A 269,456-nucleotide genomic window follows, 5' to 3' on the forward strand; every position below is an offset into this window, starting at 1 on the left:
GGCAGGAGCATGCTTACTGTATTAGCAGCATAGTAAGGAAGTTGGTGTGGCTGGAAAGATGTGCGGGAGATAAAAACAGGAAGGAAATAAAATAGGAGAGTACAGCCAGAGATCAAACCACAACAGGGCCAAACCATGTAAAAACTTTATTTTCCCCCATTTAAATCCATTTAACATAACAGAGCTGCATCTTGAAGGATGGGGCAGGATCCACAGTCAGCAAAGGAGGGAAAGAACATCCCAGAAAGAGACAATGTTGAAGCAAGCAAAGGCATGAGTGCTTTTAAGGTTAAGAGTATGAGCTCTGGGACTTGAGAGAGATCTCCCAGCTCTGCCACTTCTGGTTGTACCATGATTCCCTTTTCTCGAACCAATAAATAGAGTGTAATCAGTTAGTACATCATAGACCCTATCTCTAGGAACCCTAAGATCAGACGAGGCTGGCTACACTGATAGAGTGCTAAAGGTCCAGCCAAGCAGAGGGTCACCCAACATCCACTATTATTATTGGATAGAGTATTAGAGTGGGGATGTAGTAGATGGGAGAGAGGGAGGGAGTTTGGCACATTAAAAAGTAAGAAGCAGAAAGATTGATGGATGGAGAGATGGAGACAATGGGGAAGCACTATAATTTCACCTGATCTTGGGCAGGTGTTTTAGCTACCACTAAGAAGTAAGATCCTGCAAAATCTCAAACTTTAGTATACATCAAAATTTTCTGGAGGGTTTGTTAAAACACAGATTTCTGGGACCCACACCAAGAGTTTTTGATTCAATAGGTCTGATGTGAAGCCTGAGAATTTGCAAGTTCCCAGATGAGACTGAGAATGCTGGTTTGAAGACCACACTCAGAAAACTCATGCTATGATTGGTGCCAAATGAGGCAAAAATGGAAAATTCAGTCAGCCTGTTTCTTTGTTCACATACTGCCAAACAGATAGACTTCACATCTCTTGGCACTGTCCCAACTGATTGTTGTGACAATGTTGTACTTCTGATGTTATTCAAGGCAGAGTGGGAGAGGTTTGTGACTTATATAGATGCTGTTTCATACAGGGGAAAAACCATTTGAAGCTTGGGAAATATTTCTGGGTTCATTGCCTTATGCTGTTTCTTTTGCTTCTTGTTTTTTCTTTTTCTTTCTTTCTTTTTTTTTTTTAGACAGTTTCTAGCTCTGTCGCCCAGACTGGAGTGCAGTGGCACCACTCACTGCAGTCTCCACCTTCCAGGTTCAGATGATTCTCTCACTTCAGCCTCCCAAGTAGCTGGGATTACAGGCACACACTGCCCCACTGGGCTATTATTTTCTGTAGAGGCAGGGTTTCTCCATGTTGCCCAGGCTGGTCTGGAACTCCTGGGCTCAAGCAATCTACCTGCCTTGGCCTCCCAAAGTGCTGGGATTATAGGTATGAGTCACTGCGCCTGGCCATACTGTTGCTCTTTACCCGTAATTACCCATTAGCAAGCAAGACATTGAAAATAATATATCCATCCCATATTCTTTGTAAATAAGATTATGAGAAAACAAGCTTTTTAGTATTCTGGTAGTGGGGATGTCAAACGATACAACCTTTCTGTACAGCAACTTTTTTGTAGCATTCCAAATATGTACTATTTGATTCAGCAATTTCACTTCTGGAAAATTATCATACGTAATGAACTGAAGAGGTACTGCAAATATATAAGTACATGAAAACTCACCACAAGCATAATTTACAAAAACTTAAACTGAAAACGGCCTAACTGTCCAGCAATGGGGAACTGGGTAAATAGTGTAATAGTGTAGAAAGCTTTACTGTGGAAGAAGGCTTAGTGGCAGTAAAATAAATACAGAGGTAGCTATTACAAGTTTGCATGTGTGTGTGTGTGTGTGTGTGTGTGTGTGTGTGTGAGAGAGAGAGAGAGAGAGAGAGATAATTTTTGGTATTTTGTATTTTGAAAAATTTCTGCAATTAACATGTATTATTTTTGCGATATGAAGAAACATTCTCTCTCCAAATCATTTGCCACTAATTACAGTAGGAAACTTCATGCACATTGGGCAACAGAGTGAGACCACGTCTCAAAAAAAAAAGTATACAAGAAGATGTGTATAGCTTATATGCAATTACTATGTTATTTCATATCAGGGACCTACGGACCCATGATTTTGGTATCCACTGGGGTCCTGGAGCTAATCCCCCACAGACACTGAGGGACAAATGTAGTAGATTGAACTAAATCCACGTTCAACTTGAAGTTTGTTTTAAAAATAACTAATTGAAGTTGACTTATTTCTTTGACCTTTGTATCCTTCATGAAGGTGCAGTACAGGAAGAGACTCTTTGTGAATTAAGGGCTCCAGGTAGAATCTAGTTAACTGCATTTTTTTCCTGATACATAAAAGATATCTTTTTATACATTAGGTAGTCCTAAAACAGACATGAATTCTTTAACATCACGTGAACAAGCTTATTGTGCAATTCTATTACATTCACCTGTTTACCCATTGCTTGAAAGTTGAATTTCAAGTATATTCCTCTGGGCTGGTACAGAAACTCTTGGTTGTAGTATATTTTATCCTTAGGAGTAAAGTTTTAACTGTATGTCTCACATTTGTGTCATTTAAGCATAATAATTAATAAAAATATATTTGACAGCCACTAATTAGATGAGCAATTTTGGGCCATTCAACTTCACCTAGGTCTCATTAAAACCAGCTATAAAATGAAGAAGGTATATTCCACCTCAAGCTTCCTTTTTAGTAGATTCCAAGTTCTGAATCAGGGAGTATTAGTGCAGCATTCAGAAGGATTGTAAACTTGCATTAATCTAGTCTTTTTAAAATCATTACATCAAAATATCTAGGTGAGTTTTTCTATCGTTTATCTTTTTTAAGAATTGCATGCATGCATTAATCTAGTCGTTTTTATATTGTTACTTCGAAATCCCTAGATGAGTTTTTCTACTGTTTATTTAAAAAAATTTCTTCTTCTTCCTGGGCTCAGGTGATCCTCCCACCTCAGCCTCCTGAGTAGCTAGTACTACAGCACGTGCCACCACGCCCAGCTAATTTTTTATATCTTTTTTTTTTTTGTAGAGACAGGATCTCACTCTGTTGCCCAGGCTGGACTCAAACTTCTGGGCTCAAGTGATCAGCCCATCTTGGCCTCCCATAGTGCTAGGATAATAGGTGTGAGCCACCGTGCGCAGATTCTACTGTTTAAATGCCAAATCAGTCTTACTATTTTTAAAGTATGGTTATACCTATATGCATTTTGGAACAAAAGCAGCCAGAGCCTTCATATAGAGAAAAAAAAATAGATTCATGGTTGCCTTGGGCTGTGAGAAGGGGAGGAAAGGAGGGAAAGGGGGAGTGACTACTAATGGGCACAGAGTTTCTTTGGGGGACATTGAAAATGTTCTAAAATTAGACTTTAGTATTGGTTGCACACTCTGTTAATATACTAACTGAACCGTATACTTTAACTTGGTGAACCTTATAGTATGAGAATTATATCTCAATAAAGTTGTTACCAAAAAAGTAGCTGGACCACATGGATTCATAGCAGTTAATATGAAAAGCAGCTCAGTTATCCAAAATTTCATTCTGCCACATTGTAGAGATATGTTCTACACGAGGTCTCCTGAAAGGCTGCTAGTGGGGCCTGATTCTTGCTTTGTCTTACTAAAACAGCTCTTCACGTAAATAAACAGTACAGAAGAGTTTTCTTTTCTTTCCATTTTTTTTTTTTTGAGACATTAAGACAAGGTCTCACTCCAGTCCCCTAGGATCATAGCTCATTGCATTCTCACCTTCCCCAGCTCAGTTGATTCTCCCACCTCAGCCTCCCAAGTAGCTGGGACTACAGGCACACACCACCACTGCCCAGCTAATTTTTTGTACTTTTAGTAGAGATGGAGTTTGGCCATGTTACTCGGCTGGTCTCAAACTCCTGGGCTCGAGCAATCAGTCCACCTTGGGCTCCCAAAGTGTTGGGATTATAGGCATGAACCATAGCACCTGGCTGAAGACTTTTTTAAATGGGTAGTTAGATATTTCAAGGGAATATGTTTATCACATGTAGTCACATTCTGTTAGAGGTAAAATGCAGCAAAAGCCCAAATGCTGTGTGGTGATTCTGTCTTTGTCAGTTGAGTTGCTGTAGTTAGTAGTTCCAAATAAATCAGGTATTTTTTTCATAGTTTATTTTTTTTCAGTCTGGTTATAAATGTTTTTCCTACTATGACCCAACTGGACAAAAACTGTTTATTTTGGAAAAAAGGGAGAGAATGCTCTGAGTAATTAAATACATGTTAGTTTCCTAATTGCTTTTCAGTTGTGATTTCGCATTCTTTTTCTTTATTTTCTTTGACAACATACATCGGGGTTGGCCTAATCTAATCACATGATAAAAGCAAAAGAGTAAGTCAGAATGATTCAAAGAGTGAGAAGGACATAACCTGTTGCTGGTTTAAAGATGGAGGGAATTCAAGCTGCCTTTAGAAGCAGAGTGCCCCTGGATGACAGCCAGCAAGCAAATGGGAACCTCATTCTCACAATCCCAAGGAACTGAAATCTGCTAACAACTAGAAGGAGCTTGGAAGCAGATTTTCCCCCAGAACTTCCAAGTTAGAGGGCAGCCTGGCTGGCACCTTGATTTTGTCAGAGGCGTTCGAATCAGCTTGAATAGGGGCTGGGTAAAATAAGGCTGAGACCTACAGGAATGCATTCCCAGATGGTTAGGCATTCTAAGTCACGGGATGAGATATGAGGTTGGCACAAGATACAGATCAAAAAGACCTTGCTGATAAAACAGTTTGCAGTAAAGCAGCTGGCCAAAACCCACCAAAACCAAGATGGTGACAAGATGACCTCTAGTCGTCCTTACTGCTACACTCCCACCAGATCCATGACAGTTTACAAATGCCATGGCAAAGTCAAGAAATACCCTATATGGTCTTAAAAGGGGAGGGATGAATAATCCACCCATTCTTTAGCATATAATCAAAAAATAACCATAATAATGAGCAACCAGCAGCCCTCAGGTCTGCCCTGCCTATGGAGTAGCCATTCTTTATTCCTTTACTTTCTTAATAAACTTACTTTCACTTTATGAATTTGCCTTGAATTCTTTTTTGCACAAGATCCAAGAACCCTCTCTTGAGATCTGGATCGGGACCCCTTTCAGGTGACAATTTCAGCTCTATGGAACCCTAGGGAGAGAACTAGCCAAGCATGCCTGGACATCTGACCTATAGAACTGTGAGATAATGAATGGGTGCTATTTTAAGCTGCTTTTTGTGGTAATTTTTGTTTTGCTTTGTTTTGTTTTTGAGACAGGGTGTCTGTTGCCCAGGCTGGAGTGCAGTGGCATGATCTCAGGTCACTGCAACCTCCACCTCCAAGGTTCAAGTGATTCTCCCACCTCAGACTACTGAGTAGCTGGGACCATGGGCGCACACCAGCACACCTAGCTAATTTGTGTATTTTGTGGTAGACACAGGGTTTCACCATGTTGGCCAGGCTGGTCTTGAATTCCTGACCTCAAGTGATCCACCCACCTCATCCTCCCAAAGTGCTGGGATTACAGGCGTGAGCCACCCCGCCTGTGGTAATCTGGCAGCAATAGAAAACTAATACATTAGGCTTTTAAAGAATTTAACTTCTTTACTTGTACTTATGGGGTTTGGTGTATAAATTATTTCATCACCCAGATAGTGGGCATATTACCTGATAGGTAATATTCAACCCTCAACCTCCTCCCACTCTGCATGCTAAAGTAGGCCCCAGTGTCTGTTGTTCCCTTCTTTGTGTCCATTTGTACTTAATATTTAGCTTCCACTTAAATAAATGAGATCATGCGGTAATTGGTTTTCTGTTCCTGTGTTAATTTGCTTAGGATAATGACCTCCAGCTGCATCCATATTGCTGCAAAGGACATGATTCCATTCTCTCACAATAAAATATTTTTAAGATAAGATATGCACATTGTCTTTGTAGACATAATGCTATTGCACACTTAATAGACTATAGTATAGTATACATAAAACTTGTGTTACAGTCTTGCCAATGCACCACAATGTAACAGTTTCTTATTGTGAGGCATTACCTGAAGTTTTTTGTCTCACAACCAAGAGAATTAAGGAGCATGGACGCAAAGGGTGAGGTTGGAGTGAAAGTTTAATAAGCAAAAAAGAAAGCTCTCTGCTGCAGAGAGGGGACCCAGAAGTGGGTAGCCATTTTTACAGTTGAACACAAAGGTTTTTATAGGAAGTCGATGAGGGCTGGGCATCTCATTTGCATAAACCATGAATTTCTTGTAGCTCCGCCCTGTCCTCCTAATGCACATGCTGGTCCTTAGCTTGAGTTACTTCATATTGTTTTGTTTCCCTTACTGTGCATGTGTCAGGGAACAGAATTTTCTATTGCAGGCATGTCTGGGCAAGTCACCCGTGTAGCCTTTCTTATCTGTGCAGCTGTGGGCATATCTTAGGAAAGCCCCCTTGTGCAAGTTCCCTTATCAGTGCATGCCAGCTGTTCTGTTGGACAAAAGGATTAAACTCAGGACCCACCTTAACTGCCTGCCTGACCGGGTTTTTTCTTTTCTCCTCTTTCACTTGTACATGCACTGGAAAACCAAAAAAATTGTGTGATAGCTTTATTGCTATATTTACTCTATTGGGATATTCACTTTATTGTGGTAAGCCTGCACTATCTGTGGTATGCCTGTATATGCAAATAAACTTCTAATTATTTTTCTCCTGTTAATCTGTCTTTTGTTACAGGGGTCTGTCTCAACTAACTCAGAAAAGGTAGAGGAAAAATTATTCTTTTTTCCCTTACATCGTCACCAGGCAAAGTCCTCTGCTATTGGAGCCAATAGCATTTGGAATACTGAAATTTATTTAGCATGTCTAGTACGTTTGTATTATTAAAGAGAAGAAGAATTTTAAATTTTAAGATTGAAATCGAGGAAAAATCTTCATGGCATTGAATTCTTCAACATGACATTGCCTGCATGCTTTAAGCAGAAAGGGTACAACATCAAGATATTTATAATCACCAGAGAAAACTGATGCATGGAAATCTCAAATGTAAAAATAAAACCAAGCCAGATGGCTGAGCGCGGTGGTTCACTCCTATAATCCCAGCACTTTGGAAGGCCAAGACACGTGGATTACAAGGTCAGGACATCGAGACTATCCTGGGTAACCTGGTGAAATTCCATCTCTACTAAAAATACAAAAAATTAGCCAGGTGTGGTGGCAAACAACTGTAGTCCCAGCTACTTGTGAGGCTGAGGCAGGAGAATTGCTTGAACCCCGGAGGCAGAGGTTGCAGTGAGCTGAGATCACGTCACTGCACTGCAGCGAGCTGAGATCACGTCACTGCACTGCAGTGAGCTGAGATCATGTCACTGCACTGCAGCCTGGGCGTCAGAGCAAGACTCGGTCTTAAAAACAAAAACAAAAACAAAAAACAAAACAAAACAAAAGAAGCAAGCCAGGTAGTTTTACTTAAGAATTTTCTGGTTCTGCATTACGATTGTTACAGAAGTTGTTATGGATTGTTCCGTCAGATTCTTGAAGCTCCCTGCTGAAAATTACATTTTTTTGTTTCATATTGTCCATTTAGAATAATTAAATATAGTTGTACATATGTCTGAGTGCAATTACCTTTCTGTCTTCTATGATTTTCATAGGAATTACACTCATTTTCTGGTGTTATCTAAATGGGAAAAGTTGAAACGAATCATCCAAAAGTCATCCTTAATCAGCACAAGGCGTTTATTGTCTATATTTAAAATTGACTCAGCATTTTCAGTGACAATATTCTCTTTGCTTGATCCTCAGTCTGACATTCAATTTCACATTTTTTGCCACTATTACCAGATGCAAGAATGTCAAAGCCAGTGAAACCTAGAGATCAAGCAGATCAACTTCTTCACTTAAGAGATAAGGAAACTGGGATTCAGAAGAGTCAAAAGACTTCCTGAAGGCCTTATAGCTAGTAGTGACCCAGAGGCAAACTCTCTTAAGATCTCGATGGGGCCTGGATCCAAACACTGCTTGTCAGAATCTAGAGAAGATATCATAGTTGGAGATAAAATCTACAAATAGTGCCCTGAAAATCTTTACATATACTAGGCCCGTGACTTTGACTGTATTCATAATAGCTAAGTGAGATAGAAAACTATATTATCCCAGTAACTTAATTTACTCTTTATTATTATTTTAAAATTTTTCTTTTCAAATGTGGAGGGTAAATAGTAGCTGCATGTATTTATGGGGTACACGAGATGTTTTGATACAGGCATTCAGTGTGAAATAAGCACATCGTGGAGAATGGGGTATTGATTCCCTCAAGCATTCATCCTTTGAGTTGCAAACAATCCAATTACACTTTTTAAGTTATTTTAAAGTGTACAATTAAGTTATTCTTGACTATAGTCATCCTATTGTGCTATGAAATAGTAGGCCTTATTTATTCTATTTTTTGTACCCATTAACCATCCCCACTTCTCCCCAAGCCCCCCACTACCCTTCACAGCCTCTGGTAACCATCCTTCTACTTCTACTCTCTATGTCCATGAGTTCAATAGTTTCGATTTTTAGATCCCACAAATAAGTGAGAACATGTAATGCTTGTCTTTCTATGCCTGGCTTATTTCACCTAACATAATGTCCTGCAGTTCCATCCATACTGTTGCAAATGACTGGATCTTATTCATTTTTATGGCTGAAGAGGTGTCCATTATGTACAAGTAGCATATTTTAATTCATTTATCTGTTGATGGACACTTACGTTGCTTCCAAATCTTGGCAATTGTGAACACAGCTGCAACAAGCATGGGAAGGCAGATATCTCTTCGACATATTGATTTAATTTCCTTTAGATGCATAACCAGTAGTAGGATTGCTGAATCATACTTCAGTTCTATTTTGACTTTTTTGAGGAACCTCCAAGCTGTTCTCCACAGTGGTTGTACTAATTTACATTCCCACTGTTAAAGCAAAGTAAATATGACCTGAGACGGACTCCATACTTCTATATTTAGGTTCTTGCAGATGAACCAAAAGAGTAGACAACATTGAAACCTTAACTTAGGAATATGTGCCTGTAACAATAGCTGAGTCAATCCATGAACATGGAATATTTTTCCATTTTCTGGTGTCCTCTTCAATTTCCTTTATCAGTGTTTTATAGTTTGCATTGTAGATATCATTTACTTCATTGGTTAAGTTAATTCCTACGCATTTCATTTTATGTGTGTCTATTATAAATGGGATTACTTTTTAAAATCACTTTCTCCACATTGTTCACTATTGATTTATAGAAACGCTATTAATTTTTGTATGTTGATTTTGTGTCCTGTGACCATACTAAATTTTTAAAGTCAGTTCTAATAGTTTTTTTGTGGAGTCTTTGAGTTTTTTCCAAATATAAGATCATATAATCTGCAAGCAAGGATAATTTTACTTCTTCTTTTCCAATTTGGATGCCCTTTATATTTTTCTCTTGACTGATTGCTCTAGACAAGACATGAATGCCTGCTTTTACTACTTCTATTCAACATAGTGTTGGACATGCTAGCCAGAGCAATTAGGCAAGCACAAGAAATAAAATGCATCCAAATTGGAAAGGAAGAAGTAAAATTATCTGTTTGTAGATCACATGATCTCATATGTACAGAACCTTAAACATTCCACTAAAAAACTGTTAGAACTAATAAACAAAGTCACCAAAGTTGCAGAACACAAAATCAACACACAACAAGCAGTTTGATTTCTACAAACTAACAATTAACCATCCAAAAAGGAAATTAAGAAAAAAATTCCTTTTACAATAGTATCAAAAAGAACAAAATATTTAGGAATAAACCTAACCAAGGAGGCTAAAGATTTGTACACTGAAAACATCACTGAAAGAAATTAAAGAAGACACAAATAAATGGATATAAGGCAGGAGAATAAGGTCTGGAGTCAGGGAACATAAGGTTAATTCACCCTTATTTCCGAGAACCAAATCAAATGGAAACACTTCAGCTATGACAGGAAATATCCTCTCCATTTACACAGGGTGCACACTAAGTAAGTTACTTCGTAACTTTACTTCATCCTCTTCATTCATATCGGGCTTACACCAAGCAATCAATGGAAACCTCTAGAGGGTAATTAAACCCCAGAAAATTCTGAAACAGGGTTTTTCAGTCCCTATGCTCTTGACCACTCCCATACTGTGGAGTGCATTTTCGTTTTCAATAAATCTCTGCTTTTGCTGTTTCATTCTTTCCTTGCTTTGTGCATTTTGTCGTTTTTTCTTCAAGACGCCAAGAACCTGGACACCCTCCACCGGTAACACACTTTGGTGAGCCACTCAGGAGGTAAGCCCAAAGTTTGGAATTTAATTTTCTCTTTTTCCTTTCTGCTTCATACAAGGGAATCTCTCTCTCTTTTTCTTTCCAACTCAGGACCCTCGGTGAGCAGCAGCTAAACATGGAGGCAACTGGAAGTTTCCGGCCATGGCAGGTGAAACTAAGGGGTGTCCATGTGGAGGCACCTAACCACCACCACCCAATTCGGGTAAAGGATCTGGGTCTTTTTCCTTTTTTTTCCCCCTCTTTCTTTACTCTTTTCTATCTTTTCTGGTTGTGGTCCCTGATCCTTACATGTGGCGCAGCTTGGAGCAAACTCACACGCTTTTCAGGTGACTTAAACCTTTTCTTATGCTAAATTCTTCCCTTCTCCTACTTGACTGGCTAAGGACAAAAGAAACCCACCTAGCCTTTAGTTTCCTATCATTAAAGTTCATAGCTATCACTCTAGTGAAGAACAGGAAGCATGGGAAAAGGTGGCCTTACATATTAAAAGGCTGCTAGAAGTTGAGGCCTTCATCCAGGGACAAAAGGAAAGCTCATAGTAGGCCATCACCTCTGGAAAGAAAACATGCAAGTGGCACTGGTGCCCTCCTAAGGTCAGAGACGTTTGACAATCTAAGACTGGACCTCAGAGGGGGATACCCTGGGGGAATCCTCTAGACCTCAACATCTCCAAATGGGATACCCTCAGCAGAGGTTCTGAGGTCTAGTACTAAACCATCCTTAGAATTTTCTCTTGCAGTTGCAATACTGTTTGGCCCCAATATTGTTTGGAACCTGGAGTTTACTGTTGAATGGCAAAGTGTGATGGCATTACATGTATCCAGGCTTTTGTGCTGCTAGCAGTTCTAAGCAAGTGGCCTGATCAACGTGTGATGCTCTCCTTTGGTGCTGTTTGGCCCCAGTGTTCTTTGGAGTAAGGAGGTTTGGCCTTTAAAAATTACACTGCCATGGAAACTGCTTTACCTGAAATTTTGGTTCACAGCCTTCATCGGATTAGCTATTGGGGTAAACAAAGTAAAACTGGCAAGCCTATCTCATGGCTAGGGCTCCAAACTATTGGATATGTCAGTGTTTGGCATAGAAGGTTATAAAACTATAAACCTAGCCAAAACAAAATGATCTTGGTTTGCGTGCCTGTTTTTTTTTTTTTTTTTTTTACGAGTGAGAGTAATTCGTGAAAGGAAAATATTATCTTGGGCCACAAAAATCACTAAGCTAAAGGGAAAATTCAAGCTGAGACCTGCTTAGGGCAAACCTATCTTCCATTCTATTCAAAGCCATCCCTCTGCTCACTGAGATAAATGCATATTTGACTGCCTTCTTCGGAAAGGCTCATCAGAATCTCAAAAGAATGCAGCCGTTTGTTTCTCACCTACCTGTGACCTGGAAGACCCCTGCCCACTTTGTCCCGCCTTTCCAGACTGAACCAATGTTCATTTTACATATGTTGATTGATGTCTCATGTCTGCTTTGTTAAAAGTGAAAGAACTGAGTACAGTTAATGGAGTAAATGTTTTAGGTAAACTTTTTGTGTAAATTAAAATCTTAAAATTATTTTTGATGCTCATTTACTATCTGGGTCATTTCCAATTAAGAAAGGGTTGTGATATGCGGAAATATGTTTCTAAAATTGTGGAATTGTTCTTATCTATAAATGCCCATATCTTATGGTTCAGGATTTCTTGCTTTTTAGGGTTTCACTAAAGTTTTAGGTTACTAAGGATAAGAATTCTAGTTAACACATAATTCTGTACACAAAATGTGCCAGAAAGGGTTATATTATTAGTGAGAAAAAGAATAATTTTGTCTAATTATCTGAAAGTTGGTTAAACAATGTATTAAGGAACCAGTAAGTAGGAGAGAAGATTGTGGACAAAGTTTAGATAATAAAATATTCTTTAAAACCTGATAGAGACATCCCAGCACTTTGGGAGGCCGAGACGGGCGGATCACGAGGTCAGGAGATCGAGACCATCCTGGCTAACACGGTGAAACCCCGTCTCTACTAAAAATACAAAAAAACTAGCCGGGCGAGGTGGCGGGCGCCTGTAGTCCCAGCTACTCGGGAGGCTGAGGCAGGAGAATGGCGTAAACCCGGGAGGCGGAGCTTGCAGTGAGCCGAGATCGCACCACTGCACTCCAGCCTGGGTGACAGAGCCAGACTCCGTCTCAAAAAAAAAAAAAAAATAAAATAAAATAAAAAATAAAACCTGATAGAGAATTGGAGACATTTGGCTAATTAACATTTTCAAAGTTAAAGGTCTTAGGCCTGATTAAAGTAAAATAAGAAGTATTGTAAATAAATGCATCAGCAGTTAGGCAATTCTTTTTTTTAAAATACAGTTAAACCTGAATTTAGCATGGAGCCAAATTTCACATACATGCTTGCATTGCTTCACACTATGTTTACTGTTTTGTGCTTATAGTACTGGCACAAGAGGAATTATTGGTCATGTGTCTAGAGTGAATTTCTTTATTGCATAGGATGTATGGTGATACTGGTGGACTTAAGGATATTAAATTGTGTATCAGGAATAAAATATTCATTACATGGTTTTTAGGGGGCCCTGGGTAACACTGTAGACTCCAGGGAAGATTGAATAGAAAAGGTTTAGGGTTGGGTTCCTGTTTGTTTTTGCTTCTAGTTTTCATTCATTTGCTGTTTATTCTTCTCTGGCTTTGCTTGTGTATGCATATGTAAAACCATATATATATATATTTTTTTTTTTGGTTTCTAGTGGAAGTCTTTTATTTGGTTCTGTGAATACTTTGTTTCTTATGTGTTTCTAGCAAGTTATCATTTGTTACATTTAACTGGAATTCCTAGGCTACCTTTGTTGGGCTACAGGAATTAATGGAACACATCAACTTTTTCACCTTAAACTAACTTTTTGGAGCTTAGGCTTCCTGATACTTTAAGTGTGTTGAGTATACTTTTGTAAATAGAATTTGAGTCATGTTTCTCACTTTCTGCCTAATTTGTCCAACATTTGTAAACTATTTGTGAATATTCTTAATTCATGGCAATGTGTTTGTTTGCATAAAGTCAAGCAGAGTTGCTAGGACTGCTCAGGGAGAGAGAACACAAAAACCTGACATGCCAGCAAAATGGTAAGAATTTCTTAGCAGTCACACTCTGGCCTCTCTCTCTGTGCAAACCGGTTAAATGAAAGGTAAAAGTCACTGTTTATCTCCTCTGTAAAGTTGTAATTAATATAAAAAAGAACTCTGATGTTGGTCTTATGCTGTAGCAAATCTGGTGTGCTTTGTGTGTCTTTCCGTATTGTTCTGTCATAAAGAGGGATACCTTAAGATAATATGTGTGCCTAGTATCTCCATAGGTCTGTTGTTCAACATGGCCCAGCAAACTGGTCAGTCATGTTCTTGGGAGCTTGACTTTGTAACCATGTGGCCATGCTTTCTTTTTTCAAAATGGTTGCCTGGGTTTAGGGTCCAATTCCTGGATTAGGGAATGAGTCCTTTATCTTCTGTGTATTTATATGTGTTGTGTGTGTAATATAAAAGAGCTTTAACTGGTTTAATAATAATAAGAGCTTAAATCCACTATTTTGTCAGGAAAGTAAAAAGTATAATGCCTTTTACTTTATGTGACTGAAGTAATCTCTGGGAAATAAAGACAGTTTTAAAGATTATTGGTAAAATAAAAATATCTTCTAAAATGTAAACATTTGGTCTAAATTATGCAGGTCAAATAGTAGGTATGCTAAATGCTTTAAGGTCATAAACTGCTTCTTTGACTTTTAAAAACTGTTCAATTTATTTTGGAGCATTAGATTCTAGAGAAGGCCTAGGGACATGTGAAATTAGCCACGCCCCACAGCTATGCAAAGAAGGTTATAAAGAAAAGAGATTATATATAAGAAAGGATATTGTATGGTAAATTCTTGTCCTAAAGTAAAATAGCTGATTGTTTAAAAGAGGGATGTTTAGGACAAGTCAGAAGTCCAATCATGTCATAGATGGTCTGTGTAAGCTGTGAAAGAATTTATGAACAAGAATTTATGCAAAAAATGTTATACAATTTAAAGGCGATTAGGCCTCCTAAATGCTACATTAAATGCCACTATGACTCTTAACTGTACAACTTGCCTGCTTTACAGCTAGGTAATGCCTGGGACACTTGGAGTTAGATGCTAGAGAGTCAGACCTTATCTGTGCTCTATCTGGGTCCTAGGCTCCACATCTAATACACAATTAAAATCCTGAACTTACCAAGGTTTTCACCAAAAGTGAAAGTCACTAAGAGTTAACATGGTAACATGTAATTGAAACTATTGAAGAAACAGTTTTACATGCAAGGTGTGTAGAAAAGTGAAATGTGTTTTTGGCAGAAAATTATAAGAAGACATGGGAATATAAATTTTTTAAACCTTTAAAATATTAATAGGTTTCCCCAAATGAAATTTAAGCTTTACAATTGTCTTTTATTCTTTGACATGTTTAGTTACATGGGAAGCATTGTCAAAATAAAAAAAAAAAGTTTAATCATCTTCAGGTTATATTTTAGTGAATAATATTAACATATGTTCCAAAATTGTATGGGATTTATAAAATTCTAATATGCCTGAGTATATGCTATCATAATTATGCTTATTATGTTCCCAATGTAGGTAAGAAGTTATTTTATTTTATTTTATTTTTTTGAGACAGAGTCTCGCTCTGTCACCCAGGCTGGAGTGCAGTGGCATGATCTCGGCAGACTGCAAGCTCTGCCTCCCGGGTTCACGCCATTCTCCTGCCTCAGCTTCCTGAGTAGCTGGGACTACAGACGCCCGCCACTGCACCCGGCTAATTTTTTGTATTTTTAGTAGAGACGGGATTTCACCATGTTAACCAGGATGATCTCGATCTCCTGACCTTGTGATCCGCCCGCCTTGGCCTCCCAAAGTGCTGGGATTACAAGCATGAGCCAATGTGCCCTGCCAAGAAGTTTTAATAGTACATTCGCTGCCTCATAATGAGTCGGAAACAACATTGGTTCACTCCTGTTAACCCACATCATGGGTTAAAAAGAACATTTCTAGGAGGCCTTCACCCTTCTAGAAGGGCATCATTAGTTAGGTACTTTTTCCATGGTTTGGAGTAAAAGAAGCAATGATTAAAAATGTATCCCTTATGATAGGCTTATAGCAAATTCTACTGTACAGGCTACAGTTATACAATAAACTTTAAATTCTCTTGTGAAAGTTATGATAGAATTGGTTGAACAAAGAAGTAGCTGTGCAGCTGCTGGTACTCATGGCCTATGGAGAAAACATTGGGTATTACAGAGATTCAGTTGCAGTGGATTAACAAAGAGACTGCTTGGTTAAGTGAGGAGACTCTTTAGCTCATTCTTTGATCTATTTGATTTTAGGAGGTTTGTTTTATGGGGACACTAGGAAAGAAGCATACTCCAAACTCTTGGTATGATTCTCCCAATAGTCATAGTAATAGTCTCCCTAGTGCACCGTATTCTCTCAAAGGTTTCAAATGCTTGCATGGAGCCATCTCTACAATGTCAAGTGGTCTCTCTTCAACTGGAATGACAAGAGCTGAAAAAAATGTGCTACTATGAGGACACCATAACCTATGCATAATGTGCTGAGAATGGAAATGCAAAATGATGGTAACTGAGGGTGGCACTAAGGCCCTAAGTTTTGGTCACACTCTCACCTAAGTGAGAACCTAAGCAGAAAGGGGAAATATTTTTAAACAAAATTATTGGAGGCCATTGTTTTGGACTGAGCTCATTCACTAGGCCCCAACAGACCAAACCAAACTAAAATGGAGTTACTTGTGCTAAGACTTTAAGCAAACACATAGATCCTAGAACAGACTAGGTTTTGTTTTTTCTCCTGCAAATCTCTATAATAAACATTCCTGACAGTAGAGGTATCCACTTCCTGAAGTTCCCATTAAATCTTTTAACCAAATTCATTTCCTGTTGCCTAGAGACCATCAAGCTTCAGATGATCATGCAACAAGGGTTCCAGTCAGTTCCAGGTGAAGACACCAACCCTGGCCATCAAGGAATTAACCTGCCTCCACTAGACAGAGCAAGGTGAGAGTTTCATTATCCGCAATAGGTAGAGACTATGCCCCAAGCCAGTATGAAGCAGTTACAGAACAAAGACCATTGGTTCCTCCACCAGCCATAAAGATTTGTGGGTATCACATCTCTCAGGTGGGAACTGAAGCAGGAGAATAGGGTCTGGAGGCAGGGAATATAAGGCCAATTCACGCTGGCTTCCTAGAGCTAAATCAAATGGAAACACTTCAGCTATGACAGGAAATATCCTCCCCATTTATATAGGGCGTATGCCAAGTAAATTACTTTGTAACTTTACTTCATCCTCTTCATTTACAAAGGGCACATGCCAAGCAACCAAAGGAAACCTCTGGAGGGTATTTAAACCCCCCAAAAACTGTTATGGGGCTCTGGGGCCCCTATGCTTCAGCTGCACCCACACTGTAGAGTGTACTTTCATTTTCAATAAATCTCTGCTTTTGTTATTTCATTCTTTCCTTCCTTTGTTTGTGCATTTTGTCCAATTCTGTGTTTAAGACACCAAGAACCTGGACACCCTCCACCGGTAACAAATAGATGTCTCACGTTCATGGATTATACGACTTAATATGGTTAAAATGTCTATAATACCCAAAGAAATCTATAGATTCAGTGAAATCCCTATCAAAATCCAATGACATTTTTTGCGGAAATAAGAAATTCATTCTAAATTTCATATGCAATCTCAAGGGACCCCAAATAGACAAAACAATTTTGAGGAAAAAAAAAAAAAAGTTGGAGAACTCACACTTTTTGATTTCAAAACATAGTACAAACTATAGCAATCAAAATAGTGAGTGCCATTAGCACAACACACACACAACAAAGGAAGAAACTTGTTGTCCATGGGAGGCCCCCGGCGGCAGGCAGCAGCCGGCCAGCGGGCGCAGAGGCCAGGAGAGGAGGCCAGGGGCTGCCAGAGCGCAGGGAGGGAGTGAGGCCTGCTGTCATGCTCCCGGGCCCCCTGCACTGTGGCCACAGCTCCCTGGCCTTGTATGCCTGCAGCACGGGTCGCCTGGGGCAGCGCAGCTCACCACAGCCCAGAAAGGAGCAGCACCTGTGCATCACATGGCAGGCAGCCCCATGCCCAGCGAGCTCCCTACCTACTGGCCTTGGCTGTAAGCCGCCCCACAGCTGGTGACACTGGCGGCCTGGCTGCTTGGCAGGCAGAGCTTGTATGAACACGGGACTTCTTGGTGAGGCCTGAGCAGACAGCTGGCCAGAGTGATCAACAGGTTGGTAAAAACCCTGTGTCCTTGGAGAAAGCTGGTTCCCGTTTTCCAGAGGGGAATCCCAGGGTTTGAAAGGCTGTGGTTGGCACTTTGAGAAGGAAGAAGAGAGTAAAGACAGGGCCTGGAGCACAGGACTGGGGGAACCCTTTGTAAATCCAGTTGCAGAAACAGACACCCCAATGCTGTTTACATAGAGCTCTCTCTCTATATATAGAAAAAGAAAATATGAACTATTTATCAGGTGCATGCCTTGTCGAGGATGTGGTCACCTTCCTTTTCTGCACCTTCCAATGTGAAGTTTAATATTCTGTAATGTCTGGGGCACCAGAAGAGAGATGCCTGCTGTGTGCTTAGAAAATTTGCATGGGAAATAGCTGATGGGAATTAGCTCCAGCATCGACCAACTGCCTGGGGACAGATGCTGGTGGAATAAGAGGTAACACTGCAGAAGACATGATAGAAAGAAAAATAAAAAGTGAGGACTTGGCGCCTATTGTGTAGGGGCAATCTAGGATACCTCCATTTCTTGGCATATCCTAGCTTCTCTCTGTGTACCTACCTAAGTAGATTGCTAGCTCCCACTGTCATGACAAGAGAACTGGGAATTTTGTTTTTCCTACCAAAAACTGGCATCATACTGGCATAAAGACAAACCACTAGAATAGAATAAAAAGCCCAGAAATAAACCCTTGGTTATATGATTAAATGATCTTCTACCAGAGTGCCAAGACCACTCACTGGGGAAAAGACAATCTTTTCAAAAAAGGGTATTAGGAAAACTGGATATCCACATGCAAAAGAAGGGAGTTCGACCCTTATCATATACCATATACAAAAATTAACTGAAAATGGATTAAAGATCTAAAACAATAAAACTCCTAAAGTAAACATAGGGGGAAGCTTCATGATGCTGGAATTAGCAATAATTTCTTGGAAAGGACATCAAAAGTACAAACAAGAAAAACAAAAAAATATGCAAATGAGATTATATTAAAGTTAAGAACTTTTGTGCATCAAAAGACACGATCAACAAGGTGAAATGACAACCTATGGAACGGGAGAAAATATTTGCAAATCATATATCAATACATGGTTAATATCCAGAATATATAAGAAACTCCTACAACATCAAAAACTCAAATAACCCAATTAAAAAGCAGGGAAAGGACTTGAACAGCCATTTCTGCAAAGATGATATATAAATGCACAGCAAGCATGTGAAAAGATGCTCAACATCACTAATCATTAGATAAATGAAAATTAAAGCCACAATTAGATATAATTTCATACCCATTAGGTTGTCTATTACCAGAAAAATGGAAAATAACAAGTATTGTTGAGCATGTGGAGAAATTGGAACAGTTGTGTGCTGTTGAGACTGTAAAATGGTTCCACTGGTATAAAAACAGTATGGGGGTTCTTCGGAAAATTCAAAATAGAGCTACCATAAGATCCAGTATTCCCACTTCTGGGTATATTACCAAAAGAAATGAAAGGGTAGTCTCAACGAGATTTACACATCCATGTTCGTAGCAGTACTGTTTATTAACAGTCAAGTTGTGGAAGCAAGCCAAATGTTTATCAATAGATGAGTAGATAAAGAAAATGTGGTATATACATTCTAGCCTAATGGATGAAGGAATTCTTGTCACATGCTACAGTATAGATGAATGTTGATGATGCTAAGTGAAATAAAACAGTCACAAAAAGACAAATCTTGTATGACTCCACTTATATGAGGTATATGAAGTAGCCAAAATTGTAGGAAAAAGATAAATGGTAGGGAATGCTGAGGGAAGTGGGAAAAGGGGAGTTATTGTTTAATGGGTATAGAATTAAGATCTACAAGATGAAAAAGTTCTAGAGATGTATTGCATAATAATGTGAATGTATTTACCACTGAACTGTACATTTAAAAATGGATAAGATGGTGAATTTTGTATCTTTTTAACCACAGTTTTTAGAATGAAAAAATGAATAAATCATTCATTTTTCATGACTCATACGACGTTTTTAGTTGGTATAGGTTTTTAAAGACATGTAGTCCAAACTCCTCCTTTCATGTGTTAGGAAATTGAGATGCATAGTTATTAACTAATTTGTCTAATGTTATATACTTTGACAGATTTGGGACATGGAGACATGTCTTCTTATTCTTATGTCACTTTCACTTACTCATGCTACTCATGCCACATTAGAGGCCAATTCCTTAGAAAAATGCAAACCAGATTTTCACTGGCATCTTCTTTCAAGAAATAAGAAAAATACGAACAACTGGGTAACAAATGGGGCTAGGGAAAAGTGAAGAACTTGGGAGTAAAAATAGGAAAATCAAATAATAAAGTCAAATATCAGAAAAAACTTCTGTCTTCAGAATGAATATTAAGGATTTGAGACCCAAAGATGAGATTGTCAATTATAATCAAGCCTGAATCTATTTTAAGAATTACTTGGAATGCTGTCTAGTATTAAAATTCAAAGAGATGCTAAATAATAATGAGGTATTAGTTGTCACTCTATAATTGGAGTTCAAATAGCAAGCACTACTAAATTAAATACGTAATTTCCTCTGAAGCTATTATCTATGTTTACAAAAGCTTTAATCTGGTGGACAGCCCAACTAATGTAAAGATATGCATATTTTGCCACACATTTCATTTTGCCACACCTAGTGGGGGTACAAAAGACAGTTTTTGTTCTGCTATCCCTCTCTATTTACCTATCAATCCAGCCAAGGAAGGCATTTGACTATGAATATTATTACCATATCAGGAAAGAAGACAAAAAGCTGAAATTATCAGGTATTTTAAGGGAGTTAAAAATTCAAATTTCCACCTTGTTTGCATACATCCTGTTTAGAGTTTTTATTGGGAGGCATATTAGTTTTTCAAAAATGAAAATGTTATTCCAAACTTCATAAATAATATTCTGTATATGCTATCATATTTTATTTGAGGTGTTTGCCCAGCTATTTATTAAGGCCACAATGGCCTTCTAGATTTTTTGTTTGTTTAAAGCAGAAATGTAGCTTCTCTGGCATGTCTTTACCTTCTGGTGAACCTGGCCTGAGGGGAAGATTTTGAGTGGGATCATGAAATTACTGAAATCTTTATTTTATACTTGACATAGAAGCAAATTTTAGTTCTGAAGGGTGCTATTAAGCCCATCTGGTCAACTTATTGTTATTCTAATACATATTAGAATAGAAAGTTATGGAGTAGAATAATTAATCTCCAAAAGATCAATTAATACATGTTAATTTTCTGTAATTTATGTATTCTTTAGTAATAGCTCTACATGTGATTAATTTAACCTTAACCATTCAGGTGGTACTTATTTGTGCTCAGCATATGAAAAAATTATAATGGAACATAAAGGAAAAAAACTGAGTGGACTTGTTTATTATATTTTAAAATGTATTTGCAAAACGATAGGAATATGCCAATGGACAATAATTTAAATAGAATTTTCAGTGCCTTAATGGAAGTTTCTTTTTTTTTTTTTGAGACGGAGTCTCGCTCTGTCACCCAGGCTGGAGTGCAGTGGCGTGATGTCAGCTCACTGCAAGCTCTGCCTCCCGGGTTCACGCCATTCTCCTGCCTCAGCTTCCCAAGTAGCTGGGACTGCAGATGCCTGCCACCATGCCCGGCTAATTTTTGGTATTTTTAGTAGAGACAGGATTTCACCGTGTTAGCTAGGATGGTCTCGATCTCCTGACCTCGGGATCCACCTACCTCAGCTTCCCAAAGTGCTGGGATTACAGGCGTGAGCCTCCGCGCCCTTAATGAAAGTATTATACCACTTGACAAACAAAAATTGGTATGTAAAATTAAGTAAAATGTGTACAAATCCCTAATAAATGCAGAAATATGGATTGCTTGTCATCAGTGTTAAACATTTTCAATTTTTTTTGTTGTTTTGTTTTGTTTTGTTTTTTTTGAGACGGAGTCTCGCTGTGTCTCCCAGGCTGGAGTGCAGTGGCGTGATCTCGGCTCACTGCAAGCTCCGCCTCCCGGGTTCATGCCATTCTCCCGCCTCAGCCTCCCAAGTAGCTGAGACTACAGGCGCCCGCCACCACGCCCGGCTAGTTTTTTGTATTTTTAGTAGAGACGGGGTTTCACCATGTTAGCCAGGATAGTCTCGATCTCCTGACCTCGTGATCCACCCGCCTCGGCCTCCCAAAGTGCTGGGATTACAGGCTTGAGCCACCGCGCCCGGCCAACATTTTCATTTTTATAGCAAATTATGTGTATACTGCTAATGTAAGTAGGGTGGGACCTTTTGCATTAAAATTATCCCTGCATCAGACATCGTCTACATACACAATAACTCATACACACATCTTGGAAATAGTTTTTTTTTTTTCCTCTGAGACAGATTCTTGCTCTGTCACCCAGGCTAGAGTGCAGTGGCAAGATCTCAGCTCACTGCAACCTCTGCCTCCCGGGTTCAAGCAATTCTCCTGCCTCAGCCTCCCGAGTAGCTGGATTACAGGCACTCACCACCACGCCTGGCTAATTTTTGTATTTTTAGTAGAGATGGAGTTTGACCATGTTGGCTAGGCTGGTCTCAAACTCCTGACCTCAAGTGATCCGCCCACCTTGGCCTCCCGAAGTGCTGGGATTATAGGCATGAGCCACCGCGCTCAGCCGGAAATAATTTTTTTTAGCTGAAGTAAGTAATTCTGTGCAGCAGTTAATATGAACCTAAAATATTTGACTAGACATTTACAGTCAATACAAGCAAGGAAATCACTGAGAAACTAAAACTAAAACTTTTATTGAATAACCAAACAAATTGCAATTGCAATAAACATACCTTGTGTTTTTAAAAACATAACTCCCAGTACATTTAAATTTCTCTGTTTCTTTTGCTAGGGTAGACAGACCTACCCTAACAGTTTTATAAGGCAACAGTGAATATATAAATGTATTCAAAATATATTCAGAAGGTTAGCATTACATCTATGCATAGAATATATCCTCTCCTATGGTCTGATTTGAGGAAAGCAGAAAAGTTCAGCTGCCCAAAGATACATCTACCATTTGTCTGCTAAGGACTCTCTGAGGACGGTTTAGGAAGGAGAGAGAGTGGGAAGCAGAGATATTCATTATCATAGATTATATATTATCAATTTGGCAATTAGTTGTTAGATTAGCTTGCTTACCAGGTTGGAATGTCCAAGGGAGACAGGACACTAAATCAAAATATTCTAATTGTGGGAAAGGCCCAATAGGAAAGGCTGAGTACATAGGGCTCTTCCAGGGAAAGCAGATCTACAAGGAACAACTTAATGGGACATCTTGGGTAACTGGATGATAGCTTAGAGGACATCAAGTTGAAAGAATATTGATACCATGTATACATTGCCTCCATTCTAATATTTATGTCTTTGTCCCAATATATGTCTGTTTCAACAAATATGTATTAGCCATTAGAATATAGATATATGCTTTTCTAGTTCCACAGAATTCAACACATTGTTCTGATGATTAAGAAGTCACTGTATTTTTACCTGTTGAGTATCTCTGATGTCTCTCTGATTGGCCATGAGATCTCCCTGACTGACCATGAGATCTCTCTCAGTGGCCATGAGATCTCTCTGAGTGACTATGAGATCTCTCTGAGTGGCTATGAGATCTTTCTGAGTGGCTATGAGATCTCTCTGAGTGGCTATGAGATCTCTCTGAGTGACCAGGAGATCATTCTGAGTGACCACAAGATCTCCCTGGATATGAGATCTCTTGGAGTGACCATGAGATCTCTCTAAGTGACCATGTGATCTCTTTGATTGGCCATGAGATCTCTCAGACTGACCATGAGATCTCTTGGATTGGCTGTGAGATCTCTCAGATTGGGCATGATGTATCTTTAGTTGCCCTTGAGATCTCTCTAAATGATAATAAGATCTCTCTAAGTGGTTTCGGGATCGCTCAGAATGATGATTTTCTTCTGGTTGGCCCTGAGATTCTTCTGATTTGTCCGGATTTCCTTCTGATTGATGCTGATTCCCCTCTGATTGGCCTTGATTCTTCTCTGCTTGGGCCTCATAATTGTCATTGCACTTCTCCTGAAAAAGATCCCAATTATGAAAAACAAATGAAACATATACTTCATGATTTAAGTCATAATGATATATTCTCAAGACCATTTTCAGGGGCAACTGTTTCTTTTAGAATTCCGCTGTCCTTAATTTTATTTATCAACCAGCTTTTAGAACTAACTTACAGAATAGCTCCATTGTATCATGTCATTGGCACAAAAATGCTATGCAACTAAAACTTTAATAAAATAAAAGTATGGAAAATTAGTTGTTTTATGAGTTTGACTGTATTCTATGGTCATGTTCTACCTACTAATTTCTGAATGTATGTTTTACTAAACAAACAACAGATTCTGCGACTTTGATAGAATATTTTGTAGTGTAAGTCCTTAGGATGAAAAGGAAAGTGTTCAAAATCATATTTACTCTCTGCCTACTCAATGATCATTAAAAAGAAACTATCTTTTCATTATAAATTAATACTTAATTCTAGAGAGAAAGACGAAGTAAGGGGAAAGGAAGCTGTAAAAAAGCGGAAGGTTGGCTTAATACTATTCAAGTAAATTAGCTTGGCAACAACACAGCCTTTCTACCTTTTCAGTTTTTAAGCCAAAAAGGCAGTGGAGTGAATCAGCCAAATGGAAATAATGAAACCTCTGACAAAACTCTATGATGCTACGTAAGTGGATAAAGTCCTATAGACCATGCTGAGAAATCAAGCTTTCTACTAGTATATGTTGCCTGACAAGCACAACATGCCCTAAATTTGGCATTATGACTTTTTAGTTTAACACTAACAGAAGCTGGATGCAACTGCTAAACAGCAGGGGAGGTACCAGTACAAAAGATATTATGCACAGAAAACTTTTTTAAAAATAAAAAATGTAAAAAATTAGTTGTTTTGCTAAAACATAAAGCTATAGCCACTCTCCAGCTTTTGTACTGAAAAACCTAAATAGGGAGATTGGGTGAAATGCACATGTACCTTTTCTCTTTTCTAAGTGACTGGTGTTGGGAGCACAGTAGGTCAGTAGGAAAGATAGGACTGAGTTCCATCTTCTAAAGACCCATATGTATCCAAGTACCTCTCCAAAGGAGCTTGCAGTCCCTTTTATGAATGTTTATATAAGAAATGTTTTCACCAACTTGTGTACTATGTATTTCCTACCTTTGGAAAACAAAGTGCACATTAGTTTTCTTTCCGTATAAACAAGTGAAGCCTTCTATCAAAAGGTTGTGTTGAATAAATACATGGGGTGAACAAATAAAACTGTGTTCCACTGATAATAAGACTAAATCTTGTTGAGTACAAAACTAGCTTAATAGAATTGTAAAGTATTATTAAAAACTGTAATTATTTCAATTTATTGGTAAAATAATTATGCTTAAATTTTAACACATTTCTTTATTGCAGGGTAATTTTTTTTTTCTGGTGAGTTCAGCTATGATAGTCTCAAAAGTTTCGAAAGTATGAATAATAGGATACTTTCCCAGCCTGGGCAACACAGTGAGACCTCATCTCTACAGAAAAGAAAAAAAAATTCGCAGGGCATGGTGGCAGGGTATAGTCCCAGCTACTTGGGAGGCTGTAGTGGGAGGATTACTTGAGCCCAGGAGGTAGAAGGGGCAGTGAGCCATGATCACACCACTACATTCCAGCCTGGGCAACGGAATGAGACCCTGTCTCAAACAAACAAACAAACAAAAAATAAATAAAAGGAAAAGGATGCTTTCAATTTGAAAATATTGTTTAATATTTATTCTCAGTTTATGCATCTTGGACTGTATCAGAAGGAAGCTCATGTTCTTCTTTCCAAACTTTATAAATAAATCTCCTCATCCTATAAGGCACAGATCATATGCCATCTCTTCCACCAAAGTTTCTCAAGAACCCCAATCAGAATGAATTACTACATCCCCACAATATATAACTTATGCCCTATTATGCACATACTGCATACTGTCTGGCATTACATTTCTTTCCTATCTTTCTCTTCCACCACCGTACAGACTATTTGAAGCAGGCTGTTCTGGTATCATAGTGCCTGCATAGAGTAGGCATTGAATCATCATTTGAACAATTTTTTTTTTTTTTTTTTTTTTTTTTTTTTTTTTTTTTTTTTTGAGACAGAGTCTTGCTCTGTCGCCTGGGCTGGAGTGCAGTGGCGCGATCTCGGCTCACTGCAAGCTCCGCCTCCCGGGTTCACGCCATTCTCCTGCCTCAGCCTCCCGAGTAGCTGGACTACGGGTGCCCACCACAACGCCCGGCTCATTTTGTATTTTTAGTAGAAACGGGGTTTCACCGTGTTAGCCAGGATGGTCTCGATCTCCTGACCTCGTGATCCGCCTGCCTCGGCCTCCTAAAGTGCTGGGATTACAGGCGTGAGCCACCGCGCCCGGTCCATTTGAACAATTTAAAATAATCCTTTAAATATTTGAAAATGCAATATGTTTTTCTCCAAAATAAATCGATAAGCAAATAAATAAACATTTGCTTTTACATGATTTGGCAAAAATGATTTAAGCTCCCGGAACTGCCATTTTTGCTAAATGACCACGTAACACCTTAAGAAGAATCAGTTTATAAGCTAGGATGAAACATTAGCACCAATGTTAGCTAGTGAATCTGAATCTGAGCACCTCTCAAATTCCTCTCTATTGACTGGCTCACCTATACGTGGTTAGAGGAAATGGATTCGTACAGGTATAGTCTGTGCCACCTGTTGCTTCTAGAGTATATTTCATATCTGATATCATCTGACTTCTGACTTTTACAGTTCATTCACAAAGATACTAAAACTTTTTATATTATAACTTAAGCTCAAAGCCTCTGTATGAGGACAAATAAAAATGATTACATAGGATTAATGACAATAACTAATAATCTGTTTTGGCATTTCATAAATTCAGAAGTTTTAGTAATGACTGAAAACAGCAAAAATCAAATGTTTTTTAAAATAGTTACAGGGGAAAAATCAACTAACAAACATTGAATTTAAAGTACATTCAAGGCACCATGGAGGAATACCAAGAAACAATCCCTGCTTTCAATAGAATTTAAAGTAAATCATTAATATTAGGAAATATATTAAATGTAGGATTTTTAATATTGGTTAATTCTTGGTAGTTATCTACCTGTTCAATTAAAGGCTGCTCATTTAAAGGGTGTTGTCCAGACTTGAATACAGAAGGTTCTTGGGATGTTTTTTTATCATGATTTCTTTCCTCAGAGTTGCTTCTGAATCTTGAGTAGCCTTTGAAAAAAAAATATTTTCTGTATTTTCAAGTAGTAAATTCAACGTATCTCTCAGAGAAGTATTATCTCTGATCTCATTTTTTTAAAGCTATGCACTGGGTTTTGCAAAACTTTTGATATTTCATTACTCTGGTATCATCTGTGAGTCTCACTGAATTCTAGAACAGTCTTTGCCATACTATTTCAATTTGCATACCTTAATAGGGTAGTCTTCTCAGTATATAATACCTCAATTTTGGTTTCATATGCCACCAAAGTTGGGACATACTATCTGAAATTAAATGAAAGAATACTCCAGTAGAAAAAGGAGAGATGGAGAGAAACTGTCTGCTTTGTATTAATCATGTGAATATTTGTCTCAATTGTCTGCTTTGTTTGGGTAAACAAACAAAGACAGTAGAAAACCCATCAAAGAATATCTCCAAAAGGCTCACAAAGATCAATTTTGTGATGACTGGTTAGGCACATAAGAATGGGCCATGTTACCCTTTTTGGCTGCTCTGCCCCTGTAATAACTACCATCATTTATCTTCTCTTCTCAGAACATGTTGAGCTACTGAAGATTCACACAAGAACTGAAATGAAGCTGCATAGGCAACTGTTGGGGCTTATAGTAATCATGATGTCAAAATGGTTCCCATCTGTTGACTAGATTATGAAGACCTTTAATTGTTGAAAAGACTTCTGTATCGTGGCAATCTGTAGCACATTCATATTAAAAAATGCACACTGCACTTACCAATGAGGTTAGGTATACAGAGGACATTTGTCATGTTCTACCCTACTCTTTTTGTCTTACAACATTTGTATTTTCAAAATGTGGATGCCATAGTGTTCAGATTATTGACTATGCTCTTAACCCTCCTTTATTGCCTCCTAAAAGCAGAACTGGACCAACCAACCCAGGCTTGTAAACAAGTACAAAATATCTCTCAGCTCATATGGTTACTTTTCTTATCCCACTCTCCATTAGGGAAATAATTCTTATAAATTAAAATAAATTTGTATTCATATGACATGGCATAAATTCTTACCAACCCTGTATAAGTCCATGCCCAGAAAAAATAAAACAAGCAATATAATGCAACTTTAGAACAATATTGTGAATTCTTGATTTTACTTACCTAGTTATTCACAAATATTTCAGACTCTTTTTACCATGTGTGACTATTTTCAGCATACTTTACCTCTCTGATGGCAATATCCATGAGTATTTGATTGCTGTCTTGAAGACGATTCCTTTTTACTATGGTTCTGTCTTTTACTCTTTTCTTCTTTTTCAGCATTTGTCCCTTCTAACTCTTTATAGATTATAATGTCATCTATATTAGAAAATACATAAAAAAGTCAATAAAATGGCAAAAACCAAATAATAATGTCTCAAGTGAATAATCTATATCCTATCTCATGATATTTCAGAATACCTAAAAACTGGTATCCCTAAAACATGATAATACAATAATAATAATAAATTTGTTAAACTGTAACAAAGGTCAATCAATACCGACATCTTAGGGTTTGCTGGAATAAGAAAGAAAAATTCCTGTTAGATTTATGGTAACTTTATTTACGCAAAGGCAAAATACTTTCACACTGCAATAGCTCAGGGGGGATATCATCTACATAAATGATTTTACTAAATGTTATTTCAGTGTCACAGAAATATAGAGCAATAGAGTCATTAAGTTGCTGAATAAATGTAAATCAGTAATTAAATGTAAAGTGATAGACCATTAAATGTCTATCTGATTAAATGTAAGTAATAAACAATTAGTTACATGTATATTATCAAAAAGTAACAAAGAAAAAGGAAGTGACAAAAGTAAGAAAGTGGTGATGGAAGTTCACAGGAGACACCACAGAAGTGAGGAACCTAGATTATTGTAGCAGCAGGAAGCAATCAGACTTGACTCTGTAGTCAGGCACGTACTTACACGTACTCAGGCAGACAGCACTTACATGGCATAATTTAAAGATTGGGAGACAGGTACAACTTGCTCTAAAATATCTCTCCTAACATCTAGAATGGAAGAGTCTACAGGTGGGATGCTCTATCAGTGGATAAAACTATACTCATGTCAAGGCATCTTTAGAAATAAGCACAAGTCCCCACACCTTCCGGAAGCTACACTCAGGAAGGGGTGGGGGGGAAAGGACAAGCTAGGTATTTGGAAAAAACTGGAGATTCTAAAAGAAAAGAAGAGCTGAAAAGGGTACAAAAGAGGCAGTTGGGTGACACAGATTAATCACTCCTTTTTTATTTTGCTTAGTACTAGTCCTGCTTCAGGTCTCTAAATATCTGATTCTGGGATAGGGAGCAAGATGGCAGAATGGAAGCCTCCACCAATTGTCCCCCCAGCAAGGACACAAATTTAACAACTATCTACACAGAAAAAACACCTTCATAAAAACCAAAAATCATGTGAGCACTCATAGTAACTGGTTTTAACTTCATATCACTGAAAGAGACACTGAAGAGACAGAAAAAACAGTCCTGAATCGCCAATGCCACCCCTCCCCCACCCCCGGCAGCAATGGCATGGTGGTGCCAAGAGCATCTCTGGGCACTGGGGGAGGAAGAACACAGCAATCGTGAGGCATTGAATTTAGTGCTGTCCTGTTAGAGCAGAAAGGAAAACTGGACCAAACTCACCTGACACCTGCCCATTGGAAGGAAGATTTAAACTAGCCTCAGTCAGAGAGGAATCACCCATCCCGGCAGCCCGAGCATGAGTTCCCACAAACCTCTCCATCAAGGGTTACAGTGCTCTGGATCTCCAAGTAAACCTGAAAGGCAGTCTAGGCCAAGCTTTTCTAACCCGCGGCCTGCAGGCCGCACACGGCCCAGGATGGTTTTGAATGCAGCCCGACACAAATTCATAAACTTTCTTAAAACATTATGAGATTTTTTTTGCAATTTTTTTTTTTTAGCTCATCAGCTATTGTTAATGTTAGTGTATTTTATGTGTGGCTCAAGACAATTATTCTTTCAGTGTGGCCCAGGGAAGCCAAAAGATTGGAAACACCTGGTCTAGGCCATAAGGGCTGCAACTCTTAGGCAAGCCTTAGTGCTGAACTGGGCCAACAGAGTGTGGACTTGGGGGGCCACACGACATACTGAGACACCAGCTGGGGCAGCCAAGGGAGTGGTGGCATCGCCCCTCCCCTAACCCCAGGCTGGACAGCTCACAGCTCCAAAAGAGACCCCTTCCTTCCACTTGAGAAGAGAGGGAAGAGTGGGGAGGACTTTGTCTTACATCTTGGATACAAGCTCAGCCACAGAAGGCTAGGGCATCGGTTAGAGTTATGAGGTTCCTGTTTCAGGCTCTAGCTCCTGGACCACATTTCTAGACATACCCTAGGCCAGAAGGGAACCGACTGCCTTGAAGGAAAGGACTCAGCCCTGGCAGAATTCATCAACTGTTAACTGAAAAGCTCTTGGGCACTGAATAACTAGCAGCAATACCCAGGTACTATGTTGAGGGCCTTGGGTGAGCCTCTGAGACTTGCTGGCTTCAGGTACCAGCACAGCCACAGAAGGGTAGAGCACCAAGTGGGCTCTTGGAATCCCTGATTCCAGGACTTGACTCTTGGATAGCACTTCTGGAACTGCCCTAGGCCAGAGGGGAGCTCACTGCTCTGAAGGGTGAGTCTCAGACCAGGCAGCATTCATCGCAAAGTGACTTAAGAGCCCCTGAGTCTTAAGGGAACATCTATGGTAGTCCACAGTAAACAATACTCTTCCTGGCCTAGGATGACTGGTTACGGGGTGAGGCTCCTCTGCCTTTAGAAAGGGAAGGGAAGAGTGGGAAGGACTGCATTTTGTGGTATGAGTGCCAGCTCAGCCATAATACAATAGAACACCAGGTAGACTTCTAAGGTTTTTGACTCTAGGTCCTGAGTCCCAGATGTCACTTCTGGACCCACCTCGGGCTTGGGGGACCTTGCCACCCTGAAGGAAAGGACACAGGCCTGGTTGGTTTTGCCACTGGCTGATTGTAGAGCTCCAGAGCCTTGAGCAAGCTAGGCAGTAGCCAGGAGTATTTGCAGCAGACCTTGGGTGAGACCCAGAGCTGTGCTGGCTTCGGGTCTGACCCAGTGCAGTCATAGTGGTGGTGGCCACAGGGGTGCTTGTGTCACTCCACCCCAGCTCTGGGTGGCTCAGAACAGAGACACTCTGTTTGTTTAGGAGAAAATAAGGGAAAAGAACAAGAGGCTCTGCCTGGTGATCCAGAGAATTCTCCCAGATCCTGTCCAAAACCATCAAGGCGGTACCTCTATGAGTCTGCAAGAACCACAGCATTACTGTGCTTGGGATGTCCCCTAAAGTAGAAACTGCTCAGATCACAACACTGAAGTCTTTTCAAATATCTGGAAAGCCTTCCCAAAAAGGATGAGTACAAAGAAGCCCAGACAGTAAAGACTACAATAAATACCTAACCCTTCAATGCCCAGACACTGAAGAACATCTACTAGTATCAGTAGGTTCCAGGAAAACATGACCTCACCAAATGAACTAAATAAGGCACTAAGGACGAGTCCTGGAAAAACAGAGATATGTGACTTTTCAGACAGAGGATTCCAAATAGCTGTGTTGAGAAAACTCAAATAAATTCAAGCAAACACAGAAGGAATTCAGAATTCTATCAGATAAATGTAACAAAGAGATAGAAATGATTAAAAAGTGTCAAGCAGAAATTCCGGAACTGGAAAAATGCAATTGGCATACTGAAGAATGCATCAGTCCTTTAATAACAGAATGAATCTGGTAGAAGAATTAGTGAGCTTGAAGAAAGGCTATTTGAAAATGTACAATCAGAGGAGACAAAAGAAAACAAACAAACAATGAAACATACCTACAGGATCTAGAAAACAGCCTCAAAATGGCAAATCTGAGAGTTATTGGCTTTAAAGAGGATGTAGAGAAAGAGATAGGGGTAGAACGTTTTATTCAACGGGGCTGGGAGTGGTGGCTCACGGGTGGATCGCTTGATGTCAGGAGTTTAAGAACAGCCTGGCCAACATGATTAAACACCACCTCTACAAAAATTAGCTGGGTGTGGTGGTGCGCACCTGTAATACCAGCTACTTGGGAGGCTGAGGCAGGAGAATTGTTTGAACCTGTGAGGCTGAGGTTGCAGTGAGTTGAGATTACGCCACTGCTCTCCAGCCTGAGCTACAGAGCAACCCTCTGTCAAAAAAAAAGAAAAAAGAAAGAAAAAAAATAGTTCTCAAACCTAGAGAAAGATATCAATATCCAAGTACAAGAAGGTTATAGAACACTAAGCAGATTTAACCCAAAGAAGACTACCTCAAGGCATTTAATAATCAGACTCTTAAAGGTCAAGGATAAAGAAAGGATCCTAAAAGCAGCAACAGAAAAGAAACAAATAACAAACAACAAAGCTCTAATATGTCCGGCAGCAACCCCTTCAGTGGAAACCTTACAAGTCAGGAGAGAGTGGGCTGATATATTTAAAGTGCTGAAAGGAAAAACTTTACCCTAGAATAGCACACCCAGTGAGAATATCCTTCAAACATGAAGGAGAAATAAAAAGTTTCACAGACAAACAAAAGCGGAGGGATTTCATCAACACCAGACCTGTCCTACAAAAAAGGCTAAAGGGAGTGCTTCAACCAGGAAGAAAAGACATTAATGAGTAGTAAGTCATCATCTGAGGGTATAAAACTCATGGGTAATAGTAAGTACACAGAAAAACACAGAATATTAAAATACTGTAACTGTGGTGTATAAACTACTCTCATCCTAAGTAGTAAACGATGAACCAATAAAAAATAATAACTACAACAACTTTTCAGTACATAGGCAGTACAATAAAATATAAATAGAAAGAATGAATAAGACCTACTATTTGATAGCACAACAGGGTGACTATAGTCAATAATAACTATATATTTTAAAATAAAGAGTGTAATAATTGGATTGTTTGTAACTCGAAGGATGAATGCTTAAGAGGATGGATAATCTCTATGATGTGCTTATTTCACATTGCAATTACATACATGCCTGTATCAAAACATCTCATGTACCCCATAAATATATACACCTACTATATAACCACAAAAATTACAAATAAATAAAAATTAAAATAATAAGAAAAAATCTGATTCTGATTTTCTTTGAAAAGGCTGACATCTCCTGGAATTACAGATGTGAACTACCACACCCGGCCTAAAACTTATTTTAAAAAATGTTTTTGAATTATCCACATCCTGGAATGTGTTGCTGGATTTTTTTTTAAGTGAAATCATATGTAATTTTAATCCTTAGACTTTGTAATTCCAGAGACCACCATTTGATTTGTTGGATTGTAATGGAATTGGGTAGATCTCACCAGCTACAATTTAGAGATGAAATCAAATTGCTGCTCAGCTTTTCATATTGAAGAGAAAGCAAATGCCTATGAACCTGGGTAAGCTGTGTAAATGCCCTTCCAACATAGGCTATGAGGTTATGAAGAAAGCGTCCTTAATACTACAGTATTTTTCCAGATTCTCATGTCCTTTTCCTTAGTTCTCAGAATACATCATTATAAAGACATGGGGCTTTGTTCATTCTGCTCTCTGTAATGATATTCTCCACCGAATCCACCTAGAGAACACTTAGCCAATCTCTCAAGGAGAGACATTTGATTCAGGCCTCACCAAAGAGCCTTAAATTTGAATTCTTGATATACTTAGTCTCAGAAATAAACTGTCAGGACTGAAGAAAGACAGTATTCCTCACACAGTTTAAAACTGATTGCACTGCTTGAGATGCCATATGAATAATTACGTTTTTATTTAAATTGTGTAATTTTCTTGTGAAAAGCATACTTATATTGCATTTTATTTTACAGTGGGTTGAAAGCACTATTTTACATTTATAAACATGTAAAATGAACCACAATTTTTGTTTTGCCATTTTTTAAATATTTAAAATGCTGGAAACCTCAAAAAATGTAAGTGACTTAGGTTCCTCTCAATTTCTGAAAAATTCTGACTATACATACTTCTAGAATACTTAAAACAATGTATAATTGCACATATTTACTTAGCTGTCTCTCCAACTAGATTAGGAGGTACTTGAGACGAGACCACTGTTTATTTATTAGTGTACTAAGTGCCTAGCACAGAATACAGAGTGGATAATCCATATTTGTGAATTCGTGGTCCAATATATCTAGCAGGCAGAAAAAGTTCTTTTCTTTCTAACTACAACACTTTTGCATGTCTCTTTTAGGTAAAAGTAATGAACAGAGGAGTGGAGTTCCTATTAAGTTCTTGCTGTTACCAGTTCGAATTTTGGTCTTCTTTTTGCCTTTTATTTGTTAAAAAAAAAAAAAAAAGACTCTAATACCTTTTGGGTATGTTTACTGAGCACAAAAACAAAAATTCATTTGTAGAGCCTTTTCCTACTTTAGCATGTACTACAATGGAAGTAAAAACCTTGCATCCAACATACTACTGCTTTTCTAAAGCATGTGTTTAGTTATATAAAAACAAAGATATGTATTGTTAAAAAGTATTATTTCACTGAGAAAAACATGGGGAAATTTATCAGGAAAAAGTATGGCTTTCTCATTACACCGTAGAAAGCAACATGTATTTGCTACTTATTGTGTATTTTTCTTGCCTTCAAACTGCAAGGGCCTCAGCCTGGCGTGGTGGCTCACGGCTGTAATCCCAGCACTTTGGGAGGCCAAGGCGAGAAGATTCCTCGAGCCCAGGAGTTCGAGACCAGCCTGGGCAACATGGTGAAACTCTGTCTCTACCAAAGAAAATACAAAAATGAGCCAGGTGTGGTGGTGCACACCTAGGGTCCCAGCTACTCTAGGGGCAAAGGTGGGAGGATCGCTTGAGCCTGGGAGGTCCAGGCTGCAGTGAGCTGTGATTGCGCCACTGCACTCCAGCCTCAGCGACAGAGACCCTGTCTCAAAAAATTAAATAAAAATAAAAATAAAATAAATTGCAAGGGCCTGTGATGACTAGTCAAAAGTTTGCTGTTCCTCCTGACATGATCAAAACTGGGATTCTCATCTGTCTAAAAAGGTATAAATATGGATATAGAGAACCAACATTTAAAACACGATACACAGAACCAGCGTTTAAAAGGATAAAACAATGACTTCAAGATTTTTAACAACTCAGTGACTATGAGGTCTTACAGTTATACTTAATCTCCAGCTAACCTACCAAATTCAACTCAACATCTTTCCTCAGCCTTTCAAATAACTGAACTAATCTTTCCCAAAGCAGACTCTCCAGTATCCTTCCAGCTGTAATAGTCTACTAAAATATAAGTGCCTCCTAAGTCTGTTTACTTCACTATTATTCAAGTTACACGACACCACCTCCTCTCTCAGTCTCCCAGAGACTTAGGCGAGCTGTTTAAACCCCATCTTTCACCTGGATACTTTTTAATCTCTTTCATAACTACTGCATCGCTGAAGTTTGATAACAAAATCCTGAGAGGAGAGGTAATTTCTCCAGCTTGCCAAATTGCTGGCTACGCAAAAGGGAGGGTTTAGGCCCACTTTCCGGGGCACATATAGCAAATATTTACTCAGCTTTATCCACGTCAGGTAGCATACTTTGTGAACATTACCTGTATTATCTCATTTAATCTTCAACAACTCTATGATGTAGATTTTATTCAGATCAGGAAACTCAGGCCCCAAGAGATGGAGCCACTTGCACAAGGTCACACAACGACTGCATTTTTGGGACCAAGCCACTCTGCAACTATGGCCCTTATTTCCCTGAATTTTGAGATAAACCCATTGCTTTAGCTATTTATCAGTTTTGTTTTTTCTTTTCTGTTGGCAATTGCAAAAATGTCAGTGAAATCAACACAAAGAAAAGTGCAGGAAGCATGAAGTTTTAACTCAGTGCTATAAATTTCCTTCAGTTCTGGGTTTTTCTTCCTTCAAGGTCCCAGTGACAAGGCAGGACCTAGAGTGAGGTAAGTGAGGAATTCACTTCAGGCACAAAATTCAAGGAGGCCCCCCAAAACTCAGTAATCAAGATTGAAATATCTTAACACAATATTTTCTTTCTTTCTTTTTTTTTTTTTTTTTTTGAGACAGAGTCTAGGTTCTGTAACCCATGCTGGAGTGCAGTGGCGTGATCTCGGCTCACTGCAACCTCGGCCTCCCGGGTTCAAGCAATTCTCCTGTCTCAGCCTCCCGAGTAGCTGGGACTACAGGCACCCACAACCACGCCCGGCTAATTTTTGTATTTCTAGTAGAGACAGGATTTCACCATGTTGGCCAGGGTGGTCTCGAACTCCTGACCTCAGGTCATCCACCTGCCTCAGCCTCCCAAAGAGCTGGGATTATAGGCGTGAGCCACCGAGCCCAGCCTCACAATATTTTCAAAAATAAAAATCAATGCAAAACCAATCCGTGACGAACAAAATATCAAACTTTTTTTTGAAAAGATAGGATCAAAGGCTGGACGTGGTGGCTCACACCTGTAATCCTAGCACTTTGGGAGGTCAAGGTGGGTGAATCGCTGGAGCCCAGAAGTCAAGACCAGTCTAGGCAATATAGGGAGAACCTGTCTCTACAAAACTACAAAAAAATTAGCTGGGCGTGGTGGCACACGCCTATATCCCAGCTACTTGGGAGGCTGAGGTGGGAGGACTGCCTAAGCCCAGGAAGTCGAGGCTGCAGTGAGCTGTGATCATGCCACTGCACTCCAGCCTGGGTGACAGAGTGAGATTCCATTAAAAAAAAAAAAGATCAGATCAGACCCTGTACTTGCACAGCCCTCCTTCACTTGCTTCACCCTAGTTCTTAAGTGAAGAAAACTTTATTTACAAAAACAGGTGGCCAGAAAGATGGCTGTAGTTTGTCCATTTAATTTTTTAAATATTTCATTAAAATATTAATTATCCCTATTAATGAATTTTTTTTGTGACTCCTTGAACTTTATACTCGAAGCAAGTGCCTCATTTACCTCGCCTTAACCCAGCCCTGGCCAGTGACCAAATATTATTTTTAAAGTCATTTTAATGCCACAAAATATTTCAGAACTTGTGATGAAGTTGAGGTGGGGGAAAGTAGCAGTATGGGATCAACAGGGACCATGTCTTAGAAGAGGAAATTGATACCAGTCTTGAAATAGATTGCTTAAACACCTTAAAGACAACAACAACAAAAAATACTTAGTTACTTTTCATGGTCATTCCTCCTCAGAAATAAAGTGGGAGGCAGGTAAATTCCTCAACCTCATAAGGGCATCTACAAAAACCCAACCAAAGGTAAAATGATTAATGGTGAAAAATGGAAAACTTTTCTCCCTAAGATCAGAAACAAGTCAAAGATGTCCAATCTCACCACATCTAATTAACGTTTTGCTAGAAATTCTATCCAGAGCAATTAGTCAAAAAGAACAAAAGACAAGCAGATTAGAAAAAAGTAAAACTATCTCTGTTCTCAGATATCATGATCTTGTATGTAGAAATTCCTAAAGATACACACACACACACACACACACGGAGATTAGCACTAATGAACACGCTCAGCAAGGTTGCAGGATACAAGATCTATATGCAAAAATTAATTCTATTTATATATACCAGCAATTAACTATCCAAAAATGAAATTAAGAAAGCAATTCCACCAAGAAGAGCTTTCAATGGAGGAAAATTAGTCTTTTTAACAAGTAGTGCTGGAACAATTAGACATCAAAATGCAATATAATGAAGTTGGCTCTTAACTCACCCCATATACAAGAATGAACTCAAAATGGATCAAAGATGTAAATGTAAGAGTTAAAACTAGAAAACTCAGAAGGAAACAAGGGTATATCTTCATGATTTTCTAGAAATGACTCCAAAGCATGAACAACAACAAAAAACAGATAAATTGTATTTTATCAGAATCTGAAACTTCAGGACTTCAAAGGACACTATAAAGAAAGTTTAGGCCGGGCGAGGTGGCTCACGCCTGTAATCCCAGCACTGTGTGAGGCCGAGGCAAGCGTATCACTTGAGGTCAGGAGTTCAAGACCAGCCTAACCTCTGCCTCCCACGATTACAGGCATGAGCCACAGCGCCCCTCTTCATTTCAGTACTTTTTTTTTTTTTTTTTTTTGAGATGGAGTCTCACTCTGGCACCCAGGCTGGAGTGCAGTGCCGTGATCTCAACTCACTGGAGCCTCCACCTCCCGGGTTCAAGCAATTCTCCTGCCTCAGCCTCCCACATAGCTGGGACTACAGGCACACAACACCATGCCCAGCTAATTTTTGTATTTTTAGTACAGATGGGGTTTCACCATGTTGGCCAGGCTGGTCTCGAACTCCTGGCCTCAAGTAAGCCGTCCACCTCAGCCTCCCAAACTGCTGGGATTACAGGAATGAGCCACCAAGCCCAGCCAAACTTCTTCATTTCTATGGTACACTCTCCCTCCACTTATCCTGCCCCTTTTAAAGTTCAGCCCTCCCTGCTCTGCTCCCCTACCCTCATCTCTAAGGTGAACCCTCTTTCCACTGTTCCATCCATTTCTAAGGTCCGCCCTCCTTGTTCCTGCTTCTCCTCGCTCCACCCCTGCACTTCCACACTGAAGCTCAGCTCCCACTGCTCTGCCTCTCCCTCTCTCATTTCTAAAGTGGCCCCTGGCCAGGCGCGGTGGCTCAGGCCCACAATCACAGCATTTTGGGAGGCCGAGCCGGGAGGATTGTTTGAGGCCAGGAGTTCGAGACCAGCCTGGGCAACATAAGGAGACCCATTCTCTACAAAAATTTAAAAATTAGGTAGGTGTGGTGGCAAGCACCTGTGGTTCCAGTTCCTCTAGAGGCTGAGGTGGTAGGATCACTTGATTGAGCCTGAGAGCTTGAGGCCACAGTGAGCCGTGATCGTGCCACTATACTCCAGCCCAGACAACAGTCCCTGACCTTGTCTCAAAAACAACTAACAGGCTGGGGGCGGTGGCTCACGCCTGTAATTGCAGGACTTTGGGAGGCCGAGGGGGGCAGATCACTTGAGACCAGGAGACCAGTCTGGGCAACATGGTGAAACCTCGTTCTACTAATACAAAAAAACAAAAACAAAAACAAAAAACAACCTAGACGGGTGTGGTGGCATGTGCCTGTAGTCCCAGCTACTCGGGCGGCTGAGGTGGGAGGATCGCTTGACGCCAGGGGGTGGAGGTTGCAGTGAGCCAAGATGACGCCACTGCACACCTGCTTGAGAAACAGAGCAAGCCCCTGTTTCACACACAGACACACAAACCTAAATAAATAAAGTAGGCCTTTTCTGTTTTGTCCTCCTTCCCCCATTTCTACAGTTTCCTTCTTCCGTGCTCTGATGCCCCTCTCCATTTCTAAAGTCAGCTTCCATCCTCTACTCAGCTCTGCTCACTCCCTATCTGGCTTGGAAAGTCTATTCCCTCCCCTCTTCCCCATTTCTAAGGTGGATAATAGCAGAGGAACTGGTCCAAGTAAAATTCACTTTTTCTGGGTTTGGTGCGAATGGAGGAGGTTAGGGGCATTGATAAAGGATTTATTTTTTCTAAGGTTCCACTCTCCGTGTAGAGGTCTCAAGTTAGAGACTAGAGAGTGCCTGCAAAGAAAGGCGATCCAGAGCGAATAACCACCAGCCAACAAGCAAATAAACGCACCAACCACCCCTTCCAACAAAGCAGATACACCAACCCACCAACAACTCTTGGCACTACCACGCTGGAATCCCTAGCAAAATAGCCTGAGGCTTGCTCCTCCGGGCCCTGGAATCTAGTGATTTATGACATCCGCTTGGACTGAGAAGAGCACTTGGCCCCATGTGTTTGAAGGAGGCCAGTAATTAGGTATCAATTCTTAGGAGAGTAAAATACACGGAAATGGTCTATTTTCTCCGCCTGCCCCTTTCAGCAATCCTTAATCCCCACGCACTTTTTGTCAGCCTCCCTCAGAGTTCCCCACCTGAAAGGAGAGGGCTGGAGGTGAGGAGAAGAAGAGGAGAGGAGGGATAGGGGCCGGGCAGGTGCGGAGATGCCCTGAGGGGGAAGCCTCTCCTTGAAGCGGTGTGCTCCTCCCGACGCCACTTCTAGTCAGCGGTATGCCGAGGTCTTGCGCTCAAGACCAGTGAGCCCAAACTAGTGGGGACTGGGATCCGAGATCTACATACCTAGAGACATATCTAGGAAGTTAACCTTTTTCCGACTGGGACGATTTGGCGACACTTTTTCAGGAAGTGTTAGCTTCTGAAACGAAGCCATCTCCTCTGTATCATGGCGTCACACTCCGAGCTCAGGCGCGTGTACCGCCCCCTCACCGCGCGGGAGGAGCATGGTGGGCTAACCTGATCCTCCAATCATAGCCTCTTCCTTTGCTGTTGCTAAGCCCCAAGGGGTGGAGCTTGGCGTATACCTCTCACCAAGTCTCCTATCAGGAGCTTGGCTCACTAGAAAAAAAAAAAAAAAAGGAAAGACCTGCCCATCTCCCACTGCATACCCCTTTCTAAAAATATTGTCTCCACCCAGAACACTACCTAGTTGGCTACAAGTTTCTAGTGTATGTGGTGTTCCGACCCTTGCCTTTCACAGTTCCTAGAACCCATTTCTCCTCTTTGCTGTTGGCATTCATGGGGAATAAAACCTTATATTCTTGACTTAATGGGCTGGTGCTCTGCTTCTCTCAAATTCCAAGAGCGAGCCCAAATTTACATCTAGGGAGGATTCACAGGCTTGCAATGCCACATGCTTTCTTTTCTTTCTTTTCTTTTCTTTCTTTCTTTCTCTGTTTCTTTCTTTCATCTTTCATTCTTTCTTTCCTCTTTTTTTTTTTTTTTACTGAGACAATCTCTCTCTGTCGCCCAGGCTGGAGTGAAGTGGTGCCATCTCCATTCACCGCAACCTCTGCCTCTCAGATTCAAGTGATTCTCCCACTTCAGCCTCCCAAGTAGCTGAGATAACAGGAGTGTGCCACCATGCTTGGCTAATTTTTGTATTTTTAGTAGAGATGGAGTTTCACCATGTTGGCCAGGCTGGTCTCCTGGGCTCAAGTGATCCACCCGTCTCGGCTACCCTCATACCACCGTGCCCACACTTTCCCTCCCTCCCTCCCTCCCTCTTTCTTCTTCCTACTTTCTTTCTTTCCATCCACCTCGGCCTCCCTCCCTCACCACACCTGGCTATTTCTTTTCCTTCCTTCCTTCCTTCCTTCCTTCCTTCCTTCCTTCCTTCCTTCCTTCCTTCCTTTCTTTTGTTTCTTTCCCTCTTTCTCTCCCTTCCTTCCTTCCTTCCTCCCTCCCTCCCTTCCTTCTTCCTAACTTCTTTTTTTCCACCCGCCTGGGCCTCCCTCCCTCACCGCACCCGGCTATTTCTTTTCCTTCCTTCCTCTTTCTTTCTTCCTTCCTTATCTTTCTTCCTTTCTTCCTTCCTTCCTTGCTAGCTTCCTTCCTTTTTTCCTTCCTTCCTTCCTTTCTTTCTTTTCTTTTTTCTTTCTTTCCTGGATCTGTTGCCCAGGTTGGCATGCCTTAACCTCCCAGGCTCCTCTCGGGCTGTAGAGATGGGGATCTCACCATGTTGGCCAAGCTGATCTTAAACTCCTGGCCTCAAGCAATCCTCCCACCTTGGCCTCCCAAAGTGTTGGGATTACAGGCATGACCCACCATACCCGACCTGCCACATGCTGTTCGATGGCCTTAAAGTTGTGTCCATGACATTTCTTAAGAAAAATGTAATTGTTCCTGTTATCACCTAATACTGCTCAATCAAACGCTGTTTTAAAATGTTAGAGAAATCTTGTCACTGGCTCTTCAGTAGAAATAAAGATCAAATTAATACATTTTCAAAGCTGAAAATATATTCAAGCTATTACAGAAGCCACAACATAAATAAATGTCTGAAGAGATTTTGAAAAATGTAAATTATTTAACTATTGCATTTAAGTAAATGCTTCACACCTAAGACCTAAAGATTAATAAATCTTTTTCTCCATGCATATACAATTGGCTGAAGACAATAAATGCCTGCAAAATATTAATTTAGGTGCTGTAATTTAGTCTGTCAACAAATACTGAGCTCCTGCTGTGTTAGGTTCTGAGGATGTAGGTATGTACAAAATGTATTTGGGATTGAAAGGAGAAAATTCACCTAAGGAATCAAGAAAAAATTATTTAAATCCTGAAAAATTAGGGAATAATGGTAGGGGTGGGAATGGTATTTCTTGGCAGAGGAAGTAGCACTACTAACACACTGTGGAAAGTTCTGTTAATTCCGTGTGGTGGGTACTGAGAGATGACTCTAAAGAGATCAACAGATATTAGATCATGGAGTGACTTTTATAATATATTATGCTAATGGTTTGGGGCTTTTTTTCTGTCAGATTTATTTTTCTGTCAGGTATGAAGTGAGAATGAAAAAGCATCAAAGATAGAACCCCAAGAAAATTGAAAAGAATATTGAGTAGAAAATATCAGAGAGATATGGGTAGAATCAGGAAAGAAGTATTCATTTATTAAGGGAGAGCTCCAGGAGGAACCGACAGGTCCATCTTGTCAAGGGTTGATGGAAGGTCAAATGAGCTAAGAACTGATTAATTCATTAAATTTAGTAATTATGAGATCTGGTTTTTACCTTCTGCAGATTTCTAGCAGGCTATAAACTGATAAATAACTAATTTTTTTTAAACAAACACATATAGCATTTACTATCTGTCAGGCCTTGTTCTGAGAGCTTTACAAATATTCAATAATTTAGTCTTCACAATAACCCCATGAGAAATAATATCTCCTTTTACCGGCAAGGAAAAGAAGGCACAAAGACATTTAAAAAATTGCCCAAGGACACAGAGCTAGTAAATGTTGGAATTACATTGAAACCCATGCAGTTCAGCTCTAAAAATCATGCCTGTAACTCCTACCTTTACACAAGGTAGTATAGGGTGTGTTTTTTTTTAATGGAAGAGATTAAATTAAACATGCTTATAGGTCATGAGAAAGGAGCTAGCAAAGAGAGACACATTAAAAATAAAGAAAAGGGAGGCCGGTCTAGTGGCTAACACCTGTAGTCCCAGCACTTTGGGAGGCCAAGACAGGCAGATCACTTGAGGTCAGGACTTCCAGACCAGCCTGGCCAACATGGTGAAACCCCAACTGTACTAAAAATACAAAAATTAGCCGTGCATGGTGGTGCGCGCCTGTAATCCCAGCTGCTTGGGAAGCTGAGGCAGAAGAATTGCTTGAACACGGGAGGCGGAGATTACAGTGAACTGAAATTGCACCACCACACTCCAGCCTGGGCGACAGAGCCAGACTCTGTTTCAGATAAATAAATAAATTAAATAAATAAATAAATAAATAAATAAAAACAAAGAAAAGGGAGTAAGGAAATAATCAATGAATTTCCTTTCTCCCTAGGTTTCAGAATTGAGCCATAGTAGAGATGGGACCAGGAGATAACTTTGAAAGACATTGTGCTTTGCTTGAAATTGCTTATTATTTGATTAATTTGATCTTGCATAACTTTCACTTCTCTTAGTTGAACTTCTCTACCTTCATTCAAATAGGTTCTCTCAAATTCAAAGAGCGAGCAGAAATCTAGCATCTAGAGACAGACTTGCAAAACCACGCAGAAACCAAAGTGAGTCTTTTAAAACATCAGTCTTGGCGTGGTGCTCATGCCTGTAATCTCAGCACTTTGAGAGGTTGAGGCAGGAGGATCCCTTGAGCCCTGGAGTTCGAGGTCAGCCAACAAAGTGACAACAACGTGAGACTCCGTCTCTACAAAAAATTAAAAAATTAGCCGGGCATAGTGGTGCGTACCTGTGGTCCCAGCTACTCTAGAGGCTAAGGTAGGGGAATCGCTTGAGCCAGGAAGGCAGAAGTTGAGGTGAGCCATTATCTCGCCACTGCAACTCCAATGTGAGAGACAGAGCAAGATCCTGTCTCAAACGAAACAAAACAAAATAGCAGGGACAATGTGGAATACTGGCCACAGTAGTGGGAACAGCAAAAGCCAGTTTCAAAAGGCAGCAATGGCAGTGTTACAAATCATGGTATCTAGTGTCTGGCAGTGGTGGCCTCTTCAGATTTGTTTTGATGTGTGATTTTAGCTGATACTATAAATTTCTCGCCTCTCTTGGTTCCTGCACTTTTTCCTGAGCTCGGTTCTTTAGACATACTGGCTGTTCCTTGAACTATGTAACATAACAGGCTCTCAATACATTTCTTCTATGCTTAAAGCAGCTAGGATTTGTTGCATTCAACTAAGAACTCTGCTTCTACTGGCATCAAGAGCAATATAAAGGAGATAATTCACTGGTTTTTGCTTCAGTTTTGGGCACCAGTTGTTACTGGACAAACTACAGTGAAACCAAAGAAAACCGACCAGGTTTGTGAGGAGATTTAAATCATGTCATCTGAAGTATGGTTGAAGAAATTTTGCCCGTAGAACAGAAATCTCAGGGGACTATAATAACTCTTCAAATAATTTTATGGGAAGAGGAAGTGAATTTATTATTTGGTCTGGCAGGAGAGGGCAGCATTATTACCCCAAGTGGACCCAAATTACAGGAAAACAGATTTCTGCACTATATAGAGATAAACTTTCTAATAATGAAAACTAAAACAATGGGACAAAACTACAGTGGGAGAAGCTGCATTGAATGGACATACTTGGCACTGTGAATATTAAAGCAGAAGCTAGATTACTGCCTACTTCAATGAGATAGGTTCAGTGGTTACTGAGCTTCCTTTTAATCTGATATTGCAGAAAAAACAGACATACAGAGACTTCTCTTGCTGGTTATTTAAATCACATGACTTAAGACCATTCTCAATTTCTCAGATTTTTAAAATACAAATGAACATAGTAATAAAGGAACATATAGTTAATCATTGCACTAGAGAGGCAATAGCAACATAAACGATTTTAAGTACCTAGAATGGAAATTAAGCACTATATTTCAGTAAAAAACTGAACCCGCTAATTTTTTGATTTTTTTGTAGATATAGGGGTCTCCCTGCATTGCCCAGGCTGGTCTCGAAATCCTGGGCTCAAGTGTCTTGCCCTCCTCGGCCTCCCAAAGTGCTGGGATTTACAGGCATGAGCTGCCGTGTCTGGCCTTAGCTATCAATTCTTGCAGATTTCCTTTGCAAAACCAGGCCCACAGGTGCATGCCACCACATTTTGCTAATTTTTTAAATTATTTGTAGATACGGGTTTTCACCTTGTTGTCCAGGCTGCTCTCGAACTCTTGATCTCAGGCAATCCAGTCGCGTAGGTCTCCCAAAGTGTTGGGATTACAGGTGTGGGCCACCACACCTGGCCAAGGTTAAGTTCTTTAGAGAAAGAGCTCGGTTATATGGTTTTTGGCCAACATTTTTTAGGAATAAAATAATTTCTATTGCTAGGTTGTGTGCTTTTTAAGATAAGCTTAATTTATTCTTTGGTGGGTAACCAGTTGATCCCTAAATAGATATATGTTCCAACGATATTTAGGGCAAACCTCTATTTGTTCCTTTTTCCAAAAAAAAAAACCCCAATTTTTAAATTATAAATTTAAATGATCAGTTTCACTCATATTTTTGTAGGCAGTCTGGAAAATATAAAAAAGTAAATAAATAGGCTGGACGCAGTGGCTCACGCCTGTGATCCCAGCATTTTGGGAGGCTGAGGTGGGCAGATCACCTGACGTCAGGAGTTCGAGACCAGCCTGGTCAACATGGTGAAACACCGTCTCTACTAAAAATACAAAAATTAGTCAGGCGTGGTGGTGCATGCCTGTAATTCCAGCTACTTGAGGGGCTGAGGCAGGAGAATCGCTGGAACCCGGGAGGCGGAGGTTGCAGTGAGCCGAGATTGCACCACTGCATTCCATCCTAGGTGACAGAGTGAGACTCCAGTTCAAAAAAAAAGAAAAAAAAAAAGTAAATAAATAGAACCAAATCATTTTAAACATCTTATTTATTTACTTCTAGCCACACTTTCTATGTTAAAAAATTTTGAATTTAGCATTTAATGGTACAGTAGGAAATTATAGTTAACAATAATTTATTGTATATGTCAAAATAACTGGAAGAGAAGATATGTAATGTTCCCAACACAAAGAAAAGATAAATGTTTGAGGTGATGGATATCCCAGTTACCAGAGATTAAGAGATTAAGCTCAACTCTGAATACTTCATAGGCAAGTGGGAACTGATAGCCAAGCAACAGGGTGGGGAGCAGTTAACTCTGTTTTTAAAATGATAAAACCAAGAATGAGAATGTTTAAGTAACTTGTGCAAGGCTTTATCCCTCATAAGTAGCAATACCAGCATAACAACCTAAGACTGTTTGACACCATGACCCACAATATTTTCATTGTCTCTGAGCACTTCTCCTGCTACTTGCTACCACCCCAACCATGTAAGAGCTTGATGTTATCATGATCATGCTTCATCTGGACACATTTGCAAACTATGTGCCTTTGTATATACTGTCCCCTTAGATTAGAATGATCTTAAAAATTCTTTCTCCAACTTAAGCCCCTAATTTATTCTTCTGAACCTATCTCAAATGTCACCACCTCTGTAAAGCCTTACCAAATCTCTTCTGACAAAGAGAATTTTTAACTCCTCTTGACTCCTGTTGCACTTTATGCATCCCTCTTATACCATAACATATATCATGTTGCGTATGAATTATTTGCATTTCTACCTTAACTGCATGTGTCACACTTTGTATTTCATATTAATTTGTTTGTTTATTTGTCAGTTGTGCATCTCCTCCACTGGACTGCAACTACAAAAAGTCAAGGATTATGTTTCTCTTCTTAACCTAGTAGTTTAATGATAATAATAATAACCAGTACCTAGTACTCTGATGACAATAATACTAAGTAGTATTTATTAAGAACATACTTTCTGTAAATAGACTTACAAAATCTATTTATTTATTTATTTGTTTGTTTATTTATTTTTGAGGCAGGGTCTCACTCTGTCACCCAGGCTGGAGTGTGGTGGCACGAACACAGCTCACTGCAGCCTTGTCCTCCTGGTCTGAAGCAATCCTCCTACCTCAGCCCCTCGTGTAGCTGGGACCACAGGCATGCATTTTTATTGTTGCCTGGCTAATATTTTTATTGTTATATTTTTTGTAGAGACAGGGTTTCACCCTGTTGCCTAGGCTACTCTCAAACTCCTGGGCTCAAGGAATCCACCCGCCTCAGCTTCGCAAAGTACTAGGATTACAGGCATGAGCCACTGCACTCAGCTGCACGTGCCGTTAAGAAGCATCTGGCCTTGGATATTATTTTTACTCCCATTTTACATATGAGGAAATTGAGACATAGAAAGGTTAAGTATCTTCTTTGAGGTTACAGAGCTAGTAAGTGACAATGCCAGGATTTGAACTCAGAATGCACACATGAGTAAGTGAATGATAAATAAATGAATCTATCCCCTCAACCCCGTTGTGAATTCTTCAATGGTGGGGAATTCATCTTTATGAGTCTTATTCATTTTTATGCCACCAATATTTCTAGCATGTCGTCTGGTACATAGTTGGCATTCTGATGTTTGATGGACAAAAGAACAAAGAGTGTTTGGAACATGTGGTTATAAATGTGGTTAGTTAGTTTTGTTATATAATCACACGCCTCACCTCTATCTTTGGATAATTGAAATGTGTTGTAGGATCACAAAAGAAATGACGTTTTAATACCAGCACTTTAGAAGGCTGAGTCAGGAGAATGGCTTGAGCCCAGGAATTCAAGGCTCCAGTGGCTGTGTAGTCTAGACTGGGCTACAGAGCAAGATCTCATCTCAGGAAGAAAGAGACACAGAGAGAGAGAGAGAGAGAGAGAGAGAGAGAGAGAGAGAGAGAGAGAGAGAGAGAGAGGGAAGGAAAGAAAGAAAGAAAGAAAGAAAGAAAGAAAGAAAGAAAGAAAGAAAGAAAGAAGAGAGAGAGAGAGAGAGAGAGAGAGGGAGGGAGGGAGGGAGGGAAAGAAAGAAAGAAAGAAAGAAAGAAAGAAAGAAAGAAAGAAAGAAAGAAAGAAAGAAAGAGAGAGAGAGAAAAAGAAAGAAAGAAAAAGAAAGAAAGAAAGAAAGAAAGAAAGAAAGAAAGAAAGAAAGAAAGAAAGAAAGAAAGAAAGAAAGAAAGAAAGAAAGAAAGAGAGAGAAAGAGAGGGAGGGAGGGAGGGAGGAAGGAAGGAAGGAAGGAAGGAAGGAAGGAAGGAAGGAAGGAAGGAAGGAAGGAAGGAAGGAAGGAAACGATATTATACAGGGCATTGAACCAGGCAAATTTGCCTTCTCCCTCTTTCCCCACCAACTTTAATTGTTGTAGGTTTTTTGTAGCTATTCTTCACCAAGGTGAGGCAGTTTTTCTCTATCACTAGTTTCTGAAGAGTTTTTGTTATGAATCAGTGTTGAATTTTGTTGTATACTTTTTCTGCATCTACTCATATGGTCATGTGATTTTTCTTCTTAAACCCGTTGATGTTGTGGATTACCTTAACTGATTTTTGAATCTCCTGATTTAATAGAATGCAATCCAAACACCTTGCTTTCTTGGAAATATTTGATTAGAACTTAGTTACTGAATTTTCTGCGAGAAAAAATATGGATTATGATCTTGCAGAAATATTTCTATATGTTTCAAATGTAAGGTTTCTAAAGAGACTTTCTTTTAAAGGCTAACATTTTAAACGAGATTATTAGTTATACTACTAGATTTTTAAAAACTCTTTTCAAGATGCTGTATTTCCTTTTGTTTTTAAACACACACACACACACACACACACACACACACATATATGTGTATATATATAATTTTATCACTCTGGCTGGAGTGCAGTGGTGTGATCATGATTCACCACAGCCTTGACTTCCTGGATTCAAGCAATCCTCTTGCCTCAGTCTCCCAGGTAGCTGGGACTACAAGTGTATACTGCAATGCCTGGTTAACTTTTTATTTTTTGTAGAGACAGGTTCTCACTATGTTGCCCAGGCTGGTCTTGAGCTCCTGGGCTCAAATGATCATCCCACATTGGCCTCCCAAAGGACTGGGGTTACAGGCCTGAGCCACTGCATCCAGCCTGCATTATTTATTTAATGTGATTTTTAAAAAACATATTCTAAGTATTAATTTCTGCTGCTTATTAGGTAGTCAAATAAGTTTCCAAATATTTAGCAGTATAAATATACAATCATGTAAAGAGAGGATTATATAACTTCTAAAGAGAGTAAACTTTTTGAACTTTTATCAAAGCCCATGTTCACATTTCTCAAAATTGCATTAGTATTTTCCTAGAGAGTAAATCATCTATCATTTCTCCTATCCTGCAATTCTAGATTACAAACCTGGCTAATGGTAGACAGCAAATAGAATAGATACAAGTGAAGCAAATATTTAATGCTACTAGTTTTTTTTTTTTTTTTCCTATTCCAGTTTCTTACTCCTGGCATCTCACTGAACACATTAGTGGTGTCGAAATTTAAAATCAGGTGGGTAATATATCAAAACATCATGCCAAATATATGGTTTGATAGAAGACATGAGACCTAGTGTTTGATATATCAGTAGGGTGACTATAGTTTACAATAATATCGTGTGCATTTTAAAATAGCTGGAGGAGAATCATTAAAATGTTTCTAACATACAGAAAGGCAAATATTTAAGTTGATGGATATCCCAAGTAGCACTGATTTGATCTTTATGAATTATATGAATGTATTAAATCATCACATGCACTCTAAAACTTTGTCCATCTATTATGCATAAATAAAAAATATTGTTTTAAAAAACAAAAAATACAAAAAAAAAACCCAAACATAACTGGAAGCAAATGATTCTGAGCAAAAAAACCCAAAAAAACCGAAAACATCACGTTGCACGCCATGAATATATACAATTTTTGCTTATCAATGAATAAAATAAATGAAATGTTTTAAAAACACCAAGAGAAATGAAATCATTATGTCAAAGTGTTGTAAATATATACAAGGAGATGTTAGAAGGGAGCAGAACTCTCCCTTTGTAACTACGCTAATTTTCTCACACAAATGAATTACATACGGGATATGCCGAAATGTATGAAGGAAATTTTGGGGGAAGTTTTATCCAAATTCTACTTGACATTTCCTTTTGTTGTTGTTGTTGTTGTTGTTGTGCAGGCTGGAGTGCAGTGGCGCGATCTCAGCTCACTGCAACTTCCACCTCCTGGGTTCAAGTGATTCTCCTGTCTCCTCCTTCCAAGTAGCTGAGATTACAGGTGCACACTACCATGCCCAGCTAATTTTTGTATTTTTTGTTTGTTTATTTGTTTTTGAGACAGAGTCTTGCTACCGCACTTGGCAAATTTTTGTATTTTCAGGAGAGATGGGTTTTTGTCATGTTGGCCAGGCTGGTCTCGAACTCCTGAGCTCAGGTGATCTGCTTGCCTCGGCCTCCCAAAGTGCTGAGATTACAGGTGTGAGCCACCTTGCCGGGCCTCTACTTGACATTTTCAAGTGTTGGCTGCATTTTTAAAGTTGCCTTTGAGAAAGTTGGTGCTCCGATTTGGCTGTGGTTTGTTTGTCCTCACCAAAGTTTATGTCAAAATTTGATTACCAATGTGGCAGTGTTGGGAGGTAGGGCCTAGTGGGAGGTGTTAAGGCAATGGGGTGGATGCCTCATGAGTGGCTTGGGTGCTATTCTTGAGTTCTCACTCTCTCCAGACTGACTTTGTTCTCATGGAATGGATTAGTACCTGCAGAGTTGGTTGTTATAAAGCTAGGATGCCCCTCAGGTTTCCCTCTTTTCACATGTGCCTGACTCCCCTTTGACCTTCACCACCATGTTTTCATGCAGCACAGAAGCCCTCACTAGAAGCTGAGCAGATGCCAGAGCCATGCTTCTTGTACAGTCTGCAGAACCAGGGACTAAATACATTTCTCTTCTTTATAAATTACCCAGCCTCAGGTATTCTATTACAGCAACAAAAAATAGACTAAGACAGTAGGATATCAGAATATTGAACTCAAATGCTAAGCATGGCAATAATATCTTTGAGGCTAATACATAACAATGGCATTAATTCAGTCATTTCACAACATGGGTTGCTACCTATTTTCTCCTTCGTAATTTACTAGTGTCATCCAAAAGACTGCCAGGATGGCTAAATAGTAGAAAGGAGAGCTTCATTGGCAATACTGGTTTGCAAGCCAGAAAGAACATCCCCAGCCTGGACTGAAGGTGCTCACTCTTTGAAGAGGGGAAGGACTGGTTGGATTTTATGCCTTGCGGAGCCTCATACATATTCAGGATATCATACATATTTAGCAGGTTTGGAGGAAAAGCTTTACATATTTATAAGGGTTAGCCAAGTACATGTGGACTGAGTAAACATACATCCCACATTCACTTTGGGGCAGGGCTTTCTTTACATGAAAAGGTGAACTCTAGGACACAAAAGCAGTTTGTGTGCAGCCTCTATAAGACGGATGAAACTGGCCTAAGGTTTCCGTTAGCTTATCAGAACACAATATGTTTGCATGGTTGGTCTTCTGTCCAATCAGAGTTATAGCTGATAGCTCCCATTGTTTGGGAGTGTAGCTGTAGGAATTTAGAAATTTGCCATTCCAACCAGACCCTGAACTTTCGACCAATAACTTTGTTTCCTTAATCTTGGGGTTCATCCTAGTTGACAAAGGGGTGTCTATTTTGGTCTCTCAGATCACACTAGGTTCTGTAGTGCAGAGACAACTGAGATGCAGTAGTAGGGAGAGTAACAAATACAAAATCATAAAATAACAGAGAATTGTGAAAAGTCATATAATAGACTAGTGATCAATGTGCTGTAGAATCAGAGAGCAGAATAAAAATTCTCTCTTATGGTATAAAGGTGTAGAAAAACAATCACAAGCATATATGCACATAACAACAGAGCCCCAAATACGTGAAACAAAAACTAACTGAATTGAAGGGAGAAAGAGAAAATTCAACCATAATAGTTGGAGACTTTCAATAATGGTTATAGTGTCTACTTCAAGTAGGTGATCTGTACAGTATGTAAATTATATATCAACATACCTGTTTAATTTCTATTTTTTATTTTTATTTTTTAAAGATGGGGTCTTGTTCTGTTGCCCAGGCTGGAGTGCAGTGGCATGATCATAGCTTACTGCAGCTTTCAACTCCTGGGCTCAAGTTATCCTCCCATCTAAGCCTCTTGAATAGCTGGTACTACAGACACATGCCATGACACCTGACTACATTACTGATTTTTCACTTTTTAGAGCAGGGTGTCACATGGTGAGAGCAGGAGCAAGAGGGTGGGTAGGTGCCACACACTTTCAAACAACCAGATCTCGTGAGAACTCATTTGCTTTTGTGAAGACAGCATCAAGCTATGAGGGATCCTCCCTCATGACCCAAACACCTCCCATCAGGCTCCACTTCCAACATTGGGCATTACATTTCCACATGGAATTTAAAGGCAACAACAACACCCAAACTGTATCAGCCGCCATGCTTGGTTAATTTTAAAAATCTTTTCTAGTGATGAGGTCTCATTATGTTTCCCAGGCTGATCTCGAACTCCTGGGCTCAAGTAATCCTCTTGCCTCAGCCTCTCAAAGTGCCAAAACTACAGGCGTGAGCCACGCTGCCCAGTGGAGGCTGATTTTTTTATTTCATGTCTACTGGCTATTTGCTGTTTCTCCTTTTGCAAAATATATTTTACATGCTACACCTGTTTTTCAACTGGGATATTTATATTTCCTTGACTTAAGGAGCTCTCTGAATCTTATGGATATTAGTCTTTGGTCTATCATATGACTGGAAGTCCTCTCATACACATTTGCCTATAACATGATGGAAACTACATTATATTTCCTATTCCTTATCTATGTCTTTCAGAATCCCCTTGTCACATAAATATGTATAAAGTGGCAAGAAGATTTTGATGGAAAGTCTGTGATTTTTCTGATGCACATCAGAAACTGTTTGAATTTAAACTAACCTTCACCTTTATTACATAGACTTTATACAATATCCAAATTCAAAATCAAAGCTGTCTCCCTAACAGATCACTAGATCTTTCTCAATTTTGGCTAGTTTACCTCCTAAAAGGGCAACATTACCTTCTTTGTTTCCATGTTTTCAAGGGGTTATACATACACAAAGTTAAATGTGCAATGCTTTTTTTTTCCCTAGCTAGGATAATTGTTTAAAGATTGACATAATGCCATATCCTTTGTAGAGAAAAAAATAGTATTTGAGAGATTATCCCATACTTCATTTAATACCAAGAGAACATTGTAAAAGCATTGATTGATTTAGAAATGTAACCCCCTTTATTTTTATTTATTTTAAAAATTGTGGTAAAACATATAACGTAAAACTTACCATCTTAATGTACCACCTTAACTATTTTTAAGTGTACAGTTCAGCAGTGCTGTGCATATTCACGTTGTTGTACAACAAATCTACACCCTTACAGTAACATATTAAAAATACAACAAATATTATTTCCCTACTGAGCATTACTTAATAATTTTATTTATTCTTAGGGATTTTATAAAAATATGCCTAATTTCCACATGAATAGTTTCCATTATTGAAAATTTGAAACAAGGTTAGAAAAATAAAGATTCTTCTTGCAAATAAATATACAAGGCATTAAGATGTTACTGAGGAAAATAAAGTTATAAATATTAATTTACAAAAGCAAGTTTATAAAATTGCACCTTTACACAGAGGATAAATGCTTGAGGGAATGGATACCCCATTCTCTATGATATGATTATTTCACATTGCATGCCTGTATCAAAACATCACATGTACCCACAAAAATTAAAAATAAAAAAGTAAAAAAACCCCCAAAAACCCAAATGGCGTCTTTGTATATTAGTTATAACATTGAGGTTTAACACACTTGAGACTAGTACTATTTCTGAAATATAATTTTCTTGATCAATATGCATAATGTCATTTTTCGGCTCACTAAGATAATTTTCATAAATCGACATAATGGCATATCCTGTGTGCAGAATAGCAAACATAAGGCTTGAGAAGTGATGCTATATTTTCTTTTTTTTTTTTTTTTTAAGACGGAGTCTCGCTCTGTTACCCAGACTGGAGTGCAGTGGCCGGATCTCAGCTCATTGCAAGCTCCGCCTCCCAGGTTTACGCCATTCTCCTGCCTCAGCCTCCCGAGTAGCTGGGACTACAGGCGCCCGCCACCACGCCCGGCTAGTTTTTTGTATTTTTTTAGTAGAGACGGGGTTTCACCGTGTTAGCCAGGATGGTCTCGATCTCCTGACCTCGTGATTCCCCCGTCTCGGCCTCCCAAAGTGCTGGGATTACAGGCTTGAGCCACCGCGCCCGGCCTATATTTTCTTTTATGTAATACCACTTATATTGAAAACAACAGATTTTAATATTTAATTTTTAGATAATAATACCCTCCAATGAGATACCTATGTTACTTTTGTCTATTTTTAAAAAGACAAAATTCATAAAGTCTTGAAAATAATTTAGTTTATTTTTATTTTCAATAAGATGTGTTACTTTTATTATCTGAAATCTGATGTCAGAGAAAACTATTTATTAAATTTATTCCTTTCGGCATTATCCATTTTCATGATGACATCATGAAAAATAGAGATATTAAGATTGTCAAATGTTCTACATATTTTCAAGTTATTTCTCACTTTAAGTACAGTATATATAAGGAACATGTGTAAAAAGTTGAAACTGATTCATATTAGAAACCTATCAGAGTAATTTCTTATTTAAGAGAAACACATAGTGAAACCATAAGAAAAGGACTTTTAAAATAAATAATTTACCCATTCTCTAATTTCTGTTTTTGGTGTCATTGTTTATATATGTTATTGAGTTTTCTAAAAGCAGGATACACCTAATTTTACATAAAACATAAGATCCTTTTGTTGATCAGGAACATTTTCGTTGAATGGAACTATACACGTCTATTCTCTATGGCAGAGGAGCAGCTCAAGTATATCCATATTTTACATAAGATAGCACAGAAAGAGCCTCACTAACTGCTTAGGTGGTGTCTTACAGAGTGTTTATATGTGTGGGGGAGGGAGTTACAATGCATACAGTCTACCCATCAGAGACTTGTGAGGCAATGTTCACAATGAAAAACGTTACTGACAGATAAAAGTCTCCTTTAGAGATAGCACGAAGAACTGAATTATCTCAATGGGCTTCTGTAATCCAACTATGATAATCAATTGCATCCATTGCCTCTATAGGGATGGTGTTGCCAAGAATGGAGTCTCCTTTCTTGCATGGTACTGGAGAAATGGACAAATTATTTTACTCTGAATCCCTTATTTTAATGTATTGCTCTGTCAATCATCAAAACTTTCTTCCCATTTCAATTCTTCCTCACGATAGACTGATTATAGGCCATTATTATGTTTAAAATCAACATTTTCTTTTAAAGGAGGTGGTTCTGACTTAAAGAACCCCTAGTCAAACTGGCAACATGCTCAGAGATCATCTCTTACATGGGCTATTTTTCTTGGAATATTTGCCCAGGTGGTTAATTTTATCCATTTGGTGTTGATTTGTTTAAATTTCCAGTTCAGACCGTAACATTTCTTGACCTCATCTAACAATTCTGGGGGTGTATTGTATTTCGAGCCTTCAGTTCTGTTGACTGATAAAATTCACATGGAGACATCTATTCTTTTAAAATGTATATAATGCATTTAAACTACTAAAGGATTAAGACTTTCATATTCTTAATTTTAGCTAAATGGATTCTGAGTTTCTGCCAGCTCTTACCCACAGTAAGGTATAGTCAAAAGCTGTTCCTCTGGGATTAGTCACATCTCACTGAATTCACTCACCGATTAAAGGCCGAGTAAAGGTCAATTGCTTTTAAGTGACCAATGAACCTATGAGGTATTTTCCTGCATTTAACCAATTTCTCAAATTATCATACAAAACCTGCCAAGGAAGGATTATAAGCAGGAACCATGACACATTTCTTTAGTTTCAACCCACTAAATTCAATCTTGTCTTACTTCAATTTAATTATCTTCTTACTGCTTAAAGGATAACCAAAAAACGTTAGCAGTTTTGCAGTTAAAAATATGACCGCGTTACATTCCTTTAAAATAAAGAACAAAAAACCAAAATGGCCATTTGAGGACATGAATAGAAATTCCCATTTTTAAAAAATTTACAATTTTATGATAACATTATATATACTGATATTTTGTGAGACCATTGCAGGTTTTTAAATGCTTTCATGTTTTTACTTTTTCTACCCCTTAACCACTAGCTATACTTTGTAATAATAGACAATTTATATTGCTGCAGATTAAAGTAAAATTTGGGCATATATATATACATATATATACACACACACACAAAAGGCTTCATGATAATAAAGACAGCCACTATTTGTAGACCCTCACTAGTTCCATATGTTCCTCTGACAATATGTTTCTAAAGATGTACAATGGTTTAAGCTTGCTTTGGAGTTCAGAAACTGAACATTACCTAAGTACTGTGGCTGACCCACCATTATATTTCAATGTGCAAGCCTTTTAATGGTGAATCTCTAAACCACTCTATGGGCGTTACCATGGACACTAGGAGGCACTGCATTGCCGAATCAGATGGCTAGAAGAACATGGTTCTTTTAGTATATTTCAGGTATCTGCAGACTTCCAGAACTGGTTCTGTTACAGATAAATAGGATTTAGCCTTAATTTGTCAGAGATTTTCTGGCAGCATTTCAGCTACACATTTTTGTTTCATTCTCTTCTACACTCTGCCTCAGTTGGTATGTCATCTTTGTTAAAGACCTTATAGTGCAGACACGTAGATTCCTAGATGTTAGTTAGTCTTGACAAAAAGGCCTATATTTAAGATTGAACTGGCAGATAAGGAAAAGGGAGATTTGCTTAGCTTTTCTCCTTCTCAGGAAGACATATTAAATCTTGGAGAGAAAGACTTATTTCTGCCTACACCCTTTCATTTGGTAAGTGTGATCCTTCATGCATTCTTCTTGTACTTTGTGGTCGTTGCTATACATACTCTAAAACAATGAATTTAAAATCTATTTATGTTCTTGGGAGGATCTTCTTTGATAGGGATTCATTACGTAATCCAGTTGATAGACCGATGAAACCTATTCTCCTATGAAGAGGTTTGATTTATTAGGCTAATATAATTGTGCTATTATTTTTACCATAACATGTATTTTATCTTTTAAAATCTGTTTAAATTAAAGGTTATGGAATGAATTAAGTTTTAAGCAGAGGCCAAAAAGAATAGGACTAGTTCTTTACTTATTATATAATACACATAATTATATAATTAGATATTCTTATATATTATCAAATATTTCTCAAATATTTACATAAATTTATATTCAGTATTATAATTTTGCATCTGCAATAATATTCTAAAGCTGATCTATGACGTTGAGCTAACCAATGTACTGTCAAACATTTATGTCTTTTTCTGATTCTAGTTATTTAAATTATTTTTACCTTTGGTCAAATTAACAGTTTTATTAGTATTAGGCCTGCACAAATTTAAGGCCTCTTTCCATGAACTGCTCTATGTCTCTTTTTTAGAGACTAAATCATTAAATATACATAATTCAGCAAAGTGTTATATAAGATTATTCATTCTCTTCCCATATTAATTACTTTTATTTAGGCCACTTATTTAGAATTTCACCTGTATTGGCAAAACTATTATTTGTTTTCATCTCTACAGCGAATGCCCAACAGATGCATTAGGAAAATAGGCGAACAGCTGGTAAACAGACTTATTCACTGCCTCAGGGATAACAAAACAATTCACCAAATTCATCTTTCCCTCATTTACTTCACATTATCATAATTTCCAAATCTTCTGCTTTTGGTCTCTAAGGATTTGAGCATATCTAATGTATAATAGAAACTGAACCCAAACTTGTACTCCATCAGTTTTAATATTAGTTAACAGGATTTCTTTCCTTTTACTAAATTGTGTAGTATGCATTCTTGTTTTTTTTTAGTTGTTGAATTTTTAAGAAGTTTGTATAATTGATAAATAAAAGTGCAAATATTTATGGTATATAACATGATGTTTTGATATATGTATACCCTGTAGAATGGCTAAATCAAGCTTATTAACATATCTTTTACCTCATGTACTTAATATTTTCTGGTGATGAGAACACTTAAAATGCATTAAAATGTGTTCTGGTTTTTTATTGCTTCACCTTCCTTTTCTTTTTAATTACAACTTAAATTTCAAAGACTTACTATTATGAAGGTTGTAAACTATGTATTTCTTTCCTAATATCCTGAATTATACATTTTCAGTATTTAATATCAATATAATTTTAGAATTTTTATTTTTAACTACAGGATCACCCAGACCAAAGTGCAGTGGCATAATCATAGTTCGCTGCAGGCTTGAACTCCTGGGCTCAAGTGATCCTCCCACTTCAGCCTCCTGAGTAGCTAGGACTACAAGTGTGCAACACTATGCCCAGCTGTTTTTTTTTTAATTTTTATTTTTGTAGAGATAGAGTCTCATGTTTCCCAGGAGGGTTTAGAGCTCCTGGGTTAAACCAATCCTCCCACCTCGGCCTCCCAAAGTACTGGGATAATAGGCATGAGCCACCATGCCTGGTCTAACTTCAGAATTTTTAAAATAATGTTATATTAATCTTCTGGGTTTGCATGAAACCAGAATCAGAGAGTTAGAAATACAACGAATGTTGCAACCATTACCAAGCGTTGAGGCAAATGGCAATTTCATTATGCAAAGGAGGAGAAAACCCAGGGTCAGTGGTGTCCATCCAGGACTGAAAACTACATTACAGTTGAGAGATAAAGTGGTACATCAGAACCAAGAGCAACAAGACATCATGATAAGAAAGAGCCACCATTTGTGGGCCCTCATTAGTTCCAGGCCTTACACTCAGGCACTAGATAAGCAGGTAGGATTCCAGAACACTGCTGCTGAAAGTCAGAGCAAGAGATTGTTATGTGAGTGAAGAAAGTTATCAGAAAAGCAACTAGTCAAATGGGACAAAGAGTGCATTCTAATATATACCATATCATTAGAGTTCAGTAACTCACAGAAAGAGATATAACAATACAAATGAATTAGTAAAAAAAAAAAAAAAAAACCTGAATATTCTCAGTGTTCTCTTCTTCCTTATCTGGTAGCTTAATTAATCGTTTTCAGAAAGATTTGTCCTAGACTTCCTTCTCAGTTAGTACATTTTCCCTGGGTGAACCTATCCACTCACGTGGTTCCAAAAGTTGATGACTCTAAAACTTACATCTCTGGCTCAGATCCCGCTCTTGCTTTACATACCCAGCTTTCTATTGCCTAGGAAGAATCTGGATGTCTTATAGGCTGCTCAAATTCTCCATGTTCAAAATCTAACTCATCACAACCATTTTCCCTGCATAAAACCTCCTACTCCTGGTTCACTCTCTCAGTGGTGTCACTATTCGGCCAGCTGCTCAAGCCATAAACCTGAGTCATTCTTGACTCCTGTCTCCCTTAAGCCTTTACATTCAATCTATCACCAAGTCCCATCAATAATAGCTTCTAAATATCTATCAAATAATTTGCTTCTCACCATCTCCAATACCCTTTCACTCATCTTAGCAATACTGTCTTTCTTCTGGACTACTGAAAGAAACCTTTTGTATCTGTCTTTGGCCCTCTAGTCTTTCCTCCTCTCTAATACTTTCTCCTCACTGAAGAATGGTTTTTGTACACTGAAAATTTGGTCAATTTATAATTTATTTCCTTTCTTTTCTTTTCTTTTTTTTTTTTTTTTTTTGAGATGGAGTCTTGCTCTCTCGCCTAGGCTGGAGTGCACTGGCATGATCTCCACTCACTGCAACCTCTGTCTCTTGGGTTCAAGCGATTCTACTGCCTCAGCTTCCCAAGTAGCTGGGATTACGGGTGCCCGACACCACACCCAGCTAATTTTTGTGTTTTTAGTAGAGACGGGGTTTCACCACACTGGCCAGGCTGGTCTCGAATCCCTGACCTCAGGTGATTCACCCGCCTCGGCCTCCCGAAGTGCTGGCATTACAGGCATGAGTCACTGTCCCTGGCCTATTTCCTTTCTTAAAATCCTTCAGTAACTCCACATTGCCCTTGGGATAAAATCCAAGACTCAGAGAGATTTTGACCATATGTATCATTTTGGTCTTATTTTATGTCTCCTGGCACTTCTGTTTTAAGTCATTCAAACCACTTTCATTTGTTTGAATGGGCATCCTATACCTTTCCTCCTAGCCTTTGCACGGGCTCCTCCCTCTCTTTACCTCAATAGCTCCTGGTAATCCCTTAGTTCTCAGTTTAGATATTACCTCCTCCAGAAAGCTTTTCCTGACTCCCAAGTCTGATAAGGTATCCCTTCTCTATTTTCCCTTCACATCTTTTAGTTCCTTCACCACAGCACGTAGCACTGTAACCTTGTACGTTACCTGTTTCCCTCATTATGCTATAAATTTCATGAAGGCAGCAACACTGTTGCCTGCTGACCATTGTATTCCTGCAACTTAGCACAGTGTACAGTACAAAGTAGTTGCTTACAAATGTATTCTAATTAAGGGAAAGAGCGAAGAGACAAGGATTATCAACTTCAGAAGCCATGGCATAATCTGACTAATGTGAAACTTTTGGTATAAATCAATCAATCAAACGCACTAGCTTGAAGGGACTAGAGAAGTCCCTTTGTTCAATCTCCCACTCAATGCTAAAATCCCTATTACCTCATCCCTTAAACAGAGCTCTCTATCCTCTCTATGTGAATACTTTTAAGGACGCATTATTTTGCAAGACAGTTAATCCCATTGATGGCTATATCTATTTATTTGTCTTTCTCATACTTGAACGTTTTCCTGTTATAACTTTCATCCATTCCTCTGCCTTCTTTCTTTTATCTATGTTCTGTTTTTTTGAGCAACACAAAACGAATCTTTTCCATTTTACATGTAAGAACACGTCCAAGTATTTGAAGGGCGTTGTCATGTGCTTCCTAAACCATTAATCTTCAAGCTTTCATTTGCAATGGAATTGCCTAGGGAGCAGGTTAAATATGAAGATTTCCTGGTCCCATCTTCCAAGACTCGCATTCAATAGGTCTGATATGAATCCTATGAAAACATTTTTTTTTTTTTTTTTTTTTTTTTGAGATAGAGTCTTGCTTTGTCACCCAGGCTGGAGTGCAGTGGTGTGAACACAGCTTACTGCAGCCTCAAACTCCCGGGCTCCAGCAATCCTCTTGATAGAGACAGGAGGCAGTGAAATTCTGGGCAGAAGAGGGCAGGTCCCTAGCGAGGGCCCCACCCTCAAGCTGCAAAGCCTGATACCGCAGCCCAGAGTGAGAATATATGTCCCTGTTTTCCCTCTCGAATGTTGTCTTTTCCAAAACCATCCATGGCCCATCCTGCCCCCAATCGTGTGCCCCTAAAAACCTCAGGTTCAGCTGACAGAGAGAGGAGAAGCAGCTGGACATCAGAGACTATGGTTGGACGTTGGAGAGAAGCAGTTTGACTTCAGAGGTATAGCTTGACAGCATAGCTTTGAAGAGGAGTATGACAGGGGATAGCTGGACTTCAGGGGACGATTGCTTTCCTGCCCCATCCCCTTTTCAACTCCCCATCCCACTGAGAGCCACTTGTATCAGCAATAAAATCTCCCCCATTTATCATATTCAGTTTGTTCGTGTGACCTCATTTTTCCTGGATGCTGGACAAGAGCTCAGAGCCACGAGTGTAGATACAAGAGGGCCCACTGAGCTATTAACACTTAAGCTGTCCACAGATGGCAGAGCTAAAAGAGCGCTGACTGTAACACTCCCTCTGGGGCTTTAGGGGTCATAGTCACCCTACTAGATGCTGCCAATAGGTCCTGCAAGCACTCATGCTGGCTCCTGCACCCACTCACCTGCATGCTCCCTCCTGCAAGTGGTGGAGTGCTGCGGGCTGAGTAAGCGAGGCACCCTGTCACGAGGCCCATGAAGGGGTCAGGGAAATATCTTGCTTCACTCCCACCTTAGCCTCCGGAGGAGCTGGGACTACAGGCGTGCATCACCAAGCACAGCTAATTTTTGTATTTTTTTTGTAGAGATAGGGATTCGCCATGTTGTCCAGGCTGGTCTTAGATGCCTGAGCTTAAGCAAGCTGCCCACCTCAGTCTCCCAAAGTGATGGGATTACAGGCGTGAGCCACTGTGCCCAGCAAATACAAAATTTTAAAAAACACTCTAGATCATTTTTATGCAGATAGTCCACAGACTACTTGTCACAAAACACTGCTTAGGTAAAAATACTTGTAAAATTTTTCAATAAACAGTACTTATAAAATTTAATCCTCAAAGTCACTGGATATTTGTATCTATTCTCTTTAGGTGTAGTCCCCACAAGGAAACCAAATATTCAGGTGTATTTTGACTAATTAGAAGTGGACTTAGGATATGATCACATTTAACCTGATTTATGTTCTACTAAAACTATCCACAATTATCTTAACAATTTTTAGTAGACTTGGTCACATTATTTACTCTGTGATTGTGTGTTAACTGAAACCTTTTAGGGCAGGAATGAGTTTCAGGAATGGATGACCCAAAGCTCACAAATAATGTAAGCAAAACAGAAGCAAGACACTCTTCTGTGATAACTTTCATCCACTCCTCTACCTTCTTTCTTTCATCCAAGTTCTGTCTTCTTGAGCAACACAAAACTAATATTTTCATTTCTCCATATAAGAACACTTCCAAATATTTGAAGGATGTCATCATGTACTTCCTAAATCATTAGTTCTCAAGCTTTAATGTGCAACAGAATTGAATGGGATGTGTGAATGGGATGAGATGACAGTAGATGAAAGTTTATCTGGAGAGGGGTAGCAATATGTAGTATTCCCACCAAAGGTGGCACACAGACTTCTCAGTAACTCCAGTTCCCCTTTCCTGCAGCCCATCAGATTTTTTACAGCCAACCATGTGCAAGAACTACTGCTCACAGTCACCTATTTATCTTCTCTCTGCAATCAGCAGATTAAAAGTCTGCTTTGCCTCTTATTAGAAATCTAGTAGACCTGCTGTCCATCCTTTTAACCCACAAAAAGAATTAGAATTCTGTAGTCATTCTTCCTTATTCCAAACCCTGCCACACGAGGAGGAGTTGGAACCTTGGCATGCTTCTTTAAAAATGTGTTTGATCTCTGACAGATTACTGAGGGTACCTTGGCATATTTGTGGAGGATGATCTAAAACTCTAAAAATAGCTATAAACACAATTCTTTCACATGCATACAATTTGAATAGGCCTGGAAAGATGCTTTTAAGCTCATAAAAGTGTCATAGAATGTTATGAATTGGCTTTACATGCCTCAATACACCCAGTGTACAGATTAGCACTTTCTGTTACGACACCCAGGCTCTGTGCCTTCTACTCTAAACAGCAGGAAAAATTTATGAGCTAGAAAACCTCTCTTGGATTTGGCCTTAGGGAAGTAAGGAGTGGAATTTTGTTGCTCACAAGGCTAGAGTGTGAGGCTCCCAGGAATCAGGAAGTGGGGGATGCAGCCACATTAAGTGAAAAAGCAGGATTGCAAATAACAAAACTTTGAAACACAGCAGCTTTATGTTGAATGCAAGGATAGAGAGATGATTGCAACTGTGATGTGGGGAGAGGAGAATTTAGAATGTGGTTTTGAGGAAAAAAAGATCACACTATTGCAGACATTAGGATTAAATGATTTCAATTGTCACACACATACATGTGTGCCTCAAAAAGAGTTGGCATCAGACTCTTTCCAGTGGTACCCAGAAGCCAATTATGAGGTGGTGGTTCTGAGGCTTATGTTGTAGTCACCTTTGCGTTTCTCTATTCATGGAACGAACATTTTTGAGTATCAAATGTGTGCCAGAACACAAATATGAATTTGATACAGCCTTTTAGGAGTTTTTGTCCAGGTGAGAAGAAACAAGACAATTAAAAGGATGGTCATATACTATAATACTTTATCTGATAGAGCTAAGCACAGGATGTTTTGAGAACACAGTGAACTGGAGGGAAGCAAACTGATGAGAAGTTGAAGAAAGGCTTTTCGGAGAAGTGATGCCTGAACTGAATCCTGAAAGATGAGTAGGACTTACCTAGAGGGAAGAGTTTGGGAGGTCATTTTAGTCAGGAGGAGCTGCATGGTATGTAAGTATTTCAGCATGGTTAGACTAGATAATAAAGTGCGAAGAAAGTGAATGGTGAGAGATGAGACCACAGAAATAGGCAGGAGCCAAATTTGGAAGACCCTATATGCCTTACCAAAGCAGCTGAACTTTCTCCTACAGGCAACAGGGAAGCTGGTAAGTGACCATTTTTGATAATTCATTCTGGTAGCAGCATGGAGAATGGAAAGAACCAGAGGCAAGACCAGTGCGGAGGGACTAGTTAAGAGTGGTAATAGTCGAGGACAGAGATGACTGGGGTCTCAACAAAGATAGTAGCATAGGGGATGGCAGCAAGGAGATGGGTTTAAGACTATTGAGAAAGACTTTTGTTGCTGTCCTTGTTTTGTATTGTTTTGATTCAAGGCTTACTTTGACTTGGAAGTCAAAGTAGTTGATGTGGTAGCAGTAGAAAGAGGGCAATGGGATAGTGTGATGCAATATCACAAAAGCTTATTTCAGATAAGATATTTGTGAAAAAGAATTAATTCTGAAAATACTCTTTAAAAATTGCTTTTTTTTTTTTTACTCAGCTTGCAAGAGTAATTATTTGCTGAAGATTGGTTGCTTAGCCTATTGAGGGTTAATAACTCATGTGGTTTAGCATGTTCTAAGAAATTGTTCAGTGGGAATAAGGCAAGTTAGGGTCACAGCGAGGGAGAAAGGCTCAGCCAGCTGTCTCTTTTTCTTCTTTACAGAAGCACAAATACCCTCTAAGCAATCCCACATAAAAGAAGCTTTCCATGCCAGAAGTCTGTTTATTTTGCAAAGGAAGAGTCCAGAAAACCATATGGAATGCAATTGATGATGATATTTAGTTCAGAACGTGCAAGAACAGAATAAATAATAAATTATTAAGATATGATACAGAATCACTGAGAATTAAGTTTAAAATACTTTAAAAAGTTTTTAAAATTATAGATTGATATAATCATTTTAAAATGAATCTTATATAAAACAAAAATCAGAATAGTGTATCGGATTATGAAATGAAGTTATAATGGAAAACAATTATACACAGAACATTGATGAAACTAAATTCCCTATACTAAATAAATTAATCAGGAAGAATTACATGAAACGTTATGACTGAATGAGAATAGAAAATATCACAGGCTTAGACTACGTAAATGATATTACATGATTAATCTTTAATATGGATGTGAAAGGTGACATAAACATTAAATTAACACTAGATTGCAATGTTAAGGAAATAAGGGATAGAACTAACAATGTGAGAGAAATAAGTGTCTCATCTGTCTCCACGTCCTGTTGAGTCCTCCCATAAAATACGTCTTAAATTTGTCTCTTAAACATTTCTAATACCACGACCTTAGTCTACCACAATAGTTAATCTCTCCCACTATGCTTTTCCTCTACTTAGCCCCATTGAGCATAATGATGCCAGATCCTCTTCGAGAAACTTCATTGATGAATCTAATCTAGTTTCCTCTTTCTGACTTGAAGGTCTTCCATAACTCAGTTCCATTCTACCTGTGTAAGATATTTCCCGTTCTCCCCAAAATTCTCCCTTTGTTCTGAACAAGCCATGCTGCATATTGTCCCTAAAATACTACATGCTCATTTCTGTCTTTGTCCCTTCCTGAGGTGTCATATCCTTTCTGCTTTGCCTGCCCTATCTTCCTTCACGGCTCAGGTCAAGTTCCAATCCCTTCATAAAGATTTCCTTCACTCTCTTACTTCTCTGATTTCCCAATACTATTTTAGATGGAACCACATACTCTCTAGACAATTTAACTATTTAATATAAGCAAGTTTTACTTCTTCAACTACATTGTAAATTCACTAAGGGGATAATAATGCAATATTATCTCAATCATCCCAACTGAGTTTAGGCCATTTTTATTCTAACAGTTTGATACAGTGGATAATGTAGACTATGACATTTGGACCCTAAAGACATTTTGACTTCTCACTTATACATACAAACTTTTGGTTCTGAATTACATATCACTGACCCTTTTTGTTGAAGAAGTATATTAAGAGTGAACACAGTTCACTCTTTCTTTTTCTTTTTTTTTTTTTTCTTTGAGACAAGAGTCTCTCTCTGTCACCCAGGCTGGAGTGTGGTGGCATGATCTCAGCTCACTGCAACCTCTACCTCCTGGGTTCAAGAGATTCTTATGCCTCAGCCTCCCAAGTAGCTGGGATTACAGGCACACATCATGACACCTGGCTAATTTTTTAATTTTTAGTAGAAATGGGGTTTCACCATGTTGTCTAGGCTGGTCTTGAATTCCTGGCCTTAAGTGATCCACCACCTTGGCCTCCCAAAGTGCTGGGATTACAGGTGTGAGTCACCGTGCCCGGCCAGTTCACTCAGTTTAACTCTTCAACCAATTTTCTATTAAGTTGTATAAAGACATTTTAATATTTCTATATTAATTGTTATTTTATGGGAATTTTAACCTTAAACAATCTCTTTCATATTAATTTTACAATGAACATTTATCAACTTTAACATTTTTTTCTGGAGGTGTAATTGACAAAATAAGCTGCACATAATGGAAGTGTACAATGTCCTAAGTTTTGGCATATGTTTACACTCATGCAGCCCACGCTAGGATTAAGATGGTGAATATACACATCACTCCCAAAAGTTTCCTCATAACTCTTTGCAATTTCTCTTCCCATATTTCCACACCCACATTCCTTCCAGGAAACCACTAATTTGGTTTCTGTCAGTATAGATTAGTTTGCATTTTTTAGAGTTTTATGTAAATGGAATAATATATTTGGGTAGATCATATGGTAAGTGTATGTTTCACATTTTAGGAAACTGCCACACTATTTTCCAAAGTGGTCTTACTATTTTACCTTCCCAACAGCAGTATATGAGGATTCCGGTTTCTCCACATCCTTGTCAATATTTGGTAAGGCTAAGGCTAATCCTTTGAATTTTAGCCATTCTAGTAGGTGTGTAGTATTATCTCATGTGGTTTTATTTTTGATTCATTTTTTGTTTTATTTTCGTTTTTGAGACAGGGTCTTGCTCTGTCATCCAGGCTGGTCAGTCTGAAGTGCAGTGATGTGATCATAGCTCATTGTTATAATCTTGACCGCCTGAACTCAAGATATCCTTCTGCCTCAGCCTCCTGAATAGCTCGAACTACAGGTGTGTGCCACCATGACAGGCTAATTTTTAAATTTTTTGTAGAGATAAGGTCTTGCTATGTTGCCCAGACTGGTCTTGAACTCCTGAACTCAAGTAGTCCTCCTGCCTTAGCCTCCTAAAGCACTGGGGTTACAGGCATTAACCACTGCTCCCAACCTATTTTTCATTTCTTAATGACTAATGATGTTGACGTCATTTTATGTGCTTATTTGTTATTCATGTATTTTCTTTGTTAAAGTGTTAAAATCATTTGCTCCTTTTTTATTGGGTTGTTTGTTTTCTTATTATTGTTTGTGACTCATTACTCTGGAGAGTTGTATGCACAGCGTAGATACAAGCCTTTATCTTACACATGATTTGCAAATATTTTTGCTCATTCTGTCATTTGTCTTTTCATTCTCTGAACAGTGTTTTTCAAAGAACAGAGGTTTATTTTTAAAAAGACCAGGACAGCCTGGGGAACATAGCACAACCTCATCTCTACAAACAAACAAACAAAACAAAACAAAACAAAAAAATTCAGCCGGACCTGGTTGTGTGGGGGCCTGTAGTTCCAGCTAGTCAGGAGGCTCAGGTGAGAGGATTGCTTGAGCCCAGGAAGTTGAGGCTGCAGTGAGCTGTGATCATGCCTCTGCACTCTAGCCTGGTGACACAGAGAGACCTTGCCTCAAAAAAAAAAAAAAAAAAAAAGGCAGAGGTTTATACTTCTGATGAAGTCCAATTTCATTTTTTTAATGACGTACTTAAGAGATCTTTGCTTAAATCAAGGCCACTAAGAGTTCTTCCTATATTTTAATTTCAGATTTAAGTCTATGATGCATTTGAGATTAGTTTTTACATGTGATGTGAGATACGGATCCAAGTTAGTCTTTTTTTGCATATGGATGTCCAATTCTGCTTAGTGACATTTGTTGAAACTAGCCTTTTTCCCACTGACTTGTCTTTATACCTCTGTCAAAAGCCATTTTTCCATATGTATGAGATTATCTTTGGATTTTCTATTATGTGCCACTGATGGATTTCTCTATCTTTACACCCGTACTACACTGTCTAGATTAGTATAACTTTTTAGTAAGCCTTAAAATCTGGTAGTCTTAGTCTTCCAACTGTGTTCCTTTTTTTCAAATTGTTTTCACTATTCTATATCCTTTGCATTTTCATATGAATTTGAAAATTAGTTTGTCTGTTTCTACAAAAGTGCCTGCCAAATTTTGGGGGCGAACTGGCATCATAAAAATATTGATTCTTCTAATCCATGAAACTGATATAGCTCTTCATTTACTTACGTCTTATTTAATTTCTTTTAGCAATGGTTTGTAGCCTTCAGCATACAAGTTTTTACATTTTTGTGAGATTTATGCCCAAGTATTTTATATTTTTTGATACTATGGTGAAATATATTTATTTTCATTTGAATTTTTAATTGTCTACTGTTAGGGTATAATATGCAATTGATTTTTGTATATTGACTTTCTATGCCAAAACTTTGCTAAACTCGTTTTTTTTGTGTGTAGCTTTTTTGTAGATTCCTTTCGATTTTCTGCACAAATGATCATAGAATCTGCAAATAAAGATAGTATTATGGTTTTACTTCTTTCCAATCTGGATGTCATTTTTTCCTTCCTTCTTTCTTTCCTTCCCTTCTTTTTCTTTCCTTTCATCCTCCCTGCCTTCCTTCTATCTCTTCTTCCTTTTCTTTTCCCCCTCCTTCCCTTCCCTCTCTCTTCAACTCCTTTTTTTTCCTCCTCTTGCCTTCTTACTCTGGAAACTTCAGTACAATGTTCAATGAGTAGTGAGAGTAGACATCCTTGTCTTATTCCTGATCTTAGAGAGAAAATGTTCAATCTTTCATTACTAAGTTTATTGTTATCTGTAGGTGTTTCACAAATCCTCCTTTTTTTCTGGTTGAAGAAGGACGTTTCCTTCTATTTCTAGTTTACACAGAGTTTTTATTAAAAATAATATTAGACTTTTTTTTTAAAAAAAAGCCTTTTCTGCATTAATTGAGCTGCTCATATGGCTTTTCTTTTTAGTTTGTTTATTGGTGAATCACACTGAATTTTTTTTAATGTTAAACCCTACTGGGTCTTGATGTATTATCCTTTTAATATATTGATACAGTTTGATAAATTTTGTGTTTAGATATTTTGCATCTATATTCACAAAAGTTATCAGTCTATTGTTTTCTTGTAATGTCTTTGTCTTTTTTTATGACAAGGTTGGCCTGCTATAATAAAGTGGTATAATCTCCCTTCTCTTAAGTATCCTGGAAGGACTTGTATAGAATTGGTATTATTTTGTCCTTAAATATTTTGTAGATTTCTCCGGTGAAGCCATCTGGGTCTGGAGTTTTCTTTATGATATGTTTTAAAACTACAAATTCAATTTTTAAAATAGACATAGGGCTCCTCACTCAACCTCTATTTTCTTGAGTGACCTGTTTGTCTTCCAAGGAATTTGTTCATTTAACCTGTTATTAAATTTATTGCCAAAAAGCTATTCATAATATTCTTTTATTATCACTTTAATGTCTGTAGATTCTGTGGTGATGTTCCCTCTTCATTCTTGATATTGGTAATTTGTATCTTCTCACTTTTTATCTTAGTCTGTTTAGAGGTTTTTCAGTTTTACTGATCTAAAAAATCCGTATTTCCTTTCATTGATTTTTCTGTATCAATTCACTTTTCTTTCTTTCTCTCTCTCTCTTTCTTTCTCTCTCTCTCTTTCTTTCTTTCTCTCTCTCTTTCTCTCTCTCTTTCTTTCTCTCTCTCTCCTTCCTTCCTTCCTTCTTTCCTTCTTTCCTTCCTTCTTTCTTTCTTTCTTTCCTTCCTTCCTTCCTTCCTTCCTTCCTTCCTTTCTTCCTTTCTTCCTTTCTTCCTTTCTTCCTTTCTTCCTTTCTTCCTTTCTTCCTTTCTTCCTTTCTTCCTTTCTTCCTTTCTTCCTTTCTTCCTTTCTTCCTTCCTTTCTTTCTTTCTTTCTTTCTTTCTTTCTTTCTTTCTTTCTTTCTTTCTTTCTTTCTTTCTTTCTTTCTTTCTTTCTTTCTTTCATTTGACAGGGTTTCACTCTATCACCCAGGCTGAGAACAGTGGCACGATTATAACTTATTGCAGCCTTGAATCCTTCCACCTCAGTCTCCTGAGTAGCTTAGACTACGGGCCCCTGCCATATACTCGGCTAATTTTTTATTTTTTGTAGAGATGGTGGGGGGGTCTCACTATGTTGCCCAGGATGATCTCGAACTCCTGGACACAAGTCATCCTCTAGCCTGTGTCTCAGGATGTATTCCTGACAACTTGGATGAACCTAAAGGACATTATGTGAAATAAGTAAACAAGTTGTCAATGGAATACAATTCAGTTATTGAAAAGAAAGAAATCCTGTCACTTGTTCTTTTTTTAATCACTTGGATGACAGGATTTGATTATTTTTAATAGCTGAATTGTATTCCGTTGTGTATACATACCACATTTTCTTTGTCCATTCATTTGTTGTTGGACACTTAGGTTGATTCCACATCTTGGTTGTTGTGAATAGTTCTACAATAAATATAAGAGTGCAAATACATCTTTGACGTACTGATTTAATTTCCTTTAGGTACAACATACCCAGTAGTAGCAACAGACCCACTATGATCCTATTGGATCACATGGTAGTTCTATTTTTAACTTTTTGAGCAACCTCTATACGGTTTTCCAAATTAGCGGTGCTAATTTACATTCCCACCTACAGTGGTTAAGAGATCTCTTCTTTACACATCCTCACCAGCATTTGTTATCTTTTGTCTTTTTGATAATAGCCATTCTAACTGCAGTGAGGTGATATCTCATTGTGGTTTCAATTTTCATTTCTCTGATGGTTAGTGATGTTGAACATTTTTTCATATACCTGTTGGCCATTTGTATGTCTTCTTTCGAGAAATATCTATTAAGATATTTTGCCTATTTTCTCGTTGGATTATTTGTTTTTATATTTTCTTGCTATTGAGCTGTTTGTTCCTTACATAATTCTGGATATTAACCCCTCGTTAGATGTATTGTATGCAAATATTTTCTATTCTGTGGGTTGCCTGTTTGCTCTGTTGAGTCTTTCCTTTGCTTCACAGAAGCTTTTTAGTATGATGTAATCGTCCATTTTTGGTTTTGTTTCCTGTACTTTTGAGGTCTTATCCAAAAATATCCTTGTCCCGTCCAACGTCTTAGAGTGTTTCTCCTATGTTTTCTTCTAGTAGCTTCATAATTTCAGATCTTAATATTTAAATTTTTAATCCATTTTTAGTTTTTTTAGTATGGTGAGAGATACAGGTTTGGTTTCATTCTTCTGCATATGGATATACAATTTTCCCAGCACCATTTATTGAAGAGACAGTCTTTTCCCCAGTGTGTGTTTTTGGCACCTTTGTTGAAAATCAGTTGGCTGTAAATGCACAGATTTATTTCTGGGCTGTCTATTCTGTTCCATTGTTCTATGTGTCTATTCTTATGCCAATATCATGCTATTTCAGTTATTATAGCTTGGTGATATATTTTGAAACCAGGCACGATTTATTCTTTGACCTATGACTATGTAAAGTATACTATTTAGTTTCCACATATTTGTGAATCCAAAATTTCTTTCTGTTATTGTGGTCAGAGAGTATACTTTGTATATTTTCAGTTCTTTTGAATTTATTGAGACATGTTTTATGTCCCAGCATATGGCCTACCTTGCTAAATATTCTGTATGCCTTTGAAAAGATTGTGCACTCTGTTGTTGTATAGAATATTCTATAAATGTCAATTAGGTCAAGTTGGTTTAGTATTGTTCAGGTATTTTATATGGTTACTGATTTTCTTTTATTTTTATTTTTATTTTTATTTTTTTTATTATTGTTATTATTATTATACTTTAAGTTCTAGGGTACATGTGCATACCGTGCAGGTTTGTTACATATGTATACTTGTGCCATGTTGCTGTGCTGCACCCATCAACTCGTCAGCACCCATCAACTCGCCATTTACATCAGGTATAACTCCCAATGCAATCCCTCACCCCTCACCCCTCCCCCCTCCCCATGATAGGCCCCAGTCTTCCCGTTCCATCAATTATTGTGAAAGGGTTATTGCAATCTCTGACTATAATTGTTGATTTCTCTATTGCTCCTTATAGTCCATTGCTGCTTTCTAGATTTTGAAGTTCTGTTATTCATAAAAATATTGTTGTGTCCTCCTAATGGATTGATCATTTTACCATTGTGAAATGACTTTCTTTATTGCTAGTAATATTCTTTGCTCTGAAATATACTTAGTCTGTTACTAATGTAGCTTTCTTTTGATTAGCATCTTTTTCTATTTTTTTTACTTTTTATCTAGTCATGTATTTATATTAAAATGCACTCTTTGTAAGTAGAAAGTAATTAGGTCTTGCGTTCTTATTCAATTTGACCATTTCTGCCTTTTAAATGGGGTTTTATTTACATTTATTAACATTCACATTTAATAATTATTAGTGTGGTTTTGCTTATTCCTATCATCTTGCTATTTATTTTCTGTTTCTCCTGCCAGTCTTTTACTTGCTTTTCCCTCTTTTAATGCCTTCTTTTGAATTAAATGTGTATATTTTTACTATTCTATATTATCTTCTTTGTTGGCTTATTAGCTATAACTCATTGTTTTGTTTTTTAGTACTTGCTTTAGGGTTTATAGTATAATTTATCACAGTCTACTTGCAAGTAATATTTTTCCTGTTCACATATATTATAAAAACTTTACATTAGTGCATTTCCAATTTTCCCCTCACAGCCTTTCTGTTGGGGTCAATAAACTTTATCTGTAAGGGGTCAAATAAGTTTTTTCAGCTTTGTGAGCCATACGGTCTCTGTCACTACTCAACTCTGCAATTGTAAAACAAAAGCAATCATAGACAATACGAAGATGAATTAACATGACTATGTGCCAATAGACCTTTATTTACAAAAATGGATGCTGTGCTGGATTTAGCCCACAGACCCCATGGTTTGCTAACCTTTTCTTTTTGCTTTTGTTTTCATACCTTTTACTATCACATCTGTCAGAAACCCATGTTACTTTATCATTATTGTTTTTGAAACAGCCATTTATCTTTTAAAGAAATTTAAATAATAAACATTAAGAATATATATTTACCCATGAAATTACCATTTCCAGTGTTCTTCATTCTTTTATGTAGATCCATGTTTATGTTTGGTATTATTCTCCTGCTGTCTGAAGCACTTCCTTTAACATTTCTTATAGTATAAGTCTGTTGGTGATGAATACTTTCAACTTTTGTATGTGTGAAAAACATCTCTTTCTTTTATCCTTCATTTTTGAAGGGCTTTTTTAGTGGATATAGAACTCTAGGTTGACAGTTTATACCCTGGTATTTTAAAGATGTTACTCCTCTGTCTTCTTACTTGCATTACTTCTGATATACTGTAATCTTTAGCTTTTTTCTCTGTACATAATGTATCTTTTACTCTGGCTGCTTTTAAGATTTCATCTTTGTCATTGGCTTAGGGCAATTCAATTATGATATGCCTTGGTGCAGTTGTCTTTGCATTTCTTTTGCTTGGAGTTCATTGAGTTTCTTGGATGTGTTAGTTTATCGTTTTCATCAAATGGGAAAAATGTTTTTCATTATTTCTTCAAAAACTTTTTTGTAACTTATCTCTCTTGCCTTTTTTTGGCAAGTCTCCAATTACATACATATTAGGCCAGTTGAATACGTCTGTTTGCCCTATTTATTTATTTTTGGTCTTTTTTAAATCTCTGTGTTTCATTTTAAATAGTTTCTATAGCTACGTCTTCATTATCACTAATCTTTTATTCCACAATGTCTAATCTGCAGTTAATCTCACCTTGTTATTTTTCATCTTGGTCATTGTAATTTTTATGTCTAGACTAATCTTTTCTTCCATAGTGCCTAATCTGTAGTTAACCACATCTTGTTATTTTTCACATCTTAGTCATTGCAGTTTTCATGTCTGGATGTTCAGTTGGGTCTTTTTAAAAATCGTGCATGTCTCTACTATAGGTTTTAACATATAGAACACAGTTATAATGACTGTTTATATGTCTATGTTTGGTACTTTTAACATCTGTATCCATTTTAGGTTGTTTTCAATTGATGGATTTTCTCCTTGCCATGGGTCTTATTTTTCTGTTCCTTTGTGTATATGGTAATTTGTTCATTGGATGCCAGAAATTGTTAATTTTATCTTTCTGGATATTTTTGTATTGCTATAAAATTATTTAACTGTGTTCACAGTTAAGTTACTTGGAAACTGATCCTTTTAACTCTTACTTTTAAGATTTGTTAGGCCAAACCACAGCTGTGTTTAGTTTAGGGTTAATTATTCCCCACTACTGAGGCAAGATCCTTCTTGGTTCCATACTCAATACCCACGAATTATAAGGTTTTCCAGTCTTGTTTATAGGAATGTGTGCTAATCCCTGCCATGTGTGAGTTCAAAATACTATTACCTTTACTCATTTTGGAGGGCTGTTTCCTGGGCTTTTGGTAGTTTTCTCACATTCTGATGAATATTTAAGATAGACTCTCTGCATATCTCCTGAGTTTTCTGTGTGACTCTCTCCTATCCAGTGAACTATTCTGCAAATTGTAGCTGTCTTGGTGTCCATGAAATCTCAAGTTTCTCTCCTAAAATTAGGTTGCCCTCCAGGTTCTGCCTGGATTTCCCCTCCTTGCCTCATGGCCTGAAAACTCTCTTAAAGCAATAAGATTGGGCATTTGTAGATCTCACCGCCTTCGTGTTCCATAACTCAGGTGTCACTGTTCTTGTTGCTTGATGTTTGGTGTCTTGAAAACCACTGTCTCATATACTTTGTCTAAGTTTTTGGTTATTTCAAGTGGGAGGGTAAATCCAGTCCCTATTTTTCCATGTTGGCTTACAGCAGAAGAACCAACACTGTTTTTTGGGTCATATATAATATAGTAAAAGTATTAGAAAACTTAACATACTCAGCACTGACAATGTTCTTGCACATATTATTGTTGACAATATAAATTGGTACAAACCTTTTGGAAAGAAACTTGGCAATACTTACTAAAATATTATTATTATTATTTTTGACAGAGTCTGGCTCTGTTGCCCAGGCTGGAGAGCAGTGGGGCGATCTCAGGTCACTCTCTGCCTCCTGGGTTCATGCCATTCTCCTGCCTCAGCCTCCTTAGTAGCTGGGACTATAGGCATCCGCCACCATGTCCAGCTAGTTTTTTTTTTTTTGTATTTTTAGTAGAAACGGGGTTTCACCGTGTTAGCCAGGATGATCTCGATCTCCTGACCTCATAATCCGCCCGCCTCGGCCTCCCAAAGTGTTGGGATTACAGGCGTGAGCCACCATGCCCAGCCAATACTTACTAAAATATTTTAAAATATTTCATCCCAGCATTTTGGGAGGCCAAGGTGGGAGGATCATTTGAGCCCACGTGTTTGAGACCAGCCTGGGCAACATGATGAGACCTGTCTCTACAAAAAATAAAAATTAGCCTGGCATGGTAGCATGTGCCTGTGGTCCCCGCTACTTGGGAAGCTGAGGAAGGAGGATAGTTTGAGCCTGGGAGGTCAAGGCTACAGTGAGCTGTGTTCACGTCACTGCACTCTAGCCTGAGCAACAGACCAAGACCCTGTCTCAATAAATAAATAAATAAATAAATAAATAAATAAATAAATATGTGTATGTGTGTGCATATATATATATATATATTTCTACTCTATGATTAACTGATCTTCTTGAAATCTAGCATCCAGAAATATAAACAAAAATGCTTTTTCATAATATCTTAATAACAAGGTTATACATAATAAAGGAATATTGGTAAGAACTCAAATAGCCAATCATAAATGCAAGTAGTATATGATTATGTAATATAGGGTAATACATATCATACAGCAGGGGTCCCAAAGCCCTGGGTGACGAACTGGTACTGGGCCACATAACAGGAAGTGAGTGGCTAGTGAGAGAGCAAAGCTTCATCTGTATTTACAGCCGCACCCCATCACTTGCATTACCGTCGGAGCTCTGCCTCCTATCAGATCAGCGGTGGCATTAGATTCTCTTAGGAGTATGAACCCTATTGAGAACTTCGTATGCAAGGGATCTAAGTCATACATTGCTTATGAGAATCTAATGTCCGATGATCTGTCACTGTCTCCCATCACCCCAGATGGGACCATCTAGTTGCAGGAAAACAAGCTCAGGGCTCCCACTGATTCTACATTATGGTAAATTGTGTATTTCATTATATATTACAATGTAATAATAATAGAAATAAAGTTTACAATAAATATAATACGCTTGAATCATCCTGAAACCACCCCCGCCCCTCCCCCGCCCTCCGCAACACCAACTGGTCTGTGGAAAAATTGTATTCCATGAAACCTGTCCCTGGTGTCAAAAAGGTTGAGGATTGCTGTTATATAGTATATGATTATAATATTTCTAAAGAGTATGTCACAATGCAAATAAATGCTTATAATATGTATAAATAAAATAGATAATTAATGAAATAAGAATTTGTGCTAATAGGAAAACCTAGAACCAAATGTATAAAAATATCACCCCCAAATACAACGAAATGGTTGTATTTGGGAGCTGGGTTTATGAGTAAGTTTTCATAATGAAGAAAAAACCTTGAAAAAGGTTGTGATAATCTTAGGTTCATGATACTTTAAAAAAGAAGCCAGTCTATTTAAGTCCATATAAGAAAGTATGTTGATTTGAAGTTTAATGGAAGTTGTTAACGAGCAAACGTAGTAATTTTACTTAAGTTAACCAGGCAGCACTTAGCAATTGGCAATCACTACTACATGGGGATAGCTTGGAAGGAGTAAAGTAACTAAGTATTTTGGGGCTGAGAAAAGGCACTAATGCAGATGGATAACTGCCAGGAGTTATAGTGGTTTAGAAACTGGGTTTAGGAGTCAGGCATGCTTCTATTAAAATTTTTGCTTTGCCACTTCTCAGCTGAAACCTGAGATAAATAACTTAATTTCTCTGAACAATCGTTTCCTCACTTACAAAATGGAGACAATAATGATGCCTGTGGCTGGGCGTGGTGTTTCACATCTGTAATCCCAAACTTTGGGAGACCGAGGTGAGAGGATTGCTTGATGTGGCAATCAAAATGTGGTGAATCCCTGTCTGTATAAAAAATACAAAAATTAGCCATGTGGTGGTACAAACCTGTAGTCTCAGCTACTCAGGAGGCTGAGGTGGGAGGATCATTTGAGCCTGGGAGGTCGAGGCTGCAGTGAGCTGTAATTGTGCCGCTGCACTCCAGCCAGAGCAACAGAGCGATATCTTGTCCAAAAAAAAAAAAAAAAGCCTGCTTCACAAGACTCTTGTGAAATTAAGAGAGTTAATTTACCTTTAATACTAGCTGTCATTCTTTGAGTACTTACTATGTGCTAGAAGCTTTTTCAGGTGTTGTATTTATATTAACTAATTTTAATCCTCTCAATATTCCTATCAGGTGGGTAGCATTATCATCCCTGTTTTTCAAATGAGGAAACAGACGCAAAGAGAAGATAAGTACTTGCCCAAAACCACATAGTTATTAAGTGGCAGAGGAGTAGAAGCAGAAAGGACTAAATTAGGAAGTTACTGTAGTAGTCCAGAGAAAATAGTGACTTGAATTGAGGCTACAGCAGTGGAGATGCTAGTAATGTGAACAGAGACTTTATTCCAGTGAACAGTTTGCAAACAGGGGAGATACAGACTTTGGTGTAAAATGAAGGTGTGTTCCAGAGAACAAACAGTTTGTGTGTGTGTTTTTGAGTCAGGGCCTCACTCTGTTGCCCAGGCTGGAGTGCAATGGCACGATCACAGCTCACTGGAGCCTCAAACTCCTGAGCTCACGGGATCCTCCCACCTCAGCCTTTCCAGTAGCTGGGACTACAGGCACATTTAACCATGGCTGGTTAAATTTTTAATTTTTTTGTAGAGATGAAGAGGACCTTGCCCAGGCTGGTCTTGAATTCTTGGGCTCAAGCAATCCTCCTGCCTTGGCCTCCCAAAGTGTTGGGATTGCAGGCATGTGCCACTGCACCTGGCAAGTTTGTGTTTGTTTCTTTATTTTATTATTGTTATTATTTTTAAGTCCCGGGGTACATGTGCAGGACGTGCAGGTTTGATACATAGGTAAACATGTTCCATGGCGGTTTGCTGCCCCTATCACCTAGGTATTAAGCCCAACATGCATTAGCTCTTTTCCCTAATGCTCTCTCCACCCACCCTCTCTCGACAGGCCCCAGTGAGTGTTGTTCCCCTCCCTGTGTCCATGTGTTCTCATTGTTCAACTCCCACTTATAAGTGAGAACACGCAGTGTTTGGTTTTCTGTTCCTGCATTAGTTTGCTGAGGATAACGGCTTCCAGATTCATCCGTGTACCTGCAAGTTTGTGTTATTTTTAATTATTTATTTATTAATTATTATTATTACTTTTTGAGACAAAGTCTTACTCTGTGACACAGGCTGGAGAGCAGTGGCTTGATCATGGCTCACTGACACCTGAAACTCCTGGGCTCAAAGCTATCCTCCTGCCTCAGCCTCCCAAGTAGCTGGGACTACAGGTTCATGCCACCATGTCTGGCTATATTTTTTCTTTTGCAAAGGGGGGGGGGGGTCTCACCATGTTGATCAGGCTGGTTTCCAACTCCTGTGCTCAAGTGAACCTCCCACTTTGGTCTCCCAAAGTGCTAGGATAACAGGAAGGAACCACCATGCCTGTGAGTTTGTCTTTTATAGCAAAAATTAAAACCAAGGTTCGAATGAGGTCCATTTATGCAAATGAAGGATTCAAACTTGCTTAGTTCTGATTGGTTGACACAGCCAAGTCCTGATTGGTTGATACAACTGATCCCTGATTGTCCAGGGCAGGTGAATTCTGATTGATTGGTTTCCAAGTTCCAAACTAGAAGTCTGTCAGACTTTTCTTTCAAACAGCTTGGGGAGGGGTGATCTGCCTGCAGTTTATCTTGGCACCAACAATAGGAACTGGTTTGGCTTGACTGTAGAAAGTGAGGTCCTGTGATACCTTTACAACATCTTTCTGAGAACAGAGTAAGTGATGGCTCTCTCATGAGCCATGGCCACCTGGTTCTGTTTTAACTCACTTCAGTTAACCACAAGGAGTCCATTTTGTCTGTTGACTAAGCATACAGGGACATACTGTAACAGAGGTCAAACAGTATGGTGCATTTATGTCTGTAGTTTTGCTACCCTCTCAAAAAGCTATCGCTTACCACCAGTAAAAGAAGCCATTGGAAGCTAAGAAAATTTTAAGCTCCTCTGAAACCTAATAAAAGGTTTTAATATAAGTAGAGGTGTTTAAATAGAAGGTTTTTATTAAGGAGTGCTTAAGATATACAATATAGAAGAAGTAGATGAGTTCATCAAGAAGAACCTAGTTGTTTACGAATTAGTACCTTAGAAATATCTACTCCATTATTTAATGACTAGTGTTAGCTGTTTTAATAAAGATACTTTTAAAACCACAAAAGAGGGGGGAAGTATGTTAGTTTTCTACCTTAATTACACCTGGTAGTGTGAAACATGAGAACATAACAACCAATATATTTTTTCCTACTTTGTGGAATCATACCATAAATGTAGACAATGTACTTAAGCAGAAATAAATATCCTCTTGAAGGTTATCATTGCCAGCCTAAATCTGTAATGTAAGTGAAAGCTGGAATTTCTGACTGCCTCACCAAAACACATTTAAGATATTCTGCAATATTTGCTCACATACTCTCTACTAATATACAAACTAGGGTCATGATGTAGTCCATGGTCAAGAAGAAACAAATCTTGTCACCAAATAGAAAACTTGGATTTTAGGGTCATGTGTGACCCTGTTATGTTTAGTGTCAAGTTTACAGATTTAGACTTTAAAATAAATTTCATCATTCATCAAAACAAAACAAAAGAACCCTTGTGGCTGGGCATGGTGGCTCGCTCCTGTAATCCCAGCACTTTGGGAGTCCAATGTAGTCAGATCGCTTGGGCTCAGGAGTTTGAGACCAGGCTGGGAAACATGGTGAAACCCATCTCTACAAAAATTACAAAAATTAGCCGGGTTTGGTGGCGGGTGCTTGTAGCCCCAGCTGCTTGGGAGGCTAAAGTGGGAGAATGGCTTGAGTCCCGGAGGCAGAGGTTGCAGCGAGCTGCTAGATTGCACTTCTGCACTCCAGCCTGGGTGACAGAGCCAGATCCTGTCTCAAAAAACAAAACAAAACAAAACAAAACCCCTTGTAATTTGGGTGCATTGCCATTAGGAGATGCCTCATAGCAGTCCAACAGAAATTCATAAGTTTAATCAATTGAGGAAGATAAACTAAAAAACCTAAACTTGTAAAGCAGTCAAGTTTACTTGAAGTAAATGCTATACAGAATGGTTAAGATTGAAACAAATTTTAAAGTAAAAAAATATGATTAGACTTTCATAGATGCCCAACTGGATTCTTCAACATTTCATTCCAATCTTCTTTTTTTTCCCTTCTGTTGCCCAGGCTAGAGTGCAGTGGAGCAGCTAGGGCTGACTCAGCCTGGAAGTTCCAGGCTCAAGAGATCCTCCCATCTCAGTCTCCTGAGTAGCTGGGACTACAGGTGCATATCACTGCTCTCGGCTAATTTTTTATTTTTTTATTTTATGTAGAGACAGGGTTTCACTACGTTGCCAGGGCTGGTCTTGAACTCCTGGGCTCAAAGATCTTCTCTCCTTCATCTCCCAACCTGTTAGGATTATGGACATTTTATTATGGGCACTTTATTATGCCTGCTTAGAGGTAGTATGATAATTACTTAGGTTTTACTTTTAGGAATTTGGATTTCGCTTGAAAAGACCCTATTTCATTGTTCCCTCTCCCACAGTGCAAGAAGAGGAAAATATAAAAGACACACTTGTCAAAAAGGGCATATGTCATGGTCTTAGACTGTTTTGTGTTGTTATAACAGAATATCTGAGACTGAGTAATTTTTTTTTAGGGATAGGGTCTCACTATGTTGCCCAGGCTAGTCTCGAACTCCTGGCTTCAAACAACCCTCCCACCTTGGCCTCCCAAAGCACTAGCATTTTAGGCGTGAACTATCGAGTCCAGTTGACACTGGGTAATTTATAAAGAAAAAAGGTTTATTTAGCTCATGGTTTTAGGAGTTGGGAAATATGAGAAGCATGGTGCTGGTATCTGCTTGGCTTCTGGTGAGGGCCAAGTGCTAGGCCAAAACACAGCAGAGAAGGTCAAGGGGAAGTGGTCAGTGGGAAGAAGAGAACCAAACAGGAGGAGGAAAATGGCTTTATAACAATCTGCTCTCTCTGGAACTAATCCAGTCTCAAGAGATTGAAAATGCACTACCAGGAAAACAGAACCAAGACATTCATGAGAGTTCTGCCCCATGACCCAAATACCTCCCAGTAGGCCCCCTACCTCCCAACTCCACCACATTAAGTATCAAACTTCAACATGAGTTTTGGAGGGGGCAGATCATCTACAAAACAGGTGTTTTTCCATGTTTATACATCATAGCATGTTTGTTTCCATGTTTATACATGAAAAGGAGATTTTCCAATGTAATCCTAAGGAAGACTAAAAATCTTCCTCAACATTATGTTTTCTAACGGGACGTAACAAGTTTACAGTAATTTTGTGTGATGTTTTACTTACTTTCCTTTGACCAAGCCACACTAGTAAAATTTAACAATCTCTGTATTTTTACATACTACTCTAATAAGAAAACTCTTCAAAATTTGTAACAGACCAATGTTGTGTACACAAAAACATTTAGGACATATTTTAAAGAAGGATTTGGAACATATATTTTAAATAAATTTCGTGATATCAGGTTAAAATACTAGAAACACAGAGGTCAAAATCTGGGATTGCATTAGAGGCAGTAAGCAGAAACTGGAGTCAGGTTAACTGTTTATAGTGAAAACACAATGATTAGGGGAGGCAGGAACTTGGGGTGAATTGACAAGGCTATAACCTCAACAGTAACACTAAAGGAAGTGCCCATTAGTGCTGGTAGCACAATAGTATGGAAGAATTTAGGAACTGCTCTGCTGTTAACTCATGGTCCACTCAGATAGGTGTCCTATTGGCAGAATGAACTTAGAACCATTGAAAATAATCTTTAATATGCTAGTTACTTAATATAATCTCATATAATTCTCACTACAATCCTAAAGATAGCTAATAATGTAATGATCTCTGGTTTATAGATGAGGTATCTGAGACTTTGAGAGGTTAAGTGACTTGTCTAACATCTCACATTTTTAAAATGTCAGGGCAGAAATTCTAACCGAGATGGAAAATAATAGTGCTTGTTGACATCAACTTTGAAGACTAGGTATGTAGTAGCTTCTTTTAAGTAATAGTGATCATTCGTACATTTGTCCAAATGCTTTATGAGTTAATAAACATTAACTTTGGGATTAGTTTGTTAGGATTGGTTAAAGCAGGACAAAGGATTATCTGAAAAGGCAGAATCAAGAACAGATAGGTGAAGGAGGATCAGAGACGCTGTATATAGTATGTGGTAAATTATGCTAAAATACATTAATGTATAATCCTTTACAAGGCCCCATGAAAGAACAGGGATTTTGGAAGAGACTGAAGATCAAGTTACTAGACAGAGGAGGGCCAAGTGAGTTTCCTCCTCCTCCTCATCTCTAATCATTTTGTATGCATTTATCAAGGCTTTCTGTAATTCAAGACTGTGCTGAGATTCGAGTGAGCAGAACTGCATATCTTATTCCAGCTGCAGCTAACTCCAATAGTTTAGTATGGGGTAAAGCAACATGTTTTCTCAGGTTTTTGATACATGTTTTGATTACACCCAACATTTCATTTTTTCCCCTAAAGTTAGCATTTAGTTGAGCTGATGTTTTCAAAAAACATACTACAGAGATTTTCATGTTGTTTTCCTGTGTCTTGATCAAGATTTTTAAAAATTCATAATATACTTTGAGCTATTTAATCTCCAGGTTGGTTGCCTTTTTCTGGATCCTGAGCTAAAACATATCTCACATTTGATTTATTTACAGATTAGTAAGAACATCCTGTACTTTAGCCCAATAATCTTGACCTTTAATAGAATTTGTAGCTTTGGACATTTGGTTGTGCCTTTCTTTCCCCATATATTTATAAGTGTTTGTTTGGAATAGCAGTGAATATAAACTGGTCTGGAATTTCAGAAATCCTCTCTAGAGTTCTTTTGAACAGAAATTACATTTGGAGTCTGCCAGTGATTTAGCAGAGGCTGCATGTTTTGTTCAAAACTCCCCTACTTTCCCCCCGTTCTCCTTGTATATGTCATATAGTTGGTGACTTACCAACATATATTTTGTAAGTTTGGCTTGGATAATTCTGACTGCTGGCTGTAATTCAACCAGTTACCAATGTGTCATTTCAGGGATTGCATTGCAGTGGTAATCAGTGTAAAATATCCTCTAGTATAGACTGAACCAAAAAATTCATGCAATATGTCAGATATGTCTTTACCCACAATTATCAGGACATTTACTAATTTTTTCCTTGGCTTCCTACATTTTGAATGTTATTTATTATTTTAGTTCTTGAAGGAGTAGAGGTGTAGTAAAGAGATTAACACTTATTGAGTGCCCAGTGCTATAGTATTAGTGGCATGGAGAGTTTCTGGCACAGAGTAATTGCTCCTTAAATACTTATTAAATGAATCAATGAATGTCAGGTATGTGCCTGTCACTTTACATGTATGACTTTATTTATTCTTACCACAATCGTATGTGAGGTATGTACTATTTTCCCTCATCTATAAAATGGAAGAATAATAGTACCTACTTTATAAGGTTGTTATGAGGATTGATAGACAAGTATATACAAAGCAGTCTCTGGCAAGTAGCAAGCACTTTAAAAATATTATTATTATTATTGTTATTTTCCATTGTTACATATGAAGACACTGAAGTACCGAGCTTTTAAGTCATTTTCCCAAGTATTGCACAGGGAGTTAAAAGTTCAGAATAAATTTCTAAACTTTAGGCCCTCTCTTCTAAATTTTTTGGCCTTGGTGTTCTTGTCAAAGAGCTCTACAACATGTTATTTTGTCTGATTTTAATGTATACATAGCTTACTTAATAAGCGTCCCATTTTCTTACTTAGATTATCTTTCAACCTTTTGAAAAATTATTTTCCTTCTTAAATTTGGCTGTATATGCCTTTTTTCACTGGACAGGTATCCTGATAGGACATATTTTTCCTGGAGTCCAATACATTGTTTTAAATAATTGCGAAAATTCTCATTGACTAATTATTAAAATATTTTCTTTCCTAATCTTTTCTTTAACTAATGAACTTAGTGTCCTTTCTCATTCATCTTAATTCTGAAGTTCTCAATTAATTATGAATTATTAATTAATAATTTGATTTAAGATTAAGGAAGATGAGGTATAAGGTGCAACATGCCTTTTTGACACCGGTGTGTTTTAATAATTTATCTCACTTGCTAATTCACTATACAGAGTGTGATTCTCTGTTTTCTTTCTTCTGGGTCATGCATGTGGTGAATGCAATTTCTCATGACATAATCATTTTAGTTAACCAGTATAGCCACAAAGCATTTTAGCCAAGTTGTAATTCTGTCCTGTAACCTTTTATAAAGTAGAGCCTATGGCAGATACACTTTTTTGAAGTGGAGATTTCTCTTAAAAAATGAGACTGCTGACACATTGCTCAAATTGAAATGGGTGTAAAAGAGATACATAGGATATTCAATGATAAGTGAATATGTCCAAGCGTTCTGATAATTTTCTTCGTCAACTTTACTGAATACTAGTGAAAAAGATTTGAATGACTGTGATCGAGAGTGGAGAGGGTAGTGGGTAAAGGGATGGCAGTGGCCTAAATGGTTGGGTGATAAACCCGGCTAGATAGTCTGGGGTTAAATTACGGAGGCCTGGAATGCCAGATAAAGGACTTTGAACTTTCTTCTCTATGTCCTCTACATTAAAAATATCTTCAGGTTCTGAGAATGAACTCCTAAAATTCAGGATCGATTGGCTTCATAATACCCAGGGTTAAATCTTCAGAATTCCATCTAAAAACAAAATCTGTATTTCAGAAATAAACTTTAAGATTGTTTGATGATCAAAGAGATTTTCATCAGGCAATACTGACACGAGGAGAAGAAACTAGAGATATTTTGGAGATCTTGGCACAACTTCAAAGAGTGATAGAACAGAATGTGGATAACTCTTCCAAGTTTTGGAAGGCAACAGTCTGACTGAGACTTACATACATTGAAACGAGAGGCTTCCTTGAAAACATTTTACAAATCTTTTCCTATTATAGAATTCTAAACTATGGAGAAATCCATATATGCCCCAAACTCAACACAGCACTCATTTCCCTCCCCAAATGATTCCCCAGGGTTTCTCTAACACTGTAAAAGATTCCTGAGGCATTTGCAGTAAGCTTCTCAATAAGCTGCCCCAAAGCCCTTCTAAGTGCTGTTTCTGTATATTCTGAAACGAATCCCTTTCATCCCTAGCTCACATATTTGTTTCTGTTTTGCAGAACGGAAACAGTGAAGCAACTTAGCGATTTGGGGACATACAGCCCAGATGACCTATAGTTCGCCTGATGTCGTTTCGCAAGATTTTGGTACCCAAAGCAGCAGAACCGGGATTTAGCATCCTTCTTCTCATCATACATTTCTTAAAGCAAGCGTTCTGCACTTTCAAACATCATCTTTTCTCTATCCAACACCTCCTCCCAGCCCGCCCCCTGGTTCCTCCCCACTCTCTACCTCGCCCCCACTGCCCCGCCGCCCGCCCCCAGCCTGCGCATGCGTCCTAAGAACCCCTTACACTCGCGGCACAGGCTGACAGTATTGTCGGGGGCTATTCTCTCTCCCAGGAACATGGCGGCGAGTCAGGGAGGAGGTGGTAACAGTGGGGGCGGCGGTTGTGGTGGAGGTGGAAGTAGCGGTGGCGGTGGCACGGCCGGAGGGGGAGGTGGCGGGGCTGGAGGGGGAGGCGGCGGCGGCGGCGGCGGCGGCGGCGGCGGCGGGACCCTGGTGGTCCCCATCCCGGTACCGACTCTTTTCGGTCAGCCGTTTCCCAACGGGCCGCCGTGGAACCCGGGTAGCCTGCAGCCTCAGCACACCGTGAGGAGCCTGGACCGGGCCCTGGAGGAGGCGGGCAACTCCGGTATCCTGAGCCTCGGTGGTCGGAAGCTCCGAGACTTCCCGGGCAGCGGCTACGACCTGACGGACACCACCCAAGCAGGTGACAGGACGGGGGGAGGGGAAGCTGGCTGTGAAGGAGGAGGTGCGGGAAGTGGGTGGCTGCGTGGCTGCGTTGTTGGACTCTGCAGGTCTGGGCGGGTGCGCGGGGGCTGCCAGACTAACAAAGTCGGGGCAGCCAGTTCTCCTGAACGTGAGGGGCAAAGCAAGCAATCGGGAGGGGGCGGAATGCTGCCTCAAGGATGTATGGAAACTGGTGGGATGTTAGGGGTGAAAGAGCATCATTGTTAAAGCGAGTTTCCCCAGTTTGGGTGGGAGGGAGGCATTGACACCTTCCTTAATGCACTTCTTTCAACTCTCCTCGATCTTCCCATCTTTCCCGGAAAACCAAACCCAAGCAAACTAAACCAAACACAAAAATCTTAATCTCTACATATTCCTTAAAGGCATACGTGCCTGAAAGAATGGCATATCCTTTTTCAGAGTACAGCAGCAGGATTGCCATGGCTTTTTTGTGTGGTTTAATCATCCTAGGATATTCTTGACTTCTTTCTTGTCACGTATGCCTTTAAAGACTGAGATTTTTCATTTTCCTGGTGTTGAGAAGGTAGTGGTGGTTAAATTAGTATTTGCTGCAGTGGCAAATTAAATCATCAATCACTTGCATGTCTGCTTACTAGAAGAAAGCTAATCCTTGCTTTGAGTTATCTTAGAGTCTTAATTTTTATAGTAGAAAGCCAATAATTTTAAGGGCATTTTTGAGAAAAAATTAACTCCATTCCTTAGGGAGTTGTGGATTAAAGGTTTATCATTTTGGATGAGAAATTGGCTATTGTAATGTTCTTCATATACTCTCTGGTAGTCTTTGTTGTGGCTGGCGTTTTTTGTTAGGAACACACTCTCTTATAAACCAATGCTGGATTATTTTAGATATGTCTTGATTTGATGAAAGTTTTTTTTTTTTTTTTTTTTTTTTGCTTTTTGTAATCTTTAAATTTGTTATTTATTTCTGTTTTCATCTGCTTTGCTGAAATCTGGCCAAAATTATTTTAATAGATGTCGTGATTTTGAAACAATATAGTAAGTAAATTCACCCATAATGAGGAGTAGAAAATACCTCTTATTTTCAAAACAAGACAATTTCAGTTGTATTCAGTTTTTAGATCTTAAATCAAGGTATTTGTGTTGGAACAAGGTGGGGAGAGGAGGAAAACCTAAAATTGAAGCTTTCCATCCCGTGATTCTTTTAGGAATTATCCTAAGAACTATGAATGTGTAATCAACCACTGATTTTAGATTTTGTAAAGCATGTTTGCGTTTTTACTCCTTCACTCAGAACAGATTTCCTAAATAATGTGTTCACATATTCATGACTGTTAGCGAGATATTATGCAACTTGGTATGTTCTTCAAAGGCTTCAAGTAAAACAGTTTCAGACTGCATCATTATAGTGATTTTTTTCTTTTCTTTTTCTTCTTTTTGTTTTTGCTTATTGTTCTTTATAACCTATAAAGGATTCTTCCACCTGCAGGACAAAGTTTAAGCATCCTAGCTTGGCATTCAGGGCTTTCATTGTTAGGCTCCACTTTATTGTTGCAACCTTGTCCCTCAAAATGCTCCCACATAGAATCCTCTCTTCCAACTAGGTCCACTCTCTGTCTTTCAAATATATTTTATGCATTTCTGCCTCATCTTTGTACAAGATCATCTCTATGCCTGGGATTTCCCTCTTTTCTCCATTTATTTAATTTTATTGAAGCCCCAGCTCTTCCAAGAAGTTGTCTGCAACTCCCTTAGTCCACAGGAATCTCCTGTTTCTTTGAATTCCCATGGTACTTATTGTCTTTACCACTTATTTGGCAGTGCTGGCTTTATTTTCTTTTTATATTTCTGTCTTGCTATCCCTGAGAAGAAATAGAGCCTCTTAAAAGGCAGGGCATACACCATATACTTGTTCAGTCTTCTCATTATATATTCCCTTTATTGTATTTGATAATATTTCTCATAAATATGAATATCATCTGATGCAGTTACAGCCTTGGCTTTTAAACCTTCAGTTGGTTTTCTGAGGCAAGCTTCAACACAAAGCAGAGCCATATCTGTTCATGGTAAACATTCATTCATCATAAGTTTCATTTTACTTTTTCTCTTCAGTTGAATGAGCATTTCTTGTGGGAACATTTCAAAAATCAGAGTAAACCAGATCTTGTGCTGCTCTTTTTTTTCCATTTAAATTAGATATCTTTGGGTGACTCATTTGCCATTTGTTTTTGACAAAATTTAGCCATGACATTTTTAGGGGCAGTATTTTTTAATGTAAAGAGACCACTATTCATTATGTGTAAATGAAAGCAGGTACATTGGAACTGAAGAAAAATAGAGCATGTTTGAGATTATACATACATATGTACATATACACACACATACATACAGGAACACACATACAGTATATTCTCTATTTGATGAAAATGATCTGATTGGTGATTTTGTTATACTTAAAATGACTCTTAGTGGAATAATGTTTCAGAACCAAACTGATTAGTTAGATAAGCATTCCTTATTGCATTGGGAAGAGACAAGAGAAAGGGAAAATAGCTAAGAAGCGGTTAATGTTAATCTAGGTGAGAGGTGGTGAGAATCTGGGTGAAACAATATTGAATAAGGAGAAATTAATACATTTCAAAATAAGTGGGGAAAGGTTTTTTTACGTTAAGATGAAATAGACACCTGGTTCTCCACCCTGGCTGCACATTACAATTACAAAGGAGATTTTTTGGTTTTTGTTTTTTGTTTTAACCCTGCCTGGATCCTACCCCAGACCAATTAAATCAGAATCTTAGGGGCCAAGGAACTTAAGGAAAAAAAATCTTCCCAGGTAATTCTAATATGTACTCAGGACTGTGAAACCCTAAAATTGTTTATTTTTGAAGCACTCAAGAAATATTTGTTCTTTGAGTGAGTAAGAACATTGATAAAAGTTTAGATATTAACCTTAAAGCCACTTGTCAAGAGAGTCAAAACCAAAACTAGGAACTAAGTACTCAAAAATTGTTTCAGATTGTTTGATAAATTTACATGAAGAAAATGGTGCCCCCCAAACATGTAGCAGCAGAATCTTTTCTCTGCTAACAGGCTTCCTATGAGGGAAAATGTATTTTAGGCAGCTGTTTGCAGAGTTTATCTTTGGTGTCTTTTTACCTCTCTCTGCATTTCTAGTGTCTGTTCTTCACTTGCCCCCTCCCTTTGTCCCCATCACACTTTTCTTCAAACCTTACTCCCCTTACTTTATTGGGATAGAGCTCAGGTAAATGATTATGGCAGCCTGTCTAGGAGATTAACATTTAAAAGGGGGAGTTTGCTAATTTACTTGAATCTCCAATTGGTGATTGGAGATTAATGACCTTTTTGAGTAGATCTCCCTTCCAGATACTCCTTGATTAGAATTTTCACCCACATAAGGACAAAAAACAGCGATCAGAAAGTTGGTAACCCATTTCAGTAAAGTGGCTGACTCTTGCTGTAATGTCTTCTCCGACATGGTCGATTTGACAAGATGAAGGGAAATTGCATAGAACTTTTTGGTCCATCTGGATACTATGATAATTTGTTGACTTGAAAGTGATTTTAATGGTTACCCAAACAAATCCTGAAACCTTGCATAGTTGACTCTGTCACCAGTGCTACAAATAAGTGGATATGTTTCAGCCTATTTGCAGCTGCTCCCTCTGCTTCTTTATACCTGTTTATGTACATGAGCAGTAGGTCTATGAAACAGATTTAGGAATTCTTACATCAGATTGTGCCATGTCCTGGATAATCACGTGTTTTCCTGTAAACCAGGAGTCAACTCTAGTATTTCCTACGTGGCTGGTTCACCTTTTCGACTGTAGGGCATGGTGCATTGTATCAGGTTGTAAAATGGAGCCAGATAAACACAGCATTTCATTTTGTGAGGTGAAGGTCCTCGCAGTGCATTTAGTGGAATGAGCTCATGATTGTGATTTTGTGGCCTTATTCAGATATCTGCTTTGCTTTATTTAATAAATGTCTTCCTGAAAAATCAAATGTGAAGCACATTTTTGACAGTTGATTCATATTTTAATTGCTATAGGTTGAATCTGAATTACTGAACCTTGTTCTGATTTATTGAGTGATAAGTTCTACAGCATAAATAGTTATCCCTTAATTTCTTTCATTTAAAATAAAATGTTATCTTTAATTGAAGGGTACATTCATCATTAAGATAATACCATTTATACAGCTCTTTATACATTTCTAAGTACTTTGATATATATTATCCTATTGTATCCTAATAATAACCCTGTGAGCTTGGCAGAGAACACAGTAATTGCTTGTTGTGGTTGAGAGAGGTTAAGTGATTTGTCCAAAGTTAAATGGTGAGTCTGGCAGAGTGTGTGGGTCAGAGCCTAGGTTTTTCAACTCCAGTGCTATCCTAATGTTATTTCCATTGTAACACATTCTCTCTTTATAAAAATGCAGTTATTAAACACCGTGCCAATAAATAGGTTATTTATTCTGAAAATCCAATGCTTATTTAACTTCATAGGTTATATACCTTTCGTTTGTGGTATGGTGTGTTTTGTTTTGTGTGTATTTGCATAGCTATCATGCCTCTCTTTCTCATGGTTTTAGAATAGATTCATTCAGCATTTATTGAACTCCAACTTTGGAAACATGATTATGGATAATAGAAAGAGACATAGTTTTTGTACTTAAAGAGTTTATACAATAGTCAAATGTGTACAGTAATATAACCATTAGAAAAGAATTTCATTATAATATATAACAGTATTCAAAATAATATACTTCAATATGCTGTACACATAAGAGATATGGAACTGTGGCATAAGGCTTAATTTTAGAGGGGATTAATTTAGTTTGAGAAAGCTCCTGAAAAGTTAGGTTAGGTATTTGTTGCATGACAGGTGTAAGAACAGAAGTGGTTGATTGGGATGTTTTAAAATTGGAGTTAGTGGAATACTTTTGCTTAAGGTTTAAATTTGATATTTCAATTTAGATTATTTGTGATATAAATTCTGAAGCATTTATTTGGCATGAAGGTAGACAAGATCCAGAACCTCATTGAGAACATAAGAAGTAATGCTAGGGACACTTACTACAAATAAAGATAATTGAAGGCTTACAAAATTGATTTGCTGGGAGGTGCCATTTGTTTAAGTTCCTAGGCAACAGTGAAACTTTGCAAAAGAGGCGTATTGTTCTCCCAGCTCAGCCTAGCAGCCCACTCTGTGACATGCCTTAACTGCATGATACCCACCTCCCCATTCTGCAGAGGATAGTTATCGTCATGACCTAGAAAAGGAAATCTTTTAGTTTTCTTTTTTTCTCTACACTTTGAGTGTATTTGGGTGCTTCTTAAAACATTGTAATACTCTTATAATCAGTTATCTGGAAAGTTTCAGAAACGGTTGTCTGCTTCTCGTTTATAGAAAAAAATACCTTACACGCCAGGGAACCATTTAATGTAATTAAAGAAAGCTGTATAAGCCAGTTTAATAACAATGTAAGTTTATGTTTACTCTCACTTTCAACTAGTGCACTCAATCTGCTGAAGGTCAAACTGTAATGTTTAATCTTTACATTTCTCTTGTTTCATGTAAATCAGTAGCATTCCATTAACAGAATACCTGTCAATGGACTGTAATGGATAATTCAACAGTGGATATTTTCTAATATATTTTTATATCAAATTTTTTGAGGAAAAGTTCTTTCCAAATAGGAAAGTAAGTTCTTTCCTTTTCAGAAACACTTGATTCTGTGTAGTCTTTTATAATTTGTGACAGAGAATGTTGTCACTTTATCTTTAAATTAATTGTCTCAGTAGAATATTAGAGATTCAAGGTGACAAGAGACAGGTGTAAGATAACTATGACATAAACTTTTCTTTGAACCATATGGAGACAAACCGATTCTAGAACATTTGTGAATTTGGATTTCACTCAGAAATGGCTTTTTGTTAATGATTTTGTTCCTGAGAATCTAGGGTATAGAGTCTAGAGTTTTTCACTTCTTAAAAAAATAATTGCAATATGTAAATCCTTAGTATTTTGAGCTACTTGGTTGGGCATGTCTATGTCAATGGGAAATAATTACATTTAAAGTATTTGTGAATTAGAAATAGTAAATTAAACATAGATGACTGTGTCCTTAAACTACCTAGTGAGTATATAAGAATGGATTTGTCATATCCATATTTTGTAAAGGTTGTAAAGTTGCTACTTTCAGTGAGGTAATGATTTCATAATGGTTTAAAATAAGAACTCATATACCTATTATTTCCTAGATCAGTAGTTCTCATTGTGGGGAAGGGTAGGGTTAGAGAAGTTGCCTCCAGAGGATATTTGACAGTATCTGGAGACTTATTTTTATTTTTATTTTTTTAAGAGACAAGGCCTTGCTATGTTGCCCTGGCTATGTTGCCTGGGCTGGAATATAGTGGCTGTTCACAGGCTCTAACTCCAGGGCTCAAGTGATCCTCCTGTCTCAGCCTGCTGAGTAGCTTGGACTATAGTCCTACAGCACCACAGCTGGCTGAAGACATTTTTGATTATCACAGTTTGGGGGTTGCTGCTGACATCTGGTGGGTAGAGGCAAGGGATGCTGCCAAGCATCCTACAATGAAAAGGACAGCCCTATACAACAAAGACTTAACTTTTCTAAAATGTCTATGGTGCCAAGGTTGAGAAACCCTGGGTTAGAGTAAGATAAATGGAAAGTGCCGCATAAGTTCAAAGAGGGAGAGATGACATTTGATTGGGTTGTTGCAACAGCAGAGTGGGGCTTTATAAAGAAGTTGGAGGATCGGCCTTTAAAGAGGAGGCATCAGATTTTATAGTTAATTTTAGAGGGAGGAAACTACATGAATGCTGATATCTCAGAGTCTCCTCAAACTCAGTATGTCAAATAATGAACTCTCATTATTCACCCTAGGCCCCTTTGTCACGTAGATCTAAAACCTGGGAAGTATTCTCCACTCTTCCCTTTCCCTCACCCTCTATATCTAGTGAGGGACTAAGGCCTGTTGGTCATAACTCTTTGAATAGCTTTCAAATCAGTTTCCTTCCTTTCTATTCTCAGTGTCAATGTTCAGATTCTCTATTCCTCACCTTTAACTGGACCTGTCAGTAGTTTCCTAAATGATCTCTCTGCCTCAAGTTTTCTTCAACTTCAATTAGTTAGCCCTTCACACTGTAGCTAAACCATTCTTTCTAATATGCAAATCTGATTGCAACATGTTACTAAAACAATGTTACTAAAACACCTTCAAGCCAGTAGCCAGTTTTCAAACCATACGTTTCAAAATCTTATTTCCTTATTCCTTGTTTTGAACATTAAAAAAGGTAATACATACACTATGCTTTAACTGTGGATTTTATTAGTTAAAATTAAATTGCTAAGATTCATCCAAATTGTTATGTAAAACTGTGGTTCATTCTTTTGAATGGCTGTGTTATCTTGCATCATGTGAGTATACCACCTTTATTCACTTTCTCACTGATACCCATTTTCATTCACCCCCTCTTTTTCTCTTGGGAATAGCACTACTGTCAACAATATCATACATGTCTCTTGTACTTGTGCAAGGATTTCTCTTATGTATATACTTGAAAATGGAATTGCTGGGTTGTATGGTATGTCAGTGTTCAAACCGGTTTATAATTTCTGTTTCCATTGACATGTATAGGAGATCCTGTGAATCTATGTGCCCTCCAAAACAGTATTGTCAAATTTAAAAATTTTGGCCAAGTGTGTTTAAAATGGTATTTTGATGAAGTCTTTCTTGATTTACATTCCCCTGATCACCAATGATGTTAACCTTTCTTCACATGTCTGTTGGTCATATGTCTTTCCTGTACCGTGAAATAACTTTTCATTTATTTTGCCCATTTTCTGTTGGTTGGTTGTCCTTTTTTTTTAAAAAAAAAAATAGAATTCTATGAGTTTAAAAAAATGCTCCTTATACTAATCATTTGTTTTGTATATTTTGAATATCTTCTTGTTTATAACTTGCCTTTTTGCTTTTTGAGGGGTGTTTTGATGGACAAATTTGTAAATTTTAATACAGCCAAATATATCAGTCTTGAATTTTATAGTCAATTATTTTTGTGTCCTATTTAAGAACATGTAAAATATATTCATCTACATTTTTTACTAAGAGTTTTAGTTTTGTTTTTGGTATTAAAGTTCTTAATTCATATGGAATCGATTTTTGTATATAGTGTGAGGTGGAGTTCCATGTTCCTGTTTTTACATATGGGTTATCTTTTTTCAGATCCATCCTTACCTATGTTGGGGCTCAGAAAACAATATCCCCAAATGAAGGCCTCAGCAGCAGCCTCAGAAGCAGAAGTTTTGCACTGACCTTGTCCTGTCCTCCTGTCTCTCGGTCCCATTCTTCTCCAAGGCTAACCATAGAAACTAGAATCCCTCTTCCCCAAGGAGGATCCTAGAAGCCAGAACCGCTTTTCCTGAAAGCCAGCCATAAGACCTAAAAATAGTACTCGAATTTCCCCTCTGCCTTTCTGTGTAAAAACTGGCCACAAAGAAATGATCGGACTTAACTTGTTTGACTGTAGGTCTTAAGACCCCCATTCCAGAGAGGGCCATGCCCACAGCCAGAGAAAGAAATACAGGCTCAGAGAGGCCTAGAATAATCTATTTAATAGGTAGACAGGCCTTGCTAGGTTTCCCCACTCAGTCTGTCAGCTTTAGATCATATTATTTTTGTCCAGTCATATTTCTGCACAGCTGGGCTGTCCATACTTTGTTGAACCTAAGTGTAAAATAGGCAATTCCTCTTTTGGGTCTTAATTCTGAGGGCTCCCATATATATACTTTAAATAAACGTATATGCCTTTTCCTCATTTCAGTGATTTTTCAGTGAAATTGTGAAACTTTAGGGGACCAAGGCCCTTGGCTTCTATTCTATATCTACTTCTTTTCTCCTTACTTTACTTTTCTTTCTTTCTTTCTTTCTTTTTTTTTTTCAGGGTCTCGCTGTATTGCCAGGGCTGGAGTACAGTGGCACAATCATGGCTCACTGCAGCCTCAACTTCCCAGGCTCAAGTGATCCTCCCACCTCAGCCCTCCTGAGTAGCTGGGACCACAGGGGTGTGCTACCATACATAGCTAATTTTTGTATTTTTTTGTAGAGACAAGGTTTCACCATGTTGCCCAGACTGGTCTTGAACTTCTGGGCTCAAGTGACCCACCTGCCTCAGCCTCCCAAAGTGCTGGGGTTACAGGGGTGAGCCACTGCACCTGGCCTACTTCTTTTCTTTTTAACACTTTATTGAGAGTTCACAGACCAAAAGTGGACACATTTAAAGTATATTGTTTATTGGTTGTTAGCTGTGCAGCCATCACTATAATTTAGTTTTGGAATATTTTCATCTCCCCTGAAAGAAATCCTGTACAAATAAATCCCTTCCCATTCTCCCTGCCTCCTCCCCAACCAATCAAACCCCACACAACCATTCATCTATTTTCTGTCTCTATAGACTTACCCCAACTGTACATTTGATGTAAATGACTTCATTCAGGATGTGACCTTTTGTGATTGGCTTCTTTAATTTACTATGTTTTCAAAGTTCATTTATGTTGTAGCATGTATCAGTATTTCATTCGTTTTCTTTCTGAATAATATTCCATTGTGCATTTTGGTTATCCATTCATCAGTTGATGGATAATTGGATTGTTTACACTTTTTGCATATTATAAATAATGCTGCTATGAACAGTGATATACATGTTTCTTGTATAGCCATATGTCTTCATTTCTCTTGGTTATATACATAGGAGTGAGATTGCTGGGTCATATGGCGATTCTGTGTTTAACATTTTAAAGAAATATCAGATTGTTTTCCAAAGTGGCCACACCATTTTACATTTCCATCAACAGTATGTGAGAATTCCAATTTCTTTGCATTCTCAACAGCACTTGTTTTTATCTTTTTGTTTATAGCCATCCTAGTGGATGTGAGGCAGTATTTCTTTCCTTTTTTTTTTTGAGACAGAGTTTTGCTCTTGTCGCCCAGGCTGGAGTGCAAGGATGCAATCTCGGCTCACTGCACCTCTGCCTCCCGGACTCAAGTGATTCTCCTGCCTCAGCCTCCTGAGTAACTATGATTACAGGTGTGCGCCACCACGCCTGGCTAATTTTTGTATTTTTTTTTCAGTAGAGATGGGGTTTCACCATGTTGGCCAGGCTGGTCTTGAACTCCTGATCTCAGGTGATCCACCCACCTCAGCGTCCCAGAGTGTTGGGATTACAGGCGTGAGCCACTGTGCACAGCCTGAGGCAGGATTTCATTGTGGATTTGATTTGACTTTTCCTGATGACTAATGATGTTGAATATCTTTTCATGTGCTTATTGACTATTTGTATATTTTCATAAGCAAAATGACTATTCAGACCCTTTGTCCATTTACTAATTGGGTTGTCTTCATGTCTTCATTACTGAGTTGTAAGAGGTTTTTTTTTTTCTTTCTTTCTTTTAAATTTCTGTATTCAAGTCTCTTAACAGGTGTATTGTTTGCAAATATTTCTTTCCTATTCTGTTCGTTCATCTACTTTGAAACACAAAATTAAAACATACTGATATCACTCATTTTATCTATTTTCTTATGTTGCTTGTGCTTTTTGTGTCATGTCTAAGGAAGCATTGCCTAACCCAGGGTCAGAATGATTTATCCTTATATATTTTGAGTTTATAGTTTTAGCTCTTTCATTTTTTTACATTTAGCTTCACTGCTTATTTAAGTTGATTTTTCTGTGTCATGTAAGATCAGGGTCCAACTTCATTCTTTTACATGTGGATATCTAGTTGTCCTAGCACCATTTTTTGAAAAGATCATTTTTTTCTTCATCTAATTGTCTTGTCACCCTTGTTTAAAATCAGTTGACCATAAATGTCAAGATTTATTTCTGGGCTCTCAATTGTATTTCATTGATCTATATTTCTGTTCTTAACCCAATACCACACTGTATTGATTATTGTAGCTGTGTAGTAAATTTGGTAATTGGGAAGTGTGAGTTTTCCAACATTTTTTTTTCAAGATTTTTGGGGCTATTCTGGGGTCCTTGCAGGAATTTCAGGATAAGCTACACAATTTCTTTGGAAAATGCAGAATGCAAGTTGGGATTTTGAAAAGGATTGTGTTGAATCATCAATTTGGGGGAATTTTGCCATCTTATCAATATTAAGTTGTCCAATCCATAAATAGGGGATGTCTTTTCATTTATTTATATCTTCTTTAATTTCTTTTAACATTATTCCTATTTTGTAGTTTTTGATGCTGTTGTAGTTGGAATTTTAAAAATTTAGTTTTTGAATTGTTCATTGCCAGTGTGTAGAAAATACAACTGATTTTTATAAGTGATCATTTATCCTTCAACCTTGCTGAACTTGTTTGTTCTAGTAGTCTTTTAAATTGATTCATTAGGATTTTCTATGTCATGTCATCTGCAAATAGAGATAGTTTTACTTCCTTTCAAATCTGGAGCCTTTTATTTCTGTATCTTGCCTAATTGTCCCTGTTAGAACTTCTAGTTTCAATAATGTTAAGCAGATGCTGTGAAAGTGGACATTCTTCTTTTGTTCTTGAATTTAGGGGGAATATATTCAGTCTTTCACCATTCAATATAATGTTAGCTATGGTTTTTTTTTTTTTTTGGTTTTTGGTTTTTCGTAAATGGTCTTTATCAGGTGGAAGAAATTCCCTTTCATACCTGGCTTTTCAAATGTTTTTATCATGAAAGGGTGTTGGATTTTGTCAAAGGCTTTTTCTGTTCTATTGAGTTAATCATATGGTTTTTGTCCTTTGTTGTGTTAACATGGTATATAATATTGTTTGGTTTTTTAATATAAGATGAACCCAGTTTGCGTTCCTGACCTACCTGCACTTCAGTTTAGTCTCATACTGCCTCGGACCTCTATATTCCAGCCTATCAAACTATAATATGTGCTGCTCATTGAAAGTATCATGCTGTTCCATGCCTCGGGGTTTTTTAATATTTTTTTTCTGTTAATATCCTTCTACTTTCTACCTGGTAAACTCCTGTTGATTCTTTGTATCCCAGATCATGCCTTTGTCTTTTCCCTTACCCCTCATCTTCTACATACAGTGATTACTCTATACCTCTATTATAGCTGCTGTGATTTTGTATTGCAGTGAATATATTTCCTTCACCCTAGTATGCACCATCAATTTAATAACTTTTCTGACAAATAAACACCGCCTCAGTAAATGCATACATAGATTTCAAAAACGTTAGCATTAGAAGAAAATATGCATTGTTGAATTAAAGAAATATGGGTTATTTGTTTGCACTTCCCTTTTTATTGGTTTTAGAGTTATTTGAGTATAGTGACTTTGTCGCCACTCCAATAGCTAGTAGTACAGTGTGTGGTACATAGTAGTTGTTCAGCATATTTTGTTCAATTAAGCCTGCTTCTTGCCATGGGTGCCTTTTTAACCCCCTGCACAATTTGTCCCTTTGCTTTTCCTCTGTGTTTTCCACTTCTTCATAAATATATACCCTGTTCTTCAGGGTATGTATTTGAGCCTCTCATTGTTTTCCTGATTTTTGTTTTTATTGTTTTGTTATTTTTAAAAATGAAAAATTAGAGAAAAGACATACATTGTTATTGCTTCATAAGCAGAGATATGAGTGATTTGAGTATTAAGCTTTAACAGTTTGGAAATTTGCTGTAGTTTTTATATATTCTTATACTATGCCACTAGATATGTTTTTATTTTAGAGTAGCTGGCTGTTTAAAAATATTTAGGTTAGCTATTCATTAAAATTGATTTGAAAGTTCTGTTTATGATGTTAAATAAGTTTGACATTGAAAATACTAAATTACAAAATGTTTTGAGGATTAATATGTTCTTTTAACAAATTTTATTTTGAAAATCATGTTTGTAGATGAAGTCCAGAAAAATTGAGAGATAAATGGACATTTCATGATTAGGTTTAGGAGTTTTCTCAGTAGTATAGCTCTGAATTATTTAAAATTGTGTTTTAGCATGTCTTGGTCTTACTTTGTCCTCTTACTGTCTGCTCTCCACCATTTGCCATGTGCAAAGTTAAGATCCCGGAATCCGCTACCTTTCAGTTACGAAGTTTATCATCCTTAGTAGGATCAGAGCTTAAAGGCTCTCACAGCAGCTCTCCATAGTCACTGCTTCTTCTCTTGCAAAAAGCCTCATGAATGACTAAACTTTCTCACATTTATCAATATAATATTGTTGCCTTAAGCATCTTTCCATTGTAGTCCACTGTATACTCTTCTTCTATGTCGTTCTTTTGGAAAGTTTTCCTTATGCCACTGTTCCACTGAAGAAAAATATATGGATGCACCATAACTTATTTAGCCATTCCTCTATCATTAGGTGTTTAAGTTACTGTTTAATATTAATAAACAACCAGGTGCATTTGTGCTCCTGACTTTACATTGCTTTCTCCCCAGAGAAATTTAAACTTCTTTAGGACAGATAATGCATTCTCTGTATAAATTCTCAACAGTGTTTGGTTCGATGCTATGACTCTCTGCAATAGTTTATAATAGATGCTTCTCAAATTTTTAAACTTTAAATTATGGGAAAGAGTGTGATAATTTTATATACTGACTTCTTATACTATTTGTGTGTAGGAGAATGGCTCTGCCATGGCACCTTGGTGATCTTGCATTTTCCCACTTAGGCCACATAGGCATGGCTCAACCACAATCTGTCTCAAGTCTTGGGGGAATACTCTGTGATCCTCCTTGGTACATGGTAAGATAGACTTGTGAGGAACTGTCACAAGACCATTTATTATCCACCTCTCTATCTTACAGGAGGCTGCCTCAAGGCAGCTTATTATTTCCCATTTTCATTTTGGTGAGGCATGGGACTTTCCTTCAGGCACAGTTGTGACTATAAAATGACATAGCTGCAGTCTAGAATTGACTCCTCAACAACAGAGCAACCCACTGTGTGTGTTGTCTTTCATTTAGTCCCTCCAGTTTGGGTTTCTCCTGTAGGACTAGGGACATGGGGAGCTGATACCATGCTGATATGCCTTCTCTGTCTGTGTTAGTAATAAACCATCTGAATCCATTTGGTCTTTCTGGCAGCTGCCACCGTGCTGATGTGTAGGGGCTGCTTGACCACTTAATGTAAACAAATGGGATGTTTTTGGACCAGTTTGTGGAATTTGTCATTACTTTTTAATTGGTCAATTTATTCTAAATTGCTTTTAATTTCAGGATTCAGTGGTTAGTGCTTTGCTATCAGATAACTCAAGTAAGGATGGTCCTTGCTCTCTAAATACAGTATTATTTTAGGGGGTACAGTATGTAGCTATAAAATTAGTCTTAATCTGAATAAATCAAAGATAAAGCAATTAGTTTTGTTTAGTACAGTGGCTTGCACTTGTTTTTTTTTTTCTCCCTCTCTTCTGAAGGACTACTTTTGTTTTGCAATCGGAAGGCTGCTGAAGTTGTCCTGGAGAGTCAGTTTGATGCAGACCTTTCTCGTATTATATTAGACTTTCCTTTCTCATGCAGTAGAAAGGTACTAACATATCTTAACATGCAAATAAAATGTATATTGTATACACAGATCTACTTGATTTTCTGTGGCTAGTTGACCTTGACTTAGGCAGAAAGATCAAACTGTTACCAGTGGAGGGTGTCCAGGTTCTTGGTGTTTTGAACAAAGAATTGGACAAAGTGCACAAAGCAAGGAAAGAATGAAGCAGCAAAAGCTGAGATTTATCGAAAAGGAAAATACACTTTACAGGGTGGGAGCAGGTTGAGCAGCTTCTCACAGACTCAATACAGAATCTTCTTGGGTCCAAATACCCTGCTAGAGGATTCCCATTGGCCACTTTGTGTTCACCTCATGTAAATGAAGTGATGGCCCCAATCAATCTGATTGGTTGTGGAAAGCGACCGAACAGAGCCTAAAGTGAAGTTACAAAGCTGCACTGCTGTGTTAATGAAGACTTGGCCTGCAGTCAGTCTGATTGGTTGCGAAAAACAATCAATCAGAAGCTGAAGTGAAGTTACAAAGTTACACTCCTATGCAAAAGTCTGATTGGTTACAAAAAGCAACCAGTCAGAGATACTTGCTATTTCCCATCTGCCATGCAGAAATAGTGGGGGTTTGCAAAGGGCCTAGTCTCTTGTTCTTTTGTTACTTAGGTGTGGAAAGTTAGGGTTTTCCTTTCAGTTTAGTTCCAGGAAGTCAGCGTGAAATGGCCCTGCCTCCAGATCCTATTCTCCTGCCTCAAAACTAATTGAACATCATCAATTCTGATGTACTAGAGATGGTCAAGATACATGTTTTGCCATTGGTTACTTCATTAATCAGACTAATCATAACAATTCAGATATTGGGTTTTTTTGCTTTAAAAAACAAGTTACATGAAAGCATGATTTTGTTTAATTAATTACTTTATTTATTTACTTTTTATTTTTTGAGACGGGGGTTCCCTCTGTTGCCCAGGCTGGAGTGCAGTGGTCCAATCTTGGCTCACTGCAACCCCATAAAAAACTGAGCAAAGGATATGAACAGACACTTCTCAAAAGAAGACATTTATGCAGCCAACAAACATAAGAAAAAAAGTTCATCATCACAGGTCATTAGAGAAATGCAAATCAAAACCACAATGAGATACCATCTCATGCCAGTTAGAATGATGATCATTAAAAAGTCACGAAACAACAGATGCTGGGGAGGATGTGGAGAAATAGGAATGCTTTTACAATGTTGGTGGGAGTGTAAATTAGTTCAACCATTGTGGAAGACAGTGTGGCAATTCCTCAAGGATCTAGAACCAGAAATACCATTTGACCCAGCAATCCCATTACTGGTTATATAACCAAAGCATTATAAATCATTCTACTATAAAGACACATGCACGCGTATCTTTATTCCAGCACCATTCACAATAGCAAAGACTTGGAATCAGTCCAAATGTCCATCAGTGATAGACTGGATAAAGAAAATGTGGCACATATATACCATGGAATAGTATATAGCCATAAAAAAGGATGAGTTCATGTCCTTTGCAGGGATATGGATGAAGCTGGAAACCATCATTCTCATCAAACTAACACCGAAACAGAAAACCAAACACCACATATTCTCACTCATAAGTGGGAGTTGAACAATGAGAACACATGGACACAGGGAGGGGAACATCACACACGGGCCTGTTGCGTAGGAGGCCAGGGGAGGGATAGCATTAGGAGAAATACCTAATGTAGATGATGGGTTGATGGATGCAGCAAACCACCATGGCACGTGTATGCCTATGTAACAAACTTGCACATTCTGCACATGTATCCCAGAACTTAAAGTATAATAAAAAATATTTTTATAAGTTTGGGGGTACAAGTGTAGTTTTGTTACATGGATATATTACATAGTGATGAAGTCTGGACTATTAGTGTAACTATCACTCGAATAGTGTACATTGTACCCATTAGGTAATTTCTCACCCCTCAACCCCCTCCTACCCTCCTAAGTTTCTGAGTCTCCAGTGTGTCTTATTCCACTGTCTATGTCCATGTGCACACATTATTTAACTACCACTTATAAGTGAGAACATGTGGTATTTGACTTTCTGTTTATGAGTTATTTCAAATATAATGCCTGTAGTTCCATCCATGTTGCTGCAAAAGACATGATTTTGGCTTGGTACAGTGGCTCATGCCTACAACCCCAACACTCTGGGAGGCTGAGTCAAGAGGATCACTTGAGCTCTGGAGTTTAGGACCAGCCTGGGCAACATAGCAAGACCTTGTCTCTACTAAAAATAAAAAAATTAGTTGGGTGTGGTACCACACACCTGTAATCCCAGCCTAGGGACAGGAGGATTGCTTATGCCCAGAAGATGGAGACTACAGTGGTCTATGATCATGCCACTGCACTCCAGCCTGGGTGACAGAGTGAGACCCTGTCTCAAAAAAAAGATATGATTTTGTTATTTTTTTATGGCTGAGTAATATTCCATGGTGTGTGTGTGCATGTGTGTGTATACACATATATGTACGTATACATATATATGCCACTTTTTTTTTTTTTTTGAGGCGGAGTCTCGATCTGTCACTCAGGCTGGAGTGCAGTGACACGATCTTGGCTCACTGCAACCTCCGCCTCCCAGGGTCAAGCAACTCTCCTGCTTCAGCCTCCTGAGTAGCTGGAATTACAGGTGCCTGCCACCATGCCCAGCTAATTTTTGTACTTTTTTTAGTAAAGACGGGGTTTCACCATTTTGGCCAGGCCATTTTTTAACCAAGTCTTCCATTGATGGACACTTAGCTTGATTCTTTATCTTTGCTATTGTGAATAGTACTGCAATAAACATATAAGTGCAGGTATCTTTTTAATATAATGATTTTTCTTTCTTTTTTTTTTTTCAATTTGAGAGCAGGTACTGTTTATTAACTGACCAGCTTAGAAAAATAATCATGGGCCGGGCGCGGTGGCTCAAGCCTGTAATCCCAGCACTTTGGGAGGCTGAGACGGGCGGATCACGAGGTCGGGAGATCGAGACCATCCTGGCTAACATGGTGAAACCCCGTCTCTACTAAAAAATACAAAAAACTAGCCGGGCGAGGTGGCGGGCGCCTGTAGTCCCAGCTACTGGGGAGGCTGAGGCAGGAGAATGGCGGGAACCCGGGAGGCGGAGCTTGCAGTGAGCTGAGATCCGGCCACTGCACTCCAGCCTGGGCGGCAGAGCGAGACTCCGTCTCAAAAAAAAAAAAAAAAAAAAAAAGAAAAATAATCATGGTAGACATGTTAGCTCATTCTTCTAATTAGCCTGTTGATCTGGTCCTCCCTGTTGCCAGCATCTCCACCTTCTACAAAATGGGTGATCTTTTTCTTCATTCTGCCTCATGGAGAAGATAATTTGAAGAGCCAGAGGAAGTTATTTGCTTTTTTGAAGCATTTTTCAACAGTATAGATCTCATGAATCAGATCCTTCATGCAGATGATGCCATATTTACTAAGAGATTGAGCAATCAAAGCGTTGTCTGTCAAAGCAGTTCACTTCTTAGTGAATTTGCCATAACCACACTTGTAGATGAGTTCATTTACTGACTTCAAATTTGGGTACCCCCTATGCAATATATGGCTCTACAATCTTCAGCATGTTAATTGAAGCCTTGTTGAGCTTCACAGAGGTTCCATTGAAGATTTGATGAAGGTGAAGAAGCTGCAACACCTTTCGGACCTTTGGGCTCACACCGTTGATACCTCTGATCCTGATGACAAATGCCAATTTGGGTTCTGCAGGTACATAGAAGTTTCCAGCTTTTCTTGCCATCCTTGCCATTCGAAATTCAGTTCTGTACATCTGCCTATATTCGTTGTGACAGTGCTTCACTTTTTCATAGATAACCTTCCTCCTTGCCTTTCGAAGCATGTTTTGGTCAAACTTCTTTCTCAGGCACTTGATCTTCAGCTCTGCAAAATTCCTTTACTTTTTCTTAAGGGTTTCTGGCACACCAGGAACCTTCTTCATCTTCTCTTCTACACCCTCCATGGTTCCAGTCAGAAAAAGAGGATGATTTCTTTTCTTTTAGGTAGATACTTAGTAGTGGGATTGCTAGATGGAATGGTAGTTCTATTTTTAGTTCTTTGAGAAATCGTCATACTGTTTTCCTCAGGGGTTGTACTAATTTACATTCTCACTAACAATATATAAGTGTTCCCTTTTCTCCATATCCTCATCAACTGTTATTTTTTTACTTTTTAGTAATTGCCATTCTGACTGGTGTAGGGTGGTACATTGGCTGTCTCAAAATTTTGTCTGTTTTAATTTGTACTTCTCTGATGCTTAGTGATGTTGAGTATTTTTACATTTCATATTTTTCATTTTTTCATATTCTTTTTGGCCATTTGTATGTATATAACAAAAATGGTGCTTGCTTATTGTAGAAAATTTGGAAAATAGAAGCATAGGGAAGAAAATACAAATTGCTTCTCATTCCCGCAACCTTAAATAAACATTAATGTTTTGGTATATTTCCTTTATATTCCCAACACTCATCCTCTTGCACATACCTGTAGGTCTTTATAAATTTATGTAGGATCTTTAAAGAAAACTATTGCTGCATTTGGTGTATATAGTTTTACATTTTAAATGTTCTAGTTATTATACTGTGAGCATATTTCCATACTAAGAAATCTAGTCTATAATATGATTTTTAAAGGCTACAGGATATTCCATGTTAAGGATGTAAAAATTGTTTAGCCTTTATCTTATTGTTGGACATTTAAGTTGTTTCTAATTTTTTTCTATTTTAAATAATCCTGAAATATGCATATTTTTTACATATTGCTATTAGGTTTCAATCAAAAATTGCTATTAATTGAATTATTGGATCAATGATTATGAACAGTTTTAGGGACCTTGATTCACTTTGCCAAATTGCACTCCAGAAAAGTTACCTCATTTTGTATTCCCACCAATGATGTATGGAAGTGCCTAATTCAAAATAGCCTTGCCAACACCAAGTAATATCTTTAAAAACCTTTACATTTGATTAATGAATTATGTTTTTTTTTTTTTTTTTGAGATGAAGTCTTGCTCTGTCACCCATGTCACCCAGGCTAGAGTTCAGTGGCACGATCTTGGCTCACTGCAACCTCTGCCTCCTGGGTTCAAGCGATTCTCCTGCCTTAGCCTCCTGGGTAGCTGGGACTACAGGCACACGCCACCTCACTTGGCTAATTTTTTATTTTTATTTTTTGTATTTTTAGTAGAGACGGGGTTTCATCATGTTGGCTAGGCTGGTCTTGAACTCCTGACCTCAAGTGATCCTCCGGCATTGACCACCCAAAGTGCTGAGAATACAGACGTGAGCCACCGCACCTGAACAAATTATGTTATCATAATTTTTACATTTATTTTGATTACAGTGAGGTTGAAGATATTTTCATATGCATCTTGGTCATTGATAGTTTTCGTTTTTCAAACTGTTTATGTCCTTGGCCTAGGTTTTATCTATGAGTTGTTGGTATCTTTTTGCTTTTTGATAGACTGAAGTTTTTCCTTCTTTTTATGTAACTTAACCTAGAAATCTTTCATGTGTGAATTCTTTCTTTATATTAACACTTTGAAACTCCTTCCCCATTCTAATATTAGGTGACTAGTCACTATAATGTTTTTCTTAAATCTTGATTTTCATGTTTATCTTTTTCTTCCATCTGGATTTTATTTTAGTAAAAGTTATGTGATAAAGCAATAGTATTTGTCTTGAAAATATAATTATTCAATAGCTATTTAATAAGTAATACTACATTGATTTGAAATGACAAACATAATAAACTTTATAATGGTCGAAGTATAGTACCATTCTTAAATAATCACTTTGATGTTTGAATGCTGTTACAGTGATTCATTAGTCATTATTTCTTGGTGAAACTGGAAAACTTACTAGAATTTCCTACAGATAACTCTGCATAGAGCTGCCCCCCCCCCCCCCGCCTTCTTTTAAATAAGGTCTTGTCTTTCCACGTGGCTTAATTGTTGCAAGACTCACAGTTCTTTCTTTACTGAGCATGCACGTATCTGCCCTCTGGTTAGCAGCTGTGGTTTCCCCTTGCAATATCTCAATATCTGTTTTTGTTTGCACCTTTCCTTCTCAAAGTGCCTGTGCTCAAAATAAGCCTGCCATTATTGGTTGCTTCAGGTCAGTGAGATCTGCTTGTTATTGTTTATCATAATTGTTAACTTTGAAGCATTTTTTCCCAATGTCTACAAGTTATTTTTTCTCTCTGCTGCACTTGCGGTTAAAATTTTAATTCATGGAGTAGCTTACAAATTCTGTAATCCATACATCTTACTCGTTCAACAAGGTCTCAGTGTTATAGACTGTTCATTATTTTGTCCTGCACAACACCCTTCTAGGGAATACTGAATCAAGAAATCACCTGTCTTTGCAAAGGGCATCTGTTGAAGCAGATGCCAGAGCCATGGGGTTGTCATTTCCCATCAGGCTCCATCCAATATCAGTCTCTAATGTTTCAAAGACACTTTCCATCCTTGCGTCGATAGACAGCTGTGGTGCCTTCTGTTTTCTTGCTGCTTTTGTTTCTAGCCTTAACAGTTCTTTTAGAAAGAAAAATAGATGAAGAATTGCTAACATTTAAGAACATATTAATCAGATTTTATATACTGTAACTGCTCAACTTTGAGTAATAATATTAATAGTTACCAAAGAATAGAGAAAATTTAATTATTTCTTTTTCATGTTAGGAAATAAGTATCTGAGTTGGTTGATTTTATGCACTCTCCTGGAGACATATTTCTGCTATATATTTTTTATGTTACAAGAAATGAATATAATGGTCTAATTTCCATCATTTTATTTTCTATCTTTATGAACATTACCTATCATTATGTACAAATCGACAATTTTCCCTTCATTTCTATTGATTATTTCTTCTAGGGATTTTAGGTTGTTGCAGAATATTTAGTCATTACCAATTGCTCTGAAATAGTGAGGAATTAAGTGATTTTGGCACTATTTAATAGGTAGTAGTGGATTCAGAAATGCAGTTCAGATCCAGTCTAGTGTTCGTCTCCCCTCTTTTTTAGTCAGTGAGACTTCTGTGAACTTTGTGACATACCCCAAGGATGATGCTGTATTGGTCTAGCCACAAGAGCTTTATATTATAGAAACTACAATTTTAGTAGAACTAAATGGAGGTTTTTCTTTTTGCATTCTTTCACTGAAGTGTTACTATCTAAGCAGGAATTATTTGGTGTTGGAGTGGAGTAAGAATTGATATTACCTAGAGTTGGTGTCTGGTTGAGCTTTTGATTTACCCTAACATCTCATGCTTAATTTATAGTTAATGTTTAATGGAATTTTGTCAAATGGATGATAAAGGCTATTAGTCAAGTCAGGATGCTACCTGGCAAATATGGAGAATGAGGCTTGCAAGGTGAGGATCAGAATTTGCTTGCCTCTGTCACAGACTCTGGAAATGCAGGACCACAGATAATTTGATATTAAGATATTTGAATATTTTACCTTGCATGTTTTCTGTGGTTAGGCTGCAACTTCTAAGCCCTGCTGGAAAAGGAATGGTAATGTTCAAAGACAGTTCACCATGGCTTCGTATTTCTGCACATCTTACAAGTGAGGCACTAACTGCCCTGTGTTCTGAACTGTATTTTCAATGATGTTGGTACAGTGAACAACTTTGCAAGATAAACATACTGTTTGCCTTCAGAACAAAGTGCAGACTGGATGCAGTGGCTCATACCTGTAATCCCAACACTTTAGGAGGCCAAGGCAGGAGGATTGCTTGAGCCCAGGAATTTGAGACCAGCCTGGGCAACATAGCAAGACCCTGTCCCCCTGACCTTTTTTTTTTTTTTTTTTTTTTTTTTTTTTTTTTTTTTTTTTTTTTTTGAGACAGTGTCTTGCTCTGTTTCCCAGGCTGGAGTGCAGTGGCACACATGGCTCACCACAGCCTCAACCTCCTCAGGCTCAGGTGATCCTCCTGCCTCAGCCTCCCAAGTAACTGGGACTATAGGTCCATGCCACCACACCCAGCTATTTTTTTGTATTTTTTGTAGAAATGGGGTTTTGCCATGTTGCCCAGGCTGGTCTCAAGCTCCTAGACTCAAGCAATATACCCTCCTCGGCCTCCCAAAGTGTTGGGATTATAGATATGAGCCACTGCTCCCGGCCAGGACCCTGTTTCTTAAAAAAATAGCCAAGCATGGTGGTGCATGCTTGTAGTCCCAGCTACTTAGGAGGCTGAGGCAATAGGACCGCTTTAGTCTGGGAGGTCAAGGCTACAGTGAGCTGTGATCTCACCACTGCACTCCAGCTTGGGCGACAAAGCAAGATACTTTCTTAAAAAGCAAACAAATAAAACAAAAACAAACCAAAGCAAAGGCAGGATGAATTAGATAGTATTTCTCTCCAAAAGCAAAAGACAATCATGCTTAATTAAGTCCAATAAAATAAAGATAATGTCTCCCTTAGAACAAAAGGCAGGCATGCTTACTATGATAAAAGATTTGGGTTCCCTCAGCTCAGGTTCCTTTCCTATAATGTGATAATATTGCATGTGTATGCATCCATCTGGGCCCATCAATGTTGCCCCTATGCGATTTTGGGGAGTAAGGGGAACTGAGCCGAATATGCTGTTCATGCCACTTGCTGTGTTGTGAGCAATAAAGGGCTTGTCTCTCACACAGGAGTCTCATGTCTTCTGCTAGCATCTATACAACAGTGTTAGGCTAACATACTGGCTTACAAGTAGGGTAAAATCTGACCCTTCAGAGTTCTTGACAGGTACTCAGCACAATGATTTTGTCTATAAGATGTTATCCTCCTTTAGACAAAATTTATTTGACTAATTTTATTTAATTCTTGTTTATTGAATTGGTTAAAAATATTGAAAAAGTAATAACAGCCCATCTCTTTAAGTATCCGAGAAAGCTGTGTGTCATCTCAGATGAAACAATTTTGAATTGGTAAATTAGGAACAGCTGAGGGCTTTATAATCGTGTTCGTTATTGTCTGAAACAAAAATTGAACCTAGCAGTAAGATTTACATTCTGCCTCCTATTGCAAGAAGCAATCTTGGTGGTGTGTGTGGATATTGTTAGGAGATTTAGAATTCTTCAGACCCTGGTTTGTGGTTGCAGTGGGACAGAATATTTGAGATGTGGGACAGAAGGTTGCGGTAGTGTGTTAGAGGACTGGAAAATCACACATAGAACATAGACTTTGAAGACACATGAGTTTGGAATCCCAGCGCTGTCAGTTATTACTAGTTTTTAATTTTTTTTTTTAGCTTTGGGAAGGCATGTCATTGAGTGTATCGTTGCTTCATATGTGTATTAGTCTGTTTTCATGCTGCTGATAAAGACATACCCGAGACTGGGCAATTTACAAAAGAAAGAAATTTGTTGGACTTACAGTTCCACGTGGCTGGGGAGGCTTCACAATCGTGGCAGAAGGTGAAAGGCACTTCTCACATGGTGGTAGACAAGAGAACAGAGCTTGTGCAGGGAACCTCCCCTTTTTAAAACCATCAGATCTCATGAAACTTACTATCATGAGAACAGCACAGGAAAGACCTGCCCCTATGATTCAATTATTTTCCATCAGTTCCCTCCCACAACACATGGGAATTCAAGATGAGAGTTGAGTGAGAACACAGCCAAACCATATAATTCTGCCCTTGACCCCTCTCAAATCTCATGTCCTCACATTTCAAAACCAATCATACCTTCCCAACAGTCACACAAAGTCTTAACTCATTTCAGTATTGACTCAAAAGTCCACAGTCCGAAGTCTCATCTGAGACAAGGCAAGACCCTTTTGGCTATGAGCCTGTAAAATCAAAAGCGAGTGAGTTACTTCCTAGATACAATGAGGATACAGGCATCTGGTAAATACAACCATTCCAAATGGGAGAATTTGGCCAAAATGAAGGGGCTACAGGCCCTGTGCAAGTTTGAAATCCAGTGGGGGAGTCAAATCTTGAAGTTCCAAAATGATCTCCTTTGACTCCATGTCTCACATCCAGGTCACGCTGATGCAAGAGGTGGGTTCCTATGGTCTTGGGCAGCTCCGCCCCTGTGGCTTAGCAGGGTACAGCCTCCCTCCTGGCTGCTTTCATAAGCTGGCACTGGGTGTCTGTGGCTTTTCCAGGTGCACGGTGCAAGCTGTCAGTGGATCTACCGTTGTGGGGTCTGGAGAACGGTGGCCCTCTTCTCATAGTTCCACTAGGCAGTGCCCCAGTGGGGACTTTGTGTGGAGGGTCTGACCCCACATTTCCTTTCTGCACTGCCCTAGCAGAGGTTCTCCATGAGGTCCCCACCCCTGCAGCAACGTTCTGCCTGGACATACAGGCATTTCCATACATTCTCTGAAATCTAGGTAGAGGTTCCCAAACCTCAATTCTTGACTTCTGTGCACCCGCAGGCTCAGCACCACATGGAAGCTGCCATGACTTGGGGCTTGCACCCTCTGAAGCCACGGCCCAAGCTGTACCTTGGCCCCTTGTAGTCATGCCTGGAGTGGCTGGGACACAGGGCAACAAGTCCCTAGCCTGCACACCGTACAGGGACCCTGGGCCTGGCCCACGAAGCCATTTTTTCATCCTAGGCTTTCAGACCTGTGATGGGATGGGCTGCTGTGAAGACCTCTGACATGCCCTGGAGACATCTTCCCCATTTGCTTGGGGATTAACATTCGGGTCCTGGATACTTATGCAAATTTCTGCAGCCAGCTTGAATTTCTCCTCAGAAAATGGGATTTTCTTTTCTATCACATTGTCAGGGTGCAAATTTTCCAAACTTGTATGCTGTTTCCCTTTTAAAACTGAGTGCTTTTAATGGCACCCAAGTCACCTCTTGAATGCTTTGCTGCCTAGAAATTTCTTCCACCAGATACTCTAAATCATCTCTCTCAAGTTCAAAGTTCCACAAATCTCTCGGGCAGGGGCAAAATGCCACCAGTCTCTTTGCTAAAACATAACAAGAGTGTCACCTTTGCTCCAGTTCCCAACAAGTTCCTCATCTCCATCTGAGATCACCTCAGCCTGGATTTCATTGTCCATATCATTATTAGCATTTTGTTCAAAACCATTCAACAAGTTTCTAGGGAGTTCCAAACTTTCCCACATTTTCCTGTCTTCTTCTGAGCCCTCCAAACTGTTCCAACTTCTGCCTGTTACCCAGTTCCAGAGTCACTTCCACATTTTTGGGTATCTTTTCAGCAGTGCCCCACTCTACTGGTACCAATTTACTGTATTCATCCATTTTCATGCTGCAGATAAAGACATACCCGAGACTGGGCAATTTACAAAAGAAAGAGGTTTATTGGACTTAAACAGTTCCATGTGGCTGAGGAGACCTCACAATCATGGTGGAAGGTAAAAGGCACATCTCACATGGTGGCAGACAAGAGAATAGAGCTTGTGCAGGGAACCTCCCCTTTTTAAAACCATCAGATCTTGTGAGACTTACTCACTATCATAAGAACAGCATGGGCAAGACTTGCCCCTAGGATTCAATTAACTCCCACCGGGTCCCTCCCACAACATGTGGGAATTCAAGATGAGATTTTGGTGGGGACATGGCCAAACCATATCAACATGTTAAATGAGAAACAGTAACTACCTTACAAAATTGTTAAAAGGATTAGAAATAATCTATGCAAAGTGCATGGTATTGTGATCTAGCATATAGGGTGTCTGTGTATAATATTTCCCTCAATTCCACTTAGGTTATTCTTGATGTGAATTTAGAGTTCTGATTTCAAGTTATTTCTCCATTAACTCCCATGTTCCTTCAAGCAGACAATTCTATGGTGATTACTGTAACGATGAAGATGTGTTCAAACAGCACACTTCATTATTAGGAATTTTATCAGAGGTAAAAATCACATGGCCCTCTCTTTAATGTGTCTGTTTAATTTCCCTCTGCTTTCCTCTTATAAGGATACATGTGATGGCATTTTTAGGGCCAGAGGTAAAAGTGTGTCAGGCTTTCAAATATTACCTAGGATTTTTTTAAAAAGGAGAGACTATGGTAATCTATATTATTAAACAGCACTTAAACTCAAGTTTAACAATTTGTGCAAAAAACTCTCTCTACCCATTTGTACACTGAATACGATAAGACTATAATTAGTACAGTATAATAGTATAATTTCTGAAAGTCATTTTGTATATTTGGAAGAAATGGTAGCCAGTGGGCCAGGAATTTCAATGGGCAGCAAGCAGATAGACCAATCTGTGGCTCTGTGGGTGCAGCTTGGGAGACAGCAAACAGATTTCTATTCCATCTGACTCCTCTCCTTCTCTAGTTCCTTGGTCTCTCAAGCTCAAGAGTGATACAGAACATAATTTAGATTGGGTTACTTAAGATTATTGACCAAGGTCTCTAATAGACTCCCAGCAGTTTTACAAGGAATGTCTTGAAGGAAGGCAGGAAACAGTACATAGCAATCTGTCTACTGTTGATTTACTGCCAATACTGGATTTTATGATTAAAAATGAGACAAGAAAAACAGCTCAGTGGTTATAAAGGTGCTTATCCCTTTGGATACTAATTAACTGAGGTATCGATACTGCACAAGAAAAAAATACACAGCTATATAATTAAAAATATTTACAATCATTCTCTTATTAATTCCAATAAACTATCATTATGGTGTGTATTAGTTTCTTGTGCCTGCCATAACAAATTATCACAAACTTAATGATTTAAAAAACAAATTTAGTCATTCACAGGTTTGGAGACTGGAAGTTAGAAGCGAATTTAATTGAGCTAAAATCAAGGTTTTGGCAGGGCTGCACTCTCTATGAGGAGGCTCTAGGGGAGAATCCATTCTTTGCCTCTTCTAGCTTCTGATGGCTACTGGCATTGTGTGGCAGAATTATTCCAGTGGCTCCCTCCTTCTCCATGTGGCCCCCTCTTCAGTCTGTGTAGTTTACCCGCTGCTTTCCTCTTACAAGGATACATGTGATGGCATTTAGAGTCCACATGGATGATGCAGGCTAATCTCATCACAAGATTCTTAATTACGTCTGTAAAAACTTTAGCATATAAGATAACACTTACAGGTTCCAGAATTAGGATCTGATATCTTCAGCCTACGATAGGAAGATAAATACACGTTTTAATGTCCTTTTTTATGTGGAAAAGGTGAAACATTTTTATAATTTTATAATTGTCTTTTCCCAAGTACTGTTTGTTGCCTAAGAAAGTAGGCTTTGAAATTGTTGTGAAGTGAATCTTCCATGGAGGAATAAATGACCAGTTTTCCAATTTTTATTTATTTTTATTTTTTGAAAAAGACAGGGTCTCACTCTGTCACCCAGGCATGAGTGCAGTGGCATGATCATGGCTCACTGCAGCCTCAACCTCCTGGGCTCAAACCATCCTCCCACCTTAAGAGTAGCTGGAACTACAGGCATGCACCAAGCCCAGCTACTTTTTGTATGTTTTTGTAAAGATAGCGTTTTGCCATATTGCCCAGGCTGGTCTGGAACACTTGGGCTCAAATGATCCCCCAACCTGGCCCTCCCAAAGTGTTGGGATTACAGGCATGTAATCCCAACAGGCCACCAACTACACCCAGCTGGTTTTTTCCCCCAATTTTTAGGTGGAATTTTTATTTATTTAATTTTTTTGCTGGAACTCAATTAAAATACCAGTTTTGCATGTATTTCTCAATTATTTGTTCATTATTAGTCATATTTTTCTAGTTGCCCTAGTGTACATGTTAAGTGATTTTTAATGTTTAAAAAGCTCCTTTATTGTATATCACAAGATAAACATTTTAAATCAGTTTAAATTTTATTCATTATAGTGATATAAAAGTTAATCTTCACTTTTTTGATGGAAAATATGAGATGCTGTTAGTTTGAGATAGTTCAAGAAATTAAGACACAAATAGTTTTGTGTTATTTCCCATCTTTCTTTCCATGGTTGTATTTTTTTGGCACTGTTACTGTATTTACTCAGTACTTTAAAAAGGACGTTCATAATGATTTAAAATCTGAAACACCTAAGAATTAGATTTTGCCGAGACCAGCTCGGTTGTGCAGACCTTAAACCAGTGGCACTAGAGGAATTGAAGACACACACACAGAAATATAGAGTGTGGAGTGGGAAATCAGGGGTCTCACAACCTTCAGAGCTGAGAACCTTGAACAGAGATTTACCTGTATATTTATTGACAGCAAGCCAGTGATAAGCATTGTTTCTATAGATTATAGATTAGCTAAAAGTATTCCTTGCAGGAAACAAAGGGATGGACTGAAATAAAGGGATGGGTCTGACTAGTTATCTGTGGTAGGAGCATCTCCTTAAGGCACAGATCGCTCATGCTATTGTTTGTGGTTCAGGAACACCTTTAAGTGGTTTTCCACCCTGGGTGGGCCAGGTATTCCTTGCCCTCATTTCGGCAAGCCCACAACCTTCCAGCGTGGGCTTCATGGCCATCACGAACATGTCACAGTGCCGCAGAGATTTTGTTAATGGCCAGTTTTGGGGCCAGTTCATGGCCAGATTTGGGGGCCTGTTCCCAACAAGATTTATTATTCTTTATTTGATTTAACTCCATTAAATAAGAATAATAATTATAATTTTAAATGGTATTTAGTAAATAAATACATGGAATCATCCAGAAAATAGTTTATGAATGCACATTTAATTAAATTCCCTAAGGGAGCTTATAATGTTACTTTGTAATTTAACTAAATAATCTTTTATTTGAAGGGGAATGAACATAAAAGATTATGAAAAATGTGTAGATTAGTAATGTCTTGATATTATTTAAATCATTAAATTATTCTTGTTATTAATACTGATGATTTAGTATTTTTTCCTGTCCCTTTTTTGTAGTTTATTTGCTTTTTTCATATGTTATTTTTTTCAGAAGTTTTAGGTTTACAAAAAAATTGAGCAGATAGTACAGTTACCCCATACTCCTTTTCTCCAGCTATAGTTTTCCTATTTTTAGCATCTTATATTTTTGTAATGTGTTTTTACAATTAACGAACCAATATATGGTACACTTGATGATTACGAAAATTGATGAAGCTATACTTTATTATTAAAGTCTATACATTAGGGTTCAGTCTTTGTGTTGTATAGTTGTATGTGTTTTGACAAATGCATGTGTCATGTATGCATCATCACAGTATCACATAGAAGAGTGTAACTGCCCTGAAAATTCTGTGTTCCATGTATTAATCACTCTTTGATATGGTTTAGCTCTGGGTCCCCACCCAAATCTCATATTGAATTGTAACCACCATGTGTTGGGGTAGGGACCTGGTAGGAGGTGATTGGATCATGAGAGTGGTTTCCCCAATACTGTTCTCATGATAGTGAGTTCTTATGAAATCTGATGGTTTATAAGTGTGTAGCATTCTCCTCCTGCCCTCTGCCTTGTGAAGAAGGTGCTTGCTTCTTCTTCACCTTCTGCCATGATTGTGTTTCCTAAGGCCTCCCCAGCCATGCAGAACTGTGTGTCAATTAAACCTCTTTTCATTATAAATTACCCATTCTCAAGTGGTTTTATATCACAGCGTGAGAATGGACTAATACAGAAAATTGTTACTAAAGAAGTGGGGCATTGCTATAAAGATACTTGAAAATATGGAAGCAACTTTGGAACTGGGTAATGGGCAGAAGTTGGAACAGTTTGGAGGGCTCAGAAGAAGACAGGAATATGATGTGGGAAAATTTGGAACTCCCTAGAGACTTGTTGAATTGTTATGACTAAAATGTGATAGTGATGTGGACAATGAAATCCAGGCTGAGGTCGTCTCAGATGGAGATGAGGAACTTACTGGGAACTGAAGTAAAGGTCACTCTTGCTGTGCTTTAACAAGGAGACTGATGGCATTTTGTTCCCGCCCTAGAGATCTGTGGAACTTTGAACTTAAGAGACATGATTTAGGGTATCTGGCAGAAGAAATTTCTAAGTAGAAAAGCATTCAAGATGTGACCTGGCTGTTTCTGAAAGTGTTCAGTCATATGCATTCACAAAGAGGTGGTCTGACATTGGAACTTAATGTTTAAAAGGGAAGAAAAGCATAAAAGTTTGGAAAATTTAAAGCCTATATGATGGAAAAGAAAAACCGATTTACTGGGAAGTAATTCAAGCCTGCTGCAGAAATTTGCATAAGTAAAAAGGAGCCAAATGTTAATTGTCAAAATCATGGGGAAAATGTCTCCAGGGCATTTCAGAGATCTTCACAACAGCCCTTCCCATCACAGGCCTGGAGGCCTAGGAGGGAAAAATGGTTTCACGAGCTGGGCCCAGGGCCCTACTGCTCTGTGCAGCCTCATGACATGGTGCTCTGTGTCCCAGCCACTCCAGCTTCAGCTGTGGTTAAAAGGGGTCAAGGCACAGCTCATAATGTTGCCTCAGAGGGTGCAAGCCTCAAGCCTTGATGGCCTCCACACGGTGTTCAGCCTGTGGGTGCTTAGAAGACAGGAACTGGGGTTTGGGAACCTCTGCCTAGATTTCAGAAGCTGTATGGTAATGTCTGAATGTCCAGGAAGAAGTCTGCTGCAGGGCGAGAGCCCTCATGGGTAACCTCTACTAGGACAGTGTAGAGGGGAAATGTGGGGTTGGAGACTCACACAGAGTCCCCATTGGGGCACTGCCTAGTGAAGCTGTGAGAAGATGGCCACTATCCTCCATACCTCCAGACTGACAGCTTGTACCAAGCACTTGGAAAAGCTGCAAGCACTCAATGCTGGCCCCTGAAACTAGCCATGGGGCTATACCCTGAAGACCCACAAGGGTAGAGCTATGCAAGGCCTTGGGAACCCACCCCTTCCATCAGTGTACCCTGGATGTGAGACATGGAGTCAAAGGAGATTATTTTGGAACTTTAAGTTTTAATGACTTCCTCATTGTATTTTGGACTTGCACGGGGCCTGAGGCCCTTTCATTTTGGCCAATTTCTCTCATTTGGAACGTGTGTATTTATACAATGCCTGTACTCCCATTGTATATAGGAAGTAACTAACTTGCTTTTGATTTTACAGACTCATAGGCAGAATGGGACTTGCCTTGTCTCAGATGAGACTTTGGAGTTGGACTTTTGACTTAATGCTGGAATTAGTTAAGACATTTGGGGACTGTTGAGGTGGAATAATTGTATTTTGCAGTGTGATAAGGAAATGAGATTTGGGAAGGGCTGTGACAGAATGATATGGTTTAGCTCTGTGTCCCCACTCAGGTCTCATATCGAATTGTAATCACCATGTGTCAGGGGAGGGACCTGGTGAGAAGTGATTGGGTCATGGGACTGGTTTCCCTCATGCTTCTCTCATGGGAGTGAGTGAGTTCTTACAAGATCTGATGGTTTATAATTGTGTAGCGGTTCCCCTGCCCTGCCCCCCATCTTGTGAAGAAGGTGCTTGCTCTTCCTTTGCCTTCTGCCGTGATTGTAAGTTTCCTGAGGCCTCCAAGCTATGTGGACTGTGAGTCAATTAAACCTCTTTTCTTTATAAATTACTCAGTTTCTGGTAGTTCTTTATAGCAGTGTGAAAATGGACTAATACTCTCTTCCTCTTCCCTTATTCCCTCTTTTCCTCCCAAATCCATGGCAACCATTGATCTTTCTACTATCACCATAGTTTTACCCTTCCCAGAATGATATTTACTAGGAATCCTAGCATATGTAGACATTTCAGACTAGCTTCTTTCAAGAAGCAATATATGTTAAGGTCTCTCCATGTCTTTTCATGGCTTGAAAGCACATTTCCTGGAAGCGATTCCATTGTATGGATATTCCACAGTTTATTCATTCACCTATTGAAAGATGCATCTTGTTTGTTTCTAAATTTTGGCAATTATGAATAAGGCTGCTATAATTGTTAGTGTGAAGACTTCGTGTAGACATTAGTTTTGAACTGATTTGAGTAAATACCCAGGCTTGCAGTTGCTGAATTAAGACCATATTTATCTTTGTAAACGCATACCAGACTGTTATCCAGTGTGGCTGTTCTTTTTTTTTTTCATTAAAAATTTATTTATATAATTTATGGGGTACAAGTGCGAATTTATTGCATGCATAGTAGTCCAGTTAGGGGATTCAGAGAATCTGTCACCCAAATAACATACATTGTACCCATTAGGTGATTTATTATTATATACCCCTCTCCCACTCTGTCACCCTTCTGAGTCTCCATTGTCTATCACTCTGCTCTCTTTATCTATGTATACACCATTTTTTAGCATTCACTAAAAAATGAGTGAGTGAGAACATGTGATATTTGTCTTTCTGTGTCTGGTTTGTTTCACTTAAGATAATGACCTTCAGTTCTATCCATGTTGTTGCAAAAGACCAATGCTCTGGCTATTTGGACTCTTTTTTGGTTCTATGTGAATTTTATGATTTTTTTTTCTAATTCTGTGAAAAAATGGTGTTGGTATTTTGGTAGGGATTGCATTGAACCTGTAGATTGCTTTGGGTAGTATGGTCATTTTAACAATATTAAGTCTTCTGATCCATGAGCATGAGATATCTTTCCATTTGTTTTTGTCATCTTCAATTTCTTTCATCTGTGTTTTATAGTTTTCCTTGTAGAGATCTTTCACCTCTTTGGTTAAATTTATTCCTAGGTATTTTATTTTTTTGGTAGGTATGGTAAATAGGATTGACTTCTTGATTTCATTCTCAGTGAGATCATTATTGGTATATAGAAATGCTACTGTGTTTTATATGTTAATTTTTGTATCCTGAAACTTTATCAAATCTAAGAGTTTTTTTGGTGGAGTCTTTAGGGTTTTCTAGATATAAGATCATATCGTCAGCAATCAGCAATACTTTGACTTCCTTCTTTTTGATTTGGATGTGTTTTATTTCTTTCTCTTGCCCAGTTGCTCTGGCTAGGACTTTCAGTACTATATTCAATAAGAGTGGTGAAAGTGGGCATCTTTGTCTTGTTGTAGATCTTAGAGGGAAGGCCTTCAGCTTTTCCCCATTCAGTATGATATGTGGATTTGTTGTATGGTATGTGGGTTGTAGGTATGATATGTGTGTTTGTTGTATATGGCCTTTATTTTTTTGAGGTATGTTCCTTCTATGCCTCGTTTGTTGAGGGGTTTTATCATGACCGGAAGCTTAATTTTATCAAATGCTTTTTCTGCATCTATTGAGATGATCATATGTTTTTTGTTCTTAATTCTGTTTATGTGATATATCACATTTATTAATTTGCATATACTCAACCATCTTTCTATCCTTGGTGTAAAACCCACTTGATCATGGTGTATGATATGGTTTGGCTCTGTGTCCCCACCAAAATCTCATCTTATAGCTGCCATAATTCCCACGTATTGTGGAAGGGATCCGGTGGGAGATGGTTGAATCATGGGGGTGGGTCATTCCCGTGCTGTTCTTGTGACAGTGAATGAGTCTCATGACATCTGATGGTTTCAAAAATGGGAGTTTCCCTACACAAGCTCTTTGTCTGCTATTATTCATGTAAGATGTGACTTGCTCCTCCTTGCCTTCCATCATGATTGTGAGGCCTCCCCAGCCATGTGGAACTGTAAGTCCTATAAACCTCTTTCTTTTGTAAATTGCCTAGTCTCAGGTATGTCTTTATCAGCAGCATGAGAATGAACTGATACAGTGCATTATCTTTTTGATGTCCTGTATTCAATTTACTAGTATTTTGTTGAGGATTCTTGCATGAATGTTCATCAGGGATGTTGGTCTGCTGTTTGCCTTTTTTGGTTGTTGTGTCCTTGTCCAGTTTTGGTATTAGGGTGATAGCGACCTCATGGAATGAATTAGGGAGAATACTCTCCTCTTCAATTTTTTGGAACAGTTTCAGGAGGAGTGGTATTACTTCTTTTTATATTTGATAGAATTTGGCTGTGAATCCCTCAGCCAAGCTCCGTCAACAATCCCTGAGCTTGTCTTTGTCGGGAATTTTTTTTTTTTTTTTTTACTACTGATTCAATGTTGCTGTTCATTATTGGCCTGTTTAGATTTTCTTTTTCTTCCTTGTTCAATCTTGGTAGGTTGTGTGTTTCCAGGAATTTATCTCTTTCCTTTAGGTTTTCTTGTTTGTGAGTATATAGTTGTTCATAATAGTTTCTGATGTTCTATTGTGTTTCTGTGGTATCAGTTGTAATGTTTCCTTTTTTATTTCTCATTGTGTTTATTTGATTCATCTCTCTTTTAGGTTAGTCTAGCTACTGGTTTATCAGTTTTATTTATCTTTTTGCAGAATCAACTGTTTTTTTTTAATACTTTGTATCTTTTTTTGGTCTCTATTTCATTTCATTTCATTTCATTCATACTGTGATCTTTGTTATTTCAAATTCTGCTAGTTTTGAGTGTGGTTTGTTCTTGATTTTCTAGTTTTTTGAGATGCACTGTTAGGTTGATAATTTATAATCTTTTTTTTAAATAATAGGCATTTAATGCTATAAATTTCCCTCTTACCACTGCTTTTGCTATGTCCCACAGGTTTTGGTTTGTTGTGTTTACATTTTCATTTGTTTCAAAAAATTTTTAATCTTTTGTATTAATTTCTTCTTTGATCCAGTGATTGTTCAGGAGCTTGTGTAATATCCATGTGTTTGTATAGTTTCTGAAGTTCCTTTTTGTATTGATTTCTATCCACTGTGGTATGAGAAAATAATTGATAGGATTTCATTTTTAAACATTTGTTGATACTTGCTTTATGGCCTAACATGTGATTTATCTTGGAGAATGTTCCATGCACTCATCGAAAGAGTGTATATTCTGCAGTTGTTGGGCAGAATATTCTGTAAATTTGTTAGGTCCGTTTGGTGTAAAGTCCAATTTACATCTAATGTTTCTTTGTTGGTTTCCTGTCTAGATGATCAGTCTGATGCTGTTAGTGGTGCATTGAAGTCTCCCACCGTTATTGTATCTCTCTCTCTCTTTAGGCCTAGTGATATTTGTTTTATGGATCTGGGTGCTCCAGTGCTGGGTGCATATAAATTTAAAATTGTTATAACCTCTTGCCAAATTGATCCCTTTATTATAGAATGACGTTCTTTGTCTTTTTTTAACCGTCTTTTATTTAATATCTGATTTAATTGATGCAAGTACAGCTAGGGCTGCTCACTTTTGGAATTTGTTTGTGTGGACTGTCTTTCTACTCCTTTACTTTTGGTCTATATGTGTCTTTACAAGTAATGTGAGTTTCTCGTAAGCATCATATAGTTGGATTATATTTTTAAAATCTATTTTGCCAATCTGTATCTTTTAAAGGGCATTTAATTCATTTATTTTCAAGGTTTATATTGATATGTGAGGGTTTGTTCTTGTCATATTGTTAATCATTTTCCAGTTTTATAAATTCTCTGTTTTTTTCTTGGAATGTTTGTCTTTGTGGTTTGGTGGAATTCTGTAGTGGTGCCATTTGATTTCTTTTTCTTCCTCCTTTGTGTGATTGCTTTACCAGTGAGTTTTACACTTTTGTGTGTTTTCATGATGATGAATATCACTTTTACTTCCAAGTTTAGGACTTCTTTGAGCATTTCTTGTAGGGCCAGTTTAGTGGCGATGAATTCCTCAGTATTTGCATGTTTGGGAAAGACTTCATTTCTTCTTATTTATGAAGCTTATTGCTGGATATTGAGTTCTTGGCTGACAGTCTTGTTTTTTTTGTTTTGTTTTGTTTTTATCAGCACTTTTAATATGTCATTCCCTTCTCTTCTGGCTTTTAAGGTTTCTGGTGAGAAGTCTCATGTTAGTCTCATGGAGTTTCCTTATGTAGGTGATTTTTTTTTTATTTCAGCACTTTTAATATGTCATTCCCTTCTCTTCTGGCTTTTAAGGGTTCTGGTGAGAAGTCTCATGTTAGTCTCATGGAGTTTCCTTATGTAGGTGATAGGGTGCTTTTCTCTTGATGATTTTATTTTATTTTTTTCTGTCAAGCTGTTCTTTATCTCAGGAAGAGGGCAGGGCAGGGGGCTCAGTCTTTCTTAGCAGTAATTTTCCTCATGGTGGCCAGGACATTGCTCAGCTCCTCTCGTTTCCTCTTGGTGAGGATGTGTGTCCCCACCCTTTTCTTGATGAACTTGAGGGCCTGTTTGTCCTTGGAGACCTTCAGTAACTCCTTGATTTGCCGCTCGTATGGGGTGAAGCCACACACCTCTCGGGTCATGCTCCGCACACACTTGGTATGTTTGGTCAGGCGCCTGAGGCTACGACTGTGTCTGGGCTTGCTCACATTCTTGGTCACCTTGTGGCCTTTGTTGAGGCCCACAACCATAGTGTAGCACAGAGCCATTGCTGCTGCTCTCCAGTGGTGGCTGTGGTTAAAGGCTGTCTTGCTGATTTTAGAAATCTTTTTACGTTAGACAATCTGATTATAATATGCTGTGGCAAACTCCTTTTTGCATTGTGTTTTCCTTGGGATCACTGAGTCTCCTGTGTCTGGATGTCTAAATCTTGCTATACTTGGAAAAGTTTCATTTCTTATTTTGTTAAATAGGCTTTCTAAGCCTTTTAATCTCTCATCTCCCTCAGGAATACCAATAATTTGTAAGTTTGGTCATTTTATGTAGTCTCAAATGGCACATGTATACCTATGTAGCAAACCTGCATGTTCTCCATGTGGATCCCAGAACTTAAAGTCTAATAAAAAAATAAATAAATGAAAGTAATAAGCAAGTTCAAAAAAAAAAAAAAGAAAAAAGCTTTGTTTATTCTTTTTCTTTATTTCTGTCTGACTGGATTATTTCAAAAGACCTGTCTTCAAGTTCTGAAATTCTTCTGTTTGATCTAGTGTTTCAAGTTCTGAAATTCTTTCTTCTGCTTGATCTAGTATTTCAAATGTATTTTGTATTTCCTTCAATGAATCTTTTAGTTTCAGAATTTGTGTGTGTGTATGTGTGTGTGTGTGTGTGTATGTGTGTATGTGTGTGGGGGGGGGGGAAGAGAGAGAGACTTGTTCTGTTGCCCAGGCTGGAGTGTAGTGGTATGATCATAGCTCAGTATGACCTCAAACTTTTGGACTCAAGTGATCCTCCTGCCTCAGCTTCCTGAGTAGTTGGGATTTACAAGCATGTGCCAACATGCCTAGCTAATGTTTGTATTTTTAGTAGAGACAGGTTCTCGCTATGTTGCCGAAACTGGTCCTAAACACCTGGGTTCAAGCAGTCCTCTTACCTTGGCCTCCCAAAGTGCTGAGATTATAGGCGTTAGCCACTGTACTCGGCCTTTTTATCTTTTAAAGATATTTATCTCCATGTTAAAAGGTTTTATTTGTATTCTGAATTGATTTTTTGAGTTCTTTGTATTGGTTTTTAGATTTCCCTGGCATCTCATTGAGCTTCTTTAAAATCAGTATTTTGAATTCTTTATCTGGGATTTGAGGATTTTTTTTCTTTTTTGGTTAGGATCTATTGCTGGAGAATTACTGCATTCATTTGAGGCCATCATGTTACCTAGCTTTTTCATGTTTTCTGTATCTTTATGTTGGTTTCTGCTCATCTGGCTTCATAGTTACATCTTCTTTTTTAAAAAATGACTTTCATGTGGATGGGGGACTTTTTTCTTGAAGATGTGACAATGATGTTAGTTGGGTAAGGCCGTCTGGCTTTGCTTTCAGGTGCATGCAGTAGTGAAGACTGTGTATAATTTATATGGCTATCTTCATTGTGGTAATGTGTGGTTCTTGGCGGGGCCTGTGGTGAAGTTGTGCTTGTGACTTGAGTGCCTGATGGGCCCATCATCAGGTTTTAATGGTAGCAGAAGTGTGCCAGGTATGTCTGTCCTTGTGACCTGGGACAGCATATGCTGGCTCCTGTGTTGGCAGTTTCCAGGCAGGCTAATGTTTGGGCATCTGGGTGGCTTTCTCAGATGCCAGTTTTAGTAGCAGTATACCAGGCATATAAGAAGGCTCTCGAGCTCCCGAGCAGCTGGGGTAGTGAGGGTGATAGACGTAGCAGTGGTGGTGAGATGCTCTCCTTGTTCCCTTGCACTGTGCTCTTGTGCTGGAAGTGGTTGCAACAGGCTGTGCAAACTGGCTTCTAGGTCAGAGGTGGTGCTTGCAGGTAAGAGCCAGCTGAGACTGTAGAAGTAGGGTGTTTATGCTCAGTCTCTGTCCCCTAGAAGTGCTCATGTGCCCCAGGTGGTGGATTGGGTTGTGGAACACCCAGAACCTGGCCCCCCTCCACCAGTTTGTGTTGGCATAGGGTTAGGGGGGTGAAGCTGGGTGGATCCAGACTGGGCAAGCTTGTACTCAACACCTCCCAATGGCAAGTGCATGCATGAACTATGATGTGGGGGTAGGGCAGGCAGTGTAGTCCTCACGCCTCTGGTGAAATGCTTGGGTGAGAGGTGACTGCTGCTGTGCTGAGGTCGTGCCATAGGTGCCAGGAAGGATGAGACCACTGCTGTCCCTCCCCCATCCCAGCTGTGGCAGCCAACCTGGCTGTTCTGTTAGTATGGCAGTTTGCACCTAGCCCGTAATTCAGCCATGAGCCATAGAAGCCAGCACCCAGCTCAAGACCAAGCCTCTGCAGTAACTCATCCTGCTCAGGATTAGAGCATTGGGAGCCTGGTTCCAGTGCCAGAGACTGCAGCCCATGCCGTGTCTGCTTCTTAGTTTTGGTTGTGGGATCCCCATTGATCCCCATTCCTGCTCAAGCCCCTGCTCCACAAGATGCAACCTGATCTTCCCCAATGGCCAAGACTGGTGCTGCAGATTTCCAGGACCACTCATAGTTGCTAAGAGCTAGGATTAAGAATGGCATCTTACTGTGGCTACTTAGTTCTCAGGAATTGTGTGGGACCCAGGGCATGTTGCCTCTCTGGAGCTGTTCCTTCTCATAGTCTCCTGGATGCTCCCTAAATCAGATTCAGAATTTGGGTGGGTCAGGGTGCTCTCCTGTGGCCTGAATTGTGTGATTCCCCAGTGGGAAAGTGGACTGCAGAAAGATATTCACTCTCTCTTGTATTGGGGATTCATTGCCAGTTCCCAGCCGGTCTTGACCACACAGGCTGTCTGCTTTCCTTCTCATTCCCAGATTTTGGAGTTTCCTTTCACTTTTTCTGTTGAACCCTGTGTTCCCTGTTGGATAATGTATTCAAAGTGTGATTGTCTGCATACCACTTTGGTTTTTCTAAGTGGATGAGGCATGCTGGAAATGTTTTTAGTCAGCTATCTTGGAAAACAAAGGTCAGCCTCCTGTCACTTTTTGAGCTTCTTTGATCTTTTCATATGGTTACTGTGTTTTCTTATGACCATTATTTTCAGACTTCTCTGCTTGCTGTTTTTTCTCTACTCACTTTCTAACTGTTGGCCTTCCTGATAGCCCATTCTTTGTCCTCTAATTTGATAACTCTGATATTAGGTGATGTCCTCCATTTCTGTGATTTAATAGAACTAACCATATTCCTACAACTTTCAAATTTTTTTGTTTGTTTGTTTTTGAGATGGAGTCTCATTCTGTCGCTCAGGCTGGAGTGCAGTGGCACAATCTTGGCTCACTGCAACCTCTGCCTCCCGGGTTCAAGCAATTCTCCTGCCTTAGCCTCCTGAGTAGCTGGAATTACAGGTGCGCACCACCATACCTGGCTAAATTTTGTATTTTTTTTTTTTTTTTTTTTTTGAGACGGAGTCTGGCTCTGTCGCCCAGGCTGGAGTGCAGTGGCTGGATCTCAGCTCACTGCAAGCTCCGCCTCCCGTGTTTGTGCCATTCTCCTGCCTCAGCCTCCCGAGTAGCTGGGACTACAGGCGCCCGCCACCTCGCCCGGCTAGTTTTTTGTATTTTTTAGTAGAGACGGGGTTTCTCCGTGTTAGCCAGGATGGTCTCGATCTCCTGACCTCGTGATCCGCCCGTCTCGGCCTCCCAAAGTGCTGGGATTACAGGCTTGAGCCACCGCGCCCGGCCTAAATTTTGTATTTTTAGAAAGAGATGGGGTTTCACCATTGTTGGTCAGGCTGGTCTCGAACTCCTGACCTTGTGATCCGCCCATGTCGGCCTCCCAAAGTGCTGGGATTACAGGCGTGAGCCACTGTGCCTGGCCACAACTTTCAATTTTATATATCTATCCCAGACTTCACTTAGGAGATCAAGATTCATCTGTCTAATGCCCATTTAACAGCCCCTCTTTGAGTCTCTCTCAGATGTCTCGGTTTATACAGATATAAACTTGAACCCTTCATTGCACCTCTGTTTCAAAAAAAAAAAAAAAAAAACAAAGCCAAAACCTCACCAGCAGAAGAAACTACAAAAATCCTGTTACACTCCCACTGTTTATTAGATAATATTATTTTAGCTGTCTAGGCCAGAATCCTGGGTGCCATCCTTGATTCTTTCCTCTCGTTTCTTCCACATACCTAGTTCCTTGCCACTCCCTGTGAGTACTAATTTCAAAATATATTTCAAATTTTATCCACTTTCTCTTATCCCTATTCTTGCAATCTTAATACGTTACTATCATCTATCTCTGAGACCACTGTATTATTTATGAGTGCCTAATACTAGGTATTATACAGAATAACAAACTGAGCATAATTTTGTTTTTAGGATTTCAAATTAATTGTAAATACTAATTTTGAACTCCCAGAATTCTGAAGTTACAAGAATAAGAGGTAAAACCCTAAATATAAAAAAAAAATCCTAAACTAAAAACAGTGACTTCATTTTCCTCCCTAATAGAACTGTGTGATGCTTGGGTATCTAGAGGAGGTAAGCCAGAATATTGGGAAACATTTGTTTCTAGTTCAGATTTTGGTTTCTAGTAATTCTATTGTTTTTTAAGTTATTCAGAATTTTATGGTGGGAGGAGGAAGAATAGAAATTAATTTTTATATTATATAAACATAACTTTTTTTTGCCAGTTATATAATTTTACATTAGGTTAAGAGTGAGAATATGTATCTATCTCCTCTATATGTATCTCTATATATTACATATGTAGTAATACATATGTTAATGTTCTGAATAAGGAACTTACTATATTGCTAAGTGACTAGGTCTCATCCCTTGGAATGAAGTTGAGCATTATTGATAGGAGGTTGTTTTTATGAGGGCAGACCAGATACTAAATGAGATACATTGAACTAAACTGCATGCTCTTCCTAACAGAGGCACAAAATTTTCTTACGTTTTTAACCAATTAAGTATAATGGGCTAGTGTGAGCAAAGTAAATTTCTATGATAAGGTAACTAACTTGATATTCAGGTAGTTGTTGGGGGTTTGTACCTTTGGGGACATTATTTGTCTGCCATGAATAGAGGTTATTGCTGGCATCTAGTGGGTAGATGCCAGAGATGCTGCTAAGTATCCTACAGTGGCCAGGATAGCCCCCCACAATGGTTATCAGACGTCCACAGTGGTGAGGTTGAGCCAACTCTCTTCTAGAGTATTTTTCAACCCACTACTGCAATGTGCTAAGTATTCTTCAAAATTCATTTAACAAATAAACCCTTAATAGAGTAATGGTTGTAACAATTCCATGATTTTATTTTTGTGAAAATTTAAATGAATGGAAGTATATTTGTGTGTACTTGCAATAATTTAGGAGACGAATGAATCAAGGATGAATACCAGGTTTCTGGCTTGAGCAACTCACCAGGAGGATGTTGTTGACATTGAGATGAGAAGAAAAAAAAATAGAAGTGTGGGAAAAGATCTTCATTTCAGATTTTATACTTGTAGAATTTGAGGTGCCTGAGAGATATCAAGGTGAAGTCCTGAAGATCAGAACATAGGCTTTTAGACATATCCTTAATTTGCAATTCATCAGTATATAAATATAATTTGGACCTAGGATGGATGAAATCACCCAGTAGAGTGTATATCTTTTTTTTCCCATTTACTTTTCAGATTTACTGAGTGAACATAATTTTCTTTTCATAAACATTTGATCTAAATCATTTTTGTTGTTGTTGTTGCTGGTTGTTTGGTTTTTAATACTGGGAACACTGAGATTCAGTTAGAAAGATACCCTGAAATCTGAAATACACCAATCCCTCCCACTCTCCACCCAAAATCTAGTTGGTTTAAATGAGCAGAATGATCCATTTTTCCATTTTAGGTGAGCAGATGTTTATGAAAGATCTTAGAACTGTTTGCCTCATTTATCAGGCAAATTTACAAGCAAAGAAGCCATTAATCATATTTCAACTTGTAAATAGAAGACGACTAGGACTCAGGTTCATATCTTACACTTTTAACATGAACTGGTTGAAAGAAACATTAACAATTTCAAACTAAAGAAATTTTAAGTTTTTCCTCACAAAAGCATAAAAATGGAGATCTTAACAGGAAATTCTTAAAAGGTAAAAACAACTCTTACTTATACTAGTCCTTGGGTAGTTTAATATAGAACAGGTTGTTCTTTTTGTTTCTTTGAAAAGGAATTTTTGGTCCCAAGTCTGTTCCTGCTTAGTTAGTATCTGCTCCAGCCTTCCCCTCTCTCCAAGCGGCCTCCTTGACGGCCTCCACCCCTGGGCACCCTGCAGCTCGACCAGCTGTAAGAATCATGCAGGGGAGGGCTGCTCCTTTCCATGGGCAGAGGGAGCCCAAGATCCGGTCTGCCTACCCGATCTCGACCTCTCGAGTAGCTATCGCTCCGGCCGTAACTGTTGCTGGAACTGTTGCGGCCCCCACCATAGGCGTCAGGCGAGCTGCCCAGGTACTCCTTATAGCGGCCTCCTCCTGCGTGGCGGTCACTCAGGCCGTAGCTGTTGATGGAACTGTCGTGGCCCCCACCGTAGGCGTCAGGTGAGTGGCCTCCGTACTCCTCGTAGCGGCCTCCTCCTCCATAGCGGTGGCTCCGGCCATGACTGTTGCTGGAACTGTCGCGGCCCCTGCTGTAGGTGTCGGGCGAGTGGCCTCGGTACTCCTCGTAGCTGCCTCCTCCTCCATAGTGGTCGCTCCGGCCGTAACTGTTGCTGGAACTGTCGTGGCCCCTGCTGCAGGCATCGGTGGAGCGGTCCCCGCTGTAGGCGTTGGGCGAGTGGCCCCCAGTGTGAGCCCTGGGATAGCGGCCACCACTGTGGGTGTCAGGCGAGCGGCCCCCGCTGTGGGTGTCCTGCGAGCAGCCTCGGTACTCCTCGTAGTGGTCTCCGCCTCCATAGCGTTGGCTCCCGCCGTAAGTGTTGCTGGAACTGTGGCGGCCCCCGCTGTAGGCGGCCTCGGGCGAGCGGCCCCCGCTGTAGGCGGCCTCGGGCGAGCGGCCCCCGCTGTAGGCGGCCTCGGGCGAGCGGCCCCCGCTGTAGGCGGCCTCGGGCGAGCGGCCCCCGCTGTTGGCGGCCTCGGGCGAGCGGCCCCCGCTGTTGGCGGCCTCGGGCGAGCGGCCCCCGCTGTTGGCGGCCTCGGGCGAGCGGCCCCCGCTGTTGGCGGCCTCGGGCGAGCGGCCCCCGCTGTTGGCGGCCTCGGGCGAGCGGCCCCCGCTGTAGGCGGCCTCGGGCGAGCGGCCCCCGCTGTAGGCGGCCTCGGGCGAGCGGCCCCCGCTGTAGGCGGCCTCGGGCGAGCGGCCCCCGCTGTAGGTGGCCTCGGGCGAGCGACCTTGGTACTCCTCGTAGTGGCCTCCTCCTCTGTAGCGGTGGCTCCAGCTGTAACTGTTGCTGGAACTGTCGCGGCCTCTGCTGTAGGGGATGGGCGAGCGGCCCCCGCTGTAGGTGTCAGGGGAAGGGCCTCCATACTCCTCGTAGTGGCCTCTTCCTCCATAGCGGTCGCTCTGGCCGTTGCTGGAACTGTCGCGGCCCCCGCTGTAGGCATCTGGCAAGGTGACGGGCAACGCGTCGGGTGAGCGGCCCCGGTACCCCTCATAGCGGTATCCTCCTCCGTAAGATGGCAGTGTCCCCCGCCCAGGGGTGGCGCCGCACGGGCCTCCGTAGCTCTCGAGGGGCTCTCGGTAGGAGCCTCTGCTGGGATGATCCACGTAGTCATGGTCGCGACCCCTGTAGCTGTTTTGCTTGCCATAGCCTCTCAAGGGACAGTAGTCCCGGACACTGGAGTGGCTATAATAGCGGCGGCTGTACTCTCTGAGCGCGGGGATAAAATCCCCGGGGTCGCGGCACCGGGGCAGTGGCTCCCGGAGCAGTGGGCCTGAGTAGCCCTCTCGCCCCCACATGGCCGGCGCCTTCCCAGGCATTCCACCGCCACCAGTGCGAGCCAGGCTCAACAGGGGCACAGCCCTCTTGCGGGGTGGACCGGCCCAGCGCTGCAGCTGCACGCTTGAGTAGCCATCTCGCCCCCACACAGCCGGGGCCTTCCCGCGCATTCCACTGCCAACACTGCGAGCCAGGCTCGACGGCGCGGCCCTCTTGCGGAGTGGGCTGGCCCAGCGCTGTGGCGGTGGCCCACGCTTCCTGGGCATCGGGGCCCTGTAGGGCCACTGGTCAAAATACCCCGCGTAGTCGTGGCCATCATCAGGCCCGCCCCAGGAGTGGGGTCGCTGTGGGCTGCTGCCACACCCACGGGTTCCGTGTGGGAACCTCAAGCAACTGCTGCTGCCGGGGGGCGGCGGCCCCCACCGGCTGCTCTTGAATGCTGGTTTGATGGCCCGGGCCACCTTGATGGCCTTACCATCAAGGTACTTGCCATTCAGATCTCTGGCGGCGGCCTTGGCATCTGCAGGGCTTTCGAAGGTGACGAACGCAAAGCCCCTCGATTTGTTGGTTTCTCGGTCTTTCATCAGGAAAACGTTGATGATGCGGCCATACTTGACAAACTCAGCCTTGAGGGCTTTCTCCTCGGTTTTGAGGTTGAGGCCCCCAACAAAAAGCTTCTCTGGGCGATCCGCTTCCATCATGTCTGCTTTTCGAATGGTGGGTCAGAGGCAGTGGGAGGTGATGAGGCAGCAACTCAGTCGCGGTCTTCCAGCGCTCTCGTAGAGGGCGGCTCCTACCGGTTGGGGGGTGTATCTCTCAAGAAGGAAAAGAGTACCTTAGTCATAGTTCCTGGGAATAACAACGTTTATGATACAGGTAGAGGAAAACCTAGGAAAAGAAAATAAGAAGTAGCCAGAGAGGTAGGAAGAGATCCCAGAAGTGTAGTCTTCTAAGCCAAAGGAAAATAATCTTTCCAGACATATGGAATGGTTATTGATATGGTGGTTGTTGGTAACATTGGTGGATGTGAGAGTGGATAGAAACCAAATTGTAGTGGGTTGAGAAGTCCATGGTAAGTAATAAATTTAGTTGTGTTGTAGATTTATGTAAGTTTGGCTGTAAAAGAAGAGGCAGATGGAGGGGGATGTGGGATCGTGGGAGGTATTTTTGTGTTTGCTTTTAAAGATCAGAGATAATTCTTCATTGGTATTTTAAAAGACAAATCACATATTTGAAATTTAGGTATACTGAAGCATATCAAATACGTTTGGTTAATAGACATGCATTCTGTGAGTTTTTTTTTTTTTTTTTTTTTTTTGAGACAGAGTCTCGCTCTGTCACCCAGGCTGGAGTGTAGCGGCGTGATCTCAGCTCCCTGCAACCTCCGAGCCTCCTGGGTTCAAGCGATTCTCCTGCCTCATCCTCCTGAGGAGCTGGGATTACAGGGGCCCACCACCCCATCCGGCTAATTTTTGTGTTTTTAGTAGAGACAGGGTTTCACCATGTTGGCCAGGCTGGTCTCCAACTCCTTAGCTCAAAAGATCTGCCTGCTTTGGCCTGCCAAAGTGCTGGTATTACAGGTGTGAGCCACTGCGCCCAGCCGTATGAGTGTATTTCTAAATGATGTTTTTTGCCTTCAAGGTATTGATGGATAATATTCTATATTTTAAAGTATTTTAAGTAGCTTAGATTCTAAGTGATTCAGCAAGTGTGAAAATAGTTCTTTTAATTACCATAGATATTGGTATATGTTTAATACTCAGACACTATTTTTTTTTCCAGATCTTTCCAGAAATCGTTTTACAGAAATTCCTTCTGATGTCTGGTTATTTGCACCCCTTGAAACATTAAATTTATATCATAATTGCATCAAAAGCATTCCTGAAGCCATTAAAAATCTGCAGATGTTAACGTACCTTAACATTAGGTAAGGAAACAATTTAAAAATAAATTTTGGTTTTTATTGTCGTTCTAATCCTTTTTTAGTGGCAAAGGAATATGTTTGATTTGGCTGTGTAGCTTAAATTTATCTCAACAGTATCTTATTTGTGTTTTTTATATGTTCACATTATTTTGTAGGCTTTTCTTGAGAGCAGAGCTTTGCAAACTTTAACACACAGGAATTACCTGGGGATCTGTTAGAATGCAGATTGTAATTTCTTAGGTCTGTTGTGGGGCCTGCATTTCTAACAAGCCCCTTGGCAATGCTCATGCCTACCTGCTGGTCCTTAGACCTCAGTTTGAGTAGCAAGGCTTTAGACCATAAATATTTTCCAGAAATTATAGCACCACAGTACAGATTTTATATGCATCCTTAGATATGTGCAACAAACAGTACTTGAGTTATTTTTTCTCACTTTTGTGACTTCTTGCTTCTACTTCAAGGATGGTTAGAGTGGGATGAGAATATTGAAAGGTTTGGAAGTGGATGACAGTTCATGTTTATACTTAGTAAGTACTTACCATGTGCTAGGCCGTGTTCCAAACACTTTACCCATATTACGTTATCTAGTTTTCATGACAGCATTTTGAGATAGGTACTGTTGTTATCCCTGCATTACAGATGAGGAAACTGGGTTAAGCTCTTTGTCCAAATTCATAGATATATTCAGCAAGTGGTAGAGCCAAGATTAAAATCAAAGCAGTCTGGCTGTAGAGCTCTCATTCATACATAGCTTTTACCCTATATATATAAAAGAGTGAACACTTACTAAGTATAAGAAAAAACTTTCCCTGCCAAATCAGTAACATTGAATGAAAATTGATATATTGTGACTTAATTTTAGAAACTTTTTCTTTTTTTATTCAGTTGGAAGGGATAATCTCCTCATTAACCAAGTTACTTGTCTAAATTCCCATATGGAGAAGTAGTAAATATAATTAATATACATAAATGATAATGTTCCCTTCTCACTGTGATATATCAATTCTTTTATATGACTCTCCTAGTGGTGTTACCTGACAGTACAAGCTATTTTAACTGAAACCACTTTACACCTTAAAATGTGTGAGGGAGGTTTCCTTCCATAGATGTCAGTCATTTGGGTTGTCCTTTCTCTAAGTAGGTATAAATCTCCTTGGCCTGGCTTAGGAGAGGTTTGAGGAAAATGAGGTGTTTTTAAGTTTTGTCTTTGCTTCTGTTTCATTTTGTTCTTTTGCGGAAAAAGTGATTTGCCAAAAACTGAATTACATTTCTCTATTAACACATATGGTAATCTTAGTTTTACTAAAATGTTCTCTAATTCTATCCTGTCATGATCTGTAAAAGTCAACTTTGATTTTTTTTTTACAGTCACAAAAATCTTTGAGCAAACTATATTGAAATAACATTTGTTCTAGTGAGTGAATTCCTCTTTAAAGCATGTAGTAAAAAAGGGACAATTAATAATTTGTTTGCCAGTATGAAGAAACCAGATCCTGGTGAAAGATAATTGTGTTAACTCTATGAATATGCCTTTTTTTTTTTTTTTTTAGACGGAGTCTTGCTCTGTCTCTCAGGGTGGAGTGGCACCATCTTGGCTCACTGCAACCTCCACCTCCCAAGTTCAAATGATTCACCTGCCTCAGCCTCTCAAGTAGCTGGAACTACAGGTGCCTGCCACCAGGCCCGGCTAATTTTTAGTAGAGACAGTGTTTCACCATGTTGGCCAGGCTGGTCTCAAACTCCTGACCTCAAATGATTTGCCCGCCTCGGCCTCCCAGAAGTGCTGGAATTACAAGCATGAGCCACTGTGCTTGGCCTGAATATGCTTTTTAAGGGAAGAAAATAATTTTTAAGCTATTTTTGGCCTGAAGATGTGTTAGAATGAGTTCGCCATTATTTCTTCCATGTATTTATTTATTTTGGTGAAAATATCTTAATAAACGTGTTAAATAATTTTCAACTGTTCTTTCTTCCTATATACTACCCCCCCCCTTTTTCAGTAGAATCCTATAGAAAGATCCTTGTGTGCCCTGGTGTGAAGGGCCCCAGGCAGACCATTTCTCCAAGGAGCCTGCTTGATCCTGAAAGTATGAAGGATTATGACAGGACCCTAGCATATTTGACGTTCTAGTAGTCTGGCCAGTATTGCTAGTTGAGGGGCATTGCCATTTTTTGGTTTGTTTGTTTGTTTGTGCTGTGTTATTAAAGCCAGTTTAGTATTTCTGGATGTTCTTTGCCACAGAAAAGATGGGGAGGACAGTCTTCAAGTCCCCACTTGAGTAACACTGGACTTTTGTTGCTGTGTATGTTACATGAAATGCTAGGTATAGGTCTATAAATGTCACTTTGAAAAATAGGAAAAATAATAGCTTATCGCTTACCAATGCTTGTTAGTATGTAAATGGAATGGAAATATATACATTTTGGTAGTGGTTCATTTGGGTCAGTCAGTCTGTTTTGGCATATAAATTTGACCATAGTACTTTGAGGGCAAAGACCCCAGAGCCAGATTGCCTGGGTTTGAATCCTGCCTCTCCCACTTTCAGCTGTGTGACTTTGAGCAGTTTATTTACACTCTTGTGACTATTTCTTCATCTGCAAAATGGGGATCACTGTGAGAGTTAATTCACATGAGCTGCTCTGAACATGGCCTGGCAATAGTAGGCACTCAGTAAATGTTAGTTATTATATTTAAATGTATCTACAAAGATAAGAATGTTTTATCAACTTTGGGCTGAGATAAAGGGCTAATAGGCTGTTAAACCTTAAAAGGGAATGGGTTAGGGTTACTACATGTTTTTGAAGATATAGTCCTATTCATTCTTTTATAAACTTGAACGTAGTGCATGCACATTTATCCCTGGAGACTTTCCCTAGCATGGAAGTATTGAATATGCCAGAATTATATCAAGGAGCAAAGTTCTGACATTATTGAGCTCAGAAGAATCATTCTGTGTTTTTGAGAACTGACGGTGTGTAGAGTAGTATCATAGGTCTGCCTGCATAGGCTTTGCTATGCTATGAATCTCTGCAGTACTTGGGCAAATCACTTAAGCAGTTTTAACTTTCATTTTCTGATTTGTATAATGGAGATAATAACTACTTAATCTTGTGTCATCAACATGAGGATTAAATGAGACAGTGCTTATAAGAAAGTTACCACTGTGCCTGATACAAAGTGAGCACTCAGTAAGTAATTATTAAGTTATTACTTAGTGATAGAATATTATTTACTTAAAAAGTGATTTCTTCATTTTTAATATGTCACATTACATACATACTCTCATAAAGAAACTTTCTCATTCTTTTCAGCCGAAATCTTTTATCAACATTGCCAAAATACCTATTTGATCTTCCCCTTAAAGTTTTGGTCGTCAGTAATAATAAACTAGTATCCATTCCAGAAGAAATTGGGAAGTTAAAAGATTTAATGGAGTTGGTGAGTAAAATAGTTGTATTAATTGAATGCAATATGCATAATATATCTACATTTTGGAAGATTACTCATTTTTAATGGAATTTCATTGTAAGTTTTTTAAAAAGTACTAACTTGGTATATGTCTAAATTCTGTAAGACTTAGTAAAATCTTGAGATACTATATGTCTGAGTTTTTCCAGTCACAAAATAGCATGATTCTTCCTTAGTCCTAGTGGAGTCAGAAGGCTTGCTTACAAACTTTAAGAAATACTTTTCAAATGAATAAGCATTTGTTTACTCATTTTGTGTACAGTAAAGGTCTTAGAGAAAAGCTAAGGGAATTTTTAAAATAAAGCTTTTATAGGGCTATGATATATCCTTAGAGTAAGGAGATAAGAAAGTATCTGCAAATGGTAGAATTAGCAACGTAACTCCTCCTCACTGTTTGCTTCTGTGATGTTATAACACTTTTTAGACTGAAATAAACAATAAAAGGCTGTTATATGCAATTGATTGTAGAAATATAGAATAATTTAAATTAATTACCTTGGACATAACATTTTAGGTATTGAAGGATATTGAATTCTGAGAGAAATATGTTCAGATCCTCTTAGATGTCTTAGATATTGTTTGAAAGAGGTAGGTAGGATGTATTTTCCTAATCATCTATAGCATTGTTATAATAGCTTTCAGTTATTTTTTGTATCTTTTGGTTACCTCCACTTTATGCAGTGTACCATGCTGCATGTTTTTCTTTTATTTTGAGTGATGCTTTCCTAATAAATAAGTATTTTAAAAGTTGTTTTTTTTTTTTTTTTTTGAGACAGAGTCTCGCTCTGTTGCCCAGACTGGTGTGCAGTGACACGATCTTGGTTCACTGCAACCTCTGCCTCACGGGTTCAGGCGATTCTCATGCTTAGCCACTCAAGTAGTTGGGATTACAGCCATGCGCCACCACACACAACTAATTTTTGCATTTTTCGTAGAGATAGGGTTTCACTGCATTGCCCAAGCTCGTCTTGAACTCCTGGCCTCAAGTGATCCACTTGCCTCGGCCTCCCAAAGTGCTGGCATTACAGGTGTGAGCCACTGTGCATGGACTAAAGTCCTGAAGTATTCTTATGTATGACTTTATTATGTCCGGGGTGTCAAAAGTTTTCTTGAGGAACTTACCTACAATTTCATAATGAGAAATGAATAAATTAACAGAATGTAGTGAGCAGAAATTTCAGGAATACCTTTTATTCATTAAGGAATACCTGCATATCCAATTACAATACAAAGAAACTTCCTTGAATTTCACTTTATGCTTTAGAACCATATAATTTTGAAGTTAAAAAAGATCTTAGAAGTGATCAGATACAACCACTTTCTAATGTAGGAATCCCTGATATATCTACTGTATATTTTCAATGGTGACAACTCTGTATATGTGTGTGTGTGTGTGTGTGTGCATGTGTGACTGTCCTAATTCTTCTTTGCAAAACTCTATTTGTTATTAATCTTTCTTATTTTGAACCAAAATACATGCTTCTATATTTCTTCCATTGGTCCTGGGACTACCATGTGAAGAAATATAGGTAATGACAACTCCTTTTTTTTTTTTTTTTTTTTGAGACAGAGTCTCACTCTGTCTCCCAGACTGGAGTGCAGTGGTGCGATCTTGGCTCACTACAACCTCCGCCCTCTGAGTTCAAGCAATTCTCCTGCCTCAGCTTCCTGAGTAGCTGGGATTACAGGCACCTGCCACCACGCCTGGCTAACTTTTTGTATTTTTAGTAGAGATAGGGCTTCACCATCTTGGCCAGGCTGATCTTGAACTCCTGACCTCATGATCCACCCGCCCCGGCCTCCTAAAGTGCTGAGATTACAGGCGTGAGCCACCGTGCCCGGCCTAACAAACTCTTAAGAAGTGTTTTTGTATACCTTAAACATCCTTATTACCTTTATTCCTTTGTATGACTTTTTTACTTTTAGGTAATTCAATTTAGAAAATGTTCCTTTTAGTTAAAGTCTCCCTTAATGTTATACTAAAAAATGAACAGAGATTCCAGATATGATCTAACAAGTTCATAATAAAAGGGACCATTATTTTCTTTGACTTAAACACTATTAATATTTTTCCAGATTTTATAAAGGTTATAATTTAAGATTTTATGTCTCTTCATTTTTTAAAATTTAATTTTTGGCCCTATGTTTTTAATTACATTACATGATATAATTTTTAGATAAATGAAATGTAAAACATAATTAGGAGTTTTAGATTAATTCTACTACAGTTGTCCCTCTATGGGGGATTGGTTCCAGGATTCACCCCATACCACAATCCACGAATGCTAAAGTCTCTTATACACAGTGATAGTATTTACATATAACCTAAATACATTTTCCGTATACTTTAAATCATCTCTAGATTACTTATAATGCCTAATACAGTGTAAATGCTATGTGAATAGTTGTTATGTTATATTATTTAAGGAGTAATGACAAGACAAAAAAGTCAATATATGTTCAGTACAGGCACAACCGTGCTTTTTTTTTTCCTGAATATTTTTGATTTGTATTTGGTTGAATTCATGGATGAGGAACCCATAGATACAGAGGACCAACTGTTTTTTAATTCATGTAGAAAATTCTAAAATGTTAAACACTATTATTTTACTAGGTACTATAAAATTATTATGCTTTAAACTCTTGAAATCAGTAACAGTAGATGGGTAGATAGCATTAGGAGGGCTAATTGACAGTTGTACATATTGAATTGGTGGGTATTCCCTGTCTTTGGAATACTTTCCCATGATACTCTTCCACATGATGTGATAATCAACTGCAATGAAATTCTATCATTAGAAACCTAGGAAATACTCCCTGGCTTCCAATCCTCTGCAGAATATTTTGTAGAGCACCCACTGGAATGGGTTCATTTCCTATGCCTGGGTTTATTTCTCCTGGGAAATGACAGCTATCTCTCAAATTTCTGTGGATTTTCCATATGGAAATCATAAGTATCAAATACCTTTAGAAAGAAGCAATAATGTTTAAATAACATTTTCACAAACTTCTATTATCTATCATTTGAATAATAGTCTATTCTGAACATAGCAGCTAAAGTGATCCTGTCAAAATATGTCAGATCACGTCAATCTCCTGTTCAAAAGTTTCTGGTTCCTGCCCACATCTCTCAAAATAAAAGCTAAAGTCATATCCTTCCCTCTATTCTACTCTCTCCCTTGTCCGTTTCCCTCTAGTTACACTGGATTCCTTGCTGTTCTTTGTATTTGTCAGGTGTACTCTGAGCGCCTTTACTTTTATTGTTCCTTCTGTCTGGAATATTCCTGTCTTATATATTAGTATGGTTCACTCTTTTAGCTCTGACAGTACTGCTCAATATCACCTTCTCTGTGAGATGAGGTAGTATCCCTCCCCACTATTGTGAGCATAGCCATTTTCCTACCCTGTTACTTTTTCTTTTTAAATAGCACTTATCACCTTCTAGCATATTATATAATTTACTCCCCTTGCTAGCATGTAAACTCCATGAGGAGCTATGAGAGCAGGAAATTTTGTTTTGTCCCTTGATATGTCCCCAGTCCCTGGAACAGTACCTAGCAAATGTTAATAGTATTTAATAAATATTTCTTGTTGAATGAAGATGTCTTAGATATTGTTTGAAAGAGGTATGTAGGATATATTTTCCTAATCATCTATAGCATTATTATATTATTCCCTACATGGTTTTAATATTATTTTGAAAACTGAATGTATGTACTATTCTCCTCCCTCCAGGCCATTATCGTTTTCACTACAAGTTGGAAATTGGGGGCAGTTGCATTAGAATATGAATTTCATTTGAAGTGTGTCTGGTCTGAGACCATGCTGTATATTTCTCTTTTCTTTTTGTTGATGTTATTATAAGAAAGAGAGGAGAGAGCATAGTTAACTTAAACTGTTCTTTTTTCTGTTTCTTATTATGATAATAAATAAAAACCTCAATTTGTTATTATGGAAACTTGATATTGTTTGCCTTTAAATAGGGGCTTGGATTTTAACCACAGAGATGTCCTGAGAGATACCTTAGATAACCTGAGAGATTTCCAACTCAGATCTCTTAGAATGTCTTTGAACTATGATATGAGTCACAAGTGTTTGGGCTTGTAACTTCTCATTTTGTATCCCTTTGGAGAAATAGATTTAGTTAAATCCATCCTGATCATAGTCTGTTTCTCCAGTGCACATTTATAAATCCTTGACTTTCTTAGCTTCTGCCCAGCCAAGTATCTCAAGACAGCTACTGTAATTGACAGATTATACAATGTTTGAGAGTTGTAAGTCTTATACTTTACCTCCACATGAAGAGTGCTGGATCATTCTTACTTCTGGTTTTGGCTAGTATGAGTTGGCCTTTACTTGAGATTTTTGAGAGGTTGACTTATGTAGTTACTAAGATATAACCTTACATTTTTGTATGGAAAGTTTCTATTTACTGTGCTAGATTGACTTCATGATGTCATATAAATAGAAATCTGCCAGATAATCCATCTTTAGAGCAATGACATTAGAGGGTAACTTTTGCTAGCTGTTAACTGTGCTTTAATTTAAAAATTAGAATATATATATATATATGTATTTCTCAGTTAGCTTGTTATAATTCTGTTTTATTGTTTTCCTTAGGATATTAGCTGCAATGAGATTCAAGTCCTTCCCCAACAAATGGGAAAATTACATTCACTTAGAGAGCTAAATATAAGAAGAAATAATCTTCATGTTTTGCCAGATGGTAAGATGTTCACTATTTTTACTCACATGAATAAGAGAGTAACTATGTAAAATTTAATTAATTATTTTTCATTTCTGACCAGAATTAGGAGATCTTCCCTTAGTCAAGCTGGATTTCTCTTGTAATAAAGTGACCGAAATTCCAGTTTGTTACAGAAAGCTGCATCATTTACAAGTAATAATTTTGGATAACAATCCATTGCAAGTACCACCAGCACAGGTTTGTAATAGAAATATTTTACATGTTTCTTCTCATTTTTATTCATAATTTTATCTGTTTGTGACTGGTAAATCAAAAAGCACCTAAATCAAGAGCCAATTTGTTGTTCAAGCACTGTTGTCTAAAGTTTTTCTGAGCATTGCCTTTTGCACTTTGGTAGGAGTTTTAGCTTAGGCTCTAGGATAGCATTTAGAAAACCCAGATAATAACTTTCTGCTTGTGAACTGATAATTCTGGTTGTTAGTTATTTACAAAAGAGACTCTGAAGTCTTTCTACTTTATTTCCCACTCAGGTATATATCTACTTGGGATTTGTTGTGGGATTGATTGGAGCACATTCTTGGCACTGAGAGATGGAATTATAACAGAAAGAACAAAATACAAGTGGAAAATATTAATTATGACTTTTAGTTTAATGAGGATTAAATCCACGTGGAATCCTTTTAAATGATAGTTAAGGAATAAACGATGATATAATCCACTATGGACAAAATATGAAAGAGAAGAAAGAAGACAGTGGGGAAGAGATGCCAACAGAATTTCTGAAAATGGAAAATAGAATAGTAGAAACTAGTACCTTTACTTAGACTGCAGAAGATTATTTGGCTGAGGAGCAGGTAGCAGTGAAATGGTACTTTATGCTGTATGCCCTGGCAGAGGGTTTGCAGATATCCAGAAGAAAGGTAGTCTTTTTCTTCCTACAAAAGTACATTGCACTCATTCCAAAGGGGTTACCTTTTCTAATTCAAATAAAGACTGGCTAGAGTCCTGGTGGTAGCTGCCTTAGCAGAATGAAGAAAGCTGAAACTTGTGCCTGCTCTAGGAGAAGGCAATCAGATTCAAGTTGATTTACAGCCTCAAACCTGGGAATGGCTTGAGTATTGGAGGAAACATGTAACTCTGAATATAGGGATTAAGTACTGAAAACATGATGGTTTGTGGAATGTCTAAGACAGTGCTGTCCAGTAGAACTTTCTGAATGATGGAAATGTTTTATAATCGACAACGGTCCAATACTGTAACCACTTGTTTATGTGGCTGTGGAATGCTTGGAATATAGCTAGTGCAACTAAGGAACCAAATTTTAAATTTTATTTTAATTTGATTTATTTAAATTTAAATTTAAATTGCTGCATGTGACTGGTAGCTCCCATATTAAACACCACAGCTCTAATATTTACACCCTCAGATTCTTGCCCTCAGCCCCACAGCCACAGACTATGCCTTACTTGCATCAGCAGAAGCCCAGAATTTATTCTAAGGAGTAAGTAGATCCTTAGATTTTCTTCATTAGCTCAGTGGCCAAATGATGACTCACTTCTTGCCTCAGCAGAAGACTGGTGTTTACTCCTTAAAGAAGCACCATCCCATTTGTACTGGCTGTGGTGATGAGCATGTTCTATATCTGTACTGTCCAATACGGTAACCATAGTGGCTACTGAGTACTTGAAAGTGTATAGTGTGACAAAAGAACTGAAATTTTATTTTATTTAGATTTGATTAATTTACATTTAAATACACATGTAGAACAGGAAACCAAACACCACATGTTCTCACTCATAAGTGGGAGTTGAACAATGAGAACACATGGACACAGGGAGGGGAACGTCACAAACTGGGGCCTGTTGCGGTGTGGGGGGCAAGGGGAGGGGGAGAGCATTAGGACACATACCTAATACATGCGGGGTTTAAAACCTAGATGATAGGTTGATAGGTGCAGCAAATCACCATGGCACATGAATACCTGTGTAACAAACCTGCATGTTTTGCACATGTATCCCAGAACTTAAAGTTAAATAAATAGACACATGTGGCTAGTGGTACCTTATTGGACAGTGAAGCTATAAAGGGATTGAACCAGAGTCAGGGGCTCCAGGTACAGCTTATATAACAAGAGCGAGACCCCATACTGAAATCAGTGAATGCTTGCATACTGAATGTTGAGGCGCTCCAGTTTGGCTCCCAGAATGCTTGCAGCCTGTCTTCCATATTTCAGGCAGAATTGGTGGATTTCTTCCTTAGTAAACTGCAGCAGGAGAAGAGACCTATCTATATACTGAACTTTTGGAGTCACCTGATGAAATGGCTAGCCTGTGTCTGATTACCAGATAGATGGAAACACCATCAGGAAACTTCCCCATGTACACAGAGCTTCCAGTTTGTTTTTTATTATCCCTTTTGGAAATTAACAGACAGGTTGGATGGTAGCTCATGCCTATAATCCCAGTACTTTGGAACTTTGGTAGGCTGAGGTGGGAGGATTATTCGAACCCAGTAGGTTGAGGCTACCGTGAGCCCTGATCACACTACTGTACTACAGCCTAGAGAGCAGAGTGAGACACTGTCTTTAAAAGAAAAAAAAAAAAAAAAAAGGGCCAGGCGCGGTGGCTCACACTTGTAATCCCAGCACTTTGGGAGGCCGAGGTGGGTAGATCACCTGAGCTCAGGAGTTTGAGACCACCCTGGGCAATATGGTGAAACCCCGTCTGTACTAAAATACAAAAAATTAGCTGGGCATGGTGGCACGTGCCTGTAGTCCCAGCTGCTGGGGAGGCTGAGGCATGAGAATTGCTTGAGCCTCAGAGGTGGAGGTTGCGGTGAGCTGAGATTGTGCCACTGGACTCCAGCTTGGGCTACCAAGTGAGACTCTGTCTCAAAAAAAAAAAAAAAAAAGTAGAAAGAAAATGAACAGACAGCCAAGGATCATTAGATATTGCAAGAATAATCTCTAACATGAAACACAGAGACCAAAACACCAAAGGCTTACATTGAAACAAAAGGGAGCACATTTATTTATTTTTTTGTGTGGATATCAAGAAATATTTGTAAACCATATATCTGATAAGGGGTTAATAGCCAAAATATATAAGGAATTCATATAACTCAATAGCAAAAAAAAAAAAACCAAAAAATTGAAAAATAGGCAAAGGACTTGAATAGACATTTTTTCAAAGAAGACATACAAATGGCCAACAGCTCTATGAAAAGATGTTCAGCATTCCTAATCATTGGGGAAATGTAAATCAAAACCACAATGAGGATCACTTCACACTTGTTAGGATGCCTGTTATCAAAAAGAAAAGATAACCAATGCTGGCAAGGATATGGAGAAAAGGGAACCGTTGTGCACTATTGGTGGGAATGTAAAGTGGTATAGCCATTATGGAAAACAGTATAGTGCTTCCTCAAAAAATGAAAAATAGAACTACCATACAATATTGCAATCCTACCTCTGGGTATACATCTGTAAGAGATAGAAAAATTAATCAAACTTTTTTCTATTCTGACTCTCAATACAGAATACTTCACTTCTGGTCAAAAATATGTAGAGATTTCTTCACTTCTCCAGCAGACACTGACTGAGTGTCCTGTAATTCGATTCCATTCTAACACTACCTGGAGTTAACATCAGATCCCACAGGTTAAGAGCTCAGTCCCACAGACTACTCACCTATACTTCTGACTGACCAGCTATAAGTTAAGGTTCCCATGACCCCCTCCTCAGATTCAATTAATTTACTAGAGTGGTTCACAGAACTCAGCGAAACACTTTACTTACTATTGCTAATGTATTACAAAGGATACAAATGAATAGCCGGATGGAAGAGATGGATAGTACAAGGCATATGAGAAGGGGTGCTAACTGAAGGGGTGGAGAAGGGATGATCCCTTTCCTCCCCATCATAAGGGTCATGGCTGATACCCCTATAACAAAAAACAAGTAAACAAGATAAAAGGATAACAAATTTATTTGATCATAGTTTTACGTGATACTGGAGCCTTCAGACTAAGGACCCAAGGATATAGAGAAAGTTAGCTGACTTTATGCTTAGATTCACTTGAGACTGGGACAGCAGTGTAGAAATATGATTGGACAAAAAAAGAGTATGAGCTAATGGTAATAGATGGAGTGGGAAGACCTAGCAAGGCCTTTTCTTGGTGTCTCTGTTGTAGCGTTTGTTCCTCCTGGGTATAGGGCAATACTCCTCTAGAATGAGGGTTTTAATTTCTTTATGGCCAGTGGTTACACAGAAAGGTAGGGGAAGGTTAGATTAGGCTTCATGGCTGGCTTTGGAAAAAAGGAGTTCTAGTGCCTATGACTGGCCTTGGGGAAGAGAAATTCTTGTTTCCATGACTTGCCTGTAGTGAGAATGAGGAGGTGAGAGACAGGGGAGGGGCATCTGGAGGTCAGAGAAAAACTTTGCCTCTGAGACTGCTTCTGAGGCTTTCATTTTGGGGTATCATTTTCTGAGTCTCAGTGAAGCTTTCGTGCCCTCTTCGGACACACCACCTTCTAGGCACCTCCACGTGTTTAGCAATTTGTAAGCTTTTCAAACCCTGTCCTTTTGGTTTTTGTGGAGGCTTCATTGCGGAGGCATGATTGGTTACATCATTGGCCATTCGTGATCATCTCAACTTTCAGCCCTTCTCTGGTTCCTGGAGGTGAGGGAGGTAGGATTGAAAGTTTCAACCCTCTAATCCCATGGTTGGTTTTCCTGGCAATCAGGCCCCTATCCTGTGGCTATCTAGGAGCTCCCAGCCACCAGTCATTCATTGGCATACAAAAGGATACTTCCCACTTAAGAGATCATGTAAGATTTTTAGGAGCTGTGTATAGGACATGTGAGCAAGACTAAGTATACATTCCTTACACATTACAATATCCGAAGGAAATGAAATCAGGATCTTAAAGAAATAATCTGCACTCCCATGTTCATTGCAACATTATTCACTATAGTCAAGATATGGAAACAACCTGTATGTCCGTCAACAGATGAATGGATAAAGAAAATACAGTGTGTGTGTGTGGGGAGGGGGGGTGTTTGTGTGTAATGGAATACTACTCAGCCTTAGAAAAAGAAGGAAATCCTGTCATTTGCAACAGCATGGATGAAACTTAAGGACATTATACTAATTGAAATAAGCCCGACACAGAAAGATAAAGCTGTGTGATCTCACGTATATGTGGAATCTTAAAAAAAAAAAAAAAAAAAAAAAAAGTTGAACTCAGTGACAGAGAGTAGAATGGTGGTTACCAGGGACTGGGGTATGTGGATAAAAGGGAGATTTTAAATGGTTTCATCCTTCAGTTATAAGATGAATAAGTACTGGGGACCTAATATATAGCATGCTGATAATAGTTAATAATATTGTATTTACTTGAAATTTGTTGAGAATTGAACTGAAGTGTTCTCACTACACACACAAACAAGGTAATTACATGAGGTAATGGGCATGTGTTAATTAGCTTGACTGTGGTATTCATTTCACAATGTATAATACAGTTGATCCTTGAACAACATGAGGGTTAGGGGCACCGATCCCTGCATACTGTAAAAAATCTTTGTATAACTTTGGAATTGCAGAAAATTTAGCTGCTAATAGCCTACTGTTGACTAGAAGCCTTATCAACAACATAAACAGTTGACTAACACATATTTTATATGTTATATGTTATTTACTGTATTCTTACAATCAAGTAAGCTAGAGAAAAGAAAATGTTATCAAGAAAATCATAAGGAAGAGAAAATATATTTACCATTCACTAAGTGAAAGTTGATCATCATAAAGATCTTCATCCCCGTGGTCTTCACGTTGAACAGGGCTGAAGAGGAGGAAATGGAGGGGTTGGTCTAGCTGTCTGAGGAGTGGCAGAGGTGGAAGAAAATCCATGTATAATGGACCTCCACAGTTCAAACCTGTGTTGTTCAAGGGTCAACTGTATATTAAAGCATCATGTTGTACACCTTAAATGTGGGAGTTCAGTCAGGGTGGTGGGAAAAATTATAGAGGAAAAATTACAAAGATAGTTATAGGAAATAGACACAAACCTTCTTGGAAGGCTGGAGGGTTGCATAGCTTCAGTAAAAGATTTAGCTGAAGTCAACCTAATCCTCTTACCTTGAGTTAATAGCTTAAAGTAGGTACAAAGGAATGTAAGGGAGTTTATCTAAATAGCTTGTTTACTCATGTGGCCCTAAGCCCAACTTTTATCACCTGCAGGTGCATGATTGCTCTCTACTCGAGGGGTGGGCAATGTTAATTACCCTCTAGTGATGTTTACTTGAGACCTTTGTCACTTAATCTGTACTAAATAAATGTGAACTTCACCAGCTTATCGAGGCAGATGCTGCAGACTGAGGCAGCAGAGCCCCTTAACTAGAATGACAGGCAAAATATCTGTGTCAATTTACGTCTTTCATCCGTCGTTGGGTCAGGGTCAGCGGGACGGACCTGGCACTTAAATATAAAAAAATTTTATTTGTAACTTATACTTTAATAAAGCTTGAAGAAAAAATAAAGAGGAAAAATGGAGCATATTCATAGGAGTGCTAATCAGCATGGCTTTCTAGCAGCAGTTGTGGAAACTGGCAGATGTTGGAATGATACCTTCGAGGACTAAGGGAGTATTTCTAACATTCTACACTCAAACTGTCATCAAATATGAGATAGAAAAAGGTTTCAAACATGCAGGGTCTTGGAAATTTTTACTCCCATGTACCCTTTCTTAGGATGCTAGCAGAGGGTGTACTATACCAAAGTGAGGGAGTAAACTAAAAAAGGAATTCTTCATGTCTGAGATTGACAGATATGCACAGGCCTAGTAAGCAGCCAGTTAGTAGTTTGGAGTACAGGAGTTGTCTCCAAAAAAAAAAAAAGAAAAAAAAAAAAAGAAAGTAAGAGATGACTTGATAGGTTTGTCCACATGGAGAGATGTTTTATAGTTCTGTCAGAGTCAAGAAGGAATTTATAATAGGCATATAGAAAATTTTTCAAAAGAAAAAAATGGGGGCCATTAATTACTTTAGGAAAAACAAAAACTTATAGGAGAAAGGAAATACAATCATATTACTCTGTGGAGTTTATCTGTGAATATTTTCTTGGTCATAATGTAAATACTGGATTTTGATTTAGTGGAAAATTGTGACATAGCTATAATAGCAGAGATTTATATAGTATTTACTGTGTTTTAGACACTATTGAAAATGCTTTACATATATTAACTCATTTAATTCTTACATTAACCCTGTAAAACAAGTACTGTCATTATCCGCATTTTACATATAAGGAAACAGAGGCATAGAAGTTAAATGACTTGTTCAAAGTCACATTGCTAACATGGGTTAGAGCCAGGATTCAACCTAAGGCAGTGTGACTCTGGAGTCCATGCTCTTTAACCACTATGTTATGCTTCTGAACACAGAAGTGTGTTTATGTGAATTGATAGGAAGCGGGGAGGCTGGGACGGTGGTGGTGATGTGGGTAATGTAAGAAATCCAAGCCCTCATCTTCCTTAGTGAGACTCCAATAAATCTACTGTTGAAAAATTTAAAGCAAATAGCAGTAGAAGCATGTTATTTATAAATATGAGGGCAAATAGCAGAAATTCAGCAAAAAGAGTTTAAAGTGGGAATTTGGTCTTAGAGATTGAATGAAGTAGAATGGGCCGGGCACGGTGGTTCATGCCTGTAATCCCAGCACTTTGGAAGGCCGAGGTGGGAGGATCCCTTGAACCCAGGAATTTGAGAACAGCCTGGGCAACAACATAGTGGAACCCTGCCTCTGCAAAATATAAAAAAGATTAGCCGGGTATGGTGACGCATGCCTGTAATTTCATCCCAGCTAATCTGGGAGGATCACTTGAGCCCAGGATGTCGAGGGTGCAGTGAGCCATGTTTGTGCCACTGCACTCCAGCCTGGGTGACAGAGTGAGACACTGTTTTCCAAAAAAAAAAAGAAGTAAAATTGAGGATTATGTCTTGTCAGCTTTGTAATCATTTTTAAATTTAAAAACTGTGTATGTGAAGTACTATGATAAAAAGTTAAAATTTACAAAAGAGAGTTATTTACCAGCACTTTGTTTGATAATTAAGATAAATTTTTGTGGCCGGGCGCGGTGACTCAAGCCTGTAATCCCAGCATTTTGGGAGGCCAAGACGGGCAGATCACAGGGTCAGGAGATCGAGACCATCCTGGCTAACAAGGTGAAACCCCGTCTCTACTAAAAAATACAAGAAACTAGCCGGGCGAGGTGGGGGGGCGCCTGTAGTCCCAGCTACTCGGGAGGCTGAGGCAGGAGAATGGCGTAAACCCGGGAGGTGGAGCTTGCAGTGAGCTGAGATCCGGCCACTGCACCCCAGCCTGGGTGACAGAGCGAGACTCCGTCTCAAAAAAAAAAAAAAAAGATAAATTTTTGTTTAGTTTGGACATAGAATACTACCTCACACATTTTAATTTTAGCACATTTTAGTTGATAATATTTAATATTAATAATTTATAATTAATAGAAAATTAATATTTAGCACGTTTAATTGGCAATTGATATATTTCTATTCTAATAGCTCAAAAGTTTTAATTTTCCTTTTAAATGAAATTTTTCAGTTGTCACGTCAGACCTAGTATCTGTTAGAATTATCTAGGAAACATTCTTCCTTTTAACCTGGAATGATAATTACTTTTTAATGTTTTTGTCTTACTGTTTTCTTTGCTGATTTTTTTGCATGTGAGATAAGCTTATGTGAGCCCATAAAATGTTACATTTTTATTAGAATTTTGAGAAATATTTATTTGATGTCACTTAGTGACTGTAATTAACCTTGGTAAAGCTGACTTACAGTTTTCTTACCTCTCATTTTCTATTGTTTTTATACAGAATATCTTTGTTCAAATAATATTTTATTCCTCATTTTTCATTTTCTCTATGGCCAACGAAAGTAATTTCTCAGTATATTATTCTAGTTGAATTGACCAGTGTTTTCTTTTATTATTTTAATCTCACCAGCCTAATATCGTACCTTTCAACAAATTCGTTTTTCCTATATTTATATTTTTTATGTTAGCGTTTTCCAGTGTTTATGCCAAACATCTTAGTGGTTCTGACGAGATTACTTTAAAGAATTGCATAGATTATTTGTTCTTTTCTTACCTTTCCAACGAATATATATTTTTCATTTTTTCGAATAAAGGCCACTTTTATGAGTTGTAAACCTTATATTGTTTAATAGTTTGTACATTCTGCTTTTAACAAGAAAATTCCAGTGAAATAGAGAACAATTAAGTCTTTTCAATAAGAACAGAGATGGCAATAGAATTTTAGTTAGTATCAGTGTTGTCAGATTTTTCCACCTGGTGTCAGAAGTACAAATTATTTAAATATGCAAAGTATCAATCAAGATCGTGATGTCTCAGTGTAATTTGAGACTATTCAATGGTTTAAAATGATAGATGTCATTTATATTTGGAACTATATAATTAAATCTCCTTTCTTTTTTATTGACAGATATGTTTAAAGGGTAAGGTGCATATATTTAAGTACTTAAATATTCAAGCATGTTGCAGAATGGATAAGAAACCAGATTCCCTGGATCTTCCATCATTGAGTAAACGAATGCCCTCCCAGCCTCTCACAGACAGGTAATGTAACATTCTTACAGTTTCATTTGATGATTGCTGTCTTCCCTTTTTATAAAATATACTTATTAATCTTGAGTGTTCTGAATATATTTAGGCTCATTGGTCCAGCACTAAAATCAATAATTGACTGAAGCTACATATCACCATCATAGAATGAAGTTCTAGGATACTAGAATATTTTTGACATATTCTCAATTATTAACATTTTAGTAGTAAAAATATAAATGTTTGACATTATAGTACAGAAACACTAATTTCTCAGCATATGACAACTATTAATTTACTTTTGTAATCAATGTATTGTACATTTGCAACAACAAGTAGAATTTTACTTTGAACTAAGGTTGGTGGAAGAGCAAGACATTTGAGGAATACCTTTTCCCTTTCATCATAGTCTTTATGTCTGCATCAAAGATGATATATCATAATGACATATAATGGTATATCATATTTGATGAACATCTTTGATGTTGTTTATGATTTCAGTGTTTTGCTCCTCATGAGATTTTGAGATGGTAGATGGAACATTCTGTTTTTAATTCATCCTTTCAAGATGTAAATTGGTCTGAAAGATTTTATGAAAGTATAAATCCATGTAATAGTTTAGAAAATAACCTAGAATGGGATGAGACTACCAAAAGCTAGACCATGCTTTTGCCTAAAATATTTAAAGATTTGTCATTGCATATATATAAATTTTATATTGCTTTGAATGGCAATATAGTAAGTACTATTGTTAACAGCACAAGTTCGTGAATTCCCAAATGGGATTTTTTCTTGAATATTTTTATTTTGCAAGTAGAATTAAGTATCTACCATTAGATTTCGTTCTTAAAGATTATTGTGTTTAATATTGTGAACATTATTAGACCAAACAAGGCTCCAAAAATTGCAATGAAGACATTCTAATCTCTATTAATCTGCTTTATATTTATTTTAACATGAATTTACTTTTAGTAATGGCATTTACTGTTTTAGTCATTTATTTTTGCAAATATCAGTTGAATGCCTACTGGTAGATTCAGGTATGTTTTGTTGAATGTCATACATATTGGTCTTGGCACTCATGGTGCTCACAATGTAGTGGAGCAGGAGTCAGTGAATAAACAAAGCAAGGAAATACGCACACATATAAAATTTCAAATTGTATTCAGTGCTATGAAGGAATGTATTTGAAATTCCAAGAATGTGGTCAGGGAATGAATAAAAGCCAGCTCTGTGAAGAGCAAAGTAAGAGCATCTTAGGCAGAAAGAATGACATTGCCGTGGCCTTAAGTTAGGAAGGAACTTTGTGTGTTCAAACAGCTGAAAGGAGACCAGCGTGGTTGGAGCAGAGTAGCTGAAGGGGAACGTGGTACAAGTTGATTTTAGAGAGGTACTCAGAGCTCAAGTCATGTGGATTCTTTGTAGGATGTGGTAAGAAGTTTGAATTTTACTTAAAGTACAGTGGGAAGTCATTGGACAGTTTTAAGTGGGGGAATAACATGATTTGACTCATTTTTGTTTTAAAAAAACTATTTTGGCTTATAGGAGAATAGATTGGAAGCAAGCAAAAATAGAAGCACAGGGACTAGTTGGATTGTTGTAGTACTGCCAAGAGATCAGAGGGGTCTAGAATAAAGTGATTGCAATAGAGATGAAAAGAAATGACAGAATTAAGATATATTTTGGAGAGATTCTCTAGCAGGACCATCCAAAAAAAATATAATGTGAGCCACATATATAATTTTTAATTTTTTTGTTATCCATTTTGAAAAAAGTAAAAAGAAATACATGTTATTTGAGTATATCCAAAATATTATCATTTCAACATGTAATTAATGTGAAAACTTGGTGAGATATTTTACATGCTTATTTAATATTAAATCTTTGAAATCTAGTATGTAGTTTACGTGTATAGTGTGTCTCAATTTGGAATGGCCGTATATGACTACTGGCTACTTACTGTATTGGACAGTGCAGGTCTATAGAGTGGGTTGTCAGTTGTATTAATTTCTCACTCACAGCTGGTATTGAACTACTTAGAAAATTCTTGTATGTGCTTTCCACTTTCATACTCAGACACTTGGCTGTATGGTTCTTACTACCTAGAATGCCCTTCCATGCCTTGTCTGTTTTGTAAACTCTTTATTATACATAGATAGGCACTACAGTAGTTACATATAATAACTTTTGGAGTCAGACATAATATGGCTTTGAAGCCCATTTATGACTCTTAATAACTGTATGTCCTTGTGTATTAATGTCTGTGGTTCTCAGTTTTCCAAATAATTACACAGGTGCAGTCAGGATTAAATGAAGAAATGTATGTAGAGTACTTAGTACAATGCCTTACCCATAATATTTCCTCAACGAGTAGCTTATTATCATCATTGTCATTTACTACAAATCCACGAATGTATTTTGTGCAGTGCAGTCAGATGAATTTTGGCTCTAATCGTGGTTTAACCACTTAATTTCTCTGTGGCCTTGTGTAAGTTATTTGACTTCTCTGAGCCTGTTTCCTTATTTAAATGTTAACCATTCCCACTTCTACAGTTGTGAGAATTAAATGTGTACCTAACAATTAGTTCAATAAATGATAAACAGTAAATGTTGTAATTTTTCCCCTTGGGACGTTAACTTTTGTAAGCTTTATTATTTTTCTTTGTGAAAAGAAATAATAATTATAACTTCAAGACCATAAGAATTATGTCTAAAATATGAGATGCATCTAGCACAGTACATAACACAGTGTAGACACTCAATGAATGCTAACAGTTATCGCCTCTTCATCCTCAAGACTGAGCTCAAATGCCACATTCTTGAGTGACACTTTTCCTAACTTTACCGAAGAGAATTAGTTGACCTTTTTTTCTCATAGCACTTTGTATTTACCTTTGTCATAGTCTTCAAAACATTTGAACACATTCATTTTTCCTGTGGGCTGAGAGCTAGCTCTTTGGAGGCAAATTTTAAAAACATATTTTCTCTTAAACATTCAACATAGTACTTGATACTTGGTAGGTGCTTCCCTAAATGTGTTCATATACTTCTGAAAAGTATAAAAATCAGGTTTTTTTTGTGTTTTGTTTTGTTTTGTTTTAGCATGAAACTGGTTTTAGGAGAGGAATTATAACATAGTGATTATGACCAGGGACTTTAGTGCTAGATAATTGAGGGATCAAATTTGGACTGCTGGCTGCAAGTTGCATATCCTTGGATAAATTGCTTAATCCCTTCCAGTCTAAGTTTTCTCATATATGAAATGAGAAAACACCATCAATTTGCTACAGTTTTTCACAGTAAATATGTAACGTATTGCCTTTTAAACATTTAGCACAGTTCCTCATACATAATAAGTGATCATTGTAGACTGTGTGGTAAAATTGCAAATTAAGTCAAAAATACTTTGCTTCCTGGGTGGCATATTTTGTAAATCAGAAATTTGCAAGGACAAATTGAATTTGAAAGTATTGAATTGCATATTCAATAGTTTGTAGCCTTCATTTTTGCATCCTCTCTTAAGTATTAGATGGGCATTATTTATACAAATAAAACATATTTTTAGAGCCAATGAAGAGTAAACCATATAAATTGAAGTTAAAAAATGTTTCGAAGCTCTGTGATGAAATTTGACAAACCAATGGGAAAAAACAAGTCTTTTATCATGATAATGTTCTAACAAGGCAGCCTGATTTTCTGAATCTCTGAAGAGAAATAATAGGTTATTGTTGACAGTTGACATTGTAGAGTACACGAAGGGAACAATATTGCATGAATGGCATGAATAAAATGTTTTGTAGGAAGAGTTCTGATATTTTTCTCCTCATGTCCTAATTAAGGATCTTAGACATCAAAAGTATATATTCTGTATTATCTAGGGAAATTTTAGGTCAAGTGTGCATTATCTATTTAAGAAGAAAACCCTAACTGCTCTTAGGATTTCTATTTCCATAGTATGGAAGATTTTTATCCAAATAAAAATCATGGTCCTGACTCTGGAATTGGAAGTGATAATGGAGAGAAACGATTATCCACAACAGAAGTGAGTATTTTCTATTGCGATCTATTCTGTTTTACAATTTTATTAGAGCATTGAAATAGAGACTCTTGTGCATACTTGAGTTTATTTTGCTTGAAAATATGATCATTATATTTTATGACTAAAACTGAAAAAAGGCATGCTGATTTTTAAAGCTGAGCAGTAAACCTTATGTTAATTTTGGGTTTGAAAACTGGAGATGTAAAGCAGACATTCTGTAATTCATATGTAAAATTGAAGCAACATATCCATATCATAAGTTTAAAATGCCTCATTTGTACTTTTTGCTTATTCCTTTTAGCCATCAGATGATGACACAGTCAGCCTTCATTCTCAAGTCTCAGAATCAAATAGAGAGCAGACATCAAGAAATGACAGTCATATAACAGGAAGTAAGACTGATTCTCAGAAAGGTAATTCATATGGTACCTGCTATTTTTGTTTCACATACATAGCCCACATTAAAAATGGGATTTGAAAAATTATATTGTCTTTAGCCAACTCTTATATTGAGAAAATACACATTTTTCTAAGGACAACAGTGTCAAGTATACAGTTTACTATGTACATTTTCTAATAAATATTAATCTGTACCTAGACCAGGAGGTATATGATTTTGTTGACCCCAACACAGAAGATGTAGCAGTTTCTGAACAGGGAGATGCACATATTGGATCATTTGTATCTTTCTTTAAGGTAAATAAAACTTTGAACAAATATTAATAACATGTTCTCTTGATCTCATGAAAGTGGACTGTACAATTTAAAATGTAACTTTCTTTTATGTAAGGGAAAAGAAAAATGTTCTGAAAAATCTCAGAAAAATGAAGAATTAGGAGATGAAAAAAGGTAAGCACGTATGAAAATGAAATGTTACTTATAAGCACTTGAGCCATTCATTAGATATTCCTACTTGAAAGAGTACCTGAATAAAATATATTTTTTGTTCACTTACCTCTTATGTTTAGATAGTTAATTTATAAATACTTCACATCTATCTGTATTCCTCAATTAAACACAAAATTATAGTAAGCGTTTGAGTGTAGGATATGCACTATTTTTCCTCCTGAAGTGTAATGATGACTTCTATTATTATTATTGAGGAGGACTGTACCATCATATACATTGCTTCATTTGAGCTATTTAACAACCCTCTGAAATAGATTGATATCACTTTACCAATTAAGACACTGAAACTAGGAGTTTTAAATGTCTGGAACTCAGATGTACTGTCTCTTGTTCTACTATACTTTCCATTTGGTCAGGCTGGTTATGACTTTTAAGGGTACTTATGTCCAGATTTTATTAAAATAATTGTGCTTTGGATCTTTTCTGAACCATTCATCTTATGAAATGATGGAATATGACCTACCACATTTTTTCAGTTACTCCTTCAGGTTGCTTTATAGCTGCAGAAAGGAAAGAAGGAACATTTGGTGAATACCTACCATGTACCAGGATTGGTGCTATGTGCTTTCCCTTCTTTCTCATTTTATCTTCATTAAAATGCTGCAGGGTAGATATTGACCTCATTTTTTCAGGTGAGGAAGGTGAAGTTCAAAGACTCTTAAGTTTTATGCCTAAAATCACTTAACTAGTGTCCACTAGTACCTAGAGTATGAACGTAGCTCTCTTTGATTTTTAAACTTTTCTCTTTTCTCTACATTATGCTTCCTCCAAATGACTTTGTCAGATTTTAAAGCAGTTATTAGTTAATCATCTCTGATGTCCTGTAAGGAGGTACATTGCTTTGTCTTGAACTCTTTAGATTTCATTCTTTTACTTTGTCACCTCATCTAATGAGGCCAGTTGCTTAAACTTGAGAGTCACCTGTAGCATGTATGATGTAAAGTCACAAAGATTCATGGTTTGATACTGTTTTTAAAGTGAAATCCCTTAAGATAAAATGACTAGAGTTTGAATAACTATTTTAAATTTTTTTGTTCTCTTTTATAAAAATGACGTATTAGTATCTTCAGGCAAATTTGCCAATCTTATTTGAACCTATTTTGGATTTTATTTAGACATTTTATATACAGATTTTAAAAATCAAAATCAATAAACTGATAAAAACAGGATGGTTCAATTAAATGACAAAATTTTACAACATTTTAAATTTATGTATTAAGACAGGCCATATAGAACTTTGCAGTCCTTTTTATACTCAAGGCTGGAAAATATACATTTTTAGATTACTATGACCATTACACGTTTCAGAAATTTAAAAAATGGTTATATACTTTGCTATTATTTGTTAGTCATTAATTATAGTAATACAGCCAGTATGCTACATTTCATAATGAGTAGAGAACATAGATGTTTTCCTTATTTCTTATTTTAGTATTTTAAAAGGAGGACCTAGGATTTTAACTTTCACATGGTGTTAAAAACAAAAATGGTTTCTATTTCTGGAAGCTGGCATAAAATGTATCTGCCTTACTTTTTGGATAACCATGATTGTGTCACCTTTCAGACTTGAGAAAGAACAGTTACTGGCAGAGGAAGAGGATGATGATTTGAAGGAAGTAACTGATTTGAGGAAAATAGCTGCTCAGTTATTGCAGCAAGAACAGAAGAACAGGTATTCCTTTCAGTAATGAGATTTGAAATGGCAAATTTTATAATAATTAAATCTGATTATTTAAAGATTATCAAATGAAGTATATGAAGTTTTGAGTAAACAATAGTGCCCTCTTAAAATCTATCTCAAGGGACTAACTACAGATTGAGCATCCTTCATTCAAAAATCTGAAATCCGATCCCAAGCATTTCAAATAAGGGATACTCAACCTGTACTAAAAGGCAATAGGAAATACTTAGGACAGGAATATAAAATTACATTTACAACTAACAGAATGTACTCATATATATATGGTCACTATGTTTAATATTGCTTAGGTATTTCTTTTTTATTCCTGTGTGTGTGCTGAATCATAAAAACTGATTTATTTGTTGATATTAATTTTAGCTCACAGTAGCATTATTTACATTGTAAGCATTTTTTTTCTAGGTACATGTCATGTATATAATGTGCTTTTTAAAACTCAGATTCCAAATAACTTAGGATATGTCTAAACTCCTTAGAATGGAGTTGAATTTTACAAGAGTGGATTAAATCAGTATGATGATTTGAGGGTCACTAGCTCACTTTGGTCTGTTTCTTGGTCAAAGACCATTTTCCCCATCTTTTGGTTAGACTTTCTTCAAATACATGTTGTTGGCAATGAGAAGACACTGTGTGAATGAGAATAAAATCAAGACAAGTCCACTTCTAATGCAGAAAAAGTTACATATGCTGCTCAGGGTCGGCTGTTATTGCCATCTTCATGTACTGAGAGGAATACATTTATAGTTTTGAAATGAGAAAGATCTGAGTGGTTTTTTTGTTTGTTTGTTTTGGGAAAAGAGAATAATTTTGGTGCATTTAACATGGATAAGTAAAAAGCATTTTATTTCATTTATTCAAAATAATAAATGTTTATGGTTAATATGACCATGTTTTGGGAAGTTTCAAATTTAAATATACTGGCATTTGTTTAAATGTACATTGAAAAATACAACTAAAACTTATCAAATGACAAATATATGGTTTCTAGGGGCAACTTTTTAGGGGCAATCTGTATAATAGCTAATAAGCTAAATAGCCTAAGTATCTTTTTTGCACAGCTGCTACATTTATAGATATACAAAATCATACTAGAAAATCACCAACCTGGGGGGCGCCCAAGATGGCCAAATAGGAACAGCTTCAGCCTCCAGCTCCCAGCGTGAGCGACACAGAAGACGGGTGATTTCTGCATTTTCAACTGAGGTACTGGGTTCATCTCACTGGGGCGTTTCGGACAGTCGATGCTGGTCTGCGGGTGCAGCCCTACCAGTGAGAGCTGAAGCAGGGCGAGGCATCACCTCACCTGGGAAGTGCAAGGGGGAAGGGAATTCCTTTTCCTAGCCAAGGGAAATTGAGACACACGACACCTGGAAAATCGGGTAACTCCCACCCTAATACTGCACTTTACCAAGGGTCTTAGGAAACGGCACATCAGGAAATTATATCCCACACCTGGCCCGGAGGGTCCCACACCCATGGAGCCTCCCTCATTGCTAGCACAGCAGTCTGAGATCTAACTGCAAGGAGGCAGCGAGGCTGGGGGAGGGGCACCCATCATTGCTAAGGCTTAAGTAGCTAAACAAAGCCACTGGGTAGCTCAAATTGGGCACCGCAGCTCAAGGAGGTTTGCCTGCCTCTGCAGACTCCACATCTGGGGACAGGGCATAGTTAAACAAAAAGCAGGAGAAACCTCTGCAGATGTAAAAGTCCCTATCTGATAGCTTTGAAGAGAGCAGTGGTTCTCCCAGCACGGAGGTCGAGATCTGAGAATGGACAGACTGCCTGCTCAAGTGGGTCACTGACTCCTGAGTAGCCTAACTGGGAGACATCCCCCAGTAGGGGCAGACCGACACCTCACACCTCACACGGCTGGGTACACCCCTGAGACGAAGCTTCCAGAGCAAGAATCAGACAACAACACTCACTGTTCAGCAATATTCTATCTTCTGCAGCCTCCGCTGCTGATACCCAGGCAAACAGGGTCTGGAGTAGACCTCAAGCAAACTCCAACAGACCTGCAGCTGAGGGTCCTGATTGTTAGAAGGAAAACTAACAAACAGAAAGGACACCCACACCAAAACCCCGTCAGTACGTCACCATCATCAAAGACCAAAGGCAGATAAAACCACAAAGATGGGGAAAAAGCAGGGCAGAAAAGCTGGAAATTGAAAAAATCAGAGCACATCTCCCCCTCCAAAGGAACGCAGCTCATCGCCAGCAATGGAACAAAGCTGGACTGAGAATGACTTTGATGAGTTGAGAGAAGAAGGCTTGAGTCGATCAAACTTCTCAGAGCTAAAGGAGGAACTACATAATCAGCGCAAATAAACTAAAAACCTTGAAAAAAGAGTGGATGAATGGATAACTAGAATAATCAATGCAGAGAAGACCTTAAAAGAACTGATAGAGATGAAAACCATGACACGAGAACTACGGGACAAATACACAAGCTTCAGTAACCTACTCGATCAACTGGAAGAAAGAGTATCAGTGATTGAAGATCAAGTGAATGAAGTGAGAAGAGAAGTGTAGAGAAAAAAGAGTAAAAAGAAATGAACAAAGCCTCCAAGAAATGTGGGATTATGTGAAAAGACCAAATCTACGTCTGATTTGAGTGCCTGAAAGTGAGGGGAAAAATGGAACCAAGTTGGAAAACACTCTGCAGAATATCATCCAGGAGAACTTCCCCAACCTAGTAAGGCAGGCCAACATTCAAATTCAGGAAATACAGAGAACACCACAAAGATACTCCTCAAGAAGAGCAACTCCAAGACACATAATTGTCAGATTCAACAAAGTTGAAATGAAGGAAAAAATGTTAAGGGCAGCCAGAGAGAAAGGTCGGGTTACGCACAAAAGGAAGCCCATCAGACTAACAGCAGATCTCTCAGCAGAAACTCTCCAAGCCAGAAGAGAGTGGGGGCCAATATTCAACATTCTTAAAGAAAAGAATTTTAAACCCAGAATTTCATATCTAGCCAAACTAAGTTTCATAAGTGAAGGAGAAATAAAATCCTTTACAGACAAGCAAATGCTTAGAGATTTTGTCACCACCAGGCCTGCCCTACAAGAGATCCTGAAGGAAGCACTAAACATGGAAAGGAACAACCGGTACCAGCCATTGCAAAAACATGCCAAAATGTAAAGTCCATCGATGCTGGGAAGAAACTGCATCAACTGACGAGCAAAATAACCAGCTAATATCATAATGACAGTATCAAGTTCACACAAAGCAATATTAACCTTAAATGTAAATGGACTAAATGCTCCAATTAAAAGACACAGACTGGCAAATTGGATAAAGAGTCAAGACCCATCAGTTTGCTGTATTCAGGAGACCCATCTCACATACAGAGACACACATAGGCTCAAAATAAAGGGATGGAGGAAGATCTACCAAGCAAATGGAGAACAAAAAAAAGCAGGGGTTGCAATCCTAGTCTCTGGTAAAACAGACTTCAAACCATCAAAGATCAAAAGAGACAAAGAAGGCCATTACATAATGGGAAGGGGATCAATTCATCAGGAAGAGCTAACTATCCTAAATGTATATGCACCCAATACAAGAGCACCCAGATTCATAAAGCAAGTCCTTAGAGACTTACAAAGAGACTTAAACTCCCATACAATAATAATGGGAGACTTCAACACCCCACTGTCAACATTAGACAGATCAATGAGAGAGAAAGTTAACAAGGATATCCAGGAATTGAACTCAACTCTTCACCAAGCAGACCTAATAGACATCTACAGAACTCTCCACCCCAAATAAACAGAATATACATTCTTCTCAGCACCACATCGCACTTATTCCAAAATTGACCACATAGTTGGAAGTAAAGCACTCCTCAGCAAATGTAAAAGAACAGAAATTATAACAAACTGTCTCTGAGACTGCAGTGCAATCAAATTAGAACTCAGGACTAAGAAACTCAATCAAAACCACTCAACTACATGGAAACTGAACAACCTGCTCCTGAATAACTACTGGGTACATAAAGAAATGAAGGCAGAAATAAAGATGTTCTTTAAAACCAATGAGAACAAAGATACAACATACCAGAATCTCTGGGACACATTTAAAGCAGTGTGTAGAGGGAAATTTATAGCACTAAATGCCCACAAGAGAAAGGAGGAAAGATCTAAAATTGACACCCTTACATCACAATTAAAAGAACTAGAGAAGCAAGAGCAAACACATTTAAAAGCTGGCAGAAGGCAAGAAATAACTAAGATCAGAGCAGAACTGAAGGAGATAGAAACACAAAAAACCCTCAAAAATATCAATGAATCCAGGAGCTGGTTTTTTGAAAAGATCAACAAAATTGATAGACTGCTAGCAGGACTAATAATGAAGAAAAGAGAGAAGAATCAAATAGATGCAATAAAAAATGATAAAGGGGATATCACCACCGACCCCACAGAAATACAAACTACCATCAGAGAATACTATAAACACCTCTACGCAAATAAACAAGAAAACCTAGAAGAAATGGATAATTTCCTGGACACTTACACTCTCCCAAGACTAAACCAGGAAGAAGTTGAATCCCTGAATAGACCAATATCAGGCTCTGAAATTGAGGCAATAATTAATAGCCTACCAACGAAAAAAAGTCCAGGACCAGATGGATTCACAGCTGAATTCTACCAGAGGTACAAGGAGGAGCTGGTACCATTCCTTCTGAAACTATTCCAATCAATAGAAAAAGAGGGAATCCTCGCTAACTCATTTTATGAGGCCAACATCATCCTGATACTAAAGCCTGGCAGAGACACAACAAAAAAAGAGAATTTTAGACCAATATCCCTGATGAACATCAATGTAAAAATTCTCAATAAAATACTGGCAAACCAAATCCAGCAGCACATCAAAAAGCTTATCCACCATGATTAAGTGGGCTTCATCCCCGGAGTGCAAGGCTGGTTCAACATACGCAAATCAATAAACGTAATCCGGCATATAAACAGAACCAAAGACAGAAACCACATGATTATCTCAATAGATGCAGAAAAGGCCTTTGACAAAATTCAACAGCCCTTCATGCTAAAAACTCTCAATAAACTAGGTATTGATGCAAGGTATCTCAAAATAATAAGAGCTATTTATGCCAAACCCCCAGCCAATATCATACTGAATGGGCAAAAACTGGAAGCATTCCCTCTGAAAACTGGCACAAGACAGGGATGCCCTCTCTCACCACTCCTATTCAACATAGTGTTGGAAGTTCTGGCTAGGGCAATCAGGCAAGAGAAAGAAATAAAGGGTATTCAGTTATGAAAAGAAGAAGTCAAATTGTCCTTGTTTGCAGATGACATGATTGTATATTTAGAAAACCCCATCATCTCAGCCCAAAATCTCCTTAAGCTGATAAACAACATCAACAAAGTCTCAGGATACAAAATCAATGTGCAAAAATCACAAGCATTCTTTTACACCAGTAACAGACAAACAGAGAGCCAAATCATGAATGAACTCCCATTCACAATTGCTTCAAAGAGAATAAAATACCTAGGAATCCAACTTACAAGGGATGTAAAGGACCTCTTCAAGGAGAACTACAAACCACTGCACAGTGAAATAAAAGAGGACACAAACAAATGGAAGAACATAACCATGCTCATGGATAGGAAGAATCAATATTGTGAAAATGGCCATACTGCCCAAGGTAATTTATAGATTCAATGCCATCCCCATCAAGCTACCAATGAGTTTCTTCACAGAATTGGAAAAAACTGCTTTAAAGTTCATATGGAACCAAAAAAGAGCCCACATTGCCAAGACAATCCTAAGCCAGAAGAAGAAAGCTGGAGGCCTCACGCTACTTCAAACTATACTACAAGGCTACAGTAACCAAAACAGCATGGTACTGGTACCAAAACAGAGATATAGACCAATGGAACAGAACAGAGCCCTCAGAAATAATACCACACATCTACAGCCATCTGATCTTTGACAAACCTGACAAAAACCAGGAATGGTAAAGGATTCCCTATTTAATAATTGGTACTGAGAAAATTGGCTAGCCATAAGTAGAAAGCTGAAACTGGGTCCTTTCCTTACTCCTTATATGAAAATTAATTCAAGATGGATTGGAGACTTAAATGTTAGACCTAAAACCATAAAAACCCTAGAAGAAAACCTAGGTAATACCATTCAAGACATTGGCATGGGCAAGGACTTCATGTCTAAAACACCAAAAGCAATGGCAACAAAAGCCAAAATTGACAAATGGGATCTAATTAAACTGAAGAGCTTCTGTACAGCAAAAGAAACTACCATTAGAGTGAACAGGCAACCTACAGAATGGGAGAAAATTTTTGCAATCTACTCATCTGACAAAGGGCTAATATCCAGAACCTACAAAAAACTCAAAGAAATTTCAAAGAAAAAAGCAACCCCATCAAAAAGTGGGCAAAGGATATGAACAGACATTTCTCAAAAGAAGACATTCATACAGCCAACAGACACATGAAAAAATGCTCATCATCACTCGCCATCAGAGCAATGCAAATCAAAACCACAATGAGATACCATCTCCCACCAGTTAGAATGGCAATCACTAAAAACTCAGGAAACAACAGGTGCTGGAGAGGATGTGGAGAAATAGGAACACTTTTACACTGTTGGTGGGACTGTAAACTAGTACAACCATTGTGGAAAACAGTGTGGTGATTCCTCAAGGATCTAGAACTAGAAATACCATTTGACCCAGCCATCCCATTACTGGGTATATACCCAAAGGATTATAAGTCATGCCGCTATAAAGACACATGCACATGTGTGTTTATTGCAGCACTCTTCACAATAGCAAAGACTTGGAATCAACCCAAATGTCCATCAGTGACAGACTGGATTAAGAAAATGTGGCACATATAATATTTTTGATTGACTGCTTGAAAATTAAATCAATACATTTAAAACTAGTAGGAGCCATTAGTTAAAAAATTATGTGTTCTCCCCAAAGAAAACTCCTGCTATTCTTCAAGATGTATGTAAAAGTAATTTCTGTCTTTTTCTGACTCTCTTCTTCATCATCCTTTTTAGATGTTAGTACATACTAATATAAGAGCTTTTAAGATTAAATATAAATATACAGTGACATTGTTGTAAGTATGTCTAATTTTTGCAGACATTAAAATATTTATAATATGATCATAAAGAGCACTATTTTTTTCGATACAGAGCCTTGCTCTGTTGCCCATGCTGGAGTGCAGTGGCACAATCTTGGCTCACTGCAGCCTCTGCCTTCTGTGTTCAAGTCGTTCTCATGCCTCGGCCTCCCAAGTAGCTGGGATTACCGGTGTGTGCCACCACACCCGGCTATTTTTTTGTATTTTAGTAGAGACGGGGTTTCACCATGTTGGCTAGGCTGGTCTCAATCTCCTGGCCTTAAGGGTTGCACCCTCCTTGGCCTTCCAAAGTGCTGGGATTACAGGCTGAGCCACCAGGCTCGGCCAAAGAGCACATTTTACTTTTAAAATTTATAATGTATAGAGAATTTTAGATTCCCTAGCCAATTCTGTTAATGCCTGAACTTAAACTGGATCTCATAATTTTTTAATGCTAAATCTAGTATTTTTTCTATTAAATAATCTTTCTTCCTTCTACAATACGTTGCCGTTACTTAGATCTTTTTGATTTGGGGAATTAAAATTTTTTGTTTACTGTCACAATACTTGAATTTGAATGAGACCAAAAATCTAAGTGTAATCCTATATGAAGATATATCCTACAGTGGATTTGGTATAATTTATACCTTCTCTGGTTGTGGATTTTCCTTTTCATGCTTTATTATTGTGTCTTATATTCCAAATATATTAGAGAAGGATCTGAAATGCTATTTAAAATTGTAGGCCAGGAGTTGTAACATCTCTTTTTAGGTTTTAAAATAATTATTGTACATTTTGTTTGTTTTTAGTCTTGATTAAAAATAATTTAACTGGATTAAGATTTCCCTCACCTACAGGGAAATATCATCCAGGACTGCTACTTTGACTGCATATTACTTAGCTGTTCTTTAACTTGCTACTAGTAGAAGACAAATGCAGTGTTAGCTCTCAGCTAAATGAAGCCATGTATCTTCTCCCAAACTAGAGGTAATTAAAAAACAGCTTACATTGAGTTCAGTGATGATTTCCTTATGGCAGTTTTGCCACTTGCTTAGTTGATATATATTTTTTATTTTTTAATTAAAAAAAATTTTTTTTGAGACAGAGTCTCACTCTGTTGCCCAGGCTGGAGTGCAGTGGTGTAATCTCAGCTCACCACAACCTCCACCTCCCGGGTTCAAGCAATTCTCCTGCCTCAGCCTCCCGAGTAGCTGGGACTACAGGCGTGTGCCACCATGCCTGGCTAATTTTTGTATTTTTAGTAGACACAGGGTTTCACTATGTTGGCCAGGCTGGTCTCGAACTGCTGATCTCATGATCTGCCCACCTCAGCCTCCCAAAGTTCTGGGATTACAGGAGTGAGCCACCACGCCTGGCAGTTCATATTATTTTTAAAAATGTCTTTGATTCTTTAAGAAACCTTATGCCAGTACTTGGTACATGAAACTATCCTAGGGGAGCAGCAAGAGGATATTGTACAGAATTAATACTCAAAAAGGGTGAGAAAAGAGATCAGCAAATAAACCATCAAATTGATAATTCATAAGGTTTTAAAGTCTGAAGCCTAGTTATTTAGAAGACTGCCCCCACTTTGATTAAGATGTGTTGATTAAGCTACTTTATGTTTATAGTTTATTGTTGATTTTTTTTAAATTGAAAAATAGTCTTTATCATCCCCTGTCAAAATATTGGATTATTATTTCTACTTGCGTCTGAGTGTATTGAAGTCACTCTGAATCAATGGCTTTAACTATATTTAAATAGCCATTCAGCAAGTTCTAATTTTACGTTCACTATTATTTTGGGAAATAAAAAAAAGTCTTGAAAAAAATCATTATCTTAAAAATAATGTTGTATGATGAATAAGTTCTACGGATCTGCTGTACAACATTGTGCCTATAATTTATAATACTCTATTGTATACTTAAAAATTTGTTAAGAGAGTAGATCTCTTGTTAAATGTTCTTACCAAAATAAGATAAAATTGAAAAAAGGGAGCATGTTTTTTAGAACAAGAAAAATCAAGGAAGGAACTGAGAATAAAATGATACTATTAGAATATTCTTAATATTCACTTGATAATAAAGGAAATTCTGTTGAAAAACAAAGAAGTTGATATGTATTATAAATTATTGAGCCAGTTTTACAAATTTCCATGAGTCTTACTCATTTATATTAGTGTTAGAAAGGTGGCTACTGCTCTTTTTCTTATACTGATTTTCTTAAGGGGCTTAATAAGTCGATGTTTAGCTGGCTTCTTAAATTTTGTTTAGTTATCATTCTAAAGAAAGGATTAAAATATATGTGTGATTTTGCAATAAATAGCTTCATTTAACTGGTTCCCATTGCATGTTTGTTCCTGCTAACTTACACTGTAGTATTTTCTGTTGTGTCTTTCCTTTTAGTAATTATTTTATTTGCTTTTAGGTGTGTCTTGAGAGTTTTTCTTTATTGTGGAAAGATGAGCCTCTAATTACTATGTGATATAGCTAAATAACAAAAAGCAATTATGAAAAGTTATAATTAAAATGTAATTAAGGATCATGGAAAGCAAAACTAGGTTTGGGAAGTTTATAATTTTGTTTTAGAATTATAGAAATTATGGACATTACCTCTTTTATTATGATTTTTTTCCTGATCATATGAACATTTCAATTTGAGGAGCATCATGTTAACCTCTAGCTTGTTATAACTAATTAGGTAGATCTCTGAGTCCTTGAAATCTATGCATTCTTTTGTTTCTGCTTCCTTTACAAATGACTACCCTGTGTCTCCAAAAACATCTTCCCCCATCTTTTGGTTTGGTTGATTTATGTGAAATGTGAATACAGACAGAGGCCTTTAAGTTGTAGAGCATCATTCAGTGATAAACTCTTCCAGAGGACCAGAGCAACAGGACACGCATCAAGGTATCTAGAGTTTGTGGAAGCCTTCAAGTATTATGGGGCCAGGTTGACATAGCTGAATTGTATAGTCTTTTACTTAAAATAAGTACTGGTAACTGGATTAGGGAAGTATGTTAATAGTCTAGATGTTTAATTAGAATAGATGTTTGTTTTGACTTTGGGTATCAGAGTAAAACACAAAATAATGTACATAGCAAAATTTTACATAGGTGAATTCTCAAGTACATAAAATATATTTTATGGGTAAGTGGATCTCAACTTTTTTTTCTGTTTCAGTATAACTCATACACAACCATAATCCCAACGCTAATGAATGTGTGGTGAGAAGGAATCAGAATTTACCATAGTGAAGGCCATTGTAGTTTGACTCCCCTGCCCCTGCAATAATTCTGCAATTTCCCCCAGGATGGTACTTACTGCTATCTCTTCTTTTAAAAAAAAAAAAAAATACTCTTTTAAAATATATTTTTCCTAATAGTTTTAGATATTTCATTACCTTAATTTTTCTGCATTTAAGAATTTAAGGTAATTTTAATGCATGCCTGTACAAAGAAGAATGAATGTCCTTAATTCTGAAATTGTTTGGCCCAAGCTACACTGATTGGTGTATGATACTTGTCCTTTGCATCTCTATCACTTTTTCCTAGTGAGGTCCTACTAGATCCAAGCTGGTGAGGAATCCAGCATAATGGACTTTGCTTTCTTTATGCTAACCATATTTCTGTAATTACCAACTTATATTTAATTCATTATGTATTTTATTGGTCAATATATAGCTTTTATTTAAAATCTGTTTCTCTGTTCTTTTGGCAGTTGACATCTATAGATTTTATTTTGAATAAAAGGCAGAGATTTTACTTCTATGATATTAAATTTTAAAAGTGAAAATTATATTTATATATATAGTAATATTAAGAACTCAAGTATGGTTAGTTATGTTAAGGATAGTTAGTAATTCATTACTTTTGACTTTGAGATTAATACTTAGAATTATGTAACATTATGTAGAAATAGTTCTCTCTTATAATGGTTCATCGTTTTCTTTTGTTTTAATGGTTTTATATAGTTATTAAAAGTTTAAGAAACTTGTGGGTTTTTTTTAAAGAATTGAACTTGAGCACTGATTTTGCATTTAGAATTAGAATTTTTCATTTGGCAAAATAATTACGTATTACATCAACACATCTCATATCATTTGCTGTGCTGGAAAAAATAAATCAGTCATGATGGTACCTCTGTATCTCTTTATCTTCTGTCTCAGCCAAAAGTTAGATATGCAAAGGGCAAAAATAGCATGGCTAGAAGATAATCCAAACTTTGAGAAAGGGTTTATAAAAGAAGACGCCTGGAAAAGTTGCCGAGCTTCATTTTGTTGTAAATAGTACACTTATGGGCATCTGATCTAAATAATATTTAAATATTATTTTCTAGCAAAGATCTTCAAGGACCAGATGCAGTTTATTTTAGAGATTTTTTTATATATCTTGTGATATAATATTCTCCTTAATATATTTGGGAATTAATGTGTTGATTTACTTCTAGGATTCTTAATCATTCAACTTCTGTGATGAGAAACAAGCCAAAACAAACTGTGGAATGTGAAAAGAGGTATAAAAATATCTTAGCTTTTACTTAATATTTTATAATGAGTACTGATCCTTTGACGGTGATGTTTTTGTATATAGACTTTAGTTAAATAAGTGATACAGATTTAATATAACTAGATAATTTAAATAGGAGTTAAATTTACTTTTGATATAAGCAAAATAAAAAATGCTGATCTTCTTTGCTCATAGATGCATTTTTGTCTTAATGATAGAATCATTTACCTATTCATTCAGCAAACATTTATTATATTGCTATTCCTGCCAGGAATAATGTGTTTCTTTAGCATTGATTGTGTTTATTCTCTATAATATTGCTTATATTTTCATTGCTTTTCAATTGGGTGTTACTAAATTCTTCTATGTGAATACATTATATAAATCCACATATATGAATTCCTGAGAACTAGAAGACCTTGAAAGTTTGTATTTATTCTTTTTGATGGTTTGAATTTAGATTAGACTCAACTCCTGAGTCAATTCTCTGAGAATGTTCAGGCCCAGTCTTTTTCTGCTTGGCTTATTGCAACAGTCCCCAGACATAGCTCCTTTCTTCAGGTTTGCCTAGCTTTAAGTCTGTTTTCTGTACAGTGGAAGAGTGATAATTCTGAAACATAAATCTTACTTGTGACTCCCATGTATTATCTTCTAATGACTCTTTACAACTTTTAGAATAAACCTTAAAATATTTAACTTAACCCATAAGATTGAAGTGGGTTTCTGCTTACCCTGAGAGCTTCATCTTATACATTCCCCCACTGGCACCATTTGCATTTAGGAGCAGAACTTCTTTCTTCATTCCAGGATGATTTTATCTCTGTGTTCTACCTTCTTTTATTTTATTTATTTATTTTTAATTTTTTATCTTCTGTTTGTGTTCTACCTTCTACATCCTGGTCTCTTTACTAGGATTTCCCTTCCGTCTACCTTCTTCACTTAGTCTTTCAGAATTCAGTTCAAGTGTGAGATTACTTTTCATATCCAAGCCTAGGAATATTCATCCATCTCACATTTAATTTAACTGGATTTAACCCACTTTTTCTCTTTTTGAATACTGATTCTGCTATCTTACATGTTTGCTTTCTTTTAAGTTTCCCATTCCTTTATTTCCTGCCTTAAGCTTCCTCCACAGGTTCCTAACATTCTCTTGAGAAGGCCTCAATTGCCCAAACCATAAAACTGTGATATCCAATCTTGGCTTTTCTTTTATAAAACTATTACTTTTTCTTTTCTCATTTTCAAAACAATTATCCAGTTCTTTCTTGAAAGACAAAACCAAAGATTCTTTAATGTTTTCCTGATTATGAGAGTAATGTAGCTTTCTTGTTGAAAAATTGGAAAATTTAGCAAACATAAAGAAAAAATAAACAAATGAATATCACTCATTATCTCACTCCCCAGAGATGACAAGTCACATTATTTTGCTACTTTGCCTTTTAGACCTTTTTACCATATGAGTATTTGCATTTGCATATGTGTACATGTATATGTACACACACACACACTGCAGGGTTATATAACCTGTTAAATACCCAACACTGCCACTTAGATGCATATTAGGCATGTCAAACATTATTTTCCAAAACCATACTATTAATGTTCCTGTTGCACCCCTAAACTTGTTCCTCCTACATTTTTCTCAATTTCAGAAAATGTCAACTCCATCTTTCTAGTTGGTCATCTCAAAACCTGAGAATCATCCTTCACTTATCCCTTTCTCTCACATCTGATATCTAATCCATTAGCAAATCTTGTTGCTGTACTTTAGAATATATTTAGAATCCGATCATGTCTTACCACCTCCACTCCTACCATCCTAGTCCTAGCCATCTCTCACTTGAGTTATTATAGCAGCCTCTTAACAGGTCTCTTTTCTATCCTAGCTTTCCTTTAGTCTGTTTCCCACAAAGCATCAGATTGATATGTTTAACCACCTCAACTGCTACCATCCTAGTCCTAGCCATCTCTTACTTGAATTATTACAGGAGCCTCTTAACAGGTCTCTTTTCTACCCTAGCTTTCCTTTAGTCTGTTTCCTGAAAAGCATCAGATTGATATTTTTGAAATGTAAGTCAGATCATATCATTCATCTTCAGAATTCTCTGCTGACTTCCCATGTTATTCAGAATAGAAACTAGAGTGCTTTAAGGCCTAGTAATGCCCTGCATTTGGTTTCAAAACCTGTCTTTTCTTTCTTTCTCTGGTTGGTTCTTTTCTATCTATACTGGCCTCCTTGTTGAATCTCAGCAGATCAGGCATTCTCCTCATCCCCCAAGGCTTTTTGTTTTTGCCTCTGCCTGGAATGATTTTCCCCCAGCCATATTTCTTAATCTTGTACATTCAGGTTTCTGTTTAAATGTTACTTCATCAGCAAAGCGTTCCCTGAACAACATATATAAGAGCATGCCTCCCCATCCCTTTTGTCTCTGTTTCCCACACCTTGCTTTACTTTTCTTTATAAAACTGAACACCATTTGGCATTCTGAATATATACTTCTATACTTGTTTATTGTTTTTCATCAGCATCCCACTACCCAGTAGGTACACTACAATGAACATTTTATGAGATCACGGACTTTATTTTCTATTCCATTTAGCACAATGCATAGCACACATAGTAGGTACTCAATAAATATTCATTGAGTGACTAAGTTGGGAGAGTAGGTTGAAATGATGAATGCCAGGAACTGTGTTGTGTGCTGGGAGATACAATAGTGATCAAGAGAGACATGGTCCCCGCCCTCATGAGATTAATGATTGATGGTTTTGTTTGTTTGTTTGAGATGGAGTCTTGTCTGTTGCCCGGGAGTGGCGTGATCTTGGCTCCCTGTAACCTCTGCCTCCCGGGTTCAAGCGATTCTCCTGCCTCAGCCTCCAAATAGCGGGAATTACAGGCATGCACCACCATGCCCAGCTAAGTTTTATATTTTTAATAGAGACAGGGTTTCGCCATGTTGGCCAGGCTGGTCTCGAACTCCTGGCCTCAAGTGATGTGCCCGCCTTGTCCTCCCAAAGTGCTGGGATTACAGACATGAGCCACCATGCCCGGCATGATCAATGTTTTAATATATTGCGGTTTTGGGTGTGTTCATATTTTGAAATACGGCTTTTGAATATACAAATCCACAATTAATAGGAATGGATTACCTGTTGGTGACATTAGGTAGCATGTAGATTTGTAAGAGAAAACTGGAAAAATTCTGGGTACTTAGGTTTTGGGTATGAATGATCAGTCTCCCTGAAATGCCTGGACAGCTTTGTACTGGAAGTGATCTCAGTGGTCTACTTTCCAAAGATTTCCAGCCACTTCTAGCAATCAGCATGAGCCCTGGGACATTGCAAACATACAAGAAAGTTGTGATAAACTATTGAGAAATTGGTTGGCAAAGTATCAGGGTACAGTTGAAAGAGCTTAGGTCTTGAAGTCAGGCAGATTCGGGTCAGAGTCCCACCTTTAGTACTTACTAGCTGTGAGGCTTTGGGTAAGTTTTAAAATCAGCCCTAGTGCCTGGCACCTACATGCTTAGTAAATGTTAGCTCTCCGATTATTTCTTTCTACTTACCTTTCTTCCTATAGAGGGGTAGATTATTGTAGTGGTTAAGAGTTCAGGCTAATAGAACCATGCTGTCTGCGTTTGGATCCTGGATCTGTCTCTTGGGGAAGTTATTTAGCTTACTCTGAGCCACATTTACCCCTTCTGTAAAACACGAATAATAACAGTGTCTACCTCATGGTTACTGTAAGGATGAAATGGGTTAATGTATTAAATTGCTTATGACAGTGATTAGCACACAGAAAGTGTCACATATGTCATTAATTGTTAAACTATAGTGATTACTATTACAGACTTTTTATTTTTCCTTTCTTTTGTATCTCAGTCCTTCCTTTCTCAATTCTTACCTGCTTTTTTATTCAAAAGGGAAATAACTTTGTGGGTATTCTTTTTCTAATATTAAGAAGTATTACATGACCTTAACTTTTTTTTTCTTTTTTTAAAATTATACTTTAAGTTCTGGGATACATGTGCAGAATCTGCCGGTTTGTTACTAGGTATACATCATGTGCTATGATGGTTTGCTGCACCCATCAAAACACATTAAATTATGGGAAAATAATAATTTAAATTCTGTGACTTTTTTTCAGCAGTGCATGGGTGAGCACACCCCATCCCTTCCCCGCCTTTAGAAATATCTCACATACTTTCTGTTAACAAAAATGAGATCATACTGAGTATACTGTTTAGTAATATGCATTTTTCATTTAATATTATAGTGATAGTTTTATATACCTACTAAATCTAAATATACATTTTGATGAACTTTATATATTCTGTACACTTGCATTCTTTTCCCTTCTTCCCTCCCCTCCCCTCCCCTCCCCTTCCCTTCCCTTCGCTTCCTTTCATCTCTCTCTCTCTCTCTTTTTTTTTTTTTTTGACAGAGTCTCACTCTGTCACCCAGGCTGGAGTGCGGCGCAGAGATGAGGTTTCACCATGTTGGCCAGGCTGGTCTCGAACTCCTGACCTCAAGTGATTGACCTACCTCAACCTCCCAAAATGCTGGGATTACAGGTGTGAGCCACCATGCCTGGCCCACTTGTATTATTTTCTTAACTTAAATGCTTAAAGGTATGCTATTGATGGATTAAAACATAAATGTACATTTAAAGCTTTTGATATATTGTCTCCAGAAGCTTTATGTTTGCATTCCCACAAGTAACACATGGATAGCTTTACTTCCATACTTGTTAACATTATACATTATCAATCTATTTAATCTTTGCCAATCTAAAAAGAACAAATTATATCAGAATGTTTTATTTTTCATTTCAGTGATTAAATTAGTGATGTTGAGTATTATTTCAAGTATTTATTGCCTATCTATATTGCTGCTTTTGTAATTTGTTTGTTTGCGTCTCTTGTAGTCAGAAGTACTCTCTGTTGTTGAAATAATATTGAGTTTTTCCAGAATATGGTCTATCATGGTAAAAGTTCTGTAGGAACTTGGAAAAAAATGTATTCTGTGGTTATTGGTTAGAGTCTTGTATAATTTCAACTATGTTAAGTTGGTTGATAGTATTGTTTAAATCTTCCATACCTTACCTATTTTCTGTTTTCTTGGTCTATCAGTTAGTAAGAGAAGGTTATTGAAATCTCCAACACTAATTGCAGATTTATCTTTCTCCTTGTAGTTCTATAATTTTTCCTTTATACATTCTGAAGCTCTATTATTAGATATGTAAATGTTTAGGATTGTATTGTCCTCTTGGTGAATTTTTACTGCCATTCTGAAATGACTTTTCTTTATATTCTTGATAATATTTTCTGCTCTGAAGTCTACTTTTCTGATATTAATATTGTCAGTACAGCTCTCTTTTGTTTAGTATTAGCATGATGCATGTTTCTGCATCCTTTTATTTTTAACTGATTTGTGTCTTTGTAGAGAAAGTACATTTCTTGTAGTTAGCATATGGTAGTATCTTCCTGCTTTTTATTGAATCTGACAATCTACTTTTTAATTGCAGTGTTAAAAATCATTTATATTTTTGTAATTAATGATATTTTGAGGTTTGCTGTATATTTCCCTTCTGTTCTATCCTTTTTATTCATTTTTCCTCCTTCTCTGTTGTCTTTTGAATTATATTTTAAAATTTTTGTTTATTTCCTTTGTGGGCTTATTTGCTGTAACTTTTTGTTATGTTAGTGGTTGTTTTAGGGGTTAGAGTATGATATTTAGCTTATCACAGTCTGTCTTCAACAGCTATTATACCATTTCATGTATCATGTGAGAACCTTACAATAGTGTATTTATATTTCTTCCTTTTTAGCCTTGGTGTGTTGTCATACATTTTACTTTTTATATATCTGTTATGTATACTATAACACATTGTTATTTATGCTTTAAACAATTATTTCTTAAGGACATTTAGATAATCAGAATAATGTCTTTTATGTGTTCAATCCCTTAGTTACTATCTCCAGTGCCCTTTATTTTTTGTGTAGAATCGTATTTACGTGTGCATCATTTTCTTTCTGCCTAAAAGAGAGATTTTAACATAATTTTGCTATTGGTCTGCTGATTGAATGCTTTTAGCTTTTGTGTGTCTGAAAAAGTATTTTTTTAATTTTTTAATTTTTTTTTCTTTTTTAAAGAAACAGAATCTTGCTCTGTCACCCAGGCTGGAGTGCAGTGGTGCCATCACAGCTCACTGCAGCTTCGACTTCCTGCGCTCAAGTGATCCTCCCACCTCTCAGCCTCCCAAGTAGCTGGGATCACAGGCATGTGTCATCCCACCCAGCCAACTTAAAAAAAATTATTTTTTGTAGAGACAGGGTCTCACTATGTTGCCCAGGCTGGTTTTGAACTCTTGGTCTCAAGAAATCCTCCTTCCTTGGCCTCCCAATGTGTTGGGATTACAGGCATGAGCTACCATGCCTAGCTTACCTTCATTTTTGAAAGATATTTTGTCTCATACACAATTCTAGTTTGACATTTTAGTTTTCTTTGAGTACCTTGAAGAGGTTTCTCCACCATCCTCTGGATTGTATTGTTTTCTATGAGAATCTTCTTATCTTTGTTTTACTTTGCCTAATGTGTCCGTTTTTTCCTCTGGGTGTCTGTAACATTTTTTATCACTCATTTTAAGTAATTTGATGGTGATGTATCTTGGTGTAGTTTTCTTCATGTTACTTTTGTTTGGAGTTCATTGAGCTTCTTGAATTTGTGGGTTTATTTTCATGAAATTTGAAATTTTGGGGCCCTTATTTCTTCAAATATGTTTTCTATCATTCGACCTCTTCTATTATGGAACACCAATTAGGCCACTTGACGTTTGCCACGGAACATTAATGTTCTATTCATTCTTTAATATTTTTCTGTCTGTGTTGGGTTTTGGCAAGTCCTTCTGCTTTGTCTTTGTGTTTGCTAGTCATTTCTTGTGAAATGTCTAATCTGCAGTTAATTCCATCCAGTTTGTTTTAATTTTAGATGTTGCACTTTTTATTTCTAGAAGTTTGCTTATGTCTGTACTTACCACGTTCAGTCTTTTCCTTTAGCTTCCTGAACATTGCTTGGTTGAATTTTTGATTGAATGACAGACATTGTATACTTTACATTCTTGAATGTGGATTTTGTAGTATTATTATACATATTTTTGACTTCTGTTCTGGGATGTGGTTAAATTACTTGGAAATAATTTGATATTTTGGAACTGGGTTTTATAATTTATTTATGTGGGACCAGTGCAGCATTTAGTCTAGGAATAAATTTGTCCCCTTAATGAGGCAACACCTTTCTCTACTGGATGTCCTGTGAATTATGAGGTTTTCCAATCTAGCTGGTTGGAACTGGTACCACTCCTGATCCCCTTGAGAATCTGGGAATTATTCCCTCTAATCTTTGGGGGTAATTTCATCCTTTTGCCTAGGGTAATTTCCTCACATACATGTTCAATGATCAGTACACTCAGATGAAAATTTGAAGGATTGTAGATCTCTTTCCTTTCTCTGTGCATTGCCCTTTTCGTTGTTACTGTGTGCTATGAACTCACTCTGCCCTTTTCTCCCTGGCTCCAGCTCTGTCTCCTGAATTCTGGGCCTGCTAGACTCTGCCTTAGTTTTTTTCTCCTGGGATGTGGGCTGGAAACTCTTTCCATGCACCAACTTGGCTCAGTTACGGGATTCGCCTTCTTACTCATCTCTAAAGGATAATGTCATTTTTTTGCCTAATATTCAATGTCATGGAAGGCATAGTTTTAAATATTTTGGCCATTCTTTTAGTTTTTTTCAGTAAGAATATATATCTGGTCACTGTTAGTCTATCTTGGCCATGAGCAAAGTCGAGTTTTTACATTTTATGTGTTCAAATTTGTTAGTATTTAATTTTGATTGTTTCTCCCATAGGCTCTCTCTATTCCAATATTTAAAAAATTACTGCCTGTATTTTTTTGTGATACTTTGTGATTTCTTCTTTATATTTAAATCTTTTAATTTTTCATTTTGATATTTGGTATGAGGTAAGGAATCTAGTTTTCTTCCTCCCTCCCCCGCCTTTTTCTCACCATGTCTCCTCCCCCTTTTTTATTCTTTCTTTCTGTGTATATTTTACAAGTGATCAATCAGTTGTCTCTCTACTACTTGTTATATAAGCCATTACTTTCACAATGATCTTAAATGTCTTTTTTTTCAGAAGTTATTATATGTGTGGTCCTATACTCCTCTTCCATTGAAAAATCTGTAGATTCTGGAGCTAGTAGAAAGGGAGGGTTGAGAAGTCCCCTTTATTATATAACTTTTCTCTTCTTGATCATCCATTCTTCCAAATTAACTTTGGAACTTCTTTGTCAAATTTTTAAAGCAAATGAAAAAATATTTCTCGAGTTAAAAAAAATTATTATTACAGTTCATTTCAGTTATTAATTAAGTTGAAAGATAAGTTATACCTGTAATACTTATCTATCCAAGAACCTTTTGGTTATTCAAGTCTCTTACTAGACATTTGTAGTTTTTTCATATAGGTACTTGTACAAGTATAGTTAAATTTCTTCCTAGGTATTTTATGCTTTTCTTTCCTTTTATGAATAGTGTTTTTTCTAATATATCTTTTAACTCATTATAGTTGATATGTAGGAAAACTATTAACTTTTGTATGTTTTTCTTTAACTGGTAACCTTACCTCTTGTAATAATAGATTTTTTGTCTTTTTCTCTTGGATAATCATGTGTTCTATAAATTTTAAAAAATTGGATTCTTTATATCCAATTTTTGTGGGTTTTTTTTTTTCATTATTGCACTATACAGAAGTTCCAGAATAGTGTTAAGGTATAGCAGCTTCAGTGGACATTTTGTTTACATATTTTTTCCAAAGGAACTCTTTGTTCAAAATTGCCATCTAATAACAGCATGCATAGTCTACCTTATCTCAACAACAAAAAATTAGATGAAAATAATTTCCTTCGTAGCCTCTGTTTTGTTAGAATGAACAGGTTGAGTCCATAATCAGTAATTCAGTAGGTAAAAACAACTACTCGCTTGAGCTCTTTTTTAGACCAAAGAAATTATTAGTATTTTTTTTTAGTTTTTGTTAGTTATTTTGATATAATAAATATCTTGTCTGTCCTTTGACAGTATATCTTTAGATATTTCACTTATTTTAGCTTCTGAGAATTCCTTAGAGTAGACCTATGCATAGGGCCTACATAGAATAAACCCATTTTGATGTTTCCTGTAGAGCAACAGGTATTAGAAACTTAAATAAGTTTCTGTCAACTTTAAGTTTTATGTTGTTAGGCCAAAGTGTAGACATGGGTAAATTCTTTACAATTTTTTTTAGAAGATAACATAATAAGGTTCATAATATATATTTAACGATTTATTCTAAATATTTTAACATATTAAGGCATCTTTAATTTTTTAGTGTCTCAGCAGATGAAGTTAATTCACCATTATCACCCCTCACATGGCAGGTAAGAAGAAATTAAGTTACTATTATATCTATAATTTTGTTCTTTTTTATTTAGTTAAAAGAAATTGTCTCATTACAGCCCTTAGAAAATCAGAAGGATCAAATAGATGAACAACCGTGGCCAGAATCTCACCCTATAATCTGGCAGAGTGAAGAAAGGAGGAGGAGCAAACAGATTAGAAAAGAATATTTTAAGGTACTCTATATTAAGTTTTGAAATTTACTTTGTAATTATTAGTTTTTATTTTGTCAGTTTTGTTTTGAGTTAATAAGGTAGACTGTAACTCTATAGTTTAATGTAGTAAATGTGTTATTTTGATTTCTCACATATATGGGGTAATACGATCTAATTATATTCATAAGATTTCAGTAATTGAGAATAATTGAGTAGATAAATATAAATTATGATTTACCAAATACTTTACAAGATAGACGAATGTTTGCTACACTGCTAGTTGTAGCAATATGTAGTATGTTTTTAAAAAATTGTCCAGGAAAAGTCTTTCATTGGATTTGTTTCAATAAATATTTGACACATATTTACAATTAGCATTTAACTGTTCCTATGTAAATAAGTGCTGTTTATGTAGTTCTAAAAATGCTTGAGGGCAGGTTTTTCCATTTTTTTCTTCTTGTTACCTTAGTAGATTGCTGGAGGGTCTTTTATCTTAGCTAAAAGAAAAGCTCAGATCATCCAAATTATCCCAAATTTCTAGTTAGCAGGGTTTTAGTGAAATTTTACTGTGTATACCTTTGTAAATATTGTATTATTGTCTATTTGTGGTTGGGGTCTGCTGTATTTGTAGAAGCCAATCATTAGAATTCGGAATAATTTTCAATACTAGCCAGAACTCATTTCTGGAATTTGACTCAAATGAATAGTACAAACAAGCTTCTGCTCCATGGATAGCAAATTTTGTTGTTTTTGTACATGTTTTATATTTCTCAAAGCCTAATTATTATTAGATGATAATAGTAATTTTATCTAAAAACATAGTACTAGTCTACATTGTAGGTAAGTTCAAGTTTATATCACTAATAAATCGGATTATATTCTCTGTTTTTCTCTGGTAGAAATAGATCTACATGCACATTTGTTTGTTTCTATATATGGGTGTGTAACATACATTTGGAAATAGTATCATATGACTAAAACAAAACTGTTATATGTCTTAGTGGATCTGTGATCAATTTAAGCCTTCAACAAATAAATACTGAGTCCTTTTATGAGTCTTACATTTCCTGGTCAATGTGAGAGATAACTTAGAAACAAAAGACATGAGGAAAAAGGGAAGGACATTCTAAGTAGAACCCTGGTCAATAATAGTGAAAGTTTATTTATCCCAACCCTTTATACATCTGTAATTGTGTTTATATTCCATCATTAAAGTTTCCCTTTTTAGTTCATTGGACCTTGAACAAAGGCACTGAATAAAATTTGCTTGTAGATAAAACTTAGTGAGTGACTGATGATATGGGGGAAATTTTAGTAGTATTTCAAAATAATAAAAGAAATTTGATATTTATTTGATCTCCTTTATTGTAGTATACCAGTACAAATTCTTAGTATACTACCAATATCGTAGTATAACAAAACCAGTTCTCCTTTATCATAATAACAATACCAATTCTGAGTATTTGTCAAAAAACTTACATAGCACTAAGTGCCAGGCACTGTCCTAAGACTTCACAAAGATCAACTCGTTTAATCTTCATAACAACCCTATGAGTTAAGTACAGTTATGATTATTTCTGTTTTACAGATGATGAAATTAAGGCACAGAGATGCAAAGTAGTATTCTTCAGGTCACTTAGTAATAAGTGGCAGAGTTGAGATTTGAACCCAAAGCCTATGCTAGGCTGCCTTTTTATCTACTGTGTATAGCCCAATATCAAATGAGCAAACACTTTCAAACAAACCTTACTGGTTTTTAATTTTTTTGTTTTTCTTTTAGAGACAGAGTCTCTCTCTGTTGCCCAGACTGCAGTACAATGGCATGATCATAGCATACAACAGCCTCAAATGCCTGGGCTCAGGCCATCCTCTGGGCTCACGTGATCCTCTTGCTTCAGCCTCCCCAATAGCTAGAACTACAGGCATGTCCCCCAGTGCCCTGCAAACTTTAAAATTTCTTGTAGAGATGAGGTCTTATTATGTTGCCCAGGCTGGTCTCAAATTCCTGGCTTCAAGAGATCCTCCCACCTAGGCCCACCAGAGTGCTGAGATTACTGCCATTTTTGGCCTACTTTTAGTGATTAAAAAAAGATTTTACAGTAACTTAAGTGGACTTCTCAAGATGTCTTAATAGAGGCCACAGTGAGCATTTTAAAAACAATTCTTTGGTTTAATAGTATCATTCATTGGTATTTTATTTTTTATAAAATAAACATCTTCTATAATATTAGTTATCTTATAAAGTTATTAAACGAGATCAAATGATATAATATTTGAAGTGCACATTACATAATCATCATTCAACAAATGTTAATTTTTTCCTTAATGAGGTAGGTGGAAAAGATAAGCTTCAGTCACTGGGAAATGTTTTAAGGAGATGTGTAATTCTCCTAAACTGTCAGAAGATGTCAGTATTAGGACATAGTAAAATGAGTATGTCACTAGTTTTTTCCTAAGATGTCAAGAAAATATAAATTGACATACAGTTTCCTAAATTAAATCAACACTGTTATTCAGAATTGTCAGTATTTTCATGACTAAAACATCAGCAGCTTCTATGAGGTGACTTTCTTCCAAAAATGAAATTTCTCGTAATCACCTATCTCCCGATAATTGAAAGGGCTATTGGTAGGTTGTATTATTAAAAGCTAATCAGGATTTATAGTTCATTAAACAGTAAAATACACTACACTCGAGGTTTATATCAGGTTATCACTGAGCTTGTTCAAGGGTGGCTCTTTTAGGTTTGCTGTGTTATGAAATGTACAGAACTTTTGTGCAACTTTATCTTAATGCATATAAATGACTGGGGCACAGGGTTTCTTTGTTTCTGTCCCATGGTAAATTATTTGTCATGGTTATTCAGTGTATTTATTGAAAGTATATGTGTGTGTGTGTGTGCGTGTGTGTATGTAAGAAATCCAACTCCCCTTTCTTCTTAGTTTTGAAGGCTAATTTTGGATAGTATTTTTTTCAGGTAAGTCCCTGAAACTAGGTAAAACTGTTTCAACATATTGGCTAGATTATGTGAGCAAGAAGATGAATTGGGTCAGGTTAAGTTAGTAAGTAAATCATGGTAGGAAAGTTACATTGACTCTTTTAGATTCCCAGGCCACTGTTGTGTAGATTATTTTTCTAGTATATAAAATTTCGTGTTCTTATAGCCAAAATAAAATCACTGTATTTCAGTGAAATTCATTATGCCAGGAAGTATTTTATTAAACAACTTTTTAAATTTTAAATTTTTGTGGGTTCATATTAGGTATATATATTTGTGGGATACATGAGATATTTTGAAAGGCATACAATGTGTAATAATCACATCATGGAGAATGGGGTGTCTATTCCTTCAAATATTTATCATTTGTGTTATGATCAAATTATACTCTTTTAGTTATTTTGAGATGTACGATTAAATTATTATTGACTATTGTCACTCCATTGCGCTATCAAATACTAGGTCTTATTTATTCTATGTTTTGTGCCCATTATCCATCTTCAGCTACCCTCTACTCCCCCACTACCCTTCCCTAGCCTGTGGTAACCATCCTTCTGCTCTCTATCTTTATGAGTTCAATTGTTTTGATTTTTACATCCTACGAATAAGTGAGAACATGTGGTGTTTGTCTTTCTGTGCCTGGCTTATTTCACTTACCATAATGACCTACATTTCAATCCATGTTGCAAATGACAGACTCTTAGTACTCCTTTGTGTATGTGTACCACATTTTCTTTATCCGTTCTTCTATTGATGGACACTTAAGTTGCTTCCAAATCTTGGCTATTGTAAATAGTTTTGCAATAAATATGGAAGTGCAGATATCTCTTTGATATACTGATTTCCTTTCTTTGGGGTATATACCCAGCAGTAGGATTGCTGGATTGTTTGGTAGTTGTATTTTTAGTTTTCTGAGGAGCCTCCAAACTGTTCTCCATATTGATCGTACTAGTTTACGTTCCCACCAACAGTGTACGAGGGTTCCCTTTTCTCCGCATTCTCACCAGCATGTTATTGCCTGTCTTTTGGATATAAGTCACTTTAACTAGGGTAAGATGATATATCATTGTAGTTTTGATTTGCATTTCTCTCATGATCAGTGATGTTGAGCACCTTTTCGTATGCCAGTTTGCCATCTGTATGTCTTCTTTTCAGAAATGTCTATTCACATCTTTTGCCCATGTTTTAATCTAATTATTAGATATTTTCCTAAAGAGTCACTTGACCTCCTTAAATTCTGGTTATTAATTCCTTGTCATATGGGTAGTTTGCAGATATTCCCTCCTATTCTGTGGGTTGTCTCTTCACTTTCTTGTTTCCTTTGCCGTGCAGAAGCTTTTTAACTTGATATGATCCCATTTCTCCATGTTTGCTTTGGTTGCCTGCGCTTATGGGGTAGCTCAGGAAATTTTTGCCCAGACCTGTATCCTGGAGATTTTCCCCAATGTTTTCTTACAGTAGTTTTATAGATTGAAGTCTTAAATTTAAGTCCTTAATCCATTTTGATTTGATTTTTGTATACAGCAAGAGATAAGGGCCTAGTTTCATTCTTCAACATATGGATATTCAGTTTTCCCAGCATCATTTACTGAAGAGACTGTCTTTTCCCCCATGTATGTTCTTGGCACCTTTGTCGAAAATGAGTTCACTGTAGGTGTGTGGAGTTGTTTCTTGGTTCACTGTTCTGTTCCATTGGTCTGTGTATCTGTTTTTATGCCAGTGCCATGATGTTTTGGTTACCATAGGTCTGTAGTATAATTCGAAGTCATGTAATGTGATTCCTCTAGTTTTATCTCTTATTCCCAGAATAGCTTTGGCCATTCTTGGTCTTTTGTGGTGTCTTCTAAATTTTAGACTTGATTTTTCTATTTCTGTGATGAATGTCATTGGTATTTTGATAGGGATTGCATTGAATCTATAGATTGCTCCGAGTAGTATGGACATTTTAACAATATTGTTTCTTCCAATCCATGAATGTGGAATATCTTTCCATATTTGCGTGTCCTCTTCAATTTCTTCCAGCAGTGTTTTATAGTTTTCGTTGTAGAGATCTTTTACTTCTTTGGTTAATTCCTAGGTATTTAATTTTGTTTGTGAGTATTGTAAATGGGATTATTTTTTAAATTTCTTTTTTAGATTGTTCATTGTTGGCATATAGAAATGCTACTGACTTTTGTATGTTGATTTTGTATCCTACAACTTTACAGAATTTATCAGTTCTATTTTTTTTTTTTTTTTTTTTTGGTGGAGTTTAGGTTTTTCCAAATACAAGATTATATCATCTACAGACAAGGATAATTTAACTTATTCTTTTCCAATTTGGATGCCCTTTATTTCTTTCTCTTGTCTGATTGCTCTAGGTGGGACTTCCAGTATTGTGTTGAATAACAGTGGTGACAATGCACATCCCTGTCATCTTTTAGATCTTAGGGGAAAGGCTATGAGTTTTGGCTTTTATTATGTTGAGATATATTTCCTCTATACCCCAATTTTTTGAGAGTGTATTAGTCTATTTTTATGCTGCTGATAAAGACATACCCAAGACTGGTCAATTTACAAAAGAAAGAGGTTTATTGGACTGACAGTTCCACATGGCTGAGGAGGCCTCACAATCATGGTGGAAAGTGAAAGGCACGTCTTACGTGGTGGCAGACAAAAGAAGAGAGCTTGTGCAGGGAAACTCCCCTTTTTAAAGTCATCAGGTCTCGAGAGACTTATTCACTATCATGAGAACAACACTGGAAAAACCCACCCCCATGATTCAATTACCTCCCACTGGTATCTCCCATGACACTTGTGAATTGGGTGAGTTACGATTCAAGATGATATTTGGGTGGGGACACAAGCAAACCATATCAAAGGGGTTTTATCATGAAGGAATGTTGGATTTTAGCAGATTCTTGTCCAGCATCGATTGGAATGGTCATATGATTTTTGTCCTTTATTCTGTTGATATGATGTATCACAACAATTGATTTGCGTATGTTGAACCGTGCTTGCATCCCTGGAATAAATCCTACTTGGTCATGATGAATGACCTTTTTAATATATTGTTGAATTTGGTTTGCTAGTATTTTGTTGAAGATTTTTGCATCCATATTTTTCAGAGATTTTGGCCTGTAGTTTTCTATTTTGCATGTATCTTTGTCTGGTATTAGGCTAATAGTGGCCTTGTAGAATCAGTTTGCCAGTATTCCCTCCTCTTCAATTTTTTGAATACTTTGAGTAGGATTGGTATTAGGTTTTAAGTTTTTGGTGGAATTCAGCAGTGAAGCCATCAGGTCCCAGGCGTTTCTTTACTGGGAGACTATTTATTACAGATTTAATCTCATTGCTTGTTATTGACCTGTTCACATTTTGGATTTCTTCATGATCTAATTTTGGTAGATTTTACGTGTCTAAGAATTTGTCCATCTCCTCTAGATTTTCCTCTAGATTTTCCAGTTTATTGGCACATAGCTGTTCATAGTAGCCAGTAGTGACCCTTCGAATTTCTGTGGTATCAGTTGTAATGTCTCCTTTTTCACCTCTGATTTTATTTGGGTCTTCTCCTCTTTTTTTCTTAATCTGACTAAAGGTTTGTCAATTTTGTTTATGTTCTCAATAAACCATATTTTTGTTTCATTGATCTTTCGTATTTTGTTTTCTTCATTTCAAATTTATTTATTTCTGCTCTGATCTTTATTATTTCTTTTGTTTTTGTTTGCTTGTTTGTTTATACCAGAGTCTCACTCTTTCTCCCAGGCTGAGGTGCAGTGGTGTCATGGCTCACTGCAGCCTTGACCTCCCAGGGTCAAGTCATTCTTTCACCTTTTAGCCTCCCAAGTAGCTGGGACTACAGGCACCACCACACCCAGCTAATTTTTGTACTTTTTGTAGAGATGGGGTTTTGCCATGTTACCCAGGCTGGTCTTGAGCTCCTTGGCTCAAGCAGTCTGCCCACCTCACTCTCCCAAAGTGTTGGGATTACACATGTGAGCCGTGACACCTGGGCTGTTTCTTTTCTTCTACTAATTTTGGGTTTGGTCTGCTCTTCCTTTTCTGGTTCTTTAAGATGAATAATTGTTATTTGTTTGAGATTTTTCTTCTTTTTTGATGTAGCACTTATAGCTGGAAGTTTTCCTCTTAATATTGGTTTTGCTGTATCCCATTGGTTTTGCTCTGTTGTATTTGTATTATCATTTGTTTCAATAAATTTTTCAATTTCCTTCTTAATTTCTTCATTGACCCACTGGTCATTCAGGAGCATATTGTTTAATTTCCATTTGTTTGTATAGTTTTCAAAATTCTTCTTGTTATTGATTTCTAGTTTTATTTCATTGTGGTCAGAGAAGTTGCTTGATGTTATCTCAGCAACTTCTTTGTTGTTTGAATGTTTTAAGACTTATTTTGTGACAACGTATGGTCTATCCTTGAGAATGACCCATGTGCTGAGGAGAAGAACATATATTCTGTAGCCACTGGATGAAGTGTTCAGTAAATATCTGTTAGGTCCATTTGGTCTATAGTGCAGATTAAGTCCAATTGTTCTTTGATGATTTTCTGTCTGGGACATCTGTCCAATGCTGAAAGTGGGGTGTTGAAGTCTCCAGCTATTATTGTATTGAGATCTATGTCTCTCTTGAGCTACAATAATATTTGCTTTATATATCTGAGTGCTCCAGTATTGGGTGCATATATATTTACAATCACTATATCCTCTGACTAAGTTTACCCCTTTTTCATTAGATAATGACCTTCTTTGTCTCTTGTTAATTTTATTCTTGAAATCTATTTTGTCTTTTATAAGTATAGCTACACCTGCTCTTTTTTGGTTTCCATTGGCATGGAATATCTTTCTCCATTCTCTTTTTTCTTTTTTCTTTCCTTTTTTTTTTTTTTTTTTTTAGGTGGAGTCTTCTTCTGTCACCCAGGCTGGAGTGCAATGGCATGATCTCGGCTCACTGCAGCCTCTGCTGTTGGGGAAACCCCACCCCCGATATTCTACATGTGTTCTTTTCTATTTTCCTAAGTGGCAGCTGGTCTGAGAAATAAAGGGAAAGAGTACAAAAGAGATAAATTTTAAAGCTGGGTGTCTGGGGGAGACATCACATGTTGGCAGGTTCCGTGATGTTCCCTGAGCCGTAAAACCAGCAAGTTTTTATTAGCAATTTTCAAAGGGGAGGGAGTGCATGAATACGGTATGCGTCACAGAGATCACATGCTTTAAGGGCAACAAAAGATCACAAGGCAGGTCAGGGCGAGATCACAAGGTCAGGGCAAAACTACAATCACTAACGAACTTCCGTGTCCAGCTGTGCACACATTGTTGTTGATAAACAAGGTTCAAGAGCAGAGAACCGGTCTGACTGTAATTTGCCAGGCTGGAATTTCCTAATCCTAGCAAGCCTGGGGGCACTGCAGGAGATTAGGGCATGTTTCATCCCTATTTACATCTGCATAAACGCAGACACTCCCAGGGCGGCCATTTTAGAGGCCTCACCCTGGGAATGCATTCTTTTCCCAGGGCTATTAGTTATTAATATTCCTTACTGGGGAAAGAATTCAGCGATATTTATCTTACCCATTTTCGGTAATAAGAGAAATATGGCTCTGTTCCACCCGGCCCACAGACAGTCAGACTTTAAAATTATCTCCCTTGTTCCCTGAAAATCACTGTTATCCTGTTCTTAAGATGCCCAGATTTCATGTTGTTCAAATACACATGCTCTACAAACAATTTGTGCAGTTAACACATTTATCACAGGGTCCTGAGGTGACGTACATCCTCCTCAGTTTACGAAGATGACAGGATTAAGACATTAAAGTAAAGACAGGCATAGGAAATCACAAGGGTATTGATTGGGGAAATGATAAGTGTCCATGAAATCTTCACAATTTATGTTCAGAGATTGCAGTAAAGACAGGCGTAAGAAATTATAAAAGTATTGGGGAACTAATAAATGTCCATGAAATCTTCACAATTTATGTTCTTCTGCCATGGCTTCAGCTGGTCCCTCCATTCAGGGTCCCTGACTTTCCATAACACTCTGCCTCTTGGGTTCAAGCAATTTTCCTGCCTCAGCCTCCTGAGTAGCACATGCCCAGCTAGTTTTTTTATTTTTTGTATTTTTAGTAGAGATGGAGTTTCACTATGTTGGCCAGGCTGGTCTTGAAACTCCTGACTTCAAGTGATCCACCCCCTCGGCCTCACTCCAACATCACTAAGCTAAAGGGAAAGGTCAAGCTGGGAACTGCTTAGGGGAAACCTACCTCCAGTTCTATTCAAAGTCACCACTGTGCTCACTGAGATAAATGCCTATCTGATTGCCTCCTATGGAGAGGCTAATCAGAAACTTAAGAGAATGCAGCCATTTGTATCTTATCTACCTATGACCTGGAAGCCCCCTCCCCGCTTCCAGTTTTCCCGCCTTTCCGGACTGAAATAATGTTTGTCTTACATATGTTGATTGATGTCTTGTGTCTCCCCAAAATGTCTAAAACCAAGCTGTGCTCTGACCACCTTGGCCACATGTCCTCAGGACTGCCTGAGGCTGTGTCGCAGGCACCATCCTCAACCTTGGCAAAATAAGCTTTCTAAATTAACTGAGACCTCAAGTGATCCACCCCCCTCGACCTCCCAAAGCGCTGGAATTACATGCATGAGCTACCACACCTGGCCTCAAGTGTGTTTCTTGTAGGTAGCAGGTCATTGTGTCTTATTTTTTCATCTAGTCAGCCATTCTATATCTTTTTATTTTAATAGTTTAGTTCACTGACATTTAACGTTATTATTGATGTTTTATTCTACTGCAGCTAAGATGGCACTCAAACCACAATACAAAGTCCTTCCCACTCTTCTTTCCCCTTTCCACAGATAGAGGAACCACCTTCTGTGGCCACCACCACCACTGGCCCATGGGGGTTTCTGCTAGGCCACTGCTCATGTTCTGTTAAAGCCAAAGGGCTCTTCAATCAGCTTGTGGTGAATGCTGCCAGTCCTGGGACTCACCCTGAATTCTGGCTTAGGGCAGGTCCAGAAATGCTGCCCAAGAGTGGAGGCCTAGATTCCTGAACTCCAAGAGACTGCTTGTTGCTTACCTCACTGTGAATGAGTGGGTTCCTAAGGTGCCAAGTTTCCCTTTATTTTTCCCTCTGCTTTTTTCAAACAGAAGTCTCTCCATGTAGCCACTACAGCTAGTTTTGTGCTAAGTCTTACTTGAAGCCAGCACATCTCAGAGTCTCTCCCAAGGCCCACAGCATACTACCTGGGCATTGCTGCTGGTTATTCAGGGCCCAAGGGCTCTTTCGTCAGCTGGTGATGACTCCTGGCAGGACTGGGTCCTTCCCTTCAAGGCAGTGGGTTCCCTTTTGGCCCAGAGTGTGTCTAGAAATGTCATCTAGGAGCTAGGGCCTGGAATGAGGGTCTCACAACTCTAGCCAGTGCCCCATCCTATTGTGGCTGAGCTGGTATCCAAGAGGTAAGACACAGTCCTCCTCAGTCTTCCCTGTCCTGTCCTCAGGTGAAAGGAAGGGGTCTCTTTCTCATTGATGCGAGGTGCACTGCCTGGGGTTGGGAGAAAAGTGGTGCAAGCACTCCCTTAGCTTCCCCTGCTGGTGTCTCCTTAAGTCACATGCCACCCTAGTACACTGGCTCTAAGCCTAGCACAGCACTAGGAGTTGCCTAGAAATTGCAATCCTAGGCTGCCTTTCAAGTTTACCTAGAACCCCAGAGTACTTTAGCCTGTGATTGGTGAGGTTACTGAGAAACTTAAGTTCCAGTTGCTGGCATGAGCGATTCCCATCTGACTAGGGCTGATCCAAATGCTCCCTCCATGCCTGGGTGCTGGTTGAGCGCAGCACAGCTTTGTTCCCCTCTGTGGCAGGGCAGCACTAAGTTCAATGTAAAGTCCCCCAGTCCCTGTGCTCTCCCTCCCGCAAGTGTACAGGCTTTCTCTCCCTGCACTGCTGGCTGCTGTGGGTAGCTGGCTAATTTTTGTATTTTTAGTAGAGATGGTGTTTCACCATATTGTCTAGGCTGGTCTCAAACTCCTGACCTCGTGATCTGCCTGCCCTGGCCTCCCAAAGTGTTGAGATTACAGGTGTGAGCCACTGCGCCTGGCCACAAGTGAATTTCGAAATGCATTTAATAATTGATTTCTAGACAAAACAGTTAAAAAGTATTAGAGTATCTCTAGCCAGTTAGTTTTAAATATTATTTGATTTATTTAAGTGGCATATATGTCTTCAAATGTATCTCATTACTATTGTGATAAAACATTATAACTCATAAAATACATATTGATTTCATAAATACAGTACACTATTTTTATTTAAAGGCTAACCCCCTGGAAAATATTTTGACACATTTTCTATGATCATTGTTAGTTTTATACGGGAATAAAAAAGCCACTGGGATTGTAAAATAAACTGATTTATTCTGAGTCAGAGTTTGTGTACAAGTTATTGTCTCTCTTTTGAAATTAATGTAAGCTTCTGAGGCTAGTCCGAATTCAGTGGTGTTTACAACAAATTGCTCACAATTACACATTTCCTTGTTTATTTTACACTCCCGCTGCTTCACTTGACTAGCCTAAAAAAATATGTGTGTATATATATGTATATAAAAGCTTCTGAGATGGACTGATCTTTCTATTTTTCTGGTTTTTATACTAGGCCTTTATTGTAACATTTGAATTTAGATGTAATAAAACTTTGGTAATTCAGAATTCATACCAATACTAGTTGGGGATAGCTGAGTTGAATTAGTAAAAACTTGGAATTAGAGAGTATTTTCAAATCTATATATATATTAGGTTTGGGTTTTCAAGACATTTAAATATGTGCAGTACTGCAAACTTAGCATCTTTCTAAGTTTTCTTGTATAATGAGTATTTTAAATTAGAATTGTAGTTGAGTAACAGTAATACATTTCCCATTTTCTAAATTCTTAAGTATATCATCTTGTATTTCTTTGCATTTCAATTATCCTCTTATTCTTCTATGTCTTTCCTGCCTCTTTACCTTTCACCTTATAAATGTGCTCAAACCTCTATTATAGAGAAGAAAAAGTAATATCTTTTCCCTACCCATTGCAAGAATCATAGCTGACACCCCATAACAAAAGATGGATTAACAAGAGAAAAGCATAAAAATTTAATCAAGCTTTTATGTGACACAAAAATGAAGACCCAAAGACCCAGGGAAACGAAGACTCAAAGACTCAGGGAAAACTGTATGTTCATGCTAAGTTTGATGAAAGAAATGAATAGTTGTGGAGACACATGATTGAACAAAAAAGGGTATGATCTAATGGTAACAAACTGGGCCTGTTTGTTGAGAATCTTTCCTGTGTCTCTCTATGACATTCCTTCTCCTTCAGTGTGCTGCAGGAAACCTGTCTCATGCATCTTAAAGGGAGAAGGGAGGAGGTTTGAGAGGGACCTTTCTAGATTGTATGGCTTGCTTTGTGAGATGGGGAATTCTAGTTTCTATTACCTGCCTTAGGGAGAGGAAGGGGGATTGAAGAAAGGAGGGCCTGGAGAAGGTCAGAGAGTGACCTTGAAGGTGCCATATCTTGGGGTAGTATTTTCTGAGCCCTGACACTACCATTATCCCTGACTGCCCTTTTAGCTGTTGCCTTATCTCTTTGCTCTTTTTTAGGGCTAAACTTTCTTTTTTTTTTTTTTTTTTCTTTTGAGTCGGAGCCTCGCTCTGTTGCCCAGGCTGGAGTGCAGTGGCGCGATCTCAGCTCACTGCAACCTCCGCCTGCCAGGTTCAAGCGATTCTCCTGCCTCAGCCTCCCGAGTAGCTGGGATTATGGGCGCCCTCCGCCACACCCGGCTGATTTTTGTATTTTTAGTAGAGACAAGGTTTCACTTTGTTGGCTAGGCTGGTCTTGAACTCCTGACCATGGCCAGGGCCAAACTTTCTAGTTCTCCAGTTTCTGATCATTCCTTAACCCACTGCAATCTGGCTTTCGCTTCCATTTCTCCACTGAAATAGCCCCTCACTAGATTTTAACATGCACCTACTAATGGCAAAATCCAGTGTAGCATTTGACAATGATGACCACATCTTCCTTCTTGATACTCCTGTCTTGGTTTCTATCTCATTTTTCTTCCCTGTTATCATTTTGATGTCCTTGCGTAGGTTTTCTTCTGCTTGCTCTTAGGGTCTGATCCTCATTTTATTACTCTAAAAAGCACTCTCTGGAGTGTTAATGACTCTAGATGTTTTTTATATTCTGCCGTGTCTAAATTTACATCCTATAACATTTTTTCTGTTCCCTGAATCTGTGTTTCTGATTGTTTGCATGCCCTACATATATTTCAGGTTAAGTATCTACCCCATCCCCTAATGGTATCTACCCAGTTGTCTAAGCTCTATTCCTCAGTCTTTCTTGATTCTTTTTCTTTCTCATTTCCATCACCTAGTTGGTTATCAGCCCTAATATATGCATCCTTTCTGCAATTCATGTCTGTCTCTATTGCCCTTGCCCTTTTTGGAACCCTCATACTTTCTTGCCTAGGCAGTTGTGATAACTGATTAATGGTCCTCCTTTCTCAGCTCTTGGATAATTCTCTGACTTTAAATTTCTTTATTCTAGTGTTCAGTAGCACCATAGCTTGACTGTAGTTAATAATAACTTATTATATATTTTAAAATAGCTAGAAGAAAAGATTGATAATATTCCCAGCACAAAGAAATGATAAATATCTTTGAAGTGATTACCCTAATTTGATGATTACACATTGTATGCATGTATCACAATATCACAAGTACCTGATAAATATGTACAATTATGTATCAATAAAAAATAATTACCAGACAATGTGAGAAAATGCCCTTAAATAAAACTGTAAATCTGTAAATGCTCTTTTAAATAAAACTGTAAAACTGTAAATCATCCAAAAAATTTCTTATTGGCTTCCCATTACCAATAAGATAAAGTTTGGACTTGTTAAAATCTTTGTGGACCATTCCTTGTTTCCTTCTCTATATTTCATTACCTGCCAAAATTCACTTCCTCACTAGCTTCATTGAACTGCTCTTTGTTTTCTACACAGGCTATGCTTTCTTAGTTCTTTTTGCTTTTCTTCTTCTGAGAATGCCCATTACCCCTGTTATCTCTGGCAAATTCCTATTAATTAGAAATGGGAGTATAGTTGGCCCTCTGTATCTGCAGGTTCCACATTCATGCATTCAGCCAACCAAGATTGAAAATATGTGGGAAAAAAGGCAAAAAAAAATAATAATACAAATCAAAAACAATATAGTATGACAACTGTTTAGATAGCATTTACATTGTATTCAGTATTATAAGTAATCTGGAGATGATTTAAACTATACAGGAGGATGTGAGTAGGTTATATGCAAATACTATGCCATTTTATATAAGGGAAGGGACCTGAATATCTGTGAATTTTGGCATGGGTGAGGCGGGGGCAGAGTTCCTGGAACCAATCCCTTGCTGATATCAAGAGATGATTTTATGGCACAGTGCCTGGGCTTCTAGAATCAAACCACTTGGGTTCCAGTCCTTACTTGGATACCTATTAACTATGTGACTTTGTCAAGTCATGTAACCTTAATTAAGTTTGTTTATAAAAACTTTACAAATGAGTGTAACAATACAGGCATACTTAAGAGATATTGTGGGTTTGACTCCAGACAACGCCATTAAAGCAAATATCTATTCAATAAAGCAAGTCACATGAATATATATCACTAAAGCACGTTACATGAATATTTTTGGGTTTCCCAGTGCATAAAAGTTATGTTTACATTGTTCTGTAATCAGCTAAGTGCATAATAGTATTATGTATTAAAAATGATATACCTTGATTAAAAATACTTTATTGCTAAAAATTGCTCACAATTATCTGAGCCTTCAGCGAGTCATAATCTTTTTGCTGGTGGAGGGTCTTGTGTAGATGTTAATGGTGGTTACTGAAGGTTGGGTGGCTATGGCGATTTCTAGTTTGCCACATCAATGGACTTTCCTTTCACAACAGATTTCTCTGTAGCATGTGATGCTGTTAGATAGCATTTTACTTACGGTAGAACTTCTCTCAAAATTGGAGTCAATCCTCTAAAACCCTGCCACTGGTTTATCAAATAAGGGTATGTCACATTGTAAATCATTTGTTTTCATTTCAACAGTGTTCACAGCTTCTTCAGCAGGAGTAAATTCTACCTTAAAAATTCCCACCTTTCTTGCACATCAATTAAAAGCAACTCCTTATTTGTTAAAGTTTTATCATGAGATTGCAGTAATTCACTCACATCTTTAAGCTCTACTTCTAGGCCAGGTGTGGTAGCTCATGCCTGTAATCCTAGAACTTTGGGAGGCCGAGGTAGGTGGATCCCTTGAGCTCAGGAGTTTGAGACCAGCTTGGGCCAATGACAAAACCTCGTCTCTACAAAAAATACAAAAAAATTAGCTGGTCATGGTGGCACATGCTTGTAGTCCCCTCTACTTGGTGGGGAGGGCTGAGGCAGGAGGATCGTTAGAGCCCAGGAGGTCAAGGCTGCACAGTGAGACAAGATTATGACACTGCACTCCAGCCAGGGTGACAAAATGAAACCCTGTCTCAAAAAAAAAAAAAAAAAAAAAAAAAAGCTGTACTTTTTAGTTCTCCTGCTGTTCCTACCACATCTGCAGTTATTTCCTCCACTGATGTCTTGAGCCCTTCAAAATCATGCATTGACAATCAGAATGAATTTCTTCCAAAATCTCGTTAATGTTGATATTTTGACCTCCTCCCATAAATCACAAATGTTCTTAATAGCATCTAGAATGATGAATCATTTGCAGAGGTTTTCAATTTACTTTGCCCAGGCCCATCAGAAGAATCACTATCTATGACCCCAATAGCTTTATATGTTATGTTATTACTTAAATAGTAAGACTTGAAAGTTGATATTACTCCTTGATCCATGCACTGCAGAATGGATGTTATGCATGAAAACAACATTGATCTCTTTGAACATCTTCATGAGAACTGTTGGTTGACTAGACTCATTGTATATGAGCAGTAACATTATGAAAGGAATCTTTTTTTCTGAGCTCGATAGTAGGCTTAACATGTTCAGTAAAGCATGCTGTAAACAGATGTGCTGTCATCCAGGCTTTGCTGTTCTATTTATAAAGCACAGGCAGAAAATATTTAGCATAATTATTAAGGGACCTAGGATTTTGGGGATGGTTAAATGAACATTGGCTTCAATTTAGAGTCAGCAGCTGCATTAGCCCCTAACAAGAGTCAGCCTGTTCTTTGAAGCTTTGAAGCAGGCATTAACTTCTATCTACAACAGTCCTAGATGTCATATTCTTCCAATAGAAGGCTGTTTTTTCTACATAGAAAATTTGTTGTTTAGTGTAGTCACCTTTATCAGTTGTCTTAGCTAGCTAGATCTTCTGTATAATTTGCTTCACCTTCTACATCAGCACTTGCTACTTCACCTTACACTTTTATGTTATGCAGTCAGCTTCTCTCCTTCAATCTCATGAACGAACCAACCTCTACAGCTTCCAACTTTTCTTCTGCAGCTTCCTCACCTTGACTTCATAGGATTGAAGAGAGTTAAGGCCTTGCTCTGGACTGGGCTTTGTCTTAAGGGGATGTTGTGGCTGGTTTGCTGTTCTATCCAGACCACTCAAACTTTGTCCATATTAGCAATAAGACTGTTTTGCTTTCTTATTTTTGGTATGTTCACTGGAATGAGTAGCACTTTTAATTTTCTTCAACACTTATTTGCATGCACAGCTTAGTTAATTGGAGCAAGAGGCCTAGCTTCATCCTGTCTCTGCTTTCTACCTGTCTTCCTCACTAAGCTTAATCATTTCAAGCTTTTTATTTAAAGTGAAAGACATACGATTTCTTTTCACTTGAACACTCAGAGGCCATTGTGGGATTATTAATTGGCTTAATTACAATATTGTTGTGTGTCAGAGAATAGGAGATAGGGAACAACCTGTTAGTGGAGCAGTCAGAACACACACAACATTTATCGATTAAGTTTGTTTTCTTATATGGGCGTCATTTGAGTCATCTCTCAAAAATTGCAATAGAAACGTCAAAGATCACTATCACAGATCACCATAACAGATATGATAATAATGAAAAAGTTTGAAATATTGTTAGAATTCCCAGAATTTGACAGACATGAAGCGAGTACGTGCTATTGGAAAAATGGCACCAATAGGCTTGCTTGATACAGGGTTGCCACAAACCTTTTCTGCACATTTTGAAACTTTGTATTTGCACATTTAAAAAATTGTATATCCCAATAAAATCACTGGAACAAAAAAATCGATACTGTGATTAAACTGAATTTTATAGCTTGCAGGACACCTTGGATCAGCTTGGTTTTACTATAGCTTTTACTGTCATTCCACCCTGCTGCTTCCTTCACCAACATTCAAATTCTTTCCCTTATCTGCTAGCCAGGCAGATGGGAGAGGCAAAAGCAGTCTTCATTTTCAGTAGCTCTTGATTCTTTGATGTGAGAGGAACAGCACAGTCATTTAAACTTGATCCAACCTCTTTGTATCTTGCAAAGTTCATCAGCCAAAAAAAGTAAAATATGAAGGCAATGCTTGTGCAATGTACAGTTCATTTTCATGATGTATACCTTATTATGATTTGTCTGCTTGCTTCTCTTGTTTGGTCATTTCTTTGGAAGGCAGTGAATTTTTTTCTTGCGTTTTTTGTCTTCTTCAATTGTGACTTACCAAATTTCTCAATCCCAGCCGTATCAGATTTGTTGGATGTGGTTGCCAAGGAAGTAGAGTAAGGCATTTGAGCGAGCAGAATCTGATCTGCTCAATGGCCACCAGTGGGTGTCTACAAACATTCAATTTGTAAAAAGAAAAATATTGTATCTGTGAAGTGCAGTAAAGCAAAACTCAATAAGATGAGGTGTGCCTGTACTTTCCTTCACATGATTGTTGTAACTATTAAATTATTTAATAATAAAAGTGCTTAGAATTACACTTGCCACAGAGTAAGCACTTAATAAATATTAGCATATTCACTCAAATATCACTGTTTCATTGACATATAGATTAAAGCCAAAAATAAGTGACTTCAGTGATTGTCTTACCTGATAAATAGGATTTTTTCACACATGCCAATTTCATTCAGTGGCTCTCTGGCACACTGGGTTGAAGGCATATTGAGGTTGTGTGTGAGATCACCTGGAAAGAGCATGCTGCTAGATTTGTGATAGTTGTCATAGGAGAGACGGTGGAGGAACAATACGTCTTGTATTTATTATCTCTAATACAGCTCACCCCCCAGTTTGTGGTTAAGATATCAGGTTGGTTATCTATTTTTCCAAGGGTTGTGGAAGATAATGCTGCATATGTAAAGGGGACCATTAAATAGAACCAATGGAACAGAACAGAGGCCTCAGAAATAACACCACACATCTACAACCATCTGATCTTTGACAAACCTGACAAAAACAAGAAATGGGGAAAGGAGTCTCTATTTAATAAAAGGTGCTGGGAAAACTGGCTAGCCATATGTAGAAAGCTGAAACTGGATCCCTTCCTTACATCTTATACAAAAATTAATTCAAGATGGATTAAAGACTTAAATGTTAGACCTAAAACCATAAAAACCCTAGAAGAAAGCCTAGGCAATACCATTCAGGACATAGGCATGGGCAAGGACTTCATGACTAAAACACTGAAAGCAATGCCAACAAAAGCCAAAATAGACAAATGGGATCTAATTAAAGAGCTTCTGCACAGCAAAAGAAACTATCATCAGAGTGAACAGAAAACCTACAGAATGGGAGAAAATTTTAACAATCTACCCATCTGACAAAGGGCTAATATCCAGAATCTACAAAGAACTTAAACAAATTTACAAGAAAAAAAAATCAAACAACCCCATCAAAAAGTGGGCAAAAGATAGGAACAGACACTTCTCGAAAGAAGACATTTATGCAGCCAACAGACACATGAAAAAATGCTCATCATCACTGGCCATCAGAAATGCACATCAAAACCGCAGTGAGATACCATCTCCCACCAGTTAGAATGGCAATCATTAAAAAGTCAGGAAACAACAGGTGCTGGAGAGGATGTGGAGAAATAGGAACACTTTTACACTGTTGGTGGGACCGTAAACTAGTTCAACCATTGTGGAAGACAGTGTGGCGATTTCTCAAGGATTTAGAACTGGAAATACCATTTGACCTAGCCATCCCATTACTGGTTATATACCCAAAGGATTATAAATCATGCTACTATAAAGACACATGCACACATATGTTTATTGTGGCACTATTCACAATAGCAAACACTTGGAACCAACCCAAATGTCCATCAATGACAGACTGGATTAAGAAAATGTGGCACATATACACCATGGAATACAATGCAGCCATAAAAAAGGATGAGTTCATGTCCTTTGGAGGGACATGGATGAAGCTGGAAACCATCATTCTCAGCAAACTATCACAAGGACAGAAAACCAAACACTGCATGTTCTCACTCATAGGTGGGAATTGAACAATGAGAACACTTGGACACAGGGTGGGGAACATCACACACTGGGGCCTGTCATGGGGTGGAGGGAAGCGGGAGGAATACCGTTAGGAGACATACCTAATGTAAATGACGAGTTAATGGGTGCAGTACACCAACATGACACATGTATACATATGTAACAAACCTGCACATTGTGCACGTGTACACTAGAACTTAAAGTATAATAAAAAAAATTGACCACAAATATAAGTATATACAAATGTAAAAAAAAATAAGAATAATTAAAAAAGAAAGAACCTTGAATGCCAGACAAAGAGGTTTGGACATAATCCAAAAGTTAGTAGGTGTTACAACAGGACAGTCATGAGTTGCAAACGGAAGGTTAATCTGCCACTGATATGTAGGATCATTTGCAGTGAAGAGGAATCAGAAGTAAGAATTCCAGTGGTTGTCATACTGTATTTTCTTGACTCTAAGCATTTTTTCACATATAAGCATAGTTCTTATGTAGTAGGGTTGTTAAGAAGATTAAATGGATTAATACATGTAAGACATTTAAATCAGTGCCTGGCATATAGCAAGCAGTAGTACAAGTGTTAGCTGTCATCATTATTACAATTATTAATCAATATATACATTTAATGTAGTGTTTTTTTAACCCGAAAGCAGTAGGTTTCTTAATAATAGATGACATCTTAGAATGGTGAGATTATAGACCAGGTGTACGATAATGAGGGCCTGGAAAAGGGTGGTAATTGTGAGAATTCTGAAGAAGTAAGTCTGAGAGAGATTAAAAAAAGAATTGACTTGATGACGTATTAGATATAGTAAATTAAGAAAAAGGAAAACTCTAAGACAACCCTCAGATTACACACCTTAATGAATGGGAAATAGCTTGATTAAGAAAGAAATGTTACTTGATCTGTGTAAAGTACTTACAACAAGGCCTTGCACATGGAAAGCATTATATTTGTTAGTTTTAGTAGTAGGACTGTTTATACTTGTTATATACTTAAATTTGTTATCAGGTCATTTAATAAAGCTACCAAAATATGAAAGAACCTTGTACATAATTTACTAGTAGGGAATTTATATGTTCAAGGGAAAATAAATTACGTGTTTTAAATATTTTTCAGTATAAATCAATGAGGAAGAGTTCAAGTGGCAATGAAAATGATGAGGTAAGAAAAGATAATTATTTGAAATGTTTACTTATATGAAGTTGGCTCAGTGAGAGTAAAATGCAATCCATTTTTCAGATTCTTTGTTTTGATTTAATGCATGGTTTTTTTCCAACAATAAAAACATATGAGCATCATCATGCAGTTATTAATTTAATCATTTAATTTCCATATGTCCTTTAGAATGGAATTGCTAATAATTCAGTTTTAGAATTTTATCATCATTCATCTTAGACCTGTAATCCATGAGTGTAAGTGTGTTGTCTTTCATATCTTTTATGTTTCTAAGTCAGCCTGGTTGTCAATTGAGATTTTTTTTTAGGAACTTTGTTTAGGAACTCCTTCCACAAATTCTGCATACTATTTTAAAATTTAAAATTTGACTTCTACAGTTTGTGCATTACCATAAACCTTTCTACTGCACCAGTGTAAACTATGCAGCAACCTATCATTGTTGAAAAGATATATTCTCATTACTATAAATTTTGTGTATTTTTGTTGGAGAGATTGGTATTTAATTTCATGTTGGGTACTTGGCAGGGCTTCTGAAAATGTCTTCAGTTTTAGGAAATAGAGTCACACGGGGAAGAATAATGAATAGAGCCAGATGATTGGGCATCTGCCAGATCAGATGCTGATTTCTCTCCATGGCCTCTCCAGTAGTATTTACTGGGATGAATAAAAGTCAGCTATAGCTATAACTGGTCATATTTTCACTGTTAGTATTTATGCTTAAGCCTGAATTACATGTTTGGTATGGGTATGCTTGGCAATATTTACCCATGCATGAGCACAATCAGTTCCTGCACACCTGTCTAAGCTTTCCATTGCACCAACTCCATAAGATCCCAGCTTACACTTTAAATATTATTCCCAGGGAATGGCCTATTGTGTGGTCTCTAGCATGTCTTCACCAGCTGTCAAAGCTTCAGTAAATAACACCTGTGTACCTGCTGAAGCCTCTCAGATTTGTCTGGGAGAGGTTCAAGCCCTTGCAATCTTTTATCTGTCTTCTTACCTGCTTAGAATTTCTGCTGGATATATCTCATAAACCCAATAGGACTAAATATGTTCAAAACTGAGTTTTTTTTAAATTTTTGCTTGTAAACCCATTTTTTCACTAATATCCAACAGTTTGTGCAGTGGCTCTCAACTTTGGCTGTACACTAAAATTACCAAGTGAGCTTTAGACAATACTGTTGCCTGGGTCACACCCCCTAGATATTATAATTTAATTGGCATGTGGTATGATATGGTATGGACTGAGCAATGAAGTTTTTAATGTTTCCCGTGTAAGTTTAATGTCCAGCCAAGGTTGAGAACTACTGAGTTAATGGAATCACCTTCCATCATCTAGCTGGAGCAGGGTCTGGCAAATTATGACCCACGGGCCAAATTTGACATACTGTATGTGATTGTAAGTGAAGCTTTGTCAGAAAACAGCCATACTCATTTGCCTATGGCTACTTTTTCATTACTGTGGCAGAGTTTGAGTATAGTAGCCCTCCTTTTTCTCCATTTCACTTTCCAAGGTTTCAGTTACCTGTGGTCAGCCACAGTCTAAAAATAGGTGAGTACAGTACAATAAGACACTTAGAGACCACATTTACATAACTTTTATTAGAATACATTGTTATAATTGTTCTATTTTATTATTAGTTATTGATGTTAATCTCATACCTGATTTATAAATTAAACTTTATCATAGGTATGTATGTATAGGAAAAAACATAGCACGTATATTATAAAGGATCTGGTACTATCTGCAGTTTCAGGCATTCACTGGGGTTCTTGGAACATATTCCTCATGGATTAGGGGAACAGTTAGTTGTCACAAAGCCTAAAATATTTGTCATCTGCCTTTGACAGAAAACATTTTGTTTTCCCTGTCTCCTCATACCCGCTTTTCTCTTGCCTGCCTCAATATCTAATCAGTAGCCAAGACTTACTGTTTGTTTATGTGCACTAAAATATTTTGCATACATTACGATTTTTTTTCTACTGTTTCTGCTCTGGTGGAGGCCCCCATCCATTTCTTGCCTGTACTACTGCAATAGCCTCCTTGCTCTTCTCCCTTTTTCTAGTCCATTCTCACTGCAGCCGGAGTGGTCGTTTCAAAGAACACAGATGCAATCAGGCTATTCCCTTGCTTGGAAACCTTCAATTTCCCCCCATAACTTAGAAGATAAATTCTAGATCCTCTTTTATCAAGCCCCTGCTTGCCACATCAGCCTTAATTCATATCTTGGTCTTCTTTCACCTTACCCTCCATTCACCTTACCCTCCAGCAAGACAAAACTGCTCAGAGGTTTTCTGCACTCATCTTTACATTTGTTGCTTCCATGCTTTGGTTCTTCTCCTCTCATCTTAGCATGTTATTCCCTTCTTTCTTCTTCTGGTAAACACTCAGTTTTTTACTGAATTTATACTTTCTCAGGATACTTGCCTTTCTCTACCATCTTTATCATCCCCCCAAGTGCCCCTTATCTGTGCCTCATAATATACCATGCATTGTTCTGTATTATACTGAGAATGTTGTATTACCTGTATACATGAATCTATTTCTCTCTTCGAATGAAAGGTCCTTGGATGGGTGATATTTTACTAAATTTCAGTACTCTCAGTGTCTAGCATAGTGTCTGACATATAGTAGGTAGCCAATAATCATTTGTTGAATGAATGAATACATGTTCTATGTAGTGTGCATATTCAAAGTTAAATGTCAAAATTTTCGTATTTGGTTGGCAGTAGAATAGTCATTTAAAAATCATGGACCATTTAATGTTTTATTAAATGAAATTCTTTGTAATTATCAATAAGCCTATATTAGATACATGTAAATTTTCAAATGAAAGTTATTTCGGTTGATGGAGATTTTGCATGCCTTCATTTACATGTCTCAGGTTGGTAACACATCCGTGCTATTATATGTAGATAGTATTTTTCAAACTTTAAAGTACTATATTTTGAACCACTTGAGGGTCTTATTGAAATGTAGATTCTGATTAGTTAGGTCTTGGGTGAGGCCTAAGATTCTGCATTTCTAAACTCCCATAGGATCCCTAGGCTGCTGGTTCACAGACCACATGTAGAGTGGCAATGTGCTGGATGGTATATCTTTAGTAGTTCTTCCTTTAGTAGTTGATCAAAACAATTTTTGTTTTCCTTTTATATGTTTAAATCATCATTTGTATTGTAATATCATCTTCCATCCTTTTATTTTTATGTTTTAGCAAGACAGTGATAATGCTAATATGTCACCACAATCTCCAGTATCATCTGAGGTACAAGTTCTGTTTTTATATGTTTTAAAAATATGTTTTGTATGTTTTCTGTGTTTTACATAAGATTCTTCCTTGCCAGTTCTCTGTAACCTGATTTTTTTTTTTGCAATGTAATATTCACTTATATTTTAAAATCCATGGCAGAATAGTTTGTACAAACCTTCTAGCCTATAAAAAGTTCTAAGAATGCCCTTTTTTGGTAAAAATATTGATACTAGCACTTGTTTATTTATGATTTTCTTATTGGGAAGTGTCTGTAGATCACAGAAAAGAATTCACTTTATCAAATCTATGCTTTCTCATTCATCCATATTTTAAAATAAATGATAGATTTTAAGAACAACTTTACAATTTTGAATTTGAAAAAAGTACTTCAGCATTGTGCAATGGCCTTTGGTTTTTCTTGTAACCAGTTAGGTCTGAAACCAATGCAAAAGAAATTTCCTTTTTCCACGAGAAACATCCCTGCAGTGGGTTGTTCCTATCGACAGGAGGTTACACCTTTTTGGAAGAATGGGTATCAGAAAGTTAGAGTTTGTAAAATCTCGATCAAATACTCTGGTGACTTGAATGACTGATTCTTCTAATTTATTTATTCAATTCTGTTGCTTAACAGCAAGAGATAAATTTTAAAAATTCTGAACTCTATCTCTTCTACTTCAGATTACCTTAAAGTGTATTGACATTAGTAAGTAAATGATTACACATTCATTTGATGAATTCAACACTTTGCCTAAAGTGTTGGATGGCCCAAATTCACCGTGTAACTTTGGTTACATAGATGCTATTAATATTTCATTATATGTAGGTGATGTTGCTTTTTTAATAGGCTAGGATTCTCTTTGTCTGTTGTTGTGGGTGATCTGCATTACAAAACTTTTAAATGGATTTGGACATTAATTTTATAAACATGTTTCTAAATTATTTATATGATAGATAAAATGGTATACATACTTTTAGAAAACGATTTAAATTAAGATATCTTAAAATTAGTCTTTGTCAGATGCTTTTGTAATTCTTTTACTTAAGTTACAAGTATAAGCATATAAGTGACTACTGCCTATTTGCTTGATTTATGATCTTACGATCTGTGCTCACAGGATAGACTATTCATACCAAATTTCTCAAATAACTTAACATTGCCATATGTGTATATATATATATATATATTTCTTTTCTTTTTTTTATTGACACATGATCTCACTCTGTTGCCCAGGCTGGAGTGCAGTGGCACGATCTCAGATCACTGCAACCTCCACCTCCCACATTCAAGCGATTCTTGTGCCTCAGCCTCCCGAGTAGCTGGGACTACAGGCACATGCCACCATACCTGGCAAATTTTTGTATTTTTAGTAGAGACAGGGTTTCACCATGTTGATCAGGCTGGTCTTGAACTTCTGGCCTCAAGTGATCTACCTGCCTCGGCCTCCCAAAGTGTTGAGATTACAGGTGTGAGTTTTATAATATATTTTTTATTTCATTTGGATCAGTGAAATTTTCATCTAGGAATTCATATTAATTTAACCAAAATAGTGAAGACAAACTGGGAGGCTTGTAGATTTGGATAGGGTGGTGAGTATGTATGTGTTTTGGTAACTCAACTGACGTTTAACTTGAACTGCATATCACATGTTAACAGAAGATTTAGGTAATCTACAGAATTCTGATTGCATTAATTTCATGTGTGAATGGAAAATAGTAAAACCAATTAGTGTAGTGCTTTACTGTTAACAAAGTGCTTGCCTGTATATTTGAACCTAAAAGCAGCCCCATAAAATAGGTATGATTCTCATCATTTTACAGCTGAAGAGATGGGTAACTTTCCCAACTATCTTAGTTAATAAATGGCAGAGAAGTGACTGAAGCTGAGCCCTACTCACTTCACAGAGTTGTTGCACAGGTTAAATAAGGTGCTGCTTAGGTTACATTATTTTATCACTTTACACAATAGTTTCATTTCGTTATCTCATTTAATCTTCACGGTAACCTCATTTGAAAGATGAAGAAACAATCACAGAGAAATTATATGTTGTGCTCAAAACACAGCCTAAGCTTTCTAACTCCCCCTTCAGATTTAATATACTACAAATCTTTCCACAGCAAACCACTGTGTGTGAAACATTTGAAACAATATGTATTCAAATATAAGAGATGATATTTGTCATCTGTCATTCTGCAGTCCCTATACAAATATGTTTGCCTTCAGATTATCTACTGTTAGGTGTTAAGTCCATAGTAGATGCTGAGTAAATACTAAATTCACTTATCTTTTCCTTGACGCTTACTTCATTTTTTGGGAAACTTCAATCTGGTTCTTTCAAAAAGTACGATCTATTTTATACAGTTCACTAATGATTTTCATTTTCTTTCTACTATGAAAGTATTTAAAGCCTGTATAGTTCGCTCAACTAGCAAATATTAGTTGACCTCTTAAAAGTGAAATGTATCAACTTGAATTGAAATGCAAGTTACTTTTCTCTTCACTAATTGTAGGGAAAATAAGTATTTCCCCAAACTGGAATGGATATGAATAAGCACCTTGATTATTTTGAAATAAAAGAAGTTGTATTATTTATTTATTTTTAACCTTTTAACTTTTTTTTAGGAATATGACAGAACTGATGGTTTTTCACACAGTCCCTTTGGCTTGAAGCCTAGATCAGGTAAATAGATATTCTGTAAATAAAATTTATCAGTTATATTTGAAACTAGTTTCCCAGCTTAAATGGGATTGATTCCATAGTTTTAAGTACACATAGATTCCCCTCTCCTAAAAGCAATTTTCTCTTAATCTTATTTGTCTTTCCAATTCCCATTCCCATTTCTTTCTTCCTCTTTACCTTCAAGCTCCTGAAACCTCAGCTTTTTGCCTTAGATATACTGCAGTCTTATTTCTACTCTACTGTGACTGCTGTTAGAATGACCACTCTGCCAGCAGACCAAACACTGTTTGAAATTATAGCACCCCATTATATTGTGGTTTTATAAAGGGATCTTTTCGCATTTGGCAAGCCCAAAAGAAAATGGATCCATGTTACTTGGCAAGGTATTGAATTACAGTTTTTATTCCTGAATAACTGTATTGACCTTCAAGAATAATTTCCTTTTTTAAAAGATAAAAGGCTGACGTATGTTCAGTAATCATTTTTAACCTGGGCCATAAGTTTCTAATAACGTATGTTTGAATAAGAACATGTATAGGTAGTATAAATCATTAACACTTATCTTCCCTGTTGCTTTCAATTATGCATATAAATAGAGTTCAAATATATTCTTTAAAAATATTTGGAATGTATTAGTAAGTAATAATGTTTCATGTCGTTTTGTATTGATTCTTTTTATCATGCCTCTTTCCCCATCAATAGTTGCTCCTTCCCATTAACTTTGTAACAAGTTAGGAAATTTCTGTTTTTATAGCTTTTAGCCGCTCATCTCGCCAAGAATATGGGGCAGCAGATCCGGGATTTACAATGAGAAGAAAGATGGAACATTTACGGGAAGAGCGAGAGCAAATACGACAACTTCGCAACGTAAGTCAGATTGCTCTTTCAGATCTGCTTTGTGGAAATGGGTTTAACTTGGAAAATTAATAAGGCATATGGATTTTATTTTCAATGCTCCTTAAAATGTTTGGATTATACAACAATTAGTAATATAAACATATAACATGTATGTTTAGATAAAGTATCTGATTTATACCTGTTTCTCTGTAGAATCTTGAATCCAGGTTAAAAGTAATTTTGCCTGATGACATTGGAGCTGCACTGATGGATGGGGTTGTTCTTTGCCATTTAGCCAATCATATAAGGCCACGTTCTGTTGCTAGTATTCATGTACCATCACCAGCAGTGGTAAGTTTTGTTTACAGTTTGTTAGTTCTCTAAAGGAAGATATTGCTTCTTATAATTGTCTTTAAATAATATACCTCAGTGAACGTAGTTTTCAGTTTTGATTAAGTTCCATAGAAAAATGCCTAAAAGTACATTTTTTCCCTTTTTACAGCCCAAACTGAGCATGGCAAAATGTCGAAGAAATGTAGAAAATTTTCTTGATGCTTGTAAAAAGTTGGGTGTCTCACAGGTAATTGTTATTTGTCTAACAACGTGATCACTTAAATTTGAATTTATTACATGCAAACTGGGATTCTTCTTAGAGCAATGAATAATGCTTTCTGAACATGAAAATGAATGCCTTCTCTTGGTACCTTCTCCTAAGCTCCAGCTTTAACTGTAGCAGTTATCTAATGAATGTTTTTAACTGCCTTTAAAGTCATTTATAAAATAGCTACAAATCTGGAAAATCATGCACATCACTGACCAAACGTAACTCAGTGGCCATGTTTACAACTTGGTTGTGATGCCATTGTTACCATCTTTTTTTCTTTCTTTCTTTTTTTTTTTTTTTCCAGAGAACATTTGGACTCCTTTGTAAGTCATTGGATAGATTCTGATTGGAAGATTTGCATTCAGTGTAAACAGCCTTTCAAACTTTATTTAAAATGCAAAATTGGAAATTATAGCAGCGTATTATGATAGTATCTGTATTGGGCAAACTTTGAAATTTTTAGGAATTGTCTTACATTTCATGTAATAATTGCACTACTATGCAATTAATCATTAAAGCAGTATTGTAAATATATAAGGAACATGTGTAATCACAATATTGCTTCTTTGTAAAGTGTTATAAACCTAACCTCTACATGAATGACTATGGAGAAAAATGACATTGTTATCAGACCACAATTAAGTTGTTCTTGTTAAGCTGTCTTTTGAACAGTGTCTTAATAATCTGGTCTACAGATCCCATTTTAACCTCTTCCCTCAAGTAAGGAAACATAATTTAATGTGTAGAGAATCAGTGAATTGTTGGATAATTTGGAAATTACATGATGTTCTCTAATTACCTCTTATCTATACTTGATGTAATAGTGGTTTTTTTTGAGACGGAGTCTCACTCTGTTGCCCAGGCTGGAGTAGTGCAGTGGCATGATCTTGGCTCACTGCAACCGCTGCCTCCCAGTTCAAGCAATTTTCCTGCCTCAGCCTCCCAAGTAGCTGAGACTACAGGCACATGCCGCCACACCCAGATAATTTTTTATTTTTAGTAGAGACAGGGTTTCACCATGTTGGCCAGGCTGGTCTTGAACTCCTGACCTCAAGTGATCCACTCGCCTCGGCCTCCCAAACTGCTGGGATTACAGGCGCAAGCCACTGCGCTAGTTGATGTGATGTTTTAAATTTTTAATTCTTAAAAATATTTATTGTTTCTTTTTTCTACTCTCAATCTTCCAATGGGGAAATAGCAAACTTAGCAACGCTTTCTCCAGCCATTACATTATACAGATTTTCCCATTTTGCCATTTTTTCTTTTTTAAAATTAAAAAAAACCTTGTTTTAGAGATGGAGTCTCACTGTGTTGCCCAGGCTGGACTGGAACTCCTGAGCTCTAGACTTCTATTTCACGAATAACTGGGATTGCAAGCATTCACTACCTCACTAATGTTATGTCATTTCTGTTTTAAGGGTTTTATTTTTAGCTTGAGTGTTTTTCCTCTGACCTCAGAATTGGTAATATATAATAATTTTTAAATTAATTTTCTTTGTTTTAGGATGTTTTCTAATTTTTAACAGCCTTATTGAGTTATTAACATACAATATAGTGCATATAAATAAAGTATACAATTTGATCAGTTTTGACATATGCATACACCATGAAATCATCACCACAGTCAAGATGATGAACATATCTACTGCCCCCCAAAATTTCCTCATGTGTCTTTCCAATCCTTCCTTCTCCAGCAACCACTAATCTGCTTTCTGTCATTGTAGATTGTTTGCACTTTCTAGAGTTGTATATAAATGGAATGATACAATATGTATTATATTTTTCTATCTTCTTTCAGTCAGCATAATTATTTTATGACTCGTCAGTGTCATTGCATGTATGAATACACCATTGCTCTTCATTGCTAGATAGTATTTTATTGTATGGATATACCACAGTTTGTTGATCCCTTGACCTGCTGATGGATGTTTGGGTTGTTTCCAGTTTTAGTGGCTATTACAAATAAAGCTGCTGTGAACATTTGTATACAAGTCTTTGTATGGATTTATGCATTCTTTAATTTTTGGTAAATACCTAGCAGTGGAATAACTGGAACATATGGTAGGTGCGTGCTTAACATTTTAAGAAAATACAAAACTCTTCCAAAGTGGTTGTACCATTTTACATTCCTGTCAGCAGTATGTGAGAGTTCCAGTTCCTCCACATCCTCACTGGCATTCAGTATGATCAGTCTTTTAAAAATTTTAGTCATTGTGATATGTATGTCCTGACTTGCCAGGGCAGTTTTAATTTGCATTTTCCTAAAGACTAATAATGCTGATCATATTTTCAAGGGCTTATTTGCCATCTGTATATCTTCTTTTTGAAGTACTTTGAAGTGTACTTCTTTTTTGAAGTACATATTCTAATCTGAGGTCTATTTTGTATTGGGTTGTTTATTTTCCTATGTTTGAGTTTCAGATTTCTTTACAAATTATGGATAAAGTCCTTTACCAGATTTATAAATATTACATCCAAATCTTTGTCTTATCCTTTCATTGTCCTTAGAGTGTCTTTCAAAGAGCAGGATCTTCAGTTATTGAAATACAATTTATTTTTTAAAATGGGCTGTGCTTTTTGTGTCAAACCTAGGAAATCTTTATATAATCCAAGGCCACAAAGATTTTTTTTCCTATGTTTACTTCTAGAAATTTTATAATCTTGAGTTTTATGTTCATGTCTATGATCAATTTTGAGTTAGTTTTTGTATGTGGTTAAAAAGTATGGATTGAAGTTCTCTTTTTTTAAGCCTGGGATTGGGCATATACATTGACTTTTTTAAGAAAATATTTTTATTGAGATATAATTAAAATGCCATAGCATTCACTGATTTAAAGTGTATAAATGGTTTTTAGTATGATCACAGAGTTCAACAACAGTTACAACAATCTGTTTAAAGTATTTTTGTCACCCCAGAAACAAAGCCCTTACCCATTCGTAGTCCCTCCCCTGTTCTTTCTATGGATTTGCCTACTCTAGACATTACATATAATGAAATCATACAATATGGGGTCTTTAGTGTCTGGCTTCTTTGACTTAGTATAATTTTTCCAAGGTTCATCCATTTGTAGCCTAAATCAGTACTTCATTTCTTTTTATGGCTGAATAGTGTTCTGTTCTAAATACATACCACATGTTGTTTATCCATTCATCAGTTGATAGACATTTCGGTTTTTTTCACTCATTGTTTGTTATGAATAATGTTGCTTTGAACATCCGTGAATAAGTTTTTCTTTGAACACCTGTTTTCAGTTCTCTTGGTTGTATACCTAGCAGTGAAATTTTTAGGTTATATGGTAACTCTATGTTTATAATATTTTTTGAGAAACTACCAAAATATGTTGCAAAGTGGCTCCACTATTTTTACATTTCCACCAGCAATATGTGAGGGTTCTAATTTCTTTATATCATCACCAACAATGGTTACTGTCTACCTTTTTGGTTCTAGCTATTTTAGTGTGTGTGTGATGTGATATCTTATTGAGGTTTTGATTTGCATTTTCCTAATAGTTAATGATGTTGAGCATCTTAGCTTGTGCTTATTGATTTGTATATATTCTTTAGAGTAACGTCTATTCAAACCCTGTGTCCATTTCTGAGTTGGATTATTTATCTTTTTTTTTTGAGTTGTAGTTATGTATTCTGGATACAAATTGCTTATGAGATATATGACTTGGAAATATTTTCTCCCATTCTGCAGGTTGTCTTTTCACTTTCTTGATGGTGTCATTTACAGCACAAAAGTTACTAATTTGATGAAGTATAGTTTATCTCGTTTTTTCTTTTGCTGCTTATGATTTTGATATCATATCTAAGAAAACATTGTGTTTTCACAGGTTGACAAGTTAGATGAAATGGATGGTCACAATCCATTCATTCAAGGTCACAAAGATTTACATCTGTGTTTTCTTCTAAAAGTTTTATAGTTTTAGGGCTTACCTTTTTGTCTGTGATCCATTTTGAGATCAGTTTTGTGCATGGTATGAGGTACGGATCCAAATTCATTCTTTTACATGTGGATATCCAATTTTCCCAGCACCATTTGTTGATAAGATTCTTCTTTTCCCCATTGAATTGTCTGTCTTAGCATCTTTGTCAAAAATCAGTTGACCATAAACGTAAGGCTTTTTTTCTGGACTCTCAGTTTTTTATGACTAAATTCCTTTTTCCAGCATCACACTGTCTTGCTTACTGTAGTTCTGTGATGCATTTTGAAATCAAGAAGTGTGAGTCTTCCAGCTTTGTTCTGTATCAAGGTCGTTTTGGCTATACTGGGTCCCTTGCATTTCCATATCAATTTTAGGATTGATTAGCTTGTCAATTTCTGCAAAAAAGCCAGTTGGGATTTTGCTGGGGATACCAAATCTGTAAAATGATTTGAGGAATATTGTCATCTTCACAGTATTTATTCCTGTGATCCATTAACATGAGACATCTTTCCATTTATTTATATCTTTTAATTTTTATTCCAACAATGTTTTGTAGTTTTCAATGTATGAGTCTTTCATTAGATTTGTTAAATTAAATGTTTAGTATTTTATTCTCTTTGGTACTATTATAAATACCATTATTTCCTTAATTCCACTGTCAATTTTTTGTTGCTACTTTATAGAAATAGAAGTGATTTTCTTTTATTGATCTTGTATTCTGCAACCTTGCAGAACTCATTTATTAGTTCTAATAGTTTTTTTGTGTGTGTGTGTTTCTGTGCCTTAGGAGTTTCTTTATACAGAATCATGTAATTATTCTTTCAAAGAATTCATCCATTTCATCTAACTTGGCAAACTATTAGTATGAAGTTGTTTATAATGTCTCCTTATTATCATTTTAGTATTTATAGAATATCTTGTGGTGTCACTTCCCTTATTTATGATATTGGTAATTTGTGTATTCTCTCTTTTTTCCTGATTAGCCTAGCTTGAGGTTTATGAATTTTTAAAAAATCTTCTAAATGAACTAACTTTGGGTTTCATTACTTTTTTTATCTATTGTTTTTTGTTTTTTTACTTTATTGTTTTCCTCTCTCATTCTCATTATTTGCACCTTTCTTTTGCCAGTGATTCAATTTGCTCTTCTTTTTTTAGTTTCTAGAGTAGAGGCTGAAGTCATTGATTTGAAGCCTTTCTTCTTTTCTAGTGTACACTTCAGTGGTTATTTGAATAAGTAAGCAAAATATTAAGAGGGCAACAAATATAGCAGTGAAGATGGAGATAAGGCAATAATTTTGAGAACTCTTTGTGGGATACCATCAGTAGTATTTGGAGAATTGGTTATGGGGATAAGGAAGAAAGAGGAAGACCTTATATTTCACAGGTTTGTCAATGGAAATCGAATAGTGTCTTACTCACTAAGACATGGATCACAGAAGGACAAGTTAATTTGGTAAAGTAATTCTGTTGTGGACACATTGATTTTGATATGTCTGTTAGATGTCCATTTGACTGTGTCTAGTTGGATATTTGTATTTGGAGCTCAATAGAGAGATCTTGGAAGGAAATAAAGACTTGGAAGTCATCAGTATGGAAGGGGTAGTTAAAACTGGAAATAGATGAGAATACCAAAAGAGAGGATATAGCGTAAAAGAGAAGAGAGTGAAGACAGAACCCTTGGAAACATTTGGGATGTTAGAAGAGGATCAGTGAGGGCTAATGAATGAAAGCTACTGCACAATTTCTGTCAGAAAAGTTGAAGTAGAAAAAATGGTGTCACAGAAGACAGGGGAGGGGTAAGGTTTCCAGAAAGGCATTAATCAAAAGCATAATATGACTGAGCAGTCAACTAGACATGTGCAACATTTGACATTTAAGATGACATTGGTGATTTTTACTAAAATAGTTTTAGTGGGCATATGCTTTAGGGTTAGATGTGAGATAGCAGTGGCTGAGTAGTGAATAGGAAATGCAAAAGTGGTGACCAACTCTTTTATAAACATTTTCTTTGTAGAGAAAGAGGTACAAGTGTAGAATGACAGCATTTCAAACAAGGCCAACTTCTATAATCTTTTTCTTACTATAAATTAAGAATCTAAAAACATTTTAGATTGCAATATTTATAAGAGAAGACTTAGAATTATGTATTTTTCTTTATATTTTACAGAAATCATGTTTTTAAAATCAAATTCTGACTTAATGTTATTACACTTCTAAAAAATGAATGTTCAAATACCTTTTGTTTTTTTTTCTCCAGGAAAGACTTTGTTTGCCTCATCATATTTTGGAAGAACGAGGACTTGTGAAAGTTGGTGTCACAGTTCAGGCGCTCCTTGAATTACCAACAACCAAGGCATCTCAGCTTTCTATGGCTTGATATAACATTTAAAAATTTTAAGTGTATAGTTTCATTTATTTGCAGTGATTTCAAATATTTCAAATTCATGAATAAGAGTATTCCATCAGAAATAGTTTGCCTTAGGTCACGCCTTAGGATTTTAAAAAAATTACGTTGAAACATCAGACTTAAACATTGAATTGCCCAAACTTCTTTTGGGGGAAAACTGGATTAATTTAATAAGAGTATTTGATAAACTCAAATTCTCTTTTTACTAAATCAGTTGATAATCTTGATTATTTTTCAGAAAGCAGACTGATACTAAATTTAAAATGTAGTTTCAATTTAATAATCACGTTAGGTTTAATTTTTTTACATCATAGCATACTAGTAAACATCTGGATAAAGGTAATTGTTTTTTAGCAATTTAGAGCAATTCTATATTTGAGTTATTTAATACACTTCTAATTCTAATTTATACACAATTTCTTCAATCTTTGGTCTTAGTTTTCTAGAAAAAAAGGCGTAGAAGAAACAATTCTGGCTTTATATTAAATTCTTTTAGTATTATAGGTTGGTGCCAAAATATTTTCAGTTGTACTGTAGATTGTTTACATGTGAAGTGCCTGTGTAATTGATGACTCTTATATAGTCTTAAGCATTTTTGCAATTTTTTAAATGTATTTAAATAGAGTCAATGGAACTTTAAAATATTTTAGTAGATTTTGTAGGGTCAGTAATATGTGAGGATTTAAATGAGCCTCACATTGTGACATTTGTGATTTTTTAGTTAGTCCATTGCAGTTTCCCTTAAATTGGTTATTTCATGTTGTCAAAAATACCAATGTTAATATGGTTAATTTATGATATTTAATTTTGTGAAACTTAATCATCTTTTAAAATGTATTATTTGAAGAGTATTTTATTTCTGTATTGAAAATGTTACACAAAGCAGTAAAGTTTTTGAGAACTAGTGGAGTACTAATTATCAAGGACATTTTGATAAAACTGCCAAAGTTTGGGTTTATATCTTGCCTTTGAGCAGCATTATATCAGTGCTGCCTTTAGCTATATTCAGAGAGCAGCAGTTGAGGAATAGCCTTTTACTCAAAATCTGGCCATTTGTGAATCCTGTAAACCTTGTGATCTTCAATTACTTTGATGTTAAATTAAATACAGACTCTTCTATAAATATTTTCATGAGATACTATGTTACACAAAGTCCTTGTTTAACTTACATATGGGTAAATTTACATTGGTGGTATTACAGGAATTTTTCAAAAACATTACTGTAATGAATAACTGAGTTTCCTATAGAAAAATCTTAATAATTACTTTTGTAGTAACCAAGCAAGCATCATATCTTAAGTATGTGATCATTTGTACTTCTTACCTCTTAATATGGATGCAAGTTATTAAAACTGTTGGTCTGGGTATTTCAAAGGGTATATATAAACGGTAAAAACTAGTGTGCCAAATGGTATAGGAACAAATGTACTTTTTTTGATCAGTTGGCATGAAGCCATAGAATTAAATTTTGGCTTTAGAAATCAGATGTGTTCATTACATTCCCCAAGGGTCAAATTGGAGCTTTTAAAGAATTAAAGCTTCTATGACTGTATGGTTTAAGAATTAAAGTATTAGTAATTTATTAAATATTTGAGCTTATTAGTTGTTAATTTTTTAGTTGGATTAAAAAAAAAACTCACACATTCTCCCTAGTGAAAACTTGGGTAATATATGTAAGAAATGGCAAATAAATACCTTAGTTAATGACTTTTTATGTAGAAATTTGACAGCATTACAAATTAAGTGACCATTTAAAACACAGCAATCATTCATACTGCTTTCATAGGTGTTATGATAGTCTCTGATTAATCAATCTAGTGTTAATTATTTTACAAGTGTTGTCCTGTTTCATATCTTTGAAGTAGTAGTGAAATTGTAGGCCATTTTCTTATTGCATTTCACTTACTTGTCAGTTAATTATTCCTTTAAAAAGAAAATACAGCAGAACCTCACTGTAGCATTCTTTACTGCAAAGCAAAATTCAATTTAAGATGGGCTTATCTGAGGTCCATATCATGGCAGTTCATTTATTCTTGTGCCAAATGGCAACACCACCTCTAAAGCAGTTTCACAGCATAGTCCCCTACAACGTTATACCAAGGCTCTGATGTATTTCTTTTAGTAGTTTCTAAGTGTAAAATTTATTCTAAATGTTTTTATGGCTATTATCTATTTCATCAGTTATTGAATTAAGAATGATTTTCATTACTTGAGTGGGATTTGTGATTTTATGACAGTTAAATAATCAAAAATATTTTATTAGGCCCCCAAAATTTAATAGATAGCTATTTCTGTTACATTTTATTACTGTATGGCACAAGAAAGAAGTGACATTTGGGTATGTTAGAAATGAAATAAGTAAAAATGCATTACCATTTGTTTAATAATTATCTTTACAGAATGCTAGTTTAATGACTTTTTTAACTGAATTTTTTGAATAAATCAGAAATGTTTGTATTTGTCACAGATCTATCATAATTGATTTTCTGATGCATTTAAAAATAAATGGAACACTTAAATGTATATTACCGATGCAAACTGTGGATAAAGTTGAAAGACATAATTTTAAGTCTGGGATTTCTTTTTTCCCTCTCTACCTCCTTTGTTACCATCATATCATCCATTTTCTGTCAGCATTTGATAGATGGTGTCTGTGTTCCCTAGTATAGAAAAATAGCCAGACTTAGAATATTCAAAGTAAGTGGTTTAAAGGTCCAGATTCACTTTATATTGTGAAAGGAAAATAAATCTTGGGGCCCCAACATCACTAAGCTAAAGGGAAAGGTCAAGCTGGGAACTGCTTAGGGGAAACCTACCTCCAGTTCTATTCAAAGTCACCACTGTGCTCACTGAGATAAATGCCTATCTGATTGCCTCCTATGGAGAGGCTAATCAGAAACTTAAGAGAATGCAGCCATTTGTATCTTATCTACCTATGACCTGGAAGCCCCCTCCCCGCTTCCAGTTTTCCCGCCTTTCCAGACTGAAATAATGTTTGTCTTACATATGTTGATTGATGTCTTGTGTCTCCCCAAAATGTCTAAAACCAAGCTGTGCTCTGACCACCTTGGCCACATGTCCTCAGGACTGCCTGAGGCTGTGTCGCAGGCACCATCCTCAACCTTGGCAAAATAAGCTTTCTAAATTAACCGAGACCTGTCTCAGATATTCAGGGTTCACATTTGGTAACCATGAAGGGATTCTGAGTGGAGGTACCCCTGACCTTTGACAAATCTCTTATTGGTACTTGGTACCAACATGAGCTAACCGTATGGCTCAAACCCATAAGGCAATTTGTTGAGGTCTGGGAGCACCCCCTCCAGAGAATCCCTGATCTCCCCAAATCTGGTCGAAATCTAAAGTTTGTTTTGCTGTATGATTCCCTTTTGTGGAGTTGTACTTGCTCCCAACAAGGAAGGCAAGATTTCCTGCTTCCAGGACAATGGAAAGCAGGTAATCCTTTATGGAGTCTGAGCTTGCTCCCAACAGGGAAGATAGGTTTGAGTTTTTTCCTGCTTTTAGGATGGTAGAGCGCATTGTTCAGCCTGAGACCCATCTCTAGGTAAGTAACTGAATTGGGGTTTTGATTTGACTAAAATTAACAACCAGCTGGTTTTAATTTCTCCTTACCATTAGAGTGCTCAGTGATCATATCGTTGGGTTTTTTTTTTGCTGTTGGTTGTTCCTGTCTTTCCCCCATCAGATTTGACCATCTCTACCTGATTTCGTCAAATCCGAGTGAGAATTCCAAATTATGGGTAAGATAGCCTCTCTAATTTGTCCAAAATTCCTTGAAGCTGCAAAAGGGGAAAAAAACAAAACCAAAAACCGTGCACTTGGTTTCTGTATTTGCTTCCTGTCTTGAAAAACAAACATTCTTTCATTTACTTTTCTTCCACCCTATTTTTTGCCATTTGCAGTACCAAAAAAAAAAAAAAAAAATCTAGAGGAGGCTTCTAATAACTTGAACCCCTTTAAAAAATTCAGAACAAAGGTATCACTCATCCCTTTTGGGGTGTTCTGTGTTGTCAACCTTGGCAAAACAAACTGTCTAAATTAACTGAGACCTGTCTCAAGTATTCGGGGTTCACAATATGTCATTTTCAGTAGGTAATATTTTCCTTAAATAACAATAATTTTTTATGATATCCTCACCAAATAATATTGCCTTTATGTAAGATAAACTATATAGCATAAATATAAGAGAACTTTTTTGTTTTTTGTTTTTTTTAGACAGAGCCTTGCCCTGTCACCGAGGCTGGGGTGTAGTGGTGTGATTTCAGCTCACTGCAACCTCCACCTCCCCAGCTCAAGCGATTCTCATGCCTCAGCCTCTTGAGTAGCTGGGACTATAGGCACGCACCACCACACCCAGCTGATTTTTGTAGTTTTAGTTGAGATGGGGTTTTGCCATGTTGGCCAGGCTGATCTCGAACACCCGGTCTCAAGTTATGCACCCGCCTTGGCTTCTGAAAGTGCTGGGATTACAAGTGTGAGCCAACGCACCCAGCCAGTATAAGAGAACTTTATGTTAAATAAATGTAGAATAGGTAAAACTGTGATTTTTTTTTTTTTTTTTTTTTTTTTTTTTTTTTTTTTGAGACAGTCTTGCGCTGTCGCCCAGGCTGGAATGCAGTGGAGTGATCTTGGCTCACTGCAACCTCCACCTCCTGAGTTCAAGCAATTCTTCTGCCTCAGCCTCCCTAGTAGCTCGAACCACAGGCGTACACCACCACACCAGCTGGTATTTGTATTTTTAGTAGAGATGGGGTTGGCCAGGCTGGTCTCAAACTCCTGACCTCAGGTGATCTGCCCACTTTGGCCTCCCAAAGTGCTGGGATTACAAGTGTGAGTCACCACGCCCAGCCAATTGTGATTAATTTTAGTGTAGTTTTAGTGAAAGGTGTATTATGGAATTGCCCTTAAGCTATATGATTAAAAATTAATCTTTCTTTTTTCAGGTAAATTTAATATTTTAAAAATCCACATATTTTATTAAAATTAATTTGTAATTGTGATTTACCCTACAAGTAGAAAGTCATCCAGGTAAATGTTATTGAAGATAATATTATTCGCTGTTTTATAGTTACTCATCCTAAACTTTCAGATTTAAACAAGTACTTAAGTAAGTAAATATTCGGTGTAAGTTTTTTGAAAACGATTCTAAGTTTATCACAGAATTTTGAATTATCTTTAGATAATCGTACTAAACTTGTTTCCTCCTTCAGTAAATCTACAGTTTTGGTACACTACATGGAATGGTCCTAGAATTCTCAGGAACCTATGTCACTATCCAGAGCACTCCAGGGTACTGATATATTACTGTATATTAGATTCATGTGGAAATGCCCAGATATATTCTGGAATTGGTAAATTGGAAAATATTAATGTCATCTATTTCTTAAGGCATAAACTTCTCTAATCCGGTATTTCAAAACATGAAAAATATCCTTATGCTTACAGTGTTTAAATAGCTTAGAATTTCCACAGTTGTGTGTGTGTGTGTGTGTGTGTGTGTTTCATGTAAGGCTCCAGTTGTTTTAGCAAAAAAGAATCTTATTGCATTTGCATTGGAAAGCCAGAGTTTAGAAGTTATGAGAATTCTTACATAAAGAGTTTAGGATGGAAGGTTGGTGACTGAATAATTTGAGTTACCAAAGTAAAAACAGAAGTTTCTTTAAAATGTGGTCATTTTAAAATTTAAGTTATTGCATAATATTTTCCTCATTTCTTGGATACTTTATTTTGAGTACCCTGCCATTTATGGTTAGAGAAAAATAAATTTATTTTTACTCTAGTCCATTGATATGTATCAATGAATTATCTACCTAAATAGGTGAGAAATATATTGGGTATGTATATATGTAAATGATAAATAGAAATAGATTTTTCAATAGCGAATTGAATGTTAGAAAACTTCAGATATTCATTTCCAATTCAAATAAACACAAAGTGATCCTGTATAATTTATGAAGTAATAATTAAAATAATACCTTAGGGCAGTGATTCCTAAACTTTGGATTTTAGGAAATCCATATGAATCAATATGGATCACCTAAGGATTTTGTTAACGAAGTACAGATTGATTCAATAGGTCATGTGTGGCGTCTGAGATTCTGCGTTTCTAACAAGCTTCCAAGTGATGCTGGTCCAATAGCCAACTTGAATAATAAAGCCCTATAGTCGTTCAAGTGCTGTAGTAATATCAATTTACTGTACGCTAGTATAGTAGTTTGATATTTTAAGAGATGTTTCAAGATCTTTACTTAACATTTTAAATTCTACTCTGAAATGTGTTCTACTTTATTAAGGGCTTTGGGATTTTCTTTATGGTTTAAAAAGGTATACTTTGTGTTGTGATTAGTACTATCTCAAATTTTCATTTCTGAAAAATCATTTTAAACACACACAGCTGTATAATTTTCAAGATAAACTAGTCACAGGTATGTGTGATTATAAAATGGTCATATATATCTAAACAAGTTAAATTAACAAATATTAAAGCAAAAAGATGTCATCCTTCTTTTGTGGAGCACTTAGAAAACTACATGAATTTTTTTATAGTCTTGAGATCAGTCCATTTTCTTGCTATCCTTGCTTTTAAGTTGAACACATAATCATTTTTTTCAGGATAGCATGTTAAATATAGACCATATACAAATAAACTAATATATATTTAACATAATAGTTATGTTTTGTGATCAGAGCTTAATTTTGAGATAAAGATAAATTTCTCCCCTTCACAAAACAAATGAGAAACGCTATTTCCTTCATTTAAAACATTTGGAATCATTTTACTCATTTTAATAGCCTTACAAAAGTTGTGGATACATTGCTAGTTAGAAAACAAATCAAGATTGAAGTTAGCCTGAAATGCCAAAGGCAGTCAAATGCCTTTCATGGCAAGATATGACTCATGTACTTTGACAATAAATGGAAATATTAATAATTAAATATGAAAGGGAAGAGCACAGACATGTGCAACATTGAACTAGAACCTTTTTCTATAATTGAGTTATAAATAATAAAACATATCTTTATGTATGTCTGTCATTTATTATCTTTAACATCTAAGATTAACAACTGAGTAGAAATGAATATTATGCTGTAGCTTAAATTTTAAAATCCCACATACTTGGATATAATCATGGTTAGTAGTGAATAAAATATATTTACAAATATATGTTTTAACATATGGGCATAATTTTTAGGTATTTTGTACCACAGTTTTTCATTGTGAAAGATAAAGAAGAGCTTATGATACTTCTAGTATAATCGTAAAAAATTAAAACCATAAAAGAATTACAGAATTTGGGTATTGCCATATTTTCATTCTTCAGGCTAGGAAACTAAGGCCCAGAAATATGATTTGAACAATTATTTAAGGACTGAACTTTTTTGTAACCATCCCTGGATCATTTACCTACTCTACTAAAACTTAACTTTGTATGTATGATTTTTGTTTTTTACAAATCTTTGAAGCTTTTATGTATGACCATTTGTTTGCAATATGTAACATTATTATACTGTGAAAAAATAATTCTGAATTAGTTAATTTGAAACACTGTTTTCAGCTCTTACTACATACCAGGTATTGGTACTGCAGGCCTTGTGGGTATGGCGATGAATAGAAAATGGTCTTTTTTTTTGAGAGCTTTATAAAGGAATTCAGTTGCTGGTTTCTGACTGTTGCATTAAAATAGATGAACATTTATAATATTAAATTTTGTTACTGAAATTTATCATTGGCCAGGCACGGTGGCTCATACCTGTAATCCCAGCACTTGGGGAGGCTGAGGCAGGCAGATCACTTGAGCCCAGGACTTCAAGGCCAGCCTGGGCAACGTGGTGAAACCCCTTCTTCACAAAAAAGACAAAAATTAGCCTGGTGTGGTGGTGCCCATCTGTGGTCTCAGCTACTTGGAAGGCTGAGGTGGGAAGATATCTTATCCCAGGGAGATTGAGGCTGTAGTGAGCTGTGATTACAGAGTGAGACCTGTCCCAAAAAAGAAAAGAAGAAATTTATTATTCTTAATTCTTATGTTTTACAAGCAATTTTTAAAGTTTACTTCTCAGTAGTAAACATTGCAATTGAATATTTATTGCCGCTAGTTGGTTCTAACAGTTGTTTTTTTGAAAAATAATTTTACATGTTTATTTTTTCCCATTTCATTTTTTCTCTAGCTTTATTGAAGTATAATTGACAAAAATTGTATATATTTAAGCTATATAACCTGATGTTTGATGTATGTGTACATCATGAAATGATAACTCTTATCAAGCTAATGAACATGTCCTTCACCTCAAAGTATTACCTTTCTTTTTTGGTGGTGAAACATTTACGATCTACCCTCTTGGCAAATTTAAAGTATACAATATAATATTACTAACTATAGTCACCATGCTGTTCATTAGATATCTAGAACTTATTCATGCTGCATAGCTAAAACTTTATATCCTTTGACCCATTTCCCCCAGCCCCAAACCCTGGAAAAACTGTGTCTGTTAAGGTGCTATAGCAGAATACCATATAACTTTTGTAGCTTATAAATAACAGAATTTTATTTTTCACAGTTTTGGAGGTAGAGAAATCCAAGATCAAGGCACAGGCAGACTTTGTGTCTGGTAAGGGCCCACTTTTTGGTTAATAGATGGTGCTTTCTCATTGTGTCCTCACATGGCAGAAGGGGCAATCAAGCTCCCTTAGGCCTCCTAAGGGCACAAATGCCATTCATGAGGGTTCCATCATTTTTTAAAATTTAATTTAATTTAATTTTAAGTTCTGGGGTACATGTACAGGACGTTCAGGTTTGTTACATAGGTAAATGTGTGCCATGGTTGTTTGCTGCACCTATCAACCCATCACCTAGATATTAGGCCCCACATGCAGTAGCTGTTTATCCTGATGTTCTCCCTCCCCACTCTGTACCTCCAGAGAGGCCCCAGTATATGTTATTCCCCTCCCTGTGTCCATTTGTTCTCATTGTTCAGCTTCCACTTACAAGCAAGAACATGTGGTGTTTGGTTTTCTGTTCCTGTGTTTGTTTGCTGAGGATATTGGCTTCCAGTTCCATCCATGTCCCTGCAAAGGACATGATATCGTTCTGTTTTATGGCTGCAAGGTATTCCATGGTGTACATGTACCACATTTTCTTTATCCAGTCTATCATTGATAGGAATTTGGGTTGATTCCATGTCTTTGCTATTGTGAATAGTGCTACAATGAACATATGCATGCATGTGTCTTTATAATAGAATGATTTATATTCCTTTGGGTATATACCCAATAATGGGACTGCTAGGTCAAATGATATTTCTGGTTCTAGGTCTTTGAGGAATCATGTCACTGTTTTCCACAATGATTGAACTAATTTGCCTTCCCACCAACAGTGTAAAAGTGTTCCTGTTTCTCCACAATCTTGCCAACAATCTGTTGTTTCTTGACTTTTTCATAATTGCCATTCTTGCTGGTACAAGAGGGTATCTCATTGTATTTTTGATTTGTGTTTCTCTAATGATCAATGAAGTTGAACTTTTTCTTAATATGTTTCTTGGCCACATAAATGTCCTTTTGAGAAGCGTCTGTTCATATCCATTGCCCACTTTTTAATGGGGTTGTTTCTTTTTTTCTTGTAAATTTGTTTAAGTTCCTTGTAGATTCTGGATATTAGATCTTTGTCAGATGGATAGATTGCAAAAATTTTCTCCTATTCTGTAGGTTGTCTGTTCACTCTGATGATAGTTTATTTTGCTGTGCAGAAGCTCTTTAGTTTATTAGATCCCATTTGTGAATTTTTGCTTTTGTTGCAATTGCCTTTGATGTTTTCATCATGAAATCTTTGCCTGTGCCTATGTCCTGAATACTATTGCCTAGATTTTCTTCTAGGGTTTTCCTAGTTTTGGGATGTACATTTAAGTCTTTAATTCATCTTGAGTTAATTTTTGTATAAGGTGTAAGGAAAGAGTCTAGTTGCAATTTTAGGCATATGGCTAGCCAGTTTTCCCAGCACCATTTATTAAATAGGGAATCCTTTCCCCATTGCTTGTTTATGTCAGCTTTGTTGAAGATCAGATAGTTGTAGGTGTGCAGTCTTATTTCTGAAATCTCTATTCTGTTCCATTGGTCTATGTGTCTGTTTTTGTACCAGTACCATGCTGTTTTGGTTACTGTAGCCTTGTAGTATAGTTTGAAGTCAAGTAGCGTGTTGCCTCCAGCTTTGTTCTTTTTCCTTAGGATTGTCTTAGCTATATGGGCTCTCTTTTGGTTCCATATTAATTTTAAAGTAGTTTTTTTTCTAATTCTTTGAAGAGTTTCAATGGCAGTTTAATGGGAATACCAATTAATCTATAAATTACTTTGGGCAGTATGGCCATTTTCACAGTATTTCTTCTTCCTATCCATGAGTATGGAATGTTTTCCCATTTGTTTGTGTTCTCTGATTTCCTTGAGCAGTGGTTTGTAGTTCTCTTTGAAGAGGTCCTTCACTTCCCTTGTTAGCTGTATTCCTAGGTATTTTATTCTCTTTGTAGCAATTGTGAATGGGAGTTCATTCATGATTTGGCTCTCTGCTTGTCTATTGTTGGTATATAGGAATGCTTGTGAATTTTGCACATTGATTTTGTTTCCGGAGGCTTTGCTGAAGTTGCTTATCATCTTAAGAAGCTTTTGGGCTGAGCCAATAGGATTTTCTAAATATAGGATCATGTCATCTGCAAAAAGAGACAGTTTGACTTCCTCTCTTTCTATTTGAATACCTTTTATTTATTTTTCTTGCCTGATTTCCCTGACAGAACTTCTAATACTGTGTTGAATAGGAGTGGTGAGAGAGACCATCCTTGTTTTGTGTGGATTTTCAAGGGAAATGCTTCCAGCTTTTGCCCATTCAGTATGATATTAACTGTGGCTTTGTGATAAATGGCTCTTATTATTTTGAGGTATGTTCCATCAATACTTAGTTCATGGAGTTTTTTTATGTGAAGGGATGGTTAATTTTATCTGAGGACTTTTCTGTGTGTATTGAGATAATCATGTGGTTTTTGTCTTTAGTTCCATTTATGTGATGAATTACTTTTATTGATTTTTGTATGTTGAACCAGCCTTGCATCCTGGGGATGAAGCTGACTTGATTGTATTGATAAACTTTTTGATGTGCTGCTGCATTTGGTTTGCCAGTATTTTACTGAGGATTTTTGCATCGACATTCATCAGGGTTATTGGCTTGAAGTGTTTTGGTTTTTGTTGTTGTTGTTGTATCTCTGCCAGGTTTTGGTATCAGGATGATGCTGGTCTCATAAAATGAGTTAGGGAGGAATTCCTCCTTTTCAATCGTTTGGAATAGTTTCAGAAGAAATGGTAACAGTTCCTCTTTGTATCTCTCTGGTATAATTCAGATGTAAATCCATCTAGTCTTGGACTTTTTTTTTTTTTTTTTTTTTTTGGTTGCTAGGCTATTTATTACTGCCTCAATTTCAGAACTTGTTATTGGTCTATTCATAGATTCCATCTTCCTGGTTCAGTCTTGGGAGGGTGTATATATTCAGGAATTTATCCATTTCTTCTAGATTTTCTAGTTTATTTGCATAGAGGTGTTTACAGTAATCTCTGATAGTTGTTTGTATTTCTGAGTGGTCAGTGGTGATATCCCTTTTATCATTTTTATTGTCTCTCTTAGATTCTTCTCTTTTGATTATTAGTCTACCTAGCAGTCTATCTAGTTTATTAACTTTTTCAGAAAACCAGCTCCTGAATTTGTTGATTTTTTGAATGGCTTTTCATGCCTCTGTCTTCTTCAGTTCTGCTCCGATCTTGGTTATTTCTTGTCTTCTGCTAGCTTTGGGATTTGTTCGCTGTGTGTCCTCTAGTTGTTTTAGTTCTGATGTTCGTGTGTCAATTTGAGATCTTTCTAGCTTTTTGATGTGGGCATTTAGTGTTATAAATTTCCCTCTTAACACTGCTTTAATTGTATCCCAGAGATTATGGTATGTTGTCTCTTTGTTCTCATTGGTTTCAAAGAACTTCTTGATTTCTGCCTTAATTTCATTATTTACCTAGGAGCCATTCAGGAGCAGGTTGTTCAGTGTCCATGTAGTTTTGTGGTTTTGAGTGAGTTTCTTAATCTTGAATTCTAATTTGTTCGCTCTGTGGTCTGAGAGACTGTTTTTATTTCAGTTTATTTTGCATTTACTGAGGAATGTTTTACTTCCAATTTTGTGATTGATTTTAGAGTAAGTGCCATGTGTCACCAACAGGAATGTATATTCTTTTGTTTTGGGGTGGATAATTCCGTAGATATTTATCAGGTCCACTTGATCCAGAGCTGAGTTCAAGTCCTGAATATCTTTGTTAATTTTCTGTCTCGATGACCTAATATTGACAGTGGGGTGTTAAAGTCTCCCACTATTATTGTGTGAGTGTTTATATCTCTTTGTAGGTCTCTAAGAACTTGTTTTATGAATCTGGTTGCTCCTGTATTGGGTGGATATATATTTAGGATAGTTAGTTCTTCTTGTTGAATTGAACCCTTTACCATTATGTAATGCCCTTCTTTGTCGTTTTCTATGTTTGTTGGTTTAAAGTCTATTTTGTAAGAAACTAGGATTGCAACCCCTGCTTTTTTCTGTTTTGCATTTGCTTGGTAAATTTTCCTCCATCCCTTTATTTTGAGCCTATGTGTCTCTTTGTGCATGAGATGGGTCTCTTGAATACAGCACACCAATGCATCTTGACTCTTTATCCGGCTTGCTCTTCTGTGTCTTTTCATTGGGGCATTTAGCCCACTTACATTTAAGGTTAATATTGTTGCATGTGAATCTGATCCTGTCATTATGATCCTAGCTGATCATTTTGCAGACTTGTTGATGTAGTTGCTTCATAGTGTCCTTGGCCGTTGTACTTCAGTGTGTTTTTATAGCAGCTGGTAGCAGTTTTTCCTTTCCATATTTAGTGCTTCCTTCAAGGACTCTTGCAAGGCAGGCCTGGTGGTAACTGATTGCCTCAGCATTTGCTTGTCTGAAAATGATTTTATTGCTCCTTCACATATGAAGCTTAGTTTGGCCAGATATGAAATTCTGAGTTGGAAATTACTTTCTTTAAGAATGTTGAATATTGACCTACAGTCTCTTCTGATTTGTAGGGTGTCTGCTGAGAGGTCTGCTGTTAGTCTGATGGACTTCCCTTTGTAGGTGACCTGGCCTTTCTCTTTAACTGCCCTTAACATTTTTTCCTGCATTTCAGCCTTGGAGGATCTGATGATTTTGTTTTGGGGTTGATCTTCTCATGAAGTATCTTACTGGGATTTTCCGGATTTCCTTAATTTGAGTATTGGCCTGTCTTGCTAGGTTGGGGAAGTTCTCCTGGATGATATCCTGAAGTATGTTTTCCAACTTAGTTCTGTTCTCCCCATCTCTTTCAGGTACCCCAATCAGTCATAGGTTCAGTCTTTTTACATAATCCCATAGTTCTTAGAGGTTTTGTTCATTCCTTTTCATTCATTTTTCTCTAATCTTGTCTTACTCTCTTATTATAAAGTTTGTTATTATCCACCTTCTGAAGCCTGTTTTCCTCAGTTCATCCATCTCAGCCTCCACCCAGTTCGGTGCCCTTGCTGGAGAAGTGTTGTGATCATTTGGAGGAGAAGCAGCACTCTGGCTTTTTGAGTTTTCATTGTTTTTTTCACCGATTCTTTCTCATCTTTGTGAATTTATCTAGCTTTGATCTTTGAGGCCACTGACCTTTGGATGGGCTTTTTGTGGGGACTTTTTTGTTGATTTTGTTGTTGTTGTTGCTTTCTGTTTGTTTTTCTTTTAATAGTCAGGCCCCTCTTCCATAGCTGCTGCAATTTCCTGGGGGTCCACTCCAGAGCCTATTCTCTTGAGTCCCTCCCACTCCTGGAAGTGTCACCAGTAGAGGCTGCAGAATGGCAAAGATGGCTGCCTGCTTCTTCCTCTGGGATCTCCATCCCTGACGGGCACTGGTGCAGCAGGAACACGCCTATATAAGGTGTCTGGTGATCTGGTGGCCCCTGTTTAAGGGTCTCACCTAGTTAGGAAGCACAGGATCCAGGAGCTGCTTAACAAAGCACTCTGGCTGCCCCTTGGCCGATGGAGTGTGCTGCACTGAGGGCAGTCCCACTCATCCAGACTGCCCAGATTCTCCAGAGCCATCAGGAGGAAAGACTAAGTCTTCTGTTCCACACAGACTTTGGCCACTCCTCCCCACAGGGGCTCAGTCCTAGGGAGATCAGAGTTCTGTCCCTAAACACCTGGCTGCAGTTGCTGAAATTCCTGCATGGAGGCCCTGTCCGTCAGGAGGGATGGGTCAGGGTCCGGCCTAAAGAAGCAGTCTGGCCATGATCTGCTGTAACCACTGTGCTGCACTGTGGGGAATTCCGCCTGGTTTCAAACTGTTCAGTCTCCCTGGCACCAGCAGAAGAAAAATGGCAGCCTGGAGCTACAATGATGGTGGCCGCCCCTCCCTGCAGGAGCTCAGTCATAGGCAGCAGGCAGCCAGAGTGATGATGGCTGTCCCTCCCCCTGGGAACTTGGTAGCCTTAGGCAGTCTCCAGCCAAGTGGTCACTGTGAATGTGCACAGCTCTGTCCTTGGGACCTAAGACCCTATTGGCTTGGTCTCACAATGAGGATCTCCTGATTCTTGGGTTGCACAAATCTGTGGAAAAATCTGGTTTCCTGCGTGGGATAGCAGGATCACTCACTGCCTCCCTTGGCTGAGGGTGGGAACTCCTCTTGCCCTGTGTGGCTCTCATGTAGGTCATTGCACCACCCTGCTTTTCCTTGCTCTCCGTGGGTTGCATCAGTCGCCTACTCAGTCCCAATGAGAGAACCTGTATAACTCAGTTGCCTGTGCAGGATTCACTCATCATTTCTGTTCTTGTGGGAGCCTCCGACTGCATTTGTTTCTAGTTGGCTATCTTGGCCTCTCCCTGAGGGCTCCATCCTTATAAACGAATCACCTTCCAGAAGCCCAGGTTCTTAGTACCGTCACTGGGAATTAGGTTTCAACATATGAATTTTGGAGGCAGACACATTCAGAACATGGCAACCACCATTCTACTGTTTAGTTATATGCCTAGTTTGACTGTTTTAGATTCTACATCTGAGTGAAATCATGCAGTATTTGTCTTTCTTTGCCTGGTTTATTTCATTTAGCATAACGTCCTTCAGGTTCATCTGTATCATTGCAAATGACAGAACTTCCTTCTTTTTTAAGGTTGAATAATATTTCATTTTGTGTATGTGTATACCACTATATGTGTGTATATAGAAAACTTTTATTTATCCATTCTTCCATCAAAGGACACTTTGGTTGATTTCATATCTTGGCTGTTGTGAATAACATTGCAATATACAGGAAAGTGCAGATATCTCTTCAAGATACTGATTTCATTTCCCTTGGATGTATATCCAGAAGTGGAATTGCTGGATTATATAGTAGTTCTATTTTTAATTTTTTGAGGAACCTCTATAGTTTCTCCATAATGACTGTGTACCATTTTACATTCCCACTAATACTGTGCAAAGGTTCCCTTTTTTCCACATCCTCACCAACACTTGTTATCTTTTGACTTTTTGATTACAGCCATCCTAACAGGTGTGAGGTGATATGTCATTGTGGTTTTGATTTACATTTTCCTGATCATCAGTGATGTTGAGTATTTTTTCATATGCCTATTGGTCATTTGTATGTCTTTTGAGAAATGTGTATTCAGGTCCTTTGACAATTTTTTAATCAGGTTATTTGTTTTCCTGCTAGTGAGTTTCTTACATATTTTGGATATTAGCCCTTTATCAGATATATAGTTTGCAAATTTTTTTTCCATACCATAGGTTGTCCCTTCACTTTGTTCATTGTTTCCTTTGCTGTGCAGAAGCTTTTTAGTTTGATGCAATCCTGTTTCTTTCTTTCTTTTGTTTTTTTAATGGAGTCTCACTCTGTTGCCAGGCTGGAGTGCAGTGGCGTGATCTCGGCTCACCGCAACCTCCAACTCCCTGGTTCAAGCTATTCTTCTGCCTCAGCCTCCTGAGTACCTGGGATTACAGGCATGCACCACCATGCCCAGCTAATTTTTGTATTTTTAGTAGAGACGGGGTTTTACCATGTTGGCCAGGATGGTATTGATCTCCTGACCTCGTGATCCACCTGCCTCAGCCTCCCAAAGTGCTGGGATTACAGGCGTGAGCCACCATGCCCGGCCTCCTGTTTGTTTCTTATTTATTTTGGATATTAGCCCCTTATTAGATATAGAGTTTGCAAATATTTTCTCCATACCATAGGTTGTCTCTTCACTTCATTGATTCTTTTCTGCACAGAAGCTTTTTAGTTTGATGCAATCCCATTTGTCTACTTTTGCTTTTGGGGTCATATTCAAAAATTCTTTGTCCAGACCAATGTTTAGATGCTTTGCCCCTATGTTTTCTTCTAGTGTTTTACAGTTTCAGGTCTTACATTTAAGTCTTTAATCCATATTGAGTTGTTTTTTATATATGGTGTGAGATTAGGATCCAGTTTCATTCTTCTACATGTTGATATCCAGTTGTCCCAACACTGTTATTGAGAAGACTGTTTTTTTCCCATTATGTGTTCTTGGGGCCTTTGTCAAAAATGAGTTGACCATAGATGTGTAGACTTATTTATTGGCTTTCTATCCTATTCTATTGGTTGATGTACCTCTTTTTATTTCAGTACTATGCTGTTTTGATTGCTATAGCTTTTGTAGTATATTTTGAAATCAGGTAATATGATGCCTCTTGCTTTGTTCTTCTTGGTAAGAGTTGTATTGGCTATTCTGGGTGTATTGTGGCTCCATATGAATTTTATGATTATTTCGTTTGATCTCTATGGAAAATGTCACTGAAATTTTGATAGGGATTGTGTTCAGTCTACAGATCACTTTGTGTAGTGTGGACATTTTAACAATATTAATTTTTCCAACTCATGAGTACAGGATAGTTTTCCATGTATTTGTGTCTTAGTCAATCAATTTTTCATAGTTTTATTGTACAGATATTTTACCTCCTTTTTAAACATTTATTCCTAAGTATTTTGTTTATTCATTTTTGATGCTATTATAAATGGGATTGTTTTATTTCTTTTTCAATAGTTTATTGTTAGTGTATAGAAATGCAACTGATTTTTGTATGTTGATTTTGTATCCTACAACTTTACTGAATTTATTATTTCTAACAGTTTTCTGGTGGAGATTTTGGGGTTTTCTATATATAAGATTATGTCATCTGCAAAGAGACTATTTTTCTTTATCCTTTTAATTTTGGATATCTTTTTTTTTTCTTGCCTCATTACTATGGCTAGGATTTCTAGGATCATCTTGAATAGAAGTGGTGAGAGTAGATATCTTTATTTGGTTCCTGAACTTAGAGGAAAAGCTTTTGGCTTTTCACCATTGAGTATATATTAACTGTGGGATTGTCATAGGTGACTTTTATCATGTTGAGTTTCATTTTTTCTACACCTTATTTGTTGATAGTTTTTTTAATCACAAAAGGATGTTAAATTTTGTTGAATGCTTTTTCTGCATCTATTCAGATGATCATATGATTTTTGTCCTTCATTCTATTAATGTGGTTCATCACATTTATTGATTTGTGAAAGTTGAACCATCTTCATATCCCAGGGATAAATCCCACTCAATCATGATGTGTGATCTGTTAATGTGCTGTTGAATTCAGTTTACTACTATTTTATTGAGGATATTTGCATCCGTATTCAACTGGGATATTGGCCTCTAATTTTCTTTTCTTGTACACTCTTCATATGGCTTTGGTATCAGAGTAATGTTGGCCTTGTAAGATGAGTTTAGAAGTATTCTCGTCTCTTATTTTTTTGAAGAGTTGGAGAACGATTGGTGTTAATTCTTTAAATGTTTGGTAAAATTCACCTGTGAAGGCTTTTGTTCTTGGGCTTTTCTTCATGGAGAGCTTTTTTATTACTGATTCAATCTTCTTATTCTTGATTAATCTGTTTCAATTTTCTATGTCTTCATGATTCTTGGTAAGTTGTGTATTTTTATGAGTTGATCCATTTCTTCAAGGTTATCCAATTTATTGCAGTATAATTATTCATAGTCTTTTATGATTCTTTGCATTTTTGTGATATCAGTTGTAAGGTCTCCTCTTTTATTTTTAATTTTATTTATTTGAGTCTTTTGCCATTTTTTAATCTTTAAGATTTGTAAATTGTTTGTCTTTTCAGTATACTAACTTGTTCGTGTCACAGATCTTTTCTCTTGTTTTCCTGTTCTCTATTTGCCTTGTGTCTGCTCTTTTTATTATTTCTTTCATTTTGCCAACTTTTAGCTTAATTTATTCTTCTTTTTCTACTTTGTTGAAGTGTAAATTTAGATGTTTTATGTGAGATCTTTCTTTTTCTCAATGTAGGCATTTATCGCTATAAAATTCTCTCTTAGAACTGCTTTTGCTGCATCCAATACATTTTAGTATGTTGTGTTCCCATATTTGTTTGTCTCAATTTATTTTTTGATTTCCTTTTTATTTGTTTTTTGACCCATTGGTTGTTCAGAAGTGTGATGTTTAATTTCCATACATTTGTGAATTTTCCAGTTTCCCTCATTACTGATTTCTAGTTTCATACTACTGTGGTCAGAATTGATGCTTGATAATATTTCATACTTAAATTTTTTAAGACTCATTTTGTGGCTTAACATATGACCTATCCTGGAGAATGTTCTGTGTGCACTTGAGATGCATGTGTATTCTGCTGCTGTTGGATGGAATGTTCTGTATATGTCTGTTAGGTTTATTTGCTCTAGAGTGTTGTCCTGGTCTACTGTTTCCTTATTGATTTTTCTGTCTAGATGGTCTATCCATAGTTGAAAGTGGGGTATCAAAGTCCCCTACTATTATTGTATTGCTATCCATTTCTCCCTTCAGTTCTGTTACTATTTGCATTATGTATTTGGGTGTTCTGATGTTGTGTGCATATATATTGTTTTCTCTTTCTTCCTATGGCAAACCTGCAGCTGATAAATACAAATGGAAATGTTTTTCTGTCCGCTAGATATTTTTATAAACCAATATGTCTCTTTAATGTTGCTTCAGTCTGGTTTAATGTACTTTTCAGTCTGGTTGATCCACAGGAATAAAAGAGAAGAATGCCACAAAATGTCTTTAGTCCTACGACCTACACCTAAGTGTCTTTTAGGCAGACTTGATAGAAGTATGTTTTATTGCTAAAGGGATGAAGTGGGAGTGCTGAATAATAAAACGCAAGATTTAATGAGTTCTTATTAATACATATGTACATAGCATTGTACTGTATGCTTTAAGCATTATCTTGTGTGATCCTCAGAATAACACTATGAGAAGAGTACTCTCATTATCCTACTTTTACAGATGAGGAAACATAGGCCAGAGGTTAAGTAATCTGCTCAAGTTTATGCATGTTGTAGGTGTAAAATCTAGGATTCCAAGTCTTTGCCACATCAAAGAATGTTTGTTCTACCACATCACCTGTGGGAAATAAAGTTCCGTGTCCCTTCTAAGGAATTAATTATACCTGCTTTGTTTGTAGATTAAGTTATATTTGTTTTTGAAAAGTGTGTATATCTGTTTTCTGGTTTTATATCTTTCAGGAATTGCCACACTGTCTTCCACAATGGTTGAACTAATTTACATTCCCACTAACAGTGTATAAGTGTTTCTTGTTTGCTGAAACAACACCAGCATCTGTTATTTTTTTACTTTTTACTAATAGCCATTCTGACTGGCATAAGATGGCATCTCATTGTGGTTTTGTTTTGCATTTTTTAATGATCCGTGATGGTGAGCTTTTTTTCATATGATTGTTGACCACATGTATATCTTATCTTGAAAAATGTCTGTTCATGTCCTTTGCGCACATTTTAATGTTTTTTTTTCTTGTAAATTTGTTCAGATTCCTTATAGATGCTGGATATTAGACCTTTGTGACATGCATGGTTTGCAAATATTTTCTCCATTCTGTAGGTTGTCTGTTTACTCTGCTGATAGTTTCCTTTGCTGTGAAGAAGCTCCTAAGTTTAGATCCCATTTGTCAAGTTTTGCTTTTGTTGCAGTTGCTTTTGGCATCTTCGTCATAAAATCTTTGTCCATTCCTATGTCCAGAATGGTATTGCCTACGTTGTCTTCTAGGGTTTTTATAGTTTTGGGTTTTATATTTAAACCTTTAATCCATCTTGAGTTAATTTTTGTATACGGTGGAACGAAGGAGTCCAGTTTCAATTTTCTGCATATGGCTGGCCAGTTATCCCAACAATAGCAAAGACATGAAATAAACTTAAATGCCCATCAGTGATAGACTGAATAAAGAAAATGTGGTACATATACACCATGGAATACTATGCAGCCATAAAAAAGAATGAGATCATGTCCTTTGCAGGGACATGGATAGAGGCCATTATCCTTAGTAAACTAATGCAGAAACAGAAAATCAAATGCTGTATATTCTCATTTAAAAGTGGGAGATAAATGATGAGAAAATATGAACACATAAAGGGAAATAACACACACTGGGGCCTATTGGAGGGTGGAGAATGGGAGGAGGGAGCGGATCAGGAAAAATAACTATGGGTACTAGGCTTAATACCTGAATGATGAAATAATCTGTATAAATCTCCATGACACAATTTTACCTGTATAACAAACCTGCTCGTGTACCCCTGAACTTAAAAGTTAAAAAAAAAATGTATCTGTTTTCTGTGTATACCTCCACAGGATATATTAGACCATATACATATTTGCATTATAACAAATATTTAATATACATCTTAATATAATAAAATAATTTAATTTCTTTTTTTTTTTTTTTTTTTTTTTTTTTTTTTTTTTTTTTGAGACGGAGTCTCACGCTGTTGCCCAGGCTGGAGTGCAGTGGCGCGATCTTGGCTCACTGCAAGCTCCGCCTCCCGGGTTCCCGCCATTCTCCTGCCTCAGCCTCCTGAGTAGCTGGGACTACAGGCGCCCGCCACCGCGCCCGGCTAATTTTTTGTATTTTTAGTAGAGACGGGGTTTCACTGTGGTCTCGATCTCCTGACCTTGTGATCCGCCCGCCTCGGCCTCCCAAAGTGCTGGGATTACAGGCTTGAGCCACCGCGCCCGGCCTAAAATAATTTAATTTCAAATAAAATATGTATGTGGGCTAATGTCCTGCAGATATTAAAATGGGTATTAACATTGTTCTTATATTGAGAAATTTGGTGAAATTGCATCTTTGAAATAATAAACAGTACATTCCATGACATGTTTTAACACTTCATTTGCAAATCATTCAGGAAATACTGAGTACCTTTTTTGTGCCAAGCATTCTGTAGAAGTACCAGGTATTTACCAGTGATTAAGACAGGTATCATTATCCTCAGGAGGCTCATAGTCATTGGATTATTCTATATGGAGTGCCTTGTTCAAGAGTTGTTTCTAAGCCTTCTATGACCCTTAAAAATGTAAATTACAGAGGTTATTACTTACTGTGGTGGTTAATTTTGTGTATCACCTTGACCAAATGAGGGGATGCCCAAGTAGCTGCTAATACATTATTTCTGTGTGTGTCTGGGAGGGTGGTTCTAGAAGAGATTAGCATTTGAATCAGTGGACTGAGTAAAGAAGATCACCTTCATCAGTGTGGGTGGGCATCATTCACTCCATTGAAGGCCCTAAGAGAACAAAAAGGTGGAAGAAAGGTGAATTTGTCCTCGCTACTTAAACTTGGACATCCATCTTCCCCTGCGCTCAGACATCGGTGCTCCTTGTTCTTAGCCTTTGGACTTAGACTGTAACTTATACCATTGGCTCCCCTGGTTCTCAGGCTTTGGAGTTTGTACTGGAGTCCACTGTTAGCTTTCCTGAGCAGATAGATGTTAGATCGTGGAATTTCTCAGCCTCCATAATCATGTGGGCTTCTGGGCAGATGGCAGATCATGAGACTTCTCAGCCTTCATAATCGTGTGAGCCAATTCCTCATAACAAATCTCTTTTTTATATATGTCTATATATCCTATTGGTTCTGTTTCTCTGTAGAACCCAGACTCATATGCCATTGTGCTTTGGAAGTACATAACATGTTTGATTTCACATATTCATAGTTGGAGGGGAATTTTACTCAGAATCATGTCTTGAGTCTCACCTGTATCTAATTTAGATATTTAGATGAGATGTTGGACTATAGACTTTTGTGCTGATGCTGGAATGAGTAAAGACTTTTGGGGTTATTGGGATGGAATGAATGTATTTTGCATGTGAGAAGGACAGGAATTTGGTGGGGGTCAGTGGCAGAATACTCTTGACTGTCTGTATCTCCCCCAATTTCATATGTTGAAATGCTAACCACCCCCAGTGCGATGGTATTAGGATGTGGGGCCTTTGGGAGTTGATTAGGTCATGAGGGCAGAACCTTCATGAACGTGATTAGTGCCCTCATCTTTAAGAGACCTCAGAAAGCTTCCTCACCCCTTCTGACAAGGACACAACAAGAAGACAAGTCTATGAACCAGGAAGCAGACCCTCACCAGATACCAAATCTTCTAGCACCTTGATCTTGGACTTTCTAGCCTCTAGAACTGTGAGAAATACATTCCTGTTGCTCATAAGCCATCCTGTCTATGATATTCTGTTATAGTATCCCCAACAGACTAAGACTCTTACTATTTGGTCTATACCTCACTTACTTTTAAAAATAATAAGATTGTTTGAAATAAAAGTAATCAATAACCTCTGTGTCCATCCCATATAACTAGTTGATAAAGAAGAGCCAAGTAAGGAATGGGATGAGAGAACAAATATAGCAGAATACCCAAACTAAAGTAAATTATTATGATTTTGTTTAAAATTTAGTTATGAGCCTCCTGGAAGACAAGGAATACATTAATGCACCTAGATTGTTATTTTCTCTAGGCTTTGGACATCATTCAGTACTGCATTTGCTGAACCTTAAATGTAGTAAATGCTGTTATATATTGTGCAGAGTACAGGCCTTGCAGTTGGACAAATACTTTAATGCCGATTTCTTTTACCAGCTATGAAACTTTATGTTAATTTCACCCCTCTACATGGCTACAGTACTACATAGAATAGAGTAGATGAAATGAGAATTGCACAGATTGCCTAGCATAGCATCTCATGCAAAGTAAGTTTCCTCCAGTTGGGTATTAAACACATACCTGGCCAGAGATATTTTGTTGTGAAAATTACATCCTAATTCAGATGGAGGCTTTACATTGTTCATCTGCACGATTACCTGTAGGCAGCTACCAAACTTGGTTTGTAAACAAATATCATCTATTTAAAAGTCTAGCAGTTGCTCAGTTGAAATTGCAGATTTCCCCCATAATGTAAAAAAGATGACTTTAAGCCAAAAAGTACTAAGGTAACTTCCTTAGCAACAAAATAGCTTTAATATGGTTCTTATAGGACACTGGATTTTTGAGCTGGAATGCTATCTCAGTGGGCCAACCAGAAGTAATTTATACCCTTAAAAAAATTTATCCTGCATTCTCAGTTGATGAATTTGCCTTACAGTTCATTGAAAAACCGTCAGTTGGGAACCTCCTAATATTCCCACTTACAACTTAACTATGCTTATACTTACTGGATTATTCAGTATGGTTACAATGGAAGATGTGTCTTTCTTCTTATCAAAGATGCATATTCTCTAAATAAACAACTAAGTACTTCATTTTTGGGGGTGATTATTCTTCTTGAATCTTTGATTCCCCCTTTCTACCTGGATTGTTACATTCAGCATAAAAGCGCATGCGAGTATCTCCCGTTTGAAAATGACCATACAATTCCCACAATACTTCAAGCAATTGGCTTGTTTTTTTGCTGGTCTTCAAACCCAAGTCTCTTAAAGGAGTACTATATGTATGCTGTTTCCACTTCATCACCTTCCACTCATTCTTAAATGCACTCTGTTTTAGCTTCCTACATCATCTCCTTACTGAAATTGATTGATTCCTGAATCATTATGAACTCCATTTTGCCAGATATGGTCACTTCTTCATACTCACCTTTTTTGACCTCTCAGCAACTTTCATCTCAGTTGACTCCACCCTCTTTGAAAGATTCTTTTTTCTCAGCTTTTTGTGACCTTATTGTATCTCAGTTTGTTTTCTTATCCCCCTGGGTACTCCTATTCTACTTCTAAATAAATCTCAAATTTTAATGTACATTAAAATCACTTGGGAAGCTTGTTAAGATGGAGATTTTGAGGGCTTATTCTCAAGAGTTTCTGGTATAATCGTTCTGGATGAAGCCTAGGAATTTTTATCTTTAACCAACACTCCAAAAGATTATCATGTAGATGGCTTATGAATCATACTTTTGAGAAACTTTGCTCCTTAGTTCTCATTTCTGTGTCTCACCTCTCTATATACTTTCTCCTTTGGAGAGCTCATCCATTTCTACTTTTGTCAATGCCTCTCAGCCCTGGCTGCGTATAGAGTCACCTACGAAGCTTTTGAAAAATGCCAATGTCCATTCCAGACCAATTAAGTCGCAAGCTCTATGGATATATTAGACTGGGGCTTTAGTAGTTTTAAAGCCTTCCTGGGTTATTCTCATTTGCAGCCAGGATTGAGAACTGCTAATCTGTAGCCATATAACCCTTATCTTTAGCTCAACCCTTTCCTCAGTGGTTCAAATCTATGTAGTCAATGGCCTGCTTGACATCACATTGCTATATCTCAGACACTTCAAATCTAAAATGGTCAATAAAGAACTGTTGATTCTGCACCCTGTCCTCAAGCACATTCTTACTCATAGAAGATAGTGAGTGGCTCATGACAGGAAATAGAGAGTCATCTTTGTTTTTTTTTTTTTTTTAACTTTATTTTCTATATTCAAGTCATTAGTAAGACTTGTTAGCTTTGTTTTCAGAATTTACCTCAACACTGTCTCATTTTTCCATTTCCACTGTCACCATTCTAGTCCAAGCCACCATCCTCTGTTGTTTGGACTGCTGCAATAGCCTCCTAACTGGCCTTGCTTCTACATTTGTTTCTCCAATCTATACTTCGCATGGCAAAGTCAAGTGACCTAAGGACATACATTATCATGTCATCGCTTCCTTAAAACATCTCACTTAAAATAAACCCTGACTTACCTCTTCATCTTCAGCTCTACTGTATTTCTTCTCCCAACCAATCATGCTCCAGCTATGTGGGCCTCGTTACTGTGCACTGACCCCACGAATGTATCAGGACCTTTGTATGCCGCCTGAAATGCAATTTCACAGAGGCTGACTTCTTAACATTTATCTTAAAAGTCTCCTCTTCTCTTCAAGAGTTCTCTCCTGTTATTCTGTGACACAGTATCCTGTTTATTTCTTTCGTAGTACTTATCAATGTGACAATTTATGTGTTCATAACACTTCCACACTAGATTATAAGATTCACTAGGGCTGGGATCTTAATGTGCTTTGTTCGTTACTGTATCTTTAACAGTTAACAAAGCGTCTGGTACCTAGTAGGAGCTCAATACAAATTTTAAATATGACTAACCAGATTTAATTAATATCCCCAGATAACTAAATGAAATGACTCCCTGAACCTCCCTTCCCTGCTCACTGACCTTGGCAAATTCCAATTTACCATTCAGGGACAAGGTTTCTTAGGGAACCCTTTGCCAACACCACCCTCTTCCCTGCCACATACAAGTCTGAGGTCTCTTTTAGACATTCTCATACACTTTTAAGAATTATTTTCCTACTAAGTGTTTGTTTAATCAATTAATGGTGTATCAAAAAATCGGAAACTATAACAAATTTCTTAGAAATGTTAGAGATGGAATCATTCCCACCTAGTTCACTTTATAAATAGTGAAGAAACAGTGAACCCTGGAAACTAGAACATGATTCATAAGTGGCTCCAATCTATAAATTCAAAGGCCGGATGTTTTTCATTAAATTCTGTAAAATTCTTATGTCATTATTAACTTCTCAATTGCATTAAAATAGTTACATAATAGTCAAAAGAAGACCATTTGTGTTTTTAAAACAGGATTTTCAGGAGGAAAGAAGAGAGGCAAAAAAGGGGGCAAAAGGACAAAATTTTGAGGAGATATTTAGGAAACTGTTGAATTCTAATCTTGGGGAGAGCATTTTGGAAATGGAGTGAACATTACTTTGATTCCTTCCACCTAAATTATACCTGAACATTTAGAGTAAAAGGTTTTCCAAAGATTGGAGTTTCCAGTGATTTCAATAATTTTGAGCACAAAAATATTCTTTTCAGGACTTTGAAACTTTTATACAAAGTTTAAAAGGTTCCAGCTTTAAACTTCAAGCAGTTAATAAAATGAACAGTAACTGGTGGGATGATTATTTTTCTGGTAGGGAGAATTCTGCAATATGTAAAACATGGGGCTACAAAGCCAGGAGAAATATCTCCCAACCTCCAGTGTGCTTCCCTGTCTGTCACTGAATGAGATAAAGGGAAATGTGATCACAGTAGGGATAAGTAGAGAAGGGCCAGTTACTAATATTTATTGTCCTTTGATTAAAAATATGAGTGAGTTCCTTTCTTATTCCACAGGTTTTCAGTTAACAAGATTAAGTGGTAATTAGATATGATCAAGCACACATCTCCACTTTTTTTTTTTTTTAACTTGGAAGCTTGGTGAGCCATCAAAGAAGTTGTGTTTTGTTCACACCTTCTTCATTAAAATGGTATTGGTACATTCTACAACCAGTTGACAAAATATATTGTATTAAAAAATATTAACCAGTGGTGGTAGGACTTGCAGGCACTGAAATAAAAGTTGTAAGACTGCAAAGGGGCTGATTTACTTACCACAAAGTTGTGCCAGAGCAAAAAAGTTCTTTGACCTTGCATGTAGTTAAAATGCCATGTATTTAACATTTTTAAAAATGTTGCAATTAGGGAAACATTATTTTGGTTTTTTTTAAAGACAGTTTATTTAAAAAGGAAGGAATCTTGGTCAAAATGGAGTTCTCAGTCCCGCTTTTGGCAACAGGGACAGGCATTGGGGCAGAGACTTTTTAAAGTCATTTATTTTCTTCCTATGGAGCGTACGTTTTCTCAATAGTACGTACTAAATGATCCTTTATTTTCTTTTTATTTGTGCTGCTACCTTTATCATTTATTAAATTCCATATATATGTGTCTATCTCTGAGACTTCTGTTTTGTTCTATAGGTCTATTAGATTAGTTACGCCAATATCACAGTTTTTTAAAATGGAAAATGTTGTTATGGCCCTTTCCTTATCCTTATTAAGGTCGGCATAACAATTTGTGGACCCTTATCCTACTGCATACATTTTAGTACATTTATTGACTTAAAATTTTCAACTGGAATTTTGGCTGAGATTACATTAAGTTTAAATATTAATTTGGGGATAATTGATATATTTATAATGTCAACCCATTCAAGAACATTGAATGTATCTCTATTCAGATCATCTGTGTCTTCTATTAGAATTTTGTCATTTCCTCCATAGAGGTCTTGGGCCTCCCTGATTAACTTAATCCCTGGATATTATTCTAAGGCAATTGCAAATGGTATCTTATTAAAAGTATATATTTAATTTGTTATTTCTGGCATGGGAAAATGTTGATTTTGTATTTAATAATTTTGCTTAACTATTCTTAATTTTAATGATTTGCTGATTCTACTGATGCTTCTATGTGAATGACTATATAATTTTCAAGTAATAATGATTTTAAGGTCTTCTAATACACAAACCTCTTATTTGTTTATAACATTGGCCAGGACCTGCAGTACTGTGTTAAACTATGGTGTTGACTAGCTTCAGTTTTCTCTTCTTGGTCTTAACAGGAATGTAATTAATGTTATTCCATTAAATATAATATTTTCTGTGGGTTTTTGAATATCAAGTATCCTAGTTTTCTGGATTTTTTACATAATCAAAAGGAGATGTTGAACCTATCAAATACTTTTCTGCATCAATTGTAATATAATCCAATAATCTGTTATGTGGTGATTTACATGAATAGATTTTCTGATGTATTGATGAGATAAATCCCACTTGCTCATAATTTTATAGTACTTTATATTTCACTTGGCTACTCTGATATTAGCCCTATTGTCATACACATCTACTCTCATTGTAGTGCAATTATTATCTCAAAGCAATGCAGTGTAGAGGCAAAACCAAAACATAAACTTCTTTTTCCTAACCAGTCTTCTCGCTGCTGCCTCCAACTAATGTCTGCACCAGGTGCAGCCCGCTGTTCCACTTCACATACATACATTCATGTCTTCGTAGTGGGATTTTAAGGATATTTTATTAGTTCTCAAGGCTTATGTTTCCCTTTATAGTTTCTCTAGAGTTAAGTTTAGGGAGGGAGGCAGTATAGGTTAGTACATGGGAAAATCAAAACAAATATTGCCTGTACTAAGTGATAACAACAATGGTTAATTTGAGGAATTAAAGAAAATATAAGATGAAAATAAAATACCAGATAATATTTACATACTGTATTAGTATGTTCTCATACTGCTAATAAAGACATACCCGAGACTGGGTAATTTATGAAAAAGGTTTAATTGACTCACAGTTCCACATGGATAGAGAGGCCTCACCATCATGGCTGAAGGTGAATGAGGAACAAAGTCAAGTCTTACATGGTGGCATGCAAGAGAGAGCATGTGCAGGGGAACTCCTTTTTATAAAACCATCAGATCTTGTGAGAGTTATTCACTATCATGAGAACAGCATGGGAAAGAACCACCCCCATGATTCAATTATCTCCCACTGGGTCCCTCTCATAATACTTGGGAATTATGGGAACTTGAATTCAAGATGAGATTTGGGTAGGGACACAGCCAAACCATATCATTCCACTCATTTCAGCATTAACTCAAAAGTCAACAGTCCAAAGTCTCATCTGAGACAAGGCAAGCCCCTTCCACCTAGGAGCCTGTGAAATCAAAAGCAAGTTAGTTACTTCCTAGATAGAATGCAGGTACAGGCATTGGGTAAATACAACCCTTCCAAGTGGGAGAAATTGTCCAAACCAAAAGGGCTACAGGCTCCATGCAAGTTTGAAATCCAGGGGGCAGTCAAATCTTAAAGCTCCAAAATGATCTCCTTTGACTCCATGTTTCACATCCAGGTCACACTGATGCAAGAGATAGGTTCCCATGGTCTTGGGCAGCTCTTCCCCTGTGGCTTTACAGGGTAAAACCCCTTTCCTGACTTCTTTCACCAGCTGATGTTGAGTGTCTGCAGGTTTTCCAGGTGCATGGTGCAAGCTGTCAGTAGATCAACCTTTCTTGGGTCTGGAGAATGGTAGTCCTTCTCTCACAGTTCCACTAGGCAGTGCCTCAGTGGAGACTCTGTGTGAGGGTTCCAACCCCACATTTCCCTTCCACACTGTCCTAACAGAGGTTCTTCATGAGGGCTCTGCCTCTGCAGCACACATCTGCCTGGACATCCAGGCATTTTGATACATTTTCTGAGATCTAGGCAGAGGTTTCCAAACCTCAATTCTTGACTTATGTGCATCCATAGGCCCAACACCACGTGTCAGCTGCCAAGGCTTGGGGCTTGCACCCTCTGAAGCAACAGCCTAAACTCTGTGTTGGCCCCTTTTAGCCATGGCTGGGACACAGGGCATCCAGTCCCAAGACTGCACAAAACAGCAAGGCCCTGGGTCCAGCCCACAAAACCATTTTTTGCCTCCTAGGTATCTGGGCCTATGATGGGAGGGGCTGCCGTGAAGACTTCCAACATGCCCTGGAGACATTTTCCCCATTGTCTTGGTAATTAACATTTGGCTCCTCTTTACTTATGCAGACTTCTGCAGCCAGCTTGAATTTCTCCTCAGAAAGTGGGGTTTTCTTTTCTATTGCATCATCAGGATGCAAATTTTCTGAACTTTTATGCTCTGCTTCCCTTCTAAACCTAAGTTCCAATTCTAAACTATATTTTTGTGAATACATAAAACGAAATGCTTTTAACAGCACCCAAATCACCTCTTGAATGCTTTGCTACTTAGAAATTTCTTCCACCAGGTACCCTAAATCATTTCTCTCAAGTTCAAAGTTTGACAGATCTCTAGGCCAGGGGTAAAATGCCACCAGTCTTTTTGCTAAAGCATAGCAAGAGTCACCTTTGCTCCATTTTCTAGCAAGTTCCTCATCTCCATCTGAGACCACCTCAGCCAGGACTTTATTGTCTATGTTACTATCAGCATTTTGAGCAAAGCCATTCAACAAGTCTCTAGGAAGTTCCAAACTTTCTCACATCTTCCTGTCTTCTGAGCCCCCCAAACTGTTCCAACCTGTTACCCAGTTCCAAAATTGCTTCCACATTTTCGGTTATCTTTACAGCAGTGCTGCATTACCTGGTACCAATTTACTCTATTAGTCTGTTCTCACACTGCTAATAAAGACATACCCAAGACTGGGTAACTTATAAAGGAAAGAAGTTTAATTGACTTATAGTTCTACATGGCTGGCGAGGCCTCACAATCATGGCTGAAGGTGAATGAGGAGCAAAGTCAAGTCTTACATGGCAGCAGACAAGAGAGAGCATGTGTAGGGGAACTCCCCTTTATAAAACTATCAGATCTTGTGAGAGTTATTCACTATTGTGAGAACAGCGTGGGAAAGATCTGCCCCCATGATTCAATTACCTCCCATTGGGTCCCTCTCATGATGTGGGAATTATGGGAGCTAGAATTCCAGATGAGATTTGGATGGGGACACAGCCATACCATATCACATACCTTGTGAGGGAGGTATCATCTGAGTTAATGTTCTGTGGCCCTTGTCTTCTCAAAAGAAGGTAAAATGTTTAACTTTAGACATTAAGTATGCATGAGAAAATACCAAGGGTAACCATTAAATGGTTAAAGAGAGAGTATTCTAAAGTAAGGGTAAAATGACCTAAGAGGAAAAAATGAAGGATGATGAGAGAAATGCTTCTGCATTGGTGGGGTAAGGACCTCTGAAAATTCATTCCTTCATAAAGGCAATGACAATGAGGCAGGAGAATAGAGTCAAGAGACAGGAAACCTTCACATCAGCCTCTGATTGGTCACAGACCAAACCTTCAGCCTCTGATTTGTCACAAGCCAAATCTTCACTTCAGCCTTTGATTGTTCACTGGCTAAACCTTCAGCCTACGATGGGTTATGGGCCAAAACTTCATTTACATATGGTGTAACCAATGGGAAACCTCTAAAGGATACTTAAATCCCAGAAAATATTGCAACTGGGGACCTTGAGCCACTTGATTGAGCCTGTTCCCACCCTGTGGAGTGTACTTTCACTTCAATAAACCTGTGCTTTCACTGCTTCATTCTTTCGCTGCTTTGTGCATTTTGTTCAGTTCTTTGATCAACACACCAAGAATCTGGAAAACTTGTAGTCAAGACCCTCCATCAGTAACAAGAACACTAGCAAAAATTGCCAAAATTAACTTTCTCATGATTCTGGAAATCAACCAAAGGTCTCCAACAATCCAAGGAACATTTATTTAAGAAAAATGGCCGAATTTCAGTAAGAATGCTGAGAATTATGACATTTTTAGCCTGTCCTGTCCCCATACTCTCCCCTACTCTGTGATAGCCTTGAAAACCAACAGCCACAGAATCATATGTATCTGTGCATATCTGCAACCTAGCAAATACAGAAGGGGGCAGAATGGGCTGGAGCTCCCAAAAGAGTCCTAGCTCAATAATTGTCACTATTTGATCATTCTGGCAGTTCCTTGGAAAAACCTTATTCTCAGGACTGGTCTTTATTTGGTTTCATTCTTGACTTGCTCAATGAAAAAAGGCCTATCCCCAGGATATTTTCCATTAAAAAAATTAGAAGCAATTGTTTGACATCACAGTTTCTTGAGGCATCAGCAACAGTTGGGTTAAACAAACAGTAGGCCCCAAAACATAAAAATCTGGAGAATGAGATGTCCAAATGGGTCTTTGAAAAGTTCTGACATATTTCTGGAGATCCAGATGGCCATACACAAGTGCAAGACTGGGTGCATACAAAAGAAAGACCTAAGAAGACCCTAGTGTCTTGACTCTGGCTAACTTTGAAGCTCTGCATAGGCAAGCAATGAAGGATAAGGCAGATTTCCAAACTGTCAGAGCATTGAAGGCATTCTCCAACAAATAAACAGAGCCCTGAGGGCAGACTTTTTGATTGAAGGCATTTAAAATAATCTCTGTTTAATCATTTGATGACCACTAAACTATCTGAACAGAGACATCCGTGGCTGCTCACAATGAAGAATACAGACTCTAAAGAGTTAGTTCAGGGAAATCACTAGGCAAACAGTGATAACAACAAACCCTGGGTGGATAGTTGGGGATGTCTGACTTCCAGAGTTGCCACATTATATAACATAGCCAGTTCTCAACAAGAAATTGAAAAACATACAAAGAAATGGAAAATATGGTGCATATATAGGAAAAGTAGTCATTAGACCTGAGGAAGCCCACATGTTTGATATACTGTGCAAAATTCATAAACAATTATAAATGTTCACAAAACTAAAGGAAATCATGCTTCAAGAATTAAAGGAATTATGAACATGATGTTTACCAAATAGAGAAGATAAAGAGATAAAATCTATATGACAGAATCAAATAAAAATTTTACATTTGAAATGTAGTTCATTAGGGTGCAGGGGCATAGCAGAGGGTGGAGCTCAAAAGAACGTTTGAGCTCACAATAATAAGAAATCTTAAAAGTAGGAACACTTGAGAGGATCTATTCAGAGGAACAGAAAAAAAGAAAAAGCAGAAACCTGTGGGACACCATCAAGTGTACCAACTTACACATAATTGGACTTCCAATAAAAAAAAAAAAGCAGGCCATTAAGCACATTTTGAAGAAATAATGGCTGAGAACTTTCCAAATTTTATGAAAATTTACATACTAAGAAGTTCAATAAACTGAGTAAAATAAATACATCTACACCAAGACAAATGATATTCAAACTTATCAAAAGACAAGAGAAATTTGAAAGATGCAAGAGAAAAATGACTGATCAGGTGCAAGAGATCCTCAATAAGATTACTAATTTCTCATTAGTAAAAAATAGAGGCCATATAAGGCAGTGGGATGGCATTCAATGTGCTGAAAGGAAAAGATTCAAATAAGAATTCTGTAACAAGATTATTAAAAAATGAAGGAGGAAAGAAATGACAGAATTCAACACTAGCAGACCCATCATATAAGAAACGCTAACAGATAATCAATCTTTTAACCTGAAATGAAGGAATGATGGGCAGTGACTTGAATCTACATGAAGAGATAAGGAACATCATTATAGGTAAATATAATACTCAATGTAAATGCATTTTTGTTTGTAACTATTCTTCTCCTATCTGACTTGAAAGACATCAGCATAAAGCAATATTGAGAAAACTGTTGACGGGTTTATAATGTACAAAGATGTAATGTGTATTGTGGGCGGAAAGCAACCCAGGTGGCAAAGCAAGAGACTGAAGGCACAGCCTGTTCCAATATAATAAAGAAAATAGTTAGAATAAGAAAAGTTATAATAGAAATAGGATATAGAGATGATCATATATGAATATTATTAATCATTAGCTTTAGTATCAATCTCTCTTTTACTATTATAATAATCTCTGTTTTATTATTATAACTGAGGAAAAACCAGGCCATACAGACTCAGGAGCTGAAGGGACATCGTGAGAAGCAACCAGAAGACAGTGGGCAAATGACATGAATAGACTAGGACTTCTGACCCAGGAATTTTACTTTTAGGTGTCACTCAAGAGAAATAAAAATATATATCCACACACGATTTTGTTCATGGATGTTTATACCGGCATTATTTATAATAGCCCAAAGTAGAAACAACCTAGATGTCCATTAACTGATGAACAAATAAGCAAAACATGGTGTATCCACACAATGGAATATTACTAGGCAATGAAAAGGAATGATGAATTGACACATGCTACATCATGGATTAACCTTGAAAACATGCTAAGAAGTCAGTCACAAAAGACCAACATTATATGATTTCATTTATATGAAATGTCCAGAATAGGTAAATCTATAGAGACAGAACATAGATTAATGGTTGCTTAGGGCTGACAGTTTTGGGGCAGGGCATGGCCTGAACCTGCGAATGCATATGGGGTTTCTTTTTGTGATGATAAAAACATTCTAAAATTGAGAGTGTTGAACGTTACACAACTCTGTATGCTAAAAACCATTGAGTTTTATACTTTAAAATTAGAGTAAATTCTATGATATGTGACTTGTATCTCAATAAAACTTTTTAAAAGATTACAAAACAGGGAGAAAAACAAGACAAAAGAACTATGAAAATTTTAGGCAATAAATGTAAATGGAGCTAAATTTCCAGTTGAAGACAAAGATTGACAGACTGAATTTAAAAATATAAGAGATTAAAACAACCAAGTATATGTTATTTAAAAGATACACTGAAAGGTTGAATGTAAAATCCTGGTAAAGTTAGCAGATATATTTCAACAGTAGAGAACTTATGTATTATACTATTATGGGGCAAAATAGACAATAACTATGACACATTGCTAGAAAAAGTTACCATATAATAAAAATTTCAACTCATCATGTAGTTACTAAAAAGCCCAAATTTCTGTGCATCTAATATCTTTGCCTTAAAATACATGAAGCAAAATTTATAGAAACAAAATGAAAAATTAACAAATCTATCACCAATGTTTTAGCATATCTTTCTTAGTGTTTGAGTCATCAAGCAGATCAAAAAATCAGTAAGGATAAAGAAGATTTTAATAGCACAATTTACATGTATATTTAAGTATACTTTTAGATAAAGCACTTTATCAAGCAAGTGGTAGGCCACATAACATGGGAGTTAAGGATACTGCCAAGAGAGGGTTGAAGTGATAGACCATGCAACCTAAGTTTGATAGGGAGGTAAAACAAAGACAAAGGATGGTTCATATGGGTGAAGTAAATGGGTCTGTGAGCTATGGTTGAAGAACTGACGTCTTGAGATTGATAGAGTGAGATTCCTAAAAATGTTGTCAAATTGTATAGTGGCCAGATTTATTTCAGAGGTAATTAGTCATGAGTGATTACAAGGTCCAGAGTGTCGCCATGGAAGTGGATTGCTGAAATGGGGTAGAAGTCATGGAAGATAAAGAGATTAAGATACTGAAAGTTCAAAAATGCTGAGTGAGTCATTAACTTAGATTTGAAATACCCCAGGACTTCAGTACTGGGAATGGAAAAGAAGACAAATGAAACATGTGTTTAATGTTAATTGAATGGAGGAACATTAGCAGTAATTGGTAGAATCTGCAACCAAAGAAGATGGGGTTAGAGCTGACTGCATGAACTGAGGTTTTCACAAAGTAGATGTGTGAAGTTGTGGAAGCAGTAGTATAAAATTAAAAGGATACTGATCCCATCACTTGACCCAGTGCTGAATTGAATGTGGAAGAAATAGCAGCCTCCACTTGATGGCGTGGCAAGAGATGTGTTATCCAGAGATCACTCTATTTAAATTAAAGTCAGAGAAGAAAGTTAACCATCAGCGAAGGACCACAGTTTGTTAAAGTGTAATGGATGTTTTAAAAGGCACAATGGAGAGTTAAGAGATTAAGCCGTCAGTGTAAATTTAGTCAGGGAAAAAGAAATAGTAGTTAATAAGGCATGACAACTTTATACATATAACCCACATATGAGATAAATTTGTAAGAGCGATAAGAAAAGGTCTCATAAGAACATACATGAGGGAACAATTATTTCTTTGTGCCTAGGGTGTGTGTGTGTGTGGGGGGGGTGGATTGTGGAAATGAAGGGAAAGCTGAAGAACAAAAGTGATATTTGAGAGTTGGATCTTTAAGCATGAGTTAATAATGGCTGAAGGTGGTGAGGGCATCCCATATAGAAAAAGCATTAGAAAAAAAAAAAAAGTCTGAAACTACATAGTACAACTAGGAGAAATAAATCCTGGGTATTAGTGTATAAGATGCATGGAAATGAATGACTGCAGATGAGATTGGAAAGGTAGACTAGGTTAGGTTATGAAAAATCTTGAACTCCATGCTAAGGAATTTAGCTATAATTCTGTAAGTAATGGACATGAATGAGGGACTGTAAGCAAAGGAATACTCAGATTGGACTTTTAGAGAGATGTGTGGATGGCAGGGGGGAAGATTGGCAAAGAGAAAATCTGGGGGACTAAGATTTTTGTGAGAAATGATGAGAGCAAAGTCTAGGTCAGTGGCAGTGGGGTAAGAGAGGAAGGGACTGATACGAGAGATTTTTTTCAAAGTGAAATAAAGAAAACTTGATAAGTGGCTACATGTGGGCATTGGAGACGTCAAGACTATTCTAGACTTTCTGACTTGAACCATATTGATGGTGATGCCATTAGCAATGTAAGTTAGTAGAAGAAGCAGATTTGGAATAGGGAAGATACATATATTGAATTTGAGTTACCTAAAGGGTATCATTTCCTACTGTTGTTTCATTTGATTTTTTTAGTGAAGCTCCTCCCTCTCATTTTCTTTTATGTTTCTACTTGGATCACAGAGAGGAAACTGGAATAATATGAACAACACTCACGTTTCTGGTGGACATGACAGAGAGCAAAATAGTTTAACCTAGAGATAACCAGGAATCAATCCATCATTCCCTGGGCTGCACACTGGCAGTCTGACTTTGAAATATTTGAGCAAACTTAGATTAAAACTCTAGGGAAGATCTCTTCTCAAAGGATATCTGTACCTACCTTTAAAAAATACTATAAAGCAATGCAATTTTATTTAAATGTGCTTTCCCAAATTCATATACAAAAGATGGTAATCAAAAACATCTAAAAAGGTTTGGAGATGACCCTTTACCAAAACAAGGTCAAGCTTTGGGTCTTGCCAAGAGATGGTCTTTTTTCATGGTTTAGATAGTAATTTCTTCATTTTGAGTCATGGCTTGTTCCCTTACAGCAGGAAGAGGACCTGAGGCCAAGTTCATACTCTGCTGCACTGGTGGACTGGTGGGGGCTATAATGTTCATCTGAGAGGGCATGGCCTTCCTGGGGTCCTGCCATGTTGTCTGATCAATGTGATTTAAGAAATATCGCTCACCGGCCGGGCACGGTGGCTCAAGCCTGTAATCCTAGCACTTTGGGAGGCCGAGACGGGCGGATCACAAGGTCAGCAGATCGAGACCATCCTGGTTAACACGGTGAAACCCCGTCTCTACTAAAAAATACAAAAAACTAGCCGGGCGAGGTGGCGGGCGCCTGTAGTCCCAGCTACTCGGGAGGCTGAGCCAGGAGAATGGCGTAAACCCGGGAGGCGGAGCTTGCAGTGAGCTGAGATCTGGCCACTGCACTCCAGCCTGGGTGACAGAGCTAGACTCCGACTCAAAAAAAAAAAAAAAAAAAAAGAAATATCGCTCACCAGAAGATGTCTTCGCCATCTCCCAGCTTGCTGGCAGAGGTACATCATCAGGTATCTCCAAAGAGGACTGTCGAAGATGTTGAGCTGTGGGTGTAGCAGCTAGGCCAGACTACTCCAGTGGGAGTCCCAGGAGAAACAGCTCCCAACTGCAGAGAAGCTGGAGAGGAATGAGCTGGAACATACTATGAAGTCAGAGCTCCTGTAGTGCCTTTGTCAGTACTGGCCTGTCCGGAGTGGGATTTGGGCTCCTGCGGCTTGAAGGAGTCAGGCAGCTTCCAGAGCCTCATAGGCACTGTCTGGGGTATGTTGGCCATCTTAGGGTTCATGACGGCGCTCAAAAGCGCCTCCAGGTCGGTCTCCAAGTCCTCCTGGACGTGTATGATCTGGTGCCTGGTGAAGAATGCCTATGGCGCCGTCTGGGTCGCTGGGAAGGTTGGGGTGCTGGTTGCCTGGGCCCGGAAGGCGGATCTTGCCCCTGGGAGGATTGCGTAGGCGGCTGCCCTTGGCCCTGGAGGGCCGATAGAGATGGTGGCTACTGCCCACGATCCACAGCTTCTGCCTTCCGCGACATGGAACTCTGACCAGGCGAGCGAGGGCTCCGCCAGGACTCCCCGGCTCGATGGGCCAAGATGACAAAGGTGGCAAGGGCTTCGGGCCAGATGGCACTGGGTGGCTGGAGCGGCCCTCTTCTCTCTCTCAGGGCCGCTGGGTGGGTAGGGGGGTGCGCCACGGCCCCTCAACCCCCATCCTGCCCCTCCGCCCCACGCTGCTCCCTGGCTCTACTGACTGGTCTGTGTACCTACTTTTGATAAGCTTTATAAAGTCACTAGAGCCATTTAATTTCTCAAACAAGAATAACCACCCCACAGGTTAACTCTTAAGGAATTGCAAAAGTTAATAAAGATAAAACGCTTCTTTTTCCTTAGAAGCCAAGGGTTTGTCCCACAAAGATAAATCAAGTATTTTTTTTTCTTGAATTTCTTTTTCTGTCAAGCCATTTTTATTTATTATGTCCAATGCCACTGAACTCTTTAATTTCTATAGATTCTAAAAATAAATCCCCTAGAGGAGAAAAAATAATGAACAAATAGAGAAAATAAGCCAACACCATGACATGGAGCAGCATGCACAACTGGCTATGCACTAATAAACAGCATCCAAGAAGACACTGGGTTCTTAAGAACATTTCCTTAATTACCGTCATGATCTGTGCCTTTCAAGAATAACAAACAGTATGTGCAGTATTTTATCACTGGCAGTAAGATCTCTATTTTCCTTAGGGTTTTTCAAGTCATGACATGTAAACAAAGATGTCTGTCATACATTCCTAGGAAAGTGAGATAAGAAACCTTTCAGCTACAAAGTGTTTATCATTTTGAAAATGTTTTAACATAAATGATAGATTTATGAAACTTTAAATGAAACGTCAAGAATTCTAGCATACTCAAAAGTTTCAAGGTATAGATGATTTTGTTTTTGTTTCCACTAACCCAGAGCGAGTTATTTCTTTTGCTTTTGGCGACTCCACCACCAATTTCCTCTTCGTTTAATTTAGTTTATTTTGTGTAATGAGCAAAGCTTGTAACTCAATCTTCCCGGATCCTTTTTTAATTTTTTTTATTTTTTTAATGTTCTCTCCTTGAACTATCTCCCAGTTTCCTCTGTTCTAAAACTGGTGTAATGTAATTTTGATTCTGAATGTTATTTGGGGTGAGAAAACAAACTGAGATTGAAACTCTAATGGGAAAAAGAGAAAATGCCATAATACCTATTTGCCTGTACTTCGTATTTCTCTTTCTCAAGAGACATTTGCTCGACTTATAACTTGGCTTTCTACTATTGTATTCTTCCTCTGTTTGTGCCCAGAAACTTCACACTGATTCCACACCTTTCAGTCTTCTAGATCAACCCTGGATCTGATTTAGTAGATAAAAAAAAAATAGAGATTAGAAAAAGAAATGTAAAATAGCATGAGGAAACTGCAGAAAAAGAAAAACAAAGAGGGAACCAGAATATCTGAACATGGACCCAATCGAATTTATAAAGCAGATAAACTCTTATCTTGGTGCCTTCTATTTCTATTCAGCCTCCTTTCCCATCCCCACCCTCCTACATTTTCACTTTCCCCCTGTTCATGCCTAGCCTTCTCACAGGGCCTTGCCATTTGCTGTCTCATCAAAGTGGCCTTGCCATTTGCTGTTTCCTCTAGTAGAAATATTAGTGGGCACATCTAAAAGTATTATCCCTGCCCCAGGCTTTTGCATTTTACTAAATGTCTATTGCAGACCAGAATGCTTTTGAGGCCCAAAGAATGAATTACTGATGATTTAATGGAATTTGATTCACCATTTCTATAACGGTGTTCTTTGTGTCACTACTTCCATACCTCTCACTTTCATATATGCTTCCCCACAAAAAACTCATTCTTCTAGCTATCTCAGTATGACCAGGCTTTGTACTTGGTCAATTCCCAGAAGATGTTAGTACTCTCACCAGGAAAGTATGTGGTGGATAAGTTTGTGGGGGGTTGCGGGAGGGAGGACAATACCTAAATGTACACACACACACACACACTCAAGAAGAGACAGATTGCAAACTTTACTGAGAGCTATAATTCCATTCTCAGAGCGATAAAGACCCTTCCAATCCATCCAAACAACAAACAATAACATAAGAACCTCTCCCACAAGAGACATTTGCTCGACCATTGCATTCAGGGAAAGAGGATTTTTATCTGTTTTAAGAAACTCATCTTGTATCTATAATCACCTGATTGCTAGCTTATTCTTGAATTCTTTTACAGTGAAATATGATTATCATATCTGTGATGCAGGCTTAAAAACACGCTTTTTAAGAGTTAAACAGAATCTAACTGTTCGGCAAGTCTCTCTCTCTCCCTCTCTTGTGTGCACATGCGTGCGCGCGTGCGTGAGGATGTGTGTGTGTATTCTATTTGATTTAGCTTTTCTCCATTTTTGCAGGGGAATAGTATGTACTATAGGGGCAGATACTTCTGCCTTGTTGCTCTAGGAAACTCTAGGAGACAGCCAAGATAGCCTTCAGAAATATGAGAGGAGAGAAGGACTACATAGAGGCTTAACTCTATTTAAGGCCACCTTGGTCTTAAAGATGGACTGGGGAAAGAGAAGGAGAAAGAGGGAGAGAAAATACTAATCTTGCCAGACCATAAGGAAATCATATGCTTTAGTATGAAGTTCTTCTATGATCCATTTGAAAAAGAACAGTTTGAATAAATAAAACACAGATAGAGGTATAATAAATTGGATTTATTATTATTGTCTACCAATATCTGTTCTCCCCTTTTTCCTGGGCACACAGCTTAGACTACATTTCCCAGCCTCTCTTGCCGTTAGGTTAGACCATCTGACTAAATTCGCTCCAGTGGAATAGAGCAGAAGTTACATGTGTTAATTCCAAGACTTGCCCATAGAACCTCCACACATGCACTTCGGAACTTTATTTGACTCTCCACAGAAAGGAATGGTGAAAACCAAACCAACATTGGAAACCACATGTTGAAAGTAGAAAGGCCACCTAGTGACCTCCATATTCACCCTCGTTGCTGTACAAACAAGAATTGACCCTCTGTTGCATTTGAATCATTACATATTTGGGTTAATTTATTATAGCAGTTTAGTCTACCTTACTGTGATCCTTGAGAGTATGATATCCACTACCATATGCAGCACAATGTGCAGCATAGAATGGGTGCTCAATAAATAATTGTTGAATTAATGAGATACTACACCAGCCCCTTCCTGAAAGATCTCCTAAAATGTGTAATTACTATGGAATGCTAAGTTGCAAAATTCCTTCATTCACACATAATTTTATTCATTTTAAATGGTAATTGATATTTAAGTATTGAACACTTATTTATTACCATCTTTTACAAGAAATCCTGATAAGGTAGATGATATTATCTTCATTTAACACATGAGGAAACTGAAACTCAGAGAGTTAAGGCACTTTTCCAAGGCCACACAGCTCCTACATAGCTAAGCCAGAATTCAAATTCAAACCTGTATGACTACAAAACTCTTTCCAATACATCATGCTTCCTTAAACATATGTTTGGTTTAATGCATTACATTTTAGTTTAGATCTGTAATCTTGAGGATATAATGATTCAGAGCAAAGTGTAATCACTAATCACTTGAAACCCAGTAAGTCCCTCAATAAAGTTCTTAAACATGAGCTATATAATCTTACTGAATTAATATAACTATTTTATTAATCTGGTAATCAACTTATGACCTCTAACCTCTTACACTCTTTTTTTTTTTTTTTTTTTTTTTTCTGAGAACGAGTCATCTTGCTCTGTTGCCCAGACTGGAGTGCAGTGGCATGATCTCGGCTCCGCCTCCTGGGTTCGTGCCATTCTGCTGCCTCAGCCTCCCAAATGGCTGGGACTACAGGCGCCCGCCAAGACGCCAAGCTAATTTTTTGTATTTTTTGTAGAGATGGGGTTTCACTGTGTTAGCCAGGATGGTCTCGATCTCCTGACCTTGTGATCCACCCACCTCGGCCTCCCAAAGTGCTGGAATTACAGGCATGAGCCACTGTGCCTGGCCAATGACCTCTTACACTCTAAGTGATATTTAAATATATAGTAAATATAGGCTCGGTATGGTGGCTCATGCCTGTAATCCGAGTGCTTTGGGAGGCTGAGGTGGGAGGAACTCTTGAGCCCAGGAGTTCAAAACCAGCCTGGGCAACATAATAAGACCCCGTCTCTATAAAAAAACAGGCCAGGTGTAGTGGCACATGCTTGTAGTCTCAGCTACTTGGGAGGCTGAGGTAGGAGGATTGCTTGAGCCTGGGAAGTCAAGGCTGCAGTGAGCCATGATTGTGCCATTGCATTCCATCCTGAGTGACAGAGTGAGACTCTGTCTCAAAATAGATAGATATAAATATAAATAGATAGATATAGGTATAGATATACAGAGAGAGTAAATATAGTAAAAACTCAGCTAAAAGGCTAGGTGACTGAATTTGAGACAGCATGGTGAGATGATTTCCTGCTGAAGCATCAGAAAGCAATGGAAAATGATTTATATTTTAGTCCTCACATTTTTGGGATATCTTTCAAAATTCAGGAATTCATTTTCTGATCATAGAACAAACCGATGCAATGGTGTCCAAAACTACAGAAATATACTCTGGGTTTTTTTAATTAGACATTGGAGTTGCGAATAGAAATATAAGAGTGCCTGGGGATTTCATCTCCACTGCTTTATCTTCTCTGCTGCCAGAGGTCCCAAGTGGCTCTGTCATAGCCTCTGTTACCCTGTGAACTGAAGGTACTGAGAGATCCATAGATAGGACATTGAGACATACCAGAAGCTGGGAAATGGACTAAGTGGCCTTTTGAAGATGTGGCAGGAAACTCACTCAGGAGAAGTGGGCATTACTGGATCCTTCTCAGAAGAATCTCTACAGAGATGTGATGGAGAAAACCTCCAGGAACTTGGCTTCTGTAGGAAACAAATAGGAAGATCGGAACATTGGAGATGAGTTCAAAAATCCTGGGAGAAATCTAAGAAGTTATATTATGGAGAGACTGTGTGAAAGTAAAGAAGGTAATCATCATGGGGAAACCTTCAGCCAGATTCCAAATCTTAATGTGAAGAAGAAAAGTCCTACCAGAGTAAAACCATGTGAATGTAGTGTGTGTGGAAAAGTTTTCATGTCATTCATCCCTTGACAGGCACATCATACGTCACACTACACAAACCGTGAGTGTGGGGAATGTGGAGATAAGTCACATAAATGTAAACAATGTGGGAAAGCCTTAATTTCTCTCAAGACTGAATAGAGTAACACACACTTTGATTTTCTCAGTTCATTTGGTAAACATCAGAGAACACACACAGGAGAGAAAGCTTATAAATGTAAACAACGTAGTAAAACCTTCAGTTTTTTCAGTATGCATAGAATATATGAAAGAACTCACACTAGAGAGAAACCCTATGAATGTAAGCAATGTAGGAAAGCATCCCATTGTCCCAGTTTCATTTAATGATATAAAAGGGTTCGCAGTGGTTTAAAAACCCCTATGCAACTAAGAAACGTGGCAAAGCATTCAGTCTTTCCAGTTCCCTTCAAAAACATAAAAGAACTCATATTGGAGAGAAACTCCACAAATGTAAGAAATGTGGTAAAGGCTTCAGTTGTTCCAGTTCCATGCAAAGACATGAAAAATATTATTCTGAAGAAAAACCTTATGAATGTGCAAAATGTGGCAAACCCATCAGATGTTCCAGTTTCCTTAGAATACATGAAAGGACTCCCAGTGGAGAAAAACTATATGAATGTTAGAAATGTGGTAAAGTCTTCAGATGCTCTGATTCCCTTTGAGCATATGAAAGAACTCATACTGGAGAGAAACTCTGTGAATGCAAGAAACATGGGAAAGCATGCAATTTTCCCAGTTCTCTTTAAAAACGTGGAAGAACTCGTACTGGAGAAAATCCCTATGAATGTAAGAAATGTAAAGTCTTCCGTTTTTCCAGTAATGTTCAAAAACATGAAAGGACTCATACTGGAGAGAAGCTCTTTTAATATAAGAAAATGTGGTAAAAGATTCAAATTTCCCAATTGCTTTCAAAGACATGAGAGGGTTCACAATGAAGAAAACCCTTATGACTGTAAGAAAGGTGATAAAGCCTTCAGTTTTTCCAGTTCTTTTTGAAAACATAGAAAGACTCACAGGGAAGAAAACCCTTATGAATGTAAACATATGGTTAGGCCTTCAGTTCCAGTTCCATTGGCAGATATGAAAAAACTCGTTCCTGAGAAAAACTTTATGAATGTAAATCATAGTTGGAAGGCCTTCATTTCTCTCATATCCATTGAAAGACACATGATAATGCACACTGGAGAGGGATCTTATAAATAAGAAGGCACATTGGATTAAAACCCTAGTAGTTTGTAAAATATAGGAAAGTCTTCTATTTTAATAATTACTTCAAAAGTCATGTGAAAATTCCCACTGGAAACTACTCCTATAAATCTAAGTAATTTGGAATGCCTGATGCTTGAGAAAAATGCACATAAATGAAATGTTATACAAGTTATAAATATATTTATCTGCAGCTCATTCTTTTTTTTAAATAAAGATGGGATCTCACCCTGTCACCCAAGGCTGGAGTGCAGTGACATGATAATGGCTCACTGCAGCCTCAAACTCCTGGGCTCAAGGGATTCTCCCACCTTTACCTCCCAAAGCTCTGGGAGTGGAGTAGGGAACAAAGACACATTCATTTATTAGTTTATGTTCACCATATTGCAAGATATTGCAGTATACATGTTCCCAGTTAGATTTCCCAATCACATTATCTAGTTTGAAATAAACTAATCCCCAAAAAATGAATGTAAAAGACGACTGCAAAGAATATTGAAGGTATTGCTAATAACAAAAGCACAAGTGAACAACAAATTGACAGCATTCTTTGTCAGCCACATTATTAGGATAAATACAAAATAGAACAATCTGAAAATCATGATGATTTATTTAGTCATACCTGCTAAAATGTTGGCCTAAAAAATTCAAAATTAGCAAGAAGACCAACTCAGAAGCCCATCAATGATAGACTGCATAAAGAAAATGTGGTACATATACACCATGGAATACTATGCAGCCATAAAAAGGAATGAGATCATGTCCTTTGCAGGGACCTGGATGAAGCTGGAAGCCATTATCCTCAGCAAACTAACGCAAGAACAGAAAATCAAACACTGCATGTTCTCACTCACAAGTGGGAGTTGAGCAATGACAACACATGGAAACAGTGAGGGGAACAACACACACCAGGGCCTGTTGTGGGGTGGGGGGTGAGGGGAGGGAACTTAGAGGATGGGTCAATAGGTGCAGCAAATCACCATGGCACTCGTATACCTATGTAGTAAACCTGCACCTTCTGCACATGTATTCTGGAATGTAAAGTAAAATTTTTAAAAAATTAGCAAGAAGACTTTGATATATAAATTTACATTTGTATAGTAACAGTAAACTTTTGCCTGAAATATGTTTTGTCTTAACATATAAGCTAATTATGACACTGCATGTATGACACTGCATGTATATAATTTATAAATACACATACTTCTACTGAGAGGGTGTGTTCAAAATAAGAAAGCACAATGGAGCATATTATGTACAAAGTTTGGAAACCTATCTTTTTTCTCTTTTATTTTCTTTTTCTTTTCTTTCTATTTTCTTCAGACAGGATCTTGCTCTGTCACCCAGGCTGGAGTACAGTGACATGAACTAAGCTCACTGCAGCTTTGATTTCCTGGGCTCAAGAGATCCTCCCACCTCAGCTTTTAGAGTAGGTAGGACTACAGGGGTGAGTCACCTCATCTGGCTAAGTTTTTTTTCTTTTTGTGGAGATGAGCTCTCGTTTTGTTGCTCAGGCTAGTATTGAACTCCTGGCCTTAACTGGTCCTCCCACTTTGACCTAACAAAGTTGTGGGATTACAGTCATGAGCCACTGTGCCTGGCCTGGAGACCTGTCTATACACAACCCTTTATTTTATTGTATTGGCAATACATATCTATATGTCTCTTTTTTGTATTAGATACTAATTTCTTTGAGGGGAGCTAAATCAGCAGATATTAAGGCATTTCCGCTGATTGGTGCATTCACAATCCTTTAGCTAGACACAGAGCACTGATTGGTGCATTTTTATAGAGCACTGATTGGTGCATTTACAATCCTTTAGCTAGACACAGAGTGCTGACTGGTGCATTTACAATTCTTTAGCTAGACACAGAGTGCTGATTGGTGTGTTTTTACAGAGTGCTGATTGGTACATTTATAATCCTTTAGCCAGACACAGAGTGCTGACTGGTGTGTTTACAATCCATTAGCTAGACACAGAGCACTGATTGATGCATTTTTACAGACTGCTGATTGGTGCATTTACAATCCTTTATCTAGACACAGAGCGCTGATTGGTGCGTTTTTACAGAGTGCTGATTGGTGCCTTTGAAATCCTTTAGCTAAACACAGAGCACTGATTGGTGCATTTACAATCCTGTAGCTAGACACAGAGTGCTAATTGATGTATCTACAATCCTTTAGCTAGACACAGAGCACTGATTGGTGCGTTTTTACAAAGTGCTGATTGGTGCATTTACAATCCTTTAGCTAGACACAGAGTGCTCATTGGTGCATTTACAATCCTTTAGCTAGACACAGAGCACTGATTGGTGCTTTTTTACAGAGAGCTGATTGGTGTGTTTACAATCCTCTAGCTAGACAGAAAAGTTTTCCAAGTCCCCACTAGACCCAGGAAGTCCAGCTGGCTTCACCTATCAGATGGCCTTATGTAGATGTTGATGGTTGCTTAACTCATCAAGGTGGTGGTTACTGGAGGTTGGAGTGGCTGTGGCAGCTTCTTAAAATAAGACAATAATGAAGTTTGTCATGTCAATCGGCACTTCCTTCGCTACATTTCTCTGTAGCATGTGATGCTGTTTGATAGCATTTTACCTACAGGAGAACTGTTTTCAAAATTGAAGTCAGTCTTCTCAAACCCTATCACTGCTTTAGCAAACAAATTTATGTAATATTTTAAATTGTTTGTTGTCATTTCAACAATGTTCACAGCATCTTTACCAGCAGTAGATTCCATCTCAATAAACCACTTTCTTTGCTCATTCATAAAAAGCAACTCCTCATCTGTTCAAGTTTTATCATGAGATTGCAACAATGCAGTCACATCTTTAGATTCCACTTCTTATTCTAGTTTACTTGGTGTTTCCACCACATCCACAGTTAATTCCTCCACTGATGTCTTGAATCCCTCAAAGTCATCCATGACAATTGGAATCAACTTATTCCAAACTTGTATTAATGTTGACGTTTTGACTTCTTCCCATGGATCGCAAATGTTCTTAACAGCATCAAGAATGATGATTTCTTTCTAGAGGTTTTCAATTTACTTTACCCAGATCCATCAGAGAAATTGCTATCTGTGGCAGCCATAGCCTTAGGAAATGTATTTCTTGAAAGTTAATATTACTTCTTGATCCGTGGCCTGCAGAATGGATATTGTGTTAGTAGGCATGAAAACAACATTAATCTTGCACAGCTCCAATACAGCTCTTGGGTGACTGGGTACATTTTAAATGAGCAGTAATATTTGGAAAGGAATCTTTTTTTGCTGAGCAGTAGCTCTCAGTAGTGGACCTAAAATATTCAGTACACCATGATGTAAACAGATGTGCTGTCATCCAGGCTTTGTTGTTACATTTATAGGGCACAAGAAGAGTAGATTTCACATAATTCTTAAGGGCTCTAGGATTTTCTACATGGGTACATGAACATTGGCTTCAACTTAGATTCAGTGGCTACATTAATCCTTAACAAGAGATTCAGTCTGTTCTTCGAAGCTTTGAAGCCAGGCATTGACTTCTCTCTATTTATGAGAGTCCTAGATGTAATTTTCTTCCAATAGAAGGCTGTTTTGTCTACATAAAATCTGTTGTTTAGTGTATCCACCTTCATCAATTAACTTAGCTTGATCTTCTGCTTAACTTGCTGCAGCTTCTACATCAGCACTTGGTGCTTCAACTTAGACTTATGTTATAGCTATGATTTCTTTCCTTCAACCTCATGAACTAACCTCTGCCAGTTTCCGACTTTTCTTTTACAGTTTTCTCACCTCTCAGACCTTACAGAATTGTAGAGAGTTAAGAACCTTGCTCTGCATTAAGCTTTAGCTTAAAAGAATATTGTGGCTGGATTTGCTTTTCTATCCAGACCACTAAAACTTTCTTCGTATCAGCAATAAGGCTGTTTCTCTTTCTTATCACTGGTCTGTTCACTGGAGTAGCACTTTAATTTCCTTCAAGAACTTTTCTTTGGCGCTCACAACCTGGCTGTTTGTCTCAAGAGGCCTAGCTTTCACCCTATCTTGATGTTCCACAAGCCTTTCTCACTGAGCTTAATCATTTTAAGCTTTTGATTTAAAGTGAAAGACATACAACACTTCCTTTCACTTGAACAGTTAGAGGTCATTGTGGGTTTATTAATAATAACTAATTTCAATATTGCTGTGTCTTAGGGAATAAAGAGACCCAAGGTGAGGTAGAGAAACAGGAGAATGGTCGGTTGGTGGAGCAGTCAGAACACACATTTATCCATTAAGTTTGCCATCTTATATGGCTGTGGATCATGTCGCTCCAAATGTAATGTCACTCCAATGTAATGATGATCACAGATTATCATAACAGATACAATAATAATTAAAAAGTTTGAAATATGGCAAGAATTACCAAAGTGTGACACAAAGACAAGAAGTGAGCACATGCATTTGGAAAAATGGGGCCAATAGATTTACTTGATGCAGGGTTGCTATAAACCATTAATTTGTAAAAGATACAATATCTGCAAAGTGCAATAAAGGAAAGTGCAGTAAAATGAGGTATGTCTGTATTATATTCTTAAAAATTGCGGAGGGTACATTTTATGTGTTCTCACCACGAAAATTGCTATGTATGGGAGGTAATGCATATGTTAATTATGTCTATCTATCCATTCCACAATATAGAGATATTTCAAAACAACATGATATACATGGTAAGTATATACATATATTTAATTTTTCAATTAAAAAGTTAAATTATAGACTGGATGTGATGGCTCATCCCTGTAATCCCAGCATTTTGGGAGGGTGAGGCAAGAGGACCACTTGAAGTCAGGAGTTTGAGACCAGCCTGCACAACATAGTGAGACCCTGTCTCCACGAAAATAAAATATTAGCCCAGTGTTGTGGTGCACACTTTTAGTCCCAGGTATTCAGGAGGCTGAGGTGGGAGAATCACTTGTGCCCAGCAGTTTGAGTTTGCAGTGAGCTATGATTGTGCAACTGCACTCTAGCCTGGGTGACAGAGTGAGACCCTGTCTCAAAAAACCAAACAACAACAAAATAATAATACAAAAAAGAAAGAAATAGCAGGTATGCCGTTGTAGGTGGAGGGGTTGGTGCATGTTACAATTCTGAATACAAGGGCCACGATATAGGTTTTATTGAAGAGACATTTGAGAACCAAAAGGAGTAAGTCAGGTCTTGAACCCAAATGGTCTCTTAGGGTACCTCAAATCTCACTACAAAGTGTCCACCTATTCTGCCTATATTTAGAGGGTGTCCCAATTGTAACTTATTAAATCCAGAAAGCAACATTCCCTTCTCTTGTTGAGAGTCTGATTCAGCAACTGCCGACAGAAGCCTTAGAGAGGCATTAGTTCTCATGTTATTGAGTAATATATGAGAAGACAGCTTTTGTATTGGCAATACCTTCATAAATTCCAAAAGTTCAGATTTCAGATATATAACATACGGCAATTAAACCATAAAAAGGCACCTTGAGATGTGCTGTGTAATTATCCAAAGAATATAACTTTACAAGCTAAAGTGGTCTGGAAATGAGGATAAGTATCCAGCACTCAGCCAAAATATTTCTCTGGTGACATAAGAATTGAGGAGCCAAGAACTGTAGCACCACTAAAGATTTCTGGCTTCCTCCCAGGAGTCTAAACATTTATTTTCTGAGAAATACCACTTGAATCATTTCTTGGCTTCTGGACAGGATATCACAAAGCTAAAACTACATTGTCCTTATTTTCTTTTGTGAGCTGGAACCAGGACTTTTTAACTTTTTTACTTGTATATTTTGCACTGTGTTAATACAGCTATATTTTGGCAAATCTCAGCAGTATTGCTTAATATTATTCCGGGAGATAAAATCTTAGAGAAAGACCAGATTCTCTAGACGCCATCAAAATTCCAAACACCAAGTTTAGAGTGCAAAACATCTGAAGAGAAACTCAAATCCAGGCAGATCTTACCAGAGCCCTGAAGTATGGCATTTACCTAAAGATACAGAAGACCAATTACCGGATATAAGAGATGCCCTATGAAGAGAGTGTTGAAGGAACTGTATTTATTGACCCAGAAGAAAAGATGTGTGAGGGATAATTTAATAATTGTCTTTAAAATGTAGCCATGACTCAGATGCACAAATAGTCAATAAATATTCTCTTTATTCTTAGATGATTAAATAGACTTAAGAAGGGCCATGGGAAATTTTGGTTAGACTTAAGAAGGAATCCTGACCGTGAGACATTGAAAATGGTTTCTGAAGAAAGTTGTGGAATCTTTCCTCCAGTGAGGTTTGTAAATAGGAGAGAGTCTATCTGTCTATGATGATTTGAGTGCAGCAGCAAGACCTAGGGATCCCAGGGTTTCTCCTATAGGGCTAGATTTGATACACCAGCCCTTTAGGAATCATGTTGCCCTTATATAGCATTGGGGTGCACTAGCATTATTTGTATTTAAACAAGTGGTCAAGCGATATATTTGAAAAACATATCCTCTGTAATAAAATTGTAATGTTTAGTTGTCTCCTTTCATTTCTAGACATGATTTTAATAACAGTTTGAGTAATATGCTTGGTGTAATTCTTTGCTGTCTCAGTAATTATTTCATCATTGATGACTAGGATTAATATTACTGATTCTTTTTTGAAAGGAGGGAAAATAGTGTGAGCGGTACCATTTCACCCAAGTCCTGTTAGGTTAAGTGTTTTGTAAAATGAAACAGTGTTTATTTGAATAATTTTCTTTCCACAGACTTCATCAGGAGGTCACCAGATTAAAAGTTCTTTTTCTCTAAGTTAGTTTGTTTTTAATCCATATTACTTTCTTTACATAGGATTTGTAGAGACAATTCACAAGAAGTGGCTGAATCTCACATACATTTGAAAAGGTAAGTTTTAATTTTCTTAAAACTTATAACAAAATTGTATCAGATAAATACATTTGTAATAAAGCCAAATATATTTTAAAGTATTTTTGAAGAGTACAGATCCTCCTCGACTTAGAATGTGGTTATTTCCCAATAAATTTATTGTAAGTTGAAAGTATCATAAGTTGAAAATGCATTTAATATACCTAACCCACCAAACATCATAGCTCAGCCTAGCCTATCTTAAACATGCCTGGAACACTTACATTGCCTACAGAAGGGCAAAATCATCACAAAGCCTATTGTATTAGAAAGTGTTGATTATCACATGTAATTTATTGAAAGTTCCTGAAAATGAAAAACAGAATGATTGTTCGGGTACTTGAAGTTTCTACTGAATGGGTACAGTTTCTAATGAATGCATGTCATACACCTCCATGGAGTTGAAAAATCGTAAGTCAAAACATTGTAAGTCAGAAACCATCTGTAATTAGAACTGGATATGACTTTATGGTTCATCTTTGAGAAAACAGAAATCCTGAGAAAAGAAAGAGTGTATCCAAGATAACAGTGGTAGTATTAGGGTACTCTAACTCAGTCTGGAGCTCTTTACAGCACACATCATTACATCTTGCTCTGTTTTGGTGGTTATTTGTCTGGTGAGGTAGCATGAGTTTGTGTATGTCTATTAGGGCTAAGAATCTGTTGGTCCATAGAAGTGTAAGGGAGACTAATAAAGAAGATATTTTTCATGACCTTAGAGAAAACATTTTCATGTTGAAACTCTTCTAGAATAAAAGGAGAGGAGGATTAGAAAGTGATATTGATTTATTGTTCATGAAAATAAAATAGTTGGTATCATGGGAATTTGCCTCATATTAAATATCATAGATGACAGTTAAGAAATTAAATGTGGCATATATTAGCCACAAAAGAATCCCACCAAACCTTATTAAAAAGAATGTGCAGTAAAATGTCCATAGTAAGCCATATTTATGTAGCTTGGAATTAGAGAGCCTTTCTGTGTCATCAAGTATTTGGGCAACATAGCAAACAAAAATTGTCAAGCAGTGTGGCAGGCTAAAAGCCTCACGGTAATGTGAAAGGCCAATATCACTGATACAGTAAATGAAGGAAAAAGCAGGTAACCCATATCTACACACCATTAACTACTTTGTCTTGACATCTCAAGTTCTGTCTTTGCTAACAACTATAGGCCACTCTCCTTCCTTTCTAACTCCTCCTCTCTCCCTTCTCTCTGTCATAATTTTCTTCCCTCTAGCCCATCTTCTCTAGCCCTACCACATATGCACTGCAAGAACTTATAGATAAATAAAAATACATTGTCTATCCTCAAGAATCTCATAGTCCAGTACAGGAGATAAAGAGGTAGACAGGTAAACAATTATGAGACAGTCTACTGAACAGATAAAAGCATTTTTCCATATGGGTCAATGGAAACCCAGGCTATGGGTTTCAGAGAGGTGATGACGTCTGAGTGCAGTTTAGAATGCTAAATAGGAAGATCTCATCATCTTCTCCTTGGATTATTGAAAGTACTCCCTAACTGGACTTCTTGCCAACATGCTTGCCCTCCCAAATTTTCAGGGAGCTTCCAGTCCAAAGGCAATGAAGCATAAGAAATTCAGGGAATATTTGGAAAAAGACAAAATGTTTGGTGTGACGTTATGAAGTCATGAAGGGATCTAAATAAAAAAGATGAGCAGAGGCTAAATCATAAGGTGACTTGTATACCGTGAACCCTGTCTTGTAGAACTAGAAGAGTGGTTGAATGTGTTGGTAAGTGAAAGATTTACCCAGTACAATTTGCATTTTGATCTCGTGACATCTAAGCGAAGATTAGATTGAACTGGAGGAGGGTAAGCATGGTGACAGGAAGCATATTAAGAATCATCATGGAAAAGGTAATGACATCTTCAGCTAGTGCAGTGGTGGAAATAGAGAGCAGTAGACAGACTCCAGAGACATTTAGGAGTTAATATTGACAGGACGTGGTTTTGGATTGACTGTAGTAGGTGAGGGAAGAGAGAGAACAAAGATTATCTTATCTGGCTTGAACAACTAGATAGTGGTGCAATTCACTGAAATATGGGATGTACAAGGAAGAACACTTCTGAGTAGGGGAGGAAGATATCAAGTTTGGACGTGTTGAATTTGACTTGCCTATGAGTCATTTACTTTACCTAGTGATATTTGATAATTATTCCCATCAATAAATTTTCTCCTAAGCAATTTGATATAATGGTCTGGAGCTCAGGAGAGCAGCATACACTCTACCTTCTTTGCCTTTTCTGAATGCTTTTAGAATCCATATTTGACAACTTAGCCCTTGATTCCATACTGGCCTGTCCCAGTCCTTTATTTTTCTTATTTCCGTGTACTTTTCAGAGGCAGACATTATACATCCATCTATACCTTTTGCAATGCCTAATTCACTTGTGGGCATGAGTGAGGACTTCGTAAAGGCTTCTGAATACTTGCATTTGGCCACCTCACCACTGAGGTCATTCAGGAAAAAGAATGACATTTTAATACTTATTAAAGGGTGCAAAAGACATTTAAATCTTTATAAATTCCTTAACAAATATCACAAATCAGATTCACATGTGTGACCAATTTTACTTGAAAGATTTGTGGGATATTTTCCATTACCCCATTCCCCTAATTTAAGTTTTCAAACTTTTAGGAAAAAGTAGAAATGACACTGCTTTCCTACACTAGTTTTCTTTAAATTCTTTATTCTATCTTCTGGGTCCCTGGGATTCTGCAACTCACTTAGGCATATGAAGTTGATAAACTAGGGAAGCAGTCTTGTCATTGTTATCTGATATTTTGAGACTTACAATTATCTGTAGATGTTGTATCCCAAGATACTCCCTGCTTTATTTTCTCCAAAGGAAGGACCTCTTATATATCAACAGTGGACCTTGAAAAGTTTCTGTTAAGCGCTGACTGAAAATAGTTATTTTACTTGAAAAAATATTCAAGAGGTTTAAGCACAGTTGCCAAATATGGCAATGAGGTCTTTTGTGGCTTAGCGATTCTTGCTTTCCCATCTTCCTCTGTTTTGATGTACTGTCATTATGTTTACCTTCCCTTTTCTTAGAATTATTATTTCATTTATGCATGCATCCTTGTATCTATACATTCATTCTTTACACATTACTAAAATTTTCCAGTCCTAGTCTCTGTGCCTTGTAAAATACTCAAGAAAAGAATTAGTCATGTTGTGGAAATGTGCAAAGGTAAAAGACTAATACACACCTGCTTCTTCCCCACATAGCCTTCTTGAATACTTTATATGAATATCAATGTATTTTTTAGAGAAAATAATTCCTGCCTTGGGACCCAGGCACAATGGAGTGATACCAATACTGAGACTTGTAACCACAGTACATGGCAAGGGGTAAATCCTGGCAAGTTATAGACAGGTGGAGCTTCATTTTATTCACCCCCTGCCTACTCTTCTAATCAAAACTTTCCATTACCTAATTCACATGTAGGCTTACTCTGTGCCATGCACATAGTAGGTGCTTTACACATATTAATTCCTTTAATTCTTACTACTATCCTATGGATTAAGCCCTATTACTATCCCCATTTAAAGGATGAGGAAACTGAGGCATAGAGAACTTTAGTACATTTTCCAAGGTCACACAGTCAGTAAATGATGGAACTGAGATTCAAACCCAGGCAGACTGGCTCCAGATCTACCTTCTCGACCAATATACTATGGTATGGAACCTGTTTGATTAATTTAGTGGGTAAATCTGTATTTCTGTCAGCTACTTTGTGTCTTCTTCTAAATGTGGGCTACATCTGTTTGCTAGAGAGCAGCTCAGAACCAAGGAAAATGGTATACATCTTTGCTCTCAACATTTAAATGTGGCACCTAAAGATTAATGGGGAATCCCCCAAAAAGATCTATTGAAACTAGCACCAACAGAAAATTGGTGTAGCAATTTGGTGACACAGGAAAGAAGAAGTATTTCTTTTTTATGAAGGGGTCTTTTGAGTCCTGAGATTATAAAACTTTGAACAGCTCTCTCTTCAGGAAAATCTTTTTATTTTATTTTGTATTTTTCTATTATTATTTTTTAGAGGTGGAGTCTTGCTATGTTGCCCAGCCTGACCTGAAACACTTGGGCTCAACCAATACTCCTACCTCAGCCTCCTGAGTAGCTGGGACTGCAGGTGTGCTCCACCATGCCTGGCCTCTTCAGAAAAATCTTCAGTTATTGTTCCACAGTTGTCACATTAGTGCAAAATTTGAAAATCAGTCTTCAAATTTGAATTGAAAAGGAAGAGAATGAGATATTTATAAGTAAGAAAATTTCATATTTTGGTGTGGTAATGTAATGAACCGGGCAAGGAAATGTTCTAGAAAATTATAAGAACTTACAAATAATGAGTCTTATAAAGTGAATAAGACTATGTAGCTTTTAAAAGCTTAGTGATTACCAATGTAGTGTTAACATTGCTGAAACTTTGATTGTTTAAAACAGAGTAGGTTAAAAGAAAGAGTGCAGGATTCTTATGACAGGTTACCATGTCAGATAATATATGTTTGTAATTGAGAATAAAGGACAAAAAAGACTATAATCAATGAACATCATTTACTTTACCTAGTGATATTTGATAATTATTTCCATCAATATATATTCATCTTTAGTAGTGTGTTAATTCTCTAGAAGTCATAATTTTCTAATTTTAGAAATACCTATGCCTAAGTCTGCTACATAAATGACCACTAGGCAATCTCATTCAGTCTCAGGGCTTTAAAGTAACATTTATATATTACTAACTCCAAAATTTTTATCTCTAGTACTGAATTCCACCCTAAGCTCCAGACTCATGTAACCACTCTCTACTCTGTATCTCTACTTGAAAGTCTAATGAGCAGCTCAAACTTATCATGTCCCAAACTGAATTCTTTGTTTTCACAATAAGCCTGCTTCTTCCCCAGTGTGCCTCATTTCAATAAATGTCACCACCATTTACTTAGTTGCTTAGGCTGGAATCCTTGGCATCATTTTTGATTACCCTCTCTCTCCCATAACCCA

General features: G+C 37.6%; 4 protein-coding genes, 1 non-coding gene and 2 pseudogenes across 6 annotated transcripts; 2 read left to right on the forward strand and 5 right to left on the reverse strand.

Moving 5' to 3' along the window:
- Positions 1-22,446: 22,446 nt before the first annotated feature.
- LOC105490496 (leucine zipper protein 4) lies at positions 22,447-40,237 on the reverse strand. Its single transcript, XM_011756223.3, has 4 exons — positions 40,099-40,237; positions 28,153-28,287; positions 26,845-26,963; positions 22,447-23,736 (listed from the first exon to the last, which is right to left on the reverse strand). Exons 1-4 carry the CDS (start codon positions 40,187-40,189, stop codon positions 23,167-23,169), a joined length of 915 nt encoding a protein of 304 aa, XP_011754525.2. The 5' UTR covers positions 40,190-40,237; the 3' UTR covers positions 22,447-23,166.
- A 45,896-nt stretch (positions 40,238-86,133) lies between these two features.
- Positions 86,134-215,740, forward strand: LOC105490495 (leucine rich repeats and calponin homology domain containing 2). Of its 2 annotated transcripts, XM_011756221.3 has the most exons (21): positions 86,134-86,555; positions 132,924-133,068; positions 136,378-136,504; positions 141,155-141,260; positions 141,343-141,479; positions 150,760-150,893; positions 154,833-154,920; positions 155,219-155,330; positions 155,516-155,613; positions 155,708-155,766; positions 157,391-157,498; positions 169,087-169,152; positions 178,563-178,611; positions 178,690-178,806; positions 199,409-199,453; positions 202,687-202,737; positions 205,343-205,400; positions 206,155-206,267; positions 206,451-206,588; positions 206,740-206,817; positions 213,028-215,740. In XM_011756221.3, the coding sequence occupies exons 1-21, from the start codon at positions 86,189-86,191 to the stop codon at positions 213,145-213,147; spliced, it is 2,316 nt and encodes a 771-aa protein (XP_011754523.2). In that variant the 5' UTR covers positions 86,134-86,188; the 3' UTR covers positions 213,148-215,740. The 2 variants fall into 2 exon arrangements, with proteins under 2 accessions (XP_011754523.2, XP_011754524.2); XM_011756222.3 differs by lacking the exon at positions 202,687-202,737.
- On the reverse strand, positions 104,353-105,100 carry LOC112428141 (large ribosomal subunit protein uL30 pseudogene; annotated as a pseudogene).
- Positions 123,029-123,355, reverse strand: LOC105490494 (large ribosomal subunit protein eL36-like). The gene has a single exon (XM_071088904.1). It carries the CDS (start codon positions 123,353-123,355, stop codon positions 123,038-123,040), a length of 318 nt encoding a protein of 105 aa, XP_070945005.1. The 3' UTR covers positions 123,029-123,037.
- Positions 129,456-131,842, reverse strand: LOC112428140 (RBMX like 3). The gene has a single exon (XM_071088789.1). The coding sequence runs from the start codon at positions 131,840-131,842 to the stop codon at positions 129,473-129,475; it is 2,370 nt and encodes a 789-aa protein (XP_070944890.1). The 3' UTR covers positions 129,456-129,472.
- Positions 203,112-203,240, forward strand: LOC112428152 (small nucleolar RNA SNORA35). The gene has a single exon (XR_003020050.1). It is a non-coding gene; the product is annotated as a small nucleolar RNA SNORA35 (small nucleolar RNA).
- Positions 215,741-242,208: 26,468 nt separating the features above from the next.
- LOC105490516 (transcriptional coactivator YAP1-like) lies at positions 242,209-251,797 on the reverse strand (annotated as a pseudogene).
- Positions 251,798-269,456: the final 17,659 nt, after the last annotated feature.

Source organism: Macaca nemestrina, chromosome X (assembly GCF_043159975.1).
Source record: "Macaca nemestrina isolate mMacNem1 chromosome X, mMacNem.hap1, whole genome shotgun sequence".
Taxonomy (NCBI): domain Eukaryota; kingdom Metazoa; phylum Chordata; class Mammalia; order Primates; family Cercopithecidae; genus Macaca; species Macaca nemestrina.

Bases quoted from the DNA above. Each gene is read 5' to 3' on its own strand.
- LOC112428140 (XM_071088789.1), bottom strand. From the start codon at position 131,842: ATGATGGAAGCGGATCGCCCAGAGAAGCTTTTTGTTGGGGGCCTCAAC.
- LOC105490494 (XM_071088904.1), bottom strand. From the start codon at position 123,355: ATGGCTCTGTGCTACACTATGGTTGTGGGCCTCAACAAAGGCCACAAG.
- LOC105490496 (XM_011756223.3), bottom strand. From the start codon at position 40,189: ATGGCTTCGTTTCAGAAGCTAACACTTCCTGAAAAAGTGTCGCCAAAT. The intron at 28,288-40,098 runs GTATGTAGATCT...TTTCTAATATAG, and splicing joins CTTCCTAGATATGTCTCTAG to ATGACATTATAATCTATAAA. The intron at 23,737-26,844 runs GTAGATAACTAC...GATCTTTTTCAG, and splicing joins AGCAGCCTTTAATTGAACAG to GAGAAGTGCAATGACAATTA.
- LOC105490495 (XM_011756221.3), top strand. From the start codon at position 86,189: ATGGCGGCGAGTCAGGGAGGAGGTGGTAACAGTGGGGGCGGCGGTTGT. The intron at 141,480-150,759 runs GTTTGTAATAGA...TTTTATTGACAG, and splicing joins TGCAAGTACCACCAGCACAG to ATATGTTTAAAGGGTAAGGT. The intron at 206,818-213,027 runs GTAATTGTTATT...TTTTTTCTCCAG, and splicing joins AAAAGTTGGGTGTCTCACAG to GAAAGACTTTGTTTGCCTCA.